The sequence below is a fragment of the Petromyzon marinus genome, chromosome 80 (genome assembly GCF_048934315.1).
Source record: "Petromyzon marinus isolate PM22_M1 ecotype Great Lakes invasive population chromosome 80, UKy_Petmar_22M1.pri1.0, whole genome shotgun sequence".
NCBI lineage: Eukaryota > Metazoa > Chordata > Hyperoartia > Petromyzontiformes > Petromyzontidae > Petromyzon > Petromyzon marinus.
Window position 1 is genome coordinate 7,165,270 of NC_133746.1, and position 288,358 is coordinate 7,453,627.

At 46.1% G+C, this 288,358-nt stretch overlaps 2 protein-coding genes across 2 annotated transcripts; one reads left to right on the plus strand and one right to left on the minus strand.

Annotated features, from left to right (window-relative positions):
- The first annotated feature begins 15,209 nt into the window (after nucleotides 1-15,209).
- LOC116958620 (uncharacterized) lies at nucleotides 15,210-198,787 on the plus strand. The gene is made up of 56 exons (XM_076057213.1): nucleotides 15,210-15,486; nucleotides 25,961-26,200; nucleotides 30,659-30,774; nucleotides 33,745-33,898; nucleotides 34,225-34,320; nucleotides 35,033-35,272; nucleotides 37,015-37,136; nucleotides 38,988-39,113; nucleotides 42,038-42,169; nucleotides 43,500-43,561; nucleotides 45,793-45,866; nucleotides 49,857-49,955; nucleotides 53,199-53,981; nucleotides 66,148-66,550; nucleotides 67,350-67,459; nucleotides 68,398-68,493; nucleotides 73,889-74,190; nucleotides 76,141-76,921; nucleotides 77,956-78,063; nucleotides 80,643-81,939; nucleotides 84,186-84,259; nucleotides 88,941-89,060; nucleotides 90,743-90,838; nucleotides 92,120-92,350; nucleotides 93,181-93,322; nucleotides 104,200-104,572; nucleotides 107,014-107,285; nucleotides 108,749-108,946; nucleotides 119,535-119,653; nucleotides 120,116-120,270; nucleotides 121,342-121,524; nucleotides 127,041-127,256; nucleotides 128,537-128,688; nucleotides 131,380-131,532; nucleotides 133,058-133,172; nucleotides 137,432-137,617; nucleotides 140,275-140,420; nucleotides 140,692-140,824; nucleotides 145,676-145,950; nucleotides 146,972-147,114; nucleotides 149,934-150,043; nucleotides 156,346-156,453; nucleotides 158,328-158,492; nucleotides 159,963-160,108; nucleotides 163,552-163,688; nucleotides 164,724-164,915; nucleotides 166,768-166,945; nucleotides 170,437-170,592; nucleotides 172,381-172,505; nucleotides 173,871-174,040; nucleotides 176,779-176,850; nucleotides 177,816-177,996; nucleotides 178,239-178,400; nucleotides 181,029-181,290; nucleotides 183,026-183,429; nucleotides 195,606-198,787. The coding sequence occupies exons 1-54, from the start codon at nucleotides 15,420-15,422 to the stop codon at nucleotides 181,199-181,201; spliced, it is 10,965 nt and encodes a 3,654-aa protein (XP_075913328.1). The 5' UTR covers nucleotides 15,210-15,419; the 3' UTR covers nucleotides 181,202-181,290; nucleotides 183,026-183,429; nucleotides 195,606-198,787.
- A 7,610-nt stretch (nucleotides 198,788-206,397) lies between these two features.
- Nucleotides 206,398-264,822, minus strand: LOC142907643 (IgGFc-binding protein-like). The gene is made up of 34 exons (XM_076057214.1): nucleotides 264,339-264,822; nucleotides 255,839-256,074; nucleotides 255,218-255,379; nucleotides 253,077-253,224; nucleotides 251,834-251,996; nucleotides 248,870-249,005; nucleotides 244,817-244,984; nucleotides 243,327-243,367; nucleotides 242,485-242,570; nucleotides 241,549-241,822; nucleotides 240,498-240,739; nucleotides 239,675-239,792; nucleotides 239,070-239,253; nucleotides 237,825-238,111; nucleotides 236,991-237,196; nucleotides 236,244-236,394; nucleotides 235,554-235,645; nucleotides 234,157-234,294; nucleotides 232,567-232,868; nucleotides 230,052-230,329; nucleotides 229,179-229,381; nucleotides 226,640-226,784; nucleotides 225,812-226,068; nucleotides 225,181-225,473; nucleotides 222,322-222,593; nucleotides 221,984-222,183; nucleotides 220,524-220,662; nucleotides 219,714-219,898; nucleotides 218,690-218,793; nucleotides 217,379-217,519; nucleotides 216,046-216,204; nucleotides 212,335-212,431; nucleotides 210,881-211,079; nucleotides 206,398-207,880 (listed from the first exon to the last, which is right to left on the minus strand). Exons 1-34 carry the CDS (start codon nucleotides 264,516-264,518, stop codon nucleotides 207,744-207,746), a joined length of 6,123 nt encoding a protein of 2,040 aa, XP_075913329.1. The 5' UTR covers nucleotides 264,519-264,822; the 3' UTR covers nucleotides 206,398-207,743.
- Nucleotides 264,823-288,358: the final 23,536 nt, after the last annotated feature.

Sequence of the window (288,358 nt, forward strand, 5' to 3'; positions counted from 1 at the left end):
TACCTATCTTCTCGGTTGAAGTTGTGTCTGCGTCTATGTGGCTGATTCATAAACGAATCGTTGTTGATCGCCACGGCCGAGGAACTGGTCCTACCATGTTTCAGATCTGCCTTACATTCACGAACACAGTCCGAGATATGTCGCTTAGTTTCCCCAATGTAACTACTGCCACAGACAGCTTCGTTTGTAGACGCCGGGGTATTGCATGTCAGGGATCACATCCTTCACAGGTTGGATCAGATCACGAATTTTACATACCGTGTTAAATTTCCAACACTAACACAGCCACCTCGCTCGCCGAGCTCGACGTTGCTGCTCTGCCATCTGCCATTGAAATGATAATTTCTCACAATAACATAGCCACCTCCGCGCCCTCGTGGAGGCCGCTCTCCGATGTTACATTAACATGCTAATTTGTCACATTACCATCACTAGCCCCGCCCACTTCGTTTATGACCCTTGGGCTACACCCATTTTAAACCTTGAAAACACAGTCTGCTTCAGCAGCTTCCCACCTCTTTTTTCCTCCTGATGACGATCACTTGTGTTGTGATCGAAGCATCGTAGTTTTGTTATATTTTTGTTATTTCCTTTGAACCCATCTATGCTACTACCAAGAGACCCAAAGAATAGGTTGCATCCTCCACATGGACCCCCCTCATTAATAATCGAGCAGGTGACGTCACTCCACATCAGACAGCCCCCCTCATTAATAATCATTATAAGGTGGCGTCCTTCAAATGGACACCCCCCCTCCATTCCTAATAATTAGCAGCTGACGTCGCTCCACATGGGGGGCCGAGGCACCTCCTCCCCCTTCCTCGGCGTCAACTTACAACCCTCACTACAATGGTAGAACCCTCACGATCTCCGTAACGCTATTCAAACATCAAAGTAAAAAGGACACCATCATGAACAAGGGATTATAACCTTAAAATTAAATAGGCCTGTGTCACTGCACCCTTACGAATTTCACGTGCATTAATACAATTGTAATGACATGGTGAAACCTGCTGGCTGGGAAAGGGAAGCACGTGTACGGGCACGGTTAAAGTAACATCCAATCCGGGAAGGAGGCGTATCTGGGGCAAAGGAAACAGGTGGGGTTAGCCGAGATACTCCGGGAACTTGCTCGAAGGTTCCACAAGAGGGCGTGGCCAGAGGTGGGGCCCTAGCCACGCCTGGGGGGATATGAGGGGGAGCAGACCCAGGGCTTAGGGTTTGTGTGTGGATTCTTGGGACCTTGCTGCGTCGCTGCTCGCCGACATCTCGCTCCGTCGTCCGGCCACGTGAAAGATCTCCTGCGGGGGTTTCCATCGCCATTATCTTCACGCCACCGGCCGGCGGCGTAGCCGGGTGAGGGAGGTGGGGCCACGCCGAGTGATCAGCTGTGTGTAGCCAGTAGACACGTTAATATCTAAGTTTTGCACTCGGAGTGAGAAGAATACGGTTGGCCTGTATTGTGCCCAGTGAGAAATAAGTACATTATACACGACGCGTCGCAGAAGTCGCTCATTATACAAGGAATATCACGTAACGGTCTGCTTTTCGCTTGCAAGTTTCAGATTTACTGCAATACACCCGCCTTGGACGGGCAAACGCTAGTGTATGGATGTTTGTTGAACTTATTTGGTATTGTACGCAGCCAACTGTGTTAATCGGAGGTGCAGGTGAAGGGAAAACTAAAGAACCACCAGAAGTTCGAAAGAAATGAATTCTCATTTTAGTGTAGTGGTGTAATGTATAGTAGTGGTGCATAGTGTAGTGTGTAGTAGTGAGTGTATATTGTAGTGTACAATGTACGTTGAACCTATTTTACATCATACGTAGCTAATCGTGCTAATCAGAGGTGGGGGGTATGGACAAAACTAGCACATGCAAACCAGTTCTGAGGTCGGCTCAGCCACAAATGAGTACCTGGTGCGATGTGTTAACATCGCCACTGGGGAGACAAAGGCGGCCGGGTGTGGTGCTGGCCATCTACTCCCTGTTGTGCCAATCCGGCCTTAATAGGTGTAACTCGCCAACAGCACTTGCCCCTACAGTCTTTTTAGGCTATACAGGGTATATTTGTCGTGTGTATGTTGTGTGGTGAGCGGCTGTGGAGCGCTTAGCATCCTGTGCTATGATCCTGGCGACCAAAGTTCGATTCCGGCTCACGGCCACCACCAGTAAAGATCATCTTAACTGGTCCTGGGGCTCCCCTAGGTCAACTCAGCCTCAAATGAATACCTGGTGTGGCGTGTAAAATCACCATCGGGGAGACAAAGGCGGTCGGCGTGGTGCTGGCTACCCACACTCTTTTGTACCTTTGCAACCATCATAGGTGCTCGCTGACAGCACTTGCCCCAGCAATTTGTTAAAGGCTACATGAGGGAATGTCTGTGTATGGTGGGGAGCGGTGGTGCAGAGGTTAGCGATTTGCATAGTACATAGCCAATCATGTTAACCGCAGCTACGAGAGGGGGGGGGACAACAAACCGAACCAAAAGCAGTTATAAATAAATTGTTTGATTCTCATAGCTCATTGCTCTCGCGAAGGCTTTACGTTTCACAGACGAGTGTAGTCTTCGGTTAAGGCGCCGTTGCTACAGCGAATGGATTTACCCACTGCCCATCATTCCCTTCCTCTACCCTCCCCTCGCCACTCCACTCCACTCCTTCCCACCACTGTCGCCCTTTCGTGACCCCGTGTGCCCTCCTGTTACGGTCACCCATTGATCGGCCCTTGCACACTGCCGCTTGCCATCATCATCACTCGACTTTGGTGCAGTGACTTAAACAAATGGTTCAAGCTGAGGCTTAAGCCTCTTGTTGCCGCAGCCCTTTTGCCCACTTCAGAAATTGTTTCTTCCTGTGGTTGTCCCACCTGATGACGGACGCTTGGTGTTGCGCCCGAAACGTCGTGATTTATTTTATACCTACGTGACTTTACCGAAAGAACCAAAGAGTATGGATCCCTGCAGTCACGAAAACTTCAAATCTAGATTGTACCCTCCAGAGTTTAAATGCAGTACAATGTATCTTGAACTCCTTCCGCACTGTACATGGCCAACTGTGCTCACTTATAAAAAAAAAAAATTAAGATTAGTAATAGCGAGCCATTTTTTGGGAAAAATTTACTTTGACAAATTTGTAACTTTAAACCGAGCACTCCTTTTTTTCTGATAAACGTCACAGGAACTTGAACGGGAACCGTGAGGCAGCAAGCGCCACCATTCAACCATTTGTATCCGATACAAACATGGACCTTTTCGAGCCAATGCCTGCAACTATAACATTCATGTAGAGGCAGAACTACATTGAGATGTTGACATTTTTTGGTAATATATTTTATTAATCTCGAGTCCATGCTCCTTTCATAGTTTTCTAGTTTAAACTCGAGTAAACTCACACTGCCGGAATAACAGAGCTAAATCAGACCAGGTCCGATAATATCTCAGAAGGAATTAAAAAAACATCTCACCAAGGCGGATTGACCTTCGTGGCCAAGTCGCAACAAAAACATTGTCACATTTTAGATAGCAGGTATTTATAATATTTTGTCCCCCAAAACCGACAGGATGTGGTATGCATAGTGTGCATGAACATTGTATGTGCATCTCACATGCGCGTTATGCATGTATAGTGCTTTTGGTTCTTGTCTACTTCTCCAGTCTCACCTTTATCTCAGCCACTTATATTTTTGGTCAGCCAAGTCGCGCCCGTGTCTAGTGTGCTTCGTGTCGAGTGAGAGAGCAATCGATGCGAAAACTTGAGGCGATTCAAGCGGGTTGGTTTGTCTTGAATTTGTAGATAAGCTCCCCCTGTCAGCTTTCACACTGGATCATATATCTGGGACAACACTGTGCTCACAATAGGCCACAGGATTACCCCTTCATCCCGACACTCAGACCCGAGCCTACGCATTCCCGAACACTCACACCCCTTTATGGCACATTCAGCATTAGATGGCGTTTACCACCAACTTTTGAACTTTATTTCAAAAGAAACCAGACTTCAAGGTGAAGCTCAACCCCGCACATCGTGGGCCACCACCGCCCTGCCACCGTCGTTCAAGAGAAAGTGCCTGCTGGCCCATTTCCACCATAGGGTGGTATTAGAAGGGGCCGTCCATAAATGACGTCACGCGATTTTGGACGATTTTTGACCCCACCCCCTTCGTCACACGGCGTCACAAAAAGTCAGACCCCCCCCCCCTCAAATATGACGTCCAAAGCTCTGCCCCCCCCCCACAAAAAATAAAACATGCTTCACATCGCTTTAAACTATTGTCATTGTAGTGCGTATTTAATGTGGCGCTGCACTCTGATGTTGTAGGAGAGAGCATTTATAAAAAAAATAAGTATATTTAATCAAGTAGAACGTGTTGTCTATATTTATTTAAAGTTGCACATTTTGATGTGACGTCACATTTCTAACCGCCCCCCCCCCTCGTCACACATCATCACAGTTATCTGACCCCCCCCCCCCAAGTGCTTGACGGAATTTATGGACGGACCCTAAGCAGCTTCCTTGCACTCCTCTGCCCGTCCGTGCTCCCCACCGGGTGTCCACTTAAAAAAAATAATCACGCAGGAACTGTTAATTAGACCCTGGTGCATTACAAAAATATATTTCGTTGAACACATCCCTGCGGAGGGGGCTGGTAGGAACGTTGGTTGCTCGGTCAGTGGCCAGGGTCAGTGGCGGCGTGGTGTACTCCGCAAATATGCCTGACTGAGGGCGGGCACAAACCGGCGTGAGTAGGTTAAACGTTTAGTTTTATAAGGGCACCACGGGGTGACCAGCCCCACCGCACCCAACCCCACCGCACCCAGCCCCACCGCACCCAGCCCCACCCCTCCCCACCCCTCCCCACCCAGCCTCACCCCTCCCCACCCAGCCCCAACCAGCCCCACCCCTCCCCACCCAGCCCCAACCAGCCCCACCCCTCCCCACCCAGCCCCACCCCTCCCCACCCAGCCCCACCCCTCCCCACCCAGCCCCACACCTCCCCACCCAGCCCCACCCCTCCCCACCCAGCCCCACACCTCCCCACCCAGCCCCACCCCACCCTCCCCTCACCACCCAGCCCCTACCCACCCAGCCCCTACCCACCCAGCCCCTCCCCACCCAGCCCCTCCCTACCCTCCCCTCTCCACCCAGCCCCACCCCTCCCCACCCAGCCCCACACCTCCCCACCCAGCCCCACACCTCCCCACCCAGCCCCACCCCACCCTCCCCTCACCACCCAGCCCCTACCCACCCAGCCCCTACCCACCCAGCCCCTCCCCACCCAGCCCCTCCCTACCCTCCCCTCTCCACCCAGCCCCACCCCTCCCATTTTTTTTATATCCGAATGTCCGGATACACGTGGACAGACATCCACAGACATACAGAATTAATCCCCCGCCTCCTGTGAGAATTAATCCCGGTTGGGCTTCCAGTCCACTATGTTTCCTACCAGTACCAGTATAAATGGGAGCTAGGTGGCGATGTTTTTATATATCCGGGTTTCCGGATACACGTGGACAGACATCCACAGACATACACAATTAATCCCCTGCCTCCTGTGAGAATTAATCCCGGTTGGACTTCCAATCCACTAAGTTTCCTACCAGTAATGCCCACTAGGAGCGCATTTGTTATATATCCGGGTGTCCAGATACACGTGGGCAGACATCCACAGACATACACAATTAATCCCCTGCCTCCTGTGAATTAATCCCGGTTGGGCTTCCAGTCCATATAAGGGCACCACGGGGTGACCAGCCTCACCCAGCCTCACCCCACCCTCCCCTCCCCACCCAGCGCCTCCCTACCCTCCCCTCTCCACTCAGCCCCACCCCTCCCACGTGGACAGACATCCACAGACATACACAATTAATCCCCTGCCTTCTGTGAATTAATCCCGGTTGGGCTTCCAGTCCACTACGTTGCCTACCAGTAATATCCCCAATCTAACCCCAGTCCTGCCGAGCTGCTACTTACAGCTGGGAGCTTGGCTATTTTCTGGGACCGCTCCGATTCCCTGCTGGCTGCAGCTTGAGAGCAAAAATGGCTGGGGTCTTCCTCCATTCACCCTCCGCTCTACTCTGGCGGAGGGGGGAGGGGCGGCCGTGGAGTCCCTATTCATAGGAAGCCAGCCACACTACTGGTGATTGACACCTTGTTTGCTGCAGGTGTTACTAATTTTAAATTACCCGCTTTCTCTATTACAGGTGGATCCCACCCTCCATTGTAGTTACCCTTGCCACGTATTTGTGCCATGTGACAGCATGTACATTATATGTTTAATACACTATGAATAACCCAACCATTAATGGATACCGGCGAAACCTCACGGTACTCGACTTGTAAACGTTGTAGTGGGTTTACTCACCAACACACAACCGGTTAGTGCTGAAGGAGAAACGAATTGGCACGTTATTTAAGTGACAAACTTTACTAATTGGCTGTAAGGAGTGCACAATTATACCTGTGTCGTGACATCGCGGATGTCACTGGAGGGGGTGTGAGGGTGCCGGCCATGAATGGGGTTAATGTAGGCCATAGAACTCTGGTTGACCCTGGAAGGCACGTGACGGGTAAGATCTACACAGGGGCCCCCAGGTGTGGGCTAGGGGTGGTCACGTGTCGGGGCCGAGAGCCTGCTAGAGGATTTGAGAAGGTGGTCATGACCAAGGGCGGGGCCAGCCACGACCAGTGAGGATATAAAGTTGGTCCCCAGAGGGACCGGGGTTCAGCGTTGTTGTTGTTGTTATCCTGAAGATCTACGTTCTACATTCTACGTTCGAGAAGAGTCACCAACACGTGGACCTGGACCCAAGCCGGGGTCCTGTCCGTCGTAACTAATTCCCTTGTAATTAATGTAGATAGTCTGGTGGTCCAACACCATAGGTTGTTAACGTGTTAAGGGGTAGAATCCCGTGTGTTGGTTTTAATAAATGTGTTGCCTCCAAGAAGTGAGTCTACAACTCAGTTGAACTCACTACACATACACATACAAATATAACTTTAAAAATATATATATAAAATCTGAGCAATGATGAGGGTGGTGAGTTATTTTAATTCCTTCTGAGATATCGGACCTGGTCTGGTTTAGCTCCGTTGTTCCGGCAGTGTGAGTCTACTCGAGTTTAAACTAGAAAATCATAAAAGGTGCATGGACTCGAGACTAATAAAAAACAATACCAAAAAATGTCAACATTTGAAAATGTAGTTTCTGCCTCTGCATGAATGTAATAGGTTCATGACATTGGCTGAATAAGGTCCATCATGTCTTTGTCGGATACAAAATGGTTGAATGGTGTCGCTTGCTGCCTCGTGGTTCACGTTGAAGTTCTTGTGATGTTTATCAAAAAAATAGGAGTGCTCGGTTTCAAGTTCCAAATTTGCCAAAAGTTCAGAATTTGCCGAAAAAAAGTGCTCACAATTACTAGTAATAATTAATAAAAATTTACGTGAGCACATTTGGTCACGTTTCAACATACATTTTACCGCATTTAAACTCTGCAGGGTGCCTTCAGCCTAAGCTTTAAGCCTTCGTTTAAAGCACTCTGCACACAAATTGAGTGATATGGATGGCAAGGGGCAGTGTGCAAGGTCCGATCAATGAGTGACCATAACAGAGGGCGCGCGGGACGGGAAGGAGTGGAGCGGCGAGAAGGGTAGAGGAAAGGAATGATGGGCAGTGGGTAAACCCTCTCACTGTAGCAACGGCACCCTAACTGAAGACTACACTCGTCTGTGAAATGTAACGCCTTCGCGAGAGCCATGAGGTATAAGAATTAAACAATAATTTATTTAGAACTGATTTTGTTTGTTCGGGTTCTTGTCCTTCCCCCGCTCGCACCTCCAATTAGCATGGCCGGCTACGTGCGATGCGAAGCGCAAAGCGCTAAACGCTGCGACACCACTCCACTCCATACACAAAGATCCCCCGTGTAGCCTTTATCAAATTGCTGGGGCAAGTGCTGTCAGCGAGCACCTATGATGATCGCAACCGCCTTTGTCTCACCAGTGACGGTGATTTTACATACCACACCAGGCACTCATTTATGGCTGAGTCGACCAAGAGGAGGCTCAGAACCGGTTAAGATAATCGTCGCTGGTGTTGGCCGTGAGTGGGAATCGAACTCTTGTTGCTGGGTTTGTAGGACAGCGCGCTAACTGCGACACTACCGCTCCCCACACACCATACACAAAACAAAGATCCACTGTATAGCCTTATCATATACTATAGGGGCAAGTGTTGTTAGCGAATAGCACCTATGAAGGTCGGCACGGTACACGAGGGGGTGGGTGGCTAGCGCAATGCTCGGACGCCTTTGTCTCTCCAGTAACGACGTTTACACAACACACCAGGTCCCCATTTGAGGCTAAATCGACCGAGGTGAGGGCCAGGACCGGTTCAGATATACGTCACCGCACACACACACATAGGTACATACACAATATAGGCAAATGAGTCCACGTGACAAAGCGGCGGAAGGATTTGTATAAGTTTGAGTCTAACTCGTCTAGTGACATTTTTGGGGTTTTTAGGACGACCGGTTCATGCCAAGGGGCTGTCCATAAATGACGTCACGCACCTACTTAATTAAACAGACTTTTTAATAAATGTCTTCTCCTTCAACATCAGAGTGCAGCGCCACATTAAATGTGCACTACAATGACAATCGTTTAAAGCGATTTGAAGCATGTTTTATTTTTTTGTGTGTGGGGGGGGGCAGAGCTTTGTGACGTCATATTTGAGCGGGGGGGTTTGACTTTTTGTGACGCCGTGTGACGAAGGGGGGTGGGGTCAAAAATCGTCCAAAATCGCGTGACGTCATTTATGGACGGCCCCTAAACCAATACACGAACACCCTAAGTTAGGAAGGCCGTTGCAATGCACTATCAGGACATTGGTAGCTCGGGTGTTGTTGTGCTGTTCGCCTTTTGGCATTTTATAAAAAGAGCTTCATAGTTCATCGGATTCCTCCTCCTGTCTGAATAAAGATTCTGATTCTGAATTTTACTTGCTACTTCCCATCGTGATCGATTCGCTCTCACAGGTGACTTTAACAGTCCAGGCCCGACTTCAACCACCATCACCATCACCAACAGCCATCTCGAGGCAACAATGTTGGCTTACCACAACCTTCATAGTTGCGAATTCTGGCCGAATCTGAGCACGATATCGCCCACAGGCGCTTAAGGGGAGTGTGAGCATGTTCGTCAATGACGTAGACACGTGTAAGTGGGCGCAACACGCGCGTGTTTATAACGGCTGCATGTACGGCGCTCAGCTGCCAGCGGAAGGCAGTTGGCTAGCGTTGCCATTTGGAACGGGAGCGCGACGCGGCTGGGGAACGTTGGGAGCGGCCGGTTGCGTGAAGACCGTTGGTGTAATTAAAGTAGGACACGGACCGGAATTGAAGAGACCGGTACCTGTCAATCACATAGAGGAATCTTCCGGACAAAGGGTTCTGGAAGAGTCGCGAGGGCTATATAAGACGAGCAAAACGAGCCCGGAGGGGCAGTGGGCTGAAGACAAGACAAGTTGAAGCCGGACCCGCACGGGCTAGCTCGAGTATCTCTGGGTGGGAGTAGTCCTTGTGCGGGCTCGTGTAGGCTAGGGATAGGGACGCTAGGGGCGTGCCTATCCACCCCCCCCCCCCCCCATCGTCACACGGCGTCACAAAGAGTTAGACCCCCCTCAAATGTGACGTCACAAAGCTCTGCCCCCCCCCAAAAAACATGCTTCAAATCGCTTTAAACTAGTGTCATTGTAGTGCGTATTTAATGTGCCGCTGCACTATGACGTTGTAGGAGAAAACATTTATTGAAAAGTCTATTTTATTAAGTAGAACGTGTTGTCTCTATTTATTTAAAGTTGCGCATTTTGATGTGACGTCACATTTCTCACCCCCCCCCCCCCACGTCACACATCGTCACAAATGTCTAACCCCCCCCCCCCCTCCTGGTGCGTGACGTAATTTATGTATAGCCCCTAAGCCGTCTGCCTCAAATCTACAACACTACACATGTATAGTAATCCCTTGTCCATACAGGGCTCAACAGTAGCGAGATGTTAACTCCCTCGCTTGAATATAAATGTGTCGTTAACCCACCACCACCCAACACAGCCAATTAGTAAGGTTTGTAACGTAAACAACAAAGTGGCAATTAGTTACCACTTCAACACACCGGTTGCGTGTTGGCGAGTAAATCCACGATATTTACGATTTGAGTTGAAGAAGTTGTGCTGGTGATTACAACCAAATTCATCAGGCGATTTGCCAGAATTGTGTCTTCCTATTTTGGTCTTACTCTTAAGACCGAAACAGGAAGACTTCTTCACAATTCTGGCAAATCGCCTGATAAAGCTGGTTGTAATCAACAGCGAAACGTCGTACTCAAAATTATAAATGTTGTAGTTTTACTCTAAAACACACCGGTGTACTGAACTAGTAACTAATTGGTACATTTAGTTTAAGTGACAAACCTTACTAATTGGCTGTGCCGGGTAGTGGTGAGTTCATGACACATTTACATTTGACACAATCTAACCCAAAAAAAAACTTTCTCATGGATAATATTGGTCGCGAAAGCCTCATCTGATATGTGGAGAGAAAACCCATTCCTCTGGGTTTTCTCTCCACATTTAGAATCATGTGATCAGAGTATTGGCTGGTATACATTTCCACATGATAAGCCACTTCGTTGAGCTATCATTTGTGATAGCCAGGTCGCTTCTGAAAAAGAGCTGCATAGCCCAGTGAGCCTTAACTAGTAAAATAAAAATAGTGTATAGTCCGTATACATATTTGCTGCTGTTCGAGCACATTCAATACCAGTTGTGCGAGTGAGCGGTTATAGGAAAAAACACCTAAGATAAAATCACATTCACGTCGTTGCGGTAAATATAAAAAATCTCCAGAAGGCTGTGTGGCAAAAATATTGTTTTATATTCATGTGGGGACACAGATATAAGGAAGAATATTTTCTGCTGATGTATTGTTACATTCTTCACAATGACACGAGTGACTATCGTGCTGTGTAAAAACAAATACAAGATAACAAGTGTTTCTTAAAACATCCATGTAACAATAAAGTTACAGATTCATTAAAACATATTCTAGGTGATTATTGCATTGCAATGCAAACAGACAAATTATATCCTTGTTGGTTTAATAACGTTTTAATAACGAAGTAATAGGAATCGCTGCCTTCTAAACGAAAGGGCTGCCAGAGAATGCTCTACATTTCTTATTAAGAAAAATGCCAAAACACCAGGCAATCGGTGGCATTCGAAGTTGCAGACAAATAAAGGGGACCCATGACCCTGATCTGTTTTGTACGCCTCTTCAGTCTTCAGTCGTTACGAAACCCACAAAGTAAATGCAGCATGACAGCCAACTTGCTGGGGGAGAGAAATGGCCTCGTCTGATATTTTGCCCCAGGCATCAAAACACCTTTCGGGGGGGGGGGGGGGGTCCTTGCTATAATTTCTGAATCTCGTCATGTTGAAACTGGTCTACTTTATTTAATAAAATGATGCGAGGATGCTATCGATCAAATATAGCTTAAATTCAAAACAAATTACACTGCAGGTTGTAGAACCACTCCAAATGTGTTGATATGTCACTGCTCGGAAGACCATGCTGGTGAAAAATCAATGAACCTCCCTGCTGGAAGCGGTGGCATAATAACCTTCCCTAGCCCTCGAGAGAACCGTGAGCATTTAAGACAAAAGCTCAAGGGCAGGGAACGGGAAGTTCGAGGCCAAATGGTCGCCCACTCCTACTGAGGGGGGGGGGGGGACGTTCCATTTAATCTGACAGCGAGTGATGTAGCCGACAGCAGTGCACCTGCACTGAAGCCCAAGGGCCAAAGTGGCTGAGATGCCAGGTTACGAACACGGGGGGAGTCCCTTTTAAAATACTTGTGCCATCGCCCCTGACAATCGTCTTAGAACACTTGAGCGCGGCGTTCCAGATGTTACACCGGTCGTGGTAAACCGACGTTTTTGATGCGAACACGAAAATCTTCCACGGACATCCCAATAAGTGGAGAAAGGTGTGAAGTAGCCGTAGTGTAGATTCCGTTGGGCCTGCGAGCCGTATGATCGCAGATTTAATGTGTGCACGTTGAACCTCTTTTGCGCTGTACGTAGCCAACCGCGCTAATCGGAGGTGGTTAGAGGATTCATTAATCACGAATTAATAATTAATTATCTGAACAAATCGCATTTAAAGTGTGTCAGATTGCGGAAGCTAAGGTTTGAGCCTGGCTAGTGCTCGTACATGGGTGACCATAAGCGGCATAGAACGCGTTATGAACTGTGGGACTATGCGATGACCAGCCGAGTACATTAAAGTGCAGCAACATCCACTGTTGTGTTGTACTTTTATGTGTCTCGCCTTCAACAACCAACAGTGACCAGAGTGGTACTATATGGTTAAAAATCCCCCCCCTTCCGCCTTCGACGCGGGGGAAAGCCGTCCCTTAGTGCGGACCAATCAGTTTCAAGGACAATGCATATATTATCATAGTATGTTTTTTGTTTGCATTTTGACTGCAGGTATTGTGGTTAATGCAGACATGCATCCTTGTAAAAAGGTTTCAGTTTTGTTGCTAGAAAAAAGGGGAAAACCCCTATTATTATATTTTGGTACTGGCAAAGGAGGTCTAATGATGTATTTGCATATTGCTTTTGAGATCTGACAAGATCAAGAGCATTCTGTATTTATGTATGTTTAACCTTTCTCGCACCGTACGTGGCCGACTGTGCAAATCGGAAGTGCGGGGGAAGGACAACAAACTTAATAGAAACAGCATTTCCAAATAAATGAGTTTGTAAATCTATATGATTTAAGAGTGCATAGCTCCAGTTGCTATCTAATATTGGAAGGAAGAGCGTTCTTAAAGTGCGCGATGTGGTGACCGTCTTTGTTCGAAGGCTATCCAAAAGTTGAATCATAGTGGTGTGTCGTGTTTTGCATAGTGTATCGTGTAGTGTATAGGGTAGTGTATATAGCATCTGAAAGCGCGCGATGCAGTGGCCGTCTTTATTCGATCGATATCCAAAAGCCGCTGCTGCTGCTGCGAATATGACCGGAGTTTTGCGTGATGATGGTTTATAATCCTTTACGAGATCAGTGAGGTACTGTGGTTCGTTTATGGCAAGCACTTTGTGTGTGTACCATGACTCACCAACATTCATTTAAGGTTGGGTCGGTATGCAGTCAATATTGCCTCAGGGAGATGCTGTTTAAAGTACTTGTCCCACCCTATCTGACATTTATATAAATTTTTGACAGCGTCATGCATGTAAGCTACATATCAAAATGCTGGACATTGCACACCAGATGTTTTCATCGATAAAGGGACGGTAACGATCTTGGGTATGGAAGTAAACACAACACAAACGGGCGCACACACCACAGAGAAAAACAGCACAAATTTGATTTTTTTTAAAGTACAGAGGGTAAATACAAACCAGCGAGACCACCAAAGTTAAACAACACGAACGAACATACAGAGTACCGTAGTAAACATTGCACGAACTAAGTGGGGGCTACGTGCAAATCCAGATGGCTCATCGGACAGCTCCAAACTCAATTTTAGAATCAGAAAATCTATTTATACTGGAGGAATCCGATGAGCTATAAAGCTCTTTTTCACAGATGTCCAGTATTGGCACGGGGTAAGAACCTTACAACAACAAACAATACAAAAACACGATAGGAGTGCAATGTACAAGCAAGATAAACAAATCACCCAAACACATACAAATAAAACTAAACCATCCCCAGCCTAACAGACAAAGCCCACTGAGATATTAACTTGTTTTTTGGAATCCGACCTGGTCACAAATGAAAGCTCAACAGAATGGCTTATAATTTGGACATTTACAGCAGAAAAATCATATAAATAGTCTAAACGTGCGTTTATAAATGTGGAGGAAAAAACCGGAGAACCCGTAGAAAAAAATCCATACGGGGAGAACATGCAAACTCCAAATATACAGCAGGTGTCAGGGTCGGGATCGAACCCCCGCACTCCTGCATACCAGGCGAGGTAGATAACATCTCCTAGCCCACTGTAGTGATGATGAGAGAGACGCAAACTCAAAATATACAGCAAGTGTCAGGGTCGGGATCGGGATCGAACCCCCGCGTTACTGCATTGGGGCCGTCCATAAATGACGTCACGTACCTGGGAGAGGGGGGGGGTCAGACATTTGTGACGATGTGTGACGAGGGGGGGGGGGGGGGTTGAGAAATGTGCCGTCACATAAAAATGCGCAACTTTAAATAAATATAGACACCACGTTCAACTTAATTAAATATACTTTTTAATAAATGTTTTCTCCTACAACATCAGAGCGCAGCGCTACATTAAATACGCACTACAATGACAATAGTTTAAATCGATTTGAAGCATGTTTTTTTTTGGGGGGGGGGGAGGGCAGAGCTTTGTGACGTCATATTTGAGGGGGGGTCTGACTTTTTGTGACGCCGTGTGACGAAGGGGGGGGGGTCAAAAATCGTCCAAAATCGCGTGACGTCATTTATGGACGGCGCCATACCAGGCGAGGAAGATACCATCACACCACCGTGGCGCCCCTTAACTAAATTTGAGCTATATTCTTGGTTCTTTCGGTAAAGTCACGTGACTTTACCGAAAGAACCAAAAATAGGAATCCCTGCAGTCACGAAAGCTTTAAAACGAAATTTTTATTTGAGATGAGTAGCCCAGCACCGGGGCTGTGTAGGCGAGTGGGTGGCCTCTTGTATAACTTCATCTCAGCTGTATCCGACATCACGCGGGACCCTAAGGGGGAAATTCAGTGTGAAACACGAAGTAACCACTTTACCAGTCGATAAAAGGGGTGTATAAGCAGATAATAAAACCCCCAAACGTTTTATTCAGGCCTCATTCGGAAAGGGTTGCACATTTTAAACACCGCAGAAGATTGTGCCGGATTTCGTGTGCGCCACGAATATGGCACCAGGGTGACCCTTTGACCCAACAAGGCCCAACGAGTTGGATTTGGACAAAGGGAGTGCAAAAATATTTAGCAAATTCCCCGATGCGGTAAAGAACATTCGTGCCAACAATGCCCGGCCGTGGCAGCTGTCTCATGCGGCGGGGGAAATGGAATTCACCGTGAGAGTCTGCAGTCGTGAGGCAGAGTAGCTTTATTCGTTTGTGTTGGTCAACAGATTTGACGGCGAAGGAGGTGACAGTTTTCATGATCCAACCCATAAAAAAACTAACTAGGAATCACGATGATGATTTCATTTATGAAGCAGCAAGTAAGAATAGCTAGTCAAGTTGTGCAAGTTATGACTGCTGGCGAGATTTACGTCATTGGTGTACACAACCACTCCCTTAGCTGGTCCCCATACATATAGCTCAGCTGACGTTCTTGTCGACACAGAATGTGTAGTATGGCCCATTTTAGAGCAGCATTGAACCTATTCTTATTTTTTTCTGTCTATTGTCAAGGTAAGAATGTGTGTTCCTTACTACGAGTGACGCGGAGTGAGAATATAATATTTCAAAATATACCGTTTAATATGTCCGCGATTAAGTAGGACAAAAGCATGTCACCTTGTACGTACGGGTGTTTAACTTCTTTCGCACCGTACGCAGCCAAACCGTGCTAATCGGCGGTGAAATAATAAACCCACTTTATTTGATCTATATTTCAATGTGTATTTTGGTACTTACATGTTATCTTACTGTTACTGTTTCATATTTTGTAAATGTTTTCTTTTTATTTTCGAAGCATTTGATGATTAAATCTATGCTTGTTTTGCTTTTGGCACCACATGTCTATTCATGTTATAAGATTGTTAAAGGTCACCCTTAGTATAACGAAATAAAACTGTGTTTTTATATTTTAGTTGGTTCTTTGCTTCTAATAAAATAAATTAGTCAGAAATGTACGTATTGTCCATTCACAGTTTAAATATGCATCTACAATCTTTGCAATTGTATGATTAACAGACGTGTACAGTCATGTGCATGTCCAGTCCTTTGTGAATCCATTGTTGGACGAGGACTATTCCCACGCTGTGCGTGTTGGGGATTATTTTGACCATACTTCATGCTGGTCAGTGTGCGCTGGCAGAGATGGGGAGCAGAGATGTGGGGAGCATAGAAATACAATACTGGCGTACCTGGATTTTCGTTTGTGTTTGCATTATTTAAAACCTGAATATAAAATTAAAATTGTACCGTACAGGCATACCTCGCCAAACGCGGGGGTTTTGTTCCTGGACAATTCTACGTTCGACAAATAATAGCCCTTGTGGAAAATATAGTGTTGTGTAACCTGGGTCCAAAATGATCGCCCTCTCCTTTCTAGATTTAAAGCTTTCGTGACTGCTAGGATCCATACTCTTTGGTTCTATTGGGTAAAGTCACGTAGGTGAAAATAAAATAACAAAAAAAATCACGACGTTTCGGCCACAACACAAGCGCACTCCAGCGCTGTCCTCCAGACAGTCTCGTCCCTTCACCTGATGAAGGCCGCTTGTGTTGTGGCCGAAACGTCGTGATTAGATTTTTTTTGTTATTTTATTTTCACCTACGTGACTTCGCCCTCTCCTTGTTTGTTTAATTAATTATATAAGATGTCTACCCTTGTTACCGTACTAAAGGATGCCAAGTCGCTCTCCATGTCTCGTGTCTGTGTGTACAACCTTTATCTCTCAATTTCACATCAACACAAGGGACCCCGCGTCTCCATTGCTCATCCTGCACCACGGTACTCATGCCAAGCGCTGGGAGAATAATAACTAGACGGAAAATTAGAAACAATTACTATAAACCAGAAACTATGGTGCGCTGTAACAGGATATCATGAATGTGCGACGTAATATAAGGAATACTGGAAATGGAATCGACCAATTTTGTATTATCCAAAAGCTGGATTAAACGGGAATTAACTAATTTTTAACGATCCAAAGATACATTTCGATTTAAAGCTTTCGTGACTGCAGGGATTCATCCTTTTGGTTCTTTCGGTAAAGTCACGTAGAATGGAAATAAAATAATAAAAATAAAACATAAGATATTTTATTGTATTATGTTTTATTTTTAGTATTTTAAAATATTTTCTTATGTATTATTTTTATTATTTTATTTCCATTCCACGTGACTTTACCGAAAGAACCAAGAAGAACCAAAGATAGGTCACTGTTCGGTTACTGCTGGAACACAGAAACATGTATTTGAAATGTCATGGCTTGAACCATGCTCGATTACTGCTCGAACACATCAACACAAGTATTCAAAGTGTCATAGATCGATTACTGCTCAATTACTGCTCGAACAAATTGACACGTATTCAAAATATTATAACCTTGATTTGAAGCTTTCGTGACTGCAGGAATCCATACTCTTTGGTTCTTTCGGTAAAGTCACGTGGGTAGAAAAAATATTAAATCACGACGTTTCGATCGCAACACAAGCAACCGTCATCAGGTGAGAAAAAACTGCTGCAACAAGAGGTGATATAAAAAGTAGGAGGAAAGCTGCTGATGCAGGCTGCTTCTAAAGGGTAGAAATGGGCATAGCCCAAGAGTCATAAACGGCTGCTGCGCGTGAGACAAGGGGGAGATCGGCGGCTAGCAAACAGAAGGCTATCAAATGTCAGCTAATCCGAGGGGGAGGGAGGGGAGGGGCTGCCATAACGGGCGAGCAGGTGGGGATGCAAATTCACATAGGGATCGGCAGCAGGAGGAGAGAGAGAGGGGGTGGGGCAGAGCTAAGAAGTGTCTGCGTGTGAATGTGACTCAGGGAGTCGAGAAAAGTTGCAAATATAGGTGGGCAGGAAGGGGACATCACAGCCAGTTATGACCTAAACTGGTTAATAACGTCCTTCCAATGATTGCTCAGTCTGTACCCCTCTTCTCGGTTGAAATTGTGTCTGTGTTTATATATCTGGATGGGTTCATGGAAAAATGGTATATCACCTCTTGTTGCAACAGTTCTTTTCTCACCTGATGACGGTTGTTTGTGTTGCGATCGAAACGTCGTGATTTATTATTTTTCTACCTACGTGACTTTACCGAAAGAACCAAAGAGTACAAAATATTCCAGTTTAACACGTACACTTTCGCGACCAATATCATCCATAATAGAGGTTTTTTTGGGTTAGATCGCGTAAATATATTAACGTGTCGTTAAATCCCACCACCACCCGACACAGCCAACTAGTAAGGGTTGTCACGTAAACAGAACATGCCAATTCGTCACTAGTACAGCATTCCGGTGTGTTTGAGAGCCAAACCACAACATTTAAAATCTGAGTACGACATCTTGCCAGTAATTACAACTAGCTTCATCAGGTGACAGCCAGATTTGTGGAGAAGTCCACCTGTTTCGTTCTTTATATAGAGGCGTAGAGGTAGTGACCACACTTTTGCGCTCGTGCACAAAGTTGGGGGGGGGGGGAGGATTAATGAGTCAACGTACATTATGCATGCTCATTATGTGATCCATTTTATCTTGTGCTTTCAGTCCATTGTGTGTATTAAAATAGCTGTACCAACGGTAATCCCTATTGAAGTATGGTGGCCTGTATATGCATGCATTTAAACAATGTATTATCTGATGATTCTGCTCTCACACGGAGAAACATGTATTTAAAGTATAGTCGCTTGATCCATGCTTCTTCTTCTTTCGTATGGCATTGTGAAAAGCAACAGTTTTCATTTATCTTAATGATCGTCATAAATGAATGCAAAGGTTCCTCATCCAGTCCACTGATGTGGTTGATGCAGTGTGGATTTCAGTGATACCACCAGAATTTTCATGGATGGAGCATTCATCAGTGATGTGCATGATGGTTTGGACTTCTCCACAGTTGCAGTTGCTCAAACACATACAGTGAGGGAAAAAAGTATATGATCCCCTGCTGATTTTGTACGTTTGTCTACTGACAAAGAAATGATCAATCTATAATTTTAATGGTAGGTAAATTTGAACAGTGAGAGACAGAATAACAACAACAAAATCCAGAAAAACGCATGTCAAAAATGTTATGAATTGATTTGCATTTTAATGAGGGAAATAAGTATTTGACCCCTCTGCAAAACATGACTTAGTACTTGGTGCAAAACCCTTGGCAATCACAGAGGTCAGACGTTTCTTGTAGTTGGCCACCAGGTTTGCACACATCTCAGGAGGGATTTTGTCCCACTCCTCTTTGCAGATCTTCTCCAAGTCATTAAGGTTTCGAGGCTGACGTTTGGCAACTCGAACCTTCAGCTCCCTCTACAAATTTTCTATGGGATTAAGGTCTGGAGACTGGCTAGGCCACTCCAGGACCTTAATGTGCTTCTTCTTGAGCCACTCCTTTGTTGCCTTGGCCGTGTGTTTTGGGTCATTGTCATGCCATTTGCGAATAATCGCATCAACTGTTGTCACCTTCTCACCAAGCTGCTTGACAATGGTCTTGTAGAGCAGCATTGAACTTATTATTATTTTTTTCTGTCTATTGTCAAGGTAAGAATGTGTGTTTCTTACTACGATTGACGCGGAGTGAGAATATAATATTTCAAAATATACCTTTTAATATGTCCGCGAATAAGTAGGAAAAAAGCATGTCACCTTGTACGTACGGGTGTTTAACTTCTTTCGCACCGTACGCAGCCAAACCGTGCTAATCAGCGGTGAAATAATAAACCCACTTTATTTGATCTATATTTCAATGTGTATTTTGGTACTTACATGTTATCTTACTGTTACTGTTTCATATTTTGTAAATGTTTTCTTTTTATTTTCGAAGCATTTGATGATTAAATCTATGCTTGTTTTGCTTTTGGCACCACATGTCTATTCATGTTATAAGATTGTTAAAGGTCACCCGTAGTATAACGAAATAAAACTGTGTTTTTATATTTTAGTTGGTTCTTTGCTTCTAATAAAATAAATTAGTCAGAAATGTACGTATTGTCCATTCACAGTTTAAATATGCATCTACAATCTTTGCAATTGTATGATTAACAGACGTGTACAGTCATGTGCATGTCCCGCCCTTTGTGAATCCATTGTTGCTGCTTGGCATTGTAGCTGCTTGGCAATGGTCTTGTAGCCCATTCCAGCCTTGTGTAGGTCTACAATCGTGTCTCTGACATCCTTGGAGAGCTCTTTGGTCTTGGCCATGGTGGAGAGCTTGGAATCTGATTGATTGATTGCTTCTGTGGACAGGTGTCTTTTATACAGATAACAAGCTGAGATTAGGAGCACTCCCTTTAGGAGTGTGCTCCTAATCTCAGCTCTTTACCTGTATAAAAGACACATAGGAGCCAGAAATCTTTCTGATTGAGAGGGGGTCAAATACTTATTTCCCTCATTAAAATGTAAATCAATTTATAACATTTTGACATGCGTTTTTTCTGGATTTTTTGTTGTTATTCTGTATCTCACTGTTCAAATAAACCTACCACTAAAATCATAGACTGATCATTTCTTCGTCAGTGGGCAAACGTACAAAATCAGCAGGGGATCAAATGCTTTTTTCCCTCACTGTAGACGCACACATGTAATCAAAATGGCATAACTCGATTACTTCTCGATCACTGCTCGAACACATAGACACAAGTAATGAAAATGTCATAGCTCGATTACTGCTGAAACACACAGACGCAAATATTAAAAATGCCATAGGTCAATTTTTGCATTTGGTGCTGACAAATTGGCAGGAATTTTCTACATACAGGAAATATATCTTAACATTCGCACTCATGCCATTGAAGCAAAACACTCGTAATTTTACGTATATATAACTTACATATAAAAAAGATGAATGTTTTCATGACCAAACTTGATTTTGAACCTTGGGTAGCTTGCTATTCTTAAACACAAATTACAGAGTGTGGCAGAGGCAATTGGAATGGCACAGCTATTTAGGGGTGTGCCCACGCCTAAGCAATTCGTTGCACAGCACACATATAAAATGCTAGTGATTTGTCCTAACAACTAAGAGTCACAGTACATTACGTATGTCGGGTACTATGCAAACGAAATATTTCCAAGGCACGTCGTCTCAGTTGCATTCAATGCAGTATTAGCACGTTATTTGTAGGCTCGTCAAGCCCTCATATAGTACCCACACTTTACCATCAACTTTGAAATGAACTCGGGTCCTGCCAAGTCTCTAAAAATGGTTGATCCCGTCTCGTTATATGTTTATTTAGTGCCCTATCGCCTTGACATCATAACAATGGAAAGTGTTGGAATAGACAGTGTTATAAACTTTATGCTCTACAATTTCCGGGATTCATCAATTTTTAGTGACCATATGCGTAGGTCGCATCATGCACAAACTAAAGGTGACCTGTGAGCTTATTTAACTCATGTTTGAAGTTCGAGCATTGAAAGTCTGTAACAGTCCATGATCATAGCTATTACATTATGAAAGCAATTCATCGTGTCTGGCATCCAGTACAAATTTCCAAGCTATCATCCATTTGGCATATATTCTAATCTGCATTCTTTAATTTCTAGATTTCTAACTGATAGATATATATGGGTAGTCGATGTTAGCAAATCTGATACTGGAACCATGAACTCTGGCATTCTGTAAGGATCGGGTTGTAATTACCGGCAAAATGTCATAATCGAATTGTAAATCTTGTGGGTTTACTCGCCAACATACAACCGGCGTGCTGAACTCGTAACTAATTGGCACGTTTTGTTTACGTGACAAACTTTACAAATTAGCATTGTCGGGTGGAGGCGAGTTTCAGGACATATTTATATTTACATGATTGAACAAAAATATATATTATGGATAATATTGGTCATAAAAGCCTATGTGTTAAAAAGCATCTGTTTTGTCTACATTATTTATTCTCTTAATGAATTATTTACTTCCATAAGAATATAATCCATCCTCTTTTCAAAGTTACGGCAAACTTCAAGCATTTCTACTTAGCGAATGCTTTTACAAGCGTAGTGACATTGAATGAGTCACTGTAGCGTGTGCCGCTGGGGTAGCAGCCCGTTCTACCAGTTGGACCTGTGTGCAAGGCACGGTGCCTTCTGGGGGATCCAGAAGGGTGAGGGGCCAAGGGCAGAACCTGGCCACGCTGGGCTGGATAAAAGGCGAGCTCCGACTCACAGTCGGGGCTGCTGAGATCTGGAATGGAACTCGTCGTACCGTCGTCGTCGTGATCTTCTCCCTCTTCAAGGTGTGGGTCTGGCAACATGTTGGCTATCCCGACCCGGTATATAGTTATCCCCTAAGGCTGTGAAGGCCGGAATAAAAGACAGAGAGTACCTATTACTAGTCTGTGACTGTCATACAGTTAGAGCGCCAGATATGCAAGACAAATAAATACATCACACAGAGACCCAGAGACTCACCACACAGAAACTCATAGACTCATCACACATAGATCCATAGACTCACTACACAGAGACAGTATAGCTTTGATGTTATTTGTTGCTGGCCATTTGACGTTTTGGCCCCGTTCTCAGCAACTTTGTAAGACGATGGCTCTCGTACGCGTTCAACTTAATTGCCTGCAACTGTTTTGTACAAATCTGAGCATGTAGTTCTGCAACAGGTATGTAGTAATTTGAAATGGCAAACATGTTTGAACACGCCTTCTAAAGCACAGCCCTGCAAATTTTCTGGTTAGCTCCACGTTCAGATTTAGCCAGACCGTGGTGGTGCACCTCCGATTGTCACCTTTCGCTGTGTATGGCAAGAAAGAAGTTCAACACACATACATATATGGACGCCTGTGAACCAACACTATGGAGGCACGGGTTAGCGGATCGCACAAATGTTTTGAAACTCTCTTCACGTGCGTCTCGAGGTTGCCACACCTTGGATTGCCAGGAGTGAGCAGTACAAATCATTTGTGGACTCCACGTGGTTCCCTCTATGAGATTGTTTCCCCCTCGCATGTGTGGTGTTTTTCCAGGTGCTCTGGTTTCCTCCCACATTTAAATACTAATTAATTGGCTGATAAAACCTTAACATATATATATAGAGGACCTCAGAGGTCGGGCAATTGTTAGGTGCTAGCTCACCACGTCAGAATGAGAATCTTTATTTACACTGCAGGAGGAATCCGATTAACTATAAAGCTATTTTTATCACAGATGTCCAGTTAGGGGGCACGGGGGTCGGCAAGTTACAACAACAAACACAATACTCACAAACACGATAGGAGTGAGAAATTAAATAGTAAGTCGCGCATCTGAGTCGTCCTTTCTCTTCGAGAGGGAGCGAATAGTGTGCACTGATAGCTAAAATCATGATTTTTACGTTTGCTTCTGTGGACAGGTGTCTTTTATACAGGTAACAAGCTGAGATTAGGAGCACTCCCTTTTAGAGTGTGCTCCTAATCTCAGTCGTTACCTGGGAGCCAGAAATCTTACCTGGGAGCCAGAAATCTTTCTGATTGAGAGGGGGCCAAATACTTATTTCCCTCGTTAAAATGCAAATCAATTTATAACATTTTTGACATGCGTTTTTCTGGATTTAGTTGTTGTTATTCTGTCTGTCACTGTTCAAATAAACCTACCATTAAAAATATAGACTGATCATTTCTTTGTCAGTGGGCAAACGTACTAAATCAGCAGGGGATCGAATACTTTTTTCCCTCACTGTAGGCTTTTGCTGTCAATATTATCCATAATATTACGGCAGTTATTACGGCAGTAATCACGTGTGCAGTCCTCAAATACGTCGCTCCAAATCGGCGTGCAAATCGCTTGAAAGTAGAAATTTGCTTTTAACCGTAAAACGACTGGTCGCACAACTGCTCATAACAGGTTGCGTAAATACATATTTGAAGTCACGTGTAAACAGGTTTGCACAACTGATCGCTCAAGCAGCCTTAATATTCAAGGGGATTTACGCTCCACCCCGGAGAGGAACGGTTCCATATTCTTTGGGTCTTTCGGTAAAAACAAGTAAATAGGTTCAAAGAAAATAACAAATAAAACAAAAAACTACGACGTTTCGACCACAACACAAGCGACAATGACGATCGCTTGTCTTCTTTGGTTCTTTCGGTAAAGTCACGTAAAATGAGAATAAAATAATAAATTAATCAAATAAAATAACACAATAAAATTCTCATGACGTTTCGGCCACAACACAAGTGGCCTTCTTCAGGTGAAAGGAACAGACCTGTCGGGACGACAGAGCTTTAATAATAAAACATGCTACGAATCTTAACAACGTTCATTGAAGCTCTGTCGTCCCGACAGGTCTGTTCCTTTCACCTGAAGAAGGCCACTTGTGTTGTGGCCGAAACGTCGTGAGAATTTTATTGTGTTATTTTATTTTATTAATTTATTATTTTATTCTCATTCTACGTGACTTTACCGAAAGAACCAAAGAAGATGAATCGTTGCAGTCACAAAAGCTTTAAATCGAAATTTTACGATTGCTTGTGTTTGTTTGTTATTTTATTTGAACCTATCTACGTGACTTAAAAAAAAAGACACGGAATATTAATTTCTGCAGTCACGAAAGCTTTAAGTAATGGAATGGTTCTGTTTTGCAATTTTTTTAGGTGACCGATTTAAGTTATATTTTAAAATAGCTTCCTGTTCCAGCCAAAAAAAGAAAACCCCTTTGGATATTCTCATGAGAGCAAGCCTTTTCTTACTCAAACAAACACCTCTTGATAATGTTGGACAGAAAAGCCAAGAGGCGAATAGACTCAAATAAATTGAGTTTTTTCGTGGAGACAGAACAGGAGTTGTGCAAATGTGTGTTGCTTTGACCGATAGATTTCCACAGCAACTCATAACGGGTTTGTGCATACCGATGTTTCAGGTGCATATTTAACGACTGGAGAAAATGTTATTACTATCCCGAGAATGCGGTAGTTATTAAAATTCAGTAAGAATGGTATCAGTTATGTATTTGAACCTCATGGCGGGACCTCGGGGTCCCATAAACCCCCGGCTCTCGCATAAACTGCGTTGCGACGTCATTTTGTCTATATTCTTGTTTCTTTCGGTAAAGTCACGTAGAAGGGAAACAATAAAATAATAAAAATATAAAACAATAAAATTCTCACGACGTTTCGACTGCAACACAAGCAATCATCATCAGGTGTGAAAACCACTACAAGAAATTTTGAAAAAGTGGCAGTTATTTTTAACGTTAGCACCACAGAGAGCAATTTGACAGTTTGTTCAGATGGACGAGTCCATCTATGTTAGGAAAAGAGGAGGGGGGAGACGAAAAATAATGGGTGCGGTCTGAAAGCCACCTTAAGCGTGATCAATCAATTAAGACCCAAAATGGTTTATCAAATCCTTCCAATGATTGCTAAGCCAGAATCCATCTTCTCGGTTGAAATTATCTCTGTGTTTTTATATGTGGATAGCCTCATGAACGAATCTCTCATGGTAGCCAGATGGCTTGCAAAGAACCTCTGTCTTGGAGAAGTCATAGATGGACTCGTCCATCTGAACAAACTGTCAAATCTGTCTATGTGGTGCTAACGTTAAAAATAACCGCCATTTTTTTCAAAATTTCTTGTTGTGGTTTTCACACCTGATGATGATTGCTTGTGTTGCAGTCGAAACGTCGTGAGAATTTTATTGTTTTTATTTCATTTTATTATTTCCCTTCTAGTTGACTTTACCGAAAGAAACAAGAATATGAATCACTGCAGTCACGAAAGCTTTAAGTCATTTTGTCTGTTGAAGGCGAACGATATGGCAATCTATTCCTCTCGACGAGCTATACACGATGCGCTAATAAAAGTTTCAAAGTTTTGTTTCTTCTGCGCATTTGTCCTCGCTGCGCTTCGACGACATGACAACATAATGATCTGCGCCAGGTGGGTCGCGGCGTTTATCTGCGCGGTGGGACTTGGTCACCAAAAATTAATTAATTACGATTTTGACTTCCGTTTATTTGGGACCCCAGGGTCCCGCCATCAGGTTCATTTGTTGCTGTTGTCGTCTACGTCTGTTCTGATAGATGGCGTGCTATCTGCGCCGCTCAGCTACTCTGTGCCACAAGGGCAGGCGCTCGGAGGCACCCCGCTCCGTGACGATGGCTACTCCGGTGGGGAGAGCGACGGAGGAGGGATGCTGTCCGGGGGTCGTGGACAACTACTGGATGGAGTCGTCGGGCACAGCGACTGGCAGGAGAATGCAGGGCTAGAATGGGTTGGCTGGAATGGCTCCCAGGCAGTGTCCATTACGTTCCAGTTTGAAGGTAATAAGGTTGTGTAATGGTTGGCACGTTACGTGGAAATTACCATGTCATGGGATCGTATGATCTGTAATAATACGTTGTCACGCCAACAAACACGATGTGTATCGCTTCGGCACACCAGTATGTTGAGAGACATTTTCAACTCTCAACAATTCTGATCTTGAGCACACTGCTGTGGTGCAGCTATTTCAAAAAAGGCATGTTCTCATGGCAACGATATTCACGACGCTGTAGCACATGGAAGGAGCGTTTGTGCGGTGTAACATTGGCATTGTGCTCATGCGATATGACCCAAAATCAATAATAAAAAAAAACATTGGTCACGAAAGTCAAAATGTTAAATAGACTTTACTTGCGCTGCCAAAATCAGGATCTGAGGTATGTAATAATGGGACTATATTAATGCAAATTCATTCATTCATTTATTATAATTTTAGGCATGATATCATCATAGCATTTGCACTCAATTATTTTAATAAAAGTGCACTTTTTCTATTACATTACACTACTACTTTACTGTCGGGGGAACGATTGCCAACCGTTGGGGAAGGAGGACGAGGGATTTACTAAGGGAAAAAAAAGGATGAGCGAACCTTCCAGAAAGGGGGCTCGAGGGATATTAAAGGGGATAGCACGAGGGGAAGAGACGCTTGGAGAGAAGCCATCAAGAACCGAAGCCCGGGCCTAGGCATAGTGTTGGTGTCCACAATAAATGTTCTTAGTAAAGCAAGAACATGTGTCGGCGTCACCACATATCTATCTCACGTGCGCCACTCAGAGCTCCATCTCACCGGTGCTGTTACACCTCCTATGCAGTAATTCCCTTCTCACGGTCTGACTGTCACTCGCTTCGACTGTCACTTATTGCCACGTGTAACTGAGGCCATAATCTGCCAGAGCAACTTCAGGGCAATCGTCATTGACAATGATTGCCGTAGCATTTTTCATTGTACAATTCTCATTGGCCCGAATCTAAAGAATTCTGATTGCAGCGACGAACACTGGGTTAGGTAAACTTCTATTACTTCATTCCATTACCCAAAGAAGTTGCCATAGTCGCTCGTGGTTAACGCATTGCAGATGATCAATGCTGGTAACACTCCCCACGATTGCCCCGAAATTGCCTTATCGTATCTTAACCTTCATAAAAGGCTCTTCCAAAGCCTATTAAAAACAACACGTCCGGTGACTACACTGCACGAGGCCTTCCCATTGCCATAGAAACCAACGCCTGCCTGTAAACTGCCTCACATGACCCAGAATTTGTATTGCGATAGATTTTAAAACATAAAGGGGATTGGGAGTTTGACTTAATATGTTAAAAAGTACATGGGTAAGTAAAGACCCTTATCTACATTTGTATAGCGCCTTATTCCAAGGCTTTTACAGCTATCGGAGCGGAGTGAAGGCCGAGTAGGAGAGCTTTACAGTCGTCGAGCTGAATAAAACGAGGACGTGAACCAGGAGTTTAGCAGCAGAGAGTGAGATGAGACGGATTTTACGATTATTGATTCTTTGAAAGTGGCAAAAATGTTAAACTAATTTCTTTAGAACTGCTTCTTGTTGTTTTGCTCACTCTGTTGTCCTTCCGCCGCACCTCTAATTGGCGCGGTTGGCTACGTATGGCAAGTAAGGGTCGTGGCAGAGATTTGTTCAGAGGGAGGAGTTGAAAGTGGCCCCGAGGTTTCAACTAGAGGGAGACAGGAGGAATGAGGGGAGAAAGGAGGAAATAAGATGGTAGGCCAGGATAGAGGGGAGCGGGGATAAGAGAAGGAAATAAATTCTAGATTTAAAGCTTTCGTTACTGCTAGGATCCATACTCTTTGGTTCTATTGGGTAAAGTCACGTAGGTGAAAATAAAATAACAAAAAATCACGACGTTTCGGCCACAACATAAGCGGCCTTCATCAGGTGAAGGGACGAGACTGTCTGGAGGACAGCGCTGGAGTGAGAAAAGCCACGCTTAGATCACGACCTTTAAGCTGTGTGAGAAAAAAAAAAGCGCCTTGACAAAGGAATTAGCATATCATTTAGCATTGAAATGGCTCATTGAAATAGCTAAGTTAAAGTATACACATCCGCAGAGGCACCCCTTGACAAAGGAATTAGCATAGAATTTAGCATTGAAATAGCTGAGTTATTAGCTTGTAACTGGTCACAGAAATAGCTATGTTAAAGTCAGAGCATATACATTCACCGAGGCACCTAGTACAAATCAAACAGGAGAATTTAGCGAAACACAACCACTCTCAGACCGCGGACCTTTAAACTGTGTGCGATCAAACACGGTGTCCTGACGAAGAAATTAGCATAAAAATTAGCATTTGATTGGCCGATTTTAGAAAAGAGGTGGTGTACGTGCCAGTGGGCTTGCAGTTTGGCGCGGGGGTGGGGGGGGAGTTTACCTATTGATGGTGTGAAAAGGGAATTTATAAGAGCTGCGAAAGTTTGGGGTACCACTACTTGAAAAAATATACTGTACCATTGAAATTAGTTTAATGTTTAGTTCGATTTAGAACATCTTTCCAATGGTTGCTTAATTTGAAACCATCTTCTCAGTTGAAATTGTGTCTGTGTTTGTAGATCTGAACTGCCTCGTGAACAAATCTCTGATAAAAACCCGTGGGTTTGCAAAGAACCTTGGTATCGGAGAAATTATATCGTGATCACCCACAGCGTTGTAACAGTGATCAGCCACGGCAGAAGAAATCTGATTTGAAACACGGCAAAACGAATTCTTCTGCCGTGGCTGATCACTGTTACAACGCTGTGGGTGATCACGATATAATTTTCTCCGATACCAAGGTTCTTTGCAAACCCACGGGTTTTTATCAGAGATTTGTTCACGAGGCAATTCAGATCTACAAACACAGACACAATTTCAACTGAGAAGATGGTTTCAAATTAAGCAACCATTGGAAAGATGTTCTAAATCGAACTAAACATTAAACTAATTTCAATGGTACAGTATATTTTTTCAAGTAGTGGTACCCCAAACTTTCGCAGCTCTTATAAATTCCCTTTTCACACCATCAATAGGTAAACTCCCCCCCCACCCCCGCGCCAAACTGCAAGTCCACTGGCACGTACACCACCTCTTTTCTAAAATCGGCCAATCAAATGCTATTTTTTATGCTAATTTCTTTGTCAGGACACCGTATTTGATCGCACACAGTTTAAAGGTCTGCGGTCTGAGCGTGGTTGTGTTTCACTAAATTCTCCTGTTTGATTTGTACTAGGTGCCTCGGTGAATGTATATGCTCTGACTTTAACATAGCTATTTCTGTGACCAGTTACAAGCTAATCACTCAGCTATTTCAATGCTAAATTCTATGCTAATTCCTTTGTCAAGGGGTGCCTCTGCGGATGTGTATACTTTAACTTAGCTATTTCAATGAGCCATTTCAATGCTAAATTCTATGCTAATTCCTTTGTCAAGGCGCTTTGTTTTTTTTTCTCACACAGCTTAAAGGGCGTGATCTCAGCGTGGCTTTTCTCACTCCAGCGCTGTCCTCCAGACAGTCTCGTCCCTTCACCTGATGAAGGCCGCTTGTGTTGTGGCCGAAACGTCGTGATTTTTTGTTATTTTATTTTCACCTACGTGACTTTACCCAATAGAACCAAAGAGTATAGAAGGAAATAATTTCCATTTTTTTGGGAAGGTTTGATGGAAACACGGCGGCGTGACATCCAGGATTGGACAGTTACCAAGCAGTCTGAAATGCGGGAGGCAAGGCCTGGGGTGAAGGAGGGATACAAAAATAAAATCGGGGTGTTGTCGGCGAATAAATAATAGGGGAAAATTTTTTATGAAAAAAAACGACAGATTCCCAGAGGTTGAGATACAGAGGGAAAATAGCAAGAGCCCTAAAAATAGACCCTTGCGGGACTCCAAGGGAGGGGGGGGTGGAGCGTCTGAAAGAAACGGAGGAAGCGCGTGAGGAGAGCAAAGAATGGAGCTGAGCCAGGGGGAGCATCCCTACGTGATATTTGAATCGCATAACCAGTGAGCTATGCCGCAAGTTGGCATTCATTTGCTTTCTCAGAAGGATCGCCTCTCAGTGTCCCTACACATGTATTTTAAGAAACATTAATACATAATAAATGATATATTATTGCGTGCACAATTTTACGTCTATATCATAAATGATTAATCCACACATTACTTACATACCAAAATACGAATGTGTTGTCCTTCCCCCGCACCTCCGATTAGCACGGTTGGCTACGTTCGGTGGTGCGAAAGAAGTTCAACGTACATGCATACGTAGGAATGTGTCTATGGAGAGACCATCCATTGAGGAGACAGAGCTAAGAAAGTAGTCAATGTGCCGGTACTCGGTACATTTTGTTTTATCATTGCAGGTGAATTGACAAAAGGCAAAGGATGGTAACAAACGCGTGACCGTGCCCGCGATTAACCCGATGATCATGCCGTTGCGGTTTTTGTTTCAGCAGGAGAGACTTTGCTCGGGAAAGTGATGTTCTACTCCAACAACGATGAAGCGAACGGCGTCAGAGTGTTCGAGCGGGTCGAATGCAGTGTGGGCGGCAACATCAGCGACGCTGTCAAGGTTTGGACAACGCGTGGCTGCAACGCTTTTAAGTAGTCAGTGGGGCCACAAGAAGACCCATTCAATTTTCGAATTGTGTCCAAAACTCAATACAGTTGATGATCGAGTATCCTGGCACGCGGTTATATTATGCTTCCAACATTATCCGGCGGGTCACAGTGTGCAATATTGCATGCAGTACATAATACACTACGTACAACTTAAACAATAAAAAGACTGCACGTGCATACATCACCACATGCAAAGTCTTTGAGATTGGAGTGGTAAATACGGAACAGTAAATACTCTTTGAAAGGATATATTTATGTTTGCCTATTTGTATATTTATTTATGCCAATTTCACATAGTAAACTAATTAAAAACACTAAAAAAACATACACAACACCGAAAAACATAATAGCATGCAAGAATGGCCAAAAATAACCTATTTTAAATAATGATGATGTGGTGATTGTCCGGCGGTTTAAAAAATCCGGCACACCCTCTTCCTCCCCGAAGCTGCCGGATAATCGATGATCTTCTGTACTTCAAGAGCCGCATTGCATTGAACTACATACGGACATTAAATTTACGTCATATTCTTTGGTTCTTTCGGTAAAGTCACGGAGAAATAGTAAATAATAAAAAATAAAGTGAATAAAAATCATATGTAAAAATAAGAAAAAAACAAAAACCACTAATGTAGACTGTAGCCTGGTTTTTAATCTCGGTGAGTGTACTGGCAGTCTATAATATAGACTGTACCCTGCTTTTTAAGCTTGCTACATTATAGACTACCAATACGCTCACCAAGCTTAAAAACCAGGCTACTGTCTATATTATAGACTTCCAGTACACTCACCGAAGTTAAGAACCAAACTTCAGTCCACATTATAGACTGCCAATACGCTCGCCAAGCATAAAGACCAGGATACAGTCTATATTATAGACTGCCAGTGCGCTGACCGAGGTTAAGAACCAGGCTACAGTCTACATTATAGACTGTAAGTACACTCAACAAACTTAATAACCAGGCTTCAGTCTACATTATAGACTGCCAGTACAATCACTCTGATTAATAACCAGGCTACAGTCTACATGAGTTTTTTTTATTCACCATATTTGTATTCTTTTTTTCTATCTACGTGACTTTACCGAAAGAACCAAAGAATACACAGAGTCTATTTTAAGGATCCAAACATTTTGGAACTCAACTGCGAAAACAGGAAGAGGAACAGCGGGGAACTGCAGAAACAGCAACGCTGCAGCCCGACTTACTGATCCAGTTCCACACCACCACCACCACCACTCGCTCTGGACACACGCACGTGTCCGAGCTGTGGCAGAATCTGTCGATCCTAGATCTGGTCTCTTCAGCCATCTTCGGACCCACAGATGATCCGACTTTTCTGTGGAAGACAATCATCCTCGATTGCGAGGGATGGCCTAAGGATGATGATATTACGTCACAAAGGGGGACCGTGAAGAGCCGCGTGTGGCTCCGGAGCTGCAGGTTGCCGACCCCTGCTTAAAGTCAAGTGGTTCTTCACCGATTTTCACAGTAGGGGGTGGGGGGTTGCCACTTTCGCCGATGAGACATCATCAGTGGTGAGGGCTGCCACACCATTTGAAACCATTGGGGGGTTTGACAGAGTTTCCGCGCGATGATGATAATCCACTATTTCGTTGAGCTCTCATTTGTGTTAGCCAGGTCGCTTCTGAAAAAGAAGCTACATAGCTTAGCGGGCTTTACCAGGGTAGACAAAGAATATGCTAGTTTTGTTGTATTGTTTAAAAGTGATTTGTTTACCTTTCCTATATGTTGCGCTCATATCGTGTTTGTGTATTGTGTTTGTTGTTGTGATGGTCTGATCTCGTGCCCCTAATAGGCATCTGTGAAAAAAAAGCGTTATAACTAATCGGATTCCACCTGCAGTATAAATACAGATTCTGATGATGGGAGTGTTCTCACAATTTGTGTATTGTCGGGTGCCGCACGTCAGGGGTCGCACTAAAGGCCACCAGGGGCCGCCAGGCGGCCCACAATGGCCTTGCTAATGAAGAACACTGATTTAAATATTCTCCCAATAAAGTTGGCTCCCTCTGTAACCAGGGGCTATGGCAACACGTGTAAAGATCTTCCCATATAATTTAAATGTTAGCGTAACATTCTGCTCCTGTGAGAGAGTGTAACCAAAACTAAAAACCTAAAACCAATATTATCCGCTTATTATTTACAATAGAAACTTAAAACCGACCCATTATAAAATAGTATTGCTACATAATGAAAAAAAAATCACGGGTTCACTTCTTTTCATCCGTTCAAACAATGTACCAATTGCTTTGTTAGCTGAGGTCAAAAAGTGAAACTGGTCGGGGATTCCCAGATAAATATCACAGTCCTTATTCTGTGGGTCTTTCGGTAAAGTCACGTAGATAGGTTCAAAGAAAATAACAAAAAAATACGATGTTTCGATCGCAACACAAGCGGTCGTCATCAGGAAAAGGGGGTTAGCTTGTGTTGCGATTGAAATATTGTAGTTTTTTTGTTATTTTCTTTGAACCTATCTACCCGACTTTACCGAAAGACCCAAAGAATATGAATTCCTGCAGTCACAAAAGCTTTTAGTCAAGATTCACAGTCGTTATATCTATTACGACGCTAGAGAGCACAGTAGCAGTGGTCCCTCAGTGACTCTGTGGGTCATCTTTGTGCACAGAGCCTTAGCGTGACGCTGTCCATGAAATCCCCCTTTGTGCACCTTGCCAGACTGAAGGACAGGTGCCCGCGAAGAGTGCTTTTCCCAAAACAGCCGTTGCTGGCTATATGGGGGAGGTGAAATATAAAAGACGGAGATGCGAACAGAGAGAATGAGAGACCAACGAATGGAGTGGCGCGCACTAGCCTAAGTTACAGATGCTAAAACCTGCCTAAAGAACGATGTTATTGTGCACTTGAATAAAAGATGGTCATATATTTATTTTTCACAGGTCTTGGACGTGGAGACAACCTGGTGGGAGAGAACGGTAGCCGGTTTGGTGATCTTCACTGCTGATCTGTCAGGATACAGGGGCGCACTGCTGCACTGTGTCATGTACCCAGCAGGGAAATGGTTACTGCTAAGTGAAGTGCAGTTTCAAAGTGGTACGTACTCTTGCTAATGTCTGGTTATACGTGTGTCCAGGGCTTAATTTCTTACTCGATATTATCTGCAATTAGGCAGGTTTGGAGCACGGATTATCAGCGTAAGGCACTACAACTGGAGTACAGGGTCCACCTAATCCATAGTCATTGCATATCGAATATGTTTACAAAAATATGAAGTATAATGAGCGCAAAAAAGGGAGTTGATATGGGATGCTAACACAATTTTCGGAACATTGTCATGAGTTCTTCCGGCTGGAAGTTAACATTATTTGTTGCTGTTGTTGTTTGTGCTATTAAAATTAGTCGTGTCTTCTTGTACACAGGATGCGACATTGCCCTGGGTCTGAGCACTGGAGCTGTTCGTCCAGAGCAAATATCTGCGAACCCAGGAGAGACACGCAGCCTGGGTCTCCGGTCAGGTGTGGTGTTGTACGCCTGACGCCTTGACGTTGGAAAAGGCGTCCAATAAGTGCACATTGTTTTTGTACTCCTAGAGGATCGGTTGCTCCTGTAGTCGGAGCACTGAAAGTAATCTGTTTTTTTTTACAAATAATAAACTACCGGTATAATCTGTCAATTTGACACGTAGGTTGTCGCGAACAATATTATTCAAAATAAAGGTTTTTGGGGAAGTTTTTTTTGCCAGATTTGGCAAAAAAAATCGCATCTGGTCTTCGCACCTGATTAGCATACAAGTGAAGACACCACATTTATCCTTCGCCTATTTAAGACTGAAACAGGCGGAGGATTTCTCTCCAACTCTGGCTGTCGCCTGATGATGCCGGTTGCTGTTGTAACTACCAGCGAAACGTCACCGTACTCGAATTGTAAATGTTGTTGTGGGTTTACTCTCCAACACACAACCGGTTAGTGCTGAGCTAGTAACTAATTGGTCACGTTTTATTTATGTGACAAACCCCTAACTGATTGGCTGTGTCGCGGTAGTGGCGGGTTTCACGACACATTTATATTTACGCGATCTGAACCTAACAAAACCTCCTATGGATGATAATGCAATTTGGCCTGACAGCTAGTCGCCATCTTCCATGCAGTTAATTTACACACTTCTGAGGACAAACGTACGTTGTCGAAGTCTCATATAATCCCATCTAATGTGTGTCCCCTGCGCAGACTGCTACTTCGGACGTGGGCAAGCCTACCGCGGCAACGTCTCAGTCACCCAGTTTCAGGTGCCCTGTCAGCCGTGGAGCTTGCAAAGCCCGCACGCTCACCCCGAGACTCCGCTCAACTACCCGGATGATGGACTGGATGGCAATTACTGCCGCAACCCCGGCGGCATGAGGGAGAGGCCTTGGTGCTACACCAATGACACGAACACTGCCTGGGATTTCTGCAGCATGCGCACTTGTGGTAATTACCATGAATTGCAACGATGGTTGGAAGCTTACTTTTGGTTCCGTGAGCCAACAGTGATTAACTCCGAACCCTATCGGAGCCTTCGTCTGGTTCTGTGAGCCTTTGTGATTAATGCTGAACCCTATGGGAGCCTTAATATGGCTCCCTGAGCCTTAGTGATGAACACTGAATCCTATGGTAGCCTTAGTCTGGTTGTGTGAGCCTCAGTTAGTAACGCTGAACCCTATTGGAGCCTTATATGGCTCTGTGAGTGTCAGTGATGAACACTGAGCCCTATGGGAGTCTTGGTATGGCTCTGTGAGCCTCAATGATTAACACTGAACACTATGGGATTATTAGTCTGGCTCTGTGAGTCTCAGAGATTAACACTGAACCCTACGGGATCCTTAGTCTGTTTCTGCGAGTCTCGGTGATGAACACTCAGGTTCACAGAGCCAGATTGAAAGCTTAATGTACACAAACCCTATAGTAAATTTGGTCTTCCTTTTAAAGCTTCACTGATTAACAATGGACCCTATGGGAGCCTTCGTCTTACTCGACATAAACTATAAACGAAACTATATATTTTCTAACCAGATAAAGCCCAATAAGCTATGTAGCTCTTTTTTAGAAGCGACCTTGCTATCACAAATGACAGCTCAACCAATTGGCTTATCTTGTAGAAATTTAAATCAGCCAAATACTCGAAAGGCATTCTTACTAAATGTGGAGGGAAAAACTGGAAGACCTGGAAAAAGTCCACACGGCCATGGGGAGAGAGACATGCAAACTACAAATATACAGCAGGCATCAGGGTCGGGATCGAAACCCCTGAATTCCTGCATACCAGGTGAGGTTGTTAACTTCTCCTAGCCACTGTGATAATGATGAGAGAGAGACACAAAAACTCAAAATATACAACAGGCATCAGGGTTAGGATCGTAACCCCCCCTACCTCCTGCATACCAGGCGAGGGAGTTAACTCCCTTGCCACTGTGGCACCAAATATCTATATATATATAAAACTGACCAATTTGTTTAAATAGTGTTTCAAAAACCTGGAAACACAAACCAGAACTTAGAACAAACTATTTGCCAGTATGAAAACGTATTTTTCCCTGTCAGGTACCCGTTGGCTTTCAGTTCTGGTAATTAAGTACTTGAGGGGAAAAACACACGTTGGAAAGCATTGAAGAATGTGTGGATATGCATGAGTAGTTACTAGCACATGCAAACAAACATACTCTGATAATATATGGGCATTGTCTTTGAAACTAATTGGGCTACTTTATGACCTAGTTTCACCACCAGTGTCAGAACAGAGAATGCAAAAATGACAAACAGTACAAAGGCAATGCGCGTATAAGAGCATTTATCGCTCAGGGTGAGCAACATCATCATGGGGCCTTTTTGCCAGTATCAAAGTATGAAAATAAGAATAAGTTTTACCCTTTCTGAGGCAAGGCCATAAGAAGTCTGCTGTCTCTGGTGAAGGCCAATCAGTTTCAAAGACAATGCGTTTATTATCGGATCATGTTTGTTTTGCATGTTCACCACAAGTACGTGTGGTTAATACATACTTGATTCCTTGCAAAATTTCTCTATTTGGTGTTTTTTTGCAACTTAACACCTGTTTTATTGCCAGAAAGGGTAAAAAAATTACATTATTATTTTTCGCATAATGTTAATGATGTCAATAATAGCATGCATTCAAGTTGTCTAATAAACGTTCTTTATTTTGTACAACACTTGTTCAGGCTCTTGGGTCTTCGATCTTTACACGGTTGGAGCCCACATCACTGTTGACTTCACAAAGCCCGTTCAGATTTCCAAGATGGCGATGGTTGGAAATGGCTACTATTGGACGTCTGCACTGGAGGTTGGAGTGCTATTTACATGCTTTTATTTAACTCACTCTGTCTGTTGTTGTTGTCGTTGTTGTCATCGTAGTATCTTCAAATCTTATAACTCAATTTTAACCCACTTTCCAATGTGGTATCGACTGCAAACTTGGTATACTTATGTCATACTGATGACACTACTATATTCTATAAAAATATATTTTTAAGCATTCTTTTTATATGTTATGTTTCGGCTTCGGTCTAATTTTCCATGCTCAACTGACGTTGGCTGTAAATCACCACGGTCCCTTACGTTATGGCAAACCTCGGGGCCACTTCCTGGAGTCGTGGAGTTATGCCATCACTCGTATGGTGCATTTCATTAAAGCGTGTTTTAAAAAAGGTATTTTTTTACTATTACTTATTATGTTGCATTTTACCGGGTAAAGACTAATGAGCTGTCTAGTTCTTTTCCCGAAGCAACCTGGCTATCACAAATGATAGCTCAATGCTTTGGTGTATCACATAGACAATTATGGCAGAAATACTCTAAACGCATGCTTCTAAATGTGGAAAGAAAATCCGGAGGATCCGGAGAAAAATACACACAACCACGGGGAGAGACATGCAAACTCTAAATATACAGGCGTCAGGGTCGAGATTGAACCCACAACCTCCTGTATACCAGGCGAGGAAATTAACAACTCGGTCACCATGGTGCCATACCGGCAAAATATCAACCACTATTTCAAATGAGCACTCGGCACTATGCTTGTTGCAACAATGCAAGCAGACTGTGAATAGAATACCCCGTCCCATCCACGTGAATATGCGCAAACCATACCCACAATGTGGGCATGGTTCTTCATGTCAGAGTTCATTCAAAGTGTGACAACGGTTCGTTGATGGACGGAAGTCATGGATGAGAAATCAGGGAAGCGTAGCAGACACCAGTGTAATATCATTCATACCTCGTTTGCCAAAACAATTAGTGATGCTTGGTAAGCCTACATGACGACTACAACCACTCTACAATGGCCGCAGTTGGCGTCTCTGATCTCCGTGCTCACGGATGAATGGCCATCACAGCTCGCAGTGGCTCTCAGTGACACTCCCAATATCACGCACAGACATTTCTCGGTTACGCTCGGCCAAGCACAGTTCACAGTTGCACATCAGGGTCGCCTCCCGACATTGAACTCGCAAGTACCCAACGAAATTGACGCTGCACAAAATGTACGGACGTACCGTGCATATTCGTTTGGCACACACCCTTTGTCGGCAAGCCAATCACAAAAACTGCAATTCACGGTAAAACAAATTATCATTCACACTCTGTGATACCTAAAAGCGGTAACTTAAATGAGAACCCGAGTTTGGTTGTATTGCCAACTGTGCAAACTAAATTGGAACCAAACTTTTTTTTATTTTACCAGATAAGGTCCAGTGAGTTATATAGCCTTTTCAGAAGTGACATGGCAACAAATGATATCTCAACGAAGTGGCTTTTTATCACGTGAAAATGTATAGCAACGAAATGCTCAAAACGTGTGTTTCTGAACGTGGAGGGAAAAAACCGTAGAACCCTTAGAAAAATCCATGCGACCACTAGAGAGACACGCAAACTCCAAATATACAGCAGATATCACCAGGGTTGGGATTGAACGCACGACCTGCATACCAGACGAGATAGTTAACATCTTCTAGCAACCGAAGCAGAGCCCACCATCCCGAGCCCCATCGTCTCTTCACAGCCGAGGGATGATAACGCTTGCCCATTGTGAGCGCTGCTATTATCGCGATTGAAATACTTTCTGAGGGCGATTGTACACTGGAGAGTGTTTGCTTGATCCATGCGTGTACACGATTTGGTCGTGTTGTGTTCCCAGGTGGCGTACAGCATGGACAATACCATTTGGGATAGTTACATTGATAGTGCGGCCGATAACTATTTACTACAGGGGAACACTGATGCTGAAAGTATCAACTTTGTAACATTCCAGCCAAAGATTACGGTGAGTATATATCTAATCCTTCTTCCATAATATATCAATATACTGAGTTGAACTCTTTGGTTCTTTCGGTAAAGTCACGTAGGTATAAAATAAAATGAATTATATCACGATGTTTCCGGCGCAACACAAATATCCGTCATCAGGTGGGACAACCTGATGACGTCACTTTACCGAAAGAACCAAAGAGTATGGATCCCTGCAATCACGAAAACTTCAAATCTATCCTGAGTTGTTTCGTCAAATGTCGGTTAATGAGAAGACTGGATGTTGAAAGATTTGTGGCATGTCGAACGGGCGCCAAATGGTAGCATGCTTTGCCACATATTGCAGAGGTTCCCATTGCAAGCCCCAACATCCACCCAGGTTAATGCCACTGATGGATTAATCATGAACACAAATCGTCTGCCTAAAAGGCAAGACGTGAAAATATCCCCATAATGTCACTCCTACAGAGTCAGTGTTGCCTCATAAATGCATTGGGGAGGAGTGGGGAGATAGGAGCTGGAAGAGGTGGCTAAGCAGAGACCCAAACGTCAGAGGCCAAGGTCGGGTGACTGGACCAGTGATGGGCAACCCAGACGAGTTGGGAGGCCGAGTGGCATAGTAACTACATTATTGTTGGTGGAGTAGCTACATTATCAGTGGCGTAGTAACTGCATTATCAGTGGCGTAGTAGCCACATTATCAGTGGCATATTGACTATATTATTATTGGCGTACGAGATAGATTATCAGTGGCGTAATCGCTTCATTATCAGTGGCATAGCGACTACATGATTAGTGGCGTAGTAGCTGCATTATCAGTGGCGTAGTAACTACTGTGTAACACATTTTTATTTATTCATTTTTTTGATCCTGGGCAGTACGTGTTAATTCCTAATTGCGTATGCCTCAACAGCACAGAAAATGGCTATTATTCCCCACAAACTTTGCTTTTGTGACGAAGACATTGATATTTTGAAATTTACATATTTTAAATGAGAACGGGCAAATTTGTGTTTTTTCGTTCACATAAAGTCAGAAAACATATTAATCAAAATTAACATGTATTTATACTAAAGGAACACAAAAATGACTACAAAAGATTTCAGACACCAAGGCGCACTACCACAGGCAGGACTGGTCACAGCGGACCGAGATCCCTGTGGGGAGGAACAACGTCAAGTGGGAGCCACTGGTGGACCCCCAGAAGGTGCTGATGCCGCAACTGCACATCAAAATTGGCCTTATGAAGCAATTTGTCAGAGCTGTAGATAAGGAGTCGGCAGCCTTCAAATACCTTCAAGACGTCTTGCCTAAGCTGTCTGAGGCAAACGTCAAAGCTGGTGTCTTCATCGGACCACAAATAAAGAATATCCTGGAGTGCAATGAATTCCCCAAGAAGCTCACTAGTAAGGAGAACGTGGCTTGGAACAGCTTTGTCGCAGTGGTTCGTGGCTGCCTGGGCAATCACAAGATTTAAAATTATGGAGCTGGGCGAGACTGGTGAAGAACTACGGCACAATGGGCTGTAGGATGTCCCTCAACGTCCATATCCTTGATGCTCATTTTGATAAATTCAGGGAAAACATGGGAGCGTACTTGGAGGAGCAAGGCGAGCACTTCCACCAGAATATACTGGACTTTGAACGCCGTTACCAAGGACAGTATGACGAGACAATGATGGGAGACTACATTTGGGGGCTGATTCGTGAAAGTGATTTACAGTATAATCGTACATTTCGAAAAACTACTCCTAAATCGTTTGTAGTAATCTTTGTATTACTTTAGTATGAATACATGTTAATTTTGATTCATATGTTGTTGTTTTTTTCACTTTATGCGAACAAAAAGACACAAATTTGTCAATTTTCTCATTGTAAATAGTCAAATTTCAAAATATCACTGTTCTGGTCACAAAAGAAAAGTTTGTGGGGAATAATAGCAATTTTCTATACTATTTAAGCATAAGCAATTACGAAATAACACCTACTACCCAGGAACAAAAATTGTGTTACATAGTGTTATCAGTGGCACAGTAGCTACATTTGCAGTGGCATAGTAGCTACATTAGCAGTGACGTAGTAGATAATTATCAGGGGCGTAGAAGCAACATCAGCAGCTCAGGGGTGGTGCGGCACTGGCTCAGGGTGGGGCCAGCCAATATTGTGATTCTTTTCTTCGCACGGTGACACCTAAAGGCTGTTGTTATATATCGTGGGCCTCCTCTCTCGCCCTAATCCACATCCCGTCGTTACGTTCACGCGGTCTCCAATGTTTAACACCCTAGGTGGTGCTCCGTCTTACAGCAAAATGCAGGTCCCTTACAGCTCCGTAGTAGTAGCACATATTTGCAATATTATGTTACCGCTCTAATTGAAGCTCTAAGGAAATGAAAGTATAACGTGGAAAGTAAATGAAAGCATTTCCGTAACAATCAACATTTTTTACCGCGTTATAAATAAGTTGTTTGTGTTTTTTTTTACACTGTTGTTGAAATACATCTATCATAACATTGTACGTCCTCTGGTCGAACACCGTTTGAGACTAGGCTTAAAAGAAAGCTGTCTCTGGTGTAGACCAATCAGTTTCAAGGACAATGCATATAGTATCAGAGTGTTTTTTGTTTGCATTCTGACCACAAGTATTGTGGTTAATGCTGACATGATTCCTTGTTAAAAGGTTTATGTTTTGTTGCCAGAAAAAAAAGGGGATAAACCTATTTTTATCTTAAATATATCAAGTGGTTGTCAAAGGGGCCCCAAGTCGTCGCTTTGGCCACCAGGGTGCGAGGGGAAACCCGCACACAGCCGTGGATTACTGGACACGAAACATATTTTAGTTGGACAACCTGGACAATTTTATGAACGGCGATAAAGCAGTAGCCATGTGCAGTAGTACTTCATGATGTGTTATCTAATTCCTGCTTTCTCTTAAAATATTCAGGCCCGGTTCATCTCTGTGATCCCCAAGAAATCCGAGCAGTACTATTCAGCGATGAATGTGGAGTTTTTTGGTTGTTCATCCGACAAGCAGTCTTGGAACAGCTACACCAACGTCACTGAAAATATAGTGAATGTAAGTAAAACAAAGACAAAGATCCCCCGTATAGCCTGAACAGACTTTTAGGGCAAGTGGTGTTAGTGAGCACCTATGAAGGCCGGCACTTGTAGTGGTTATGGGTTACCACGATATAAAATTTGACGACGCGGCAATGGTCAGGATATCAGTTTCCCACAACTTTGTAATGTTGTGAACCTTTTAACTGCATTGTTTTTTTTGCAATGTTACGCATTTCTTCGCGTACAAAGACAGATGGCTTAAACGGGGATTCAACTGCACTTCCCTCACTGAAGCCTGCCATATGTCTTATCATGACAACGTTAAAATATTTATGCTATGTTCAACTTTCTACCGTAATTGCTCTTCTGTGGCAAACGGGAAGGCTCCCATTATAAATATATTTTCACATTAATTTCCACAATAGTTAGGGTGTTAACGGTAACATTTTGGTCCAAAATCACCTTGAAATTACTAAACTAGATCTGTTCATGATATCTGCCCTCACACATTTTACTGTTCCAAGCCTTGCTTCACCCTCTCTGGCTAAAAAGTGATAAACATTTATATTTCATACCACCTTCATCTCTAGATCTCTGGCACTGGATTTGATCTTCTCTGGGTCTGCATCTCTCTCTCAAATCTTATAATATTTGCGAGAGATAGCATCTATGTTTGTACGTACGTACAATGTTTACGTACTTACAAACAGCAAAATAAACAAACGTGATTAAGTTATACAGGCTGCTGTGAGGCTACGTGGTAGGTCGCAGGTGGCAGTGAAGCAAAATCAATTGTTAGACTGCGCTTCTATGCCCCCACGTTTATGAGGTTTGTCTTTGCCAAACCCGCTAGGACCAGTGAAAGAGAAGTATGGTCAAATACTCCCTACGTGCCACATGGCATGGGGAGGCAGCAAGATGCTAACTCCCTCGCCTGGTATACAGGAAATTGTGGGTTCGATCCCGACCCTGACGCCTGCTGTATATTTGGAGTTTGCGTGTTGCTCTCCCCGTGGTCGTGTGGATTTTTAACCGGGTCCTCTTCTGGTTGTTCTCTCCAAATTTAGAATCAACATCATGCATTTAGAGTAATTGGCTGCTGCTATAAATGTCCACGTGATGATAAGCCACTTGGTTGAGCTATCATTTGTGATAGCCAGGTCACTTCTGAAAAAGAGCTATACAGCTGAGTAGTGGGGACCTTATCTGGTAATATACAAGATTGTTTAGTTTTAGGTCCTCATCCTGGAACGGATTTACAAAAGAGCTGCACAACCACGCGCATACTGAAAATTTCCATTCTCCTCATCGGTTGGTTTTAAAATCCAAATGCATTTGCTTTGCAGGATAAAGTGTGGTCTTTGGCGAACAACCCTTTTCTCATCCATGGAGACATCACGGTTTCCAAGTAAGATTGCTGAAACGTTATTTATTTTTTTAAACGTTCATCAAATGGGCGAACAAATTGCGTATTTTAACATACGGGAGCAGTTCTTTTACCGGCGCGACGCCCATTACCAGCAGTAGCTGTATGGTCTGTAAAAACTCCCATTACCTGCGGCCCTATTAGTAATTACTGTTTCTCTAATGCTACTTTGAGGAATGGCTTAACCTCATCAAGCGGAGTTGGGTGGCATGTTCTCTCTATTGATGCCAAGGTGGCGAGATGTTGAATACCTCGCCTGTAATGGAGGAGGTCATGGGTTCGATCCCGACCGTGATGCCTGTATTTTTGGAGTTTGTATGTATAGTGTAGTGTATAGTAGTGTATAGTGTAGTATATAGAGTAGTGTAGTGTATAGCAGTGTAATGTATAGTGTAGTGTATAGTAGTGTATAGTGTAGTGTATAACAGTATAGAGTAGTATATAGAGTAGTGTAGTTTACAGTAGTGTAGTGTGTACATATGTTGAACTTCTTTTGCACCGTATGTAGTCAACCGTGCTAATTGGAGGTGCGGGGGGGGGGACAACAAACTAAATGCAGAAAGCAGTTCTCAAGATCATGCGTCCTGTTTGCCCAACATTCTTTTAGTCACCTGCTGATCATTCGTCCTGTTTGCCCAACACGAGACTAAAAGAACATCAGAGAAATATTAAATACTCCAAAATACCACTGTCAGCAGTAGCAGAACACGCGTGCCAACAAGGACACATAATTGATTTTGATCATGTTGAAATTCTGTGCAAAACTACTACTACTGGCCAAGACTAATTAGATAATCTATCGAAATTGAAAGAAATAAAAATAATTTTAACCATTCGGATAGCTACCGACTTAGTGCTGCGTGGAAGTGAATCATCAAATAATAAATTTGTAGTGACATTGCGGGATGTCACTGTGCAGTGCCGTCCCTAGAGAGGCACGGCGTGCGGTGTAACGACATCGCGGACACCACAATAGTGTGGGTGTAGTACCGGCCCTAGAGGGGCCCGGTGAGCGCTGATTGATAGCGCTGGGTGGCACCACACTTTGCGTGCAGTGCCAACCCTAGAGGACAGGGTGTGTGAGTGTCGGCCAAAGAATAAGCTTACTCGAGGCCATGGCACTCTGGATGACCCGGGAGGACACGTGACCAGTTAACTATACAAAGGGGCCCCAAGTGGGGACTGGGGGTGGTCACGTGATTGGGACCCAGATCCTTCCCAAGGATTCTAGAAGGTGGACGTGGCCAAGGGCGGAGCTGGCCACTCCGCGGAGAATATAAGCCGGGTCCCAAGAGGGACTGGGGTTGTTGTTCATCCTGGAAGAAACCTGCGTCTATGTTCTCCGTTCAATGAGTCTCCAACACGTGGACCTGGACCCGAGCTGTTGATGCCGGTCCGTAGTAGCAATTATGTTATAACTAGTGTAGTTAGCCTGATGGTCACCACCATAGGTTGTTATTCTGTTAAGGGGACAGTTACCCCGTGTGTTGGAACTGAATAAGTGTGTTGCCTCCAAGTCTACGTATGTAACTCAGTTGAACCCATTACACATTTTTTGAAATGCATGTCTATACAGGCCAACATACTTAAATAGGGATTACTGTTGGAATGGCTATTTTAATACCCACAATGGACAGGAAGGACAAGATCAAATGGCTCGCATAATGCACATGTATAATGTACGTTGAATCATTAATCACCCCTCCCCACTTGTGTGGTCACCACATTTACGCCTCTATATTAGGAACGAAACAGGTGGATTTCTCCACAAATCTAGCTGTCACCTGGTTAAGCTAGTTATAATTACTGGCGAAACGTCGTACTCAGATTGTAAATGTTGTGGCTTGGCTCTCCAACACACCGGTGTGCTGTTCTAGTGACGAATTGGCATGTTTTGTTTATGTGACAACCCTTACTAGTTGGCTGTGTCGGGTGGTGGCAGGTTTTAATGACACATATATTTACGTGATCTAACCCAAAAAAAAACCTCTTATGGTGATATTGGTCCCCAAAAGCTTACGTGTTAAACTGACTATACACTACATTACTATACACTACACTATTATACATGACACTACTATACACTACACTATATACTACACTACTATACACTACTATACTAAAATGAAAACGAATGTAAAGAAGTTTAAGATATTTTGGATATCTTATAGTTAAACGTAATCAAAACGTCTCATGTCTTTGTCCTGTTTAAGGTTTGCAAAGTTGACAATACAGCCTGGAGTAAAGGTTGTTTTTTCATTTCCAGCAAGTCGGCTAACGATACAGGGTGAGTTTTGAAATATTTTACACGTGTAAACTGCATCTCTAAAACTACAATGGGATGTGTTTACATATTTTTGTAAGTATCTACATCGTCCTCGGCTTACGAACACAATTCGTTCCTGAGACCCGTGCGTAAGTCGCAATACAATAATACACCACTGTGTTTAAATGCCCATACGGTCGGTATTGTGAAATGTGTATCAGTTCACCAAAAAGGGAAGCCATTGTTAAACTCGTTACCATCTCCCACAGTATTGCGACTCTGAATAAAATAGTTCCGCAGTTCAATTTTCGAGTGCGAGTTCGCTTTTTAAGTCAATGTTATTTTATATTTCATGGAAGCTGGTTCGTAAGTACGGGCGTACATGTGTTGGAAAGTACGGGCGTTGGTAAGTACGGGCCTTGGTAAGTACGGGTGTTTGTAAGTATGGGCGTCCATCAGTGCAGGCGTTTGTAAGTGCAGGCAATCCGATCGTAAGTGCGGGCATTCTTAAGTACAGTTGTTCGAAAGGACGAGCCTTTGTAGTTATGGGCATTGGTAAATATGGGCGTTGGTAAGCACGGGCGTTTGTAAGTACAGGCTTTCGTAAGTGCAGGCATTCAGAAGTGCAGGCGTTCGTAAGTGCGGCCGTTCGTGAGTGCGGGCGTTGGTAAGTACAGGTTTTGGTAAGTATAAGCGTTGGTAAGTACGAACGTTCGTACATACGGGCGTTGGTAAGTAAGGGTGTTCATATGTCGATTACTGCATATATATACATCCCAAATAGGTATGAAAGTTCAGATAATATACAAATTGTTCTGTTTTGGATCTCAATTTTGCTCAATTCAAGTAATGCATGAACACTCATCCATTACAACTTTGACAGTGCTGTAAGTTGCTGGCCGCTTGGCATGTTGAGCCTTTAGGCACTCCGCTGAGCCGCTGTGTTTAAAAAAAGAGTTGTTATTATAACAAAGTAAACCTATATTCTTAGCTCTTTCGGTAAAGTCACGTTGACTTTACCGAAAGAGCTAAGAATATGAATTACTGCAGTCACGAAAGCTTTAAATCAAAAGTAAACCTACTAGGATTGATTTGGGTTGGGTCATGAAAAGGTGACATGGAACCATGCTCACAGAAATAATACAAAGAGGGAAGAGGAGTGATGACAAGGAAGGTGAGATAAAGGGTCATATTGGGGGAATGGGGTGGGAAAACCTTCCAGAGAGATAGAGACTGGCGAGGAAGAGATGGTATGAAGGGACTCCTCTACTTACGAACATTCTACTTACGAACTTTCATAGGTCCGAACCTGTCCGTATCTTCAGTTGTCTGTTCGGATCGAGAGTTGTAAGTTCAACTGCCGCGCAATCGATGCCAGTGGTTGTTTGGTGTCAAGCACTGGCTTTTTTGAGTCTCAGGACCCAAACTGAACGGTTTACTCAGGAGTCGGCAGTTGTTCACGATGCTATTGCCTGTTACAAGTTGATTTATGAAAAGAAGAAGAGAGCAACTGTGCAGATATATCGTGGTAAGTTGTTCAAGAGACGAGAGAGGAAACACAAGCACCAAAGGGAATTAGCATCTACACCTGCAGAACATGAAGAACCAGTGGCATCTACATCTACAGGAGAATCTATAACTTTTAAGCCATTCCGTCTTTATCGTAAATTCCGTAAAACTTGTTTGGAATCGACAGGAGTAAAATTAGACTTACAAACAAATCGACTTACGAACAGATCTCTGGAACCTAACTCGTTCGTACGTAGAGGAGTTCCTGTATTAGGGAGGGAGGGGACAAGGGGGGAAACGAAGCAGCATGTTCAGAAAGCGGCTGCTAGAATGTTAACCAGAACACGTTCTTCGCATCGTGTTGGCCTCCCTGCACTGGCTTCCAGTTTTCACTTACCATCCAGTTTAAAATCCTATTGTTAACCTACAAAGCAGATAATCACCTTGCCCCAGCCTACATCATTGACATGCTGCACCCACATGCCCCCTCAAGGTCCATAAGATATGGAGATACATTTCCAGGTCGAGGCTTCGGTCTATGGGTGACCGAGATTTTTTTCTTTATAGCCCCCACGCTATGGAATGCTCTTCCACGAGATCTCTCTAGACTCTGTGGACATTTTTAGAAAATGCATCTCAAAACTTTAATTCATTTAGAAAATGTTTTTGTTTTTATATTCTTAGTAATATATTGTTCAGCCTGAGTGTCTGCTCCTGCTTCTGTGTGCTGTACGGCGCTTTGAGATCTTTGATAAAAAAGCGCTATATAAATGGAATTATTATCATTAAAGCGAATGGGGACCTGGGACACAGTGGCTAGGAGATGTTAACTTCCTCGCCTGGTATGCAGGAAAGGGTCATGGGTTCGATCCCGACCCTCACGATGCCTGTTGTATATTTTAAGTTTGCATGTCTGTCTCTCTCTCTCCCCGTGGTGGCGTGGATTTTTCTCCAGGTCCTCTTCTGGTTGTTCCCTCCACATTTAGAATCAACATCATGCATTTAGAGTATTAAGCTGCTGCTATACACTTCCTAGTGATGATTGATCAGCCATATTCTTGGTTCGTTGAGCTATATAAGCTCCGTGGGCCTTAAATTTGATTTTTAAAAAAACTAAGTTTTTTGTTTCATGTTTGGCTTGCTGAAACAGTAAAGCTCCCAGACCAGAACGACTCGTGCAGACTCCCTTCATGATTGGCCGAGTTAAACTGGAAGAAAAATGTAACGCATTCATTAGTAATGGTTACTATATCTAGTTTGCATCTGATTGGTTGTTCCTGTAATGTCATGACACGTATTGAAGAAGCCGGCTCAGGTGACACTTTAATTTCACTTCCTGGATTTTATTCTGACCCTCCTAAAGCTTCACCTGAACATCAGGAATCTGATGAGCTATAAAGCTCTTTTTTTGCAGATGTCTAGTAGGGGCGGTTCAGAAAGTTACAACAACAAACAATACAAAAACACTACAGTAAGGAAAAGCATAGGAAAGGTAAACAAATCACACACAAATCTAAACTCTTATTTGTAAATGTTGTGGGTTTACTATCCAGCACACAACAGGTTAGTTTTGAACTAGTAACTAATTGTCACGTTTTGTTTAGTGACAACACTTACTTATTGGGCATGTCGGGTGGTGGTGGCGGGTTTAACGACACACATTTATATTTACGTGATCTAACCTAAAAACCCTCTTATGGGTACACTTTTAAATTTTATCAGGTAAAGCCCACTGAGATATTCAGAATCCGATGAGCTATAAAGCTCTTTTTCACAGTTGTCCAGTAGGGGCACGGGGTCAGAAAGTTACAACAACAAACAACAATAGACACACGATAGAAGTGCAAAGTACAAGAGACGTAAACAAATAACTAATAAAAAAAATTACCAGGCAAAGCCCACTGAGCTATTGGCTTCTTATTTGAGAAAAAAGCTGGCCACAAACGATATCTCAACTAAGTGGCTTATCATTACATGGACATTTATAGCAGATTAATAACCTGAGTAAGATGCGTGTGCATGGTTTCATGTGCAGCATCGTATCCAAATTCTCAATGTTGGTGTGGCGAATCTTTCAACTTGTAAACAATCTGGAACAATAATTGGCACGTAAAACATTTTGTGCACATGACAAATATTTGGGCTATTTAGGGTGGTAGAAGGTATTACGACCGATATTTGGCCAGATCATTACATAGCCGAATCAGAAACTGAGCAATGAATAGAGTATCACACTCAACGACAAGGCGGATGGGAAAGTCTTACCCCCCACTTTGTGGACCAGACTTGACTTTAAGAGAACTTAAAGGTAGCTCCATGGTGTCCGCTTCCATTGGACATTCCCCAACACGAAAGGTTGAACCGTTCTGCAAGAGTTTTGAGTGGATTCTTTCTCTCGTGGTGTGAAACCAACAGCACAATTAAGATAAATTGTGCAGAAGGGAAAAACAATTAAGGAATGTAATAATGATCCATGTTTTATGTTATTGTTTATTTTGGCAGGTGAACTATTTGTCAATGGGCAGCCTGGACTTCCGGTGAACTTTGGTCCATCTGGGATTCCAATAACAAGTGGGCAATGGTATGGCATCGTCATCAATGGTAAGATATCATCTCCAATCCAATTGCAATAAAGTAGGAATGTTCGTACATAGGAAGCCATGCATTTGCGATTTTTTTTATTAATTTGAAAAATAAATGTGATGTCACTTCCATTGTCGCAAGACACGTTCGATAATAATTTATAATAAAGGTTTTTGGGTTAGATATTCTAAGTATAAATTTGTCGTAACCCTCCACCACAAGACACAGCCATTAAGGTTTGTCATGTAAACAAAACGTGCCAAAAAGTAGCAACTAATTGGTACTCACTAATTGGCACGTTTTGTTTACGTGACAACCCTTGCTGGCTGTGTCGGGTGGTGGAGGGTTACAACACATATATTCTTACGCGACCTAACCCAAAAAGCTTTATTATGAATATTGTTCGCGAAAGCCTGTGTTAAACACAATTATACCAATAACATGTGAATCGTGCAGAAATCCCCTTTAAAAATCTGATATAGTTGCTAAAAATCCACATTTAAAAATGTTAAATATGTAATGTTCAATCCCTTTTCACGCACTACTAAAAATGTGTGAATTTACTGTGATTCATATATTTTGTGCTTCTGTAAGCGCATGTGCAGCAAATTTAACTTTTAAACCACTACAAGGGCACGCCAGTCGTGTTATTAACGTTTTACAACAAACGTTGAAACACGTCAATGCACTATCTCTGTATGTATGTCTGAAACGGGGCAAACAATAACCCTAAGGATAACGATGAGTCGCTTGTTCATAACTTATTCGTATACAAAAGTAGCCACATATGGGCCCAGACTTACCTGAAACCTGGAGCAAAATATTTGACTCGACGCGTGCCTTCCACGCAGATGATGTAATAAAGTGGCATCTTGATGTGTGGCTTGAAATGTAAAGGTGACTATTCCTATACTCCTTGGTTCTTTCGGTAAAGTCACGTAGGTATAAAATAAAATAAATTACGACGTTTCGATTGCAACATAAGTGGTCGTCCTCAGGCGGAAAAAATATAATCCAGCGGTGGAACTGCTGAACCAGCGAGAGAGCAGTTATTTTATTTTATACCTATTTAACTTTACCGAAAGAACCAAAAAGTATGGATTCCTGCAGTCACGAAAGCTTAAAATCAAGATTGGCTATTCTTGTAAAATCAATACGAGGACAAAGACATATTGGTCATGTTAGTCAATGTATCTACATGCTTGATTTTAATAGCCAACACGTATTTAACGGCTCTCCAATTTTTTTTGTAATCGTGTGTTCTCGCGCAACTTGTCTGACGTTTTATCTCCAACCTGCTGGTAGCTTCTTCAATAAGGAATAACTTAATTTAGTTACTGGCAATGCAAAGCCAAGTCGTATATGCACACGTAATACATTGCAAGATAGTTGAAATAGTACTCGAATTGTAAATATTGTGCAAAGGTTTCTATTTGTTAAGACATCAAATAGAAACCTTTTGCAAGGAATCATGTCTGCATTGTCCACACGTACTTGTAGTAAACATGCAAACAAAACCTGCTCTTATAATATATGCATTGTATTTGAAACTGATTGGTCAACACCAGAGACACCCTTCTTTCAGGCCTTGTCTCACCAGTGTTAGACCAGAGAACGCCAAAAGGCGAACAGTACAAAGACAATACAGTATTCTTATTTTTTCATACTTTGATACTGACCATAAAAGTCAGATTTTGTAGCTGCTATAAAATCGGACTTTCTGACAGAAAAATGCATGATCTTGTACTGTTCACTTTTTGGCGTTCTCTGGTCTGACACTGGTAAGACTAGGCCCTCAAGAAGGCTGTCTCTGGTGTAGATCAATCAGATTAAAAGACAATGCATATGTAGTGGGTACTGATGGAGACTCATTCTTCACTGGAGGCAACACGTTTATTTGCAACAATAATAACGATAACACAAGATCCCTAACACAAGGGGGTAACGGCCTCCTTCACCCGATACTCTGGGGAGGTACAGCCTCCGGGCCAGCGTGCCCTAACCACTGGGACCACTCTCTATAACACAGCCCTCCGCCCAGGGGGGAACTAAGGGAGGCTAGCCTGACCCGACCCCGCCAAGGTTCTCGGGTGCGACCACTGGCCCAAGCAGCCCTGACAAGAACTTCGGGTCTGGGGGTTCCCAGGGTCCTACTCTAGGACTAGCCTGACGAGACCCTGCCAAGGTCATCGGGTCCCGACCACTGGCCCACGCGGTCTCGACCCGGATAAGGACTTTGGGTCCGGGGGTTCCCAGGGTCCTGTTCTAGGCTGGCTCTTCGGGTCTTTGACTTGATGACGACTTGCAATCCTGTTCAGGGGTCCGCCTTATATACGATTCCCAGGGTCACTCCGCCCCTGGCCACGCCCACTCTCTAGGACCTGGACTGTTGCGTAAATCCCCCAGCCCCCACTGGGGGCCTGGGGTGTGTACCTCCGGTTCCCAACCACCCTCTGGGTTCCCTGGCCTAACGGCATTATTTAGTACATGTCGGACTCGCTGTTGCCCCCTGTTGACTCATGGCTGGTGCTACACCCGGTCAGTAGTGGTGACGGCATATGACGCTAACAATACCCACTACACATATATTATCAGACCATGTTTGTTTGCATGTTCACCACAGGTTAATGCAAATATGATTCATTGCAAAAGTTTATATTTGGTGTTTTAACATATTAACACCTGTTTTATTACAAGAAAGGGTAAAATCTATTCTTATTTTTTCATACTTTGGTACTGGCCAAAAAGGTCCCATTTGGTAACGAATTTGCACCTTAATAATTGACTGTGTCAGGTGGTGGCGGGTTTAACGACACATTGAGAAATATGCGATCTAACCAAAACAAACCTCTATTATGGATAGTGAATACTGTTTAAAATAAGCAGTCGCTTAAAGATGTGTAATGATTTATATGTATAGGGCACTGGCTTCATTGTATTGGCAACTCAGAGCCTTACATCACATCTCAACAAATGCATTGCGCTACTTCAATCTAGCCATGGGGGAACCCCCAACCAATAGCAGCTTTCCCTGTGCAGCACGAGGTGGACACAACTCAGACCTGCGAATATTAATTAATTATATTACTAGGGGGTGGGAGGGGGGGGCGATGTTGCTATCTGCCTTTTCATAATTAATCACTTTGTAAGAACATTATCGATTTATATTATTTCAATAACACGTCGACCTGGGTTTTTTTTTTAATACAGCCTTTTAAATTAACCATTTTTATTATTTGTTTGCGTCTTTGAATCCTCCAGCCGACGCTCCCAACAAAAAGTCGACAATCAGGCACGCGGAGTTCGTGAGTTGCTCCGTGTGTGTGACTGCCCAAAGCTCAAACGTGGACATTGACGAAGTAAGGATCCGCAAAGCTGTAACCGGACTACAATTTGAAGACCTGAGTAATGCCGATCACACCGTCATAATTAACAACACCAGAGTGACGAATTCCAATGATGGAATCAGAGTATCTGCCAGAAACGGGAATTTTCACCTGTCTTCTGTTTCGGTGCTAGACAATGCCAATGCCGGTGTTTATTTAACAAACATGGCTTTGATGTCAGTGGCTGAGTGTAATTTCAAACAAAATACATACGGGATCTTCTACTACGTGGAAACACCCTCAATATTGAATGTGATCAATTGCCAAATCAGCCAGCAAAGAAATTATGGAATGTACGTTGATGGATACGGAACCATTTCCCTCCTCGTCAAGAATTCATCGATCTCCGGCAATGCCAATGGCTTGATCTTAAACGTGAGAGGCAGTGGAATTGCTGTGCTGGAGGACAACTTATTCACAAACAATAGCTTCTATGGGCTAAGCATATACAACGGAAACCATCTGTCACTTGTAAACAACGTCATTCAAAACAATGCAATTGCAAGGGACCAAGCTTGTTTAATAACATCTTCAAGCTACATGTCGATAGACGGAAATCTTTTCATCGGCAACAAGGGACAAATACAATTCGCCGGAGGACCATTTCCTGCAAATATAACCAACAACATTTTTCGGGGAAACGATGCGAACCAGAGAAGTAAGTTTTTACTACGCCAGCGATATAGCTCCTTTTGTGCATTGCTTGTCATGCCACGATCGTGCTCGTCGAATTCAAATGAAGCGAGCATCAAATTGTGACTGTTGCACTTGTTAGTATCGTCACAGTGCCTGTGACTGAATCACACTGCGGTCGATATTGGTCAGTTAACGAAGCTAAGCAGGTATTGAGCCCTGGCTAGTGCTTGGATTAGAGACCGCCTACGTGGCTATGGGGTGGGCATCAGAGGGTAATGCTTTAGTTAATTCGTACGTTGGGCACACTGATAAGCTCCGACCGTACAAAGATGAACACCGTTCCTGTACCCAGGACTTGAACAAATACTTAATCATTTAGCTGTTAAAGCAGAAGCGGTGATGGTGGGTGGATAGGGGGGACCTCTCCACCTCATTTTGACCTCGAATCACTACATCCTGAGTGTTTTTTCGCATTTTGCACCGGCGCCAGATGCTCTTGCTCATATCGCGGTGGCGAAAAGTTAACTACCTTGCATGATATGCAGGAGGTCGGGGGGTTCGATCCTGACACTGACGCCTGCTTTATATTTGGAGTTTGCATCTCTCTCCCCGTGGGTTTTCCCTACACATTTACAAACAACATCAAACTTTTAGAGTATTTGGCTGGTGCTATAAATATCCATATGATGAAGGATATTTATTTTCAACTCTTACTCACACCACACTTCCACTCGTCATCAAAAATGAACCCCGAACCCTCCAACTCCGTTCCCTTTAATAGTTCGTCTCCCCCCTTTTATGCTAATCCCCTTCTCAGGTTTTTCCGCCCTTGTATAATCCTTCTTGCACCAATCCGATCAGAGTGTCCTCCACTCAATAATCGTGTAGTGACAGCGTGAATGTCACTGTGTAATGCCGGCCCCGAAGAGGCACGGCGTGCGATGTATTGACATCACAGTACGGACCCTAGAAGGGCTCGGTGAATGCTAACTGACAGTGATGGATGGCACCATGCTCTGCGTGCAGTGCCGGCCCCGACAGGATGGGGTGTGAGAGTGCCGGCCATGGGAATGGGGTTACTATAGGCCGTGACACTCTGATTGACCCCAGAGGACACGTGACTAGTTGAGTCTACACCGGGGCCCCCAAGTAGGGGCTAGGGGTGGTCACGTGTCAAGCCTGAGAGCCTGCTCGATGATTCTCGAAGGTGATAGTAGCCAAGGGTGGGGCCAGACACGCCGGAGAGGATATAAGCCGGGTCCCCGAGAGGGACCGGCTGCTGTTGTTATCCTGAAGAATCTAGATTCTACGTTCTACGGCTGACAGAGTCACCAACACGTGGACCTGGTCCCAAGCTGTGGTCCGGTCCATTGAAGCTAGTTACTGTGTAATTCGTGTGCATAGCCTGGTCCACCACCATAGGTTGTTATCTTGTTAAGGGATAGTTACCCCGTGTGTTGGTATTCATAAATGTGTTGCCTCCAAAGAGTGCGTCTGCGACTCAGTTGAACTCATTACAACCGTATTGTGTGTCGTTTACGGCAGTGCTCCTGTGACCCCTGACCCTTAACCCGTGGTTGTGTAGTGTTTGTGTGGGAGGATGTCCCGAACATCCTCTACACCCCCCCCCCCTTCTGTTAAGGAGGAGCCATCATCGGCTCGGATAATTCCCTGACGAGGCGAACAAAACACAACCCAGTGTAGTTCGCGAACGCACGTGTAACTAACCATCCGCGGTGATAACATGCCACAATCGAGAAGAAAAAAATGTTCACAGCAGTACAACGCACAGAAGGAAAGGACAACAACAACTTTCACGCCCCCCCCCTTTTGCTTTTGTCAGGCTGTGAGTCGCCACTCTCACCAACAATGTCCAGGATCCATGACCACAACCGAACACAAGCGAGTCCCAGGAATGTCTTAGACCGACGCTGCGACAAGACGGCATGATTGAGTGTGGGTGCACGGACCCCCAGCCTTGGATGGATCATTGTTCGGGGCTATAGGTCGCATCCCCGGCTGCTTCTGTGCCAGAACCCGAGCAGGCACGCCGGTCACTCGTATTCCTGTAGGAGCAGGAGCCAGTCCATCACTCAAACGATCTGCCATCCGCGAGTGTACCGACCTCTTATCACCCAGCCGGAGTGACAATGAAGGTGGGGAACATGAGGGTGCATGAGAGGGTGGCTCGTCCACAACATAGCACTTATGTCTAGGGGGATGGACATATCACCGACGTTAACCCAACTGAATGCAGCCACCCTGGGGTCAAAGCACTTGCACTATAGTGACTGGGCCCTGCCATCGCCGATGTAGCTTCGTGGAGGTGCGTATTGGCACCAGTGGGTAGTGCAGCCAGGCCAGTTCACTGACTGCAAACGGGACTACTGTTACTACCTTAGCCCACAGACGTTCGTTCGTCACCAGCACCGCCGCGGAAGCCGCTAAAACCGCCTCTCGATCCTGGCACAGATATTCCAGCGAGTGACGAGACTAGGCCAGCCAATCACCTGCTTGTGACGGAACAGGGTTCAGCTGAGCCTCTATTGGAGGGTTATGCTCCCGACCATACATCAAAAAGAACGGCGAGTACCTCGTGGATGCATGCGGCGCCGAACCATATGCTGTCAGACCCCCGGGAATGTGCAAAACCCAGTCCATCTGCGCAGTGTTCACCAAGTGGCATAACATTCCCGAGATTGTGCGGTTAAAGTGTCAACCATGGCATCCATTTGCGGGTGGTACGGGGAAGTCCGCAACTTCTTGACACAAAACATGTCACACACCTCCTGCAACAGCTTGGAGGAGAAGTTATTACCCTGATCTGTCAACAGCTGTTCAGGAATCCCCTTGTCCACCACATAGCCATTCACAAAAGCATCAGTTATGGACGCCGCGGTCTGATCCTCTAACGGCCACGTGAAGCACCAGTGGGTGAAACATTCCATGCCCACCAGCAGGTATTTATTTCCCTGAGGGATAGCTGGAAAGAGCCCCAAATATCCCCGGTTCGATGGTGCCGGCGTCACCTTGTCCCATGCTGCCATCTCTCCAGCTCCTGTGACCACCGGTCATGCTTCCTCTCCGTTAGGCCTCACATGGGGCGCTGTAGGTGACAAGGGGACACTGGGCACCGAACCCCCTGCAGGTTGGCAAGTAGTGGCCGTTGACCTTGGCCCGGGTGAGGGTGATGATGATGGCGATAATGATGGCGGTGATGATGGCATTGCCTCGGTGGAGAATGATGGCGGCGATGGAGGTGGAGAGATATATGGCTTAAGGTGGGTGGAGTGCACAAACCATCATCGCTTACTCAGTTGGACCTGGACACCCTGATGTCGGAGCCCGTTAATGACCTTGACCGGCCCCCTTTCCAGGGTCTGTGCAGTTTTGGTCAGTGGCCGACCGGCACCTGAGGACAGCGAAGCCATGCCTGTTCCCCGACTTTAAAGGGCTTGGCTGTCACTGTCCTCTCCCGTATCTATACGTTGCTCCCTTGGCTGCCGGCCAAGGGGTCCATCCACGAGTCGTCTCCTCTGTCCTCGGAATGGCTGAAGATTCCCACGAGCCCTGGCCCTGTCCCAGGGACTCCTAGTGACAAGGGACTAACGTGGGCCATAATTTTTACCACATGCACCGTCGCTGCTCTGTAAGAGGTGTTCAGCACTTTAAAGAACAGATGCTGGTTCCTTTGGACAAAAGTCTTGGCCCCCACCAGTGCGTGGCGATCTGTGGCGGCTGTGCCGGAGACACCAGGATGGGCGAGTCCGGCCAGGCTGTCACAAGGAAGGACCGATATCGCAGCAGAGACTCACTGACCAGAGCCTGCACGTAGGATACCCCCTGGCCAACCCACTCCGCCCTCAGGAAATGGAGATGTGTTCCCTGGACTTCCACCCGCCCATTCACTAGATCCTTTTTCATTGGCATTTTCCTCAATGTCCATCCCCAAATGGCAGAGCAAGGGCAGCATTGCGGAGACAAAGGTGGGTCCTGCTACTGAAAGCTGCCCAATCTGTATTGGGGCTTCAACCTGGCCCAAGAAGCCCATACTCCCTCCATTTACCGCGACGAACGTCATCTTGATGGGGACTAAAGGCCGATTTTTATCCGGCAACATCTCGGGCATGGTGCTCGAGATGATCGTGACCAATGCCACAGTGTCAGCTAGGATGCTTGCCGGCACTCCCGCAATTGCACCAACCAGGACCAAGGTACCTGACGCGGCCGCTGCCACCCACCTTGCCAGCTTCTTCCATTGTGTGGCTGAGTCCGGCAACTGACCAGGCAGCGGCTCGCTATCCTGTATGGCGAGGTGACAGAGGATGGATGTGAATGGGCCGAAGATGTGGTTCCCTCCCTTGGACTGTGTCGCAACAGGGTGAATGCGCCCTTGTTACGTGGGGTGGGCTCCCCATGGGGTGTGGGGTGGCCTCCCCATTGTAGTGGGGTGTGGGGGTTGGGGGGGGGGTGGGCCTTCCCGTGAGCCCTCCCCCTTCCCTCTCCCCCTCCTTTATTATGGGGGCATGGGCCCCCTTTGTGATGTGCCCCTTCTGGACCCATCTCACTCCGCTGCATTGCGAGGGCGAGGCGGTGCGCGAGACGTCTCAATGGCGCACCGGCGATTGCGTGTGCTGCCTCAACCTCGGGGCTGTTGCCCCTGCATTGCTGGTAAACAGTGAAATCACCTCGCACGGCGATGTCACTTCCGATCGCGATGTCACTTCTGGTCGTGACGCCACTTCCGCCTGCGACGTCACTTTCGACCCCGGCGTCATGTCCGACCGTGACACCACTTCCGGTCACGACACGATCCCCGGCTCCAAGGTGATCCGCGGCACCGATGCAATCCCTGGTCCCGGACGCGATCCCCAGCCCCGAATGCGAATCCCAGCCCCGATGCAACCTCTGGCCCCGACGAAATCCCCGGCCCCGACGTGACCCCAGGCCCTGACGTGATCCCCGGCCCTGATGCGATCCGTCTCACCTGACTATGATGGCAGCACCCGGGGCCCGACAAAGACAAAACCAACCACGAGGAGGCCACCGGTGAGGTCACGGCCGATCAACCCGATGCGCTCGCACGCTGAGTAATCAGGATGACATCACTCGCCTGGTTCCTGTCGGTGTTCGGCCCCAGCGGGTTCCAGGTGGAGTTGGCTGCCTCTGGCTCCGTGCAGCACCCCCTTGCCATGTGCCCATCTTGAGCACAACGGTGGCAGACCCACGGGGCATGTTGTCGGCGCGGCTCGGCATGGTGTTGTAGAGGCAGCTGCCAGCGGTGTGGCGGCTGGTTGCACCCCTGGTACCTCTGCTCCGTCAGCCTCCGATCGCCGTATAGACCTCCTGCAGCGATGGCTCCAGCTCAGTTGCTGGAGGTCCGTTCAAAGCTGAGACATAAAAAATCATGCGGCGATGGTGCAGGCCCGGCGATTGGCATCGCTGGCCTTGGGAGCGCCGCAGTAACAGGCCAGTTGCTCCCCGCCGCCACGCCAGCCACCTGGCCCACTGGTAGCGCCTGGCCCATGAACTGTTGATTGGCTTGTAGGATACGGGCAGCCCACAGCGAGGTACGTTCGTCCGGCATCACCACCAACATTACAACACTGGCACGGCAAGCATAGACGATGAGGTACTGGACCACGAGGTTCGCGAGCGCCTAGTCAGCCAGGCAAGAGAAAGCCCTTCTCGCCAACAAGAGCAGCGCACCCCTCTAAGCTACAGGGGACTATCTAGTCCCCCACTGGCGGTCCTAGAACCGTCTAAAGGCGCCCTCAGCTGGGGAGTAGATCTCCCCCAAAGCCTCGTAGGCCACCTGTAGCATGGTCTTGCTGCATGAAAAGGGACGTATAAGAAGCTAGCACATCGTCATCCAGAACAGATGGCAGCGCGCATAGTGCCTCTTCATCTGCCCATTCGAGAGCATGGAAGACAGCCTCGAATTGGCGGACAAGCACCTCCCAATCGCCTCCCTCGGCCACGAATTTCTCAACGGGCCCCAGCCGGAGCGCCCGTCCTGCCACCTGTTACCCCCATTTGGTGTTTAGCCTTGGCGGCCTTGGCGGGAGCAGTGGTGGCGGCTGACGTGATGGGCCTGGTTGTGGCTCATGCCCAGCCAGCTGGTCAGCCACCAGGTCTGATGGCGCCTCGTCCGGAAGTACAGTTCATGCTCGTCCCCAGCTTTCTTCGTCCATTTCATGCCAGTTCTCTCTCTCACACCCCTCAGCCCCCATCTTAAATCTCCTCGCCTGCTCCTCCCCTCTCACTGTTCCCACTCCTCTGTTCCACTGACATCCCTTACAACTGTTAAACGTGAACGTCCGCACACAGCTGATTCCGCACGGAAGAGGGAACGACCAACACCCTGCAGCCCACAATCGTGTCCCAGCGCATCAACAGGCCCTTCCACATGATTAAATTTTTTCCCGATTTGGGCAGCTTGGTATCGCTTTCTGCCTCCATTAACTGTGGCGCTAATGCAGCGTCTGCACACTGCCGGTCCTTCCATTCACCAAAGGTTAGCCCTATATCATGATCAACGGATGCTGACCCCTCCCCCTGGTTACAGATTTTACTTGTAACCACCGCAATGACTGCAGGCTTATATTGCGGGGGCCCATCCCTACAGGCGCAGAGAACAGGAGTGGGCAACAGCAACAAAACGTTGGCGTCCGTGTGTGTCATCCCTTTACGGTGAACCACCCAGTATTTCTGTAGTCACTCGAGCCTCCGAGCCATCTGACCTGCTGCCTGTTCAATGCGCAGTGAATACTGGAGCGCCGCATGATCCGTTTGAACAGTAAACTTGCGGCCATCGAGATATGGGCAGCTGGACCAAGTGGATGATCATGAGCAGTCTGCAGTGAGTAATGCAATACTGCTGTTCAACCGGCGACAATACGCGGCTCTCATAGGCTATCACGACCTCTCTACCCCCCCTGAACCTGGGAGAGGACGGCCCCGATGCCGACGTCGCTAGTGCCTGTGTCCAACATGAACGGGAGTGAAAAATCAGTGTAAGCTAGGGGCGGTGCTTCTGAGAGATGCTAGCGCCGTGTCAAGAACGTAGCAGTTTCAGCCTGGCCCCAATGGAACGTCTGTCCTTTCACCATCAGTATGTGCAAGGGCTTAGCAATGGTCACGAAATTTTCCACAAAGCGGCAGTAGTACGATACGAACCCCACGAATCCGCGGACCTCGGTCACAGACGTGGGGATGGCCCAGTTCTGTACGCATGCCATATTATCGGGATCAGTTTTAACCCCCCGACACACTATGTGCCACGAATACTTAACGGAGGAGCAAACCAGGTGTCACTTGGAGGGCTTCAGCTTAAGGTTCGCGGCCGAATGTTTGCATAGACCTGTCGCAACCGGGCCAAGTGTTACTCAAATGTGCAATCAAAAACGATAACGTCGTCTAAATAGATAAGACAGGCCTCCCACTGTAACCTTGCCAGCACCAACTCCATTAACCACTGGGACGTGGCCGGGGCAGTCATCAATCCCATCAGAAACATTTAAAATGGAAAAGACCCTGCAGTATTTCAATGCCGTGTTCGGTTTGGATTCTGCATCCAGCGGAAGCTGCCAGAATCCCACCAACAGGTCCAGCATGGAGAGAAATGTAGTTCCCACGAGCGCATCAAGCAAATCGTCAATGTGCGGGAGCGGGTAAGTATCAGCCAAGCTGACCTTGTTCAGGCATCTGAAGTTGACGCAAAACCACAGGGTGCCATTGGATGTCTTAACCAACACGACTGTTGCCCCACATGGACTCGTTGATAGTGATATAATGTCTGCCTGCAACATCTTCTGCACTGCCCTCTGAACATGCACCTTCTCTGTAGGATTCATCCAATAGGCATTCTGCTGAATGGGCAGCGCGTCTCCAGTATCGATGTGGTGTTCCATTAATGTAGTGCAGCCTACATTGTAGGGACCTTTGTTGAACACATTGGCGAAATTGTACAGCAACGCCATGAGCTCCCCTGCCTCCTTCTTTGACAGATCAGCGTTCTGCTCTAGGATCTCGTCTACCCAGGACACATCTTTGTCTACGGCTGACAGCTCACCCACCAGCGTGCTATTCACACCTCGCGCCTCAAGCCACGAAATCATAGGGCTGATATGCGCGAACAACGTCCCTTCCTGTACTGTTGTGGGGTATCAGCCGTGTTGAGGACTTGTAAAAAAAGTGGCTGATTATTACGGACAATCATGTCAGCCTCCACCAAGCAATGGCACCACACTATCGACAGCACAATGGACACTATGAGTGGCGATTCGGTCCGGATCTGGGCACCCAATGCTTGAACCTGTGGGATTTCCCTTCCCCCTCCGTCCGGACGCAAAAAAATACAATCTCCCACCCGAAAGAGTTTCCATACAGTCTTCCTCCGTCAGGATGTGTAGAGGCATGCGACCTAAGAAATCCGTACCCAGCAAACAGGGCACTGACAATATACCGGAGTCCAGTACCGGTCCCCGCATCTCCAGCTTTCCGATGCAGACCGGCACTACCACTTGCCCAATGATTCCCATGCATCGCCCATTTTCGGCTCTTTATCTAGCCTTAACCAGCTCTTAGATGATGCTGTCCCTCTGGCAATAGGTGGAATATGCACAGAGATAGGATGGTGGCCAATGTACCTGTGTCGACCAGCACGCGCAGGCTAACCCCAGCAACTAACGCCACTTTGTGACTGGGTCCGACCATAGGGCCGGGCCGGCTACAGGAATCAGTGACACGCCCTCCATCCTATGAGATGCGTGAAGGGGTGAGCATGAGGTGAATGATTCCGGCCAGGTGTCTGAGGTGTTCGCACTCGCCTGAGGAGGAGTGGCCAATGGGAAGACCCTATGGTCTTTTTCTGATCATTCCTGCTGCCACCATCCTGCTGTGGCAACCGCGGGCGATGTGCTCCTCGTGACCATAGCGATGGCAGATGTTCTAGTCCCCGCATGAGAGCATCGCCCCCGCCTCCCTAGGTGTCCAATGTCGACGTCGTTGCTCGGCCCCCCGGGGCATCCTCGTAGTTCGTTGCAGGGCCGCCACCACTTCTCATTCATGAACTTGTGCCAGCTGCGCATGCCTCGCAATTAGTTCCAGTGTTTCAGCCGCTCGGTATCCGCGACGTCGTTAAATTGTCGGTCGACCCGTACCACAACTCGTGTGGGTCCCACCATTTCTTCATAAGTATGGAGGTGCCGTGCGACCCAAAGGAGGCTGTCCAAGACAGCCTCATCGAACTGTGGAAACGCCGCTTCCGCCAGCATCAATAGTTCGGTTCTAAATACCAGGAAAGACTCGGACGCGTCCCACTGCTAGTTCATGAACTTCTGACGAGCCCCGGATGGAGGATGAAATACTTCCAACATTTCTTTGAAGACCGCTTGCAGGGATCCTTTCTTTACGAGTAGGATCCAGCTAAAACACTGCCAGCTCTGAGTCGTCCAGGGTGGTGGGTAGTGCCCCCAGCGCCCCCTCCTTCGTGCATCTCTGTGCCTGGCACGCGGCCTCAAATTGGCGCACAAAGACACACCATTCTCCTGTCTTTGACGAGAAATTCGCCACTGGGATCAACTGACGGCTCCACCCCCATCCACTTTCTTCGGGTCACTCTGTTGGGTACGCGGCTCAGTTCCTGGCCCTGTCTCTCTCTGCTGCCCCCTGCTCACTTGGCTGCTCCGCTGTTGGCAGGGTCGCGGAAGATGGGACAGTACTTGCTCCCTGCTCTCACGCTGAATGCACCATCGGCGGCGTCGATGGAGGTTCGCCCGCCGCTGGCTGCTGGGGTGGGCCAGGCTTCTGCTGCCTTGCCGGAGATGTGGCCACCGCGACTTCCCCCAGTCGTTCCACCTCAGGCCCCAGCTTGTGAAGCAGCAATGTCACTGTGTCCAGTAGTAGATCCATCCTCCGATCCCTGGAGGATGGTCTACTGCGGTGGCGATTAAACTGCTCTACCGGGTTGGTGGATGAAGAGGCCCATCTCGGTCAATCGGCTACTTCCGTTCCTGTTGAGGAGCCAGGAGATGAGTCCCGACTCGGTGGGTCCGTCTCGGGGCAGTGCTTGTCCTGGGCGCCTAGAGGGTCTTCGGCTTAAGACATTCCACCACTACCACCAGATGAAAAAGAGACTTGAGCTGATTAAGGATTTTTATTTTCAACACCAACTCACACCACACTTCCACTCGTCATCAAAAACCAACCCCGAACCCTCTAACTCCGTTCCCTTTAATAGCCAGTCTCCCCCCTTTTCCGCCAATCGTCTTCCCAGGCTTTCCTGCCCTTTTATAATCCTTCTCGCACCAATCCAATCAGAGTGTTCTCCACTCAATAATCGGATTGTGTGTCATGCACGGCAGTGCTCCCGTGACACCTGACCATTAACCCGTGGTTACATGGTGTTTGTGTGTGAGGATGTCCCGAACATCCTCTACAATTGTAACATGGATGTTGCCGTGGTGTAATGATTACCAAAACTGCAGGGGTGCCAGTTAGATTCGACCTCCTGGCTTCGCAGTTGAAACAATGGGCAAGCTTTATAAATGGGTACCCCACCGTTGATTGGCAAGTTTGCGTGTGGTGGGGTAAAGTATGGGCACTGCCATATCTTCCGAGTTGTCTGGGCAAAACGCAAAAGCAAGAAAAAATACTCTGTCGAGCAGTGGGTTCTCAACAGGGGTATGAGGCGGACCCATGGGGGTAACGTGGCAATGTCCCAGGGGGTAACGTACAGAGGTGATTTATACATTCGTGAAATCATATCGTACGTGATGGTCGTTACATACTATACACTAGACTATAGACTACTATACACTACACGAATCAATAGACTACTATACAATACAGTACACTGTGTACTCACACTATACACTACACTACTATGCAATACACTACTATATACTACACAATACACTACTATACACGAGACTATACAATTCACTACTATACACTATATTCTTGGTTCTTTTCGGTAAAGTCACGTAGAAGGGAAACAATAAAATAATACAAATATAAAAAATACTATACACTAGACCACTATGAAACAATACTATACACTAGACCACCATAAACTACACTATACAATACAATACACTATACAATACACGAGTGGTTCTCAACCGGCGGTACGAGGTGGACCCCTGGGGGTATGTTGCAATATCCCAGGGAGTAACGTGATCAGGTCATTTAAAAATACGTTAAATTATATCACACATGGAAGTCATTGGTGCATAATCACGTTGTATGAATCTGCCAATATAAAATAACGATAACATTAAAAATCCATATGGTAACCTAGAACGATGTAAAATATGTTTCTAAACTTACTGGTAGCAAAAAATGCGGGTTTATAAAAGTAACCAGCGAGCACGAACAATTAACATCGCACGTGCAGAGCGTCCATTGAGTTTAGTTTGTATGCGCTTGCAGTTACTAGCACCTAATCACAAAATGGACAATTGGTGAAACTATTGACGTTCACTATTCATGAAATGTATTTCTCAATCGCGTTAGGTCATGCGGGGGGGGGGGGGGTTACTCAGTTGAAACTAAATCCAACACGAGGGTAGTACAGCAAGCCATACAACGGGTGAGAACCAATGACCTGACAATACGGAGTGAATTATTCAAAGGGCTCCCAAAACCTCGGAGATTCAAAGCAGTTGGAAAAAGACCCACCATAGCATCCCAGCATTGCCAGCTCAACTATTTTATTTCACCAGGTGTTAAGGCTCAATTAGCTGTGTAGCTGTTTTTCAGAAGCGACCCTGGCTATCACAAATGACAGCTCAACGAATTGGCGGCTCATCATCATCGCGTGGACATTTATAGCAGCAGCCAAATACTCCGAACGAGTGGTGACGATTTCAAAAGGGGTATTATCTTGACTTAAAGCTTTCGTGACTGCAGGAATTCATATTCTTTGGGTCTTTCGGTAAAGTCACGTAGATAGGTTCAAAGAAAATAATTGTAATTTTTCCTTTGAACCTATCTAAGTTACTTTACTGAAAGACCCAAAGAATATGAAAGGGGAATACTCAGCAGTAGCCACAAAACGGTTGAGAACTACTGCTGTAGAGAGAGGTTCTCTGCAGCTGTCCACGTGTGGGTGTTGCAGTTCTGCGAGCCGGCAGGCGGGGGCCATGCACAGTCAACATCACCCTTGACGTCTGTTGTTCCAGGCGAAGCCGCGGTGGCGATAGACCTCCCCGCATTCTTCGCCAACAATACCATCACTGACAATGTGGCTCCGCTCGCCGCAGTTGCTGTCAGCTCCTATGCATCCACAGTCGCCTTCAACGTCTTCAGCAACCCCGGTTGCCCCTACGAAATCAAGTGCTCCGCACTTTACGAAATCGGAGCTGAAGTGAATGCCCAGCACAACTACTGGGGTGTGCCCGAGGAGCTGCGGGTGAGAGCCAGGATTCTGGATTTTTACAATGACCTGGCCCTCGGCGTGGTGGAGATGTTACCGTTTTTCCAAGACCCGGGCCTTTCTGTCCATATTGGAAGCCCCGGCGAGACGGTGTTCACCGGGAACTTCACGGGAGGTGCAATACGAAACGGCTCGCTGAGTCTGCCAAGGTACGCGGCAGTTACTTTGGACCGTTTTGCAAAAGGGTGTTTTTTGGGTTATATCTCGTAAATATAAATGTGTTGTAAAACCCGCCACCACCACCCGACACAGGCAATTAGTAAAAGTTTGTCACTTTAAAAAACATGCCAATTAGTTACTAGTTCAACCCACTGCAACGTTTAAAATTATAGTGTAGTATACTAGTTCAGCACTCACCGGTTGTGTGTTGGAGAGTAAACCCACGACTACATCTACAACTCGAGTACCGTGACGTTTCTCCGGTAATAAATCACAACAACCAGCATCATGAGGCGATAGCTAAAGTTGGTTGATTCTACAAGTTGTGAGTGGTGGGGGTGTGGTGTGGGTAGACCCACCTATTCCAAGACGTCAGGCCAGTGTGGAAGAGTAGGCCAAATACCCTCGACAGGAGCACTGCACCGTACCATCTCATGCAGCCCTTATCACCAACAGTGGTGTGAGCAAGTAATTGTAAGTAATTATCTCCGAGTAGAGTTAATGATATTTCATTGAGCGTGTATAAACATTCCCAGTCTGATAATAGGTTTTTCCCTTTTTTATGGCAACAAAACAGGTGTTAAGATGTTAAAACACCGAAGTTAAAACACTGTTTTGTTGCCAAGAAAAGGGGAAAACCTATTCTCATATTTTGGTACTGGCAAAGGATTTCCAATGTGCTTAGGATAAGGTTATGCAGTGTCATACGTAAAAAAATTTACATGTGCAAGTGAACCTGCAGTTTTGAAGTTGATTTTTACCATAATCAAGTGTGCCTTTTTTTTTCAGGGGAAATTACTTTATTACTGGCAACATATTGGTGGAACCTGCAAGTGTATTGTCGTTATCAAGTGGAGCCTCACTAACCTTCATGGGTAGAACTGGCATGCGCATTGAAGGTGTGTTGTATCTTTTTTCCTTTGGTCTCTATGTATTCTTTATTGTAGAGAAGTGGTTGTCATCCTGCTTTGCCCTGGACTTAAAAGTATGCGTTCCCAACCTTACTGATGCAATTGCTGGAACGTAAAAATCCCCGTAAATTAAACCATCAGAGGGGCAGGTATTAGATGCCACCGTGGCTCAGAGATGTTAACTACCTTGCCTGGTATGCAGGTCGTGGATTCTATCCTAACTCTGACACCTGCTGCTGTCTCTTTCTCCATGGTGGTTGCATGGATTTTTCTCCAAGTCCTCCGTTTTTTCCCCTCATTTACAAGCAACATCACCACGCATTCTAGAGCATTTGGCTGCAATACATTTCTACACGGAAATGATGATTTCAACCACTTCGTTGAGCTGCTATCAATCGTGATAGCCAGGGTCGCTTCTGCAAAAGAGTGACTACACAGCTCAGTGTTGGAGCCTTACACTTAATAAAATAAAATTGTTTATTGATTATTTAGTAGATTGGCACTCTCGCCTGGAGAACCAAGGAGACCTGGCTGGAACAAAAATAATGTAGTTAAATTTGAATTCACATATGGAGATGGCTCTCCTTGTGTGTCCTAGCAATTTATGAAGCTTTCAACTTGTCATATTTAATGAATGAATAAATTGATTAATTACTTAATTAATTTATATGGGCTACTGTATTCTGTAAAATGTATGAGATATCAATGATATGTGAAATGTAATCAAAATGTGGAAGAATCAATGAGAGAAGGTTGTGAGAATAGAAACCTTACTGTAATAGAGATTGTAGAGAAATGGAGAAGTGACTGAGTAAGTAGAGAAGAATAATTGAGTGAGTGAATGGAGTGAATCAGTGAGTGGAGTGAATCAGTGAGTGCTGGATCATCAGTTAATGCTGACAAATCTACATTGACTTCTCTCTTAGGGAAGCTGATCATTGGAAGCCCAGATGAAGAGGAATGTTCAAAGTTGTCTGCTGATTCAGTTCCGTGGCATGGAATCATATGCAATAACTGTGAAGGTGATTCTTTCGTGCTTTACAAACAACACAATCCCCTGAACCGATAACATATATTGATGTCGCATACAATCAAATTTATAGCTAATTAATTGTTAACACACTGATTTAGTTTTACCTGTGATTCTTGAATGTGTGATGATAATATCGAATACTTAAATAGATTTGATTTGGAGCTTTCGTGACTGCAGAAATTACTTTTTGGTTCTTTCGGTAAAGTCACGTAGAAAGAAAATTTAATAATAGAATACGACGTTTCGATTGCAACACAAGTAATCATCATCAGGTACAAATGAAAAAGAAAAAAACTAGTCAACTTAGAAATATAATGCAATACAACACAGAGTCGGCTACATAACAGTCAATACCATACCTGGTTGATTATGTTCTTCCAAAGAGTGCTAAAGTTGAGAGAAACAAAACACACACACAGAGACACAGAGACAGACACATACGCAGAGAGAGAGGCAACACAGAGACACAGAGAGATAGAGATGATGATTGCTTGTGTTGCAATCGAAACGTCGTATTCTATTATTTAATCATCAGTATTAACTACAGTACATCATCCTTTAGAGTGTACGGTGCTAAAGCCCTTCCTATTGAACAAATCACAAACTACCAATTCAAAGCCAAGCTTAAAAACTACGACATTTCTAAAACTATCAAAAGTAAAATTTGGGTCCTTTACCTGTAAAATGCAACAGCATGTATGTCACACAGCAATTTTAAACAGAATCGCCATTAACCATGTGACTGGTGTAAAGGTCAGGTTACTCAATACCCCTGCCAGCCACCTACAGGCCTGACTCAGTATCGCATGCTGGCGTACACTGCATTTATGTACCGTACAGCACATAAGGACCTTCACAAATCCACACTTTACTCCATTGCTGCAGGAGGAAATCATTAAAAGAGTAGTCCATTCCTAATGTGCCACAATTCATTCAAATTATTTTTTGAGTTAAAACGACCCCACTAAAGAGGGCATTACAGTACTTTAAAGCATGAATTAAACGAAGGTAGTCCTACTTATAAAATCAAGACAGATATACAAATATAAAAATGAAGGGGCATACTCAATGAAAATCTAGAAGGAAAAAAATAGTCTTGCAGAATTTCCTGAACTGTCCGGTGCTCAAAGCTAATCTGAGGTCCGGTGGAAGAGACTTCCAGATCTACCACCCTGCGAAGAATTAAAAATCTAGGCTGAGCCATCAGGGCCGGGACTTCAGGGACTGAGGACCAAGGCCATGCTTAGCTTTGTAAATCATTACAGCTAACTTAAATTGCAGGCGATAGCTAAATTGTAGCCAATGCACATCACGGAGGATTGTTTTTATGTGCTCGAAATGACTAACACGTCGAATCATGCAGGCAGACGCATTCTGCACCAGCTGCAGTTTCCAAACTAGTCCACGAGGCAGCTTAGTATACAAAGCATCTCTGTAATCCAATCATGTTGACACAAAAGCGTAAACCCGTGTATCAAGATCATTAGTGGATAAGGGGGGGGGGGTCGCAACCCTCGGCGCACTTTAAGGTGATTAAACACCGCTTTGGCCACAGCTGCAACCTGAGGACGCATAGTTAAGTTACAATTGAATGGTACAACTAGGTTCTGCACCACTATTACAGAGTGCGTACTCCATTAATTAATGGAGGAATAAGCTCCCTTGACCCATCCTCAGCCAACTCTCTGACCCTACAATCATTGGCTCTGTCTTGGTAGGATTCAGCCTTAGCCAGTTCTGCTGCATCCTTGCAGCTACCTCTGCCAGACATTCTGTTAAGCAGGTGAAAGCTACATCTGGGTCACCTGAGAAGGAGACGTATCTGGGTTTCATCGGCATACTAATGGCACTGTAAACCGTGCCTCCAGATGATAGCTCCCAGCGGCCTAACATAGACATTGAATAAACACTGACGCCTGAGGGATACCGTGAAGGGAGGGTTCAGCAGGCCACCTGCTGGGTCTTGCTCTGCAGAAAAGATCCAATCCACTGTATGCCAGTGCCTCTGACTCCTGCCAGGTCCAATAGGCACCGCAACAAAACCCGATGATCAATTGTATCAAAGGCCGCTGACAGGTCCAACATAACAAGGGCTGAAATACAGCCCATGTCCATTGCCATGAGGAGATCGTCTACCATGTAAACCAAGGCGGACTCGGTTCCATGATGGGCCCTGAAGCTTGATTGAGTGACGTCAAAGAAGTACTCGGCCTCAAGATACGACTCCAACTAGGAGGAGGCCACCCTTTCTATAATTCCCTAAAAAGGGAAGATTGGAGATCGGGCAATAGTTGACCAGGATATCGACAGCCAGTCCCGTTTTCTTTAGAAATGGTCAAACTAATACCCTTTACAGGGGTTCCGGGAGCACCCCTTCTGAAAGGGAAGAGTTGACCAATTCGGTCACCATTGCAATCAGTGGCTCAAATGCCTCCTTAACAGCCAAGAGTGACAGGCATCTAAATTGCAAGTGGCCCATTTAATCTCCGTAGTAGTTTGGACAAGGTCTACAGGCAGAACTGGTAAATAAAGCCTCAAAGACGAGAGAAGCCCTGGGGTCCAAGCTAAGATCAGGTCTAATTGCTGGGTAGATACCCTCTTTAATGTGATCGATCTGATTAGCAAAACACTTTGCAGCACTCTTCAGAAGGAGCAACCTTTATGAACGTACAGTCTCGGTGAATCAACCTGTTGACCATCCTAAATAACTCAGCAGGGTGGTTCCTTGGCGAGTTAATCCTCATGGCGACGTACTTTTTTTTCGCCATGAATTTTAACTCGTGTGTAAGCCCATTGACAGAGTTGTTCGATCATCATCGAGCTGAGATCTGCACCAGCATCGATCCATTGTCTTAAGCTGTACTTTCCGGTTCCTGAGGTCTCTGGAATAACAGGGGGTGGTCGTGGTAATTTGAGCATGAAGATTGCGTCAAGGAGCAAGTTCATCAACAGCAGATCAGAGCACTAAATTGTACTTAGCAACCCTTTCATTGATGGCACCACTGCCAATTAGCGTCATGAAATCCAGAATGGGTCATTAGCCTTTTAGGCCGAAACCAACCTCCCTGAAGTCCCCCAGATCGTCAGAGAGGGGTGGGAAGACCTTTTATCTCAGAATGAATCACCCTGTCATCAGTCCATAGTCCGGACTAAATTTTAATGGCCCCAACTGAGACACCCTGGGCGAATACTAGGTCGATCGTGTGGCCGTGATCATGAGTTGAGCCTTGATTAAACTGAGTAAATCCCATGGAACCAATGGTATCCAAAATGTATGTAGCCAAACTGTCAAATGGGTCATCCATTCATGTATTGAAATCTCCCCGCACAATTGTACGAGGGAATTCCAGCACATTGCACGACCAACCTGGTGTTCATAAGCATACACTTAGGTACAAACTCCTTCTTACCACTGATACCTCTGTTTTGCAGCTCAATAGAAAATTGGTCTGATATGAAGGAATATTATGGTCCGATGAGGACATGAGACTACCGAAATCTTACAAGTAAACAATTAATTGGAACCATTAATCCTCACTGGCTCTCACATTCCAACCTCCATACAGGCCTCCTCCATTCACCACTCCCCAAGAAATGCATCAGGGAAAAAGGAACAGAGGGTTCTAAGGTCATGAACTGAGTAGCCCATATCAGGTGATGAGACGAGCTTAGCTTAGTCAAGACAAGCAGATTGTAAAACTCAGCACACTGATCACAGGCCAATAAGGGCATGTGTAGTGGTAGGATAATCAGATCGTGGTTAATACTGAAGCGCAAATCAAAAGCTGAGATTAATTGAGTTTGAATCAAGGTAGATATCACGCAGATCCAGGGAGCAGCAACTCAGGCAGATCCAGGGAGCAGCAGCTCAGGCCGGCCCAGGGAGCAGCAGCTCAAGCAGCCTGCAATGTAAAACGATTTCAGTGAGGGCTGAGCTGCTCTGTGATTAATCTAAAAATAACTACTCCATAGTATGAAACTCGAAAACTAGATGGCAACTTTCCAACAATTATAAATAAATTATTAGGTAGAGAAACATGATCTCGTCAAACTGATACTGTAATTATGAACCATCAATGCGATGTTTTTTTTAGTAATCCCTGTGATTGGGTTCAAACCATCTCAAACTCACTACACACTTGAGAACGTTTCAAATTGCCGGTTGGAATAATTTATAGCTACTCAAAATGCAATGAAGTTTGTTTTTGTTTCAACAAGCATCGTAATAATAAAATAATCATCACGTCTGACTGGAACATGGATTTGAACTCCCAAGTTGTCAGTGGCGTTAGCTTCAGCGCTCTGGCCTCTGTGTGTGTGTTGGTGGTGGTGGTGGTTGTAACGCTTTGACACTTCACATAGCCTGGAAATTCACACAAGCCAATGGAATCAATCAAACTCCAACCACTGTTGCAAATACACGCAACTACTGTACTCTTGGGGCGATCACATGGATTTCGGATTAACCAGAGCAACACATCATGGGACCTTCTTTGCCTGCACCAAAATATAAGAATAGGTTTTCCCCTATTCTTCTATTTTGCTACTGGTAAAGGAGGTCCCATGATGTAGAGCTCTCATAACTCTGATAGTGAATTGTCTTTGAGCTGTACGCCTTTTGGCGTCCTCTGGTAGAACACCGTTAGAGACGAGGCTCAAAAGAAAGCTGTCTCTAACGTGGACCAATCAGTTTCAAAGACAACGCATATATTTTCTTTGGTTCTTTCGGTAAAGTCACGTAGAATGAGAATAAAATAATAAATTGATAAAATAAAATACCTCCAGCGCTGTCCTCCAGACAGACTCGTCCCCTGCACCTGATGAAGGCCGCTTGTGTTGTGGCCGAAACGTCGTGAGAATATTATTGTGTTATTTTATTTTATCAATTTATTATTTTATTCTCATTCTACGTGACTTTACCGAAAGAACCAAAGAAGATGAATCCTTGCAGTCACGAAAGCTTTAAATCGAAACGCATATATTATCAGAGTGTTTTTGTATGCATTCTGACCACAAGTATTGTGGTTCATGCAGACATGATTCCTCGTAAAAAGGTTTCAGTTTTGTTGCCAGAAAAAAAGAGAAAACCTATTCTTAGACAGGGCAACACATTTATTCGGTTTAACCACGTAACTTTCATAAACATTTCCAAGTATAACAAGAAAAAAACTGTTTAAAGAATGAATCAATTTCGGCTTAAATGTAAATCCACGAGTTATTCATTTGTCAAAATCTCAGTTGCGTGTGGTTAATCCGCAAATCAAATAAACCGCATGCGGATAATCGAGAGTCTACCGCATTGCCAAAGACATGCGCGCGTTAGAGAGCACTGCAGGATCCACGCATTTACGTCATTATGTTTCTTCACATCCTCGTCTTTCCAGAAATCACGCTCCAGCAGGTGGAAATGACCAATTTCGAGATGTTCCAAGTTTCGGGCACGAGCATATCTATGACAAACGTGAAGGTGAAGGATTCCCAAAGCGGCTTAACGTTTTTGTCCTCACAAAAGTACCCAGTCATGCATTTGACATTTGAAAACTGCACGTTTTCTGGGATTTTAAGCGATGCCATAAACATGAATATGTGGAATTCTTATTTTATATTGAATATTTCAAAGTCGACGTTCACAAACTTTGGAAGGAGCGCCGTTGTCATAAATAATGCAGAAGACTTCACAATTGAGGTAATTTATTTTGTAATTTACGCTTCACTTTGCAGAACGTTTTGTGAAGTATTCGTGATTTTTTTTATCAATGCTGCTGTAATTGTTACCAGGCTGTAGTGCGGCCAGTGGGTTGCATAAAAATATTTTATTTTATTTTTCACGTGGAAAGATAACTAAAGTCGATCTTGGATTATCCGGCAGCTTCGGGGGGGGGGGGGGGGGCGGGAGGGTGCCAAATTTTCTATACCGCCGGAAAATCACATCATCATTATTTAGAATACCTTATTTTTTACCATTCTTTCATGAAATTGTTTGTAGGTGTTGTGTGTTTTTTTCGTGTTTTATATGTGTTAACTATTTAAAATTGCCATAAATAAACATACAAATAGATATAAATGCTGCAATAAGATACTGTTTATTGTACCATACCACTCCAATCTGAAAGACTGCATCATGGGGTGATGTATGCACGTGCGGTATTTTCATTGTTTAATTTGTATATAGTGTATAATGTACCGTGTTTAATGTTTGAAACTGAATTCAAGTATAGCCACTTGTTTTGTTACACACTCGTGACAATCACTGGCATGGTTACAACCTTTAGAGCGGTTTTGATGGATTGGCCTGGGACCGCCAAATTTTGGAACCAGCCAGATAATCGCGTGCTGGATTATCGATGATGAACTGTATCTATATATAAATTATCTGTGTATCTATTCTGTTAGTTTATTTTTTGCCACAATAACGCTAAACGATTATATTTGCTGTGGATTAAACACTTTTTATCATTGAAAAACTATGACCCCTATCTTGAAGAGAGAAGGTTTCTTGGCCTATAGCATTTGGCAGACAACCAACCATGATTCAAATAAAGCTCACCCTGCTGATGAGACACTGCATGTTGAATCTGATATCGAGTTTTTCTTGCATTAAATCAATGCTGCTGAAATTATGCACTCCCAGAAGGCTGCGGGGAGGGGGGTTTAAAGAGTTGTGTAAACAATAATTTACGGGGTTTTTTTTACTTAGAGAACCAAATACAGTAGAACCCCTCAACGTAGTGTATAGTGAAGTGTATGGTATAGTGTTGTGTATAGTGTAGTGTATAGAAGTGTAGTGTATAGCAGTGTAATGACTAATCGTTTGATCGACCTCCATAGAGCCCAATATGTAGTATATAGTGTAGTGTATAGTGTAGTACATAGTGTAGTGTAGAGTAGTGTATAGTAGTGTAGTGTATAGCAGTCTACAGTAGAAGCCTTCTTAACGACCACCCCTGTTAACGACTAATCGCTTCACGACAGGCCGCAATAGAGCCCAATGTGTTTGCTTACAGACCATTTCCCTTTCAACGACAGGCTTTTATAGGTAGAGTAAACAAATTAATACTCTCGTATTACACATTAACCATGTTTCGTTTTATATTATGTGTTTATAATGGTGTTAGCATCTTTATGCATTAATATCCATTATTTAAATATTATAAAGTATACTCTTTGGTTTTTTAGGTAAAGTCACGTAGGTATATATATATTTTATGACTTTACCGAAAGAACCAAAGAGTATGGATCCCTGAGAAAAAGGCTAAGTTTTTATGCTATCGGAATGAAATAAGCCTTTAACGTGTATTTCCTATACTTGTTTAATGGCCAAATCACTTATAGACCGGTTTCGTGGAACCAATAACTCGTTAAGAGGGGATTCTGTATATGAAGAATGCAAATAGTCCACTTGTCTGTTTTAGTTACATTACCAATGATAACGCTATTTTTTTGTGCACTGTGAATTAAACTTTAGTGTAACGTTGCATTTGTATTAGAGACTTACTAAAATTTGAAACTGGACAAATTTATCGAATGGTTGGCCAAAACTTGGAGGTACAAACTGGAGCAAATATATTTAGGAAATCTGCCGGACACAGCTCTACGTAACCCATGCGTTTGTCCTATTTTGTATCAACCTTTACAGATCTCATCAAGCTATTTCACTGCAGAGTCGAGCAGTTACGCACTTATCTTAAATTCCTTCAACTGGAATGCAATTTCAAATTGTCGCATTGTGGATTCGGTGTTTGTCGGAGGGCTCTACGGCGTGTTCATTTCGATGACTCGAAGTGACCTCGAAATCAGCGGCAACCTCATTCGGGGCTTCCGCCAAAGCGCCTTGAGCATAAGCGATAGTGGCGCACACTCCTACGTTCACATTCACGGCAACACGTTCGAGGATAACCACGGAGATTTCGTGATACAGATGTACGCAGATCTCGAGGAAAACTACACATTTTATCACAATGACCTCACCAACAATTCGGCGACAACATCGCTGGTAGTGCATGGGGCGAGTCCCACTCTGCACTACAACTACTTCGAAAACCCCGAGGCCACGTTTGAGATGTCGGCGCCCAATTCTCAGCGGTCCGTGGACGCAACTCTGAACTGGTGGGGCCAAGTTTTGGATCAAAGCGTCGCTGCGCGGATCAATGACGTTCACAAGGACGAGAACAGGGCGGAGGTGGTGTTCTTTCCCTTCCTAGTATCGAGAAACGCCAGTGACTTGAGTCGAAGGGAGGAGACAGTATTCCTTGAAACCGGCATCCTGGGAGGCGTGGTTAAAAACCGCACGGTCATTCCATACCTCGATGGTGGGTACGAGGTGATCAGAGACATCACCGTGGAAGCGTCGGCGACGCTGACCCTAGAGCCCGGAGTTCAATTGAGGTTTCACGAATCGGTGCTCATGGAAGTTAAAGGTAAATGGGCAGTAAGGATAACGTGACATATTTGTTTGTTGGTATTGCTATGCACTAATGATAATTACCGAATTAATAATGGCCTTTTGGGGGATGCTGCCACGGTGTGAACTGAAAAGGCTGGCAACATCAGACTTTGCGATGCAGAGTTTTCTGGTTAAATTAATTCTCCTACTGGCACACCTGTGTACACCGAGCACTATAAGAGTACACCGCAGTTGGACTGATGGAGCAGGTCACGTGCGCTGGGCTAATGTCTGTGTGGGGGGATACTCCTACCTCTTTAAAGTCGTTTGGTGAGCATGGGAGAAAGAAACCAAAAATGCATCATCTGGAGAGGCTCTTTTTTAACGCTCTCAATAGCGGAGGTCCGTCTGCCAGTGACTGTGCAACCCAGCAAATGTGGGAGTGAATGTATAACCATAGGAGTTAATGTATCAGTTCGATCACAGAATATTGGTTTATTATTATATTGGGTAAATTGTGTGTGTTTTAAGCATCTATATATACTCTGCATTCTGCCAAAATAGGTGCAATAAGCTGAGAAAGACAGTGAATTAAGTATATTTTCCCTCCACATTTAGAATCAATATGCATTACAGAGTATGTTTTGGTTGCTGCTGTAAATTTACACGTGATGACGATGAGCCACTTCGTTGGGCTATCTTTGTGATAGCCAGGTTGCTTCTGAAAAAGAGCTAAATAGCTCAGTGGTAGGTACCTGTTAACAATACAAATAGTTGCATAGCTTTTTGTATAGTTTACATAAGCTATTTTAATAAATATATTCAATTGGGATAATTTAATGCAACGTTCTTGAATAAGTATCATGGACAGAGCTAAATGCAAGGCAAATCATGATCGCTGACGTCTTTGAGCAACATCTCGTCTGTACAGTGAACTCCTTTCGCACTGCACGTAGCCAATCGTGCTTCCGGGAGGCACGTGAGAGATGGCATGGTGATGGAGAGATACTGTATTTTACCATAGGTTTATCTGAAGGTTCTACACAGATTTGTTTTTGTTCCCCACAGGTCAACTCTTAGCGGTCGGAAACAAATCCCATTTCATCACCTTTACAAATGTGGCCTCGACACTGTGGAGAGGTCTCATCATCAACAGCGAAACGTCCACACAGATCGGTAATGATGCGTGTTTTAATTGACTGGTCAACCATATACAATGCATGCTGTAGATATTTGATGCGAAATTTTTATCGAAATTAAAACTAATGTAATGTAACGTTCCCCCAATGTTATTCATTTTGCTCTATCTGCATCACGTGAGGAGATGGAGAACCCATTAGCAACACTCATGGGGCAGTGCCACCATTTATATTCGTGAACTTCCTTCAATCGTATCCACAATAGTTTTTTTATTAGATCGAATAAATATGAATGTGTCGTTAAACCCGGCACCCCACTCGACACAGCCAATTAGTAAGGGTTTGTCACGTAAACAAAATGTGCCAATTCGTTACTGGTACAGCACACCGGTGTGTTGGAGAGTAAACCCACAACATTTACAATTCGAGTACCGTGGCGTAATTTAGAAACGTGAGTTTAGAGTATTTGGCTGCTATACATTTGAATGTGATAAGCCATTTCGTTGAGCTATCATTTGTGATGACCAGGTGGCTTTCTGGAAAACAGCTGCATAGCTCAGTGGGACTTAATATATACTAGCGGGAAGTACCCGGCATTGCCCGGGTCAAAAAGACAGACACACACATCGACTTGCACACACTTAAAGACATCGACCCACACACAAAAACACAGCGACTTACACACACACAGACACACATATAGACTCACACACACAGACATCGACTTTAGCTATACACACATGGAGTTACACATAATGACATACATGCATACAGCGACTCACACACACATACATAGACAACCACACATATGGACTTACACACACATCAACTAAGACACACACATTGACTTGCACACACACATGGAGCCATGCACACACATCGACTTACACACAGACTCACATACACACATACATAGACAACCACACATATGGACTTACACACACACACACATCAACTAAGACACACACACACATTGACTTGCACACACACATGGAGCCATGCACACACATCGACTTACACACACAGACTCACACACACACACATGCACAGACTGACAAACACAACGCCCTGCACACAAAGACACATCGACTTACAAACACATAAGCATCGACTTACACGCACACATGGACTCACACACACATCGACTGACACACACATTGACTCGCACACAGACATGGACTTACGCACACACTTGGACTTAAACATACACATCGACACAACCAAACATCGGCGCACACACAGACGCATTGACTCATGCACACACATACACACACAAAGCGTCCGTCGCTGACATGCACACGGACTCACACGGACACAAGTACATTGGCACACACATATAAAAAATAGTGAAATATGAGTTTTCTGCACAAACATAATTATTTGTATAAATGCAAGGTGATTATAAAAACAAAGGTTTGAATGTACGTAAGTTTAGTGAAATATTTTTTTTAATAATAGTTTAGTGCACGCAAACAATATTATGTTAATATTTACAAGGTTGTGTAAATGCTCGGTTTGTATGTACATGCGTTTAGCGAAAGAATGAAGTAATATTTGTCTGCATGCATAAACGCATAAAAAAGTTATTTATTATTTACAAGGCTATTAATTAAATAATAGGTTCATTTCTGCATGAGGTTAGTGAAAAAAGTAGTAAAATTGTACTTAACATTACCGTGGTGAGGCCTAGTCCCGTGCAGAACCCGCGGCCTCGCCTAGATTGTCCAGCCGGCCGAGGTGGCTCCCTGGCAGGCTGTTGGCTGGGCCGCTCCCCCCGCGATACAATGACTATCGAAGCGCTATATAATAGTAATATGTAGGGACTCTATAAGCAGTAACTGCACGCAATTGGGATTGGGTGGGGGGTACATCACAATTTGAAGAATTAACCTCAGCGTTTCGTGTGAAAATGTCCCCCTCACCCCGACCGACTTTGTAAAAGCCGTCCCCCCCACCACCGTACGCGTGTGACTTGGTACGGTCGATCGCTCGTGCCATTTAATAAATAAATAACGCCGATTGCACAAAATCGCTAATTAAAGTAATTTAAAGTTGAAGAATGGGAAAAAGGAATAGCGCATGCTCACAGCGGGGCTCATGGCGTGGTACCTGTTTTTTTTTACATAAACCCCACCATTGGAGAGCCAAGCGTGCGACCACACACAAATCCCACCACAAACAAACCTGACACAATTTTTTTTACTTTTATATATAGATAGATAAATTTGTCTATGCATTTGTCGCTCGCATGTGGGTCTTCAAAATCAAGTTTACACCACTTTGGCTATGTTGCACGTGGGTCTGCAAACCCTTTGCTATCCAAGTTCTGCAATTGTATTTAAAATCAAAGTTTATTTAATAATATGAAACTCAAATAGATTACCAGCAAACTTACCGTATTCTCCGTATTATAAAATTCACTTTTTTGTATTTTAAAGCAAAGTTTATGGGTTTCATCTCAATCTGGTAGGTGTGGTATGAGATCATATTTGAATAACTTTATTGAAACTAGACACCCGTTTGGGGTACTTATTACTTTTTGGTGCAACGTATGCATATAATGTAATTACTTGTCTTAAAATATAAATAAATAAACATGTGTGCTTTATTTCGCAGGAAAAGAACCGTCTTTGTCAATGCTTCAATACGTTATTATAACAAACAGCAGACACGGTCTGAAAATCAACAACTCCACAATTCTCCTGGAGTCCGTCTCGTCCACAAACAATGAGAAATCGGGCCTGACGCTCATGAAGCCGATGTCAAATTTAAGGATAGTGAATGGCACGTTCTCCTCCAACGGCGAATATGGAATTGTCACAGAAATGCCCGATGTCGGTTCGGACGCCGTCGTTACAGCAGAGGGCGTTACGGCAAGCGAAAATAGATTGGGCGGCATCATGATGCATTTGGACTTCTCATGTGAAACGTGCAACGTGTCCGATAACGCCGGAGTTGGCCTGAACTCCAATAGAAAAGTGAACATCGCATTGAATAATTCCATCTTTAAACACAATGCGCTCTATCAAATCTCGACAAACTCCATATCCAAACTCTTGCTCATTAATTCCATAATTGGCATTACAGACCTCACAACAGCTTACAACACCTATTACTACTACTTCATGTCTTACTATTATGAAATGGTGTACATCACAGGGTCTTATGATGTAGATTCTTCCGTGACCATCAAGAATAACACGTTTACTCGGGTAGCCCAATCCACCCATGCCGCTTTACTAATCACAGGTGTTTCTGCTAACTGTTTGCAGCAAAACCGTTTCATTGACATCAATAGCCCTGCACTGCACTTACAGACAGATTATACGAGAAGCAGTGCCCAAATCAGTGAAAACACGTTCGAGCGCGTCATGTCCAACTCGCACGTAATTACGATTCTTCAGTCCGGCAATATATTATCGTTGAATTTTTCGGCCAACACGCTCGTCAATTGCTCTGGAGAGACCGCCATCGATTTGACTCCTCAAACGTCAATCGGATCGTATCGGATCCAACGGAACGTTCTCACAGGCGGCACGTTCACCCGTACGTTGCTTGTGCGCTACGTCCTCAATATGACGGTGTCGGAAAACATATTCCAAAATCCTGGCTCTGCATATGAAGTTAGCGTAGGCCCACGGACACCCGGGCAGCTTGTGGAGCTGTCGAACAATTACTGGGACTCTTCAGACCCCTACATGGTACAACGGCGGATTCTAGACTTCCATCAGGACTCCTCTCTTGAGGTGACTACCTACAGTCCCTTTTACATGGACTCAAGCCTCTCGGCGCTGTCAAACGTCACGGGCGATTTTTGGACAGACCCTTCCCTGCCTTTTGGTGGCGTCCTTGATGCGGACTATATACTCGAGCCATGTGATGGTGTTCAAGTCAACAGGAGCATCCTTGTCAGGTAACATATATGCTACATCTTTGAGGTTTTTCATTAAAATAATTATTAAAAGAAAAAAATATTTAAATATAGGGCCTAAATAGGACATTTCATATGGAATAAAATATCTTCTTCAGATGTTTGGACCATTTTGCATCGTGCAATAATTTACTGTATTTTCATGTTCACAAAAGCAACGTCACCTGATGTCACATGACACCAGCATCGGCAGGGAGAAACACCCAAATCGTAGTGACACAATACACGTGATACGCTGGCTTCCCGCCACTCTCTCTAGTTTACAAATCTCTCCGTGTTTTGGCCCTTAACGTGTCATCTTGCTTCCCTCATCAGCGCTCTTTGCTCTGTCTCGCCCCTCTACGTTGTCAATCCCATCTTTTTCTTCTCCATCTGTTCCCACTCCTCCTACCTGTTGCCAATTCACCATTCTATTCTGTCCTGATTCTGCCCACCTTTAACACTGGAATAAGCCACTCCCTACGTGTCAAGCAATCGGCTTCACTGTCCATTTTTCAGTTCTTCCTTGAAAAACACTCATTCATACTCATACTCTTTCTCCCTCCCCAATAATTAACACCGTCATCCCCTTTCCCAACTTCCCTACCCCATCCCTTATACTCGCTCATTATCACAAACCGCTCACTTTCATCATCGTTTACTTCACGCATCATCGTCATAATCATCATCGCGCTGCGACCTTCCTCATCAACTCGCGTCATCTCATCACAATTCTGATGTAAAAGAAATTGCAAATTCTTTTGTCCAGCACCTTGGTTTCAACCTGAAAAGATAACAACCTGAAAAGATAACAACCAGTCGGATGATTCGAAATGTCACAGGCCAGATTTTGGAAATGTTTGGATTAATCAGGAACACATCCTTAATACATACATGGTAGAACCCCTCCTAACGACGGAAATTGGTTCCAAGAAACCGGTTAAGTGATTTGGTCGTTAAACGGCTATAGGAAATGTACGTTAAAGGATTCATGCATTCTGATAGCCTCAAAAGTTTCAATTTTGTCACCAAAAAAACGTACTTTATCATATTTGAACAACGGATATTAATATATAAAGTCACTAACATTATAAACAGGGGTGGTGGTTAAGAGGGGTTCTAGTGTACACATATATGACTTTACTACATTTATTGCAAATGCCAAAATTACCCGAAACGTCCCTTACCTTATCAAATTTCTCAAATTAAGCAGGTTTGATTTTGGACAATATTTAAAAAGACTGCAATGCAGTTTGTCTTCAGGCTGTGGGGCAATAAATTTGGGAATTAGAGGGCAGTGCAGCAATATCCATTTCAGCAGTGTGTTTTTATGCTCCCAAATCATTGCTGCCGTCCTTCAACACATGCACACACACACGAGGATTGTGATGTATGGGCACTATGGTGGCTAGGAGATGTTAACTACCTCGCCTGGTATACAGGAGGTCGTGGGTTTCATCCCGACCCTGACGCCTGCTATATATTTGGAGTTTGCGTGTCTCCCCGTGGCCGCATGGATTTTTCTCTGGAGCCTCCGGTTTTTCCCTCCACAATTAGAATCAACATCATGCGTTCAGAGTGTTTCGCTGCTATATATTTCCACGTGATGATAAGCCACTTCGTTGAGCAATAATGTGTGATAGCCGGGTCGCTTCCAAACGGGGCTACATAGCTCAGTGGGCCTTACACCTGTTAAAAAAATAGTTTAAAGTTAAAAATAACCCTCATGATTGTAATCACACTCCGAATCCATATTTTTGAAAACTCTATTATTTAGAACTGCTTTTTGTCGTGTTGAGTTTGTTGTCCTTCCTTTGCACCTCTGATTATTGCACGGTTAGCTATGTACGGTGGTGCGAAAGAAGTTCAATATACACACATGTACATTATCGCTGTCGTTCTCTCAGCTGTGTATAAGAAGACATTAATAATAGGGGTTTTCCCCTTTTTTCTGGCAACAAAACTGAAACCTTTTTACAAGGATTCATGTCTGCATTAACCACAATACCTGCAGTCAAAATGCAAACAAAAAACATACTATGATAATATATGCATTGTCCTTGAAACTGAATGGTCCACACCAAGGGTCGGCTTTCTTTTGAGCCTCGACCCAATTGGTGCTCGACCAGATGACCCTATTATTATATGTTGGTACTGGCAAAAAGAGGTCTAATGATGAGAAGACATTGTGGGGCTGCACATTTAGTCTTACCATGAATCATATTTATTAACATTTTTATTTTATTTAGATCTGGCAACACACTCACAATTCCCCCTGGCTGTGAGCTGCAATTTTCTGCAAACCATGGCCTGGTGATTGAAGGTAACGCTGCATCACATGCATAAAATAAGATTGATGATATAAGGTTGGTTATAATTGATGTAATTTGAAAATTGGAAGAGTAGGCCCACATACACCAAATACCTTTTAACGTGAGTAGTAATATATGTGTACATTATGTAAGAGTTTCTATCTTCCTCAATGCTTATTAATAGCGCTCTATTTGCATGCAATTTTAAAACTGTTCATCAGGATTTTCTAAATGTAATTTTCAACAGGGCCACATGGTGTAAAGTGCAGTCTCCAATTCTTATTGTCCACTAGCAGGAAGTACCCGGCTTTGGCCGGGGGAAACATAGATTTTAAAACTTGTCTTCTCGTAAAAAACATGACATATACATACACATATACTCAGCTCTTGTGAAAGCCCGCCATACTGTTTGTCTGTCCATTTGTCCGTCAACCCCCCCCAGCCAGCTTATATTTTGTAGGCATATATACATCACACACTACATAAAATAGTCAGTATCTAGTGACTGTATAGTAGTACCTACTGACTCTAAAGTAGCATCTAGTGATTCTATAGTAGTATCTAGTGACTCTACAATAGTATCTTCTGTCTCTACAGCAGTATCTACTGACTCCACAGTAGTATCTGGCTCTACAGTACTACCTATTGACTCTACAGTAGTATATACTGAAAGTATAGTAGTATCTACTGACCGTAGTAGTATCTACTGACAGTAGTAGTATCTACTGACTCTATAGCAGTATCTACTAACTCTATAGTCGTATCTACTGACTCTATAGTAGTAATCTTGATTTGAAGCTTTCGTGACTGCATATATCCATTCTCTTTGGTTCTTTCGGTAAAGTCACGTCGGTAGAAAAAATATAACATTTATACCAACGTGATTTTACCAAGAGAACCAAAGAGTATCTATAGTAGTATCTACGGACCACTACAGTAGTATCTACCGACTCGATAATAGTATCTACCAACTCTACAGTAGTATCTACTGACTCTACAGTAGTATCTCCTGACTCTACAGTAGTATATAGTGACTCTACAGTAGTATCCACTGACTCTATAGTAGTATCTACTGACTCTACAGTAGTATCTACTGACTCTACAGTAGTATCTACTGACTCTGTAGTAGTATCTACTGACTCTACAGAAGTAACTACTGACTCTAACGTAGTACCTACTAACTATACAGTAGTAAGTACTGACTCTATAGTAGTATCTACTGACTCTACAGCAGTATCTGACTCTATAGTAGTATTTACTGACTCTACAGTAGTATCTCTACAGTAGTAACTACTGACTCTACAATAGTATCTACTGACTCTACAGTAGTATCTACTGACTCTACAGTAGTAACTACTGACTCTGTAGTAGTATCTACTGACTCTACAGTAGTATCTGACTCTATAGTAGTATTTACTGACTCTACAGTAGTATCTCTACAGTAGTAAGTACTGACTCTATAGTAGTATCTACTGACTCTACAGCAGTATCTGACTCTATAGTAGTATTTACTGACTCTACAGTAGTATCTCTACAGTAGTAACTACTGACTCTACAGTTGTATTTACTGACTCTACAGTAGTATCTACTGACTCTACAGTAGTAACTACTGACTCTGTAGTAGTATCTACTGACTCTACAGTAGTATCTGACTCTATAGTAGTATTTACTAACTCTACAGTAGTATCTCTACAGTAGTAAGTACTGACTCTATAGTAGTATCTACTGACTCTACAGCAATATCTGACTCTATAGTAGTATTTACTGACTCTACAGTAGTATCTCTACAGTAGTAACTACTGACTCTACAGTAGTATCTACTGACTCTACAGTAGTATCTACTGACTCTACAGTAGTAACTACTGACTCTACAGTAGTATCTAGTGACTCTACAGTAGTAACTACTGACTCTACAGTAGTATCTAGTGACTCTACAGTAGTATCTACTGACTCTGTAGTAGTATCTACTGACTCTACAGTAGTATCTACTGACTCTACAGTAGTATCTACTAACTCTACAGTAGTAACTACTGACTCTATAGTAGTATCTACTGACTCTACAGTAGTATCTCTACAGTAGTATCTACTGACTCTATAGTAGTATCTACCGACTCTACAGTAGTATATACTGACTCTACAGTAGTAGCTCCTGACTCTATTGCAGTATCTTCTAACTCTATCGTAGTAACTGCACACATTGGGGTGGGGTGGGGGGAGGAAATCACACTTCAAAATGACCTCAGTGTTGCGTTTCGAAGTTTTTTTTGTCTTTTTAACGCGAAAGGAGAACCTCGCTCCCATCGCTGCTCAGCGAGGTCTCGCGTGCGTTACTATGGGCAACCGCGAGTCAGCGTTTCCGCGCATGCGCAGATGCGTGCTTCGGCGCCGCGATCAGCGTAATAATAAATTGTCATAAAGTGTGTTTTTATTAGTTTTTATTTGAGCGAGGGGAAAAAAACAAATAGTGTATTTTCGTCCAGTGGCTTGGTGTGTTGTATCTGTGTATCTTGCTGAAACGAAAACCCAACAGTGTGTTAGTTAAAAGTGTTGCAAGACATGCGCAGACAGACAGACAGACACAAAATTACTTTTATAGGTAGGACTAGCAGGAAGTACCCGGATTTGCCCGGGGTGAAAATATATATTTCAAAACTTATCTTCTCTTAAAAACATAACATATACGTACAAAAATATGAAGCTATTGTGAAAGCCCGGCGTTCCGTTTGTCTCCATTTGTCCGTCAATAAAATGGCCTAGTCTCACCATTGGAGCCTCCTTTGCCAGTAGCAACATGATAATTGTTTTTTTACCCTTTTATCTGGCAACAAAAGGACAATACATACATTATCAGAGTTATGTTTTTTGTTTGCATTCTGACCGCAGGTATTGTGGTCAATGCAAACATGACTCCTTGTAAAAAAAGGTGTCATTTTTGTTGCCAGATAAAAGGGTAAAAAAAAACAATTATCATGGCCTAGTCTCACCACCAGTGTCGGACCAGAGAACAACACCAAAAAGCGAACGGTACAAAGACCATGCACGCATCAGAGCATGTATAGCTCGGCGTGAGCAGCTATATAATGGGACCTTTTTGCCCTATCAAATACTGAGAAATAAGAATAGGCTTTACCCTTTCTGAGACAAGGCCAATCAGTTTCAAAGACAGTCTATACTATAAAAAAACATGTGATTTGTTATTTTTTGTTATTTTATTTTAACCTATCTACGTGACTTTACCGAAAGACCCAATAACATTATAAAAACATATTCTTGGTTCTTTCGGTAAAGTCACGTACACCAAGCTCTTAAGGCTAATGGTTACTCCGACTAGACAATCCGCAAAGCTATCACTCCAACCATGAAGAAGGACCCTCTTGAGGAGCCATTCAAAACCATCACTTTACCCTACATTGCAGGGATCACAAAAAAAAATTCTCCAAAATCTTGAATAAACACAAGATCCAGGTCCGATTCAACACGTTACATAAAATCCGTGATCTGGTTCCGTCTGTAAAAGATGTGATTCCGGACATACAGTACCCTGGCGTCTACAAACTAAGTTGCCTCTGTGGTAGTAGTTACATTGGAGAAGCCAAACGACATGTCTCGGACCGCATCCGTGAACACAAAGCAGACCTAAAAACGGTAGGACCAACACCTTGGCCGTGGCAGATCACTGTTATAATTCAGTAGGCTCACATGACATTCACTTCTCCAAGACAGAGGTTCTCTGCAAGCCATCTGGTTACCATGAGAGATTCGTTCATGAGGCTATCCACATATACAAACACAATTTCAACCAAGAAGATGTATTCTGGCTTAGAAATCATTGGAAGGATTTGATAAACCATTTCGGGTCTTAATTGATTGTTCACGCTTATGGTGGCTTTCAGACCGTATCCATTATTTTCCTCTCCCCCCTCCTCTTTTCGGAACATAGATGGACTCGTACATCTGAACAAACTGTCAAATCACTCTCCGTGGTGGTAACGTTAAAAAAACCGCCACTTTTTTCAAATTTTCTTGCTGTGGTTTTCACACCTGATGATGATTGCTTGTGTTGCAGTCGAAACGTCGTGAGAATTTTATTTTTTATATTTTTATTATTTTATTGTTTCCCTTCTACGAGAATATGAATCCCTGCAGTCACGAAAGCTTTAAATCATTATAAAAAAACACGTTTGTTTGCATATTCACCAAAAGCACGTGTGGTTAATGCAAACTTAATTCCTTGCAAAAGGTTTATATTTGGCGTATGAACATCTTAACACCTATAATCTTAGTTTTTTTCGGTAAAGTCACGTTGAAGAGAAACAACAAAATAATAAAATATATAAAACAATAAAAAAATTCTCACGACGTTTCGACCATAACTCAAACGGTCGTCTTCAGGTGTGTTGGTTCGCATATTTATATTAAAATATATTATATATATTTTATTATTTTGTTGTTTCTCTTCAACGTGACTTTACCGAAAAAACTAAGAATATGAATTACTGCAGTCACGAAAGCTTTAAATCAAAATCTTAACACCTGTTTTATTGCTAGATATGGTAAAACCGATTATAATTTTTTTACGTGTTGAGTTTGTTTTGCATTCGTTCTTGTTCACTGCTGCTGATTTTGGCATCGTCAAATAATTATCGGTGACAATTGTCGTGATTAAGTTTGGTTACAAATGTACACTTACAGGTTTTTTACAAATCAGAGGTTCCTCGGAGGAACCCGTTGTTCTCTCGTCAGTAACGGGACGATGGAATGGACTGGCCTTGTTGAAAATACCAGAAGATTCTTGCCAAGCCTCCTTTGATGGTATGACGGACAGCTATAAGATAATACAGGGTGTTTTAAAAAAGATGGACCCGATTTGAAATCGCTATATCTTTCAAATTTGAAATCGCTATATCTTTCAAATTGGGTTCCATGTTTTTAAAACACACTGTATATCCATATACACAATTTATGAGACTAGTGCGCCTATTTGAAAATATAAAGGTGGTACTATACTAAAGCAGTGGCAAGATATCTGGGGCTGTACGGTGGTGAGATGTTATCTCCCTCGCCTGGTCTGCAGGCCGTTAGTTCGATCCTGACACTGAACCTGACGTCTGTTGTATATTTGAAGTTCACGTGTTCTCTCTCTCCCCGTGGTCAACGTCATGCGTTTAGATTATTTGGATTTTGCTGTAAATTGCGATGTGACGATGGTGATGGGAATCTACTACGATGAGATATCATCACGTGTGGCCTGGTTGCCTCTGAAAACGAGCTACATAGCTCAGTGGGTTTACCTGGTACAATAAAAAAAATTATATAGTGGATCATCGATTATCCAGCACGCGATGATCCAGCTTCCAACATTATCTGGCGGTCCCTGCTGGCCGATCCTGCGAAACCGGCAAAACCGCTCCAAAGGCTTTAACCAGTCTGGCAATCGGTACCGTATGCGTGATAAAAACAAGTAGCTATGCTGGATTTCAGTGTTAAATATTATATACAGTACATTATATATTGCATACAACTTGAAGAATGAAAATACTGCACGTACAGTATATACATTTTTCATGACAAACATCAACAGTAATAAAAACTAAATATATCCGGCCAAAAGTGCGTGTAGCTCGGCGTTCACTGGAGCACCGGTCTAAAAGCTGCATCAGTCCGGCGATCGTCACACACAAAAGTTGTTGAAACAAGAGGATATTTAATTGCGAGCTTTGCGCCGCTTTCTTCTGAGCCACCCGTGGCCACAACTGTCTCAAGCAGAGTTCCCCGAAAACTATACCCAAAAAAACCCCATTCCGCTTAATTTGTTCTCTGATTAATTTGCCTAAATCGCAGCTACTGTATTTGCATGACAGTTCATTCGCCTGGTGCATGCCCCCAATATTGTTGGTTCAGAATCAGAATATTTATTTAGACTGCAGGAGGAATCCGATGAGCTATGAAGCTCTTTTTCGCAGCTGTTGAGTAAAGCGTCACGTTACCACAACAAAACACAATGCTCAAAAACCGAATAGGAGTGCAAAGTTGAGAAAAGGTGGTAACAAAAAAGTCACAAACAAAATAAGTAAATGCAAATCAAGTGTTTAAGTAAAAAAAATGCTCGGAAGCTAAGCAGATTTGAGCCTGGATAGCGAGATTACATCGGTGACCATCACACACAACACAGCGGGTATTGTAGGTTGTGGGTGGGAGGTTTACATTGGCGGGCAGCAGAGTGCAGTGCATAACAAAATTTGACGTGCCGAGCTGTGCTCCGACGTCTGTGCTCCCCATCCCTTCCAGAACTCCCTCCCCTCACCGACCGGCACAGCGAAGCCATGGGCAAATGAACCCCCCTATGAAGTGCGCAGTGTGCGATTTTGATTCCTCGTTCAGCGAAGGGTTGTCACAAAGGTTGGGCTGCACAAAATGCGCACAAAGTGCAAGGAAGTTCGCTGGCTTGTGATCTACGCGGCCCCGAATCGTGTTGCGCGATGTCCCTTCACCAGGTCAAGTTTCTGTGATCCAGCACCTGCGGGTCCTCAACGCCAACAACGGCATCGCCATCTTCCGCTCTCAAGTGGACCTTCGTTTTGTTCACGTGGGTGAGTTGCATACGTATCAGAATAATATATATTTTTATTTTATATATATTATATTTATTGTTCGTTGGGCTCTCATAACCAATGCGATGAATGATTAATAATAATTATCTTATATCGTGCAAAACAATCATAATGTGCGTCGCTGAACCCTCCTGCATCCGACGCGGCCAATTCATAAATGTGTCGCGTCAAGCAATGGGGGACCGTTCATCCGCAAAAATCGGTTCGAGTGGTAGAGCATCGAGCCCGCTTGTTGCAGAGGTTCACGGTTCAATCTCAGCGGCCGCCCAGGTTAACACTACGATTGTACAAACCAAAATACTATGCGCCATTAGAGTCATGGTGGGGGGAGGGGTGCGTTAAGGCTCCCGTGACATTATTTTAACCTTATAGCGGGACCCCGGGGTCCCATAAGCCCCTGTCTCTCCCATAAACTACGTTGCGATGTTTTTTTTATGTCTGTTGAAGGAGAACGATACGGCAATCTATTCCTTTCGACGAACTCTACACGATGCGCTAATCAAAGTTTAAACGTTTTGTTCATGACTACAGCAATTTTGACAACGACTGGTGCTTGGTGAAGAATGAGAGGATTGGTTTCTGGTGGGTTGCAGTGGGACGGAGTCACCAAAAATTAATTAATTACGATTTTGACTTACGTTTATTCGAGACCTCGGGGTCCCACCATGAGGTTAATTTGATGTTAAGAGGAGAGAAGGCATTGCGCGTCGACGTCACAGTTCAAATGCGGGTCGTCACGGTTACTGCACAAGTGTTGGAGTGCGCTTATTTAAATGTAAAGTGACACCCGATACAGCAGTCTTCATTAATAGGAGTCGTTTTTTCTTCCAGCACGAGACACGACGGTCTTCAAAGATTCCCTTCACTTTCATTTCCACCTTAATATATCCCTCAAGCCCCTTTTCCGAAGGTTCCTTGACCTTTTGCTTTCCCTCCAGCCAATCAACTTCCCACTTTTCCGAACAGATTCTTATCGTCTCTCCCTGTCAATCATCCCTCCGTTTTCCTGATCTTTCCGTGTTGTATTTCTACCTCCAATCCCTGTAATTTCCCCTGCCTCTAACCAATCCCCTTTCAGCCCCAGTTCAGTACCAATCAGAGGCGCTTGTTTTTCACTTCCTGAATATCCATGTCTTGATGTATGCTGTGTTCATAACATCGGGTGAGTACTTTCGGTTTTGAATTAATCACTACACAAATGTATGCAGTGGAAGTGTTATATACTAATGTGTTGCATTCATGTATGTGTGTTTTATATAGACAATTCCCTTTCGACTGGACTGTATCTGACCGTTTCTTGTCCCATGACGCAAACGGTAAGACTGGAACACGTGGTGGTTTCCCGTGCAGCAAAAGGTATGACCTTCACTGGCCCCGAGCTCCGAATTTTCATCACGGAGAGCTCCATATCTCGAACAGAGAGCTACGGTTTGGAGATCCGTTCCTGGGGACAGAATTCTGAGATAAGCATCACCGCATCAACGTTTTCAGGTAATATATTTGACTTTATGAAGCCGGTCCATACCTGTGCAAAATAAAATAGAAGTATACGGTACATTATAAATGTTACTGTATTATATATGTTGCTGTATATGAACCTTATTGCGGGACCCCGGGGTCCCGAATAAACGGAAGTCAAAATCGTAATTTATTTATTTTTGGCGACTCCGTCCCACCGCGCACATAAACGCCGCGACCCACCAGAAATAAATCCTCTAGTTCTTCACCAAGCACCCGTCGTTGCTAAAATTGCTGTAGTTATAAACAAAACTTTGAAACTTTGATTAGCGCATCACGTAGAGCTCGTAGAGAGAAGCAAATTTCTGTATTGTTCGCCTTCAACAGACATAAAATGATGTCGCAACGCAGTTTATGTGAGAGCCGGGGGCTTATTGGACCCCGGAGTTCCACCATAAGGTTCATATACTAAGATACAGATCCTCCGTATAGCCTTTAACAGACTGTTGGGGCAATTGCTGCGATCGAGCAGCACCTGTGAAGGCTACTGGCACTGTGGCCCACGAGGGGGTGGGTGGCCAGCACCATGCCCGGCCACCTTTATCTCCCTAGTGGCGATGTTTATTACACACCGCACCGGGCTACTCATTTGAGACTGAGTCGACCTAGGAGAGGCCCAGGACCGGTTCAGATTATTGTCACTGGTGTTGGTGGCCGTGAGCGCGGAATCAAACTCGGGTTGCCAGGTTCATAGGGCAGCGCACTAACCGCCACACGACCGCTCTCCGTATGTATATATATACACATTTAATCACATGCAGTGGTGCATATTTTTACATTTTAACATCAGCTTTTGTTTTCAGATAATCATGGGAACGTTATCGATGTAAACGGTGCATTGTCACTGAGCAATGTCACAGTATCCGAAAGCAGTGAGGAGTACGGATTGAAGGTCTCAAACTCACTGAATGTGATCGTGTCTGGTTCAACATTCAGAAATAACAGGTACACCTTTGTAAATGGTACTATTTTCCATAAGAGTTTTTTGGGTTTGATCGCTTAAATGTAAAATGTCTTGTTAAACCTGCCACCAACTGACAGGGCCAATTAGTAGACTTTGTCATGTAAACAAAACGTGCCAATTCGTTACTAGTTCAGCACACCGGTTGAGTGTTGGAGAGTAAACCCATAACATTTACAATTCGAGTACCGTGATGTTTCGCTGGTAATTACAACCAGTGTCATCAGGCAACGGCCAGGGTTGTGGAGAAATCCTCCTCCTGTTTTGGTCTTAAATAGAGGGACAATCCAAAATAACCTCTATTATAGATAACATTGGCCGCGAGAGCCTACGTGTTAAACTGGTGATATTTTCCTTCACGGTTCTTATTTTTCGACGATATTTTTTTTACTTTCCGTTATCCCCCCCCCCCCCCCCAAATTATTGTTTACCCTCTGAAAATGCAATGCAACGGTTCCACTACACACAAACTTTGGCGGTCAAGTTCGAATTCCCCCAACCCATCAGTCGACTGCAGAATAGCTCTGGGGTTTCTTTGCCCTAGGTTCTCTAGTGGCACATAAACTAAAACTACAACCCATTTTTTTATTTTACCAGGTAAGGTAAAAGTTATCTAGCTCTTTTTCAGAAGCGACCTGGCTATGACACACGGATAGCTCGACAAAGTGGCTATCATCATCGTCACGTGGAAAATTGTAGTAGTAGCCACATTCTCTAAACCAAGGCCGTAATTATAATATATATTGGGGGGGGGGGACATCCCCCCCCCTCCCCATATTCAAATATGCTCAAAATGCCCCCCCTAATATATTGCTATGAAATAGATTTCTGTTTATATGATTGTGTTATGGTTGTACTTTATTCATCCCTAATCTCTGCCATTACATACAATGAAACAAGAAAAGGTAAAAAAAGAAAAAACAGCAATGTAATACAATACAATCTAAGACATTGTAAAACATAAATAGAAAGTCCATCCTATGTGTTAGTGGATTTTTTTAATATTTTAGGCAGGAAATGGCAGGAAATTAGTTTTTAAGTTTAGATTTTTTTCTGGGGGGGGAACCCCAGACCCCCTGGAAGATTTGGTCCCCCCCAATGTTGACTCCATGGCTACGGTCTTGCTCTAAACCAGTGGTTCTTAACCTGGGTTCGATCGAACCCTAGGGGTTCGGTGAGTCGATCTCAGGGGTTCGGCAGAGCCCCCGCCACGGAGGTCCGGACACACTTGAATTATTGTGTAAATTTGTGATGACACACACGGCCCGCTTGGCCATCACTGGCTGCAGATGATCATGCTACACTGCTTGGCCAATCAGCGCTGCGGGGAATTTAGTACGTACTCAGTAGTCAACGTGTGACTGTTGTTGTCGTACGTCGTGTGATTTCTTTAATATTTTATCCATACTAACTATGTCGGGCAAAAGAAGAAAGTGGTCGGACGAATATGTACAACATGGATTCTCATGTATCACGGAACGTGATGGGAGTGAGCGTCCTATCTGCATGATTTGCAACGCCAAGTTGAGCAACTCTAGTCTTGCACCGGCAAAACTAAAGGAACACTTCTTGAAGCTGCATGGAGACGGGGAATACAAGAACACAACACTTGCTGAATTCAGGGTGAAGAGAGCCAGATTCGATGAAAGGGCCACTCTGCCTGCTGTTGGATTTGTACCTGTTAACAAACCGATCCTGACAGCATCATACGAAGTTGCTTACCTGATCGCAAAGCAGGGCAAGCCACACACCATTGGTGAAACACTTGTGAAACCAGCTGCATTAAAGATGGCGAATCTGATACTCGGAACAGCGGCCGAAGGTAAATTATCCCAAATTCCCCTTTCAAATGACACCGTCAGTGACAGAATAGAAGACATGAGTAAAGACATCTTGGCTCAAGTAGTCGCGGATCTGATTTCAAGCCCGGCAAAATTCAGCCTTCAACTCGACGAAACCACAGACGTTTCTGATCTAAGCCAGCTTACTGTTTTTGTACGCTATGTGAAAGACGACATGATAAAAGAAGAGTTTTTATTTTGTAAGCCTCTTACAACAACAACGAAGGCAGCCGATGTGAAGAAGCTTGTGGATGACTTCTTCAGAGACAACAATCTTTCATGGGATATGGTTTCTGCAGTTTGTACGGACGGAGCTCCAGTCATGCTGGGAAGAAAGTCTGGTTTTGGTGCGCTAGTAAAGGCCGATGCACCACACATCATTGTGACGCATTGTATTCTGCACAGGCATGCGTTGGCAACAAAAACCTTACCTCCAAAAATGGCAGAAGTATTAAAAACTGTGGTGGAATCTGTGAACTATGTGCGAAAAAGTGCTCTGAGGCACCGCATCTTCAGTGAGCTGTGTAAAGAAATGGGCTCTGAATTTGAGGTACTTCTGCTCCATTCTAATATTCGGTGGTTATCCCGGGGACAGGTGCTGAATCGTGTTTTTGCCATGCGTGTGGAATTAGCCCTGTTTTTGCAAGAGCACCAACACTGCCATGCAGATTGCTTCAAAAATCCTGAGTTCATTCTCATTTTAGCGTACATGGCTGATATATTCGCAGCTCTCAATCATCTCAATCAGCAGATGCAGGGTGGTGGAGTCAATATCATGGAAGCGGAAGAACACCTGAAGGCTTTTCAAAAAAAGCTACCGTTATGGAAACGACGAACAGAGAACAATAACTTCGCAAACTTCCCGCTTCTGGACGACTGTGCAAGTAAGATCGAAGATGTGTCTGGAATCGGAGATATTTCTGCATCCACGGAACTGAAGCAAACAATTGCCACGCACTTAGATGAGCTTGCAAAGTCTCTCGACGGATATTTCCCTACAAGAGAGTCATATCCAGCATGGGTGAGACAGCCGTTCACGTTTGCTGTTGAAACAGCAGATGTCAATGATGAATTCCTCGACGAAATCATTGAAATTCAGCAGAGCCAGGTTCAACAGCAACTCTTCAGAACAACAACGCTCTCAACGTTTTGGTGTCGACAAATGAACAAGTATCCAGTTATTGCTAAGAAAGCCCTGGATTTTTTTATACCATTTGTTACAACATATCTTTGTGAGCAATCCTTTTCGAGGATGCTGGACATAAAAACGAAGAAAAGGAACAGACTTTGCTGTGAAAATGACATGAGAGTGGCACTTGCCAAGGTGAAGCCACGCATATCTGAACTGATCTCTCAAAGGCAACAGCAGAAGTCACATTGATTTCCAGGTATGTAATTTGTTGTGAGTTTATGCATTGTGTTGGTTTTATTCTTTGAACAAGGTAATGTTCATGCACGGCTCATTTTGTGTACCAGTAAAAAACATATCTATGTCTTGAATTTGAAAAAAATCACATTTTATTTTTCACTAAAGAGGGGTTCGGTGAATGCGCATATGAAACTGGTGGGGTTCGGTACCTCCAACAAGGTTAAGAACCACTGCTCTAAACGCATGTTGATTCTAAATGTGGAGGGGGAAAACCGGAGGATCCGGAGAAACCCCACACGACCACAGACATGCAAACTCCAAATATACAGCAGGCGTCAGGGTGGGTATCGAACTCATGACCCTCCTGTATACCAGGCGAGGTAGTTAACATCTCCTACTAGCCACTGTGGCGCCGTGATGCCCACGTTGGGTGGGCATCGGTGACATGGCCGGTTAAACCACCCTCGACGTTGATACGCGCATGCCCCCAGTACCAACAATCATAACGTGTTCAACACCAATCGCTGCAGATACAGCTTCCGCAACTAGCAACAGCGGCTACAACACTATAGAAGCAGAGAACAAAGCAAGAGCAGTAGCAAGAGTAGCAGACGCCAACTACAATAGGAGGCAGCATAATCGGAATATTTACTTATACCAGAGACAAATAAGGGTGAGAGAAAGTAGCGACAGCAGATTCAACGGTTTCAGCAGCAGACGGCAGCTACAGCAGACACAGACGTTACAGCAGATGCAGCAGCTACAGCAGACACAGACGTTGCAGCAGACACATCATCTACAGCAGACACAGCAGCTACGGCAGCCAGCAGCTACAGCAGACAACAGCTACAGCAGACAGACGTTAAAGCAAACAAAGTAGCTATGGCAAACGGCAGCTATAGCAGACAGCAGCTATAGAAGACACAGCAGCTACAGCAGACAGAGCAGTTACGGCAAAAACGTTACAGCAGACAACAGCTACAGCAGACACAGCAGCTACGGCAGACACAGCAGCTACAGCACACACTGCAGCTATGGCAGACACGACTGCTACGGCAGGCAGCAGACAAAGATGTTACAGCAGAGACCAGCTACAGCAGATACGGCAGCTAGCAGCTACGGCAGCCACAGACACTACATCAGACACAGACGTTACGGGAGACAAGCAGATATAGCAGCTACAGCATACACAGACACTACAACAGACACAGACGTTACAGCAGACATAGCAGCTACGGCAGACACAGCAACTACAGCAGACAGCAACTACAGCAGACGCAGTCACTACGTCAAACACGGCAGCTACGGCAGACAGCAACACCAACAGACACAGCAGCTAAAGCAGGCACAGCAGTTACAGCAAACAGAAGCTACAGCACCATGCGATCCAGAATCAGAAGAATCAGAATCTGTATTTACACCGGAGGAATCTGATGGGCTATAAAGCTCTTTTTCACAGATTGTCCACTTAAGCCCACTCAGCTCCACATCCTCCCGCAGAACGCCAGGCTCAAATATATTATCTTTTCCACCAGTACTCTATGCGATTGGTGTATCGGTGTAAACCGAAGTTAATTATATTTGGGGACTTTTTTTCCAGTGTAAAAATGAGCTCCCCAAATTACATAAATACGAACAAATATCCTCTGATAATATATGTATTCTTTGAAACTGGTGTAGACCAATCCGTTTCAAAGACAATGCGTATATAGTCTTGGTTCTTTTGGTAAAGTCACATAGATAGAAAATAAATAAAAACAGTAAAACAAACACAAAGCGATCCACTTGTGTTGTGATCGCTTATGTTGCGATCGAAACGTCGTCGGTTTTTTGCTTTTATTACTTTCAATTTATTATTTTATTTTATTATTTTCATTTTCTATCTCCGTCACTTTACTAAAAGAACCAGGAACATGAATTCCTGCAGTCACGAAAGTTTTAAGTCAAAATTTACAATGCGTATATTATCAGAGCGCGTTTGTTTGCACGTTTTGCCACAGGTATGTGTGGTTAATGCAGACTCGATGATGCCTTGCAATGAGATGGTATCTATTTGGTGTTTGAACATCTTAGCACAACTGTTTTATTGACAGAAAGGGTATAATGCTTATATAAAGCCTATTCTTATACTGTTTTCATTATGAAGTTAAAGAGTGTCCCCACTGGCCGTGCTGCCTATTCAATTTAGGAGAAATAAATAAAACTGTAATCTCATATTCCTGCCACGCTTGTGCACTATCTGGCCTACAACCTGCGCACTCTATTCAGCGCGCACGCAATCTTGCAACGGACTTTTTTGTTCAGTCACAAATCATGTAGTCTTCTAGCTCGCGAAACACCGATGGTATACGGTCTCGAGCGAGACTTCCAAACTCTCTCCCTTCTTACTCCGGGAGCTACACAATGCTGGGAGCTGACGCCACCACCAATCCCCCCCCCCCCATCCCTTGCTTGTTATTTAGACAGGGACAGCGAACGTGTTTGCCTCCACATTTAGATTCAATGCCACGCGTTTAGACTCTTCAGATTATTTGGCTGCTGTTTATAAATTTCCACGTGACGATGATGATAAGCCACTTCAAGAGTCCCGAGTACCAGTAGAGACATAAGCAAATCTATTTTTTTCTGTCTCTGCACGTAAATGTGAGTTTTGTGCACGGTACCGATGAAATGCTTCTCTCTTGTCACCTGATAAAATCAGTTTTTGGCGGCTGTCACACCAACGTGAGGGATCACGCGGAGGGCACGGTAAGGGGGTTTAGACGTAGGGGGTCCACGCACGGCACAAAGGACCATGCCCAGGAACATGATTACTAACCAAAGGCGCCCGAGGAAGAAAGGCAAAAGGGGACTGGGTGAAACATGCACTAGATATAGATCTGTGCCAAAGCGTAAGGGGAGAGGGGAAATAAATATTGTATTTTTAATATATATTTAATATGAATTCGATTATTTGGCTGCTGATATAAATTTAATCAGATTGGGTTTTATTCGCCATGAAAGTTCACACCGACACGGAATTTACTTTGGCAGGATGGTGCATACATTCAACATATAGGAAACTAAAATCTTAAATAAGTTTTAAACAAGTCTTACTATAATAAGGGTTAAAAGTCTAACTAACACCAAGGGGCTGAAATATATAAAATTGAATAAATATCGAATATAAAATAGCTTTAAGATATAATTTAAAAATTAAAAATACAAATAGGTTAACATAGTTAATATCGGCAAGGTGTCATTATGTAGATAAAATGTTAAAATCAGTCTAAGCCCTTGGCCTTGTTTAACAGGCCAGCAGCAGATGGGAAGAAACTGTTTTTATGGCGTGAGGTTTTGGTCCTGATGGACCGAAGCCTTCTGCCAGAGAAGAGTAGCTGAAACAGAGAGTGTCCAGGGTGGGAGGAATCGGCCATAATCTTCCTCGCTCGCCTCACGGTCCTTGTCGTGTGCAGGTCCTCGAGGGTTGGTAGATTGCAGGCAATTACCTTCTCAGCAGTGTGGATGATACGCTGCAGTCTGCTCTTGTCCTTGGCAGTGGCAGCAGCGTGCCAGACGGTTATGGAGGAGGTGAGGATGGATTCAATGATCGCTGTATAGAATTGCACCATCATTGTTTTTGGCAGGTTGAATTTCTTCAGCTGCCGTAGTACATCCTCTGTTGAGCTATCTTGGTGAGGGAGCTGATGTTCAGTTCCCACTTGAGGTCCCGGGAGAGAATAGGGCCCAGGAAGCGGAAGGACTCTAAAATTTTTTACTGGGGAGTCTAACTGGGTGATGGGGGTGAGTGGGGCTGTATTCTTCCTGAAGTCCACAACCATCTCAACTGTCTTTAGAGCATTTAGCTCTAAGTTGTTCTGGCTACACCAGGTCACCAGGTTGTCAGCTTCCCACCTATAGTCAGACTCATCCCCACCAGAGATCAGCCCAATGAGGGTGGTGTCGTCCGCAAACTTCAAGAGTTTGACGGACAAATGATTGGAGGTGCAGCTGTTGGTATACAGGGAGAAGAGCAGTGGGGAAAGGACGCAGCCCTGAGGAGTTCCGGTGCTGATGGACCTGGAGTCAGAGACTTGTGTTCCCAGCTTAACGCACTGCTTCCTGTCAGACAGGAAGTCTGTGATCCACCTGCAGGTGGAGTAGGGCACGTTCAGCTGGAAGAGCTTGTCCTGAAGCAGGACAGGGATGATGGTGTTGAAGGCAGAGCTGAAGTCCACAAACAGGATCCTGGCGTAGGATGCTGGGGCGTCCAGATGCTGTAGGGTGAAGTGGAGGGCCATGTTAACTGCGTCGTCCACAGACCTGTTGGCTCTGTAGGCAAACTGAAGGGGGTCCAGGAGAGGGTCTGTGATGGCTTTGAGGTGTGCCAGGACCAGGCACTCAAAAGACTTCATTACCACAGATGTAAGGGCGACCGATCTGTAATCATTTAGTCCTGTTGGCCTTAGCTTTTTGGGCACAAGGATGATGGTGGAGGACTTGAGACAGGCTGGTACATGGCATGTCTCCAGGGAGGTGTTAAAGATGTTGGTGAACACCGGAGACAGCTGGTGAGCACAGTGCCTGTGGGTGGCTGGAGAGACAGAGTCCGGCCCGGCTGCTTTGCGTGGATTCTGCCTCTTGAAAAGTCTATTAACTTCTCCCTCCTGAAAGGAGAGAGTCGTCTCTGTAGTATGGGTGGGGGATGGGGCCTCTTGGGTGGGAAGGGGTGGTTCAGGACAGTCCAATTGTCTTTCAAATCTACAGTAGAACTCGTTCAGGTCGTTGGCTAGGCGGGAGTCGTTAGTGGTGTGGGGGGCTCTGGGTTTGTAGTTGGTGATCTGCCTGAGCCCTCTCCAGACAGAAGCAGCGTCATTAGTAGAGAACTGGTGTGTTTAGTCTCTCTGAGTACAGTCGTTTAGCCTCTCTCACCGCTTTGCTAAACCTGTTCTTCGACTCCTTGAATCTGTCTCTATCCCCACTCCTAAACGCTTCCTCCTTCCTCAACCTTCTGAGTTTTGCTGAGAACCAGGGCTTGTTGTTGTTAAAGTTCACCCTGGTACGTTTTGGGATACAGCAGTCCTCACAGAAGCTAATGTGGGACGTCACAGCCTCTGTGAGTTCATCCAGACTATTGTTAGCAGTCGTGAACATATCCCAGTCAGTACAGTCTAAGCACGCCCGCAAATCTTCCACAGCCTCACTGGTCCACTGTTTAGATGTCCTCACAGCAGGTTTACAGAGTTTTAGTTTCTGCCTGTGTGCAGGAATCAGGTGGACCATGGCATGGTCAGAGTGTCCTAGTGCTGCTCGGGGGACGGCGTGGTAGGCTCTACTGACTGTAGTGTAGCAGTGATCCAGAGTGTTCCCTTCTCTGGCTGGGCATTTAATGAATTGTATGGATTTGGGGAGTTCGAGGCTGAGATTACCTTTGTTAAAGTCGCCAAGTACGATAACCAACGAATCTGGATTTGCTCGCTCCACTCAGAATCTGATCGGCGAGCATGCGTTGGGCCTCTTTAACCTGAGGACAAGGCGGCAAATAAACTCCGACCAAAATGAGCGACGCGAACTCGCGAGGCAAGTAAAACGGTTTACAGGTTATAAAAATTGATTCAAGGAGTGGAGAACAATGTTGCAGAATCACTGTGATATCTACACACCAGCCACTGTTAATGTAAAAACAAATACCACCGCCTTTCGTCTTGCCGGAGAGTGCTATGTCACGATCCGATCTTACAAGATGGAATCCTGCTAGTTGTAGCGAAGTGTCCGGAATCAAATCACACAGCCATGTCTCCGTGAAGCACAAAACAGAAGATGAAAGAAAGTCTTGTTTTTTACCATCAGTAGCTGAAGTTCATACATTTTGTTGTACAGTGAACGTAGGTTGGAGAGGAAAAAGCTCGGAAGCACTGTTCGGATCCCGCGTCTGCGTAGCCGTACTAGAGCCCCCGACCGTTTACCCCTTGTTTCCCTGATATTTAAAAGTTCGTCTCTTGTTAGAGAACTCCGAAAATCTTGGCAAAACACTGAATTGACAGACAAAACAAGACAAAACGGGGCGCACCGACCAGCTGAGGCTACCATCATCGGCGCCATCTTCTCACCAGCACGGGTGTGCTGAACAGCAGGACTCGCTCACCAGCACTGGTGTGATGAACAGTAGGCCCCTCTCACCAGCACGGGTGTGATGAACAGTAGGCCTCTCTCACCAGCACGGGTGTGTTGAACAGCAGGCCCCTCTCACCAGCACGGGTGTGATGAACAGTAGGCCTCTCTCACCAGCACGGGTGTGTTGAACAGCAGGCCCCTCTCACCAGCACGGGTGTGCTGGACAGCAGGCCCCTCTCACCAATACGGGTGTGATGAACAGCAGGCCCCTCTCACCAGCACGGGTGTTATGAACAGTAGGCCTCTCTCACCTGCACGGGTGTGCTGAACAGCAGGCCCCTCTCACTAGCACGGGTGTGTTGAACAGCAGGCCCCTCTCACCAACACGGGTGTGATGAACAGCAGGCCCCTCTCACCAGCACGGGTGTGCTGAACAGCAGGCCCCTCTCACCAGCACGGGTGTGCTGAACAGTAGGCCCCTCAACACGGGTGTGCTGAACAGCAGGCCTCTCTCACCAGCACGGGTGTGCTGAACAGCAGGCCCCTCAACAGCAGGCCTCTCTCACCAGCACAGGTGTGCTGAACAGCAGGCCCCTCAACAGCAGGCCTCTCTCACCAGCACGGCTGTGCTGAACAGCAGGCCCCTCAACAGCAGGCCCCTCTCACCAGCACGGGTGTGCTGAACAGCAGGCCCCTCAACACGGGTGTGCTGAACAGCAGGCCTCTCTCACAAGCACGGGTGTGCTGAACAGCAGGCCCATCAACAGCAGGCCTCTCTCACCAGCACAGGTGTGCTGAACAGCAGGCCCTCTCATTTCCACGTGATGATGATAAGCCACTTCGTTGAGCTGCTATCATGTGTAATAAAGTTCTGATCCCATGCCCCTAACTGGACATCTGTGAGAAAAGAGCTCCTGCAGGATAAATACAGATTCTGATTCTGAAGGTGGTGGTTATCAACACTGTTACCACAGAAAAATGTGTTACCACGAGTCTCGCATGAGAGAGCGTGAGCATGGCGGTTGGGTGAGTGAGTGGGTGGTGGGTGGGTGGTGTGTGGGTGAGTGGATGGGTGGGTACGTGTGTAGGGAAGTTGGTGGGTGGGTGAATGTGTGGGTGGGTGGGTGACTGAGTGAGTGTTCGGTGGGTGATTGAGTGGGTGGTGGGTGGGTGAGTGGATGGGTGAGTGTGTGTGTGGGGAGTTGGTGGGTGGGTGCGTGTGTGGGGAAGCTGGTGAGTCGGTGAGTGGGTGAGTGAGTTAGCGGGTGAGTGGATGGGTGAGTGAGCTGCTGAGTGGATGAGTGAGTGAGTGGGTGGCTGGGTGAGTGAGTGGGTGAAGTGGGTGGATGTTGAGCTGAGTGCAGTTGAATTGTTTATTTGCACTGCAAGTTCATCGATAAAATCTGATTTACAATTACAGAGTCAAGAAACACTGACATTACAATAATCACCAACTGGAGAAATGTTTATGTACCTTTAATTACTTGTGCTGTTTTGCGGGGGGGGGGGGAAACATAATTGTCACGTATTGAAGCTACATGGCTGCATTTTGTTTCAGCGCTGGAGGAATCTACTTTGAATACTGCGCAACAGCCAGAGTCACGAACAGCAACTTTGAGTCGAACACAGGAAGAGAAGCGGTCTACTTTAATTCCTATTACATACAGCGTGACCTCTATTTGGTCGACAATGTATTCACATCCAACGTAATAGATTCTAGTTCTTTAAAATCGCTTGTCACCATAAGCGTCGTTTATATAGCCGAGGACATTGCCTTCAGCCTGTCTGGAAATGAGTTTCAAAACAACACGGGGACATCCATTGTGTCCATTACTTGCATCTATGGATTGTGTACCGTTGGGTCAGGGCAGGGAGTTACCAACAACAATTTTCAACAGAACGTGTGTCCACGCACTGGAGCCGTTGTAAAGGTACGATTCATATGTTAGTTATTATTGGTCGATGATATTTTTATCTTGAAGGTGAAGTGGCCTAATTGAACACTTTAGAAGTGTAGCCGTCACCGTTCTGGTTGTCACAACAACATTCGGTTATATGTTGACGGACACCGCATCATCGCACGACGCTTTCAGATGCTGCTGCTGCTTCTGCGGCCGTCTGGAATGCTCTTCCCTTCCGATATTAGAAAGCCACTGGGAGCTATGATGCACTTTAACATCATCGTCTGTATTTAGAAACTCACTTCTTTAGAACTGCTGATTGTTGTGGTTAAGTGATTTGGTCGTTAATGGAGTATCAGAAATACACGTGAAAGGCTTAATTCGTTCTGATATCATCGAAAGTTACCCTTTTTCACACAAAAAACGTACTCTATAATATTTAAACAATGTATATGAATGCATAAAGATACTAACAACATTATATACACATAATGTTAAAAGAATCATGGTTAATCAATGCATTCATTATTTGTTACTGTACCTAAAACAGCCCGTCGTTAGCAGGAGAATGGATCACCCCTGTTAACGACTAATCGCTTAACGACGGACCTCGGTAGAGCCCAATGTGTAGTGTATAGTGTCGTGTATAGTAGTGTATAGTGTAATGTATATTGTAGTGTATAGTAGTATATAGTAGAACCCCTCTTAACGACCACCCCTGTGAAAGACTAATCGCTTAACAACGGGTCTCCATAGAGCCTAATGTGTTCACTTACTGACCATTCCCCTATTAACGACGGGCTGTTATAGGTACAGTAAACATGATTTAATGCTTTGATATTGCATGTTTCTTTTAATAGAATGTATTTATAATGTTGTGAGTATCTTTATGTATATGTAGTGACATCGCGGGATGTCACTTTGCTGTGCCGGCCCTAGAGAGGCACGGCGTGCGATGTAATGACATCGCAGACACCACTATGATGTGGGCGTAGTACCGGCCCTAGAGGGGCTCGGTGAGCACTGGTTAATAGCGCTAGGTGGCACCACGCTTGGCATGCAGTGCCAGCCCTACAGGATAGGGTGTGGGAGTGCCGGGGTTACTAAAGGCCATGGCACTCTGGTTGACCCGAGAGGACACGTGACTGATTAAGTCTACAAAGGGGTCCCAAGTGGGGGCTAGGGGTGGTCACGTGGTCCGGGTCCAGATCCTGCTCGAGGATTCTGGAAGGTGGCCTTGACCAAGGGTGGAGCCAGCCACGCCACAGAGAATATAAGCCAGGTCCCCCAGAAGGACTGGCGTTGTTGTTCATCTTGAAGAAACCTTCGTCTACATCCTATGTTCTACCGAGTCTCCAACACATGGACCTGGACCCGAGCTGTGGGCCAGTCCGTTGTAGCTAGTTACGTTGTAATTAGTGTAGTTAGCCTGGTGGTCCTCCACCATAGGTTGTTATTCTGTTAAGGGGCAGTTACCCCGTGTGTTGGTGTTAAATAAATGTGTTGCCTCCAAGAGTACGTCTGCGAACGTGTTAGAAAGTACGTTTTTTGGGTGAAAAATGGTAACTTCTATGCTATTGGATTAAATTAAGGCTTTAACATGTAATTAATATACTCGCTTAACGACCAAATTACTTAACGACCGGTTTCGTGGGACCAATTACCGTAACCTTCATTAAGAGGGGTTTTACTGTACCACTACTACTTCTACAGGGAGTCCGTGGAGAATAAAACAAATATATAATAACATCCTCACAAAGGTGAATGTACAATTTCAAACAACTGGCAGCAGCGTGTGGTAGTTCCGTGGAATATTTAGAGGTTGATAATAACGAGAATCTTTATTTAGACTGCCGGAGAAATCCGATGAGCCATTAAGCTCTCTTTTTTATCACTGATTCCTGTCAGGGGTGTCTGCCCCACTCAAAAAGGTTGGGAACCGCTGATCTAGAGAACCTCCGTGATCTAGATGGTAATTTTGGCCTACTCTTCCAGACTGGCTAGATATCTTGGACAAGTTGACAGTATCCCACGACTTTACCCCCACCTCAGGCGACCTGCCAATCGACCGATTGTGGTGTGTACCTATTTATAATATACTGCTGTGGGTGTACAGAGTGGGTGGATAATAATAATAATTAAAGACCGTGCCCATTGTTTCATCTGCTGGGTCTGGAAGATGTAAACGCATGCCCAGTGACCTCTCTGAATTCAAAGTTCCAGTGTGCTGCTAACCATCGCGCCGCGGCAATAGGCAGGTCACAGGTTGGGCCCAAACATCTCAGCAAGTGCCTCGCAGACCCGTCCTATGAACAGCCAATCAGAATATATTTAATCTGCGTATCTTCTCGAATCTACGTCTTCATTGATGTGAATGCCTCTCATCTGTATGTCAAGGGAAAAAAAAGTACGTATGTTATGTATCAATGTGCAAAGATTTGCCTTGTTCAATATTGATCTTTCTTTTACAGGTGCAAAATGCATTGCTTGGAGTCGAACGTAACATATTCAATAACGTAGAGAGTGCGGACTATGACCTATGGGTGTCTTTGAGCGATCCGGGACATCAGTTGAATGCCACAGAGAACTCCTGGTCAGTGATACGCGAGGTGGATGTGGTGGCTCGGATCAAAAACCCCGAGTATGTTCGGTGGAAGCCATTTTTAAAGGACCTCAACTTCAGCTGTGAAGGTGTCAACAACTGCAGCGGTAATGGTGCCTGCACCTGGCAAAACCACTGCAGGTAATGGCGCCGCTGTCTTTGCAAAATGAACGCGCCCCCACTGCTTTTTTTCAGCCACCATGAGATCGGGTGGTAACATTTAAGATGTCGAAATCCACATATTTTAATGGATAGCGGTGGTGGCACGGAGGCTAAAAGATGCTATCTCTCTCGCCTGGTATGTAGGAGGTCGTGGTTTTGATCCCGACCCTGACGCCTGCTGTATACTGTATTTGAAGTTTTGCGTATCTCTCTCCCCATGGTCGCGTGGACTTTTTTCTCCAGGTCCCCCGTTTTTTTCCTCCATATTTATAAACACGTGTTGAGATTATTTAGATTATTTGGCTGCTGCTATACAAATGACAACTCGAGTATCAAATCCTCATAGCCATTACGAGCTCACGTAATCATCATCGCCACGTCTTGGCACTTCTGGCAAGAAGTCTTGTCGAGACCATGGCAGCGGCTCACATCGAGTTGGGTGGCTCAATCAGTCACCCCATGTGATACCGTCCCCTCTATAGACTCCTTTGTTTTTGCCCACGCGCACTCAACTACCCACACTTCATGCACAGAGAGCTCCCTGGAGCGGGGGGGTGAGGAAGGAGTTTAGTAGCGGTGACACCCCCATTTTTGTACATGCACCAAATTAGAAGGATTCTAGCAATAATCGAACAGGGGTTGATATAATTCCAGAGAGATGTATCACCAACACCTCGTGTTGTGAATTGATTGCTATTGTGCGCAATGTCGAAATGCCGTCACTCATCACAAAAAAAATCAATGGCCACTCGCATGGTCTTTAGCGTGTCGCATATCTATTGTGCAGTTATAATATTATGTGCGAACACGCTTTCGCTACAACTGAGGATTAACTCGGATTAAAATTATCGGAGCTCTGCGTGAGTGCAACACATGACACGGAGCCGGATATAGCATGTGCCCGCTTGCTGATTTGCAAAGGGGGGATGTGGTAGCTTTCAGGAGGTAGACCGGTAGAGGGAGTGAAGCAGGTAGCCATGTGTAATTACATCCATTTTTAACCCCTTGTCCCGTGCCCGATGACGTCTGCAAGTCGCAGGGTGGTGGGTGGGTGTCCCATTCACCGCCAAATCTCGGAACACGAAAGTGCTTCTCAGCGTTATTTTTATGTAGAGAGACGTGGTAGTTGTTTTTATAAGGACGATGTACTGTACTAATCGCAAAGAAGCGTAGTGACACGACTACTGCCACATTACGATAGCCGGCGCCAAAACTGTACCACATGCCTCTCCCGCACTGCCTTGAGGGTGGGAGTCTTGCTATCGATTTTAGTTTTTATTTTCGGTTTCGTTTTGATGACGTATGCACATTACGTCATCGGAATGGAATTAGAAGGAAAACCCGATGACGTACACATTCGTCATCAATTTTTGTCCGATTAATGATGTCACCACCCTACCTCCGACCACCAACCACCCCTACCTCCCCTACCCTCTCGGCAGGTGCTATCCTGGCCACGCTGGGGCTGCGTGCGAGAAGTTTGTCTGCGACAATGTGCAGCAGTGCAACCGACGGGGCCACTGCGTGGGGCCCAACTGGTGCTCGTGTGATGAGGGCTGGACGGGAGCAGCGTGCACCGAGGTCTCGTGCGGCACCGTCAACAACTGCAGTGGCCGCGGGGTCTGCTACGCGCCCGAGTCGTAAGTCGTGCGGCTCCGTTGTATTTATATGTACACACGTTTACATGTATATATACAACAACACATGCTTGAACATATACAACAACTGCCATTCGCTACTAGGTGGTGGTGATGTCAATATGGCACTCTTGCCAGGCCAAGTGCACTTTAAGGCCACGTGAAGTGTTGAACGCCCGCTGGCAGGAAGTCACGGGAGAGACCCAGGTGCCATGAATTGACTAACTGAGATGACTGGCCGATGCACCACCTGAGCCCCCTACTGTGCCAACTTGCTGTGTTTTAGCCGCCCGGCCCTCCGCTCATTGGTGTCAGCATCCCTCCTCTCCCTCCATTGTTGCTAGAGGGCGACTGCCTCCAACTGCACAGTAGCATCCTTCGTGAGCCTCCTCCAGAGAGGACGATCTTGACACCTCTGGTACCAGTCATCGGCAAGTCCACTCAGCTCCACATCCACTCCTACCACATCACTCCACCTCTTTTCTAGCCTGTGCTGCACCCGTTTGGCCCCCTCTATCCGGCTGAACAAAATATGTTTAGGAATGTGATGGCTGGGCATGCAGGCTACTGTACATGACCCAGGAAATGCAGCCTTACTTGCCAGATGAGCTTAACAATGAGATTTTGTTCAGATATTTTAAGGATGTGTGAGCTCCTTTTACAATCCAACCTGGTAAAAACCAAGGAGGGTTCATATGCAGGCCAGCCTAAATGTTTCTAACTGGTGAAGATGTTCCATTAGAGGGTCCACATTTTGTAAGCATAGAGAAGACAGGGCATGACCGTGGCCGAGAAGACCCGAAGCTTCGTGTGGAGCGACATACCAGGTAACTTCCACACAGCGTTATGCAGCCAATGAAATATAATGCTGCTTAACTTATTCAGAGTGAGTCCTCTGTTGTCAAACCGGAGCTGGTCATAAGCAAACTTCCCAGGTATGGAAAACTCTCCACTTTCTCCAAACTTGCACCACATCAATGGAGAGTTGAGGGGGTGGAGTATTTGATCGCACAAAATACCCAGGCAGGTGCTTAGTTTTGGTAGGGCTGATCATGAGGCCACACCACTTAGTGGCACGTTCTAGGTTTAGCAGCAGCGCCTCCAACTCATTGTCTGAGTGAGCAGAAATTACCAGATCATCAGCATACATAACATGGTTGACCAGTAGAGAACTACACTCAGGCATCGATCAGCCCCCCTTGTATCCTTTCCAGATGGAGATTCCTCCGTTGCAGCCATAGAAGGCTTCATGAACTACGTGGTTGAAAAAAAGATGTTAAATAATGTGGGAACCAGAGGACATCCTTGTGGCACCGCAAGGTGAACAGCAAATAGCTCTGACTCGCGGCTACTAAGTTTAACCCAATTGCGAGCAGAAAGTCAGGGACTCCAAAAGCACGAAGAACAACCCAGAGCCCAGGCCTATTCATGGCATATTAGGCCTTGACCAGTTCAATAAAGCAGAGATGTAGGGCCTGTTGAAATTCCCTACACCTCTGCTGCAGCACATGGACAGAAAATATGCCATCTGTGCAGGGCCGCCCTTGCCTAATACCACATTGGGGCTCCGCAAATCTCTCCTCAGCGTGCCTGGCAAGGCAATGTTGAATAATCCTTGCCAGGACCTTTCCCGGCACACTGAGGAGGGATATGCTCCTGTAGTTATTACAGTCTGTGCGGTCCACCTTAAAGAGGGGGACCACAAGGGCATCCTTCCAATCCTGTGGAACCACTCCAGTGATCCAGACTTATTATGATGTCATATGACAGCAGTCTGCACACAAATGCCACCTTCCCTCAGTATTTTGCTTGGGGGATAATCTCTGCCCGGCTATTTCCTTATCTAAGACTTCCGCACCTCAACAGATGGAAATTCAGCCAGCTACTCACATGGGGGTAACTAGTTCTTACAATATTTGAGGCACCGCAGCCTCAACAGGGCCATCCCCACTTTGCTGAATGTTTTCCAGACTGAGGGATTTCCCCTCCCCCAAATCTGCAAACCTGTTCTTGGGGGTCGGAGATTGGATCACCTTTCTTTCCCCTGATGCTGGTGATAGGTGTGGTGCTGCAAGTTACTTTTTGATGGAGTTAGATTGATTTATGATCACGGGCTACTGAGGCAGACTACATCTCTTTAGCAACTAGTGACCACCACCTATCCTTGCAGCGCCACACAGCTCTCCGAACCTCTGAGTGATGGCCGAGAGTGGGTCTGTCCCTTTTTCTCAACCAGCCGGAACACCTCCTCGATCAGCCAGTGTCTCTGGGGAGGTTTGTACCATGTACCCAAAGCAGCCGTTGCAGCTGCATGAGCCACAGTCACAAACCTTGCCCATCAAGAGGAGGGGGGGACGATGCCAACCCCAGCTGCAAGCGATGATGAAATTCTCGCTTGCAACTTTCATCAGCTAGCTCAGACCAAGCTACTGCAGATTTGAATGGGGTCCTAGATGTACACCCACCACAGCAGTGGAAGAACGGCAGGTGCATCTTACAGATGACAAGCCGATGGTCAGTGGGCAGATCAGCTCCATGGTAGGTCCTGGTGTCAAGGACACTATATAGTCCCACAGATGTTCTTGTAGAACCCGCCATGCATCCATGATATTGTTTGGATGATTCAATGCCAGAACTGCGTTGGTAATTAAAAGCCCATGGGCTGCACAGAAGTCTAGCAGCCTCCTACCATTGTTATTGAACTGATCTGGCCGATGCCTTCCAATCACTCAAGCCCAAGTGCCAGCATCATTACCCACTTGGGCATTAACGTTACCCAACAGGATGACTCTATCCCGAGTGGCCACTTTAGCTAACACCTGTGACAGGTCATAGAAGGCATCTGACTCATCGGCCTTGCCTGCATCCCTTCACTGATATTCATCTTCAGTGGGGGCATAAGTAACCACAACCACCACCCCTCGCCTCCGGTTAATAGGAAGGCTAGCCCACAGTAGCCTGGGGCTTACAGCTTCCCACACCTCACTGCCACACTCCCACACCCCCTTCATTTTTTTGTTCAGAAGTAGATTCACTCCCAGTTATTTGGCATTCTCCTCCCCTGAGTAGAGGACTGTCCACCCCTCATGGTGACTGGAACCACAATCAGTCCACCAGGCCTCCTGAATACCGCAGAGATCCAATCGGTACCAGTCCAGCTCCCGACAGAAGAGTGGCAGCTTCTCCTCTGCAGTGAGCGTTCAAATATTCCACGTGACTACTCGCAGTGATTCTTTGCTGTTTCTGGAGAAACCCCGAAGGTGGGGGTACAGTCTCCTGCCTTCACCAAATGGGGTTTGGCCAAAAGAGGTCATAGATGCCTGTCCCCCCTAGGCCTCCAGCAGCAAGCTTGGTTAGATTTTTTTCACGTAGTTTAGTGCCACTTAGGTTGAAGGTAGAGGGGTTACCAGCGCCTTGCACCTGTCCAGAGTCCCCTTTTGCCGCTGTGGTGGCTACAAACGCCATAAGGGGAATGTCCAATTTAAATTGGTCCTCCCCCAATATTACTGCTCACCACACCATCAAGGAGGTAGGGGGTAGGTTTTGCTGGACATATATGTATACTGTGTCGAAGTGAAAGTTTAGGATCACACCCTTGGCTTCCCTCTTGTGTCAGTTATAGCTGGTGAGACCGGTTTTAGGGGAATGGGTGTGGGGAAGCCCAATTAAACTAATTTACCGGCTTTAAAAGGGGGGAAGGAAGCCAAGTGAGGGGAGCCACCAGCCACCGGCCACACCAAGTGGAGCAAGGGAGCCTGATCCACTGCTGGAGTGGAGAAACCACAATCAGGGCTGCAATAGCCTCAAGCTGTGCAGCCCCAGAAGCTGTGAGGGTGCTGAGAGGTGTGCAGTCTCTACTGCTGGAGTGGGTTGGGGGTGACACGCCACACCCAGGGCCACACCAAGGGCCACAAGGAGGGCTCTATCAACAGTTGGAGTGAGGAGAGACCACTTCAAGAGCTGGGTGAGAGGTGTCGACTGTCGGAGTGCGGGGACTCGCCATGCCGAGAACAACTCGACATCAATAGCTGCAAGGGCCTCCGCTTCAGCTTCCACGGATAGGGCAACTATTTCGAATAATTACGGTACATTTACACACGCGTGTGTACGTGCGTAACTTTCTTTTGTCGGAAACAGTTTTTTTCTCCGATTTAGGATTGTGACGCGTGCATGTGACATCAACATGGGGGTGGAGCTTAGGCGTGTGCTTTTGATGTTGAGCAGGTGTTCTTCATTGGCTTTGTCATTGTGTTCTTCTTGTGTTCTTCACTGCGGTATTCTTCTGTTCATTGTATTCTTCTTGTGTTGTTAATTATGTCCTTGTGTTTTTCTCGTGTTATTTTTCATTGCATTATTCATCACAAGGCTACTGGGTGGCCTTTAGTGCGGGTCCCTGACGTGCCCCCCCCCCCCACCCCAATCATCATAAAACCCAACCCACTAGTTTCAAATATGTGGCAATGCTCTTCACACTTCTAATGATATCTTATTTTTGGCGAAAGTTGCAACCCCCCCCCCCACCCCTCTGAAAATGAGTAAAGAACACTTATGTACAACAAGCATGCCTCTCGCATGTTTAGCGACCACGGCTCCTGCACTTTCACGCCAAATGTATCGAGGTGCAGAGTTCACTAGTCGCCCCCTCCCTCCACCCTGTGGTGGCTCGATCATTCACGGTTGACTGCGAGATCGCTGCTGTACAGCGTCGTCTCTGCACTGCTCGCGATGACGCTGCTGCTGCCGCCACCGAGGAAGAACACGTGGCGCCATCTCGTCTCCGTCTTGTGTCTGTCCTGTCTCCGTCTCGTCTCCACATTGCCTCCAACTTGTCTCTGTCTCGTCTCTGCCCTGTCTCCACCTTGTCTCCAACTCGTCTCCCAAGCGGCTCATCGTGAGTCCCAGGTCACCACGTGGCAGTGTTCCCCTCCTCCAGTGAGAAGGAGGAGGCAGCAAGTTTCAGGAAAACGCGGTTTCTGCTCCTGTAGTAGTGTACAAATACTGCACATGGACACTACGTGTACAGTACTGTACAACTACTGCGCACATTCATCTCGCCTTGTATTGTTGTCTTTCTGTATGTATGTGTGTATGTATGTTGAACTTTTTTTGGCACCGTATATAGCCAACCTGCATGATGTGTATAATTTGTGTTAAAAAATCTAAAGCTGCACGAATAATGCAAAGGGCTAACCAAATGGCCTTTACATTTCAATCTCCTGTCCCGAAAATAAACTGCCTTTAATTAGGACAAATTTTGATTTAAAGCTTTCGTGACTGCAGTAATTCATATTCTTAGCTCTTTCAGTAAAGTCACGTTGAAGGGGAACAATAAAATAATAATATATATAAAACAATAACAATTCTCACGACGTTTCGACCATAACACAAACGGTAGTCATCAGGTGTGTCGGTTTGCATTAATTTATTTATTTTTAAACGGTGTATTTATTTATTAAAAAAACGTCAGCGCCACGCGCAGCGATTTGGCAGGTTATTTAGAAGGACTAGTCCATCTATGTTCTGAAAAGAGGAGGGGGGAGACGAAAAATTAGTGTATGCTGTCTGAAAGCCACTGTAAGCGTGAACAATCAATTAAGACCTGAAATGGTTAATCAAATCTTTCCAATGATTGCTAAGCCAGAATCCATCTTCTCGGTTGAAATTGCCTCTGTGCTTGTATATGTGGATAGCCTCATGAACGAATCTCTCATGGTAGCCAGATGGCTTACAAAGAACCTCTGTCTTGGAAAAGTCAATGTCATGTGAGCCTACTGAATTATAACAATGATCTGCCACGGCCGAGGTGTTGGTCCTACCGTGTTTAAGGTCTGCTTTGTGTTCACGAATGCGGTCCGAGACATGGCGTTTGGTTTCTCCAATGTAACTACTACCACAGAGGCAACTTAGTTTGTAGACACCAGGCTACTGTATGTTCGGAATCACATCTTTTACAGATGGAACCAGATCACGGATTTTATGTAATGTGTTGAAACGGACCTGGGTCTTGTGTTTATTCAAGATTTTGGAGATCTTTTTTGTGATCCTCGCAATGTAGGGTAAAGTGATGGTTTTGAAAGGCTCCTCAAGAGGGTCCTTCTTCATGGTTTGAGTGATAGCTTTGCGGATTGTATAGTCGGAGTAACCATTAGCCTTAAGAGCTTGGTGTACGTGCTTGAGTTTACTGCCTATGTGTTCTTGGTCGGATATGCATTGGGCTCTATGGTACAGAGTCTTGATGAGAGAATTCTTCTGTGATGGATGGTGGTGGGAATCCGGTTTCAGATAAGCATCCGTATGGGTAGCTTTCTTGTAGACAGAGTGGCTCATTGAACCATCAGGTCTCTTTTTTATTAGGACATCCAAAACAGGTAGCTTGCCATCTTTTTCGACTTCCATGGTAAATCTGATGGCTGGGTGTATGGAATTGATGTGGTCGAAGAATTGGTCTAGAGCAGGCCGGCCATGTGGCCAGATGACAAAAGTGTAATCCACGTACCTCTTCCATAAGGTTGGGCGCAGAGTGGCAGTCTGGATGGCGTCAGTCTCAAATTTCTCCATGAAAATGTTAGCTATAACCGGAGATAGGGGGGAGCCCATTGGGGTGCCCTCAGTTTGTTTGTAGAAAGTTCCATTCCAAGTGAAGTATGTATTGGTTAAACAGTGTCTCACCAGGGGGGGTACCTCAGTGTTTAGTCCTTGATGAACCAAGTCTTCAATGATTGCGATGGTGTCAGGTACAGGAACCTTGGTGAATAAGGAAACTACATCAAAACTGACAAGCAGGTCGTCTGCGGACAGGGAAATACCCTTGATTGTCGATACCAGGTGAGTAGAATTTTGTACCGCAGAGGTGGTTTTTCCAGTGAAAGGACGCAGGATTTCAGAGAAAAAACGAGCCAGTTTGTAGGTGGGGGAGTTGATAGTAGAGACGATGGGACAAAGGGGTGTATCTACTTTATGTATTTTGGTAAGCCGTATAATCTTGGTGGCCTGGCAGCAGAAGGTTTCAACGAAAACTGTTTAGATTGATCAATTAATGCGGTTGAATCAGAAATAATTTTGTTGGTTTGTGTGACAAGGCTGTTTTATATATTTTTTTTATTTTATTGTTTCCCTTCAACGTGACTTTACCGAAAGAGCTAAGAATATGAATTACTGCAGTCACGAAAGCTTTTTATCAAAATTTAACCGCCTCTACGGGGAGGGTTTCCACATAACTTTAAGATCCTTCAACAAACTCCGGGATAAGAAGGCTCAGCTGATCGAGTCTCTCACCTTTCTGAAGAGATGCCGCGACTCTGGGGTAATACCAATCGCATTTACACTGACCTCTGCTGCTGTAACTTCTTCTAATGTGAAATGAATTATTTTCAAAAGTAGCTTAGCTCTTATCTCAGAAAAATCAGACTTATAAGCACCGAACTACATCAGTTAGACAAGACACTCTACAAATCACACTTATCATTGACGGCAACAATGTCCACATCGGATTGGGAACATGTAGACAATATGACTGCCTCTTCAGCTGCTACTATGTTGACCAAATGTAAGGACAACCTGATTTCCAATTTTAACCTCCTCTTCAACAAAAGACCGGACCCACAAACCAAAAAGTTAGACGTTAACAAAGTCGTAATTAATCGCAGTAAGTTCTATTTCCGATGGTCTGAAATCCGTTTTAGCTAAAGGTCTGAACTTTGCAGTCACACCTAAACACATACCAGTTAATGATATAATTGCCCAAGTAGACGTTGCTCTCAGGGGCCTGGGTCACATCGCTGCAGACGTAGCAATCAGAAATCGCTGCAACCCTCAAAAACGCTTAGATGCCAGCTAGCAACCTCAGCAAAGATGAGCGTTTTGAATTATATAAATTAAAAAAGAGGGATGACATTGTAGTCCTCTCAGCTGACAAGGGCAATGCTACTGTCATCGTGGATAAAATAGAATACAACAACAAAATTAAAGAATTACTCGACGATGGTAGTTATACAAAAATAAAAAGAGATCCCACCAACAGCCTCGTCACACAAACCAACAAAATAATTTCTGATTCAACCGCATTAATTGATCAATCTAAACAGTTTTCGTTGAAACCTTCTTCTGCCAGGCCACCAAGATTATACGGCTTACCAAAAATACATGAAGTAGATACACCCCTTCGTCCCATCGTCTCTACTATCAACTTCCCCACCTACAAACTGGCTCGTTTTTTGTCTGAAATCCTGCGTCCTTTCACTGGAAAAACCACCTCTGCGGTACAAAATTCTACTCACCTGGTATCGACAATCAAGGGTATTTCCCTGTCCCCAGACGACCTGCTTGTCAGTTTTGATGTCGTTTCCTTATTCACCAAGTTTCCTGTACCTGACACCATCGCAATCATTGAAGACTTGGTTCATCAAGGACTAAACACTGAGGTACCCCCCCTGGTGAGACACTGTTTAACCAATACATACTTCACTTGGAATGGAACTTTCTACAAACAAACTGAGGGCACCCCAATGGGCTCCCCCCTATCTCCGGTTATAGCTAACATTTTCATGGAGAAATTTGAGACTGTCGCCATCCAGACTGCCACTCTGCGCCCAACCTTATGGAAGAGGTACGTGGATGACACTTTTGTCATCTGGCCACATGGCCGGCCTGCTCTAGACCAATTCTTTGACCACATCAATTCCATACACTCAGCCATCAGATTTACCATGGAAGTCCAAAAAGATGGCAAGCTACCTTTTTTTGGATGTCCTAATAAAAAAGAGACCTGATGGTTCAATGAGCCACTCTGTCTACAGGAAAGCTACCCATACGGATGCCTATCTGAAACCGGATTCCCACCACCATCCATCCATCACAGAAGAATTCTCTCATCAAGACTGTACCATAGAGCCCAATGCATATCCGACCAGGAACACATAGGCAGTGAACTCAAGCACGTACACCAAGCTCTTAAGGCTAATGGTTACTCCGACTATACATTCTGCAAAGCTATCACTCAAACCATGAAGAAGCACCCTCTTGAGGAGCCTTTCAAAACCATCACTTTACCCTACATTGCGGGTATCACAAAAAAGATCTCCAAAATCTTGAATAAACACAAGATCCAGGTCCGTTTCAACACATTACATAAAATCTGTGATCTGGTTCCATCTGTAAAAGATGTGATTCCGGACATACAGTACCCTGGTGTCTACAAACTAAGTTGCCTCTGTGGTAGTAGTTGCATTGGAGAAACCAAACCCCATGTCTTGGACCGCATTCGTGAACACAAAGCAGACCTTAAACACGGTAGGACCAACACCTCGGCCGTGGCAGATCATTGTTATAATTCAGTAGGCTCACATGACATTGACTTTTCCAAGACAGAGGTTCTTTATAAGCCATCTGGCTACCATGAGAGATTCGTGCATGAGGCTATCCACATATACAAGCACGGAGACAATTTCAACCGAGAAGATGGATTCTGCCTTAGCAATCATTGGAAAGATTTGATTAACCATTCAGGTCTTAATTGATTGTTCACGCTTACAGTGGCTTTCAGACAGCATGCATTCATTTTTCGTCTCCTCCCTCCTCTTTTCAGAACATAGATGGACTAGTCCTTCTAAATAAAATGCTAAATCGCTGCGCGCGGCGCTGACGTTTTTTTATAAATAAATAAATACACCTTTTGAAAATAAATTAATGCAAACGGACACACCTGATGACGACCGTTTGTGTTATGGTCGAAATGTCGTGAGAATTTTTATTGTTTTATATATTTATTATTTTATTGTTTCCCTTCAACGTGACTTTACCGAAAGAGCTAAGAATAGGACAAAATTGTCATTGACATCAAATAATGCGCACCTGGTATTCGTGAGATCGCCTTGGCAGTATTTCTGCAAACAAAAACAGAGTGGGGAAAATTTAACCTTGTGTAGTGACATCGTTGGATGTCACTGCATGTCACTGTGTGAAGCCAGTTGGGGGAGGCATGGGTTCAAAAGGTGCCATGGCACTCTAGTTGAACCCAGAGGGCACGTGACCAGAGTTACCCACGCGGGACCTTTCAAAGGGGGGGCCTGGGGTGATCACTTACCCAGGTAAGATCCTTCTCGGGGTTTTGAGAAGGTGGGCGTGGCTAGGGGCGGAGCGAGCCCTGCCACACAGGTTATAAGCGGGAGCCCTGGGCGGCACAGGCTGCTATTTTCGGAATGAAGAAACCCACGTCCTCGCCTGGAAGAGGAGCTCCGACTACAGGACATGGACCCAAGCTGGGGTCCAGTCCGCGATAGCCTACTTCGTGTATTGAGGGTAGCTAGCCCGTGGGGTCTACCCCCTTAGGTTACCTGGTGAAGGGGCAGTACCTCTTTGTGTTGTAGGGTTATCTGTAATAAACGTGTTGCCTCCAAGAGAAGCCTTAGTCTCCATCTGTACCCACTACACTTGCTTATAATTAAGTTTTTGTGTGATTGTGGATTGCAATATGGTGGACGTTATTTGCGTATGTCAAAATCAGGACGGTGGCCATTGATTTAGAGAGAGAGAGAGAGCTCTATTATCAAGCGAGTCCACAATTTGGAGGTTGGTTTTTTTGTTGTTGTTGCAGGTGTTTGTGTTACAGATATTTTGCCGGACTGGACTGCTCCGTTTGCCAGGATGGATTCTGGGGGCCCTCGTGCCTGCAGTGCCCTCTCTGCGTTCACGGACATTGTGACCTTAACACAGGTGAGTGAGACATTCGACGTGGTATTGAATTTAAAAGATGTTATCTTTCATGTGGATTAATAGCAGATTCAATATGTAATTTTAGATGTCATCCACTCAATTGTCTGTTCAGAAGCAAGAGTGGATCATCGTCCATTCCTCCTTTAACGGAGTGCAGACAGCAGCAGCAGTGGAGTGGTTATGATGCAGTCGATGTTTTGGAATTCATGGCCGCACACTCGATGCTCTCAAAATGCTCATAAAAGGGGTGGTCGCTGATTGGCTGAGGTCTGCCAAGTCCCACTTAGGGAGTGCTTCGATTGGCCGAAATTGGCGGCCCCAACCTGTAAACATCAACTTATTATTAATAGAAACAATGGGACCCAGGGACCACAGTATATATAAAAAGACTGGCGTTCGTTGGACAGATTGAAATTACGCCAAGATGTGCCAATTAGAAAAGGCTGCTTTCATCTGTGTTAGGACGATGCGTGTGCAGTGAGCTGAAGTGGGCAGGCAAGCTCTGCGACCGCTGCGCCGAGGGTCTGTATGGAAGCGATTGCCTGCCTGTGCCCACGGTGCTGGACGTGATCCCGAGCACTGGGCCCGACGTTGGCGGCACGTTGGTGCTCATCATGGTCTGTACCTGCTGCGGGGGTTTTTCACATGCACCCTTCGATTCGCACGGTTGGCTACATGTGGTGCATAACATGTTCATAGCTGTCAACCGATATGGTTTACCCCATATTCTTATACAGGGAAATTGAGTTCCCGGCTCCATACGGCGTACAGCAGTTTCAATGCAGTACTATGTAGGATTTAAAGTTGAGATTTATAAGGGCACGTGGTGACCAATAAGGTTTGAATTGGTCTGTAAGAAGGTAGGCACTGATAAGGGGATGAATGTATGCAAGTTATACATGCATACGACACAGTACACTACACTATACACTACTATACACTACACCACTATACTCAATATAAAACTAATTTCTTTAGAACTGCTTTTGTGTTCTAGTTTATTGTCCTTCCCCCGCACCTCTGAGTAGGGTTGGCTACGTGCGGTGCGAAACAAGTTCAACGTATGTACACACATATGTACGTCTAGGCAAACAACACCCATGACCTGCACTGTGTGTGGAGGCTTTCTCCCAGTAGTGGATTGACCACGGCTGATAATGATGATGACAATAAATAATGCACCCCCATTCCTTCTGGGCGCCACAGTGGCTAGGAGATGTTAACTACCTCGCGTGATATACAGGAGGTTGTGGGTTTGATCCCCATCCTGACGCCTATTCTATATTTGGAATTCGCCTCTTTCTCTCTCCCCATGGTTGTGTGGATTTTTCTCCGGGTCCTCCAGTTTTCCCTCCATATTTAAAATCATGCGTTTAGAGTGTTTGGCTGCTATAAATTTCCACACGATGAAAGGCAACTTCGTTGAGCTATCATTGGTAATATCCAGGTCACTTCTGAAAAAGAGTTACATAGCTCGGTGAGCCTTACCTAGTAAAATAAAAAATATAGTTTCTAGTTTATATTGAGTAAGACTAAGGCTCCAATAGGGTTCAGTGTTCATCAATGAGACTCACAGAGCCGGACTAAGGATCCCATAGGGTTCAGTTTTAATCACTGAGGCTCACAGAGCCAGACTAGGGCTCCCATAGGGTTTGTTGTTTTATAACTTCCGTGTTTTTTCGTTGCAGGGCCACAACTTGAATGCATCCACAGACGGGGGCTACCGCTGCGCTTTCGGGGACCAGGTGGTGGAGGGAACGTGGCTCTCCGGTGAGCAGGTGCGCTGCGTGACGCCCATGCACGCGGCCGGGGCGGCGTCCGTCAATGTGGCGCCAGGCCGCGGTGGCCAGAGCTCCTTCACTGCCTCCACGGTGAGTGGCTATCTGTGTGTGTGTGTGTCTGTGTATGTGTTTGTGTGTGTGCATGTATGCAGCTGTTGGGTGGAGTGGTGGTGTAGCGGTTAGCGCACTGTGCTATGAACCCAGCGACCCGAGTTTCATTCCTGTTCATGGCCACCAACACCAGTGACGATTATCTGAACCTGTTCTGAGCCTCCCCTAAGTCGACTCAGTCTCCATTGAGTAAGCTGGTGCAGTAGTGTGTAAACCTCATCACTAGGGTGAAAAAGGCGGTCGCATGTGGTGTTGGCCACCAACCCCCTTGTGTACCACAGTGCCGGCCTTCATGATGCTTGCTAAGAGCACTTGCCCCAACAGTCTGTTCAGGCTATATTGGGGATATTTGTCTTTGTTGTGTGCAACTGTGAGTACGCGGTGGCTAGGAGATGTTAACTACCTCACCTGGCATGCAGAAGTTGTGGGTTCGATCCCGACCGACCCTGACACTGGCTGTATATTTGGACTTTGCGTGTCTTGTCTCCCCGTGGTCCTCTGGTTTCTACTCTATATTTAGAATCAACATCGCGCGTTTAGAGCATTTGACTACTGAAATAAATTTCCAAGAAATGTTGACGTTAAGCTGTTATTTGTGATAGTGATTGTCCAGGTCACTTCTAAAAAGGAGCTACATAACTCAGTATTGGGTCCTTATTTGGTACCAATAAAAATGGTAAGTAGTAGTTAACAAAAATAATCCGCTTCACCACAGCCGACGGGTTAACCACATCCCGTGAGCTGAAGCCGATGTTACATTCAGGTAAACATTTGCAAACGCGCGTCATTTAGATAATTTTGCTGCTGTGGATTTCCACGTAATATTGACATCAGCCACTTTGTTGAGCTATCATTTGTGATTGCCAGGTCGCTTCTGAAAAAGAAGCTACTTAGCTCAATGGGACCTTACCTGGTAAAGTAAACAAGAACTGAATGCTAATGTATTGGCCCTGATGAGACACTGCCTCACCAACACTTACTTCACCTGGAATTGTACATTCTACAAACAAGTTGTAGGTAATCTTCTTTGGTTCTTTAGGTAAAGTCACTTAGAATGAGAATAAAATAATAAAATAAAACAATGAAATTCTCACGACGTTTCGGCCACAACACAAGTAGCCGTCCTCAGGTGAAGAAACAGGACTGTCCAGAAGACAGCGTTTGAGTGAACCCTGTCAAGCTTGACAGCGTCTTTTAAGCTGTGTGGGAGGAACAGAGAGCCTTGACAAAGGAGCATTAACTGGGAGATTAGCATTACGGAGAGTGAACGAGCTGGGACTGGAGGAGGGAGGGGGAGTTTACATGTAAATTAGCATGTAACTGGGGGATCAGCATGATGTTGGTGTGAGGGCAATGCCACTGTCATCATGGACAAAACTGAATATAACAACAAAATTCAAGAACTACTCAACGATGGCAGCTATACAAAAATAAAAAGAGATCCCACAAACAGCCTGGTTACCAAAACGAACAAAATAATCTCTGATTCAACAGCATTAATTGATCAGACCAAACAGTTCTCGTTGAAACCCTCTGCTGCCAGACCTCCAAGATTATATGGCCTTCCAAAGATACACAAAGAAGATACACCCCTTCGTCCCATCGTCTCTACTATCAACTCCCCCACCTATAAACTGGCACGTTTTCTTGCTGATATACTGCGACCTTTCACTGAAAAACCACCTCTGCGGTACTAAATTCCACTCACCTAGTATCGACAATCAAAGGCATTTCCCTGTCCCTAGACGACCTGCTTGTCAGTTTTGATGTGGTGTCCTTGTTCACCAAAGTTCCGGTACCTGACACCATCGCTATCATTGAAGACCTGGTCCATCAAGGACTACATACTGATGTACCCCCCCTGGTGAGACATTGCTTAACCAACACATACTTCGCCTTGAACGGTACTTTCTACAAACAAACTGAGGGCACCCCAATGGGCTCCCCCGTCTCCGGTTGTAGCCAACGTATTCATGGAAAAATTTGAAACTGACGCCATCCAGTATGCCACTCTACGCCCGACCTTATGGAAGAGGTACGTGGATGACACTTTTGTCATCTGGCCACATGGCCAGCCTGCTCTAGACCAATTCCGCGACCACATCAATTCCATACACCCAGCCATTAGATTTACCATGGAGGTCGAAAAATATGGCAAGCTACCCTTTTTGGATGTCTTAATTAAAAGGAGACCTGATGGCACAATGAGCCACTCTGTCTACAGAAAAGCTACCCATACAGATGCTTACTTGAAACCGGATTCCCACCACCATCCATCCCAGAAGAACTCCCTCATCAAGACTCTATACCATAGAGCTCAATGCATTACCGACCAGGAACACATTGCCAGTGAACTCAAACACGTACACCAGGCTCTCAGGGCTAATGGTTACTCCAACTACACAATCCGCAAAGCCATCACTCCGGTCATGAAGAAGGATCTTCTTGAGGAGCCACTCAAAACCATCACCTTACCCTACATTGCAGGGGTTACTAAAATAAACACAAGATCCAGGTCCGATTCAACATAGTACATAAAATCCGTGATCTGGTTCCATCTGTAAAAGATGCTGTTCCAGACACACAGTACCTGGGCGTTTACAAACTAAAGTGCATCTGTGGTAGCAACTACATTAGGGAAACCAAACGACATATCTCGGACCGCATCCGTGAACATGAAGCAGACTTTAAACACGGCAGGACGAACTGTTCTGCCGTGGCAGATCATTGTTATAATTCAATGGGTTCACATGACATTGACTTCTCCAAGACGGAAGTTCTTTGCAAGCCAACCGGCTACCATGAGAGATTCGTTCATGAAGCCATCCACATATACAAACACAGAGACAATTTCAACCGAGAGGATGGATTCTGGCTTAGTAACCATTGGAAAGATGTTTTAAACCATTTCGGTTCTTAATTAATTGTATTTTGCGGTGACCGTCAGACCGCAGCTCTTTCGCTGGCATTTTGACTGTTTCTCCCTCCCCCCTCCTTCCTTCCGAGTATGGATTGACCCGTCCACCTGAATGTCACTGTCCTTGGTGCTGGTTGTTGAGGAGATCGGAAAAACCGCCATTTTTTCTCTCCTTGGTGCTCTTCTCTCCCTCACACCAACGCTAATCCCCCAGTTACATGCTAATTTATATGTAAACTCCCCCTCCCTCCTCCAGTTCCAGCTCGTTCGCTCTCCGTAATGCTAATCTCCCGGTTAATGCATGCTAATTTATATGTAAACTCCTCTCCCCCCCGTCCCCCGGTCCGAGCTCGTCGTTCACTGTGGTGCTAATCCCTCACACCAACATCATGCTGATCCCCCAGTTACATGCTTATTTATATGTAAACTCCCCCTCCCTCCTCCAGTCCCAGCTCGTTCGCTCTCCGTAATGCTAATCTCCCGGTTAATGCTCCTTTGTCAAGGCTCTCTGTTCCTCCCACACAGCTTAAAAGACGCTGTCAAGCTTGACAGGGTTCACTCAAACGCTGTCTTGTGGACAGTCCTGTTTCTTCACCTGAGGATGGCTACTTGTGTTGTGGCCGAAACGTCGTGAGAATTTCATTGTTTTATTTTATTATTTTATTTTATTCTCATTCTACGCGACTTTACCGAAAGAACCAAAGAAGATGAATCCTTGCAGTCACGAAAGCTTTAAATCGAAAAGTTGTAGGTAACCTAAATGGTTCTCCCTTATCTACAGTGGTAGCCAATGTTTTCATGGAAAAATGTGAGACGGATGCCATCCAGGCATTCATCCTACTTCCTTCCTTGTGGAAGAGATACGTAGATGACACGTTTCTCATCTGGCCACATGGCCTGCCAGCATGGAACCAATTCTTCAACCACATCAATTCCATACACCCACTAATCAAATTCACCATGGAGGTAGAAAAGGATGGCAAGTTACCATTCTTGGATTTTTTATCAAAAAGAGACCAGATGGCTCATTGAGACACTGCCTACAGGAAAGCCACCCACACGAATGCCTATCTAAAACCTGACTCCCACCACCATCAATCCCAGAAGAAATCCCTCATCAAAACTCTACACCATAGGGCTTGTTGCATTTCCGACCATCACCACCTAGCCAGTTAACTGGAGCACGTACGCCAAGCCCTCAAGATGAATGGATATTTGGACTGCACAATCCTTAAAGCTATCACCCCAACCGTTGGGAGAGAACCATCTGAGGACCCAATCAAACCATCACCTTGCCATACATAGCAGGAGTCACCAAAAATATTTCCAAAATCATGAGCAAATACCAGATCCAGGTTCGATTCAACACAGTACATAAAATTCGTGATCTGATCCCATCTGTGAAGGATGTGATCCCTGACATTCAATACCCCGGTGTCTACAAACTAAGTTGTGCCTGTGGCAATAGTTACATTGGGGAAACTAAGCAACATGTCTCAGACCATGTTCGTGATCACAAGGCGGATCTGAAACACGGTAGGACCAATACCTCGGCCATGACTGATCATTGTTTTAATGCTGTGGGCACAAATTAAATTGGTTTCTCCAAGACGAAGGTACTCTTCAAGCCCACCGGCTATCAACAAAGATTTGTTCATGAAGCCATCCAGATAAAAAACACAGACAAAATTTCAACCGAGAAGACGGGTACAAACTGAGCAATCATTGGAAGGATGTTATTAACCAGGCAAAGCATTAACTGGCTTTGAAGCTTCCATCCTACCTGCTGATGTTAGCAGTTATTTCCGACTCTCTGAGTTACATTCCCTTGTTAAATGTCTTTACATTAACAGGCTAAATGTCTCACTAACATAGTCACTGTTCCCTTTTCCTCGATGTGGCGGTGGCTCTCGTTGTTTAATAGGCTGAATGTCTCACTGGCACGGCCACTGTTACGGTGGTTCTCTTGCGTTGACATGCTGGTCTTTCACAGTGCAGCGGCCAATGCCGCAGCTATTGTTGCCCACGAGTTGGCATTGTGCATGGCTCTCTGACACTGACATGCCAATCTTCTCATTAACACAGCCGCTGCTGCGGGAGCCATCTCACATTGACATGCTAATCTCTAATCTCTAGCAATACAATGGCCGCCTCTTTAGCACCATAGTCGTCAGGCACACGTATTTTACATTTACATGCAAATTACAGATTAACATGCTATAACCAAAGAGTATGGATTCCTGCAGTCACCGAAGCTTAAAATCAAGATAGATTCCTCCTGCTCCAGTGTTAATTCAGATTGAGGTTCCGATTCTGAAAATTGGTGGGGGACGATGGACAAATGACAGAAATCTTTGTCGAATTGTAAATTTTGTGGGTTTACTCTCCAACATACCGGTGTGATGTACTAGTAACTAATTGGCACGTTTTGTTTACGTCACAAATCCTTGATTGGCTGTGTGAGGTGTTGATGGCGGGTTTAACGATACATATTATGTACACGATCTAACCCAACAAAAAAAAACCTCTTATGAACAGAAATCTCTCTCTCTCTCATGTTTCCTTTCTCGTTGCACAGGTGCTGTTCACCTTTTACCAGCAGTGCCCCACGAACGCGTGCGGTAGAGACCTTGATGTTCCACATGGCATCTGCTCATTCGGGCGGTGCATCTGCAGCCTCCCATGGTACGGCGATGACTGTGAGTTCGAGTACCTGCCGCCGGCGCTGAAGATCGTTGCCGACGCCGTCGTGGTGGAAGGGCAGAGCTACGGCGAATCTCTTCAACTCCTGAAGGTTTCCATCTTTGTGACGAGGGAGCAGAGAACGGGGGGGGGGGGGGGGAGGGGGGTCGACAGGACAGCCGCAGGACCTTTGGGTTTGTGGAGTGCGTTGGGGCACGTTTCTTGTTGTGAAAAGTTCGCCAGGCCGCCCTGGTTGATAACCACCGGTATCTTCGCAGTAAAAAAATTACCATCTGCAATAGGCATCGCTTGATGAGAAAACGCAGTGGTCGTTGTCACAACCTGCTCCAAGAACTTGGCAGGTCCCCTCATGAAAATAAACATTCATGAGACTCAGTGAGGCTTATTCATGGGTAAACAAATGTAATGGTAATAATAATTTACACCAATGATTTTTACAAGCATTAAAGCCCACCAACACCCACCTTCATCCTGGGTGGAAAAGAAATAATAATAAAATAGTTTTACGTCTTGATTTAAAGCTTTCGTGACTGCAGGGATTCATATTCTTGGTTCTTTTGGTAAAGTCACGTAAAAGGGAAACAATAAAATAATAAAAATATAAAACAATAAAATTCTCACGACATTTCGACTGCAACACAAGCAATCATCATCATGTGTGAAAACCACAGCAATTTGAAAAAAGTGGCGTTGTTTTTAACGTTAGCACCACGGAGAGCGATTTGGCAGTTATTCAGATGAACATAGATGGACTCGTCCATTTAAATAACTGTCAAATCGCTCTCCGTGGTGCTAACGTTAAAAAAACCGCCACTTTTTTCAAATTTTATTGCTGTGGTTTTCACACCTGATGATGATTGCTTGTGTTGCAGTCGAAACGTCGTGATAATTGTATTGTTTTATATTTTTATTATTTTATTGTTTCCCTTCTACGTGACTTTACCGAAAAGAACCAAGAATATAGTTTTACGTCCTTCTACGTTTCCTTTTAATATTGTCTTCATTTACATATTCGACACGTGGTAGATTCCACCAGCAAACGTGTGGTCCGACGTAATGGGGCATGCGCATTCTTTATTTACAATTTCTTGCTGAACCACAGTGCCTCGCAGACCTCGTTCAGGAGCTATCAACCACCGTCATGCGAACTCCGGTCATCCTCGCAGCAGCAATATCTATTTGGTGTTTGAACATCTTAACGCCTGTTTTATTTTCAGAAAGGGTAAAACCTATTCGTATTTTTCATAGTATTTAAATGTGTTATTTAGGAATGGATTCCCCATGTTCTTTTAAAACCTGACTCTGTCCTCATACGCGGCGTATCCCAGATGCCTCCAGAGAGGCTAACTGAAATCCTTTCTGCATTCCAAGGGCACCACCCCAGTCATGTGGCAACTGAGCGTCGCTCCGAGCGGCATGATCCTCGACGGCGCCGCTGTGCTGTGGAACTCGGCGATCGCACGCGCAGAGCCGTATGCAGTGGAAGTGAAAGTCTTCAACGCGGTCGGCATGTCTACGGCAAGGTACGGAAAGCGGCGGTGGGAGTAGCAGAGGCGGAGACGGTGGCGGGTGGAAGGAGGGAGGCAGAGGTTTGATTTATCTTTTTTTACATACAGCAGAAACCCTCTTAACGACGGTTATTGGTTCCACGAAACCGGTCATTAAGTGATTATGGTCGTTAAGCGAGTATACGAAATACACGTGAAAGGCTTAATTAATTTCAATAGCATCGAAAGTTACCCTTTTGTACCCAAAAAATGTACTTAATAATATTTAAATTGTGGATATTAATACATAAAGATGCTCTTTGGTTCTTTAGGTAAAGTCACGTAGATAGACAATTAATAGAATACGACGTTTCGATCGCAACACAAGCAACCGTCTTCAGGTGACATAGAAAGCTACTGAAACAAGGTCTTATATAGGCCTGAGATGGGTGCAGCCTCAGGGTAAGAGGGCAGGTCTAGAGATGGTCTGCATGATGCTGTGGAAATGGCTATTCTATTGTGAAAGATTAGTATGTCAATGCACGAGCTTAGTATGCCGCAGCATCGGTGACACTTGCCTAGTATGTCGCAGCATCCATGACTGAGCGAGAAGGACATCCAGCCTGTCAATATAAAGACACCTTAATAATGCATCTCAGAGAGTCAACTAAAATCCCAGGAAGGATGGAAACATCACTGCAGGTTAAGCCTTTACCTGGTTAATCACGTCCTTCCAGTGATTGCTCAATTTGTACCCATCTTCTCGGTTGAAGTTGTGGCTGTGTTTATATATCTGTATGGCTTCATGAACAGATCTTTGATGATAGCCAGTGGGTTTGCAGAGTACATTGGTCTTGGGAAAATCAATTTCGCGTGTGCCCAAAGCGTTTTCAGTTTCAGTTTATTTATTTTGGTATAGCCCTGTGAGCCATTCGGCTCTTGAATCGGGTGCAACCACAACAAACAAAAAACACGAACAAGAAAAACATCTTAAAGTGACTATGTGACTGTGCAAACAGAAAATCCAAGAAGAAAAAAACAATGTTCTGCAACGGCAGAGGTATTGGTGTGCTTCAGATCTGCAACGGCAGAGGTATTGGTCCTAGCGTGCTTCAGATCTGCCTTGTGTTCGCGAACACGGTCCGAGACGTCGTTTAGTTTCCCCAATCTAACTGCTGCCGCAGCCACAACTTAATTTGTAGACACCAGGATATTGCATGTCAGGAATCATATCCTTTAGAGATGGGATCAAATCACTGATTTTGTGTATTGTGTTGAAACGAACCTGGATCTTGTGTTTAAGATTTTGGAAATATTTTTGATAACCCCTGCTATGTATGGCAAGGTGATCGTTTTGATTGAGTCCTCAGATGGTTGTCTCCCCATGGCTGGGGAGACAGCTTTGCGGATTGTACGGTCAGATTATCCATTTATCTTGAGGGCTTGGTGTACGTGCTCCAGCTCACTGGCTAGGTGGTGCTGGTCGGATATGCAATGGGCCCTATGGTGTAGTGTTTTGATGAGGGAATTATTCTGGGCTGGATGGTGGTGGGAGTCAGACTTTAGATTGGCATCCGTGTGGGTGGCTTTCCTGTAGACAAAATATCCCAATGAGCCATCAAGTCTCTTCTCAATGAAAACATCAGGGAATGGTAACTTAATAATAACATTAAAAACAAATAATATTAAAAGAAACATGGTTTATCAAGGCATTAATTAATATTTACTCTACCTACAACAGCGCGTCGTTAACAGGGGTAGTTGTTAAGGGGGCTTCCACTGTAAAACACTATACACTACACTTTTATACAATACACCTCTATACACTACACATTGGACTCTATAGAAGCCTGCTGTTAAGCGATTAGTCGTTAACAGGGGTGGTCGATAAGAGGGGTTCTAACTGTACTTAAAGAATGGACAACCGACAAATGCAAACTCACATTTGCATGCACAGCAAGTCACGGTGCATGGGTTTGCGTTCCCCCTTTCGCGCACACGCGCTTTAACGCTTTCCAACGTGCGTTCGTCCTCGGAAGCATTCAACTGACGGTGTGAAAACCATCGCATAGTTGTCCGGACAAAATGCATTTGTACTCTTTTGCGTTTTGACTCTGGTGTGTATGTCAGTTGAAGTTTTGGGGGTATCACCCTTTCACCATTGTGGCTGGATTCCGATGAGGGTAAATTGCCCAGGAACCACGCACATTTGTTTTTCCAAATTCGCTCATTGCTATTCCACTGTGATCTTGAAATACAAGATCATAGTCAAAGTTAACGCAACCACACTTTGCCGCTGCTTTCTTAACTTATAATTATTTATATAGTGCCTTTCTCCAAGGCACTTTGCACAGAATTAATAATGGGACAGGATGTGCTGGTGGAGACGAGGTGAATGAATAGATGAGAGGAAGCAATGGGTGGCAAATCTGTAATGCGTGAATTTGAAAGTGAAATTGATAACAGTAAATGATTAATGGTTTGAATGAATGAGGTTAATGAGTGATAGCAATATAATGAGAATGTGAAGAGGGAAAAGTAACAGTGGCGGTTATGAGGGGGAGATTGAGGGGGTCGTGGAGTGAGCTAGGGAGCAATAAGTGTGAGTTTTTAGTGCGGAGTGGAAACTATGTGAGTGAAGGTGACTGCCTAATGTGGAGGTGAAGTTTGTTCCAGTGAAGAGAGCGAAAGCGTTAAGACTGACACATTTCTATGTCCGTTATGCAGTTGGCACGTGACCGTGGAGCCGTCGTACACTGCCCAGCTGTACCCGGTGTCCCCCGCGGTTTTCTCCGCCCCCACACGGGTCGTGCTGTCGGGGTTTGTGGCATACCGGGAGGGCGTCACAGGAGGAGGCGCGCAGGTTCCCATCGCTGTGGAGTGAGTGACGAACGTCCGTCATCTTGCGGTTCGCCGCAGCCTCCGTTGAGTTGTTATTTATACAAAGATCCCCCCCACCCTGTGTAGCCTTAACAGACTGTAGGAGCAAGTGCTGTTTGCGAGTAGCACTTATAAAGGCCGGCACTGTGGCCCACGAGGGGGTGGGTGGTCAGCCACCTCAGCCGACCACCTTTGTCTCCCCAGTGCCGATGTTTAACTACACATCGCTCTAGGTACTCACTTGATGCTGAGACGATCTGAGTCGACCTAGGGGAGGCACAGAACTGGATCAGATAATCACTGTCACTGGTTTTGGTGGCCATGAGCGGGAATCAAACTTGGGTCGCCTGGTTCATAGCGCAGCATGCTAACCGCTGTACCACCACTCCCCACTGTTGTATATTTGGAGTTTGCATGTTCTCCCCGTGGTCACGTGGATTTTTCTCCAGGTCCTCCAGTTTTCCCCTCTACATTTCGAAACATGCGTTAAGAGTATTTGACTGCTATAAATTTCCACGTGATAAGCCACTTCGTTAAGCTATAATTTGTGATCAGATCGCTTCTGAAAAAAAGCTCAGTTTGCTTTAACTGGTAAAATAAAATGTTTTTATACATACTCTTTGGTTCTGTTGGTAAAGTCACGTAGATCGAAAATTAATAGATCACAATGTTTTGATCGCAACATAAGCAACCGTCATCAGGTGAAACAAACACAGCAGGAGAACTCCTACGTCAGCAGTTCTCCTGCTGTTTGTTTCACCTGATTACGGTTGCTTATGTGTTTCCTTGAACGCAATATTGTCGTCTTGGCAAAATGGACATCATTAATTCGAATCCAGGCACACCGGGTTGGTGGGTGAGAAAGTTGTGCTTGGGTGGTGAGATACCGCGAGAAGGCGTTCACAAAGGGAGCGACGACGTCCACTGAGTGAAGGGAGCGACGATATCGGCTTGCGCATAGTTTGCTAGGCAGATGGTTGCATTGCAGGATTGCGAGAGAAAGGCCAGAAGCTTTTAGGCGGCCTTCATCCAGCAGTGGATTGCCCACGGCTGGCATGGTTTCCACTCCGCACTCAAAAACTCGCACTTATTGTTCCCTAGCTCACCCCATGACCCCCTCAATGTCCCCCTCACAACCGCCACCACCATTACTTTTCACTCTTCATATTCTCATTATACGGCTTTCAGGCTCTGACTCATTAACCCCCATTCATTCAATCCACTAGTCATTTACTGCCATCAATTTCCCTTTCACCGAATCCACGCAGCCTCAAAGATTTTCCCCCATTGCTTCCTCTAATCTATTTCATTCACCTTATCTCCAACATCACATCCGTATGTACTATTGTTAATTCTGTGTAAAGTGCTTTAGATAAGGCACTATATAGATTCATTTGAGATATGATAAGATTCCCTTTCGTCAATCAAGAGACACGTGTACACACGGTGCCCCCCCCCCCTCCCCTATGGTGCATTGCATTTTGCCGATTTATCACAACTAAGATTCTATGATGTTCTGCCGCAGCATTGTCCATCAAGATTTCACGAGGACCATTGAGAGTGTGACGCTCAGCAAAAATCGCACCCATTTTGTGGTGATTTTTTATCCGACCTCGTACGAAAAAGGACATTTTCAAGCGGTAAGTTTCTTTCTTTTGGTTTAAGACGTAGGCTTTCGCGACCAATATTATTCAAAATAAAAGTTTTTAGGTGAGATTGCGTTATTGATAAATGTGTCGCAACCCTCCACCACCCGACATGGCCAATCAGTAAAAAATGTGTCACGTTGCCAAAAGACAAATAGTTCACTACTTTAACCCACCGGTATGTTGAAGAATGAATCCACAACATTTACAATTTTGTGCCAGTTAAAAGGGTATAACCTATTACTATATTTTGTTACTGGCAAAGGAGGTCTCATAATGTAAATGCTCACCCCAAGCCCTCAAAACTCTGATAGTGCGCTGTTTTTGAGTTGTACGCCTTTTGGCGTCTTCTGGTCCAACACCAGTGGAGACTAGGCTCTAAGAAAAGCCGTCTCGGGTGTGGACCAATCAATTTCAAGGACAGTGCGTATTATTATCAGAGTTGTCTCTTTTATTTGCATTTTGACTGCTTGTGTTGTGATTATTGAAAACATGATGCCTTCAATAAAGGGGTCAGTTTTTGTGCCAGTTAAAAGGGTAAAACCTATTACTATATTTTGTTACTGTCAAGGGAGGTCTCATAATGTAAATAAACAGTTGATGGCCATATACGCGCGCTAATCCCCTGCGCAAAACGCTAGACAAATACACTCGCGATCGCACGCACGCGAACGCCAACGATCGTTTATGATTGAATGCACGCAAGCTTCACACGTATGCACGGACCCACACCACCCCCACGCTCTCTCCACACACACATAAATCACGCGGCATCGTCGCTCTGCGGTAAAGTTTATTAATGTGGTACCTGAAAAAAAAGCCCTGCGTGGCCCGGAGCAAAACCATCTATCGAGCAGCGTCCCACCTATTTATTTCCAAAACCCCAAAACCCTCTGGGAACCCTCGCGCTATTCCTCACCCCACTTATGTACTCACGGTTTCTCACGGACGTGCTGGGAGTTGGAAGGACGAGGGTCCAGGAGGTCTCTGCCTGGGTCGTGTCCTAGCTCCGCTCGCCAGCGTCACTCGTACGCTCGAGCGGCTGGAAGTCTGACTGCGTCGCTTGCTGACTTGAGGAGAAGTCAGCTACGGTTGTCCTCTTCCCCACTTTTATGCCTTCCCACATCAAAGAGATCTCTGGCTAAGCTGGGTTGCCCTCTCAGCCAATCGGGGCGCTACCCTGTGTGCCTCAGCATTGAAACTTGAATTTGGAGCTTTCGTGACTGCAGGAATTATTCTTTGTTTTTTTTCGGTAAAGTCACGTAGAAATAATAAAATAACATAATAGTGTACGACGTTTCGATTGCAACACAAGCAATCATCATCAGGTACGGAAGAGCTAAATTTACAAGAGAGAGGAGACACATAACCGCAGACATATATATACAGACACAGATACAACAGGGGATACAGAGAGAGAGAAACGTGGGAGCACACTAAATCAAACAGGTTTTAGCAAGATTTGGAAATCTTATAACGCAACACAGAGGGTCGGTCAAAACACAATTAACGCAAGGTCAGGTTGATTACGTTATTTCAAACATTGCTAAATTGTAAGTTAAGTGTGAAATTTAAAATCTAAAAAATATACAGACCGCATACACATATATACACATCCAAGCAGAACGAGTTAGCACAGAGACACATGGAGAGAGACAGGCACACAGTGCCTCAGCATTCTTCGTAATCCGCCAGGTCGGGCGCTTACCCATGCCCCCCCCCCCCCCCCCCCCCGTGGAGAGCCACTAATGCTGTTGTTGCTCAGCTCCTTTTGCTTCCTCACCCATTGTCTAAGTGCCCATCCTACTCCTCGTGCTCCGGGTCAGGTTTGGCTTTAGTCAGCCCAGGAACTTTCCCTTTGATGCCACGCCCCTACCTGGCGTGTGGCTCTCCTTCGCTCCCTTACCCGTTGTCTACGTGACGGTCCTCTGCTACTCAGCTGCCAATGCCCCGCAGTCCCCAGCATATGCGGAGGACCACTTTGACGGCAGCGGCAGGTGGTCCTTTGTGACGATCCACTCCTGGCTCAGAGGCGAAGGTTGCTGGGATGAGACACTGGCAAACCCGAGTCGATCACGCTCACAGGCCAGCAAGTTGTTGTCACCAACACTCCTGGCTCCAAGACGATGGTCGCTGGAATGACACACCGACACGGCCGACTCTCTTTCCGTGAACAGGGAGTTTAACCGTAGTCAGCATGGTCTCAAGTCATGCCCTTTGTTCTCTAAATAGGTTAGCGCGGCGTGCTCAAATAAGTCCAATTCATCATGCTCGTGTTAATCCGAACTCCTCCCCAATCAAAAGACACCCTGTCCCCAAGGCTATCCTTCTCTGACTGCCACAGGTACATAGGTAGCTTTTAGGGTGCAAACAACAGCAAAAAAATCGGAAAATCCTAGATGTTTCATTTTACAGACCACAACTTTCGATTTTAAGTGCCCCATAATTATGTTTGTGCATGTCATTCAGAAACCATTGAAAATATAACATTGCATTTTTTTCGTTTGATAGAGCGTTTAACGGCAGATAAAATTAAAGTGGGAACCATTGTTCCATCTAATATTGTTTTTTTAATATTTCGGATTCAAGCAGTTTTTAACGAAAAAGCCGCATTTTATGATGTTGAAATCTGAATAATTCTAAAACGGTAAAATATCGAAGAGCTTCCCCTCATAGAGTATTAAGTTGATTCATTTTTTATCTTTCTAATAAAAAAAGAACGGAATCAAGTTGTCAACAATTTTTTTTTTTGTGGAAAAATACCAATGTTTGGAGGACCATAGTTGTTAGTGTCTGGTCGTAGATACAAATCGTCAAAAAATAATATCAGGTTCCTTATTATGTTTATTGAAAACTTTTGCCTGGCGAAAATAGGCTTCATGAACTGGTTATAATAACAACAATTTTCATTTTATCTGTAAGGCGCCCTTTACGAATGTCTCAAGGCACCTTGTAAGAATAAGGAAAGGGCCAAGAGAGGAGAAGTTAAATAGATTAAACTGATATTCTTTTGGTTTTTCGGTAAAGTCTCGTAGATAGGTTCAAAGAAAATGATAAAAATAACAAAAAACTACGACTACGTTTTTGAGAAGCTAACCCCCTCTTCCTGATGACGAACGCTTGTGTTGTGATTGAAACGTCGTAGTTTTTTTGTTATTTTTTGTCATTTTCTTTGAACCTATCTACGTGACTTTACCGAAAGACCCAAATAATATTATTTCCTGCAGTCACGAAAGCTTTAAGTCAAGATTTAACTGTCTCTATAGGGAGGGTTTCCACAAAACTATTCCTGATGACGACCGCTTGTGTTGCGATCGAAACGTCATAGTTTTTTTTTAACCTATGTACGTGACTTTACCGAAAGACCCAAAGAATATGAATTCCTGCAGTCATGAAAGCTTTAAGTCAATAATATACTGACTTAATAAGTTGTGTTATTAAGACGAGACTTAAAAGTGCCCACATTATCAGATGAACGAATTTCCCATGGAAGAGAATTCCACAACCATGGCGCAGCGACAGCAAATGCCCGCTCACCCCAGTAGTCGGAAGAAAGCAGTGTTACAAAATCAATTGTTGTACTGTGCTTCTATGCCTCTTTATCCCCCCCCCTCACCACACCTGCCTCTCCCACATCTCCCGCATTCATCAACATCGACCCTCACCAGCATGGTGAAGTATAGTCAAATAACTCCACACAGGGTCTGGGGAGGCCTTCACATAGCAGTGTATTTCCATTTTAAATGAGCTATAAGATCCGCATGTATTTGTTGCTTATTTGTGATGATCCACGGCTGAATTGTCAAACAAATGATCCATAATAGAGGGGGCGGTTTGGGTTAGATTGCGTAAATATAAATGTGTCTCGTTTAACTCACCACCACCATTTGACACGGCCAATCGGTAAGGATTGTCTCATGTAAACAAAAGTGCTAGTGCAGCACAAACTAACCGGTTGTGTGCTGGAGAGTAAACCCACTGCAACATTTACAGCTTGAGTATCGTGACGTTTTGCCAGTAATTACCAACAAAAAACCTCTTGTGGATTATATTGGTCGCGAAGGCGTACGTGTTAAAGAAGTAATGATTACCTAAAAAAAAATTGGTGTAAACAACACCTCCATTCACTCTTGTGACCACCTGGAACCCGGTCGACCTGAATTAAAGACGCCATTTTATTTTAGGCTCGCATTCTTAGCCAGTGATATTGCCCTCTTGCAACGTGGAACACCACGTTTGTCCCCCCTCTCTAGGTTGCGAGACACCCCACTGCACGAACCGGCACCGTGCCACAGTCCTGGGACGTTCTGGGCATGATGTTCCAGCCGAGCGGCATCTACATGAGTGGCGATACCCAGGGAGAGATCCGGGAACTGCGGCCTGATGCCACCAGTCTGGTCAATTTGGCATCCGTACCCCTGTCCAACATCACCTTGGAGGTAAGCAGTGGCTTCGCTCACTCCACTCCTGGTGCAAATGGGCATCCATCGCAGGGGGCTCTAGGGAGAGCCCTGTAGGGAGCGGTATTTGGCCGCTCTGTTCATTCTGGCCAGGTGGGGACCCGTCTGAAAAAGATTTTCATGTACGTACATTGAACTTCTTTGGCACCACCGTATGTAAGCCAACCATGCTAATCGGAGGTGCGAGGGAATTGACACCAGACTAACACACAACAAGCCACGCTGGCCAGATGGGGACATCTGTGAAAAAGAGTTTCAGAGCTCACCGATTCGTCCATTGTAGATAACAATTCTGATTCTTGTGTCTTGGAGAGGTGGAAGTACCCACACTTCACCCTGCCACCCACCACCTGACAATCGACTAACCGGTGTACCAATCCGCACTGCGGCGTGGACATAGGTGGGCACCATTGAGCCAGCTTCCTTTCCATTGCACGTTCAGTGTGCTGCTCATTACACCATGGTAGGAGATATTAACTGGTTCACTGGGTATGGAGGAGGTCGTGGGTTCGACCCCGATCCTGACACCTGCCATATATTCGGAGTTTGTGTGTCTCTCTCCCCATGGTCACATGGATTTTTCTCCGGGTCCTCCGCTTTTTTCCCTCCACATTTAGAAATGTGCATTTAGTATGTTTAACTGCTTATAAGATTACACAGGATGTTGATAGGCCACTCCGTTGAGCTATCATTTGTGATGGCCAGGTCGCTTCTGAAAGATGAGCCACATAGCAGCTCAGTCGCGGGCCTTACCTGGTAACAATGAAAACAATAGTTTTAGATGTTAGAGGCACCTATCTTCACATCCCCACTGTCGGGCACTTGCAGTTACGATTCCTTACTAGCATAGTAGGTGGTAGGCCACCAAATGGTCCCCCGGCAGGGCCAAGTTATGGCCACTAACTTTACTTGGTACAGCTCAACTGTTTACATGAGGCCTCCCACTCACAATTAGATCACAGTGACACCCCACCCCATCTCACGAAAATCTCAGTTGCTCTAATAGGGCACTGGTTGCGAGCAACGTTTCATTTTCGCCCTGGGAAAAAGAAAAAAAACGCCAATCGTGATTCTAGTGTGCGCTCAGTGATTTCCATCACTGCAAAGGGGGCCGCTCTCGCACTTGATGTATGGTAGAACTCCTCCTCTTAACGACGGTAATTGGTTCCACGAAACTGGTCGTTGGTCATTAAGCGAGTATAGGAAATGCACATTAAAGGCTTAATTCGTTTTGCTAACATCAAAAGTTACCCTTTTTCACCCAAAAAAGGCACTTTATAATATTTAAACAACATTATAAACACATCATATTAAAAAAAACACGGTTAGTCAATACATTACTTAATATTTACTATACCTACAACAGCCTGTCATAAACAGGGGAATGATCGGTAAGTGGGCTCTATGGAGGCCCATCGTGAAGCAATTAGTCGTTAACAGGGGTGGTCGTTAAGAAGGGTTCTACTGTATACTCGGGCTGAACGATTAATCGATTTCAAATCGAAATCCCAATTTGAAACAATGCAATTAGCAAATTGCAAAGGCTGCGATTTTTTGTGATTTGAAAAGTCCTATTACTTTCTTATTGGAATTTGTTTATTATTTTGATTATTATAACTTTTTTTTATTTAACTTAACAATTGTTCTATGTTGATTGTTCTGTTTCAATTAAAACATTTTCGTAAATACATGTTGGAAGAAATTCGTATATTTTAAGTTCTCATCCTTGCATTATAATATATAGAGCAGTTCATATTTTGATGGTATCAAGTGGTAATGCTCCATCATGTGTTTTAAATCTATTACACAGTGAATATTGAACTGAAGCTTGCAAATCAAATCGCAATCGCAATATATGTCAGAAAAATCGCAATTAGATATTTTCCCAATATCGTTCAGCCCTACTTTACACCCCCTGCTCTATCCGATCTAAAATAAAAATAAAAGTCCGTGGCGCAGCGTAAGTTTGCATTGCAATTTGGGACTTGCCAATGGAATTCTGGCCAAATTGATTGATCGCAGGTTTTCCCATAACGTGGCAATAATATTAATAGTACAGTAGTTTGCCAGTTATCGTTTTAATCCGCTCCACAATAATTACTGTGAACCAAAATAACTTTGAATAGAATTCACTTATAAGTTGAAAAATAAGTAAAACATCACCGAGTTTGCACGAGAGAGCTTTTTCCACTGCCAAGACAGAAAACGCAAGAATGTTAACAAAGAAATTCGGCATCTAAACGCTCACAGATAGGCGTCGCTGATTGACCGAGGGCATGCCTCAGCCACACTTACGAGCGCTCGATTGGCCGAAATTGGCACCTGTGTGCATAAACATAAACATGTTACTGTTACATCACAATTTATAATGTGAAGTTGAAACCATGGGGGTCCCTATGGGAGGCGAAACGTTAACCCGAAAAACCGTGAACCCGATGATGTCACTTTTCACCGAGGGACTGCTTTAATGAAAAAAAAACAGTGCACAAGCCTCTTCGTCATCTCATCATGCAACTTGAAAGATAGATCGCTAATTAAATCCTTTCAAGGGCAAATGTTGGAAAGTGGTACAGAATGCACGTGTGTGCACGCGATTTTCTTATTCCTTGTTTCAACAATAATTTTCCCTTTCGCAGACACCAGATCACCTTTCCTTTCTGAAGTCGAACGTCTCGTTCCAAAATGGCTCAAACTTTCTGGCGACCCTGGGCCCAGGAAGCGCAGTGCCCATCTCTCTTTGGATAGACGCTCCCCGTGCTTTCAAAGCATATTTTGTTATAAGGTAAGTTATTAAAACCAAAACAGGGGGAGGATTTCTCCATAACTCTGGCTGTTGCCTGATGATGTTGGTTGTTGTATTTACTGGTGAAACGTCACATTACTCCAATTTTAAATGTCACCACTGGGGAAACAAAGGCGGCCGGGCATGGTGTTGGCCAACCACGCCCCTCATGTGCTATACCGGCCTTTGTAGGTGCTGCTCTCTTACAGCACTTGCCCCAACAGTCTGTTCAGGGAATAAACGGGGGATCTTTGTTTCGTGTGTGTGACAGAGCGCATACAGAGCTGGGAACTGAGACTACGGCGACAGTTTTCCTCGACTACAAATACTCACTGCCCAACATTGAAGTTCAACCGGGGTCACTGAGCATGCGGGTGCTCAGAGGAAAGCCTTCCTTAGCAGAGGTAAGGTGGTCAACTCACACCGCTGCTGCTGTTGCATGGCGAATTGCATCATCGGCCATGTTGAATCCACCGCTGGGCAAAGGCCTCCCCAAGCCGGTTGCCATCCCTCAAAAACCTGCAAAGTAATTATGCAACTTAGCCCACACAACACTCAGCTAATTGGTATTGCCCCATCTCCCTGTTGGATGCAATCACATGGCAATGCCATGATCTTCTGGAAAACAATCAAATGTATCGAAAAGGCATCTAACACAGATAATCTGCCCATTGCACTTAACCGAAATGGGGACGATTTTTCAGAGCCCCAAAAAATAGTCGACAATTTTAACCTTCATTTTTCTGAAGCTGGTGACCTTTTTGATAATGTATTGGGAGTCACCCCTGCTCATGCAATTTCCTACACCTCTGTCTAAACATTAAACGAATTTAGTTTCCAGCCTATCCAAGAAAGTAATGTACTGAAACAACTGTCCTACCTCAAAGGGTCCTCTCTACCGAAGCGGATAGTATTCCCGTCTTCACGCTGCTAACTGTTGGTCACCTATTGTACAAACCTATAGCCCATATTTTCAACCTGTCCATCAAAGAAGCATCAGTACCTCTAGAATGGAAACATTCCTATGTTCGTCTACTTCACAAAGGGGGTCCTAAAGATGATCCAAATAACTACCGACCTATCTCAATTTTGTCCCTATTGATGAAAATGTTTGAAAAATTATTGAGCTACCAAATTAGCAGTTTCCTGTCTGACAACAATCGATCACATCGAAAACAATCTGGGTTCCGAAAAAAATACAGCACCACATCTGCTGCATTAGACTCTCTGAATCACATTTGCAGTAGCCTTGATAATAAGCAGTACTCCGCCAGTCTTTTTCTTGACTTATCCAATAACTTTGGATCGCACATACCAGCATAGATAGAATGAAAAATAAGAGGTACACGGTCAGTAGAAATACATATGCAAGTCCTTTTTGAGCTGCCGTTTTGTATTTACAAGAGGTGGTCATTTTTTGAGCTGCCGTTTTGTATTTACAAGAGGTGGTCCTTTTTTGAGCTGCCGTTTTGTATATGTAAGATGTGCGTGTTTGAGCTGCCGCTCTCTCTAGCCCTTCCCCCCCTCCAACCGTATTTCCTATTTAAGCTTCTGTTCATCCCTCCGCCCCCCCCCCCCCTCTCTCTCTGCCTCCCTGTTCGTCTTTCCTCCCTTCTTACCTCTTGGTGGACTTGTATATGTATTTCTACTGACCGTGTACCTCGTATTTTTCATTCTATCTATGCTGGTATGTGCAATCCAAAGGTTGAACACGAAATTTAACACTCTTCTGAAATTCGTGGTCCGCCAGGAAGTGTCTAACTGTGTTGTTGGCCTGACTGGATGTGCTTCACATAATGTTTTTTTCAGGTTTGTTGAATTCTCGTCTCTCATCTTTTTGTTGTATTTACCTCCGTGATTTGTTCTTGACACCTGATGAAGATCGCTTGCGTTGTGACCGAAACGTCGTGATTGTTTTTGTTTTAATTTAATTTTATTGTATTTCTACATACGTGACTTTACCGAAAAAACCAATGAGTAATTTTATGCAGTCACGAAAGCTTTAATACTTTATTATCACACTTCTGCGGGGAAGTTACCGTTGTAATTATGTGTAAGATGTGCCCTTTTTGAGCTGCCGTTTTGTATTTACAAGAGGTGGTCATTTTTTTAGCTGCCGTTTTGTATTTACAAGAGGTGGTCCTTTTTTGAGCTGCCGTTTTGTATATGTAAAATGTGAGTGTTTGAGCTGCCGCTCTTTCTAGCCCCTCTCCCCCTCCAACCGTATTTCCTATTTAAGCTTCTGTTCATCCCTACCCCCTCCTCTCTCTGCCTCCCTGTCCGTCTTTCCTCCCTCCTTACCTCTTGGTGGACTTGTATATGTATTTCTACTGACCGTGTACCTCGTATTTTTCATTCTATCTATGCTGGTATGTGCAATCCAAAGGTTGAACACGAAATTTAACACTCTTCTGAAATTCGTGGTCCGCCAGGAAGTGTCTAACTGTGTTGTTGGCCTGACTGGATGTGCTTCACATAATGTTTTTTTCAGGTTTGTTGAATTCTCGTCTCTCATCTTTTTGTTGTATTTACCTCCTTGATTTGTTCTTGACCGTTGTAATTATGTGTAAGATGTGCCCTTTTTGAGCTGCCGTTTTGTATTTACAAGAGGTCGTCATTTTTTGAGCTGCCGTTTTGTATTTACAAGAGGTGGTCCTTTTTTGAGCTGCCGTTTTGTATGTGTAAGATGTGCGTGTTTGAGCTGCCGCTCTCTCTGGCCCCTCCCCCCCTCCAACCGTATTTCCTATTTAAGCTTCTGTTCATCCCTCCGCCCCCCTCCCCCCTCTCTCTGCCTCCCTGTCCGTCTTTCCTCCCTCCTTACCTCTTGATGGACTTGTATATGTATTTCTACTGACCGTGTACCTCGTATTTTTCATTCTATCTATGCTGGTATGTGCAATCCAAAGGTTGAACACGAAATTTAACACTCTTCTGAAATTCGTGGTCCGCCAGGAAGTATCTAACTGTGTTGTTGGCCTGACTGGATGTGCTTCACATAATGTTTTTTCAGGTTTGTTGAATTCTTGACTCTCATCTTTTTGTTGTATTTACCTCCGTGATTTGTTCTTGACACCTGATGAAGATCGCTTGCGTTGTGATCGAAATGTCGTGATTGTTTTTTGTTTTAATATAATTTTATTGTATTTCTACATACGTGACTTTACCGAAAAAAACAATGAGAAACTACAACATCAGCTGGTTGCTCTTAAACTAGTCCTGAATACCGCCTTAACCAAGGTGCTATGCTTCTCACCAGGACTAAAGCAGGAAGTTTTTTTTTTCCCCCCAATTATATTCCTTTAATAACAATCAAATAGAGCAAGTCAAGATTTATAAGTATCTTGGGGTAATCTGTTATTCAAAACTGAATTTTCAAGATCACATTGATTTATATTGCTAAAAAGACAAAATAAAAAAATAGTTTTCTGCATCGACACAAGCACTGCTTCCCCCCTATGTTCTGCTTGGAATTGATAAAAGCTACCATACTGCCTCTACTTGATTACTGTGACATTGTAGATAAATCAGCCCCCAGTACTATACTGAAGAAGCTTGACTCAATTTATCACTCGGCCTTAAGAATTGCATTGAACTGCCGATATAGGACCCCCCACTGCGATCTCTACATTGGGTCAAACTTAACTTCTCTTAATGATCGACAGCTTGTGCATCAGATCTTATTTTTTCACGATGTACATACAAACAAATCAGCAGACTACCTGCTGGATCTCCTCACTGTTTTGAATAACAAATGTGACCGAAGGTCTTCGCTCATTTACCAGCTTCACATTCCTTATTGCCGTACAAATATTGGAGGAAGGGCCTTTTCTATTGATGCCCCCAGGGTCTGGAATGCTATCGCCAATAAACTGCAACTTGAATCACTACCTCAGTTTTTTTTAAGCTTATTTATTTTGGTATAGCCCTGTGAGCCATTTGGATCTTGAATCTGGTGCACCCACAACAAACCAAAAAAACACGAACAAGAAAACATCTTAAAGTGACTGAGATCTTCACTCACAACTGCTCTAGAGGAGTTGTACACCCCTAGCTGCCACTGATATTCAGTGGCCTAAAATCAAATGTATTGTTCCGGATGACTGCTGCAAAGTATGATCTTGAGTTTTGATCTTTTAAGGTGTATTGAAATGCTTTTATTCTGCTACTGATACTCCTGCTGTTTTGGAGTGACTCATGCAGCCAGCGATGGCTGCAAAGTTTGGTCGTACATATTATGTATATCGTTTATTGTTAAATTTGAATCACAGTTCCTATGATCACTGTTACATTGTTTTTATAGCTTTATTTTGGTGATTTTGAAAAGTTTTGGTTCAGGGATGTTTGTTTGTTGTAGTAGAGAGTTAGCCTGATAACTGTAATTGTCTTCTGGTTGTCATTGTTTGACTTGCATCCTACTGGGATTTTTGCACACAGCGTTGAAATACGGTGTTTTTTTCTGGAAGACTTTGTTGTTTTTTCCTGGATTTTTCTGTTGCGTGTAGTCACTTAAGATGTTTCTCGTTCATGTTTTTGTTTGTTGCGGTTGCACCCGAGCCAAGTTCCACATGGCTCACAGGGTTATACTTAATAAATGAAACTGAAACTAAACTCCAGATATATTTCATCGAGGTCCTGAAGATATTCTGATCTCCAACGGCTCTGCACTCCCAGGTCTAGGTTGCACTCTTTTGGTGATTGGGCTTTTGTTAGCATGGCACCCAAGCTATGGAACGCCTTGCCACTTGAAACCAGGCAATCAGAGCCGGTAGATGTATTTAAGTCTGATTTGAAAACCCATCTCTTTAAGGTGGCATTCACTCTTTCTTTGGTCAGTAGCTCTGGTTCTCCTGGTTTTCACGTATTGGGATTCTAGGATGAAATGCGCATTATACATTGTATTTATTATTTTAACTCTCGTCATTATTCTTGACGGCTGCTTTAAGATGTTTCCACTAAAGCTGGTAATGTGTTCACGATTTTTTTTTTGCATTGTGAGCCAAGACAGTCCGTCATAAAAAAAAAATGCATTGTGTAAAATCTGCTGTGGTCGTTTGACCTTCGATACGGCCAAAGGGCCCAATTGAAAAATCTATGAATCATCGAAGCCATTTACCCACAGGGGAATCACTGTATCGAGATTGCGATAAAAAGGGTAGTGACAAAGTCATCGTAAGCAAAGTCAGACTTGTGACATTGAGATGTATTTTTATTTCATTCCATTTTTATACAATTTTATTATTGGTGTCGTTGTGCAGCTGTCAGTGACAAACACGGGCAAGGTCACAGCCGAGCAAGTAAGCATCACCTTACCCGGTGGAGACCTGCTCTACCTGGTGAGCTTCGCCAAGAACGGCTCCCGTCAGAGCGACGGCGCCCCGCCGCTCAGCCTGGCCCACGGCGAGCGGGCTGCCCTCGTGCTCTCCATCGCCGTGCCGGAGAGCCAGCCGCTGGGGGAGATCGCCGGGAGTTTTTACGTCGCTTCCACTGAGACGTCGACGACTGTGCCATTCACCATCGTCGTCTCCTCCGAGTACGTTATCTAGATACGGTAGAACCCCTCTTAACGAGCACCACTTTTAACAACTAATCGCTTAACTATGGGCCTACGTAGAGCCCAATGTGTTCCCTTACCGACCATTCCCCTGTTAAAAATGGGCTGTTGTAGGGACAGGAAATATTAACTAATGCATTGAATAACCATCATTATTTTAATAGTATGTGTTTGTAATGCATCTTTATGTATTAGTATAAATTTTAAAAATAAAAAGTACGTTTTTAGAGTAAAAAGGTAACTTTCGATGCTATCGGAACGAAGTCAGCCTTTAATATGTTTTTCCTATACTCGCTTAATGACCAAATATCTTAACGACCGGTTTCTTGGAACCAATTACCGTCGTTAATCGGAGGGGTTCTACTGTGTACATATATACACACGAATGTGTGCGTGTATCAGGGGACACAGGTGGTGCATCGGCTCAGTCATCTCAGTCAACCCGTGGCACCTCGGTTTGTCCCCGTAACCTCCTGCTAGTGGGCGTTCAACACTTCACTTGTCCTTAAAGTGCACATAGCCTGGCACAGGTGCCGTGGTGATGTCACGGTCACCTAGTGGCGAATGGTGGTTGTTGTATTCAGGAACAGGAGTGCAGTGGTTAGTGGACTGCGCTACAAACCCAGCGACCCGAGTTTGATTCCTGCTAACGACCACCACCAGTGATGATGATCTGAACCGGTCCTGGTGCAGTGTGTAAAATCATCGCCACTGAGGAGACAAAGGTAGCCGGGGGTAGTGCTGTGGCCACCCACCCCCTCGTGTGCCATGCTGGCCTTCATGGGTGCTACTTGCTAACAGCACTTGCCCCAATAGCCAGCTAAGCCTATATGGGGGATCTTTGCAGCAAGGAGCAACAGCGGCTTTTGGCCGGCCGTCTAACAAGGATGGGCAAGGCTTATCACACGGCGGGCCCCTTTCAGGTTTGTGCTGACTTCTGCATGACCGTGAAACCACCTCTTGATGCCCTTTTTCAACTCGGCTGTGGCGGTGTTTGCAGCCAGCTGCTATCTGTGGAGGTGACGGTGGAGGACGAGTACACCTACTTCGTCGCGGGCCACCCCCTCGTTTCCAACGCCGTAGTGCTGCTCAACAACCCTTCCCGTGGTGTGCGCCTCGCAAAGAGCACAGCGGAAGACAACGGTGGGTGCAGGTTTAATGCTCTTCTTGTTCTTCTTGTTGTATGGCGGCTGATGCAGTAGATGTAGAGCAACAACTACGATGTCACGTTCAGTGTGGTCAAGCCGCAGATTGCGGCATCAGGAGCATTAGCGGAGTGGTGTATCAACATTGCTGTGATGTCTCCTTCATATTTATGGATCGGGGCATATCATCGCTACACATTGTACTATGGTTTCTGCTCTGGGGTTGTGATTGGGGTGGTGATTAGGGTGGTGATTAGGGTGGTGATAGGGGTGGTAATAGGGGTTGTGAAAGGGTTAGTGATTGGGCTAGGGGTATTATCTTCTTATGTTTGGGCTCATGTAGATTTGAAAGGCAACAACTACAATTTCACATTCGGGTGGTCAAGCCACAGATGACCGTGTTAGGTACAGGTGCAGAGTAGTTGTATAAACATCGTTGTGATGTCTCCTTCGTATTTGTGGATCAGGACATTGGGTCATCACACGTTGTACGGTTTCTGTTCTGGATGACCACGGTTGCATGACTACTACCGGAGGGTTTTAAAATTTTCCATTTGTGCATCATCAGGTATCATCCGCATCTACTGCTGTTGCCATGGTTTTTACAGTTTAACGTTTAAATATATGGCACGGCGCGTGGTATGTACTATAACATAAATATCGCATAACCGGCTTTAATTGTATATGCCGAGACGAGGCTGAGCAGGTAGTGCATTTGCTACCCAATAAAATGAAAGTCCAGTGGCTGGCCTGGTTAACACCTCTGTATCATATTTTTTACTTGTAACACACAAAAAGTATAGTGGTATAGTGTCGTGTATAGTAATGTATCGTGTAGTGTAGTATGTAGTGTGTAGTGTAGTACGTCTGTATGTATGCATGTTGAACTTATTTCACGCCGTACATAACCAACCGCGCCCATCGGAGGTGCAGGGGAAGGACAACAAACTAAACACAAAAACGTAGTTCTAAAGAAATTAGTTTTGAATCTTGATTATTTAAAAGTGCACAGCTCCTTGGCCTGACCGCAGCAGGGGCTTGGAGTTGCTGAGGCTTTTACAGTGAGGGAAAAAAGTATTTGATTCCCTGCTGATTTTGTACGTTTGCCCACTGACAAAGAAATGATCAGTCTATAATTTTAATGGTAGGTTTATTTGAACAGTGAGAGACAGAATAACAACAAAAAAAATCCAGAAAAACGCATGTCAAAAATGTTATACATTGATTTGCATTTTAATGAGGGAAATAAGTATTTGACCCCCTCTCAATCAGATTTATGGCTCCCATGTGCCTTTTTTACAGGTAACGAGCTGAGATTAGGAGCACACTCTTAAAGGGAGTGCTCCTAATCTCAGCTTGATACCTGTATAAAAGACACCTGTCCACAAAAGCAATCAATCAATCAGATTCCAAACTCTCCACCATGGCCAAGACCAAAGAGCTCTCCAAGGATGTCAGGGACAAGATTGTAGACCTACACAAGGCTGGAATGGGCTACAAGACCATTGCCAAGCAGCTTGGTGAGAATGTGACAACAGTTGGTGCGATTATTCGCAAATGGAAGAAACACAAAAGAACTGTCAATCTCCCTCGGCCTGGGGCTCCATGCAAGATCTCACCTCATGGAGTTGCAATGATCATGAGAACGGTGAGGAATCAGCCCAGAACTACACAGGAGGATTTTGTCAATGATCTCAAGGCAGCTGGGACCATAGTCACCAAGAAAACAATTGGTAACACACTACGCCATGAAGGACTGAAATCCTGCAGCACCCCCAAGGTCCCCCTGCTCCAGAAAGCACATATACATGCCCGTCGGAAGTTTGTCAATGAACATCTGAATGATTCAAAGGCCAACTGGGTGAAAGTTTTGTAGTCAGATGAGACCAAAATGGAGCTCTTTGGCATCAACTCAACTCGCCGTGTTTGGAGGAAGAGGAATGCTGCCTATGACCCCAAGAACACTATCCCCACCGTCAAACATGGAGGTGGAAACATTATGCTTTGGGGGTGTTATTCTGCTAAGGGGACAGGACAACTTCACCACATCAAAGGGACGATGGACGGGGCCATGTACCGTCAAATCTTGAGTGAGAACCTCCTTCCCTCAGCCAGGGCATTAAACATGGGTCGTGGATGAGTATTCCAGCATGACAATGACCCAAAACACACGGTCAAGGCAACAAAGGAGTGGCTCAAGAAGAAGCACATTAAGGTCCTGGAGTGGCCTAGCCAGTCTCCAGACCTTAATCCCATAGACAATCTGTGGAGGGAGCTGAAGGTTCGAGTTGACAAACGTCAGCCTCGAAACCCTAATGACTTGGAGAAGATCTGCAAAGAGGAGTGGGACAAAATCCCTCCTGAGATGTGTGCAAACCTGGTGGCCATCTACAAGAAACGTCTGACCTCTGTGATTGCCAACAAGGGTTTTGCCACCAAGTACTAAGTCATGTTTTGCAGAGGGGTCAAATACTTATTTCCCTCATTAAAATGCAAATCAATTTATAACATTTTTGACATGCGTTTTTCTGGATTTGTTGTTGTTATTCTGTCTCTCACTGTTCAAATAAACCTACCATTAAAATTATAGACTGATCATTTCTTTGTCAGTGGGCAAACCTACAAAATCAGCAGGGGATCAAATACTTTTTTTCCCTCACTGTAAGTGTCCTGTAATTTATACTGATCCCATGATTGGTTGGTTGGGGCATGTGACACACGGTTGTCATGGCGCAGTAGTCCACATTGGAAAGTTGCATGCCCGATTTAATGAAGCACATTTGGCGGTTTATGACGGACGTTTTTTTTTGTCCCCAGGGACGGTGACCTTCTCTAACGTGACGGAGGACCGGTACGACGTGTACGTGGAGGCTCCACGTCACATCCCCTACTCCGGGGTCGCAGTGTTCTCCAACCACAACTCGCAAGTACTGTCATAGACTCGCATCGTCGCTCGCCCGCTCGCATAGTCGCTCACCCGCTGACATATTGTAGTCACCCTGCACACTCAACCATCCTCTAATTAGCACAGTTGGCTACGTATGGCGCGAAAGTAGTTCAACATGACCGAGGCAACAGACCACTTACCTGACATAGCGTATGTGCAAACGAACAGTCAGGATGTCAATCAAGGCCTCTGATTGGTGCAGGGAGGCCTCAAAGACGATTGGGTTAGGATACGAGAACCAGAGGAATTGGATGAGAAATGCCATCGTAAAAGCCTGGGAAACGAGGGTTGACTGTAGGGGAGACAGTTCACAGCCATTGGAGAAGGGGGACAGGGATTGGCTGAGGGAAATGGGATGAGCGAAGCTTCCAGAAAGGGGGGCTCAGAGGATGTAAAAGGGGATAGCATGAGGGGAGGGGACGGTTGAATTAAAGATAAAATTCGAACATCAAGAACTAAAGCCCTAGCCTAGGAATAGCATTGTGTCCAAAATAAAGGCTCTTAGTGAAGCAAGAACGTGTGTCGCCATCACTACACGTACACAATATTGGGTGACTCCCACCTGACCGATGGCCGCACCCACTGAGCTAATAAGGTAGTCACTACGCCACTAATAAGTTGCAAATATTCTTATTTACAGTGGTAAATCGGTTTACGATTCCATAAATTAACAATATTTTGATTCACGATTTGCCTCTCGTCGTGGTCCCCATTGTTTCTATTAACTATAAATTTACGATATCATGCGGGGGCCGCCAATTTCGGCCAATCGGAGCACTCCTTAATTGGGAATCAGCAGACATCAGCCAATCAACGACCACCCCTTTAATGAGCGTTTTGAGAGCAACTGGCTGCTAGCTTCTCCATGCTTGCTGGTGCATTGGTTATCGAAACAGCTCTCTTGAATACTTAAGCCATGCATCTTCTTAGCCTAAGGTAAGACTTTTTGTTTTATGTTCCATTGATCCACCTTTTTACACTCTATTTAGTCATTATCCATGTTTCTATTAACGCTTGAATGTGTTCTTATAACGCTTATTACATTTCCGTATTTAAATATTACAATACTGTGTTTTTTAGGGTGATAAAGGTCAACTTTCGATTGTCTTAGAACAGATGAAGCCCTTGAACGTACATTTCCTCTATTCGATTAACGATTATTTCAATTAACACATTTTTTTGTGGAACCAATTATTGCTGTTAGCCAAGTGGACCAGTGTATTTTTAGAGCATGTTTTGTTTGCAAGCTCACCACAAGCACGGTGTGGTTAATGCTGACTTGATTCCATGTGTAGTGACTGACTCAGAGACACTAAGAGTAGGAGGCACTCTGTTTATTAACACGACCTTAACAGTTAACACTTGGTAACTACGGTTCCCAGTCAGGACAGCTGGTAGACTGCCTGACTGGCGACGCCGAGATGGTGAAGACGGAGATGATGGTGAAGGCTCAAGCAGCACGACGGGGACCCCACTCCAAACGACAGCCCCGAGGTCCCCTCCCGGGGCCCCTCTTATACTGTCATAGTGGCCTGGCTCCGCCCCCGGTCATGCCCCCTTCTTGAATCTTCTAGCGGGTTCTCGATGTGCGCCTTCCGTAACCTTTCCCCTACATCCCTCTCTGGTCTATCACGTGACCTACTGTCAGTCAGGGCTGCTGTAATCTGCAGATCCCCTTCCCTACCAGCAGCCAGCGCTATGCTGCTACGTGACCGATTCTATGTCACTACACATGCAAAAGGTATCTATTTGGTGTTTGAACATCTTAACACCTCCTGTTTTATTGCCAGAAAGGGTAAAAACTTAATTCTTATTTTTCATACTTTGATACTGGCAACAAGGTGCCATCATGATATAGCTGTTCACCCTGAGCTATACATGTGCATTGGCATTGTAATGTTCACCTTTTGGCATTCTCTGGTCTGATGCTGCTGAGACTAGGCCATAAAGAAGGCTGCTGTCTCTCGTGAATGTCAATCAGTTCCAAAGACAATGCATATATTATTGGACCATGTGTAGTGACATCACGGATGTCACTGTGTGGTGCCGGCCCTAGAGGGGCATGGCATGCGATGTACTCATATCGTGGACATCAAGTATGTGGCAACATCGTGAATGTCACTGAGTCATGCCGGCTCTAGCGAGGCACGGCGTGCGATGCACTGGCATTACAGACACCCCGTAGGTGGGTGTCGTACCAGCCCTAGAGGCGGCTTGGGTATTGCTAGAATAGCGCATAGGCACCACGCGTGGCGTGCTGTGCTGACTGCTACTGGAGGGAGTGGAAGAATGTCAGCCAGGGGAAAGGTTACCCTAGGCCATGACACTCTGGTTGACCCTGGAAGTCTCGTGACAGTAAGGTCTACACAGGGCCCCAGGTGGGGGCCAGGGGGTGGTCACGTGTCAGGGGTAAAGACTCGACGGGAAGGGTCGAGAGAGCTAGAACTCTCTCGTAGGTGGGCGTGGCCCAGGGCGGGGCCGGCCACAGGCCCGGGAGTATATAAGCCGGGTCCGCACAGGGACCGGGGTTTAGCGTCGCTCCGGTCATATGAAGATCTACGTTCTACATCCGGGAAGAAGTCACCAACAGGTGGACGAGGACTCCAGCTAGGGTCCCATCCATTGTATATACTCATAGTAACAAGCGTAGATAGCCTGGTGGTCCACCACCATGGGTTATCTAGTAAAGGTGCAGTAACCCCTTTGTGTTATGTGTTGATTTCGAATAAATGTGTTGCCTCCAAGAAGTACATATGTGACTCAGCTGAATCCACTACACATGTTTTGTTTGCATGTTCACCACAAGTAAGTGTGATTAATGCAGACTTGATTCCTTGCAAAAGGTATCTCTTTAGTGTTTGAACATCTTAACACCTTTTTTATTGCCAGAAATGGTATAAACCTTTCTTATTTTTTATACTTTGATACTGGCAAAAAAGGTATCCTATGATAGAGAGGGGGGTGGAGCTTTTGGTCATAGGTCCCGGAGAAGAGAAAAAGATTTTCAATCCTGGACTTGGACAGGTGCAGGGAGTTGGCAGCACATATAGTCTGGAGGAAGGGAGTTCTAAAACATTGGGGGCAGTAGAAGGAGGATGAAGCTGATGTCCCACAATAAATGATCCTAATGTGTGTTAAAAGGGCTTGCCGCACATTACTTACTGGAACCAATACATATATTCGTAATAAAGGTTTTTGGGTCAGATCGCGTAAGTATCAATGTGTCATAACCCGCCACCCCTCGACACAGCCAACCGGTAAGGTTTGTCACCTAAACAAAACGTGCCAGTTAGTTACATAAGTCTGCCTCAGCAGCAGACTATGCTTTCCCACCTGATGATTGACGCTTGTGTTGCGCCCGAAACGTCGTGATTTATTTTATTTTATACCTACGTGACTTTCCTGAAAGAACCAAAGAATTATAAAAATATATATATATTTAAAGCTTTACTGACTGCAGGGATTCATATTCTTGGTCCTTTTGGTAAAGTCACGTAGAAGGGAAACAATAAAATAATAAAAAAACAATAAAATTGTTTTATATTTTTATTATTTTATTGTTATAAAATGTGTTTTTAAAAATTAAATTGTAAAAGATTTTCATTTTTAAATGTTTTGCAATTTTCAATGTTATTGAAAAAAATATATATCATATATGAATAATGTTGCGAGAATCTCTTACACATCAGTCATGGGTGCAATACATGTATTTTTAGAGGATGGTACAGAGGAGAAAAGCGAGCCATGAAGTTCGCTATATCAAGAATTTGGCTGGAACCCACTGACTACTCGAGCAACTGTTACTTCTGCATGGTGGACCGTTCCAAACGTGGGACTGGCAAGAATGCGCCTGATATCACGTATCCGGAACTTCCTTCATCCATCACGCCGGTGCCACACTGCCATGAGCTCCCCGTTCCCACTCATCCGGAGAGAGCACAGCCTTCTTTAGAAGAGAGCAGCAAGTCGGAGAGCGAGGAAGATGACAATTTCAGAGGTGGAGCTAAGGAGAGAAACCCATACTACCCCAACCAAAAAGACCTCAACGACTTGATCAGAGATCTTGGTCTCACCAAGTCCAATGCCGAGCTTTTGACGTCTAGGCTCAAGCAGTGGAACTTGTTGGATGAAAGTGTGCAAGTCGCAGATCAGAGGAAGCGTCACCAACATTTTTGCAGCTTCTTCACCAGTCAAGATGGGCTCTGCTTCTGTCACAATATGACCAGTCTATTCGAGGCAATCGGAATCGCCTGTAACTATAATGAGTGGCGCCTCTTCATTGACAGCTCATCCAGAGCCTGAAAGCCATCCTGATCCATAATGGTAACAAGTGCAGTGGATTCAACTAAGTCGCAGACGTACTTCTTGGAGGCAACACATTTATTAACACCAACATAAAACACAAAGGGGTTAATGCCCCTTTACCAGATAACCTATGGTGGTGGACCACCAGGCTAACTACGCTAGTTACTGGGAGTATCTACAATGGACATGACCCTAGCTTGGGTCCTCGTCCACGTGTTGGTGATTTCTTCTCGGACGTAGAACGTAGATCGTAGATCTTCAGATGTCGACAGCAATGCTGAACACCGGTCCCTGCACGGACCCGGTTTATATCCTGCTGGGTCGTGGCTGGCCCCGCCCTTGGCCACGACTACCTTTGATAAACCTCTTGTCGTTTCTCGACCCTTCCCGTAGGATCTCACCCTGACACGTGACCATCCCCAAGCCCCCACCTGGGGCCCCTGTGTAGATCTTACTGGTCACGTGCCTTGCAGGGTCAACCAGAGTGCCATGGCCTAGGGTAACCTCATCCCATGGCTGACACTCTCACACCATGCGTGGCGTGCAGGAGTCAGCACTGCACGCCACGCATGGTGCCACTGCGCTATCCCAGCGCTCACCGAGCCCCCTCTAGGGCCGGTACGACACCCACCTACGGGGTGTCCACGATGACAATGCATCGCACGCCGTGCTCGCTAGAGCCAACATTACACAGCGACTTATGCCGCTACATATGTGATGTCCGCGATGTGAGTACATTGCACGCTGTGCCACTCTAGGGCCAGCACCACACATTGACATTCGCGATGTCACTACAGAAGTACCCGTCTCTTCCCCTGGCTCACTCAATGCACCTCAAAGAGGAGTACAACAGCATCAAGACCTTGCTGGACCGTCCAGCCTGGACGCCTTGAAGTATGATGAGTGTGGCTGGGAGGTCATCGGAAACTTCTAAATGGTGGCATTTCTGATGGGTTTCTAAGGCGGTTTCACCAAGTTTCCCTGCTATATTTGCCTTTGGGATAGAAGGGACACCAAGGCACACTACCACAGGCTGGACGGGCCACAGCTAACCGAGTTCTCTGTGGGAGGAACGACGTCAAGTGGGAGCCACTGGTGGACCCCCGGAAGGTGCTGATAACACGACTGCACGTCAAATTGGGCTTTTTGAAACAATTTGTCAGAGCTGTAGATAAGGATTCGGCAGCCTTAAAGTACCTTCAAGACTTTTTCCCTAAGCTGTCTGAGGCAAAGGTTAAAGCCAGTGTTTCCGTCGGACCACAGACGAAGATCCTGGAGTGCAATGAATTCCCCAAGAAGCTCACTAGTAAGGAAAAAGCAGCTTAGGACAGCTTTGTCGCAGTGGTTCGTGGTTTCCTGGGCAATCGCAAGGCCAAAACTATGTGGAGCTGATTGAGACTCTGGTGAAGAACTACGGCACAATGGGCTGTAGGATGTCCCTCAAAGTTCAAATCATCGATGCTTATCTTGATAAATTCATGGAGAACATGGGAGCGTAATCGGAGAAGCAAGGCGAGCACTTCCACCAGGATATACTGGACTTTGAACGCCACTACCAAGGACAGTATAACGGGAGATTTGTGAAAGTGATTTTCAGTATAATCGTAAATCTCGAAAAACTACTCACTTCTAAATCTTTTGTAGTCATTTTTGTATTATTTTGGTACAAATACATGCTAATGTTGAGTCATATGTTGTTGTTTTCTGACTTTATGTGAACGAAAAGACACAAATTCGCCCGTTTTCTTATTGAAAATAGGTACATTTCAAAATATCACTGTCCTGGTCACAAAGCAAAGTTTGTGAGGAATAATAGCCATTTTCCATACTTTTTGGGCATAAGCAATTATGAAAAAACACTAAATACCCAGGAACAAAAATTGTGTTACATAGTGTTATTATTATCAACATCGCCAGATATCCTGCCGTTAATGTTCTACTGCATCGTTTTTTGTGTTCGGTTTGTTTTCATTTCAGCTCACCATTTTCCTTCAGCGGATAGCGGTTGTGTACACTTGGAGTGTGCAAATGACGACGTTCAAAGACGAGTACGTCATCACGCTGGAAGCAGACTTCGAAACACACGTAAGCGAAGATGCTCAGAGATTGACCGCCGGATCATAAGTTAATTGTCGCTTGCCATTTTACACAATGGCAGTATGCCTTTGTATTGTATGGTTTTTTTTGGTGTGCGTGTGTGTGGAGAGTGGTAGTGTGATGTCTTACCGAATGTTAGCCGCACATTCGTATATGTCAGTGTGCATGCACACTTACAGGTCCTTCTGTCAGTCCACAGCTGCATGAGCGTCCACTAATCAAACTAAAACTAAACTTTTATTTCTCCAGGTAAAACCCCGCCACTGAGTTGCTACGTGGCTCTTTTTCAGAAGCAACCTGGCTATCACAAATGATAGCAGCTCAACGAAGTGGCTTATAATCGTGTGGAAATGTATAGCAGCTTCCAGATAATCTAAATGTATGTGTATTCTAAATGTGGAGGGAAAAACCTGTAGGACCCACGGAAAAATCCACGTGACCACGGGGAGAGAGACAAGCAAACTCCAAATATACAGCAGACATTAGGGTCGGGATCGAACCCACAACCTCCTCCATACCAGGCGAGGGAGTTAACATCTCCTAGTCACCGCGAGTCCCGAGCATTGATTTAGTTGGTCATGGTGCACATTCGTGAAGGTGGGCAGCATAGATGTTGGAGGCATATGAACATAGTACAATAATGCTAATAATAGGGTTTTTCCACTTTTTTCTGGTAACAAAACTGAAACCTTTTTTACAAGGATTCATGTCTGCATTAACCACAATACTTGCAGTCAAAATGCAAACAAAAATCACACTCTGATAATATATGCATTGTCCTTGAAACTGATTACTTTGATAGTGCATTGTCTTTGAGCTGTACGCCTTTTGGCGTCATCTGGTCTAGCACCAATTGAGACGAGGCTCATAAGAAAGCTGTCTGGTGTGGACCAATCAGTTTCAAGGACAATGCATATATTATCAGAGTGTTTTTTGTTTGCATTTTGACCGCAAGTATTGTGGTTAATGCACACATGATTTCTCGTAAAAAAGGTTTAAGTTTTGTTGCCAGAAAAAACGGGAAAACCCTATTATTATATTTTGGTACTGGCAAAGGAGGTCCAATGATACAATAATGCTATTATACTGATTCGCCTTCTGCTGCCCACATTTTAACGTAGTCAGTCTGGGGTGTAAATTCAGTCCGTTTGTTGTCCCTCCCTGACAACAGATTCAACCAAATGTTAAACCGTGCTTCGTTCCAATAAGGTATTTTTTCATAGGATAACAGTAGGGAGGGCAACTGTGGATAATTAAAAATCGCGAATAGTCCTAAAAATATTAATTTTCTGCGGATCTCTACCAAAGCCACGAATGTAGGTATAAATTATGTTTAAGTTCGGAAAGGATTTTGATGGTTACTCTTTCGATTTATAACGAATACTAACAATTGACCCATCGATGCGCGTGCTCTGTGATAATAACACTTTCCTGCTCCTGCCCAGCAGAAGATTCAGCACACTAAGTGGACAGCAGCAAAGCCACGCCAATCAATATCAATCGAACTCCTGTCCTGTAGAGGCGATCACATGGATTACGGATGAACCGGAGCAACATATTTGTTCGATTTAAGCACCGCGTGACTTGGAATAAGCATTTCCAAGAATAACAATGTGTAACTGTTTTAGAATAATTCATTTGGGCTCAAGGGAAAATCCATGAGTTATACATTTATGTCAAAATCTCAGTGTGCGCACAATTAATCGGTAAATCGGATAAACTGCACTCGGATAATCAAGAGACTACTGCACTTTATTACAATGAGCTACGGCTGAACAGAATTCTTGCATTGGCGTGATTTTTCCCTCCATGTTTGTGTTGCATTCGCTGCCACCGTTGCTGCTGCTGCCACCTTTCAACAGGTCCCGGAGCCCGTCGTGACGATAGAACCCCGCGAGGTGAAGCTGGACGACCTGCTGCTGGGCGTGATCGAACAGATTGTGTTCAACATCACAAATCATGGTCTCATCAGGGCGGACAACGTGCAGCTGATCCTTCCCAACCACCCCAGTCTTGTCTTTACCAAGGTCAGCGGAGTTTTTGCGACTAACTCAACCCAGCGATAGGTTACTGCGTATTGTCATATTAACATAATCTATAAATATAAGGGAAATTTGTGAATGTGTGTCTGTTCGAAATGTTTAACATACTTCCCAACATGCAACAAACTTGAAATTTGGCATGTGGGTAGCTTCCAGACTGTACACAATGCAAAACGTATAAAAATAGACTTTTGTATTTTGGGGTTGGGGGACGGGGACGCAATAATTGATATATTTTGCACGGCAGGTTAGTGATGACGTCACATCTGTGATGTCACCCGCATGCGGAAGCATTACGCAGTATGCCTGCTGACGTTACCCCCCCCCCACCCTCCGCGTAGGCCATGTATTAATCTAAGACAAGAATCCAAGTCTCGGGTGAAGCCGGGTAGTAAAGCTAGTCATACGTTAATGACTACTACTGCTTATTACTGCTTATTCTCAGATGAACGTTATCCATTAAACAGTAGAATCCCTCTTAATGACGGTAATTAGTTCCACTAAACCGGTCATTAAGTGATTTAGTCGTTAAGCGAATATAGGTAATCCCTGGGTTACGGAAGACCCAACTTACGGAAATCCGAATTTACGGAAATTCTCCAATAAATAATGTAAATAAAATCAATACTGTATGCGTAAATCTTTGCATTAGTTATGTAAGCGCACATAGTGCAGTGCGGTGAGGTTGCTGATGAATACAGCGGAGCGAGGCGTAAGGCGGGGCCGCATATTCCCCAAGGCGGTGGTGTCCTGGATAGAACTTTAAGTAACGCTGTTGCATTGTTACCATGAGTTTACTGTACCCGCCACATCGTCTCGTAACTTTCAGTGAAATATTACCCTTAATTGCATTGCAATAATGACTGGAAAGTGACCAAGTGCTTGCAAGGGTGCAAGCGTAAAGTGATTGATTTAGAGCATAAACGCCGCCTTCACCGAGCCCGATCTTCAATAGGATTTAAGGTTAATGGAATTTTTTGTATCGTTGCATAATTATTTTACTTTTTAACACGCAGGCTTTCGCGACCAATATTATTCATAATAAAGGTTTTTGGGTTAGATCGCGTTATTTATAAATGTGTCGTAACCCTCCGCCACCCGACACGGCCAATCAGCAAAAAAAGTGTCACGTTGACAAAAGACAAATAGTTCACTACTTTAGCCCACCGGTGTGTTGAAGAATGATTGGGTTAAATTATGACGTCACCTGCTGCTCTATTTAAGACCGGGAGCAGGTGGAGGGCTTCATTATTCTAGCGAATTGCCCGATAATGCTGAATGTATTTACCAGCGAAACGTCGTACTCAAACTGTAAATGTTGTGGATTCACTCTTCAACACACTGGTGGGCTAAAGTAGTGAATTATTTGTCTTTTGTCAACGTGACACTTTTTTTGCTGATTTGCCATTTATGTAACATACGACGTTATATGCGTGTTGCATTTTTATGTTGCAGATCATAGACACTATTGGGAATGTAGAAGCCATGACGTCGGTACTCATTCCAGTGAATGTTTCAACCACAACCAGAAGTAAAAGGGCAACGATGATCACGTGTTACTCTGCTCAAATGATCTACTACTACGAATGTGGTCAACTTCGGTAATGTATACCAATACACGGAGACCCCCCCCACACAAACACACACACAAGGAAAAAGATCGCCGGTATAGCCTTAACAGACTGTTGGGGCAAGTGTTGTTAGCGAGTGGCACGTATGGAGGACGGCACTGTGGCACACGAAGGGGGGGGGGGGTGGCCAATAACACGCCATTGTCTGCCCATTCGTAATGTTTACACACCACACCAGGTACTCATTTAAGGCTGCGTCGACCTACGCACACGTTCACACACATACACGCAGATGAGCACACACGCACAAGTAGTCACACACGTTGACCCAAGAACAACAAGCGCCATTTGCCACTAAGTGGCGGTGACGTCACCACGATGCTTGTGCTAGGCTATGTGCACGTTAAGGCCACGTGAAGTGTCGAACGCCCGCTGGCAGGAGGTCACGGGACAGACCCAGGTGCCATGGGTCGACTGACTAAGATGACTGGTTGTTGCACCACCTGTGCCCCCTACTGTGCCAACTTGCTATGTTTTAGCCACCCGGCACTCCGCTCGTCGTTGTCAGTGTCGCTCCTCTGCCCTCTTGTTGCTGGAGGGTGTCTGCCTCCAACTGCCCACTAGTGTCCTTCACGAGCCTCCTCCACAGAGTCCGATCTTGACACTGCTGGTACCAGTCATTCGCAAATCTACTCAGCACCACATCCTCTTGAACATCATCACTCCATCCCTTCTCGAGCCCTTGCTGCGTCGATTCAGCCCTCTCTATCCAACAGAACAAAAGCTGCTTAGGCATGCGGTGGCTGGGCATGCAGGCTACATAATCCAGGCAACGCAGCCTTGCCTGCCGGAAGAGCTCATCAATGGGACTTTGCCCAGATTTTGCAAGGATGTGTGAGCTCCTCACACAATCCAGCCTAGTTAACCCCAAGATTGAATGTAGGCAGGCCAGCCTAAATGTTTTAACCAGCAAAGATGTTCCATTAAGTGGGTCGACGTTTCGTCAGCATAGAGAAGGGAGGGCATGACCGTGGCTGAGAAGACCCGAAGCTTCGTGTGGAGCAACAGACCAGGTAGCCTCCACACAGCGTTACGCAGCTGACGAAAAAAAATATTCTGCTCGACTGATTTGGAGTGAGACCTCTGCTGTCAAACCAGTCATGACCACACTGCCCAGGTATTGAAAACTCTCCACTCTCTCCACAACTACCGCATCATCAATTGGGAGTTGTGGGGGTGGAGTGCCTGACGGCACAAAATACCCAGGCAGGTGCTTAGTTTTGGTGGGGCTGATGGTAAGGCCCAACCTCTTCGTGGCATGCTCCAGGTTCAGCAGCAGTGCCTCCCAGAGCCCCGAGACTCCGATAGCGTGAAAAACAACCCAGAGCCCAAGTCTACTAATGGTCTCATCGGCCTTGACCAGGTCAATAAAGCAGAGATGTAGGTCCTGTTACAATTCCCTACACCCCTGCTATAGCAGACGGACAGAAAATATGGCATCTATGCAGGACCACCCTTTCCTGAAACTACATTCGGGCTCCGCAAGCCTCTCCTCAGCATGCCTGGCAAGGCGATGTTGAATAATCCATGCCGGGATCTTTCCTGGCGCACTGAGGAGGGAGATGTCCCTGTAGTTGTTACAGTCTGTGTGGTCCCCTTTCTTATAGAGGCGGACCACCAGCGCATCTTTGCAATCCTGCAGAACCCGTCCAGTGGTCCAGACTGTTATTATGATGCCATGTAGGGCAGTCTCTGCACAAACGCTACTCTCCCTCAGACTTTAGCTAGGGAGATCATCTCTGGATCACCTTCTATACTTCCTCAACAGATGGCACTCAGCCAACCACTCACAGGGGGTGTCTATTTATTATTATATTTTAGGCACCGCATCCTCAGCAGGGTCATCCCCACTTTGCCCCATGATGTTTTCCAAGCTGAGGGATTTCCTCTCCCCAAATACCTCACACATAGACATACACACATAGACACACACAGGTAGACACACGTCGACATGAATTTGCAGTCCCCCAACTTACGAACAGGTTCCGTTCCTAGAACCCGTTCAATAGTTGAAAGGTTCGTAAGTCTAAACACAATAATACACTGCATTTAAATGCACATACAGTGTGTGTTATAAAATGTGTTTATGGCTCATCAAAAAAGGAAGGCGTTGTTAAACTCACGAATGAGAATAAATATTGTACATTTGCCGAACTAAATAGTTCCGCAGTTCGCAAGTCGGATGGTTAAAAAGTAACAAAAATATCTCATGGAAGCTCGTTCGTAAGTGCGGAAGTTTGTAAGTTGGGCGTTCGTAAGTCGGGGACCGCATGTATACTCGCACATTTGGACAAATTAGTGTGCGGATTTCGGCAACACCTCTTGATTTCCGTGTTCCCGATTTTAAAATAAGTAATAATCGTGGAGATCGTAAATTTTCTCCCAGCTACAATACATAGCAACTCATCCACCCGACCCACGCACCCACCCACTCGGGCCCACAGTGAGCTTTTGGTTCAGTGAGCTGCGAAGATCAAGCATGTGGGACGAGCCATGGAGTGAAACAGGTTGAGAAGGACTGCAGTGTGCACACACCACCACCACCACCAGAACGACTACACACGGGTGAGGTGACAGTCAGTTGGAGCCCGTGGCAGCTGTCTGGCACCAGAGCATTTTAAACACGGGAATTGTGATGTATTTCTAATGAATGGTAAGTATAGTAGCAGGTCTCATCTCTTGTTTGTTTATGTTCTTTCACATCAAAGAAACGTCGGGTCATTATTTCCCGGTGAAATGGGGATATAACAACATCGTTGACGTTTCGCCGTGATGTGTTCTTGTTGTAACCCCCCCCCCCACCCAAACATCCAGTACCTCTCGCAAGCCAACCCAGTGGCATACCTGTCAACCCATAAGGTTTACCCCGTATTCTTGTCCAGGGAAATATATATTTTAGGTTAATAAACGTTGAGATTTATAAGGGGCACGGGGTGACCAATAAGGTCTGAATTGGTCCGTGATGATGTATGTTGCACACACGAAATGAAGGACGTGGTCAGGTGCTCCAAATCGATTGCAAACACATTTATTGTGGTTAATCTGTAAGATGCAACAGCACGTGTGTCACACACAGCAATCTTTAACCGAGTTGCCATTAACCATGTGACTGGTGTACAAGTGCGGTTAATCAATATCCCTGCCAGCCCCCTTGAGGCCCAACTCCGTTATCGCATGCTGGTGTACACACGTGCATCGATGTACTGCACAGTTCATAAGGACTTTCAAAAAACCACACTTTACTCCCTTGCTGCACAAGGAAATAATTAAAAGAGTGGTCCATTCCTAATGTGCCACATGTATGCACTGATAAGGGGTTGACAGGTATGAATTGGGGTCACGACCCACGAGTTTGATAACCTCTGGTTTATTTGACCTGTGTTCTGTCTCTCTCTGTCTCTGTGTGTTCACAGTGAGCGCGTAGCTTTTGTTGCCTTCATCGCAGAAGCATCAGCATGCACTCTGTGGAGTGACACTGGAGATGTCTCAGTAGGCGTCTCAACAGGGGTGATCTCAGGAGGGGCTTATGCTGATTTTTATGGTCTAGGAGGTACATATGGCTTGTTTCTTTTTTTTACAATTCTAATGGGTGAAACAAGTTGGAAAGAAGAACAAAAACATGCCTCAGCGTGGGATCATGATAACGGCCGTTCAGCTTTCGTTCGTCCCTGGAAGTATTGACGTATTGAGTGAATTGTGATAATGTTGCACTATTTACAAGTCTCTCAGAGTTCCGCGAGGCTTAGGCTTTCGTCATCATGCGGGCACGGTGAATGATAACTGAACGCTTTCACACCCGTAATCGAATCCGGTAAAGCCCTGAAAAACAATGCCACTCGCAAAAACCCATGCTTTTTTGCAAGAACTACACTGAATAACAGCAAAAATAAATGCACAGTACAGCTCTTCAGAAGCTACCGATATTTTTTTTGCATCACACAAATGCCGAGTGCTTTTTGTATGCTTTTTTTGCGTGTTTCAAGTCAGGAAAACAGATCAAACGTTACACATATGCACATTTTTTTTTGGGTCAGTTATTACAGACGGATCAACATTCGGAATGTGTAACAGTTTTAACTGTCAGGATTTAGGATTGATTTGTCGAGCGGCAGAAACCCATTGGACAATATATGCGTAGCCAACCGTACTAATCGGAGGTGCTGTTGTTATAATCGCCGGCGAAACTTCGTGAACCGAAATTGTAAATGTTTGTCGCGGGTTTACTCTCCAACACACGTCCAGTTAGTGCTGAAGTGGGAACGAATTGGAACGTTCGGTTCACGTGACACAACATTACTGATTGCCTGCGTCTGGGTGGTAGTGGGTTTAATGACACAGTCACGTTAAACGCGATATAACCCAACAACAAAGACTTCATTATGGGTAATATTTGCTGTGCGAAAGCGTACTGTTTAAAAAAAAGGCCTCTCTAGTGCCCCCTGCAGTTGGAGATACTTCTTCCAGTCAGTGACGTGAGTTGAATGTGCACGTTCAATCTTTTTTTTATTTTTTTCGAGAATGGTTTGTAACAACAACAACAAAATATGCGTGCTCCTAAAACCTGCTTGTTTGCGTTTTTTCACAGGAGGCTCGACGAGCGTGTCAATGAACGCCTACGTGTCGACCCAAATACCCTGCTGTGCATTCGACTGGGGTTGTGAGAAAGCCCTGTACCAGTGCACAAAGAGCCTGTTCGGTTTAGCGACACATTTGAAAGCGGACAATAAAAACAGGAACAAACGGCAACTTCCTCAGAACTCCACCCAACATAACGCGGGTAAACTGATGGGGTTTTTCAGCGATGCCTTCAGTGCAAATGTTATTCCTTTGGGGTGGCCACCGCCACACTTCGTCGATGAACCTGGAGATTGACGGGCGGTCGGGTAATGGGAGAAACAGGGAATCCACCATCGGTTACCTTCACGTGCCCCTGGCAACCGGAAAGTCAGGACTCCAGTCGATCATCGATTATCCGGGCGGTCGGGTAATGGGAGAAACAGGGAATCCACCATCGGTTACCTTCACGTGCCCCTGGCAACCGGAAAGTCAGGACTCCAGTCGATCATCGATTATCCGGTGGCTTCGGGAGGGAGGGGGTGCCGTATTTTCAAAAACGGCGGATAATCACTAATCGTCATTTAAAATTGCTTATTTTTGCACATTCTTGCATGATGTTATGTTTGTAGGTTGATGGTTTATGGGGTTTTTAGTGTTTTTAAATTTGTTAACGCTATGAAATTGGCATGAACATAGAAATAGACAAAAATAAATATACTTTAAAAAGTGACTATTTACTGTACCGTACTTACTACGCCAATCTCAAAGACTCTGCGTCATGGAGTGATGAATGCACGTGCAGTATTTTCATCGTTCTAGTTGTATGTAGCGCATAATGTACTGCATATAATATTTAACAGTGAAATTAAGCACAGGTACTCTGTTTTTGTCAAGCACACGGTGCCGATTGCCAGAACGATATCAAAGACATTTCTACAACCCCACCGATCGTTAATAATTCTGGTCTACAAGAGTAACCAGTGAACAACAAACAAATGACGTCACGCGTGCAAAGCGTCCATTGAATTTTGTTTTCATTCGGTTGCGGTTCGAGCTACTTAGGATACCCCACAAAACGGACAGTTGGTTAGAATATTGATGTTCGTCATTCATTTGTTTCTCAGAACCGTGTTGGTTCAGGCAAGGTTGTGGTTATTACTCTGTTGAAATTAAATTCAACACGGGGGGGGAGTACTGTAGTAGCCATAAAAATATTGAGAATAACCACTGGGCTAGAGCTCTCCCTCTTCTGCCACAGTTGGCGTGAAGAAAGCCAAATACTAGGAAGTAAAACAATTGTTTATTGTGCACAGGTAAGGCCCACTACTGAGTTACTATGTAGCTCTGTCTCAGAAGCGACCTGACTATCACAAATGATAGCAGCTCAACCAACGTGGAGGGGAATAAGTAATATTTAAAAAATACTTTTTTTTTAAAGACACGATTTCATTAAATGTACCGTACGAGTAATGGCAGAACTCCACGACTCCAGGAAGTGGCCCCGAAGCTTGCCATAACGTAAGGGACTGTGGTGATTCAACGTGAGTTGAGCGTGGACAATTAGACCCAAGCCGAAACATAACATAAAAAAGATTGCTTAAAAATATATATTTTTTATTATAGAATGTAGTATTGTCATCAGTATGACATATGTATAACAAGTTTGCAGTCGATACGACATTGGGAAGTGGGTTAAAATTGAGTTACAAGATTTGAGGATACAACAACAAAAGACAGAGTTGAGGATACAACAAAAGACAGAGTTAAATAAAAGCGTGTAAATATAGACAAATGCATGGCTGCGCCTTTACAAACGTTTTGTTTACCCTGGCGCCTTTTGTTTACCGGACGCCTTTAATTTACCTGGCACCTTTTATTCACCTGGCACCTTTTGTTTACCTGGTGCCTTTTGTTTACCTGGCACTTTAAGGGAAAAGTCCCCAGGTCAGTAGAACCCGCGGTATATTTGTAAGTGGTGGTGCCTTCACGTTTTTAACCGCATTATTTTTCTGTGTTGCAAATGGAGTTAAAAAAATATGTGTTTTTCCTTTCCTCCCTCCTCCCTCCCTCAGTTGCAAAGAGGTCACTGTTGGGCAAAATATTGCCAGGCTTGGGATGTCTGCTCGACGTGGCATCGCTAGCGCAGAAGGACAAAATCACAGTTCAAGACTCAGTGGATGTGATTATCGGATGTTCGTGCGATCTCATCCCCATTCTCAAAGTGGGCTGCACGCTTTATGACATCGTCACGTAAGTGTGTCTGCCGTTTTTTTTTATATCGATTGCAATATTTAAACCAAACTGTTCTCTTTAAATTGCAGTTGATCGTCGATTATCCGGATTGCAACATTATCGGGCGGCTCCCGGGCCGATACGGCAAAACCGCTCCAAAGGCTGTTACCATTCTGGCGATCGGCATCGTTTGCATGAAAAAAAAAAGTTGCTACGCTTGATTTCAATATTAAATATTATAGACGGTGCATTATACACTACATACAACTTAAACAAGGAAAATACAGCACGTATTCATACATTTTCACGACAAATAACTTTGGTAATAAAAAAAACTGAAAATACACATATTGTGATCTGGAAAGAAGTGTGTGTAATTCGACATTCGCATCAGTGTGGCGATCATCAAACAAACACAATCATATTGTATTCTTTGGGTCTTTTGGTAAAGTCACGTAGATGGTTCAAAGAAAATACACAAAAAACTACGACGTTTCGATCACAACACAAGCGATCGTCATCAGGAGGAAAGAGGAGAAAAGCTGCTGAATGGAGACTGTTTTATAGGGTGTAGTCCTAGGGTCCTAAAGGAAGTGGGCAGGGATAGTAATGTTAATGTGATAAATTAGCATATTCTTAGCTCTTTCGGTAAAGTCACGTTGAAGGGAAACAATAAAATAATAAAATATATATAAAACAATAAAATTAGCATGTTAATGTAAGATCGGAGAGCGGCGTTCGCAACGAGTTCGCAGGTGGCTAATATTAATGTGAGAGAGTAGCATGTCAATGTAAGATCGCAGAGCCACTGGAATGCAGAGGTCGGCGTCCGTAGGTGGCCACGTTGGCACGAGAAATTAAACCTGCTAATGTGAAATCGGAGAGTCGAAGCCACGGGGATTTTTTTTTAAAATCAGGTGGCAGGAAGGAAACATCACAGCCAGTTATGACTTGAACTGGTTGATAACGTCCTTCCAATGATTGCTAAGTTTGTACCCATTTTCTCTGTTGAAATTGTGTCTATGTCTATATATATGGATGGCTTCATGAACGAATCTTTGTTGATAGCCAGTGGGTTTGCAAAGTACCTTCGTCTTAGAAAAAAATAAATTTCGTGTGAGCCCACCGCATTAAAACAATGATCAACCACGGCTGAGGAATTGGTCCAACAATGCTTCAGATCTGCCTTACATTCACAAACACGGTCTGAGACATGTCGCTTAGTTTCCCCAATGTAACTACTGCCACAGACACAGCTTAGTTTGTAGACACTGGGGTATTGCATGTCAGGGATCACATCCTTCACAGATGGGATCAGATCACGAATTTTATGGACTGTTAAATCGAACCTGGATCTTGTATTTGCTCATGATTTGGGAAATATTTTTGGTGACCCCTGCTATGTATGGCAAGGTGATGGTTTTCATTGAGTCCTCATATGGTTCTTTCCCAACAGCTGAGGTGATAGCTTTACGAATTGTGTAGTCTGAATATCCATTCATCTTGAGAGCTTGCTGTACATGTTCCAGTTAACTGGCTAGGTGATGATGGTCGGAAATGCATTGAGCTCTATGGTGTAGAGTTTTGATGAGGGAATTCTTCTGGGATGGATGGTGGTGGGAGTCAGGTTTTAGGTAGGCATCCGTATGGGTGGCTTTCCTGTAGACAGTGTCCCATTGAGCCATCTGGTCTCTTTTTTATTTAAACATCCAAGAATGGTAGGTAGCTTGCCATCCTTTTCCACTTCCATGGTGAATTTGATGGCTGGGTGTATGGAATTGATGTGGTTGAGGAATTGGTTCAGAGCTGGTCGGCCATGTGGCCAGATTTTTTCCCCATGGTTTTGGCTCTTCGATTTCACATTAGCAGGTTGAATTTCTCACGCCAGCGTGGCCACCTACGGACGCCGACCTCTGCTTCGTGGTGGCTCTGCGATCTTACATTAACATGCTAATTTCTCACATTAACATCACTGGCCCCGTCCACTTCGTTTATGACCCGAGTACTACACCCTATAAAACAGTCTGCATTCAGCAGCTTTCCTCCTTCATGGGACCTCCTTTGGCAGTACCAAATTATGAGAATAGGTTTTCCCCTTTTTTCTGGCAACAAAACAGGTCTTAAGATGTTAATACACCAAACTGAAACCTTTTACAAGGAATCATATCTGCATTAACCACAATACTTGTGGTCAGAATGCAAACAAAAAACATACTCTGATAATATATGCATTGTGTTTGTAACTGATTGGTCCACACCAGAGACAGCTTTCTTTTGAGCCTAGTCTCAAACGGTTTTTGAGACTAGACGGTGTTTGAGACTAGACAAGGCTCGAAAGAAAGCTGTCTCTGGTGTGAACCAATCAGTTAACACCGGTGTTAACACCGTTTGAACAAACATGCACGCAACACCTAAAAACATAACGTCATTCAATAATGTGAAAACACTTGCTGGTTTAAAAAATGATAATTGGTGATTATCTGGAGTGGTAAGTACGGTGCAGTAAATACAGTAACTTTTTACAGGATTTGGCTATTTATTTGTTTAATTCTGCAAATTTCACATAGTTAACAATTTGCAACACACAAAAAACATACATACAACACCTAAAAACATAATGGAATGCAAGAATGTGCAAAAATAAGCTATTTTAAATAATGATGATGTGGAGATCAAGGGGTGTTTTTGAAAATCCGGTGCCCCCCTTCCCCCTCTGAAACCACCAAATAATCGACAATCGACTGTAGTTTAAATTCGCCCCCCCCCCAACCCCCGACCAATACACAAAAAGTTAAAACACCCCCAATCATCATCATTATTGTGCTCCTCTCAAACCCAACCAAATAGTTTCAAATGTGTGGCGGCCCCTTCTCACACACGGATGATGTCTTCTTATTGGCAAGAGTGCCCCCCCCCCACCCAATCCAACTCTGAAAAATAGTGTAGAACCACTACTGTAGATGGTAAATGTGATCGTCATCGGAAAACGCTTGGCAAAATAATACGGGTGGTTAAAGTTCGCAGAATTCACTACATCCTGGGAGGGCTGACGAAGGTGCCGGCGATCGCGATGCGTCGTTGGTTTAGTCTGGTCAAACAAGGCCCAGGTGATCGATGTAATATGTTGCGGTCAGGCCTTCATCCGGCAGTGGATGGACAAACGGCTGAAAACAAATTACAAGCGCCCATGATCACCTGCCTGCCTACGTAATCGCAAATAAATAAATAATAGCCTTTAACTTTTCAGGTCATAATACAGGAGTAGTGTGTTAAGATGCTCAAACAACACATATACGTACCTATTTCAAGGCATCCAGTCTGCATTAGCCACACGTCATGCCTTTGGCAAAACACGAAAAATGTGTCCCAGGGATGTCAAACTGAAAACACTGAATTTTAATCCTATGTGAAAGCACCGAGAAAGTGCTTTCACATCGCGTCATCAATTTTTTTTAAACGTCACATCACGTTACTTTGTTTTGTTTGTTGTGTTTGTGGTTTTTTTGCAGGTCGTGTCTTCGAGACGCGCCAAATAAATGCCTCGGCTCCGCCAGGATGACATGTGGGTCTGCTGTAGAGGATAGCTTGGCCCAGCTGGCGGATTCACTGAGGGCGATGGAACGACAGTGGGATTTAGCCGTCGAAGTGTTTGGCGATAAAGAATGGTGAATGCCTTTTCGGTTTATTTAATCATCTGCATTCCACATCAGTGGATGGGTTTGTATTTTAAGTATATTCTTCCAATCCAGCCTCTTTTGGTGTGCCACGGTGACTAGGATATGTGAACTACCTCGTCTTGTATACAGGAGGTGGTGAGTTAGATCTCGACCCTGACGCCTTCTGTATATTTGGAGTTGCGTCTCTCTCTCTCTCTCTCCCCGTGGTCGCGTAGATTTTTCACAGGGTCCTCGGGTTTTTCCCCTCCGCATTTATAATCTACATCATACATTTATAGTGTACATTTCCACGTGATGATGATGATAATATCAGCCACTTTGTTGCGCTATTATTTATGATAGCCAGGTCGCTTATGAAAGAGAAATACGGTGGATCATCAATTATCCAGCACGCGATTATCCGGCTTCCAACATTATTTGGCAGTCCCAGTCCGATCCGGCAAAACCGGCAAAACCGCTCCAAAGGGCTGTAACTCGTCTGGCAGTCAGCACGAAGTGCGTGACAAAGCAAGCAGCTACGCTTGATTTCAGTGCTAAATATGACATGGTACATTATACACTGCATACTACTTAAACAATGAAGATACCGCACGTCGATACATCACTCTATGATGCAGAATCTGCAAGATTCGAGTGATAAGTACGGTACAGTAAATACAGTAACTTTTTAAAGTCGTGTTTATTTTTGTCTGTTTAATATGTAGGAGGCTTTCACGACCAATATCGCCCATAATTATACGTTTTTTGGGTTAGATGGCGTATAAATATATAAATGTGTCATAAACCCACCACCACCCGACACAGCCAAATAGTAAGGTTTGTCACGTAAACAGAACATGCCAATTCGTTACAAGTACAGCGGTGTCAGGCGGTGGTGGGTTTGACACATTTATATATTTATGCCATCTAACCCAAAACACTTGTATTATGGATACTATTTTATTTGTCTAGTTATGCGAATTTCATAGAGTAAACACATTTTAAACACTAAAAAAAACATACAACAACACATCAAAACATATAATGCAAGAATGTGCAAAAATAAACTATTTTAAATAATGATGATTTGTGATTATCCAGCATTTTTTTTTAATCCGGCGCCCCCGAACCTACCGGATAATCGCGTGACGTCATTTATGGACAGCCCCTAAGTCCACGCGTGAATTGAATCTTAATTTAATTCGAGTCCGCATTTGAATTGGTGAAATTCCACAGCTCTCAGCATTAAAATATATAAGTTTGATATGTAAAAAAAGATATCACTTTATATTTTAAAATATATCAGTTTTATTTCAAACTGATATATATATGATGCAAACGTCAGTTACATTGCATTGGAAAGTATCCCATATAGGATGTTTCGCAAATGAACCACGATACCTCGCTGGTTTCATCAAGGAGACTCAGCCAACATGCGAACTCCGGTCATGCTCGCAGCAGCAGAAGCGGATTTGGCGAGCCACCAAACAAAATAGGTCACCGCATCATCGCGCGGCGCTTTCAGATGCGCTGTTTCTGCGGTGGTTTGGAACGCTTTTCCTTCCAGTATTAGGAATCCACTGGAGCTGTGCACTTTTACATCATCTATATTGAAAACTAATTTATTTATAATTGCTCGTTGTTGTGTTTAGTTTATTGTCCTTCCACAGCACCTCCGATTAACACGGTGTGAAAGAAGTTAAACTTTCACACACACACGAACGCAATTTAATTTGCGTGTGTTACAAATTCTTATTATTTCGTGAAACCGAGGGTCCATCGTCCTCTTACGTACAGGCTGAATGTGCACGACGCCAAGTGGCTTAACTACGTCTTCAAGCCCAAGATTGATGACGGCAGCTCTGGAGGAATTCTCATCATGGACATTGAACATTCAGACATTCTAGCTATGCCTACCCCAGGTAAGGTCGCGTGCTTTAATGTGCAATTCTGATATGGGTAAATAGGACATGAGTAAATTCACAGGAACGTTACCATGGATTACTCATTTCATTAGAACTGCTTGTTGTTGTGTTTAGTTTGTCCTTCCCCCCGCAACTCCGATTAGCATGGTTAGCTACGTACGGTGCGAAATAAGTTCAACGCACACACAAACTAATATACACTAAACTAGACACTACTACACTATAAATACATTTAATAGGAATTATGGTACCAAGCACAAAATACGGCACAAACAAACATCGCCTTACAAAGTAAGCACACCACTAGCCACTCATCCAAAAATGGGTACAGCACAATAAAAGCATACATGAGCATGTGGCATGCTGCTTGTCCAGTTGCTGCATCCTATGAACCTAGCAAATTTCCACATGATGAGCCACTTTGTTGCTAGGCCACAATACCAAACTATTATTTTTTTATTTGACTAGGTGTAAGGCCCACTGCATATATGCAGCTTTTTTTCAGAAGCGACCTGGCCATCACAGATGATATCTCAACGAAGTGGCTTATCATCATGTGGAAATGTATAGCAGCTAAATACCATAACGCGTGATGTTGATTCTAAATGTGGAGGGAAAAATCAGAGGGCCCGGAGAAAAATCCACGTGACCACAGGGAGAGAGACACGCAAACTCCAAATATAAAGCAGGTATCAGGGTCAGGAGTGAACCGACGACCTCCTGCATACCATGCGAGGTATTTAACATCTCCTAGGCACCGTGGTGCCCAAGACTGAGTTATTTTGATCTTCGTCTTCATTCGGGACTCCTTCATTTCGGCATAGTCCCGCTCTGGTAGTTTGTGGCTCCTCGTCGCACGTCGCCATCAAGCTTGGAAGATTCCGGACTTACCCATTAATCGTTGGCTAAAATAAAATAAAAAATACCTTGACATTTTCAATCATGATTTAATTCACGAAATGAACGACATTTTCATAATGCATATGTGTTTGAGGAGCGTTGGAGTAACGGTTAGCGCTACGCAGTGCTACGATGCGCTACGAACCCGGCGACCTGTTCGATTCCTGCTCACGGCCACCAACACCAGTGATGATTATCTGAACCGGTCCTGGGCCTCCCCAAGGTCGACTCAGCCTCAAATGAGTACCTGGTATGGTGTGTAATAATCGCCACTGGGGAGACAAAGGCGGTCGGGCATGGTGCTGGCCACCCACCCTCTCGTATGCCATTCCGGCCTTCATAGGTGCTCGCTAACAACACTTGCCCCAACAGTATGTTAACGCTATACGTGGGCTAATTGTCTTTGTTTTGTATGTGTATGTATGCATGTGATATTTTGTGTCCTTGTTTAAATCCCGTAAGGAAATGTGAGCCAGGCCATGGTGGAGCAGTTCCTGCAGCGATGGAATGACACCCACTCGCTGTGGGCTGCTGGCATCACAGACTCGGCAAACCACTCCAACCTCATCGACTACCAACGATACAGCGAGCTCACTCGGGCTGTTGTCACGGACCTCAAGCTGGCAGAAGAGGTGGTTATAAAAATTACTTGGATGCATTATTAAGAACTAGGTTGTGTATTCAATAATTATCACACTTTACAACATTGCTGGTATTTATGTTAAGTATCATTTAACATAACGCTTATCCTGCCAAAGATTAGTATAATGAGTGAGTAGTAATGCATAATGCGTATAATGCTAATTGGCCCAGATAAATTACAATATAATTTAAATAAATTAATTTGACATTGTTAATATTTAATGTACATCCGATCTGTTGTTCCCATGATGTCACGTTAAGAAGTTGGGCCAGGGAGACATGGTTATTCTAACTTCTTGGATATGATTCTGACTTCTTGATCTTGTCCTGAAGATGCACCAAGTTTATTTTGTCTAACCAGGTGAGAACCCAAAAGATACCAGGATAGTCCCATTTACAAGAGTGACATGGGGCTTTAGCCTGCCAGGAAAGAAACAATTATTGATGCGTAGAACCACAATTTAATAATGTGGTTACGTTTTTCTTTATTTACTTGACAAATGTTTACCCTGACCCTGGCACACAAATGGCCTACTCTTGCATGTGACGTCAGGGGATCGTTAACATCCACTGTGTGGAGCGTTGTTGGGACCATTTACACCCACGGCAATCATCATTGGATCCGAACTGTGAACCTCTGCATGTAATATGTTGTATATACTATACTTTGAACTTGTTTCGCACCCACCGTACGTAGCCAACCGTGCGCTAATCAGAGGTGTGGGAGGAAGGACAGCAACATAAATACAACAAAGAATACTGCTTAAATCTTGACTTAAAGCTTTCGTAACTGCAGGAATTAATATTCTTTGGGTCTTTCGGTAAAGTCACGTAGATAGGTTCTAAAAAAAACTATGACCATTCGATCACAACACAAGCGGTCGAAAAGTCGTAGTTTTTTGTTATTTTGTTATTTTCTTTGAATCTATCTACGTGACTTTACCAAAAGACCCAAAAAATAGAATACTCCTTATTCTGCAGTAAGCAACGTACGTGTTACTGCTAGGCTATGATACCAAACTATTAAAACTATTTTGTATTTTACCAGATAAGGCCAAATTTCGATTTAAAGCTTTGTGACTGCAAGGATTCATCTTCTTTGGTTCTTTCGGTAAAGTCGCGTAGAATGAGAATAAAATAATAAATTGATAAAATAAAATAACACAATAATATTCTCACGACGTTTCGGCCACAACACAAGCGGCCTTCATCAGGTGAAGGGACGAGACTGGCTGGAGGACAGCGCTGACTTTACCAAAAGAACCAAAGAAGACAGATAAGGCCAACTAAGCTCTTATGTAGCTCTTTTTTGACAAGCAACCCGGCTATCACAGATGATCTTCCAACGAAGTAGCTTATCATCACGTGGACATTCATAGTCGCGGCCTTGCTAGTCTTCTAATCCCTCTAGCAGCGCTCCACTCCCCCTACCCCACACCACACCCCCCTCTCTATGTCTCCTCCCTTGCTCTTCCCCCCTCTCTTGCCTATATAGCCTCTTGTCACGGCAGCCCTTTTGCCCATTTGAGAAATTGTTTCTTGCTGTGGTTGTCCCACCTGATTTAATTTGTTTTATTTTATAACTACGTGACTTTACTGAAAGAACCAAAGAGTACTCTAAATGCTTGTTTCTAAATGTGGAGGGGGAAAACCGGGGAACCCGGAGAAAAAACCACGTGACCGCGGGGAGAACATGCAAACTTCAAATATACAGCAGGCATAGTCAGGGTCGTGATCGAACCCACGACCTGCATACCGGGTAACGGAGTTAATATCTCCTCGGCACCGTGGTGCACCCTTGACCTTTGTCTCAAATGCAACGTCATTCTCTCATTTGTTAATTTGTTAAAATAGTTTTTTTCGACTTTTAAGCTGAACGCATAATCGTAGTTGGCACATGAAAGGCTCGTAAAAAAAATTGACAATTTATTTTTCATGCAGAATAAGAATAGGTTTTACCCTTTCTAGCATTAAAACAGGAGGTGTGAAGATGTTCAAACACCAAATAGATGCCTTTTGCCAGGCATCGAGTCTTCAATCACCACACACAGTACTTGTGATGAACATGCAAACAAACATCATAGCACCTGTTACCTTGCCAGAAAGGTTAAAACCTATACATTATTCATACTACTGGCAAAAGGTCCAATTTTTTTATAGCTACTCACCGAGCTATAAATGTGCTGATCGTGCATTGCCTTTGTGCTGTTCGCCTTTTGGCATTCTATGGTCTGACATTGATGAGACTAGGCCCTAAAGAAGGCTGTCTCTGGTGTAGGCAATTAATTTAAGAGTGCAAGTATATTATCAGTGTGATTGTTTGCATCTTCACCACAAGTACGTGTGGTTAATGCAGACTTGATTACTTATCTATGAGATACTTTTTTTTGCCATTATCAAAAATTATTTAAAACAATAAGTTTTAATACCCTTTGTGGAAATGAAATATAGGTGTTATACGATTTTCAAATACCAAATAGATACCTTTTTGCAAGGCATCAAGTCTGCATGAACCCCACGTCATACGTGTGGCAATTTTATTTTGTTTGGCTGCATCAGGTGGTGCAGGGGGTCACAAGGACGGAAATTTGTCCAGATTGCGATGTGGCCAAACAAAAATATGTATGACTTACGATCAATCCTTAACGTGGACAGTTAATGTGAGAGGTGTTGCATGGATTGTTGGGGGGTAATGATGATTGTGCTTACATTTTCCTTTGCCGTACAGGCAGGGTACTCTTCCTTAGCGGAGATGTTCCAAGTCGCCTACAATGCCTTGGAGGAGAAGCCCGAGGAGAAGGTAACGTTGTTGGGTGAATGAGGTTAATGAGTTACGGGTTAATGAATTACCGGTTAACACGCTCGGCTAACCCCGAGATGCAATCACAAGGTTTAAGGTGTACCCCTTCCACTCCGTACCAGGGGGGGTAAGAACCGGAGCCCGGACGGCTCGCGGTTGGAAGGTTCCAAGTAAAATTTCTGATGGGGGTGGGTTGACTCAGCCCCATCAAGCATTGCGGGGTTGATAAAAAAAGTACCACTTTTTTTGGGAAATCATCAGGTGGCTCTCCTATGGAAAGACTTTCACCTGCCATAGGAACGTGGAATTTCCACCCCCGGCCTCAGGGCTCTATACCAGTGGTTCTCAACCTTTTATTACCTCACCCTTGCCTGACCCAACGTGGTTCTAAGACATAAATGTCACGAATAACGAACATCGATATTTTAACCAATTGTCCCATTTTGGGAGGTTATATCCTAACTAGCTAGTAGTAACTGCAAGCGGATAAAAATCTAAATTCAATGGTTGCTTGGCACGCGCGACGTCATTTGTTCATGCTCGAAGGTTACTCTTGGAAACCCGCATTGTTTACGATTGGTGAGTTTATAAAGGTGTTTTTTATCGTTCTAGGTTACCATACTAATTATAAAGTTATTGTAGTTATTTTATTTTGGCAGATTCATGCGTGATTATTCACCAGTGACTCTCATGTATGATATAATTTAACATATTTATAAAAAAAACCTCATCAGGTTACCTCCTGGGACATTGCCACATTACCCTCAGGGATCCGCCATGTACCCCCAGTTAAGAATTGCTGCTCTAGATGGTTGAGACTTATCTAGCCCCATTCTACACACTGGCAGAGCTGATGGTGTGAACGCACTCTGCGTCCTCGGTTGGAAAGCGTTCATAATTGCTATCTGACGTGACGCTGGGGGCGACCGATGCCCCATTCTGTGTCTTTGGTCGTCGTTCTGCAGAAGGGAGTGTGCGCCGTGGTGCGCATCAGAATCGATCAGAAGCTGACCCTGACCAGAGAGGCCGTGAAGGCGACGCTGGAAATCACCAACCAGGAGGCTTCCCCTCTCGAAAGCATCGAGGTGAAGATCACCATCAAGCGGCACGACAACAAGTCCGAGTCCAACCACCTCTTCTCCATCGGTACGCGACGGCGATTGCCCCTCGAATCTGAACTCTGTACGTTCGAACATGAAGGCCGCTCTCCCGATCCTGTCGATAATTCGTCGACGTGCCAACGCACGCACTGCTTTCCCTGTACCGTGCACGAGCATTTGGGGTAGATGCACGTGGGAATGAACGCGCGGCCCACCAGACTGGAAGCTATCTCTTCAGAGCCTTGGAAGCGCAACGCAACGTAACTGCTGTCTGTCTCTCACTTGCAGGCAACCCTGCGGTGTCAGGAGGTCTGAGCGGCGTGAGTGGAGACGGCCGGCTAGAGCCGGCGGCTTCAGGGAGTGCCGAGTGGCTCATGGTCGCCTACAGCGAGGCCGCGCCCACGCGCGACACCCAGTACGACGTGTCTGGCCTCTTCTCCTACATGCTGGGTAACGTACCTGCGATAGGGTAGAGCGGTGCTCTTCTTCATTGTGTGCTTCATTGTGTGCTCCATTGTGTTCTTCTTTATTGTATCAGTGTTCATCTTCATTGCGTTCTTCTTGTGTTCATCTTCATTGTGCTCTCCATTGTGCTCCTCATTGCTTTCTTATTCATTATAGCGGTGTTCTTCAGTGTTATTTGTTGCAAGGCCACCCGGAGGCCACTGGTGCGGGTCCCTGACATGCGCCCCCCTCCCCACCACACAGTTCACAAAGAGTGACAACACTCCCAATCATTATCGTTCTGCTGTCAAACCCAACCCAATGGTTTCAAATGTGTGGCAGCCCTGCTCACACACTCATTATGTCTTCTTATCGGTGAAAGTGGCAACACCCCCCTACTCTGAAAATTAGTGAAGAACGACTGGGGTAGAGAAACCTTGCTTAAAATGTTACCCAGTAGCAGCCACTGGGGAAAATTAGAGTAGAACCCATCTTAACGACCACCCCTGTTAACGACTAATCACTTAAGGACGGACCTCCATAGAGCCCAATATATAGTGTATAGTGTAGTGGAATGCCTACATAGAGCCCAATATGTTCACTTCCAGACCATTTCCCTCTTAACGACGGGCCATTGTGGGTACAGTAAATATGACTAAATGCATGGATTAACCATGTTTATTTTAATATTGTGTTTATAATGTTGTTAGTATCTTTATGTGTTAATATCCATTGTTTAAATATTATAAAGTACATGTAACTTTCGATGCTATCGGAACAAATTAAGCCTTTAGCGTGTCTTTTCTTTACTCGCTTAATGACCAAATCACTTAATGACTGGTTTCGTGGAACCAATTACCGTTGTTAAAAGGGGGTTTCTACTGTCCCAGATTTCCCAGATTTAAAACATCTATAAGCACTTTTTCCCACAATTATTCAAAGCTTTACAAAAAAATTATTGGTGAAAATAAAAGGTTATATAGTTGATTATCGATTATCTGGCACTGCGCAATTATCCAGCTGCTTCCAACATTATTCAGCGGTCCCGGACCGATCTGGCAAAATGGACAAAAAAATGCTCCAAAGGCTTGTGACCCAGTCAGGCGATCGTCAAACGCATCATGTTGTTGAAACAAGAGCGTAGTGGTACTGCGTACATCACCACGTGATGCAGAGTCTTCGAGATTAGAGTGGTAAGTACAGTCCAGTAAATAGTAACTTTTTACAGTAGGATATTTTTTTGGTCTTTGTATATTTATTTATGCCAATTTTACATAGGAAGCATATTTAAAACACTCAAAAAAACATACACAACACCTAAAAACATAATGCCATGCAAGAATGTGCAAAAATAAGCTATTTTAAATAATGATGATTTAGTGATTATCCAGCGTTTTTTTTTTAATCCGGCGCCCCCCTTCCCTGCCCCCACAAAGCCGCCGGATATAATCAATGATCGACCGTATGCAGACAAAATAGAGCAAGTATCAGCCACCGCAGATGTTGCAATTAGTTATGAAGAGCACCCGATGGTAATTTAACTGCAGGGAATGGTTGAAGAAGTTTGTGCAGAAGGGCTGCAAAGTGGGGCTCTGGGTGGAGGGCATTGGAACATCAGCTCAGCATAAGCTGCATGCGATGGTGATGCAGCAAGCATTTTCTGAGTCAAGATTGCCCACTAATTGGGCCACATTGTTTTTATCTGGAGATGAAACGCTTCCTTTGCAAGGCCAAATTGCAGTTTAACATGCAGTAAGGGCGCTTTGCGAAACAGGAGGCTTTCTTCACAATTCCTGCTAATCACCTGAAGAGGCTGGTTGTTATTGTAATCACCGGCGAAACGTCACCAGCTACTCCGAATTGTACACGTTGTAGTTGTGGGTTTTACTCCCTACACACAACCGGTGAGTGCTGAACTAGTATACTACACTATACACTACTTTATACACTACACTATAATTGTAAACGTTTTAGCGGGTTTTACTCTCCAATACACAACCGGTGAGTGAACTAGTATACTACATTATTCACTACACTATATACTACACTATAATTGTAAATATTGTAGTTATTGGTTTTACTCTGCCAACACACAACTGGTTAGTGCTGAACTAGTAACTAATTGGCACGTTCTGTTTACGGGACAAACCCTTTCTAATTGGCTGTGTCGAGTGGTGGCTGGTTAGAACGGTACATTATTATTTACGCGCTCTAACCCCAAAAAAACCTTTATTTAAGCCTAATTGCAATAACGTTGGCTGCACTGATTGTGTGCCTGTGTGTGTCTATGCGCGTGTGTGTATGGAGCGGGAGTGTAGCTGTTAGTGCGTTGCGTGAGTTCGATTCCTGCTAATGTCCACCAACACCAGTGACGATTGTTTAAACCGGTCCTGGACTTCCCCTAGTTGAACTCGGCCTGAAATGAGTACCTGATGAAGTGGTGTGTAGTGGTAAACATCGCTACTTGGGAGACAAATGTGGCCGGGCGTGGAACTGGCCACCCACCCCTTCATCTGCCACGGTGCCGACATTCATAGACGCTGCTACTCGATACGAACAGCACTTGCCCCAACAGTCTGTTAAGGCTACACGGGGGATTTTTGTCTTTATTTGTGCGTGTATGATCTGTTACAGGTGGATCCTTGGTAGAGATCCCCCTGTACCCTGAGACGATCACCATTGCTCCTGATCCAAGACTCACCATACATTACTTCTTGGAGAGGTGCCCATCTTGCTTACATGTTTTTCTTACCACAATTCCATCCAAATTGTTACTATCCGGACAATTGCAACCCTTCATGTGTTAGAGAACGGCCCTTTAAGAGATCCCCCTGTACCCTGAGACGATCACCATTGCTCCTGATCCAAGACTCACCATACATTACTTCTTGGAGAGGTGCCCATCTTGCTTACATGTTTTTCTTACCACAATTCCATCCAAATTGTTACTATCCGGACAATTGCAACCCTTCATGTGTTAGAGAACGGCCCTTTAAGAAGTCGGATATCACAGAGCTACCTCTGAAATCCCTTTAAGTTTCCTCTGGTTTCGGTAGCAGAGGCCACCACTTTCCAGCTCAATCTGCCATACGCTGTCGATATTTCTGTCTTTGACGGTCAAATTGATATTTACATGCCAGTTGGATGTTTTATAAAAAAAAATGCCGTTAGCTTCCCTTAAACCAACATGACCTTTTAATTGTGTGTGTTGCAATCATTGGTCACCGTCCACTCACCACACTTGAGAGTTGCCAGGGTGGGTGAGGTGGGTGTCCCATTCACCGCTGAATCTCAAAACGCGCCAACGGTTCTCAGCGTTAATGTTATTTATCGAGAGGCGTAGTAGTAGTAGCGCCACTGTGTTTTTTTTTAAATACGTCGTTTAACACGAACAAAAAAAAACTACTTTGAATAAGCCAACCAATAATGGATAAAATTACGACGTACATGTTCGCCATCATAACGGAATCGTAAGGAAAAAAACTGATAACATACACGTTCGTGATGGAAATGGGATCAGAAGGAAAAACTGATGACGCACACATGTTACATCATCGGAACGAAATCGGAAGGAAAAACTGATGACGCACATGCATTACATCATCAGAATGGAATCGGCAGGAAAAACTGATGACGTACACGAGCTACGTTATCGGAATAGATTTGGAAGGAAAAACTGATCACATCCAAGCGTTACGTCATCAAAACGGAATTGGAAGGAAAAACTGTTGACATACACGCATTACATAATCGGAACGAAAGCGGAAGGATAAACTGATGATGTACACGCGTTACCTCATCGGAACGGAATTGGAAAGAAAAGCTGACGTACATGCGGAACGGAATTGGAAGGAAAAACTGATTATGTAAATGCATTACGTCATCAGAACGGAATTGGAAGGTAAAACTGACGTATGCATACACGTACATTGTCGGAACGAGAAAAGGTTACTCAGGTGACTGAAACCTGAATTTGAAACCGGGATCTCTGCAGTGCCGGCTCAACGCTACCAGACGACCTCTTCATCTGCATGACTTTATAAAGATTTCACAATTCTTGACATTCGGAAAAATATTTCAGCCACAAGGGTTAGTCCACGATTCAACCAATTGTCCATTTTGTAAGGTATCCTAACCAGCTAGTAACTGCGAGCGAATACAAAAAAAATATTCAACGGACGCTTGGCACGTGCGACATCAATTGCTCGTGCTCATCGGTTACTCTTGGAAACCCGCATTGATTACGATCGTTGCGTTTAGAAAGATCTTTTAAATCGTTCTAGGTTACTGTATGGATTTAAATGTTATCGTAGTTAAATTATATTGGCAGATTCATACAACGTGATTATTTACCAAAGACGATGTAATTTCACGCATTTATAAATCACCTCATCACGTTAAAACCTGGGATATTGCCACGTACCCCGAGGGGTCCACCACATACCCCCAGTTGAGAACCACTGGGCTAGGGGATGGAGCGCTGGTGGATTGTTACATCGCAGGATCGAGTCGGTGGTGGCTTGGAGACTCTTTCATCCAGCCCAGCGGCAGACAGATCACGACTGACGATATTTTCCTCTTTTCCTATTTTGCCATTTCATTTTTTTTTATTGCACGTTGTCTCTTTGCAGATTTGTGAATTCAGATGACCCATTTACTGATGCGGTGGAACCATCGGTGCCATTCACATTGGGCGTGGCGATCCGTAACAAGGGCTACGGTGTGGCCAGGAATATGGAGATCACCTCGGGACAGCCGGAGATTGTTTCCAACAAGAAGGGCCTCCTGGTCAAGTTCCAAATCATCGGCGCAACCCTGGGCTCGGAGCCCATGTCCAACTCCATGCAGGTGCTATTCGGGGACCTACAGCCGTTCGAGACCAAGGTGGCGCGCTGGTGGATGACCAGCAGCCTCTTGGGAGAGTTCAAAAATTACAGCGCCACCTTCCAGAACAAGAACCCGCTGGGAGACCTGCGGCTCTCGGTTCTGGACGAGCTGAAGATCCACAGCCTGATCCGGAACGTGCGCATCCCAGGTATGTGGGATGTGCGCCTCCAATTGGCGCACGGTTGGCTATGTCGGCACAAATGAAGTTCAAGGCCCGTCCATACATAGACTCACATAGTCACTCACCAACTCACATAGTCAATCACCCACTCACATACATAGTCACTCACCCACATACTCATCCATCCTATGATTAGTGCGGTTGGCTACGTACGGTGCGAACGAAGTTCAACATATGTACATACATAGACTCACATGGTCACTCACCCACTTACATAGTCACTCACCCGCACACTCACCCATCATCCGATTAGCACGGTTGGCTATATACTGCGTGAGCAAAGTTCAACGTGCGTACATACATACGTGGTCTTACAATCTGTGTGCCGCTCAGTCACTACCTAGCCACCTCCATCCACCAAACGGATTCCGGAAGGTGACTTGAGGAGGCATTTTATGCTCGCTCTGTTGCTCTGTCTCCTTGCACTCAATCCATGCTTTCGCTCACTCTCTTTTCGCCCCCCTTCACTGGAACAAACTTCCTCCTCCACATTAAAGTCACCTTCGCTCCACTTCGTTTCCGCTCCGCACTCAAAACTCACTTATTTACCTTGGCTCATCCAATGACCCCCTCAATCTCCCCCTCATAAACGCCACAATTACTTTTCCTTCTGCATATTCTCATTATACTGCTTTCACTCATTAACCCTCATTCATTAAAACCATTCATCATCATTTACTGCCATCAATTTCGCTTTCACCGAATCCACGCATCACAGATTTGCCCCCATTGCTTCCTCGCATCCATATCATTCACCTCATCTCCACCATCGCATCCGTGTGTACAGTGAGGGAAAAAAGTATTGATCCCCTGCTGATTTTTTACGTTTGCCCACTGACAAAGAAATTATCAGTCTATAATTTTAATGGTAGGTTTATTTGAACAGTGAGAGACAGAATAACAACAAAATCCAGAAAAACGCATGTCAAAAATGTTATAAATCGATTTGCATTTTAATGAAGGAAATAAGTATTTGACCCCTCTGCAAAACATGACTTAGTACTTGGTGGCAAAACCCTTGTTGGCAATCACAGAGGTCAGACGTTTCTTGTAGTTGGCCACCAGGTTTGCACACATCTCAGGAGGGATTTTGTCCCACTCCTCTTTGCAGATCTTCTCCAAGTCATTAAGGTTTCGAGGCTGACGTTTGGCAACTCGAACCTTCAGCCCCCTCCACAAATATTCTATGGGATTAAGGTCTGGAGACTGGCTAGGCCACTCCAGGACCTTAATGTGCTTCTTCTTGAGCCACTCCTTTGTTGCCTTGGCCGTGTGTTTTGGGTCATTGTCATGCTGGAAAACCCATCCACGACCCATTTTCAATGCCTTAGCTGAGGGAAGGAGGTTCTCACCCAAGATTTGACGGTACATGGCCCCGTCCATCGTCCCTTTGATGCGGTGAAGTTGTCCTGTCCCCTTAGCAGAAAAACACCCCCAAAGCATAATGCTTCCACCTCCATGTTTGACGGTGGGGATGGTGTTCTTGGGGTCATAGGCAGTATTCATCCTCCTCCTCCAAACACGGCGAGTTGAGTTGATGCCAAAGAGCTCCATTTTGGTCTGATCTGACAAAAACACTTTCACCCAGTTGTCCTCTGAATCATTCAGATGTTCATTGGAAAACTTCAGACGGGCATGTATATGTGCTTTCTTGAGCAGGGGGACCTTGAGGGTGCTGCAGGATTTCAGTCCTTCACGGTGTAGTGTTACCAATTGTTTTCTTGGTGGCTATGGTCCCAGCTGCCTTGAGATCATTGACAAGATCCTCCCGTGTAGTTCTGGGCTGATTCCTCACCGTTCTCATGATCATTGCAACTCCACGAGGTGAGATCTTGCATGGAGCCCCAGGCCGAGGGAGATTGACAGTTCTTTTGTGTTTCTTCCATTTGCGAATAATCGCACCAACTGTTGTCACCTTCTCACCAAGCTGCTTGGCAATGGTCTTGTAGCCCATTCCAACCTTGTGTAGGTCTACAATCTTGTCCCTGACATCCTTGGAGAGATCTTTGGTCTTGGCCATGGTGGATAGTTTGGAATCTGATTGATTGATTGCTTCTGTGGACAGGTGTCTTTTATACAGGTAACAACCTGAGATTAGGAGCACTTCCTTTAAGAGTGTGGACCTAATCTCAGCTCGTTACCTGTATAAAAGACACCTGGGAGCCAGAAATATTTCTGATTGAGAGGGGGTCAAATACTTATTTCCCTCATTAAAATGCAAATCAATGTATAACATTTTTGACATGCGTTTTTCTGGATTTTTTTGCTGTTATTCTGTCTCTCACTGTTCAAATAAACCTACCATTAAAATTATAGACTGATAATTTCTTTGTCAGTCGGCAAACGTACAAAATCAGCAGGGGATCAAATACTTTTTTCCCTCACTGTACCGTTGTTAATTCTGTTTAAAGCGCCTTGCATAAGGTGCTATATAAATTCCTTTAAGATAAGATAACATGACGAGCATGCTAGGGTGGACAGATTTCGGACGGTTAAAACATTTATTTCACCTGAGCGGAGTGTCTCATTGTGTGGAGTCGTGACAGTTTGCGCACAGCTGTGAGAACACAACCCAATGAGAATTCAAACAATTCAATGGTTCGAGCAGTGTATGTATCAACTCTCAAATATGTTCTGCTGAAAATCTGACCTCGAGAAGCTACAGTTGTGCCCTGCCTCGTAACCAGAAAGCTCGCCATTTTACACCCAATCTGCCACATTAATTGGCGAGGAGATGTTAACTACTTTCGCCTGGTATACAGGAGGTCGTGGGTTCGATCTCGAACCTGATGATGCCTGCTCCATATGTCGAGTTTGTGTGTTCTCTCTCCCCGTGGCCACGTGGATTTTTTCAGAAGCGACCTGGCCACAAATGTTAGCTGAACTAAGTGGCTTATCGTCATGTGGAAATGCATAGCAGCTAAATACTCTAATATAGTAGTGCCTCGGTTCAGAAATCAGAATCAGAATCAGAAAGGGTTTTATTCGCCATGTAAGTTCACACCGACACGGAATTTACTTTGGCAGGATGGTGCATACATTCAACATATAGGAATCTAAAATCTTAAATAAGTTTTAAACAAGTCTTACTATAATAAGGGTTAAAAGTCTAACACTAAGGGGCTGAAGTATATAAAATTAAATAAATATCGAATATAAAATAGCTTTAAGATATAATTTAAAAATACAAATAGGGAAACATAGTTAATATCAGCAACGTGTCGTTATGTAGATCAAATGTTGAAAACAGTGTTAGCCCTTGGCCTTGTTTAACAGGCCAGCAGCAGATGGGAAGAAACTGTTTTTATGGCGTGAGGTTTTGGTCCTGATGGACCGAAGCCTTCTGCCGGAGGGGAGTAGCTGAAACAGAGAGTGTCCAGGGTGGGAGAAATCGGCCATAATCTTCCTCGCTCGCCTCATAGACCTTGTCGTGTGCAGGTCCTCGAGGGTCGGTAGATTGCAGGCAATTACCTTCTCAGCAGTGTGGATGATACGCTGCAGTCTGCTCTTGTCCTTGGCAGTGGCAGCAGCGTACCAGACGGTTATGGAGGAGGTGAGGATGGATTCAATGATCGCTGTATAGAATTGCACCATCATTGTCTTTGGCAGGTTGAATTTCTTCAGCTGCCGTAGAAAGTACATCCTCTGTTGAGCTTTCTTGGTGAGGGAGCTGATGTTCAATTCCCACTTGAGGTCCCGGGAGAGAATAGTGCCCAGGAAGCGGAAGGACTCTACAATTTTTACTGGGGAGTCTAACAGGGTGATGGGGGTGAGTGGTGCTGTATTCTTCCTGAAGTCCACAACCATCTCAACTGTCTTTAGAGCATTTAGCTCTAAGTTGTTCTGGCTACACCAGGTCACCAGATTGTCAGCTTCCCACCTATAGTCAGACTCATCCCCACCAGAGATCAGCCCAATGAGGGTGGTGTCATCCGCAAACTTCAATAGTTTGACGGACAGATGATTGGAGGTGCAGCTGTTGGTATACAGGGAGAAGAGCAGAGGGGAAAGGACGCAGCCCTGAGGAGTTCCGGTGCTGATGGACCTGGAGCCAGAGACTTGTGTTCCCAGCTTAACGCACTGCTTCCTGTCAGACAGGAAGTCTGTGATCCATTTACAGGTGGTGTATGGCACGTTCAGCTGGAAGAGCTTGTCCTGAAGCAGGGCAGGGATGATGGTGTTGAAGGCAGAGCTGAAGTCCACAAACAGGATCCTGGCGTAGGATGCTGGGGCGTCCAGATGCTGTAGGGTGAAGTGGAGGGCCATGTTAACTGCATCGTCCACAGACCTGTTGGCTCTGTAGGCAAACTGAAGGGGGTCCAGGAGAGGGTCTGTGATGGCTTTGAGGTGTGCCAGGACCAGGCGCTCAAAAGACTTCATTACCACAGATGTAAGGGCGACCGGTCTGTAATCATTTAGTCCTGTTGGCCTTAGCTTTTTGGGCACAGGGATGATGGTGGAGGACTTGAGACAGGCTGGTACATGGCATGTCTCCAGGGAGGTGTTAAAGATGTTGGTGAACACCGGAGACAGCTGGTCAGCGCAGTGCCTGAGGGTGGCTGGAGAGACAGAGTCCGGCCCGGCTGCTTTGCGTGGATTCTGCCTCTTGAAAAGTCTATTAACTTCTCCCTCCTGAAAGGAGATAGTCGTCTCTGTAGTATTGGTGGGGGATGGGGCCTCTTGGGTTGGAAGGGGTGGTTCAGGACAGTCCAATTGTCTTTCAAATCTACAGTAGAACTCGTTCAGGTCGTTGGCTAGGCGCGAGTCGTTAGTAGTGTGGGGGGCTCTGGGTTTGTAGTTGGTGATCTGCCTGAGCCCTCTCCAGACAGAAGCAGCGTCGTTTGTAGAGAACTGGTGTTTTAGTCTCTCTGAGTACAGTCGTTTAGCCTCTCTCACCGCTTTGCTAAACCTGTTCTTCGACTCCTTGAATCTGTCTCTATCTCCACTCCTAAACGCTTCCTCCTTCTCCAACCTCAACCTTCTGAGCTTTGCTGAGAACCAGGGCTTATTGTTGTTAAAGTTCACCCTGGTACGTGTTGGGATACAGCAGTCCTCACAGAAGCTGATGTAGGACGTCACAGCCTCTGTGAGTTCATCCAGACTATTGGTAGCAGTCGTGAACATATCCCAGTCAGTACAGTCTAAGCATGCCCGCAAATCTTCCACAGCCTCACTGGTCCACTGTTTAGATGTCCTCACAGCAGGTTTACAGAGTTTTAGTTTCTGCCTGTATGCAGGAATCAGGTGGACCATGGCATGGTCAGAGTGTCCTAGTGCTGCTCGGGGGACGGCGTGGTAGGCTCTACTGACTGTAGTGTAACAGTGATCCAGAGTGTTCCCTTCTCTGGTTGGGCATTTAATGAATTGTATGTATTTGGGGAGTTCGTGGCTGAGATTACCTTTGTTAAAGTCGCCAAGTACGATAACCAACGAATCTGGATTTGCTCGCTCCACACTCAGAATCTGATCGGCGAGCATGCGTTGGGCCTCTTTAACCTGAGGACAAGGCGGCAAATAAACTCCGACCAAAATGAGCGACGCGAACTCGCGAGGCGAGTAAAACGGTTTACAGGTTATAAAAATTGATTCAAGGAGTGGAGAACAATGTTGCAGAATCACTGTGACATCTACACACCAGCCACTGTTAATGTAAAAACAAATACCACCGCCTTTCGTCTTGCCGGAGAGTGCTATGTCACGATCCAATCTTACAAGATGGAATCCTGCTAGTTGTAGCGAAGTGTCCGGAATCGAATCACACAGCCATGTTTCCGTGAAGCACAATGCAGAAGCTGAAAGAAAGTCTTTGTTTTTTACCATCAGTAGCTGAAGTTCATCCATTTTGTTGTACAGTGAACGTACGTTGGAGAGGAAAAAGCTCGGAAGCACTGTTCGGATCCCGCGTCTGCGTAGCCGTACTAGAGCCCCCGACCGTTTACCCCTTGGGCGGCGTTTCGTTGCTTGAGCAAAGCCTAGCGCGGCATTGACTAGAATGCCTACTAATTCTGCCGCTGGAAGCAGAAAAGTAGGAATTAAATCCACAGGAGTTGTTTCCCTGATATTTAAAAGTTCGTCTCTTGTTAGAGAACTCCGAAAATCTTGGCAAAACACTGAATTGACAGACAAAACAAGACAAAACAGGGCGCACCGACCGGCTGAGGCTACCATCATCAGCGCCATCTTCGCACCAGCACGGGTGTGCTGAACAGCAGGCCTCTCTCACCAGCACTGGTGTGATGAACAGCAGGACTCTCTCACCAGCACTGGTGTGTTGAACAGTAGGCCCCTCTCACCAGCATGGGAGTGGTGAACAGCAGGCCCCTCTCACCAACACGGGTGTGATGAACAGTAGGCCTCTCTCACCAGCATGGAAGTGAACAGCAGGCCCCTCTCACCAACACGGGGGTGATGAACAGCAGGCCCCTCACACCAGCACGGGTGTGATGAATAGTAGGCCTCTCTCACCAGCACGGGTGTGATGAACAGCAGGCCCCTCTCACCAGCACGGGTGTGTTGAACAGCAGGCCCCTCTCACCAGCACGGGTGTGTTGAACAGCAGGCCCCTCTCACCAGCACGGGTGTGTTGAACAGCAGGCCCCTCTCACCAGCACGGGTGTGTTGAACAGCAGGCCCCTCTCACCAGCACGGGTGTGTTGAACAGCAGGCCCCTCTCACCAGCACGGGTGTGCTGAACAGTAGGCCCCTCTCACCAGCACGGGTCTGTTGAACAGCAGGCCCCTCTCACCAGCACGGGTGTGCTGAACAGTAGGCCCCTCAACACGGGTGTGCTGAACAGCAGGCCTCTCTCACCAACACGGGTGTGCTGAACAGTAGGCCCCTCAACAGCAGGCCCCTCTCACCAGCACGGGTGTGCTGAACAGCAGGCCCCTCAACACGGGTGTGCTGAACAGCAGGCCTCTCTCACCAGCACCGGTGTGCTGAACAGCAGGCCCCTCTCACCAACACGGATGTGATGAACAGCAGGCCCCTCTCACCAGCACGGGTGTGTTGAACAGCAGGCCTCTCTCACCAGCACGGGTGTGCTGAAAAGCAGGCCCCTCTCACCAGCACGGGTGTGTTGAACAGCAGGCCCCTCTCACCAGCACGGGTGTGTTGAACAGCAGGCCCCTCTCACCAGCACGGGTGTGTTGAACAGCAGGCCTCTCTCACCAGCAAGGGTGTGCTGAACAGCAGGCCCCTCAACACGGGTGTACTGAACAGCAGGCCTCTCTCACCAGCACGGGTGTGATGAACAGCAGGCCCCAAAACAGCAGGCCTCTCTCACCAGCACGGGTGTGCTGAACAGCAGGCCTCTCTCACCAGCACTGGTGTGATGAACAGCAGGACTCTCTCACCAGCACTGGTGTGTTGAACAGTAGGCCCCTCTCACCAGCATGGGAGTGGTGAACAGCAGGCCCCTCTCACCAACACGGGTGTGATGAACAGTAGGCCTCTCTCACCAGCATGGAAGTGAACAGCAGGCCCCTCTCACCAACACGGGGGTGATGAACAGCAGGCCCCTCACACCAGCACGGGTGTGATGAATAGTAGGCCTCTCTCACCAGCACGGGTGTGATGAACAGCAGGCCCCTCTCACCAGCACGGGTGTGTTGAACAGCAGGCCCCTCTCACCAGCACGGGTGTGTTGAACAGCAGGCCCCTCTCACCAGCACGGGTGTGTTGAACAGCAGGCCCCTCTCACCAGCACGGGTGTGTTGAACAGCAGGCCCCTCTCACCAGCACGGGTGTGTTGAACAGCAGGCCCCTCTCACCAGCACGGGTGTGCTGAACAGTAGGCCCCTCTCACCAGCACGGGTCTGTTGAACAGCAGGCCCCTCTCACCAGCACGGGTGTGCTGAACAGTAGGCCCCTCAACACGGGTGTGCTGAACAGCAGGCCTCTCTCACCAACACGGGTGTGCTGAACAGTAGGCCCCTCAACAGCAGGCCCCTCTCACCAGCACGGGTGTGCTGAACAGCAGGCCCCTCAACACGGGTGTGCTGAACAGCAGGCCTCTCTCACCAGCACCGGTGTGCTGAACAGCAGGCCCCTCTCACCAACACGGATGTGATGAACAGCAGGCCCCTCTCACCAGCACGGGTGTGTTGAACAGCAGGCCTCTCTCACCAGCACGGGTGTGCTGAAAAGCAGGCCCCTCTCACCAGCACGGGTGTGTTGAACAGCAGGCCCCTCTCACCAGCACGGGTGTGTTGAACAGCAGGCCCCTCTCACCAGCACGGGTGTGTTGAACAGCAGGCCTCTCTCACCAGCAAGGGTGTGCTGAACAGCAGGCCCCTCAACACGGGTGTACTGAACAGCAGGCCTCTCTCACCAGCACGGGTGTGATGAACAGCAGGCCCCAAAACAGCAGGCCTCTCTCACCAGCACGGGTGTGATGAACAGCAGGCCTCTCTCACCAGCACGAGTGTGTTGAACAGCAAGCCCCTCTCAAGACAAAACAAGACAAAACTGGACAAAACAGGGCGCACCAACCGGCCGAGGCTGCCATCATCGGCGCCATCTTGTTGTTGGAGACAATAATACGGTTAACAGTAACATTGGGTTCACGGTTTTTCAGGTTAACGTTTCGCCACCTAGAGGACCCCATGGTTTCGACTTAACATTACAAATTTTGAAGTAACGGTAACGTGTTTACATTGTGCAAGCAGGTGCACATTTCGGCCAATCCGAGCGCTCATAGGTGGGGTTGAGCCACGCCCTCAGCCAATCATCGACGCCCACTTATGAGCGTTTCCACCTCGACTGGTTTTGTTTACGTTATTACGTCTTCTGTTTTGGCAGTGGAAAACGGCTCTCTCGTGCAAACTCAGTGATTTTTACTTGTGTGTCTCTATGTATTCATTATTGAATAATGTTTCTATGAAAATGTATCCTTTAATATGTTCTTGTAATCTATATTTATTCATATTTTCTGGTCAAAAACGTTAACTTCAGATCGTCTTGGAATGGATTAATGCTTTTAATATGTAATTCACGTGCCGTTAACTACCTCGCCTGGCATACAGGATATCGTGGATTCGATCCCTCCACATTTATAAAACGCGTTTTAGGGCATTTGGCTGCTCTAAATTTCCACATGATAAGCTACTTCGTTGACCTATCATTTGTGATAGCCTAGTCACTTCTGAAAAAGAGCTATACAGCTCAGTGGGCCTTACCTGGTAAAATACAAAATACTTTAATAGTTTTTTTTAGCTCCTATATTGGATTAACAGTTATTTCGGTTAACAGTAGTTTCTGTGGAATGGATTAAAAACGTTTACCGAGGGACCACTGTAAAAACATTTTTTTATATATCCCCTCTCCTCTCGCCTTACTCTTTCCCACCAGTCTGTATCTCATGCATGTTTCACCCAGTCACCTTTTGCATTCTTCCCTCGGGCGCCTTTCGTTCCTAATAATTTTCCTGGGCATGGTTCCTTTGTCCCTGTGTGTGACCCCCTATGTTTAAACCCCTTACCGTGCCCTCCGCATGACCATTCATGCTCACATAGGCTCCTGACAGCCACCATAAAGATATGTTATCAGGGGACCAGAGAGAAGCGTTTTATCGGTACCGTGCACAAAGCCCATGATTGATTTAATTTACGTGCAGAGACAGAAAAAATGGTATTTGCTTATGCCTCTACTGGTACTCGAGACTCTCTCTTCCAATTGTCGTAATTTACAAAAAAATATAACCCTGAAAGTCAGGTCTATGTAAGGGATCCTGAACCAATGACATTAAACTAACATGATGCCACATCCACGCTTTTCTTGCCAGGAGTGGTGGTCACATCGCATCGGGTGGTCGCATTACCGCAGTGGTTCTCAGAGCGTGGTTGTGAACCACTACTCTAGCGCAGTGGTTCCTAGAGTGTGGTTGTGGACCACTACTCTAGATCAGTTGATCTCTGAGTGTGGTGTTGAACCACTACTCTAGCGCATTGGTTCCTAGAGTGTGGTTGTTAACTGCTACTCTCCATTATTGGATCTCAGAGTGTGTTTGTGAACCACTACTCGAGATCAGTGGATCTCTGAGTGTGGTTGTAAACCACAACTCTAGATCAGTGGTTCCTAGAGTGTATTTGTGAACCGCTACTCGAGATCAGTGGATCTCTGAGTGTGGTTGTGAACCGCTACTCCAGATCAGTGGATCTCTGAGTGTGGTTGTGAGCAGCTACTATAGCGCATTGGTTCCAAGAGTGTGGTTGTTAACTGCTACTCTCCATCATTGGATCTCAGAGTGTGGTTGTAAACCACAACTCTAGATCAGTGGTTCCTAGAGTGTGGTTGTGAACAGCTACTATACCGAATTGGTTCCAAGAGTGTGGTTGTGAACCACTACTCCAGCGAATTGGTTCCTAGAATGTGGTTGTTAATGGCTACTCTCCATCATTGGATCTCAGAGTGTGGTGTTGAACCACTACTCTAGCACAGTGGTTCCTAGAGTGTGGTTGTTAACTGCTACTCTCCATCATTGGATCTCAGAGTGTGGTTGTAAACCACAACTCGAGATCAGTGGTTCCTAGTGTGTGGTTGTGAACCGCTACTCGAGATCAGTGGTTTCTAGAGTGTGGTTGTGAACCGCTACTCGAGATCAGTGGTTCCTAGAGTGTGGTTGTGAACCGCTACTCGAGATCAGTAGATCTCAGAGTGTGGTTGTAAACCACAACTCTAGATCAGTGGTTTCTAGAGTGTGGTTGTGAACTACTACTCGAGATCAGTGGATCTCTGAGTGTGGTTGTGAACCACTATTCAAGCGCAGTGTTTTCTAGAGTGTGGTTGTGAACCACGACTCGAGATCAGTGGTTCCTAGAGTGTGGTTGTAAACAACAACTCTAGATCAGTGGTTCCTAGAGTGTGGTTGTGAACCGCTACTCCAGATCAGTGGGTCTCTGAGTGTGGTGTTGAACCACTACTCTAGCACAGTGGTTCCTAGAGTGTGGTTGTTAACTGCTACTCTCCATCATTTGATCTCAGAGTGTGGTTGTAAACCACAACTCTAGATCAGTGGTTTCTAGAGTGTGGTTGTGAACCGCTACTCAAGCGCAGTGGTTCTAAGAATGCAGACCCCGGTCTAAGATATAAATGCCCCCCCCACCCACCAAAAAACCCCATTATAACTGCGTTTAAAACAGAAAATTATGTTCCGGTAATATTAATAATTTTCCACAATAGAGGTTTTTTTTGGGTTAGATCTTTAATTATGAATGTGTCGTTAAACCAGCCACCACTCGACACAGCCAATCAGTAAAGGGTTTGTGACGTAAACAAAACGTGGCCAATTCGTTACTGGATGAGCACTAGCCATTTGTCTGTTGGAGAGTAAACCCATGGCAACATTTACAATGAGTACCCCTGTGACGTTTTGCGGGTAATTACAACAACCAGCATCATCAGGCGACAGCCAGAGTTGTGGAGTAATCCTCGTCTTGTTTCAGTCGGAAATAGACGGGGTGTAAATGTAATGTCGTCACTTGTAATCCAATCAGGTGCGAAGACCATATTAATGAGTTAAAATCATTTTGTATTTGGGGTATTTATAGAGAGAAGTTGAATGCGTTTTGGCCACCAGGGGTGGAGGTTCTGAGCTGGCTTGCCCGCGGGAAGTGTTCAGCATCGGTTTAGTGATCCGCGGGCCAAACAAGTTTGAGAAACGGCGGTGCCTTAGCGTGACGGCAAGTTGCATCGGTACATCATGGAGATGATATGACATTCCCAAAAGGGTTTGAAAATATCAAAATTCTATTATTTTTTTATTCCTCAACTCATCCCTAACCAGCACGAGTAAGAGTTTGAGACGAGAGCAGCGTTATTCACCCTCTCACAAGACAATACAATTTTTAGCTCTTTATTTTGTGCTGGATACGCAGTTATCGTAATCCATATTATAGTCGTCGTACATTTACCCACGTCATATTTACCGGTAAGAATATTGTTGTCGTTGTTGTTTACAACTTTACTGAAAAGTTGGGGGTGCATACCTTTTTAATCTATAGGATACAGCACATTACCTTTAGGGCAATGTTATTGACGAATGTTGAACAATACGCCAACATGAGATTTATGTAAATCATTACTATTGTTTTCCCCAAGATCGTGGTGCTGATGATGATGTTTTCCTCTCTCGTTTCTGTTAGACGTGGAGGACGATGGCCTGCTGGACTTTCTTGTCGATGCCCAGTTTGATTCCAGAGGCCTTCCGGACAGATTGTACAACAGCAAGGACCTGAGTTACACAGACACGTCTATTGGGAGCGTCATAGACGTGAGACGGACACGCTCGGTGGGCAGTATCGCGGATATTTTTCTGACCACCTATTCTAACGAATCTGGCTGGGTTTACATGCGATACGACACCCAGTTAGAGAAAAATGTCCAGGCAACAGTGATCAGTTTCACACACGGAGCCCGTGTCCTTCCAAAGGAAAATGCCTGGGTAACATCCTATGTAGGCTCATCCGATACACAGCTTGGGCATTTGGTGTTTAATTTCTCCCAGCCGGGGAGCACAGACTTCCACGTACAAATTTGTCTCGTCCAAAGCTGTGATCCCCCAGGCTCAACCACAGCCAGAACAAACCAGGTGATTAGCAGCTCGACGGTCAACACAACAATATCCACATACAGCAGCACCACAGCTCCACTTAAGGGGATTTTCACAAACGTGAACATTAATCCCCCAAAGCCAGATAGTACCTATAATACGACATCGCCCACACAGGCCAATACAATCCCATCAAATGTGACATCTGCCACACCTATGAATTCACCAATGCCAAATAGTACCAGTGATATGACATCAGCCACACAGACCAATGCAGTCCCATCAAATGTAACAACTGCCACGCCTATGAATTCGCCAATGTTAAATAGTACCAGTAATACGACATCATCCACACTGACAAATGCAATCCCATCAAATGTAACAACTGCCACACCTGTGAATTCACCAATGCCAAATAGTACCAGTAATACGACATCATCCACACAGACCAATGCAATCCCATCAAATGTGACATCTGCCACACCAATGAATTCACCAATGCCAAATAATACCAGTAATACGACATCAGCCACACAGACCAATGCAATCCCATCAAATGTGACATCTGCCACACCAATGAATTCACCAATGCCAAATAGTACCAATAATATTACTTCATCCACACAGACCAATGCAATCCCATCAAACGTAACAACTGCCACACCTATGAATTCACCAATGCCAAATAGTACCAGTGATATGACATCAGCCACACAGACCAATGCAGTCCCATCAAATGTAACAACTTCCACGCCTATGAATTCGCCAATGTTAAATAGTACCAGTGATACGACATCATCCACACAGACCAATGCAATCCCATCAAATGTAACAACTGCCACACCTGTGAATTCACCAATGCCAAATAGTACCAGTGATACGACATCATCCACACAGACCAATGCAATCCCATCAAATGTGACAACCGCCACACCTATGAATTCACCAATGCCAAATAATACCAGTAATACGACATCAGCCACACAGACCAATGCAATCCCATCAAATGTGACATCTGCCACACCAATGAATTCACCAATGCCAAATAGTACCAATAATATTACTTCATCCACACAGACCAATGCAATCCCATCAAATGTAACAACTGCCACACCTATGAATTCACCAATGCCAAATAGTACCAGTAATACGACATCATCCACACAGACCAATGCAATCCCATCAAATGTAACAACTGCCACACCTATGAATTCACCAATGCCAAATAGTACCAGTAATACGACATCATCCACACAGACCAATGCAATCCCATCAAATGTGACATCTGCCACACCCATGAATTCACCAATGCCAAATAGTACCAGTAATACGACATCGTCCACACAGAGCAATGCGACATCCACAATGACTCCTACTATGAAGACGGTGAAACCCGATGGTGCTAGCAATACCGCAGCATCCACATCCACCAATCTTTCAACGCTGACATCTACAACAACAACAACAACCGCCACCACTACTAACAACAGGAGCGCGGTAACGTCGTCCCCATTGCACGGCGTTATTCCATCAAAGCAAGCGTCGACAACGGCTCAGACACAGAAACCTTCTAACACGAGCAACGCAGTGGGCAGCACTGCAACGCACTCAACGCCTGCCACCACCAACGAAACCCAAGGAGCGAGCGCACCCACAGGAAATGGCCGGAAGCGCTTGCCACACGTCGCTGCTGTTATTGTCGCGCTACTTTTCTCGGCGGCAGTGGCCCATTATTTCAACTGAGGTGACCGTGTTTCCCCCCCAGATCCCGTTGAATTAAAACACCGAACAACAAGATGTCGGTACGTGTATAGGTGTTTGAGATGACGCCTTGGCTTTTCACGACTTCCATACCGAGAAGCCATCAGCATTCAGTGTTTATTCTTTAAGCAGGAAATAACCCACCAAAAGGCAATGCGTTTAGCATGAAGGGTTAAATGTTTTGGAGAAATTAAACGTAGATCGCAACTATAAACAGTTATATAAAATATTTTCCCCCAATTTTATAGAAGCGGGATAACACGGAACTACTTCTGAGAGCCTTTTAAAGTGACCTGAGGTCCCATACGGTCGGGGAACAGCACCGCCCCATCCACTGTGCCATCGACAGGAATGTTCGTCGCACGACTGCCACTTTCTATTGCAAAAACCGATACTTGCCTTGTTTTTGTACGGTTTGCCTTGTGGCATTCTCTGGTTTAACACTGGCGGTGAGGCCAATCAGTTTCAAAGACATTGTGTATATTATTATTAGAGCATGTTTTTTTTTTCCATGTTTAGCCACAAGTATGTGTGGTTAATGCAGACTTGATGCCTTGCAAAAGCTGTAGCTCTTTGGTGTTTGAACATCTTAACACAACTCTTGTTTTTTTGATAGGGTAGAGACCTATTCTTACTTTTCATTAATCTTGCACCTCTTTATATCTCTGTGGGCCACACTTGCCTTGGAAGGGACACTCCAAGAGCCTTCAGAGGCCAACAATGAAAGGGACCCTGAACCAATGAGATGCTGAAGTGTGCAGAGAACGAATGTAATAGTTAAACGTGAGTGTGATCACTAATTATTATCAATGTAGTACCATTTTATTTAGTTGGCATGGGGCTGAACATTTAAGGGAACGTAATCACGCCTTGTAACTTTTTATTTCACATCTGCGGGAGTTTGGATGTCGAAATCTGTAAATTGATAGAGGAACGCTTAATCATACGTGCGTACTTGGGGTGTGTTCGCATTTTTTTGTTTGTTCTGAAAACAAAACCATCCGAAAAGTGGAATCGTGAATTTCATGTAATTTTTTAAAAATATGTTTTTGGAATGATCCACAGAGAGAGTGACGTCATTAGTGATTATGGTGACGTCACTTTTCCCAACCTCGCCCCCCCCCAGAAAATGTCACGGGATATTGGGTGACGTAATTTGTGTTTAACACGCAGACATAATGTACACAATCAGAACTTTCATTTTAAAAAGTCCAACATTTTTCTTAAGAATACCAAAAACTGCACTTTTTATCCAAAACTCATCACTCGTGCGTACACAATGAATAAAGCTACATCTGAATTATGTCCATCTAAGTGGGTTATACTTTAAACTAAGTCTAACCATAGTGACTGCATTATGAATATTAAAATATTACTAATTGGAATTGCTTTTTCTTCACGTGATTTAATAGTGCGGATAACTACATTTTGCCAATTCAACTTAGCAAAAGTGCATAGAGATAATCTGCATGAAGTAGACATGAATAAACGGAAAATAAAACGTGGAGAGTCCTGGATTCAAACCCTCAACCTTCAGCTTCACGGCGCAGGAGATTATCTCCATTAGAGCCACTCGGTGGGGGTTGGTCTTATACTCGACCTGGCTGCACTTAGATATCTACATAGTCAAGGAAAGACACTAAAAAAATTAATACTAATTGAAACCTGGGTTTGAACCCAGGCTGCTGTGTTTGAAGCCTCTAGGTAGTTATATCTGTTGGGCTATGTCACTCGAGGAGCTGAGTACTGCCTAGGAACTCGCTTATAAACCCTCCCTGGCATCACTGGCATTACAAGAGAGATCCACCCAGTCTCCACCAATGAACACTTTGGAACGTCAACAGTTGGGAGACGCTTGGACACGAATCCGCGGCTTTGTGGTTGGTCTCACGCTTTGCCTAGCATCATTCACATTCCAAGAACGCTTTGCAAAACAATATAACGCATTGGGTGGGACGTGAACCCGCATCCTCTATCATCATCATGTGCATGCCCCTCGGGGCGTAGCAGTTCCAACGAGCCGCCACCAGGCGGTCCTGTCCCGTGCTCGCCGCCACGCTGAATGCAAGCCATAGCCATGTTGTCGAAGATCGGCCCTCGATCGCACGTGTCCAAATCAGGCAGTGGTCTGCCCTGGGGGTGCGCCTCCAGTCTTGCGGTGGGCCGTGGACGATCTCGCACAGAGCTCTGGCGTGATCTGTCGATGCATCGACCCGGGCAACGTGTCCGAAAAGCCTCATTTGCCAGTAACAAAATATGATAATTGTTTTTTTTACCCTTTTATCTGGCAACAAAACTGTTGTTTTTTTGTTTGCGTTCCGACCGCAGGTATTGTGGTCAATGTAAACATGACTCCTTGTAAAAAAAGGTGTCAGTTTTGTTGCCAGATAAAAGAGTAAAAAAAACAATTATCGTGTCCAAAAAGGCCCAAGTCCACGCGTGGATTGAATCTTAATTTAATTCGAGTCCGCATTTGATTTGGTGAAATTCCACCGCTCTAAGCATTAAAATATATAAGTTTGATATGTGAAAAAATATATCATTTTATATTTAAAAATATATCAGTTTTATATTAAACTGATATATATCTGATAAAACGTCAGTTACATTGCATTGGAAAGCATCCCATAGAGGATGTTTCGCAAATGAACCACGATACCTCGCTGGTTTCATCAAGGAGACTCAGCCAACATGCGAACTCCGGTCATGCTCGCAGCAGCAGAAGCGGATTTTGGCGAGCCACCAAACAAAATCGGTCACCGCATCATCGCGCGGCGCTTTCAGATGCGCTGTTTCTGTGGCAGTCTGGAACGCTTTTCCTTCCGGTATTAGGAATCCACTGGAGCTGTGCACTTTTACATCATCTAGATTTAAAACTAATTTATTTATAACTGCTCGTTGTTGTGGTTAGTTTATTGTCCTTCCACAGCACCTCCGATTAACACGGTGTGAAAGAAGTTCAACTTTCACACACACACGAACGCAATTTAATTTGCGTGTGTTACAAATTCTTACGCCAAGTGGCTTAACTACGTCTTCAAGTCCAAGATTGATGACGGCAGCTCTGGAGGAATTCTCATCACGGACATTGAACATTCAGACATTCTAGCTATGCCTACCCCAGGTAAGGTCACGTGCTTTAATGTGCAACTCTGATATGGGTAAATAGGACATGAGTAAATTCACAGGAACGTTACCATAGATTACTCATTTCATTAGAACTGCTTGTTGTGTTTAGTTTGTCCTTCCCCCCGCAACTCCGATTGGCATGGTTAGCTACGTACGGTGCGAAAGAAGTTCAACGCACACACAAACTAATAATACACTAAATCTTGACCTAAAGCTTTCGTGACTGCAGGAATTAATATTCTTTGTGTCTTTCGGTAAAGTCACGTAGATTCTAGATTTGAAGTTTTCGTGACTGAAAGGATCCATATTCTTTGGTTCTTTCGGTAAAGTCACGTAGGTGGAAAAAATAAAAAATAAAATAAATCACGACTTTTCGATTGCAACACAAGCAATCATCATCAGGTGTGACAACCACAGCAAGAAATATTTTTTTTTTACTGAAGTGGGAGAGAAGCCAGAGTTAGGGCAGTTAAATAACTCAGAGGGGGTGGGGAAAAAGGAGGGGGCGAATGGGGAGAGGAGGAACGAGCGCTGCAGACACTTTGAGGCCGAAGAAGCGACATGATTGTTGCCAAGACAGAGTATTGTGTTCCCAGCAAAATAGCCGTACTGCAAAACGCTGAGGATGCAATTAACTCGGTAAAATAGACTAGTACCCGGTAAATAAGATGGAAACAACTATGACCATATTCTTAGTTTTTTCGGTAAAGTCACGTTGAAGAGAAACAACAAAATAACAAAATATATATAAAACAATAAAAAAATTCTCACGACGTTTCGACCATAACTCACGAAACGTCGTGAGAATTTTTTATTGTTTTATATATATTTTGTTATTTTGTTGTTTCTCTTCAACGTGACTTTACCGAAAAAACTAAGAATATGAATTACTGCAGTCACGAAAGCTTTAAATCAAAACTATGACCAGTTACATTTTACTTGGTTAATAACATCTTTCCAATGATTGCTCAATTTGTATCCATCATCTCGGTTGAAGTGATGTCTATGTTTGTATATCTGGATCGATTCATGAACAAATCTTTGATGGTAGCCAAACGGCTCGCGGACCACCTTAGTCTCGGATTAAACAATATGAGAGCCCACAGCGTTATAGCAATGGTCAGCAACGGCGGAGGAATTAGTTCTGCCGTGTCTCAGATCTGACTTAATGTCAATGTTGAGGTCTGCTGGCAACGAAAGGGCTTCAGGATAGAGCTCATGTTATTCCTCCATTGCAGAGACGGAGACTACACTGGTTTATTATGTGGTCCATCATTTGGGTTCACAGTTCCAATGCTTATTTAGAATTAGCGTTTATATTGTATTCTTCGAAACACGCAAAATGCATACACAAATACGTTTTACATACATAAAACGTATTTGTGTATGTATATGTTATGTTTTTAAGAGAAGTTTTGAAATATTTTTTTCCCCCCGGGCAACGCCGGGTACTTCCCGCTAGTTGTTTATAAATGCCTACCGTTGGTAGCTAAAACAGTTATGTCACTTTTACGGGAAGGTAAATAACATGATGAGGTTTTTCTTAATTAGAACACCATCTTTTCAGAGGTCACTCACAACAGCCCCATCTAGTGTAAATGTCACGAGCCGCCACTGCAAACAGACGAGCCTCAAAAAAATATATTCAAGCAAGAAAACGTGTTCATACAATTCTTACCAAACGGTTAGAAAAAAACATCAACGATCGAATTGCAAGATTATGCAATTCAATTAACCGACAAGCTAATGTCTCAAATAAATTAGTTTAAAAAAAGTTTTTCAAAGCACACACCTTTTTGCACCAAATAGGAGAAAATACATTCTTTTCACACCAGAAATGAATAAAATTTGATGTACTGAATAAAAGTGGGTGGCTTGCATGAATAAAATGGAAAATATCGAAAGGAAGCCACCCACTTTAATCAGCACATCGAATTCGATGCATTTCTGGCATGAAAATAGCGTATTTTCTAATTTTGGGTGCAAATAATAGTTTGAATTGAAAAACGTGTTTTTCACCGAGTTTATTTTTCCCGTGAAAACTATTTTAACTCTCTCCGAGCTTGCATTCATTCACACCTAATAATGGTTGCTTGTTTTGCAATCGAAACGTCGTATTCTATTATTTATTTTAATGTCTTTCAACGTGACTCTACCGAAAGAACCAAAGAGTAATTCCTGCAGTCACAAAAGCTTCAAATCATATTTAACTGCTATTTTATTTTACCAGGTAAGGCCCACTATACCTATATCGCTGTTTTTCAGAAGCGACCTGGTCACAAATGAGAGGCCAATGTAGCGGCTTATCACGTGGAAACTTACAGCATACAAATCCGCGAAGCAGATGTTTCTAAATGTGGAGGGAAAAACCGGAGGACCTGGAGAAAAATCCACGTGACCACGGGGAAAACATGCAAACTCCAAATATACAGGTGTGAGGGTCAGCTTAGAACCCTCAGTAGTTAACATCTCGAAGCATCACTATCTGTATCTCCATGTTACGTGAGTGTGTATATGGGCTACAGGTACTGTGAGGCCCCAAGTAATACTTTAAAAAGGAAAACAAAGTTAAAGAAAAATATACATCTTTACAAGGCTAACAACAAATAAAATTCAGCATTCACAAATGAAATAACTTTTCACTTAATCTCTGGAGGCCCTCCAGCTGGCGGTGGCCCCTGGGCTAAAGCCCCTATAGCCCGTGCCTTAATCCGGCCCTGTCCGCATGTACGTGTGCGAGTGAATGTATACAGTTAGAGGCCGACCAAAATTCGGTTTGAGTTTCGGCGCCGAAAGTTGGCAAATGGCCTCTTTCGGTATAGTTTCTGGTTCGGCCGAAGTCAATTTAAACTTTCGGGTTACTTTCGGTTTCGGCCGAAAGTATTTTTTTTTTACTTTCGGTCTGGTTTCGTTTTCGGCCGAAACCAGAAATTCAGTTTTGGTGATCAATTTTACCGGTTATAGGGTAACTGAAATAGCTTCACATCTTGTAATAAAGTTTGGTTCATGTTGGGAAAATGTGCAGGCGGGGAGGAATACTGGCTGTCTATGCAAGTGAAAATAAAACATGAAGCAATTAGAGAACAACTAAGACAGGAGGTGACACTTATAGAGAAGATCCAAGAGAGATTACTCTGGTTGTTTGGAGGTGTCGTCTAGAATGAATCTGGAAAGAATACCACAAGTGGTGTTACGCACACAATCACATGGAACATGAAATAGAGGAAGACCAAAAAATGCACTGGATTGACGTGGTGAAAATGTATCTCTAACAAAAATGGCAACAAGGACGTTGTGAAGCTGGTACGAAACTGGAACAGGTGAACGGATCCCCTTCAGCTCCATAATCTGACTAGCACGGTTTGCTCCGTACGGTGCAAAATAAGTTCAACATACATCCATAAAAATGGTAGGGGAATAAAGGAGTGTATGCAGAATGCAGAATTCAGTCCTGGAGATTGCCTCTGAAAAACTCGACACTTGGCTGGTTATGGGTGCCAGTCCCGGAGTTTTCTGCAACACTCCACTCGACATTTGGCTGGTCACGGGTGCCAGTCCCGGAGTTTGCCTCTGCAAACTCAATACTTGGCTGGTTATGGGTTGCCAGTCCCGGAGTTTTCCTCTGCAAAACTCGACACTTGGCTGGTTATGGGTGCCAGTCCCGGAGTTTGCCGTTGCAAGACTGACTTGTATGATTTTCGTATCGTGTTATGTAGGGATTTCTTCCCTAAGACACATCAAAAGCTCAAAGCTTCTCCCACTATCACACCCCTCGCATTCGTCCGGTCAGTTTTTAGTGGACCTTTTGATCTGGCTGCCTGGACATCCTGACGCCAGTGGTTGTCATCTCGCCCATGCTTTCCCCCTTTCTCCGAAGGTCATCTCAAGGCTTGTGTGGACGCAGATGTTCTTAATTGCCCAGAGGTGTGATGTGTGTCTGTAGCCTTGTTTATTGTGAAACCGCTATCCTCCTTCTTTAGGTGGACTCATCCTTAAAATGAATTCCTGCTGGAGCATAGAATTACATAGCTTCACATCTATTTAAATTTAGAGAAATACAAATAATATTAACCGCTCTGACAGCTCCAGGCTAAATGCGGTCTGGAAGCGTATTATTAATTAATACATCTTACAATTACAATTCGTTATAGAGGAGACACATACTTATTAACTTACTACTCATCACGCACGAGTGTTTTGTTGGATTGCTCCCACGCGTATAATAAACACGCGACGTTCATTGGCTGAAAACACCTTAATACATAGAGGACCGCAGAGCTTGGGCAATCATTGGTAGCGCCACATCCTCAACACCGCTACGTGGCTGCTGCTGCCTTCCCGCTCCTCGTCTGTGGTTCCTCCTGGCACCTCCTCTGAGTCCTCTCTCTGAGTCGTCCCCTCTCTTTTTCTCTCTCTCTCTCTCTCTGAAGTCACCTCTCTGTCTGAGTCGTCCCCTTTCGCTCTCTCTGAGTCATCCCCTCCCTCTGAGTCGTCCACTCTCTCTCTGAGTCACCTCCTCTCTGAGTCGTCGCCTATGTCAGTCGTCCACTCTCTCCGAGTCACCCCCTCTCTCTGAGTTGTCCTCTCTGAGTCGTCCCCTATGTCAGTCGTCCACTCTCTCTGAGTCACCCCCTCTCTCTAAGTTGTCCTCTCTGAGTCGTCCCCTATGTCAGTCGTCCACTCTCTCTGAGTCACCCCCTATCTCTCCATGAGTCGTCCTTTCTCTGAGTCATCCCCTCTGTCACCCCATCTCTGAGTTGCCCCCTTTCTCTGAGTCGTCCACTCTTTCTCTCTGAGCAGTCCCCTCTCTGAGTCGTCCCCTGTCAGTCGTCCACTCTCTCCGAGTCACCCCCTCTCTCCCCGAGTCGTGCCCTCTCTCTCCCTGAGTCGTCCTCTCTCTGAGTCGTCCCCTGTCACCCCATCTCTATGAGTCGCCCCCTCTCTCTGAGTCGTCCCATCTCTCTGAGTCGCCATCTCTCTCTGAGTCGCCCCTTCTCTCTCCGAGTCGTCCTCTCTCTACGAGAGTGAGCGACTGCTGTGCATGTTGCAGGTTGTTGACATTATTATTTTTAAACAATGGCTTCAGTCATTACCGATGTCACTTCTGGTCGTCTCTTCTATAAAAGTTGGTTTGTCACTGATCTTCCACAGATCTCTCTCTCTCTCTCCACTCGTTTTGACAATAACTCAGTTGGGCCCTTACCTGGGAAAAAAAAATGGTTTCATCTTCTTAATGTTTTTTCTTAAAAGGAGAGAACCGGCAAACAGCTGCAGGCCGACGTGTGCTCCCACCCCCACCTCCCGACCGCCGCTGAGCCACGTATCGATTGGTCAGTCTCTGCTCGCCAAGCAAACATTTTGCTCGTTTTGCGAACAAATGGGTCCCATAATTCAATTTGCGTGATTGGCTGCCTACCGCGCGATGGAAGTTCAGCGTACTTACGAAGAGTGGGTGTATTGTTGGGTTTAGGGGAGTACATAGACTGCCACGAAACTTTGAACGACACACGATACATTTTATTGATTAGTCAACAAAAAACACAATCCAAGTACCAACGCAACCCCAAATTTAAAATAAGGTACATTAATTGAATTATAAAACTTACATTGCCATATATTTTTCCAAATAAACACCTGTGCCCCTTGGTGTCTAGAGTAACACTAAACTGGTCACGCACGAACAAAGACAAAGATCCCCCGTATAGCCTGCAACAGACTGATGGGGCAAGTGCTGTTAGCGTGCACCTATGTAGGCCAGAATGGCACACGAGGGGGTGGGTGGCCAGCACCACACCCGGCTGCCTTTATCTCTGCCCGGTTTGGCGATGATTTTTACACACCACACCCTGGTACTCGTTTGAGGCTGAGTCGACCTAGGGAAGGGCCCAGGACCGGTTCAGATAATCGTCACTGTTGTTGGCCGTGAGCGGGAAGCACGGAGTTCATAGAGCAGCGCTAACCTGTGTCGGGTGGTGGTGGCGGCGGGTTTAACGACACATTTATATTTACACGATCTAACCCAACAAATAAACCTCTGTTATGGATAATATTGGTCGCGAAAGCCACCTCAGTGTTTAAACATTATGTCACTTATTTGATAACTCATTGACTTAAACTACAGTGGGCTCTCGATTTATCCACGTACGGTTTTTGCCGATTTTTAGATTAACTGCGCGCACACTGAAATTTTGACAGAAATTATAACTGCTCAATTTTCCCTGGACCCAAATTAATCATCTGAAAACGGTTATACGACGTTCTTCTCGGAAATGTTTATTCTAAATAACGCGGTGTTGATACCAAACAAATAAGTTTGCTCCCATTTCATCCGAAATCAAATGTGATTGCCTCGACAGTACAGTAGTTGCCATATCGTTACAACAGTCGGTGGTGGAGTCTGATTGACGTTGATTGGCTGTGGCTCCGCTATCATTAACTCAGTGGGCAGTCTTCTGCTGGGTGGGAACAAGGGAATTGTCGTTATCACTGAGCATGCGCATCATCGATGGGGCGATTCTTTACCACACGTTTTTGATTTGTTCATTAACAAACTTAATTGTCTTAGTGGGTGTTGACAGAGAGGTCGGCAGAAAATGTTCATATTTTTTTATAAGCAAATTTTTTATTATCCGTGGCCGTCCTCCCAGTCATCAGCGCGGAAAATCGAGAGTTCTACTGCATGGGTATTGTGTAGCCACGTAAAGAAAGTTGAACCAATCATGTTACGCGACTTTGGAAGGAATATTATACGATCTCGGCTCATGGACTAACATTAAACACCTCCTTCCCATCCATTCTTCCTCGCTTGCCTCGACTCCACCACTCCCCTTGCCCCCCGGGGTCACTCGGAGACTTCGAGCGGCAGGCGGCTGTACCCGCCGCCGTGCCCTCGCCGCCTGCGGTGGTGGATCAGGGAGCCGCCCACGAAGAGAGCCGCAAACACCACGGCCAGCGGGGTGAGCAGCTGGCTCAGGTTCACTGTGGGGTTGGGAGGAGAGAAACCGGAAGAGTGGGGCAGAGGTGGGAGGAGAAAGGAATGAGGCACGGCATCACGATGTCGCCCCGTCGCGGTTTTGCCCACGCGAATCCGAAGCGGTGCGAGCGCCGCCCTGACAACAGACATTCCCTGTCAACGCTCCTCCCACTGATGTTGAAAGAGCGAATGCATTCACTCTCCCCATCCTTCTTCCGGGTCCATCCGTCTGTGACGAATGGGGGGGGGGGGGGCGTGAGATAACCTAATTGTCAAGTTGATCTGATATGCCTGAAACGTAGCCGGGTCCAGTGTGACGGCGCATCTCAGAATCGTTACGTTATACCGCGGGAGGAATCCGATGAGCTGTAAAGCGCTTTCTCGTGCACACGTCCAGCTCGGTCTCTATGAAGCCCCACGTGACCGAAACGCCCCCCTGCCGACCGCTGAGATCGGCCGATGAGGGGAATCGGTAAACATCCGCAGGGTGCGACTGCGAAGATCTGGGGCCCGTGACTTTGCTCAGGCGGCTCCCTCCGTACTGTGGAATTCCCTTTCCTTGTCAGATGAGGCCTGACACTCCGTCGTTTTAAAACGGAACTTAAAACGTGAACCTGTTCATTTTGAGATAGAAATTAGTGTTTCAAAATGTACAGTTCATATTCTTTGGGTCTTTCGGTAAAGTCACGTAGAACGAAACAAGTGTATATTGTAGTTTTTTGTAAAAAAAAAAATGTTTACGTGACTTTACCGAAAAACCCAAGAATATGAACTCCTGCAGTCACGAAAGCTTTAAGTCAATGTACGGTTGTAGACTAATTTAAATGTGTGATTTTCACATTTTAATAGATGCATTAATTTATTTGAGTAAGAAGGGCCCAAATTAGCTGTTGTTAATGCTCTATGTAGAGGATAATCATTAATGTACAGGGGGGTGGGGGGGCCTTGGTTTAAGAAAGTCACCTTTTTAAGGAATACAATTCTGCATCGATTTGTGGTTGCTGTGAGGGATGTAACTCTTCAAAACTGGGCACAAGTTTTGGGGCAACCCCTTTGCGATAAAATGGCTTGCCCAAGACTTGAAGGTACAATTCAGTGCTAGGAGTGCGGTAGACTCTCGATGCATCCGCGGCGCGGTTTATCAGATTCACAGATGAACCGCGCGCGCACTAAGATTTTGAGGTGAATAAATAACCCAATGATTTTCCCTTCAGCTCAAATTAATAATAAATTACTGTTACACGTTGCAATTTTTTGAAATGTTTGCTCCAAGTCACACGGTGCTTAAAGCGTAGAGATATGTTTCTCCAGTTAATCCGAAATCCACGTGATTGCCTCTACAGTACAATCGTTGCCACATCTTTACAACAGTGGGTAGCAGAGTTTGATTGATGTTGATTGGCTGTGGCTCTACTGTCAGTCACTCAGTGAACAGAGTTTTATTGATGTTGATTGGCTGTGGCTCTGCTATCATCCACTCAGTAGGCAGAGTTTGATTGATGTTGCTTTGACTATGGCTCTGCTATCATCCACTCAGTGGGCAGAGTTTGATTGATGTTCATTGGTTGCGGCTCTGCTATCATCCACTCAGTGAGTCTTCTGCTGGGCGGGAGCCAGGAAAGTGTCGTCATTATCGATCGGTCGATCATGAGCGTTTGCTCTCAATTGAAAGAGTAATCGTTGGTTATGCCTCGTTTTTTGGCGACTCATCAGATCGTTTGTTCGTGAGATTATTTTTTCTACGAAAACTGCTGCACGCTGGAGAGCTTTGGGGAGACCCCGTACCCACGCGGGAGGTCGTGGGTTTGAGCCCAACCCCAATGCCTGCTGTATATTTGGAGTTTGCGTGCCTCTCTCTTTCTCTCCCCGTGGTCGCGTGGATTTGTCTCCGGGTCCTCCGGTTGTCCCCTCCACATTTAGAATCAACGTCACGCGTTCAGACTATTTGGCTGTTACTATACATTTTCGCGTGATGATGATGATGATGATAATCCACTTGGTTGAGCTGCTGTCATTTGTGATAGCCAGTTCGCTTCTGGAAAAAGAGCTACATCGTAGCTCAGTGGTGGGGGCCTCACACCTGGTAACAAAATAGTTTGTAGTTTTGTTTAACCGATAGGCTTTCGCGACCAATACTCGAATTGTAGATGTAGTAGTGGGTTTACTCTCCAACACACGACCGGTGAGTGCTGTACTAGTAACGAATTGGCCACGTTTTGTTTACGTGACAAACCCAGATTAAATTGGCTTTGTCGGGTGGTGGTGGCAGGTTTAACGACACATTCATATTGACGCGATCTAACCCACACAACCCTCTGTTATGGAGTTTATAGTTGTATTCTCTCTTGCCCCACCCATCATTCTCCCCTTGTTGTCCTCCCTGACTCGCACGAACGCCGCCTTTCCTGTCCCCCCGACTCCCCGTGGTCGTCCACTGTCAAATCCACCATCTCATTCCCATCTACGTTTATTCCACGCTTCATCACCACCAAAGACAAAGATCCATCCCCCGTGTAGCCTTAACAGACTGTTTGGGCGAGTGCTGTTAGCGAGTAGAAGCACCTACGAAGGCGGGCACTGTGGCACACGAGGGGGTGGGTGGCCAACAGCGCGTCTGGCCGCCTTTGTCTCCCCAGTGACAATGTTTACACACCGCACCATGTGCTCATTTGAGGCTGAGTCCACCTAGGGGAGGCCCAGGACCGGTTCAGATGATCGTCACCGGTGTTGGCCACGAGTGGGAATCGAACTCGGGTCGCCAGGTTCGTAGTGCAGCGTAGCACTAACCACTACACCACCACTCCCCACCACCACCACCTCATTTTACACACACACACATCCGATCCACTCATCTCGTTTCATCTCGCGAACCGATCTTGTAGAGTTAGTTGTAGAGTTAGTTCACCGTACAGCGCCTCGCTTGAGGCGCTTCGTAAACGTATGCTAAGATGTTGAGATAGTTTAGTTTGTTGCGTGTCTGTGCGGGGAAGGTGGTGGTGGGTTACCTCCTCCGGTCGATCGCTCCGCCGATTCCCCGTAGACCAGTGGCCCTCGTGAGACGGTGTGAACCTCCGACTGCACCACGCCCTCCTCCGCGCTCCTCCTGCGCCTCGCCGAGCCCCCCCCGGCGGGCAGGCAGCCCTGCTGGCACCGCGTGTTGGGCTCTCCCACCTTGCACACGATCACGTCGCAGTGGACAAACACCTGCCGGCCGAGGAGAGACAAACACAGAAATGTAACTAAGCATTCGTAAATCTCCTCGATAACATCTCCTAGCCACTGTCAGCGCCTATGATATAATTAACATCTCCTAGCCAGTGGGCGCCCATGAGAGAATTAACACCTCCTAACCACCGTGGGTGCACACGAGAGAGATAACATCTCCGAGCCACTTTGAGGGCCAACGAGGGATATAACATCTTTCAGCCACCGTGCACGCCCATAGTGGCTCGGAGATGTTAATTCCCTCGACTGGTATGCAGGAGGTCATGGGATTTATTCTGACCCCGACGATGCCTGTTGTGTATGTAGAGTCTGCGTCTTTCACTCTCCCCATGGCGAGATGTTAACTACTTTGCCTGGTATACAAGAGGTTCGTGGGTTCGACCCCTTGAAAATGCTTGCTGCTGTATATTTGGAGTCTTCGTCTTTCTCTCTCTCTCTCTCCCCGTCGTACTCAGATTGTAAATGTTGTGGATTTGCTCTCAAACACACCGGTGTGCTGGACTAGTAACTAATTGGCGTTTTGTTTACATGACAAAACCTTACCAATTGGCTGTTTCGGGTGGTGGTGGATTTAACGGCACGGTTATATTTACGCCATCTAACCCCGCAAAAAAATTCCTATATCATGTCAACATCATCAGGCGGACAGCCAGAGTTTGTGGAGAAATCCTCCCGAAACAACTAACAGAGACTCCAATGCCCCCCCCGCCCCCCCGAAAGAACAGATTTTAAAAGTCAACTCTCCATCCCATGCCCTCCCCCCCTCCCCGCCGCTCTTCATATTCCCACTTCGTGAAGTCTCTCCAGCCATCTCAACCCAGCCGCGCGATACGGAGTGGGGGGAACCGGCAACACAACGCAACCCAACGCGATCGGCTGTCCACCCCCCCCCCCCCCACAATGCTCTCCTATCAGCCAGCCTGTTATCTCATCACGATTAGGGCAGGAGAGAGAGCGAGAGACAGGCCAGATGGGCAGGCTACACCATTGTCACTTTTCAAGTAGCCTCATTCTCTCTCGGGTGGCTCAATATGAACCCGTCAAGGGAAACTTCTGAGCAGCTAAGTTCGAGCCCTGGGTGTGAGCGGCTGACCTCCTATCTCGGATGGATCGCAATGGCCCTGCCTGGGGCAATGAGCCAGCAACCTCTGAGCAGCTAAGTTCGAGCCCTGGGTCTGTGTGTCTGACCTCCTGTCTCGGATGGATCGTAATGGCCGTGTCTGGGCGGGCAGACCTGGTGGAAGTTGCCGATAAAGTTGAACGCCGTGAAGCTGAACTGATTCTTCTTCAGGAAGCTGCTGAAGCTCCTCCATGTGGGGTCAGTGGGGCAGCTGCCAGCGGGACAGAAATCAGTAGCGTCACCTTCATCAACATCTCCATCATCACTGTCATCATCATCATCAGTATAATCAGCATCGCCATCATCAGTATCATCAGCAGCATCACAATTATCAGCATTAACATCACCATCATCAGTAGCATCACCATCATCAGTAGCATCATCAGTATCATCACCATCATCAACATTACCATCATCACCATCATCAGTATCATCACCAACATCGGGTCACATCAGCATCATCAGCAGCAGCGTTAGTATCATCACCATCATCAATATCATCATCAGTCACATCAGCATCATTAGTAGCGTCAGTATCATCACCAGCATCAGCATCACCTTCATCAGTATCATCACCATCATCAGTCACATCAGCATCATCAGCAACGTTAGTATCATCAATATCATCAATCAAATCAGCATCATCAGCAGTGTCAGTATCATTACCAGCATCAGCATCATCAGCATTTTGTGCGGCGAGTTGCTAAGACGAAGCCAGGTGCTGAGCATAGGCCTGAGTGGCACGTGAGCGCTCCACCCCCCCCCCCCCCCCCCCCATAGATGTGGCCTTCAGATGACGACAGTGCGGACCGCTCGTTGCGTCTACATCAGAATCGGAATATTTATTTAGACTGCAGCAGGACGAATCCGATGAGCTGTGAAGCTCCTTTTTTCACAGATGTCCAGTAGAGGGGGGCCACGGGGTCAGAACGTGGCCACAATAACAGCAAACAACAACAATACTCACAAACATGACGGAAGCACAAGGTATAGAAAAGGTAAAAACGTCACTTTAACAAATATATATGCGAATAAAACTAAACTAACTTTTTTTTCTTCTTGCCAGGTAAAGCCCCACGAAGATATGTAGCTTATTTTTCAGAAGCGACTTGGCCCTCGCAAATCATAGCAGCTCAACCATGTGGGCTTTCTTGTATCCACAGGATCTTAAGTCGATTTGTTCGTAAGTCCAACTTTACTCCTGTCGATTCCAAAAGCGTTGTACGGCATGTACACTGAACATGGGGGAATGGTTTTAAAAGTTGTAAAAACTCCTCTAGATGTAGATGCCACTGGTTCTTCACGTACTGTAGATGTAGATGCCACTGGTACTTCACGTTCTGCAGATGTAGATGTCACTGGTTCTTCATGTTCTGCAGATGTAGATACAACTGATTGTTCACGTTCTGTAGATGTAGATGCCACTGGTTCTTCACGTTCTGCAGATGTAGATGTCACTGGTTCTTCACGTTCTGCAGATGTAGATGCCACTGGTTCTTCACGTTTTGTAGATGTAGATGCCACTGGTTATTCGCGTTCTGTAGATGTAGATGCCACTGGTTCTTCATGTTCTACAGATGTAGATGTCACTGGTTCTTCACGTTCTGCAGATGTAGATGCCACTGGTTCTTCACGTTCTGCAGATGTAGATGCAACTGGTTCTTCACGTTCTGTAGATGTAGATGCCACTGGTTCTTCACGTTCTGCAGATGTAGATGCCACTGGTGCTTCACGTTCTGCAGATGTAGATGCCACTGGTTTTTCACGTTCTGCAGATGTAGATGCCACTGGTTCTTCACGTTTTGTAGATGTAGATGCCACTGGTTATTCGCGTTCTGTAGATGTAGATGCCACTGGTTCTTCATGTTCTGCAGATGTATATGTCACTGGTTCTTCACGTTCTGCAGATGTAGATGCCACTGTTCATCATGTCCTGCTGATGTAGATGTCACTGGTTCTTCATGTTCTGCAGATGTAGATGCCACTGGTTCTTCACGTTCTGCAGGTGTAGATGCCACTGGTTCTCACGTTCTATATATGCGATTGGTTCTTCACGTTCTGCAGATGTAGATGCCACTAGTTCTTCACGTTCTGTAGATGTAGATGCCACTGGTTCTTCGCGTTCTGCAGATGTTGATGCCACTGGTTCTTCACGTTATGCAGATGTAGATGCCACTAGTTCTTCACGTTCTGCAGATGTAGATGCCACTGGTTCTTCACGTTATATAGATGGGACTGGTTCTTAACGTTCTGCAGATGTAGATGCCACTGGTTCTTCACATTCTGCAGATGTAGATGCCACTAGTTCTTCACGTTCTGTAGATGTAGATGCTACTGGTTCTTCACGTTCTGGAGATGTAGATGCCACTTGTTCTTCATGTTCCGCAGATGTAGATGCCACTGGTTCTTCACATTCTGTAGATGTGTATACCACTGGTTCTTCACGTTCTGCAGATGTAGATGCCACTGGTTCTGCACGTTTTGTAGATGTAGATGCCACTGGTTTTCACATTCTATAGATGTGACTGGTTCTTCACGTTCTGCAGATGTAGATGCCACTAGTTCTTCACGTTCTGTAGATGTAGATGCCACTGGTTCTTCACGTTCTACAGATGTAGATGCCACTGGTTCTTCACGTTCTGCAGATGTAGATACCACTAGTTCTTCACGTTCTGTAGATGTAGATGCCACTGGTTCTTCACGTTCTGCAGATGTAGATGCAACTAGTTCTTCACGTTCTGTAGATGTAGATGCCACTGGTTCTTCACGTTCTGCAGATGTAGATGCCACTGGTTCTTCACGTTCTGTAGATGTAGATGCCACTGGTTCTTCACGTTCCGTAGATGTAGATACCACTGGTTCTTCATGTCCTGCTGATGTAGATGCCACTGGTTATTCGCGTTTTGTAGATGTATATGCCACTGGTTATTCACGTTTTGTAGATGCAAATGCCACTGGTTCTTCACTTTTGTAGATGTAAATGCCACTGGTTATTCACGTTCTGTAGATGTAGATGCCACTGGTTCTTCACGTCTCTAGATGTAGATGGCACTGGTTTTTTATGTTCTGCATATATAGATGGCACTGGTTTTTCATGTCCTGCTGATGTAGATGCCACTGGTTGTTCACGTTCTGCAGATGTAGATGCCACTCATTCTTCATGTTCTGCAGATGTAAATGTCACTGGTTCTTCACGTTCTGCAGATGTAGATGCCATTGGTTCTTCATGTCCTGCAGATGTAGATGCCACTGGTTCTTCACGTTCTGCAGATGTAGATGCCACTGTTTTTTTCATTTTCTGCATATGTAGATGACACTGGTTCTTCATGTTCTACCAATGTATATGACACTGGTTCTTCATGTTCTGCAGATGTAGATGCCACTGTTTTTTTCATTTTCTGCATATGTATATGACACTGGTTCTTCATGTTCTACCAATGTATATGACAGTGGTTTCTTCTCGTTCTGCAGATGTTGACGACACTGGTTTCTTCACGTTCTGCAGATGTAGATGACACTGGTTCTTCATGTTCTACCAATGTATATGACACTGGTTCTTCATGTTCTGCAGATGTAGATGACACCGCTGCCAGGTATTGTGCGGCGGTTGAACTTACGACTCTCGGTCCTAACTGGCAACTAGACATACAGGACAGGTTTGTTCCTATCTCTGAAATTTTGCAAGTCGAATGTTCGTAAGTAGAGGAGCCCCTGCATATAGCAACGTCGGCATTTCCATCACCACCAGAAGCTCACCACCATGTGTCCCGGCGGAGCCTCGCACACTCCCCCGCTAAGATCAACGCCCCCCCCCCTCCTGCTCACCCGTCCTTGAGGAGGTCATATCGGATGGAGTCGCGGGGGTCACCGCTCGGTGTCGCGTAGCAGTTCTCTGCGAAGAGGGTGATACTCAGTGTGGACTTGACGGCGAGCTGCAGGTAAACCTCCTGGTTCTTCTTGTAGTGCACAGGGAAGTCGTTCCTCCTGTAGACATGGCGGGGGAGGGGGGGAGGGGGCGTGGGGAGGAGACTCACTTCAGACAGGGTTTGCCCGTGGCACCATAGGACCTCTGGTTGGCCGCGTATAGTCGTGGAAGGAGTCCAACGTGGGGGTTAAAGCACTGTCCACGGTAACGTGCGGCGTGTTGCACAACGCAGGCCCCTAGCAAAGACCGAGGCGCATGGTCCAGTCACGTCTAGAAGCATCCAGCAGCATCCCGATGCCTCGTGCGACGACGAGCCTACACGGAGGCAGCCATACATACGGTCGCTTCTTCCTACTCGTGCTGCGACGTAGCTCTGACGCTCAATCGCGCGATACATCCAATTCGCATCGGTTTTATGAAAAACGTGGTCCCCCTACCATACATACATCATGTTCTGTCATCCAATTCGCGTTTTTAAAACCACACGCGGCGTTATAGGAGAACGGACTGCACATACATGCAAGTGTGTGTGATGGTAGTCGGGAACAGTCAAGAATTTACAGTACGTTCAGGGAATTGTTTTTAAAACACGCGACATCCATATCACCTGCATCAAGAGGCTCATCCCATGCCACCTCTACTCGAGTCTACCAGTGGGGAAGGCATTATCATCTATAAAACTATTAAACAGTTTTTTACTTTAACAGGTAAGGCCCACCACTGAGTTACACACTTTTACAGAAGCGACCCTGGCCATCACAAATGACAGCGGCTCAACGAAGTGGCGGCTCATCATCATCATCATCGCGTGGAAAGTTATAGCAGCAGGCAAATACTCTAAACGTGTGGTGATGTTGATTCTATATGTGGAGGGAAAAACCCGGATGACCAGGAGAAAAATTAACATGACCACCAAATATACATGACCAGCAAATGTACAGCAGCAGTCCTCGTCAGGGTCGGGATCGAACCCACGGCCTCCTGTATACCGGGCGAGGGAGTTAACATCTCCTAGCCACAGTGGGAATCGGGAGAGAGAGTTAGGGGAAGAGAGAGAGAGAGAGAAGCAGACTCCACATAGATAACAGCAGCAGGCATCGTCAGGGTCGGGATCGAACCAAAGGCCTCCTGTACACCGGGCGAGGTAGTTAACATCTCCTAGCCACCGTGGCTGCCCACCCCACCCACCCCACCCCGCTCCCCCCGATTATGGTGAGCGGTGAAGATCCCTGCCTGTAGGCGAGCGCGAAGGCGTCCGTGGTGAAGAGGTCGATGGTGAAGACGAAGTCCCCGAGCCCCTTCTCCGTGATGAAGATGCTGCTCGTGTCCGGAGTGAAGCTGACGGCCAGCTTCTTGCGCTTGTCGTACACACAGCTGAGGGCAAATGGAGAGAGATGCGACGTCTGTGCTTGCTGCGCAACGCGACGTATGTGTTTGGTTTGTGCGCCTTTAACTTCGTCCGCACTGTGCGTGGCCCGACCGCGGCTAATTGGAGGTGGGGGGGGGTGGGGAAGACAGCAAACTAACGCAACAACAACGGCAAGCAGCAGTTATAAAGAAATGAGTTTGTCAAATCTATATAATTATGATGATTTAAAAGTGCATCACAGTTTCTAGTAGCTTCTTAATATAGGAAGGAAGAGCGTTCCGGACGGCCAGAGAAACAGCAGCACATCTTAAAGCGCCACGCGACGATGCGGTGAGCACCGTCTTTGTTCGATGGCCAGACAAAAGCCACCGCTGCTGTTGCAAGGATAACCGGAGTGCGCGTGATGATGGTTTATGCTCCTTGACGAGATCAGCGAGGTGTATGATACATCGTAGCATCGCAGCAACCCTTTCTATGCACACGGCCAGCCGCGTACACCAATGCACAAAGACAAAGATCCACCCGTGTAGCCTCTAACAGACTGTCGGGGCAAGTGCTGTTAGTAGCGAGTAGAAGCACCGATGAAAGCTGGCACCGCACACAAGGGGGTGGTGTGGCAAGGACCACACCCGGTCGCCTTTGTATCCCCGCTACTGATGTTTGCACACTGCACCGGGTACTAAGTTATGGCTAAGTCGACCTAGGGGTGGCCCAGGATATTTACCACTGATGTAAGTCTCGAGCAGGAATCAAACCTGGACCGCCGGGTTCGTTGCTCAGTGCACTAACCACTATACTACCGCTCCTCAACCCATACACGCACAAAAGACAAACAACCCCAACAAGAGACTGTTAGGGCAAGTGCTATTAGCTTGTAGCGCCTATGAAGGCTGGGATGGCACACGAGGGGGTGGGTGGTCAGCACCACGCCCAGCCGCCTTTGTCTCCCCTGTGGTAATGTTTACACACTGCACCAAGTACTTATTTGAGGCTGAGTCGACCTAGGGGAGGGCCCAGGACCGTTTCAGATAATCGTCACCAGTGTTGGCCGATAGCGGGAATCGAACTCGGGTCGCTGGTTTTGTAGCGCAATACAGCCGACACGGGCCGTACGTGGCAAGTGCACTTAGTGGGCACCTATTCATATATTTCGCACAGCACAGGCCTGCACGTACGTGATGAGGAGCTCGATGTCGTTGAAGTTGCGCGTGATCACTTGGCCTTCTTCGTTTTCCTTGAGCGTCAGCGTCTGGGAGAAAATCATCGACGAGTTCGATTCCTGTACAGGGAGGGGAGGGAAGCCAACGGGGAGAGAGACAGACACACATCAACGCTGCCATCGTCGGCCATGATCCGTGCACCACTGGTTTAACATAACTGTTAACTATTTTTTTATTCTACCAGGTAAAGCCCGCCAAGATTTTAGCTTCTTTTTCAGAAGCGACCCTGGCTATCACAAATGGTAGCAGCTCAACCAAGTGGCTTGTCACGTGGCAGTCAAGTACTCTAAACCTATAGAGATGCATAGATACACATAGACACCCATAGACTAAACTAAAACTAAACTATTTTGTATTGTTACCAAGTAAGGCCCCACCACTGAGTTACTATGTAGCTCTTTTTTCAGAAGCGACCCTGGCTATCACAAACGGTAGCAACTCAACAAAGTGGCTCGTCATCATCATCATCACGTACAGCAGCAGCTAAATACTCTGAACGTGTGGTGACGTTGATTCTAAATGCAGAGGGGAAAAGAAGGGAGGAATACCCGGAGAAAAATCCTCGCGACCACAGGGAGAGAAGAGAAACGCAAACTCCAAATATGCAACAGGCATCAGGGTCGGGATCGAACCCACGATCTGCTGCATACCAGGTGAGGGAGATAAATTCTCGACAAATCACATAAGGCATCCCCAGGAAGTGTCCATCTCTCGTGGTTACTCCAATCCAACAATTTGTCGGTGGATTTATTTTTTGGATTATTGAGTCGGCCAATTGGTCAGTTGATGGACTTGTTGGTTGTTTGATCAGTAAATTGATCAGTCAGTCAATCGGTTAATCATTCAGTCGAAAGATTCATTCCTTGATGGATTACACGGCCGATGACTTAATTAATTTATTCATCGGTCACTCTCTCAGTTGATCCGTCGACATTCGATCGGTCAGGGGGGGACGCCATTGATGCCTAGCATGCATCACCTGAATGACGGCGCCGCAGTCGGCGATGCCGATGTCGAAGGTGATGAAGTCTCCGTCGTCGACGAGGGAGCAGCCGGGCGGCGTGGGGTCATTAAGCCGCGTGTCACTCGCCGTGTAGTTCAGCACCAGCACACGCGGGACTCGCGCGGACATGCGCTCTCCCTCACACGAAAACTCCACCTCCGCTACGGGGGGAGAAGGAGGAGGGAGGAGGAACCGGGAAGTGTTTGCACTGCAGAAACTGAGCCGTGCTTTTGAACTCACACGCGGTGAACGAGCGCGGGCGCATGTAGCTGATGAAGTGATACCGCATCCTCACTGCGTACTGACTAACGTCACACACGCGGTGAATGAGCGCGGACGCAGATATGTGACATGGTGATGCTGTATCCTCATGGTGTACTGTCCATATGTCGGTACGTTGAACGTATTTCGCACTGATCGGAGGTGTGGAGGCAGGACAAACCAACGCACAAAAAGAAGTTCTTAATAAGTAAGTTCTCAATATAAATTTAAATGTGCATAGCTCTGGTGGCTTCCTAAAATCTGACGTAACACATAACGAATGCATAATTAACCCCACTCCTGGCCCTGCTTGGCCCCGAGCCGCATTCAGATCTTTTGTTGAAACCAGCCAATCCCACTTTGGTTCCGACTCCGCACGGTAAATACAACAATCCACACCGTGAGATACCCTTCCGTTGGCTCGGCTCAGTTGTGCCAGCGGAAAAGGGGTTATGAGTGAAGATTCCCCTGCGTGGGTAGCCCTGGCAGAAGAGGGGGGTGGTGGAGGTGGAGGTGGGTGGGTACCTGGGTGGCAGCCAAAGCGGCCCTCCTTGAGGAAGCACGCCTGTCCCCCGTGGCACCCGCCCGCCTCCTCCACGACCACCCCTTGGGAGCGGCACGTGAAGCGGCGCGAGCAGTCGTGGGTGTACCACGACTCGGCCACCTGAAATCGCATGACACATGCACAAACGCACACACACAGGGCTCGCATCATGCTGGGGGTGGTGTTAAGTTTCATGGGGTTGCTTGTAGTGCTGTATATACATATAGAGACATAGTGTGAGTATTGAGCTTACATTGTGATGGCGGTGGTGTCAGTGCTGGTTTAAAGTTAGTAGTGTGAGTGTTGTTGCACTCACATCTCTGTAGACGCCACCCTGCTTAGACCTGAAGACTCCCACCACCATATGGTGTTGGTGTTAGGACCCCGCTTGTCGTGATGTAGGGTAAGTGAGAGGCTCGGTGTTTATATCAGTGTGCCCGTGTTGGTGTACGGCAAAAACAACCCCCTACCTCCTCGGTGGTGCCAGACGGGAATGCTGTGGCGGATGTGAGCAATGTTATGGAGCGAATGGCTGAAATACCATCTATTCAGGAAGTATGGAAGGCGATTCAGAGTCTAAGACAAGGAAAAGCGCCGGGTAGAGATGCTCTCCCAAGTGAAATGCTGAAGGAGGTTGGCATTTCTGTGCAGACTGCCCAATATGACATCATAATAATAGTCTGGACCACTGGATGGGTTAACCAGGCTGGATTTGTGAGGAGCTCACAGATGTTGAAAGATCTGGACAATATCCCATCGTTGAGCTCCTCCCGCAGGCAAGGCTGCATTGGCTGTGTCATGGAGCCCACATGCCCAGCCACTGCATGCCGAAACATATTTTGTTCCACCGGATAGAGGGGTCTAAACGAACGCAGCATGGGCTAGAAAAGAGATGGAGTGATATGGTACAATTGGATGTGGAGCCGAGTGGACTTGCCGATGACTGGTACTCGCTGTGTCAAGATCGGCCTCTGTGGAGGAGGCTCGTGAAGAATGCTACTGGGCAGTTGGAGGAAGTCACCCTCCAGCAACGACAGAGGGCACAACAATGAGCAGAGCGCCAGGTGGCTAAAACACAGCAAGTAGTCACAATAGGAGACACAGGTGGTGCATCGGCCAGTAATCTGTCAGTTAACTCATGGCACCTGGGTCTGTCCTGTGACCTCCTGCCAGTGGGCATTCGACACTTCACGTGGCCTCAAAGTGCACTTAGCCTGGCAAAGGTGCCGTGGTGACGTCACCCCGGCAAATAGTGGTTGTTTCTGTTGTTTTGGTGTTGAGCTCACGTCTCTGAAAACTCCGTCATACATGCAGTGTCGGTTTTAAGACCGTACTTGCGATGATGTAGGGTGTAGTGGTAAGGTGAGTGTTATGGTGAGTTTTAGGGGGAGTGATAGTGTGAGTGTTTATCTTAGTGTGACAGTGTTCGCCTTGAGCTCACGTCTCTGTAAACGCCGTCGTATGTGCACCCGCAATCCGCTGCCGCCACGCATGTGCCGCCCTGCAGGAAGAAGCCGGCGTCACACACGCAGCCCTCAGCGCAACTGTGGCTCCGCGGGCACGCGGCTGCGGGTAGGCCACACGACGATGGGCAGAGTGGGGCGCACATGCTGTACGCGCTGTGAGCTGGGCACGCCAGCGCTGTGCACGCACACAAACACGGAGAGACACACACGCAGTTTTGATAAAACTACTGGGACTATACTAGGCCAAACCAAAAATGGGGGTTTGGTAGCTTTGATTTTTCGTCGAGAGCGTGGAGAAATTCCCCTCGCTTACAGCAGTTGGCGGCCGCCCTCCACTCCGCAAGCACCACTCCGTGCGTCAGGCACGTGTCGAAGTATCCCTGGAGGTGCGAGCAGCGCAGCGCCGTGTTCACGCCCACCACGGCCAGGTCGAACACGCATTTGGTGAAGTACGGCCCGGGCGGCACCGACATGAAGCACGGGGCGAAGGGCGACTGGGCGCCACGCAGGAAGTCGCACGGCACCTCCGCCAGCGCCTTGTCCGCGTCGCTGGGCGTCACCACGCGGCCGTAGTCCGGCCCGCAGCTATGATCGCCATGGGGATGGGAGGACAGAAAGAGTTTACGGACCTCTGATTAAAGTCGGTGGCCTGGGGTTTTGGCTTGAATAGAAGCTCAGGGACAAGAGGACTGAAAATGCTCTTACAATTAGTTCCCTCAGACAGATTCGGACGTCTTCTTCTGAGGTCTGCAGTGCATCATGGTTAAGTTTCTGTCTCGGCATGGCAGGTAGCGTGTGTGTGTGTACATGCATGTCTGTGTGTGCGTGTGCGCGTGTGTCTATCCGGCAAATGGGGGGTTTATTCAGGAGGTCCGGTGGACTGGCTCTGGCTCCAGTCACCATGAGACGTGGACAGTGATCTACTCGGGGCAGGAGACTGCCAAACAACAGGGAGTGGCTCTTCTTCTGACGAAAAGAATGAAAGGGGCGTTGGAGTGTGGCGGTGATGTGTGGGGAGCTGTAAGCCCCAGGCTACTTTGTGATCGCCTTCCCATCAACTAGAGGCCAGGAGTGGTGCTCATGGTTACTTATGCCCCCACCGAAGACGAACATCCGTGGAGGGTTGCAGGCAAGGCCGATGAGTCAGATGCCTTCTCTGACCTCCTGTCACAGGTGCTAGCTAAAGAGGCCCCTCGGTATGGAGTGATCCTGTTGGGTGACTTTAATGCCTGAGTGGGTCATGATGCTGGCACCTGGGTCGGAGTGATTGGAAGGCATGGGCCAGATCAGCTCAATAATGATGGTAGAAGGCTGCTGGACTTCCGTGTAGCCCATGGCCTTGTAATTACCAACACGCTGTTCAGACATCGGCTCATCCACACAAGATAATGGATGCATGCCGGGTCCAAGTGAGAACATCTGCTGGACTATATAGTGATGGAACAGTGGATACGGGCCCATGTCCTTGACAACAGGAACTACCGTGGAGCTAATCTGCCCACTGACTTGGCTTGTCAACTGTAAGATGCGCCTGAGATTCTTCCACTCAGGTGGTTGATGTCTATCTAGGACCCCATTCAAACCCACAGTGGCCTGGTCTAAGCTAGCTAATGAGAGTTACAAGCAATAATTTCATCATCGCTTGCAGCTGGGTTTGGCATCGCCTCCCCTCCCTAATGCCAAGGGGAAACGGGTGAGGTTTAGGACTGTGGCTCATGCAGCTGCAATGGCTGCTTTGGGTACGAGGTGTTCTGGCTGGTTGAGAAAAAGTGACAAGCCCACTCCCACTGTCTACAGCATCCCATATCGGAGAATGAGGAGGATTACCATAGCCTTCGCTCGGAGGTTCGAAGAGCCGAGCAGCACTGCAAGTATGAGTGGTGGTCGCGGGTTTTCTGAGGATATGGAGTCTGCCTCAGTAGCCCGCGATCACAAATCTACCTTTAACTCCATCATTGCCACACCTATTGCCATCATTAGGAGAAATAACTGTGATCCAATCTCTGAACCCCAGAAACAGGTTTGCAGATTTGTGTTAGGTCTTGGGGGAGGGGAAATCCCTCAGCCTGGAAAGCATCATGGGGGAAAGTGGGGATGACCCTGCTGAAGATGCAGTTCCTCAAATATTGGAAAAAGTAGTCACCCCCTGTGAGTGGCTGGCTGAGGTGCCATCTGTTCAGGAAGTACTGAAGGCGATCCAGAGTTTGAGACCAGAAAAGGCACTGGGTAGAGATGATCTCCGAAGCAAAATGCTGAGGGAGGGTGGCGTTTGTGTGTAGACTGCCCTGTATGACATCATACTAACAGTCTGGCCCACTGGATGGGTTCCTCAGACTGTAACAACTACAGGGGCATCTCCCTCCTCGGTGTGCCAGGTAAGGTCCTGGCAATAAGTATTCAGCATCACCTTGCCAGGCACACTGAGGAGAGGCTTGCGAAGACCCAATGTAGTTTCAGGACAGGGCAGTTCTGCACAATTGCCATTATTTCTGTCCGTTTGCTACAGCAGTTAGAAACATTCAAAATGGCCTGCCTACGATCCATCCAGGGTTTAACCAGGCTGGTGCGTGAGGAGCTTACACATCTGAACAAAATCTTATCGGTGAGCTCCTCCATCAGGCAAGGCTGTATTGGCTGGGTCATGTAACCTACATACCCAATTACCTCATCCCTTGTTCGACTGGATAGAGGGGCTAATTGGGCGCAGCAGAGGTTATAGAAAAGATGGAGTCATGTCGTACAATAGGACGTGGAGTTGAGTGGACTTGCCAGTGACTGGTACCAGCTGTGTCAATATCAGCCCCTGTGAAGGAGGCTTGTGAAGGACGCTGCTGGGCAATTGGAGGCAGTCGCCCTCCAGCAACAACAAAGGGCAGAGGAGCGACTCTCGCAACAATGAGCGGAGTGCCAGGTGGTTAATAGGCACAATAGGGGCACAGGTGGTGCATCGACCAGTCATCTCAAGTCAGTCAACCCGCGGCATTTTGGTCTGCCCTGTGACCTCATTTCAGTGGGCGTTCACCACTTCACTTGGCCTTAAAGTGCACATAGCTTGGCACAAACGCCCTGGTGATGTTACTGCCACTTAGTGGCGATTGCTGTTGTTTATGTAGTGTGTATAAGTGTGTGTGTGCATGAGTGTGCGTGTGTTTGAATGCCCACGAGCGCTCACGTTGGTCTCCAGGCGGACTCCTCGCTTTTCCAGGCGTTGCCAAATGTGTACGGCGTGTTGTGGTGCTCGCCGGCAGGCCCCGTGAAGTCGTTGCTGGCGTCCCCATCATAGTTCCCACACAGCCCCTCAACAGCGCCCGCAAAGTCAGCCTTGAGCCCCACGTCCACATAGGAGAAGCCGTCATACTTGACGGTGAGGCCGGCTGTCGGTGCCGACAGTACCGCCAGGTTCCCCAACTGCACCACCGTGGCGCCGGGCAGCAGCGCTGGCAAACTCACCGTCTCGCCGTTCAGCTGCAAGTTGCCAACAGCAATTCATCATCGTCATCGTCGCTTTACATTTAACACATCACCCACAATACAGCTTTTTTGGGCTAGATCACGTAAATGTAAATGTTGTGTCGTTAAACCACCCGACAGAGCCAATTAGGAAGGTTTTGTCACGTAAACAGAACGTGCCAATTCGTTACTGGTACGGCCACACTGGTGTGTTGGAGAGCAAAGGCACGACATTTAAAATCTGAGTGAAACGTATCACTTGTAATTACTACCGGCATCATCGGGTGACAGGCAGACACGTTCACGCCGCGCACCGTGTGGGTTCTATCTCGAGGCGCCCTGTGGTGACTCACCTGCACGGCGCCCCCAGGCAGGAGCCTGACCCTGGTGTGGTTGCCGAGTTGCACCTCGACGGCGCGCGTGTACGACACAGCGGCGTACGGCCCCAGCGCCTCGTTCTCCACCAGCACGCGCCACGCGCTGTCGAGGCGCGACGAGCCGGCGTAGTGCGCGGACGGAGTGGCCAGCGTGTACGCGCACGTGCCCATGAAGTCGAAGTAGGCGCCGTCGAACGTCACGTAGTGGGGGTCGCCAAATGCCTGGCAGTGACCTGGGGTCGGTGGGGGTGGGGAGGGGGAAATCGGGGGGTTGGTAGAGGGGGGGAGGGGGCGAATTTCACAATGGCCGTGGTGCAAAATGATGGAAAGTATGGGACCAAGGACAGATCATCGTGGCGATCTAGCCAGGGAGGTCGATGGAATCTCTTGTCAGTTGTGACGCGACTCTGTAAACGTTGCCTGAGAGGTTACCGAATGTACCGCGATGGCGCAGTTCCCCAACGGACACCGAAATCTTCACTCAAGATGCTGCAGCAGTTGCGGCGCGGTCCAACCGCCCTGTTGATGGCTGCAGTGAGTGCAAGAAGACGCCATGGGGATGCATTGCAGCTGTCCGTGGCCATCGGGAGAACGTTGTGGATTTTCAGCACGGGGCCATCTCGGTACTGAATGCATCGATTGAAATAATGGTGGTGACGACGGTATTGACGATGGTGGTGACAATGATGGTGATGATGGTGATGATAATGATGACAATGATGGTGATGACGATGATGGTAACGACAATGGTGACGACGACGACGATGCTGACGACGACGATGATGATGACGACGATGACCTCACCCTCCTGGGCGTTGCACCCGATCTTGCCGTCGTTCGTGAGTCCACACGTGTGCAGTGCAGGGCAGAAGTAGGCGTCGCAGTCCAATCCGCCAGCCTCACACACGCACTGACTCCTGCAGTCGTCTGAGATGAACTCATCTCCCAGCTGGGACACGCACACACACGCACCCACACAAAGACAAAGATTCCCCATTTATCCTGAACAGACTGTTGGGGCAAGTGTTTTTCGCGAGCACCTATCAAGGTCATCATTGCACACATGGGGGTGAGTGGCCAGAACCATGCCCGACCGGCTTTGTCTCCCCCAGTGACGATGTTTATACACCACACCAGGTACTCATTTGAGGCTGAGTCGACCTAGGGGAGGTCCAGAACCGGTTCAGATAATCGTCACTGGTATTGCACGTGAGCGGGAATCGAACTCGGGTTGCTGGGTTCGTAGTACAGTGCGCTAACCGCTACACTACCGCTCCCCAGACACACACAGCATAAATCGTGTCATCAGCATCTGCACCATCATTATAATTGGCATCGTCCAGCTGTTTTGTGCACAATGGAAGTCCATTGATCGTGTCGCCAACAATAAATTGGAAGTGACAACGCCTCACATCCGCTGCTCGTCGCACTCTTGTCGATACACAAGCTGGCTCAGGCTCTAAATTCTGCGAAACTTGGGGTGCAGTTACCGTGCAAAGGCATGTGAACCATGCGATCTAGTCCGTCTTACTTTATATGTATAGAGTGCCTTTTATCTCTAGGATATAATAATAACAATGCATTTTATTTTTCTAGCATTTTTTTCCCATATGCTCATAAGCACTGAACAGTGCGGATGCGCTTCCCGTCATTGGAGAGGGACCGAAGCGACTGGTTGTGGGAGATGATTCAGACATGTGGAAAAATGACACTTTCATTGATGTGGTTAAGAAGTGTATGATTAACAGTGTCAAACGTAGCACCGAGATCGATCAGCAGCAGACTGCTCAAAGCCACAATCGGTAGCCACGAAAAGTTCATTGGTGACGCGGACGAGGGGCTGGCTCCACAGCTGTGGTGTGCTCTGAACCTAGATTGAAAAGGTGACTGGATAGCTTTGGAGCTGGGTGGAGACCACACGCTCGAGTACCTTGGCTAGAAAGGGCAAATTGAAGATGGGTCTCGAATTATTGAGATTTCCACGGCCAAGAGCGGCTTTCTCGAGGGTAGGATTAACTTGAAATGGGAATGGCAGCTGCCTCAAGGGAATGTTGTTAACAATGGTGGCAAGGTCACGTATGAAAATAGGAGGGCCGTGATTTGAGTAGAGCAGTAGGAATGGGGTCCAGTAGATAGGTGGTGGGATTCATTCTTGATATCAGATCAGAAATAACCCGAATCGAATGATTTAGATGCCAGGGGGCAGTGGCCAAGAGGCCTAGGGATGAGTGACCACAACAGAGGGTACGTGGGGTGGGGGAGAGTAACGAAAGGTCAACAGGGGAGGGACGGAAAGGAAGGGAGGGGCGAGGGCAGGGAAAGAGGAAGGGAATGATGGGCAGTGGGAGACGAGGCAGTAATTAAATTAAAGATATCTGCCAATGACGTATGCATTCGTAACCAATTTTATTAATAATAAAGGTGTTTGGGTTAAATCACTTAAGTATAAATGTGTCGCACATAGATCGCGTAAGTATAGATGGCACAATATGTCGACACATTTATACTGACGCGATCTATCTGTCAAAACTTTTTTACTTACGCGATCTCACCAAAAAACCTTTATTATGAATAAACTATTTTTGTTTAAAATATACTATTTTCATTTTTACCAGGTAAGGCCCCGCTACTGAGCTATGTATCTCTTCTTCTTGGTTCTTTCGGTAAAATCACGTAGAATGGAAATACAATAATAAAAATAAAACATAATAAAATTAAATTATATTATGTCGGGACGACAGCGCTTCAATGTCATTCAATGTCATTAAAGCACTTTCGTCCCGACAGCTCTGTTCCTTCACCTGAAGAAGGCTACTTGTGTTGTGGCCAAAACGTCTTGAGAATTTTATTTGATTCTGTTTTATTTTTATTATTTTATTTCCATTCTACGTGACTTTACGGAAAGAACCAAGAAGATGAATCCTTGCAGTCACGAAAGCTTTAAATCGATATGTATCTCTTTTTCAGAAGCGACCTGTCTATCACAAATGATAGCTCAACGAAGGGGGTTTATTATCATCATCATCATCACCACATGGAAATTTAAAGTCGCCAAATACTCTAAACGGGTGGTGATGTTGATTATAAATGTGGAGGGTAAAACCGGAGGAGGACCCGGAGAAAAATCCACGCAGTGACCACCACAGGGAGAGAGAGACAGAGACTCCAAATTTACAGCAGCAGCAGATATATCGTGAGGGTTTGGTTGGAACCCATGACCTCCTGTATAGCAGGCAAGGAGGTTAATATCTCTGACCCACCGTGGTGCCCCATGTCACCTGTGCACCTCCCATCCCAGCCAAGCCGTTCTGCCAGTGACCGCCATTCACCACTTGCCACTCACCTTGTAGTACTTGCCATTGCTGATGCAGCCGCACTTGTCAGCGCGCACGCACCGGTCGTGCTCCTGCAGGTAGCCGGCGTCACAAACGCAGCCCTCCACGCAGCCTCCCACGCACTGACCCTCGCCCGGCCCCCGAGCGCACGTCACAGGGCACGGGGAGGCGCAGTGCGAGTACGAGCCGTTGGCGGGGCACGCCGGGGCGGCTGTGGAAAGGTCGCGGATGAGGGTGGGGGGGAGGGGAGGGAGGGGGTAAAGGTCACGGTACGCCTAGGTGGCGAGAGAGATGTTGACTAATTCGCCTGTTGTACAGGACGTCGTGGGTTCGATTCTGACCTCTGACGATGCCTGCTGCTGTAGTTTTGGAGTCTGCATCTCTCTCGCATCAACATCACGGTGGCTAGGGGATGTTAACTGCCTCGCCTGGTGTACAGGACGTTGTGGGTTTGATCCCGATCCTGACGCATGCTGTATATTTGCAGTTTGCTTGTCTCTCTCCCCATGGTCCCATGGATTTTTATCCGGGTCCTCCGGTTTTACCCTCCACATTTAGAATCAACATCACCACGCGTTTAGGGTAGTTGGCTGCTGCTATAAATTTCCACGTGATGATGATGATAAACCCACTTCGTTGAGCGATCATTTGTGATAGCCAGGGTTGCCTCTGAAAAGGAGCTTAATAAGAGCTCAGTGGTTGGGGCCTTACTTGGTAACAATACTAAATAGTTTTGTTTTAGTTTAGTCTATGGGTGTCTATGTATTTCTATGCATCTCTATGGGTTTAGAATATTTGGCTGCCACATGGTGATACCACTTGGTTGAGCTTCTAGCAATTGTGATAGTCAGGGTGTCGCTTCTGAATAAGAAGCTACTCACGGCAGAACGTCTCGTTCCTCCAGCTGTTCAGGGCGATGCCAGCCTTGATGCAGGCGGCGTAGTACACGGAGAGGGCGCGGCACAGCACGACGTCGTCGAAGCCCTGCAGCACCAGGTCGAGCACGCAGCCGTCCACGTAGGGCTGAGGGTCGACGGCACCGGCGCAGGCGGCGAAGGGGCCCACGGGGTCGGTAATCGCGCCGCACTTGTCATTCTGCGAGGCCGCGGCCATGTCTTTGGCGTTGGGGGTCGGGTGGTTGCCCGTGTCGTCTGAGCCACTGTCGTTTTCATGCAAAGAAAAAAGCAAGCATGTCGGGGTGGGCAGGTGGTTTAGTGGGCGGGTTGGTGGGCGAATTGGTGGGTGGTTTGGTGGGTGGGTGCGTGGGCAATTTGGTGGGTGGGTGAGTGAGTGTGGTGGGTGGGTGGGGTGGGTGGTTTAGTGGGTGGGCAGGTGGGTGGGCGAATTGCTGGGCGGTTTTGTGGGCAGGTGCGTGGGTGAGTGAGTGTAGTGGGTGGGTGGGGTGGGTGGTTAGTGGGTGGCCAGGTGGGTGGGCGAGTTGGTGGGCAGGTTAGTGGGTGGGTTAGTGGGTTGGCGTGGTGGGTAGGTGTGGTGTGTGGGTGGGTGGGCGGACATTGAAGATCATTTAGCCCCTTCTATCTGGCCAAACAAAAGCTGTTTAGGCTTGCGGTGGCTGGGCATGCAGGCTAGATGACTAGGCCAATGCAGCCTTGCATGATGGAGGAGCTCACCGATGGGACTATGTTCAAGGATTTGTAAGCCCCTCACGCAATCCAGCCTGGTTAAATGCAGGATGGATCATCGGCAGGCCAGCCTCAATGTTTCAAACCAGAAAAGATGTTCCATTAGGAGAGAAGGGAGGGTATGACCATGGCCGAGAAGACCCAAAGCTTCATGTGGAGCGACAGACCAGAAGTTTCCACATGCAGCCGACTGATTCGGAGTGAGACCTCTGGTGTCAAATTGGAACTGGCCAAAACACACTGCACAGGTATGGAAACCTCTCCACTCTCTCCACAACTACCCCACCTATTGGGAGTTGAGGGGGTGGAGTGTTTGATGACACAAAATACCCAGGCAAGTGTTCAGTTTTGGAGGGGCTGATAGTAAGGCCCCACCTATATGACTCAGCCAATGTAGCCTTGCTTGCCGGAGTAGCTCACCGATGGGACATTGTCCAGATCTTTAAAGCATGTGTGAGCGCCTCACAAATCCAGCCTGAATCTTGACTTACAATAAAAATGAAAATAAAGTGAATAAAAAATGATAAAAATATCACGACGTTTCGATCGCAACACAAGCAATCGTGATCCCCTGATGATGATTGCTTGTGCTGCGATCGAAACGTCGTGATATTTGTATTATGTTTTATTCACTTTATTATTCTTTTTTTTGTTCTATCTACGTGACTTTACCGAAAGACCCAAAGAATATGAAATCCAGCCTGGTTAAACGAACGATGGATCGTAGGCAGGCCAGCCTAAATGTTTCTAACCGGCAAAGGTGCTCCATTAGGGGGGTCTACATTCAGCAAGTATAGGGAAAGGAGTGAATGACTGTGGCCGAGAAGAACTTAAGCTTTGTGTGGAGCGACAGACCAGGTAGCTGCCACACAGCGTTACATAGGCAATACAAAAATAATACTGCTCGCCTGATTCAGAGTCAGGCCTCTGCTGTTAAACTGGAGCTAGTCATAAGCACACGGCCCAGGAATGGAAAACTCTCCATACTCTCCACAACTGCCCCATCACCAATGGGGAGTTGAGGGGGTGGAGTATTTGATGGCACAAAATACCCATGGTAGGTGCTTAGTTTTGGTGGGGCTGATGGTAAGGCCCCATCTCTTAGTGGCAAGCTACAGGTTCAGCAGCAGCACCTCCAACTCCTCAGAGTGAGCAGCAATTACCAGATGATCAGCATACGTAACATGGTTGACCAATAGGGAGCCATCCCTCGACCGCACCCGAGCATTGATCAGCCTCACATTGTATCTGTACCAGATGGAGATTCCTCCCGTACAGCCATGGAATGTTTCTCGAACTACGCGGTCGAAATAGATGTTAAATAATATAGGTGCCAGAGGACATTCCTGTCGCACTTCAAGGTGAACAGGGAATGGCTCTAACTCCCGACCACGTAGCTTTACCTGGGCCCGCCCACCATCATGAAGATCCTTAATGATTGTGAGTAGGGAGTCAGGGATTCCGAGGGGGACCACCACGAAAAGAAAAAAACAACCCAGAGCCCAGGCCTACTGACGGTATCATAGGCCTTGATGAGGTCAATAAAGCAAAGATGTATGTCCTGTTGGAATTCCCTACACCTCTGCTGTAGCAGATGGACAGAAAGTATGGCATCTGTGCAGGACCGCCCTAGCCTGAAACCAAACTGGGGTTCTGAAAGCCTCTCCTCAGCATGCCTGGCAAGACGATATGGAATAATCCTTTCCAGGCCCTTTCCGAGCACACACACATCCACACACATACACACACTCACGTCTCAGAAGCGCCGGGCTCCGTAATCTTCCAGCTGTTGCCGAAGTCGGTGGCCAACACAGCACGGGTGCCGTCCCTCATCACGAAATCGTCGCTGGGGTCTCCATTCATGTTGGAGCAGAGGCCGCACAGGGCCCCGGCGAAGGAGGCGGGGAGGCGCACCACGGCGTGGTGGTAGCCGTCATACAGAACCTCGAGCTCGAAGTCACTCCACAGGCGCATGAAGTTCCCTGAGCGAATTACGGAGAACTCCGCGCTCCCATTGGAGTAGTAGAACGGAACGTTGATCTCTACTCCGTCCAGCTGTGGTAAAGTTGGGGGAGGGGGTGGTTTATCGGTGCTGCTACATATAGCAGATGCTGCTGACAGAATTGTCCTACCCTGTCTACAGCCGTTCTCTATGCAGAGCTGGGACCAGAGTAAAAAACGTTATCCTTACGATTCATCAAACGTTTTGCAGCCTACCATGGCGGTAGGTATGGCCCTAAATGTCACGTGGAAAATGGATGGTAAGATCATTAACTCTCGCTGATCACTCCCACTACTGCAGCCAAGCGGCTGCTAGGACGACAACCCCGATGCAATTTGGCCAACGTGATGTTATCACTCCGTGCACTGCAGTGGCAGTATGTTTATGTTATTAATGCTGATTGGTTTTATTTTTCATGGTCTTTTTTTATTGAACCCGCAACACAAACACAACAGACATGCTCTTTGGTTCTTTCGGTAAAGTCATGTAGGTATAAAATAAAATAAATCACGACATTTCAATCGCAACACAAGTGGTCGTCCTCAGGCGGGAAAAAATATAATCCAGCAGTGGAACTACTGAATCTTCAGAAGTTCACTGCTGGATTATATATTTTTTCCACCTGAGGACGACCACTTGTGTTGCGATCGTAACGTCGTGATTTATTTTATTTTATACCTACATGACTTTACCGAAAGAACCAAAGAGTATGGATTCCTGCAGTCACGAAAGCTTCAGATCAACATTAAACACAACAGAGGTTATACAAATTCGCGCGTGGGAAAACGTACGAATGAAAGCTAAGGATTAAAACATTGATTGTTGATGTTGCGTATCTGTCAACCTGTACAGTTTAACTCGTATTCTTGTACAGGGAAATAGAGTTTCAGGTCCATACGGTGTATGGACCCAATACAGGCACATTTTTTCTATATTTCTTTGTGTTTTTCCCTTGTGATGGGACGTTGTAGCATCAACGTTTAGATTTATAAGGGGCACCGGGTGACCAATAAGGTCTGAATTTGTCTGTAATAAGAGAGGGCACTGATAAGGGGTTGACATTTGTGATGTTATCATTGTTCACTTTGTCGTGAACTATCTAAGTCTTAACTGCTCGAGAGATATCTCATCACATTACGAACTCCCGATGGCGTAAATCCTTTGCTTACTCGGAGTGACAACAAGCCTTTTTTCCCCGCTTAGGCTACCGTTGTCCATTCCTGTAACTCTAGCTGCAGATTCCCCCCCCCACCCCCGAAAGTGCCCAAAACTCGTCGAAGCTCGTAAGTTAAGCAGGGGCTGGGCCCTGACCAGCACTGGGAGGTGGGGCTCTGCACTCACGTAGACTCTCCAGCCGAGGCCGAAGTGCACACTGTGGTCGTAAACGTTGACGAAGACGTCGCGGGTGTAGGACATGGACCAGCTGCCAGAGATGAACTCGTTATTCACCAGCACGTTCCAGCCGGCTCCAGAGCATGGCTGTGTGTGTGCGTGCGTGCATGCACACACACACATGAACACATAGGGCAGTGTTAATTTGGTAAACATTCGTCTTTAATTGCAGTTGGGAGTCTTAGTCTAGTCGAAGGCGACTTGTGGAGTTTTGGTTAAGCATTTATTTGTATTTTACTAGGTCATTCTCGGAGTTGAGTCTACTAGACGCAGTCAAATATTACCCATTGGCCTTGTGGCTGCATTTTCTGGCATTAACGCCACGCTGCTGCCCGCTGCATGTACTTAATTCCGTGCTCTTACCGTATAACCTGAAATGAATGGCAAAGTTCAACCAATTTATGACCTGGGCCCTCACTCTTTAGGCCCCACCTCTTTACGCCTTAGGCCCGACTTCTTACTCTTTAGGCTCCACCCATTGCTGATTAGTCCCAGATTGTCTAATACTCTTTTGGCCCCAGGCCTTTACTTTTTATGCCCCCGCCTCTTTCGTGGGTGATAGGGAGGGGGAGCTCTCTGTAGAATGGGGCAAACGCTGTCGGCAAGAGGGGATGATGTAACCAAGCATGAAATCATACCCGGCCACCACGGTCGGTGCTGATGTTTTTTTTTTTCCACGTGCGCACACACAGCAGACACTCATTTAAGGCTGAGTTGAGCTCAGGATGGCCCAGCATCGCTTCGGATATCACTTTGCCACCTATGCTGTGCAGGCTCGCAATTAAAGAGAGAAAGTTAAGGGGTGAGAAATGAAGAAGTGAGAGGAAGACTCAAGGTGGTACAAATCACAGAGATGAGAGAGAAAAGGCAAGCGTGATTTGGGCATGTGGAGAGACAACAGGGACATTATGTGGGTCAGAAGGTGCAGGCGATGCAAGTGGAAGGAAAGAGATCAAGAGGAAGGCAGGTGGGGGGGGGGCGATGTCGTGCGATTGGTCCATGGCGACCCGAGGAGCGGAAAGAGAGATGGCGCAGGAGAGGGCAGCATGGAGAAGGTTGGCAAGGACGACGGAACACCCCACATGAGTGGGAAGAAGAAGTTAAGGGGAATCTTGTTGACCGTGGTCGACAACGGGATTCGGCTGGGCACTATTACGGGCCATGAGTTGTTGATGGGCACGATGGGGAGAATGCACCCGGGAGAGAGAGAGAGGTCACATCCACCACGGAGACAGAGCTGTGTAAAAATCGGGGCGCTATCTGCAGAACCAACGGGAGATGGCGGCGCCGGCTTGGAGAGGCTACTTCATCCAACGGCGGATAGATCATGGGTGAGGCTCGCACACCTGTGCAAGGGCATAGGTGTAGGTGCCCATGAAGTCGAAGGTGCGGCCGTCGAACGTGACGTAGTGTGGGTCGCCCCAGGCGGTGCACTCCACTAGAGCCACAACAATAGCAGCAGCAGAAGCAGCAGCAGCAACAACAACAGCAAAAAACAACAGCAGCAGCAAGAGTAATACGAATGAAGAAACCACATTAACATCATCGTCATCACCAACATCAAGCATTGCAAACCTTTTCCTGTTGTTCAATATATTTGCACAAAACTGGGGGTGGCGGTGGCGGCTATGCTGCTACACATGGCCGCTTGTGATCCAGCACTGTAGAGGCAGCAGCAGCAGCGAGGGTTGGTGGATCACCACACAAATGTTGTGAAACTCCCTTCCCATGGGCATCGAGGTGGTGCCACGCCCAAAGCCTCCCAGGAGAGGGCAGTATACTCCCCGTGCGTGGGTGCAGAGGAGGACACATACCCCTGCTCTGCCAGATAGAATGTAGATATAGCAGAGTGTGGGTTAATCTCCACCTGCTCCATACCCCCTTCTCATGTACTAATTGCCATCTGTTTGCCATATGTGCAGGGATATAGTGTTGCCCCCTTGCGCAAGGCATCAGCGAGGGGACGATGACTCGGTGTGTGTCTCTGTTGGATAGGCACATCGACGATTGTCTTCGGCGACAATGTAGGAACTCACGGCTCTTGTGGTGGCACCCGTGCACCCCCTTGCTGTCCGTGCCACAGAAGTTGAAGGTGAGGTCGCAGGAGTTCGACTGGCACTGAATGTTGTTAGGAGATACGCACGTGCACTGCCTGGTGCACCCAGGCTGCCAGAACACCTCGTTCAGCTGTACAGGGATGAGTGGGGAGAGGGGAGCGGAGAGGGTAGATGGTCTCGTCACTTGGGGCAAAAAGAGCGGTCCTACATACCACCATCCTGAAGGCTAACCCTACACTCAATGCTAACTGCTGAACCATAATCCCGAGCACTAATGTCAAACCTTAATCCCTAATTATAAGTCGACATCCAAAACCCCAAAAATCTAACTTTAAACACTAACCCTAATGCTCACCTCAAAACCCTCACCATAAACCCCGATCACCTAGGGGGCCCGTGACCTCATTCACGTGTCCCATGCCACATGAGGCCGACCGCTTCAAAAACAGACCCACAAGCGGAATCCATCGCCGGGGCGGAAAAGTGCGGTCGGGAGTGTGAGCGAAGCAGCTGGAGCCACTCCCCTGGTAGTTGAGCTTCCCAGGCATGTGGTCTCTCTTTGTGGTGAGTGCGAGTGAAGCGGCGGTGGTGGCAACCACTCACCTTGTAGTAGCAGCCGTCCATGACCCAGTTGAGCATCCCAGAGATGTCTCTAATGGCAGTGAGTGTGGGAGGAGTGTGGCAGTCTGGGGTGCGAGCGAAGCTGTGGCGGTGGCGGCCACTCACCCTGTAGTAACGGCCGTTCGTGTCCCGGCACCCGCACTGGCCCGGGTGCACGCAGCGGTCGCCGTCCCACAGCTGGGCGCTGTCGGTGCACTCGCAGCCCTCCACGCAGGGGTCCGCGCACTGCGCCGGGGCCGCGGGGTCGTAGCACGTGGCTGGACACGCGGCGGCGCACGAGCTGAACTGCGTGCCCGCACCACAGCTCGTCGCTGTGAAAGAGACAAAGATCCCCCGCGTACCCTTAACATTCTGTTGGGGCAAGTGCTGTGAGTGGTGCCTATGAAGGCCGGCCACGGTGGCGCATGAGGGGGTGGGTGGCCAGCCCCACAGCTCGCCGCTACGAAAGAGACAAAAAGACCCACGCCCATGGCATAGGCCTTTTAACAAAGGTCTCCCACGTTCCCGAAGTGGTTCATGAACGAAAGGATGCATCGGTCACGCGAGAAGCAGCGCGTAATTAACATGACCAGTTACGCGTGCTCATTTCACTTTCATAACAACTGCGGCTGTGATTTCAAGAATTTCGTCAACATCCAGAGTAGTGGTGCTGGCTATCTTAGAGTGGCGGTGATCGTGGCACTATGGTTCTCTGCGGTGAGTCACGAAGTCTTTAAGAACAAGCGGCGCTGATATCGCTACTACTACAATTACTCCGCCCCTCCAAAATAAAATTAATGTCAAACCGCTCGCGTGTCCCGAGATTTAGCGGTGAACAGTGACAGCCCACCCACTGCGCCACAGCATGGAGACGTTTCAGAATGGGAGAAGGGGGTTAGATGAGTGTCGCGATTTAGATAGCAGTCGGAAAGTCTCTCCACCACCACTCGCCAAAGTTACCGCAGCCGGTGCCGTTCCTCCACGGGTCGGCGAAGGTGAACCCGGCTGCGTTGCAGGCCGCAACGTACGCCTCCAGCGACCGGCACAGCACCGACACGTCCAGATTCGACTTCACCATGTCGAAGACGCAGTTGGTGAAATACGGCGCGGGGTCGACGGTCTCGAAGCACGCGGCCAGCGTGCCGTTCGCGTCTTGCAGCCGCCCACAGTTCTGGGGGCTGAATGCGATCGCTTCCTTGCCGGGGTCCAGGATAATGCCGGAAGAGGATCCCGTGTCACTGCTCCCACTGTGGGGGCACATGGTTCACGAAAGGAAGGAATTGCATTGTGGGCACATGGTGCTTGTTGAAATTCCACCGCAGCTCACAGTACGTACTATGTGTGTGCGTTGAACTTCTTTGGCACCGTATGCAGCCAACTCCATGAATCGGAAGTGTGTGTGTGTGGAGGGGGGGGGGAGGGGGGAGGACAACAAACTAAACACAACAATAGGAAGCAGTTATAAATAAATGAGTTTTTCAATCTAGATTACGAGTTAAATGTGCATCATAGCTCCCAGTGGTTTCCTAATATTGGAAGGGAAGTGCGTTCCAGACGGCCGCAGAAGCGCATCTGAAAGCACCGTGTGATGCGGTGACCATCTTTGTTCGACAGCCAGCCAAAAGCCACCAATGATCCCAACTTTCGAGTTGCTATCCACCAGCTCCACCACAGTGTGTATATGTGCGTGCAATATGTGCACGTGTGCGTCGTAGTGTATGTTAAGCGGTTGCGGATTGATAAGCACAATCCGCTACAAACCCGGCACAGAGACCCGAGTTCCAATTCTTTTCCACTCGCGGCGACCACCAACACCGGTGACGATGACCTTTCCCAGTCCTGGCCCTCTGCTAGGTCGACTCAGTCTCAAGTGAGTACCTGGCGCAGTGTTTAAACATCGCCACTCGGGATACAGCCACTTAAGGCTATCCAGCCCGTTTAGGCTACACAGCCTCGTTTAGGCTATGCAGCCCCTTTAGGCTATGCAGCCCATTAAGGCTATACAGCATCGTTTAGGCTATACAGCTTGTTAAGGCTATCCAGCCCGTTGGGGCTACATAGCCTCGTTTAGGCTATACAGCCCATTAAGGCTATATAGCTGTACACAGCTCCTTTAGGCTATGCAGTCTGTTAAAGCTTTCCAGCCCGTTTAGGCTATGTATCCAGTTAAGGGGAACATTGTCTTTGTGAGCCTCCACACGGCACCTCTCTGCGTTCTTCCTCTCGGAAACCTCCCAGCTGTTGCCAAACGTGGCCGCGTCGGGAGCCTGGGAGTGATCGGGCATCGCGAAGTCGTCGCTCTGGTCACCGTTCCAAAATCCGCACACGCCACACGTGCCGTTCCTGTACACGTCGTGGTTCAGCAGAGACACCACCACCCTGCTCCAACCTGTGGGTGGTGGTGGGGGGGAGACAGAGAGACAGACCGCGTCATGCCGTATTTTGCAGGGGTTTTAATAATCCATAGAAATCGTTCCGAATAACAAAAGCTCACGCACCAAGTCACAGCCGGAAACCGGACCGGAGTTGTGTCAGAAGTTGCAGCGTAAAAATAAAGTTTCTGCATCGTAAATCGATCCATGGTGGCATCATACAAACGTCTAAAACGCGGATCATCGTAAGTCGGACCATGGTAAACCTGGCGACCGCCTGTCCATTCCCTCTTGTGTTTGACGGACAGTCTCGCGAAACGATGTTGATCATAATCGATGTCGGGGCGAGGACTCTCCCTGCAGTAGACACGACCGCGGCCCATACCTCCTCCTCCTCCCCCCCTCCTTCCTCCCTCCTCCCCCTCAGCTCCCCCTTACCATCGTATTCGACGCTGAAGAAGACGTCGGTGGTGAGACGCACGTAGCCCCCGGAGCCAGTGATGCGGAACCTCTCCCCGGGCTCGTAGTATGGCAGGTTGATGGCTTGCCCATCCAGCTGCAATGCGAACATGGCGGCACAGTAGTGCAGGTCAGTGAGAATGCTGTGGCACTGTTTTTGCAAGCATGGTCGGTGCTCGCTTTAAGCAGCCTCAGCATCTCAAGGTTGACCGGAATGGTGGCAGTCTTCGCGCGGACCCACCCTGTCATCAAGCAAGGAATAACGGCGAAAAATGCCATCGACGTAGCAACCAAACGCCGACCATTGACCTCCCTCTCGGGTCTTCAGAGCAACAACAACAACAGTAGCAACACGAGGCCATACCAGTAGCCCCCATTCAAGGCCAAACAACGACAGCGCGGCCAGATGGCCCCTGGCTAGCACGACAGTGGAATAGCAGCCTCTAATTTGTGGTGAGCATTCGAACAGTCCACGTGGCCACACGCAGTGATTTCCTGCTATTGCTGGAAGAACCTCGAAGAGGGGGTGAGGGGGTTTATTCTCTTGGCTCTGCCAAATGGGGTTGGCTGTGAGACGTCATTGGCACCTGTTCCCCCGGGGCCTCCGATACAAACTCGTATTGATCTTCACGAAGTGTTTTTGTTTCTAAATTAGTTGGAAGTGCAGCAGTCACAAGTCCATGATACCTACCCAGAGCCCTCCCAGTCGCCAATGTGGCGGCTGAAAGTGCCATGAGGGTATCAGCCTCGGGGCACCGCCGATTAGCACGGTTGAAATGACCTTTCACTCCCTCGCACTCACCCAGACAGCGCCGCTCTTCAGGAAGGAGACAGTGTAGCCGTGGATCTCGGTGTGCACCTCCCGCGTCCATGCCATGTCCGCGCGGCTCCTGTGTTCGTTCTTGGCGAGCACTCGCCACGCCGTTGGCAGCTGCTGCCCGCCCAGGCAGTTAGACGCCAACACGAATGTGTGGGTGCCCATGTAGTTGAAGAGCCGCCCGTCAAACGAGCTGTAGTGGGGGTCGCCGACAGCGTAGCACTCGGCTGTGGAGGGGGGGGGGAGTGCCAGAGACTTTATCGCAAAACATCGTCGCAACCCTGCAACACGATTCATCCACTGCTCAAAGTACGATCATACAAAATACAGGTTAGGTACAATCTTTTAAAATGCTGTTTAAGATTCTGGGGTTTTTTTTACACTCAAAATGGTTTTGTGTTTGAGTCATTGCTTTAAATTGTCACAAAACGTTTTCTATTAAAAAAGGAAGATGTTTTAAAGTGTACAGGGCTGTTTCGAAATGCTCATAAAATGGTTTTCAATTAAGTATTTGACAAGTGTAAATGCTGCTTAAAGGTTATTGAACTCATAATTTATTATAAATGTGTACGTTGTGTTGTACAGTATAGTACAGGTACTGTAAATGTACCTAGTTTTATGTACATGTAAAATACGTATTTTTGTGACTAGGTATGGAATACAACATTCCCTTAAGTTACAGTCCCTATCCCTACCTTGTTCCATTGTTTATTGCGTTACACAGGCAATGTTTACACTCGTAGGTCCCTATCCCCCCCGCGCCCGCCCCCCCCCCCCCCCCCCATTAACATGGAGTAGTATTCCAATGGGGGGAAAGGTCCCCATTATACGTTGTTTCGTTATAAGTCACAACTTTCCGGTCCTTAATAACATTCAATGTATATCGGGGACCCCCTGTATGTACATTATGCATGTAAATTCTGCCGTTTGACACCACTGCCACTCAAGCAGTTGGGCCAATTGACACGATGCCACTCGGGCGATTGGGCCAATTGACACCACTGCAACTCGAGCGATTGGGCGTGGCGACGCTCACCGTAGACCTTCTTGCGCAGCGTGAACACCCAGTCCTTGCGGCCGTACGCGTTGCTTTTTGTGACGATGGAGCCATTGACGACCATCATGGCGGCGCCCTCATCCACGGTGATGTAGAGCGGGACACCACCGGCGAACACGTAGGGCGGCGTGGTGAAGCGGACCGCCGTGCCATTGGGCAGCAGCGTGACCGTGGTGCCATCCACGCGGTACACCTCCTGCCCACTGCGCAGCTCCCAGAAGCGGTAGTACCTTGAGACAGTGGGCAGGACGATCTGGTGGGGTGGGGGCAAGGGAAAGGGTGGAGCGGAGTCAGCAGGGCGTCGTCGTCTTCTTGTCATATGGCTGCTAATGTAGACGCAGAGCGTCGATTCAATTTCACATTCGGGTGGTCAAGCGATGGATAACAACCACGTCAGGAGCATTGGAGTGGCATTGCTGTGATGTCTACCTTCGTATTTGTGGATCAGGGCATTGCGTCGTTATATGTTGTATGGTCTGTTCTGGGGTAGTGATAGGAGTGATGGGATAGTGATAGGGGTAGTGATAGTCTTCTTCTTCCAGACGAGCTGCTGATTTAGATGTAGAGTTACAACTACAATGTCACATCTAGGTGGTCAAGCGACAGATAACCACATCAGGAGCAGTAGCGGAGTAGTTGTATCATCATCACCCCTGTGATGTCTCCTTCTTTGAATTCGTGGATCGGGGCATTGGGTCATTACACGTTGTATGGTCTCTGTTCTGGATGACCATGGTCGCACCACTACTACCGGAGAGTTTTTTTAATTTTCCATTTGTGCATATTCAGGTATACCATGGTTTATGCATTTAATGCGATTTAGAGTGGACGTTGAACTGAGTGGGACAAACGCGTGTGAAGAAGAAGAAATTGCATAAGCTCATCAATTGAGAGAAAATAAGTTCCCTTGCCCACCTCGTCGCTGAAGGTGATCGTCCACTCGATGGGGAAGTCGCTGGTGGTGATGTTGTTGTAGGAGAATGCGATGGGTCCGCCGGTGCCTAGAGTGGACACGAGACACGCGACACACCACGGCATTAGTGCTGCCCATAGACTCGTCACACAGAGACCCAGAGACTCATCACACAGAGACCCACACAGAGACCCACAGAATAATCACACAAAAGACCCACAGACTAATCACACAAAGACCCACAGACTTGTCACACAGAGACCCACAGACTTGTCACACAAAGACCCATAGACTCATCAGACAGAGACCCATAGATACATCACACAGAGACCGACAGACTCGTGTGCCACCGTGCTGGAGTCGCGATGTTTACACACCCCACTATGTACCATGACAAATCATAGCTCAGTAAAGAAGCAGCCAAATACTCAAAATGCATGTTTCTAAATATGGAAGGAAAAACTGGAGGACCTGGAGAAAAATCCACACGACCACATGAACAACATGCAATCTCCAAAAATACAACAGGCATCAGGGTTTGGATTGAACCCATGATCTTGTATACCAGCCGAGGTAGTTAATGTATCATTCCACAGTGCTTGTAATGATACAGTAACACTGTTGCATACCCTCAGTTATTTGTCCCGCCATCTTACTACGTGGCATTGTGTATTAGTAGTGCATCGTATCTCGTCAAATTTTCTAGGCACTTTTAAAGGGAGCATCTCTCGCGTTAAACGAGGCCTCCCCATTTACGCATATGCATTATGTAACGTTAATGTGAATGATGTAATATGAATGTGAATAAACGTGCGTGCAGGGCTGAGCAATGTGATTGGCTCACCTTCAACGACGACATTGATGCAGCGCAGCTCGGTCTCCTGGCTGCTCGCGCACGGCACACACACGGGTGAGTAACACGCGCGGGTGAGTAACACGCGCGGGTGAGTGATGCCCGAGTGAGTAGCGCGTGCGGGCGAGTGATGCAGCCCACACTACCATCTCAACCTTCCCTTTTCCTCGTCCCAGGACTTGCATTCCCATAAACAAAAAACACCGACCTAAAGCAACACACCGCTTGACCTGCTTTATGTACCTATGTTCAACTTCTTTGGCACTGTACATAGCCAATCGCGCTAATCGGAGGTGTGGGGGAAGTACAACAAACTAAACATAACAACAAGCAGTTCTGAAGAAATACGTTTGTCAAGATAGATGATTTAAAAGTGCATAGCTTCAGTCGCTTTCTAATATTGAAAGAGAATTGAGAGCAAATAAAGATATCCAAACTCTTGATACCGATAAGGGCCGATGTCTCGTGAGGATTATGATAATAAAATCAGATATTTCTTCAATGAAGGTAACTACCTTAAAATTAAATGAGACCCAACCAATGCCTTTGATTGTAATACTACTGCAATCATTGCCAAGTCGTCAATTCGAAATGAAGGAGCAGCAATGGACTCTCCTTTGTCTCCTGCCATTGCGAATCTGTACATGGAAGACTTTGAAGCAAAAGTAATAGCTTCAAGCACACAAAAACATCTACTTGGTTTATATATGTGGATAAGAGATTGGTGGTCTGGTCACATGGTAAAGATACACTTAATGCATTTTTTTATTATCTCAACTCGCAAAACCCATCCAGTTCACCATGGAAGTGGACGTGCATAACAATCTCCCATTTATGGATTTTCTGCTCAGGCGTGGCTGAAACAGTAAACAAACAGCGTTTGTCGAATGAAAATGCACACTAATGCCTATCTGAATGTGGAGTCACACCATCACTCCACACAGAAATCCTCTCTCATCAAGTCGCTCATGCATCGGGCTAGGAATGTGTCAGATGGTGAAAGTCTGAGGAGTGAGATTAAACATGATAAAGAAGCGCTGCAATTGAACGGTTACAATGATGCGCAAATCAACAGGGCACGGAATGCCAACACCAAATCAAATAGCACAAGTGTTGAAATTGACTCAGCAATTAAAACTATTAAAATACCGTAAATTTCTGGAGTCACAGGAAAACTAGCCAGACTTTTGGAAAAACAAAACGTCCGAGTGAGATTTGGCATGGTACATTAAATAAAAAATATAAATATCTGGCACTAAAGATGTATTACCAAAGCTATCAACAGAAGGTGTGTACCGGATTAATTGCTCCTGCGGCAAATGCTACGTTGGTCAGACGGCACGAATGTTCAGCATGAGACTAAAAGAACACCATAGGCACATGAAATAGTCCGAAATACAACTTGGCAGTTGCAGAACACGTGTGCCAACGAGGTCATTCAAATGCCCCTCCCCCACTCCTTGTCTCCCGGCTCTACTGACGCGTTGCTGTCGGAGGCGTAGAAGCAAATCTGGTGGCTCTGCATGTCCTTCCGTCCCGGTGTCCAGCTCAGTATCGTGTGGAAGAGCTTCGAGTTTCCGGCGTCAGCCTCGAGGGGACCCTTCTGCACCCCGACGGGCGCGATAGTTCCCAGCCGCATGATCGTCACACTGTGCGGGCAGACGTGCACAGACATAGATGGACACACAAACACAGGGTTCACACGCGGAACACACACACACGGATACGCGCGCCACAACAACAACCCCAATTCGCCACTAAGTGGCGGTAACGTCACCACGACGCTTGTGCCAGGCCATATGCACGTTGAGGCCACGTCAAGTGTCAAACGCCCGCTGTCAGGAGGTCACGGGGCAGACCCAGGTGCCACGGGTCGACTGACTGAGATGAGTGGCTGATGCACCACCTGTGCTCCCTACTGTGCCAACTTGCTGTGCTTTAGCCACCCGGCGCTCCGCTCGTTGTTGTGAGCGTCGCTCCTCCACCCTCTGTTATTGTTGGAGGGCGATTGCCTCCAAATTCCCAGTAGCGTCCTTCACGAGCCTCCTCCACAGAGGCCGATCCTGCCACTGCTGGTACCAGTCATCGGCAAGTCCACTCAGCTCCACATCCTTCTGTAAAACATCACTCCATCTCTTCTCTAGCCCATGCCGCGCCCGTTTAGCCCCCTCTATTCGGCTGAACAAAAGCTGTTTAGGCATGTGGTGACTGGGCATGCGGGCTACATGACCCAGCCAACTCAGCCTTGCCTGCTGGAGGAGCTCACCAATGGGACTTTGTCCAGATATTTCAAGAATATGTGAGCTCCTCACACAATACACCCTGGTTATACCCAGGATGAACCGTAGGCAGGCCAGTCTAAATGTTTATAACTGGAGTAGATGTTCAATTAAGGGGGGTCCACCTTTCGCAAGCATAGAGAAAGGAGGGAATGACCATGGCTGAGAAGACCTAAAGCTTTGTGTGGAGCGACAGACCAGGTACCTTCCACACAGCATTATCCAACCGATGAAAAGATAATGCCACTGGACTGATTTGGAGTGAGACCTCTGCTGTCAATTTGGAGCTGGTCATGAGCACACTGTCCAGGTATGGGAAACTCTCCACTCTCTCCACAACTGCTCCATCACCAATTGGGAGTTGTGGGGGTGGAGTGTCTGATGGTACAAAATACCCAGGCAGGTGCTTAGTTTTGGTGGGGCTGATGGTAAGGCCCCACCTCTTAGTGGCATGCTCCAGGTTCAGCAGCAGCACCTCCAACTCCTCCTCTGAGTGAGCGGCAATTACCAGATCATCTGCATACATAACGTGGTTGACCAATAGGGAGCCATCCCTTGACCGCACCCGGGCATCAATCAGCCTCCCATTGTATCTGTACTAGATGGAAATTCCTCTGGTAGAGCCATCGAAAGCTTCATGAATTACGTGGTCAAAAAATATGTTAAACAATGTGGGAGCCAAAATACATCCCTGTCACACCCCAAGGTGAACAGGGAATGGCTCCGACTCCCAGCCACGTAGTTTTACGCGGGCCCGCTCACCATCATGAAGGACCTTAATGATCATGAGCAGAGGGTTAGGGACTCCGAAAGCACGAAGAATAGCCCAGAGCCCAGGCCTACTGATTGTATCATAGGCCTTGACCAGGTCAATAAAGCAGAGATGTAGGTTTTCTTGGAATTCCCTACACGTCTGCTTTAGCAGACGGACAGAAAATATGGCATATGTGCAAGACCGCCCTTTCCTGAAACTTCTCCTCAGCGTGCCTGGCAAGGCGATGCTGAATAATCCTTGCCAGCTCCTTTCCCAGCACACTGAGGAGTGAGATGCCCCTGTAGTTGTTACAGTCTGTGTTTTCCATACCGAGGGATTTCCCCTCCCCCAGGACTTCAAAGAAATGCTCAGCAAATCTGCAAACCTGTTCCTGGGGGTCGGAGATTGTGTCACCGTTTTTTCTCCTAGTGATGGTAATAGGTGTGTTGCTGCAGGTTACGCGGGCCATTGAGGCAGACTCCATCTCCTCAGCAACCCGCGACCACCACCCATCCTTGCAGTGTCTCATGGCTCTCCGAACCTCCGAGCGAAGGCTGCAGTAAGCCTCCTCATTCTCTGACGTGGGATGCTGTAGACGATGAGAGTGGGCCTGTCGCTTTTTCTCAGCTAGCCTGAACACCTCCTCTGTCAGCCAGTGTCTCTGGGGAGGTCTTGACCGTGTACCCAAATCAGCCATTGCAGCTGCATAAGCCAAAGCCCTAAACCTCGCCCACTTCCCCTCGACATCAGGAGGAGTGGTGGACGATGCCAACCCCAGCCCCAAGCGATGATAAAATTCTCGCTTGCAACTTTCATCAGCTAGCTGATACCAGGCCACCTTGGGTTTTAATGGGGTCCTGGGTGTACACCCACTACCGGAGTGGAAGAATGGCAGGCGCATCTCACAGATGGCAAGTCGATGGTCAGTGGGCAGATCAGCTCCACGGTAAGTCCTGGTGTCAAGGACATGGGCCCGCATCCACTGTTTCGTCAATACGTAGTCCAGCAGATGTTCTTGCTTGGACCCGGCATGCATCCATGATGTTGTGTGGATGCGCCGATGCCGGAACAGCGTGTTGGTAATTACAAGCCCATGGGCTACACAAAAATCTAGCAACCACCTACCATTGTTATTGAGCTGATCTGGCCCATGCCTTCCAATCACTCCAGACCAGGTGCCAGCATCATGACCAACTCGGGCATTGAAGTCGCCCAACAAGACGACTCTATCCCGAGGGGCCACTTTAGCCAGCACCTGTGACAGTAGGTCGTAAAAGCCATCTGACTCATTGGCTTTGCCTGCATCTCTCCACGGATGTTCATCTTCAGTGGGGGCATAAATAACCACGACCACCTTTCCTCGCCTCCGGTTGATGGTAAGGCGAGCCCAAAGTAGTCGTGGGCTTACTGCTTCCCACACCTCACCTCCAAGCTCCCACGCCCCCTTCATTTTTTTGTTCAGAAGAATAGCCACTCCCTGTTGTTTGGTGGTCTCCTGCCCTGAGTAGAGGACTGTCCACCCATTCATGGTGGCAGGAGCCAGAGCTGGTCCACCGGACCTCCTGAATGCCACTGAGATCCAGGCTGTACCGGTCCAGCTCCCCCACAGAGGAGTCGCAGCCTCTCCTCCACAGTGAGCGTTCGAACATTCCACGTGGCCACCCTCAGTGTTTTTTTGTTGTTTCTGGAGGAGCTCCCAAGCTAAAAATTCAATCTACTGGCTCTGCCAAATGGGGTTTGGCCAGGAGACGTCATAGATGCCTGTCCCCCTGTGGCCTCCAGCACAAGCTTATTAATTAGATATTTTAAACGTGGTTTATTGGTAATTTATTTAAAGTGGAGGGGTTACCAGCCCCTTGCACCCTTCCAGAGCCCCTATTTGGCCACTGTGGTGGTTACAAACGCCATTGGGGGAATGGCCAATCTAAATTGCCCCTCCCCCCATGGTACTGCCCATCACAGCATTGCCGTCCGGCACCACGAGGAGGTAGGGGGTTGTTTTTGCCGGATACATACGGACACATGTATCTGTATGTATCAAGCGGTCACCAAGGCGGGTGCCACTGAGGTCACCACACTTACTGATCATCATCTCTAGGGGTTAGTAAGACATATCTAGGGGGTGGTGAGAAAAATCTAGGGGGTAGTGAGACATCTCTAGGGGATAGTGAGACATCTCTATGGGGTAGTGAGACTTCTCTATGGGGTAGTAAGAAATCTCTATGGGGTAGCGAGTCATCTCGAGGGGATAGTGAGAAATCTCTAGTGGATAGTGAGACATCTCTTGAGGGCAGTGAGACATCTCTAGGGGGTAGCGAGACATCTCTAGGGGGTAGTGAGAAAGCTATAGGGGGTAGTAAGACATCTCTATAGGGTAGTGAGACATATCTAGGGGGTGATCAAACATTTATAGGGGGCAGTAAGACATCTTCAGTGAGCAGCGAGTTCAATGAGCATCTCTCCTGGTTGACGATGTCACCGCCGCTCGTTCGCTCACTCACCCTGGTGCCGCGTCGCTGGGCAGGGTGATGTCCACCTGCAGCTGGAAGGGGAGCCCCTGCGTGGCCTGGAACGTTTGTCCGGCATGGGGGGTTGCCCCCGTGAACAGGGGACCCGAGCACGAGCTTCCCGTCTCGACTGCCAAAGCAAAAAGATGGCGGGGGGAGAGGGCACCACGTTTTACTCGCGCGTTCAGATCAGAATGTCAGAATCTTTATTTCGGCTGCAGGAGGAATCCGATGAGCTGTGAAGCTCTTTTCTAACGGATGTCCAGTTAGGGGCACGGGGGTCAGTAAGTTACGACAATAAACAATGCAAAACAACGATAGGAGTACAAAGTATAAAAGGTGAGCAAATTAATAAAGAAATACAAGTTAAACTGAGCTATTTTTATCTTACCAGGTAAAGCCCACTGAGCTACAGTATGTAGATAATTTTTAGAAGTGACCTGGCCACAAATGATAGCTCAACGAAGTGGCATAACACGTGGAAATTCATAGCAGCAAAATAATCTAAACAATATAGATGCATGATTCTAAATGCGGAGGGAAACCCCAGAGGACCCGGAGAAAAAAATCCACGCGACCACCACGGGGAGAGAGAGAGACACGCAGACTCCAAATATACAGCAGACGTCAGGTTCGGGATCGAACCCCCGACCTCCTGCATACCAGGCGAGGTAGTTAACATTTACTAGCCACCGGGGTTTAGCGTTGGCTTGGAGGGGGCGCCGTGGCGTCGTGCATCGTCACATGCTTTGCCCAAACCACTGCGTTGTTTAATTTGTTTCACCCAAATCAACGTTGCCGTGAATTGGTGTATTTTAAATCGAGTTGCACTATGCTCGGGGGGCGGTGGACAAACGAAACGATCCGATGTCAATGCACCCCTCTCCCCCCACCCCGAACGTGACGACTGTCGGAAGTTATTATTCTCCGTCTATTTGTCTTTGCATGAAAGGATCTTTAGTGGCGTTGAATAGCGTAAATTATCTATTTGGAGTTTGAACATCTCAACACCTCTTTTATTGTCATAAAGGGTAAAACCTAATCGTATTTTCATACTTTGATGTTGGCAAAAAGGTATCCCATGACATAGCTGCTCACCCCAAGCTTTAAATGCTCTGATACATGCATTGTCTTGGGACTGTTCGCCTTTTTTGCATTCTCTGGTCTGACACTGGTAGTGAGAATCGGCCGTAAAAAAAAGGCTGTCTCTGGTGTAGGCCAATAAATTTAAAAGACAATGCATAAATTATCAGAGCATGTTTAGTTTGCATGTTCACCACAAAGTACCGTGTGTGGTTAATGCAGTACTGTATTCCTTGCAAAGGACATCTATTTGGTGTTTAAACATCTTAACACCTCCAGTTTTATCGCCAGATAGGGTAAAACCGATTCTTATTTATCATACTTTGCTGGACTGCCTTTTCCTGGCGAGCCAGGCTTATGGCTACCTCCTCGACTCCCCACGGGGGGAGGGAGTTTCGCTGCATCTGTGTGCACGATCCACCAACCCTCGCTGCCGCCTCCACAGTTTTGGATTACAGTAGATCCCCTCCTATTAACGACGGTAATGGGATCCGCTAAACCAGTCGTTAAGGGATTTCGGCGTTAAGCGAGTATAGGAAATATATGTTAAAGGCTTAATTTGTTCCGATAGCATCCATAGTTTTTAACCCCCAAAAAGTACTTTATAATATTTAAGCAATGGATATTTATGCATAAAGATACGAACAACATTATAAACACAATATTAAAATGCATTCGTTCATATTTACTGTACCTACAACAGCCCGTCGTTAACAGGGGAATGGTCGGTGAGCGAAAACATTGGGCTCTATGGAGGCCCGTCGATTAGTCATTAACAGGGGTGGTTGTTACGAGGGATTCTACTGTACACTACTATACAGTACACTATTAAACAATAATATACACTAGACACTACTGTGCACTACTATACACGACACTATACACTACTATACACTCCACTATACACTCCACTATACACTACACTATACACTACACATTGGGTTCTATGGAGGTCTGTCGTTAAGTAATTAGTCGTTAACAGGGGTGGTTGATACAAGGGGTTCTACTGTACACTACGATACACTACACTACTATACACTATAATATACACGACACTATACACTGCACTATACACGCCGCATTGGGCTCTATGGAGGCCCGTCGTTGAGTGATGAGTTGCTAACAGGGTTGGTCGTTAAGAGGGGTTGTACTGCATGTGCAGAACCAGCATAACCACCACCACTGCCGCCGCCACCATCACCAACGACCACCCAGCTCGATAAACCAACGTGGAGAGCAACTCGTGTCGAGTGAGGGCTACATTTTGCCCATAACAGGCTTGAAACGCGCGCGTTTTTTTTGCTCCTCAGCTTAAAAGTCATGCAATTAGACGACGCCACTTTCGGTGGCGATAAATAATGTAAGTGACGCGGTGTGTGACGTCACGTCCTGTGACGACGTCACAGTGTCACGTTGATTCCAAAACAGAACAGGATATCCAGTAATTTCCTGCGACGTCATGCTTTTGCATAGCTGTCAAACCCGTATGGTTTACCCCATATTCTTCTATATTGAAATTTAGTTTTCAAGTTATTACGGCGTACAGCCATTTCAATACAGACACATTTTTTTTTACTATTTGTTTGTATTTCTCCCTTGTGATGGGACTTTTGAGAATGAACGTTGAGATTTATAAGTGGCACGGGTTGACCAATAAGGTCTGAATTGGTCTGTAATAAGGTAGGCATTGCTAAGGGGTTGACAGGTATGCTTTCGCGTTGATCCGAAACCGAACGAAATGTCGAGTTATCCTGAATGTGACATCTATGCACGATTTCAGATGATGATTATTATTATTTATTCATCTGGAAATAAGGTAACACGTCGCCAAGTGACTTCGCGACACGCGCGCCTAACAGGCGTGCTGCGACTCACTCTCGAAGAGGACCTGCAGTGGGATGCTGGAGAGCGGGCTGCTGGGGGAGTATGAGTCGGAGCCCATGGTGATGCTATTGCGCGGGAAGTCCTCGATCATCAGCGCCAGGGCCCAGAGGCCGGAGGCGGTCACGGGCACCGTGAACGTGATGGTGCACGTGTCCTGCCACACACACAGCGGCAACAGCAATGCAAAAGGGGCACGTTCATTCATCCGTCCACGTAGTTATCCGTTTGCCACGTAGACTTTCGAGGTCGGGCTCTGTTAGCTATAATACAATGGTACGTCGAAGCCGAGCCAAATGTGGGGCCATCACTGTGCGGGTGGTTTATTTTTTTCCCACTGGCTACACATAGTGCCGAGCCTGAACCAACCTGTGATGTGCTGCTGGCCTCGCAAGAAGACGTCTAAATCTAGCTCGAGGACAGGCAGGGCCTGGGGGCAGGGCTAATGACGCATACATTGAGTTGTGATGTTATCACGCCTGAAGAAGAAGCTAAACAAAATGGCGCCCGAGCAACGTCGGCCCCTTGGGGCGTTGAATAAGTGTGTGCGTGAGCGAGTGTTTGTGTGTCTCTATGTATGTACGTGGGAAGTGGTAGTGAAGCAGTAAGCATGCTGCGCTCGAACCTGAGTTTGATTTATGCTCACGGCCAATACCAGTAACGATTATCTGAATCGGTCCTGGACCTACCCTAGGTCGACTCAGCCTCAAATTAATACCTGGTGCGGTGTGTAAACATTGCCACATGGTTAGACAAAGCAGGCCAAGCATGGTGCTGGCAACCCACCCCCTCGTGTGCCGTGCCGAACCTCATAAGTGCTCGCTAACAGGATTTGCTTCTACAGTCTGTGAAGGCTATACGGGGGATCTTTATCGTGTTCCATGTATGTATGTTGAACTTCTTTCACACTGTATGTAGCCAACCATGCTAATTGGAGGTGTGGGGGAAGGACAACAAGCTAAATACAAAAAGCAGTTCTAAAGAAATTAGTTTGTCAAACTAGATGATTTAAAAGTACACAGCTCCCAGTGGCTTCTTAATACCAGAAGGAAGAGCCTTCCAGACGGCCGCACGATGCCAAGAGGGAGTCATTGGTGAGCAGTGGCGCCACGGTTAGTGCGCTGTAACGTGCAGCCTCAGTGTCTCAAATCTCCCAAGCCAGCCAAGTCACCATCACCTCCTCCTCCACCTCCTCCTCCCTCCTCTTCCTCTCGTGATGGAAGCGACAGGGACGCACCTGATTCAGCGTCCCAAAAGGAGCGACTCCGCAGATGTCCCCACACTCATTGTGCACGTTGTTGTTGTTGGCATATCGACACTTCACCACATCGCCCTCAGCGTCCAACACGGGGATGGCCCACACCTTGGTGCAGCCCACTTTGAGCCTGAGGGCACACGTGATGACACCGGTGATGCGAGTTGAACGAAAACTAAACTAAAAACCACTTTGTATTTTACCAGGTAAGGCCCCACTGAGCTGTGTAGCTCTTTTTCAGAAGCGAACTAGCCATCACAAATGATAGCCCAACGATGTGGCTGATCACGTGGAATGTATAGCAGCCATGGTGACAGTTGTATAGACTCGTCAAAGGACAAAGAGCCCCCGTATAGCCTTAACAGACTTTTGGGGCAAGTGCTATTAGTGAGACCCTATGACGGCCAGCACGGCACACGAGGGGGTGGGTAGCCAGCACCATGCCCGGCCGCCTTTGTCCCCCGAGGGTCAATGTTTACACATCGCACCAGGGACCATCATAAATGATAGCTCAACAAAGTGGCTTATCATCACGTGGAAATTTATAGCAGCCAAATACTCTAAACACGTGATGTTTGTTGTAAATGTGGAGAGAAAAACCAGAAGACCTGGAGAAAAATCCACGCAACCAGAGAGACACGCGCACATCAAATATACAGCAGGCGTCAGGGTCGGAATCGAACCCATGACCTCCTATATACCAAGCGAGGTAGTTAACATCTCACCACTGCCAGTTACACTTTGGGCCAGTGCGGTGCGGCAACCCTGTACGTATGTATGTTGAACTTTTTCACACCGCACGTAGCCAACCACGCTAATCGGAGGTGCAGGGGAAGGACTACAAACTAAATGTGTCATATGAAACGAAGTTACGGGTCGTGTGAAGTGAAGTCACGGGTGGTGTAAAGGGAAGTCACGGGTCGTGTGACGTGAAGTCATGAGTTATTTTAAGTGAAGTCACGGGTCATGTGAAGTGAAGTCATGGATCATTTGAAGTGAAGTCGCGTGTCATGTGAAGTGAAGTCATGGGTCATGTGAAGTGAAGTTGCGTGTCATGTGAAGTTAAGTAACAGGTCGTGTGATGTGAAGTCATGGGTCATGTGAAGTGAAGTCGCGTGTCATGTAAAGTTAAGTAACGGGTCATGTGAAGTGAAGTCACGGGTCACGTGAAGTTAAGTAACAGGTCGTGTGCAGTGAAGTCACGGGCCATGTGAAGTGAAGTCACCGGTCATGTGAAGTGAAGTCATGGGTCATGTGAAGTGAAGTCATGGGTCATGTGAAGTGAAGTCGCGTGTCATGTGAAGTTAAGTAACGGGTCGTGTGAAGTGAAGTCACGGGTCACGTGAAGTTAAGTAACAGGTCGTGTGCAATGAAGTCACGGGCCATGTGAAGTGAAGTCACGGGTCATGTGAAGTAAAGTCATGGGTCATGTGAAGTGAAGTCGCATGTCATGTGAAGTTAAGTAACAGGTCGTGTGAAGTGAAGTCACTGGTCATGTGAAGTGAAGTAGTGGGTCGTGTGAAGTGAAGTCAAGGGTCGTGTGAAGTGAAGTCACGGGTCACGTGAAGTTAAGTAACGGGCCATGTGAAGTGAAGTAGTGGGTCGTGTGAAGTGAAGTAACAGTTCGTGTGAAGTGAAGTTACGGGTCGTGTGAAGTGAAGTCACGGGTCACGTGAAGTTAAGGAGCGAGTCGTGTGAAGTGAAGTCACAGGCCATGTGAAGTGAAGTAGTGGGTCATGTGAAGTGAAGTCGCAGGTCGTGTGTAGTGAAGTCACGGGTCATGTTTAGTGAAGTCACGGGTCATGTGAAGTGAAGTCGCAGGTCGTGTGAAGTGAAGTAACGGGTCATGTGAAGTGAAGTCATGGGTCACATGAAGTAAAGTCACAGGTCGTGTGAAGTTAAGTCATGGGTCATGTGAAGTGAAGTCATGGGTCACATGAAGTAAAGTCACAGGTCGTGTGAAGTTAAGTCACGGGTCATGTGAAGTGAAGTCATGGGTCACATGAAGTAAAGTCACAGGTCGTGTGAAGTTAAGTCATGGGTCGTGTGAAATGAAGTCACGGGTCGTACTTGGCCCCGTGGGCCACAGGCTCCCCCCCCCCAGGCTTGGTGCAGGCACGTACTTGATAAGCGGCTTGGAGGTGGTCATGGGGGAGATGTTGGGGCTGCCGGTGTCGCTCCGGGTCCCCGGGTTGAGTATGCCGATCACGGACCACGAGCTTGCCACGGTATTGGTCCCGGAAACGGTGGCCACTTGCGCGTTCACCCAGCAGCAGCTCGCGAAGCTATAGTCGGTCCAACATGCGCGGCGTGCCACCACCGCAATCATCGTCGTCATCATTGGCAAAAGCACCACCTTCGGCGCCATCCATGTCACGGTGGTCATCTATTTACATTTTTATTTTATTTTAACTGGGTAAGGGCCCACCGAGCTATATTGCTCTTTTTAAAAGCGACCTGGCCATCACCAATGATAGCTCAAAGAAGTGGCTTATCATATGGAAATGTATAGCATCCAAATACTCTAAACACGTGTTTATAAATGTGGGGGGAAAACCCGGAGGGTCCAGAGAAAAATCCACGCAACCAGGGGGAGAGAAGGCATACCCTCCAAGCAGGTCGGGATCAAACCCACGACCTCTTGTATACCAGGCGAGGTAGTTAACATCTCCTAGCCACCATAGCGCCTTTCGTACATACGTTGACGTCGTCATTAACATCATCGTCGGCCACGTGTCTTTCACCTGATGATGCTTTGCTGCGTGGCGGGAACCGTGAAGTTGAAGTTCCCCGTGCCCACCATCCAGTCCGAGTTGCTGTTCTGCTCGATACACGCGATGCTCATCGCGCGCCTTTCACTGCAGCCCTGGGTGCATTGCCACGAGTCGCCCGTGGAGAAGTACACTCCGACCGCGATGTCGTTGTCCGTGCAGGGGGTCATGGAGGAGCGGCGCCAGGCCAGCATGTAGCTGAACTTCACCTGGCGGAAGAGAGTCAACGCGGGCGACACGAGCGTGGTTGTCATCTGGTGACGGGCAACGAGAGCCCAATCCCTGACGATGCCTGCTGCTGTACTTTTGGAGTTTGCGGTGTCCCCCCCCCACCCGTGGTGGTTGCGTGGATTATTTTTCTCCGGGTCCTTCGGTTTTTCCCTCCACATTTAGAATCGACATCACGCGGTTTAGAGTATTTGGCTGCTGCTGCTGCTGCAAATTACCACGTGATGAGGATGATCAGCCGCCACTTGGTTGAGCTACCATTCGTGATGGCCATGTGGCTTCTGACAAAGAGCTACGTAGCTCGGTGAGGCTTTACCTGGTAAAATAAAAACTAGTTTACAGCAATTAGCACCATTATTATTATGGAGAGAATTTTGCGGATTTTCTCTACGTTTTAATGCAGAAGTGCACCTCTAATCATACGGCTGTTAAAGATAATTCATAATAAAGATAATGACGAGAATTTCCTGGCTTGCTGCTGGTTGGCCTCCTCTCCTCCCCAAACACAAACTCTGTTGCTGTTGGTAGTGGTTGCTGCAGGGCTATTGCCACCGAAAATAGCTGGGTAACTGGCTACACGGGATTTTCCAGTTAACACACGTCTAATCATACGGCTGTTAAAGATAATTCATAATAAAGATAATGACGAGAGTTTCCTGGCTTGCTGCTGGTTGGCCTCCTCTCTTCCCCAAACACAAACTCTGTTGCTGTTGGTAATGGTTGCTGCGGGGCTATTGCCACCGAAAATACCTGGGTAACTGGCTGCATGGGATTTCCCAGGTAACAATTAAACATTGCATTGATTTGAACAGGCGTGGGGAGGTTTGGGGAAGACGTTTAATAATGATAGCAATTGATAGCAACACCAAAGAGGTGGGAGTAGACATGCAGAAGAATCACACGCGATGTTTTTGTTGGGTTAGATCACGTAAATATAAATGTGCCGTTAAATGTTGTAGTCGTGGTTTTACTCTCCAGCACACAACCGGTTAGTGCTGAGCTAGTAACGAATTGGCCACGTTTTGTTTACGTGGTAAACCCCTTTACTGATTGGCCGTGTCAGGTGGTGGTGGCGGATTTAACGACACAACATTTATATTCACCCAATCTAACCCAACCAAAAAACTTTATTACGAATAATATTGGTTGCGAAAACCTAACTACTTGGTGTAAAAAAGACTGACGCAGCTCGCTTAAAATAACTCTTAACTTTTCGACCGTGTGTGCTGTCAGTTTAAATGTACTTCTTTCAAGTCTATACAATCGGACGCACAATGCGCTTCTCCGGGAACTGCTAATTTTATTATTTTTGTTGCATAGTGCACAAAGAATGCGTTGATTTTGACAAAAAAAATATTTTGTCATATCAGAAGTTCGTGCTTTTTCTGGCACGGTACATTTTTCTGTTGTGATGGGGAAGAGGGGGCTTCCCCTGCTACCTTTCAATTCATATCACAGTCGACGCATCAGATCACAATGCCTCCTTAAATACATCCGCCTCTCCATGTAACGAATGCGAGTATTAATTTACACGACCCGCCTGTGAGTGAGGAAGTTTGCAGCAGCGTTGGTTCAGTACAAGTGCAGTGATTGTCCCACACGATCCCAGGGAACTAGAGTCGCCAATCAGGCTGGAGAGCAAACACCCCACCCTCCGATTGGTTAAGGGTACGGGGGAGCCAAGAGGGTTGTCCCCGGGGACGTTCAAAAGGGGGAAAAAGCTGGGGGGGTTGGGTGAGCGTCAGGCGAGTTTGAGAGACAGCCGGTGATTGGTGGAGACGGAGTTGCGACGAGGTACGTGGCCAGGAAGAGGTTAAAAGAGGGAGCGAGAACGGAGGTGGTGGACCGTTGCCGTGAAATAAAGACCTTAAACCTTGTAGACAAAGAAAAGGCCAGAGTCTTCTTTCACAAGCGAAGATGCTGCACTCGTTTCAACTCTCAGTGTCTCATCATCAGCGGCAAGAGTCCCGCTCTGCTTGAACGAATGCTGGTGAAACTACCCAGATGTTTACATGTAGGCAAGGACCGGTTTCGACTCTCAGTGTCTCATTATCAGCGGCAAGAGTCACGCTCTGCTTGAACGAATGCTGGTGAAACTACCCCGACGTGCACAGGTGTCGTGGCGTGACGCGCGCAGGGTTTGCAAACGGCAGTTGCATTATGTACGGGGTTGCAGACGGTGAGGTCAGCTGAGGCTAGGCAGGTGCAGGCGGGTTGCCTGGGTGACAGCAGACAGAGAGACGCCAGCAATTAGGGAAAGAGGCAGTGATTGCCTGGCTGCAAATGCAGACGGAGAGTAGGCGATAAGGGGGGAGACCACGTGCGTGAGGCGTCGAGGTGGCGCCGGTTTAACGAGGGCCATCTGAGGGCAATTAATGAGTGAGAGGATGTAAGCGGCCTGGAAGCGTATTATTAAATAATACGTATTACAATTCCTTATAGGGTAAACACATACTAATTAACTGATTACTAACGTAGTATATAATTACAATAACACATTACAACTAACTGCTAATCTACAACTCATTATTAATTATAACAATTGACTGATTACTAACCTATTATATAATTACAATACCTCCCCCCTCTGCCTCAAATCACTGCACCTGAATGAGTAAAATGATGACGTCACCCTGCTGCTGTATTTAAGACCGGGAGCAAGTGGAGGGCCTCACCATTCTGGCAAATTGCCCAATGATGCTGGTGAAACGGCGTACTCAAAAAAATTTAAATGTTGTGGATTCACTCTTCAACACACCGGTGGGCTAAAGTAGTGAACTATTTGTTTTTTGTCAACGTGACATTATTTTTTTTTTACCGATTGGAGGGTTGCGACACATTTAGAAAATAATGCGATCTAACCCAAAAACGTGTATTGCGAGGATATAAGCAGATGTGCGGGCAAACGCGAGTTGAGTTGGTTGTGAGTGAAGACAAGCAAGACGCGAGCGGAATCTTACGTGCGAGTGTGATACGGCTAGCAGTCGGGAAGCTAGCAGAGTGTATGGTGGGAAGCTACCAGAGTTTGCAGTGATATAGGCTAGCAACGGAGAGGCTAGCAGAGAGAGAAGGCAAGTGGAGTAAGCGGAGCGTAGCAGGGGAGCAGCGCAAGTGGAAGAGTTGCTACGGAGGTACGTGGTGGTGGTGAAATCGAGGAGTTATATGTTTTATTAATGCTCACCCCGAGCCCTCAATGCTCTGATAGTGCGCTGTTTTTGAGTTGTACGCCTTTTGGCGTTTTCTGGTTCAACACCAGTGGGGACTAGGCTCTAAGAAAAGCCGTCTCTGGTGTGGACCAATCAAATTCAAGGACAGTGCCAATATTATTATTATCAGAGTTGTCTCTTTTTGTTTGCATTTTGACTGCTTGTGTTGTGGTTATTGCAAACATGATGCCTTGAATAAAGGTGTCAGTTTTTGTGCCAGTTAAAAGGGTAAACCCTATTTCTATGAGTTATATATTCTTGGTTCTTTCGTTAAAGTCACGTAGAAGGGAAACAATAAAATAATACAAATATAAAACAATAAAAAAAATCCTCACGACGCTTCGACTGCAACACAAGCAATCATCAGGTGTGATGAAAACCACTGCAAAAAATGATTGCTTGTGTTACAGTTGAATTGTATTGTTATATATTTTTATTATTTTATTGTTTCCCTTCTACGTGACTTTACCGAAAGAACCAAGAATATGAATCCCTGCAGTCAAGAAAGCTTTAAATCGAGGAGTTGTGTTCGAATAAAGTGACACGGGAGAAAAGTACGTTTTCCATGTGAAATAACACCACTACACAGTCAAGGGCCCTCTCTTTTAAATATTGTACCTAGTTCGATGAAAAAAAAATCACGCAATGCACAACTCAGACTACGGGTATCCATCACGTAATCTGTCCTTGCACGTAACAAATAAGAGTAGAGCGATACCACCCCGGTTTACGTCGAAGGGAGGGGTTGCGTTCCTGCAAGGTGTGACGACGACGACGTATATCGAAACGACGACGAGGGGTAGTCAGTAGTGGTGGTGGTGGAGGAGGCTGAGAGTAGGCGACGGATAACGAGACAGGATGGACGGACGACGCTGCTGTGGACGATGTGAGTGAGCGTGGGGTTGAGGCGACCGCTATTCAGGTGGCGGTGTTAATAATGGTGGTGTTAATAATGTGACGGCGGATATCGAAACGACGTCAATCAAAGTGACGTGCAGGGGTAGTCGTGGTAGTAGTAGGAGGTGGAGTCGGAAGCTGAGAGTTGGCGACGGATAACGAGACAGGATGGACAACGCTGTCGGCGATTCGAGTGGGCGTGGGTTTCAGGTCGCCGCTAATCACGCGGCGGTGTTAATAACGACGTGACGACGGATTTGCGAAACTACATAAGGGGGGGGGGGGGGGGGGAAGACGTACATCGTGGTGGCGCTGTAGTTCTTTACACAAACCTATCGGCCCCATGGTCTTCTACGAGTGAATATTTTTTTTTATTTAGCAGTATTGCCTGCAAACGGGGGCAAGAACTCATTTGTGATACCCAGGTCGCTTCTGCAAAATAAGCTCGTAGGGGCCGTTCATAAATGACGTCACGGGGATTTTGGAAGATTTTTGACCCCCCCCCCCCGTTCGTCACACGGCGTCACGAAACGTCAGACCACCCCTCAAATATGACGTCACAAAGCTCTGCCCCCCCCCCAAAAATATATATAAAACATGCTTCAAATCGCTTTAAACTATCGTCATTGTAGTGCGTATTTAATGTGGCGCTGCACTGATGTTGTAGGAGAAAACATTTATTTAAAAAAATATTTAATTAAGTAGAACGTGTTGTCTATATTTATTTAAAGTTGCGCATTTTGATGAGACGTCACATTTCTCAAACCCCCCCTCCCCCTCGTCACACATCGTCACAAATGTCTGACCCCGCCCCCCCAGGTGCGTGACGTCATTTATGGACGGCCCCATCCCCCCCGGCAGTGCCAGATCATCCTAAGTAGCAATAGTAGCTCCACATGCTAGGGGCTCCGCACTTTCAAGGGCCCCGCGCTGAATGCTTTCAAGCTATCAATTACCGTCTAGATTTGATTTGAAGTTTTCGTGACTGCAGGGATCCATACTCTTTGGCTCTTTCGGTAAAGTCACGTAGGTCTAAAATAAAATAAATTAAATCACGACGTTTCGGGCGCAACACAAGCGTCCGTCATCAGGTGGAACAACCACAGCAAGGAACAATTGGCTGAAGTGGGCAAAAGGTGGCTGCAGTGACAAGAGGCCATACAGGTAAGAGAGGGGGGAGGAGTAAGGGGGGGAGAGATAGAGAAGGGGGATGTGGGGTAGGGGGAGGGGAGCGCTGCGAGAGCGTTTATCAATTCCGTCTACCAATTCCGGTTCAGTGATTCTGCATTTGCTCTATTACTATAGCACTATACTGCCTTCAACTTTTACGAACGACTGGGTGTTTAAGGTTAGCGATTTGTCATATTATCTGGCTGTATATCAAATGAAAAAATACAATTACTTTACTATGCAAGTAAAAAAAAATGTGCTTTTATATTCGTTTTATTTAGGGCCGTTTTATAACATGTGCTGCAGGCCCCGCAACTAGCTTCATCCGGCACTGCTCAGCGGGGCTTTGCCTGGTGGGATGGAGATGGTTTAGTGCTGTATCTGTTTGGGTGATGTATTCACATTTCTTGTACTCTGCACTCCCATCGTATTTCGTGTGTTTGTTGTTGCAACGTTCTGACCCCGTGCCACCTAACAGGACATCTGTGACAAAAGAGCCTAATAGCTCATCGGACTTCTCCCGCAGGACAAATAAATATTTTGATTCTGTCTTCTTTGGTTCTTTCGGTAAAGTCACGTAGAATGAGAATAAAATAATAAATTGATAAAATAAAATAACACAATAATATTCTCACGACGTTTCGGCCACAACACAAGCGGCCTTCATCAGGTGAAGGGAGCGAGACTGTCTGGTAGGACAGCGCTGGAGTGAGAGAGCCACGTTCAGATCACGGCTTTTAAGCTGTGTGAGAGGAACAAAGAGCCTTGACGAAGGAATTAGCATAAAATTTAGCATTGAAAAGGCTGAATGATTAGCTTGTGACTGGTCACAGAAATAGCTATGTTAAAAGTTAAAGCATACACCTCCGCAGAGGCACCCATTGATTCTGATTGATCGCCGTCAATAGCACCACAGCCTTCGTGAATTATGCAAGATATGCGTGCGTATGATCAGTCAGTTCCTGGGGAAGCGCATTGTGGTCGCATTTGCTTATCTGTGCTCGCCATCAAAATGAATTAACCGACTTGTCAGCAGCAGCAGCAGCAGCCCTGACGGAGATTGTAACGACCAGAGGTTAACAGTAGAACCGATCCCCTTGCTCAGACGTTCATAATCTGTCAGGCGATGACAGTCGGTGAATTTGTTTTGATGGCGCGCATAGATAGAGCAACAGGACCGCAATGCACAGGAAGCATTTATTAAATAGGCGTGTGTGTGCGTGTGTGTTTGCATAGTTCGCAAAAAGCATTTGGTGATTTTTGATATTTACGCCACTTTTTTGAAACTTAAGGCAAAAAATGGGAAAAATATTACATCTGATGGGTGAGGGAGGCACAGCACGGCACACACAAAGAAAAAGATCCCCCGTGTAGCCTGTAACATACTGTAGGGGCAAGTGCTGTGAGCTAGCACCTCACACACAGACACAGACAAAGATCCCCCGTGTAGCCTCTAACAGGCTGTAGGGGCAAGTGCTGTTAGCTAGCACCTCACACACAGACACAGACAAAGATCCCCCGTGTAGCCTCTAACAGGCTGCAGGGGCAAGTGCTGTTAGCTAGCACCTCACACACAGACACAGACAAAGATCCCCCGTGTAGCCTCTAACAGACTGTAGGGGCAAGTGCTGTTAGCTAGCACCTCACACACAGACACAGACAAAGGTCCCCCGTGTATCCTCTAACAGGCTGTAGGGGCAAGTGTTGTTAGCTAGCACCTCACACACAGACACAGACAAAGATCCCCCGTGTAGCCTCTAACAGGCTGTAGGGGCAAGTGCTGTGAGCTAGCATCTCACACACAGACACAGACAAAGATCCCCCGGATAGCCTCTAACAGACTGTAGGGGCAAGTGCTGTGAGCTAGCACCTCACACACAGACAAGTGCTAACAGACTGTAGGGGCAAGTGCTGTGAGCTAGCACCTCACACACAGACACAGACAAAGATCCCCCATGTAGCCTCTAACAAACTATAGGGGCAAGTGCTGTTAGCAAGCGCCTATGAATGCCGGAAGCATACAGGAGGGAGTGGGTGGCCAGCATCACGCCTGACCGCCTTTGTCTCCTTAGTGGCGATGTTTACACACCGCACAGTTCAAATCTTATTGAGGCTGCGTCCACCTCAGGTGACGCCCAGGACCGTTTCAAATAATCGTCACTGGTGTTGGCCGTGAGTGGGAATCGAACCTGCTAACCGCTATGCCACCGCTCCCCATATACAAAGACAAAGATCCCCCATATAGCCTTAACAGACTGGAGGGGCAAGTGCTGTTAGCGAGCACCTATGAAGGCCGGCACCACGCCCGACCGCCTTTTTGTCTCCCTAGTGGCAATGTTTACACACCGCACCAGGTACTCATTTGAGGCTGAGTCGATCTAGGGGAGGCCCGGGACCGGTTCAGATAATCGTCACTGGTGTTGGCCGTGAGCGGGAATCGAACCCGGGTAGCCAGGTTCATAGTGCAGCGCGCTAACCGCTACACTATCGCTCCCCATATACAAAGACAAAGATCCCCCATATAGCCTTAACAGACTGTAGGGGCAAGTGTTGTTAGCGAGCACCTATGAAGGCCGGAACGGTACAAGAGGGGGTGGGTGGCCAGCACCACGCCCAACCGCCTTTGTCTCCCTAGTGGCAATGTTTACACACCGCACGAGGTACTCATTTGAGGCGCACACACACGCACACAGACACAAACACGCACCCACACACGCACACACGCACGCATACACGCACGCACGCAGACACACGCGCACACACACGCACGTACACACACGCGCACACACACGTACACACACGCACGTACACACACGCACGCACACACACGCGCACACACACGCACACACACCCACACAACAACCGCCATTCGCCACTAAGTGGCGGTGACGTCACCACGACGCTTGTGCCAGGCTATGTGCACCCTGAGGCCACACGCACACACATCCACACGCACACACACCCACACGCACCTGGTTGTCGTCTTGAGGAATCCAGGAGATGGTTCCCCCGCGGAAATGGGAGCCACTCGTCGTGCCCAGGGCCAGGACAAGTACAGGCAGAGCCAGACACAGCCTCATGGTGGACTCCTGCAGGGGGGCGGGGTGGACAATCAACACGGGGTGGACAATCAATACAGGGTGGACAATCATCACGGAGGGGACAATCAACAAGGGGTGGACAACGTCTGACTAATCCCGATTCATAAATCCACAATGCCTCGTGGGTCACTTCTTGCGGACATCAAATTTCCAATGAGACATCACGTGTCCATCCCCACAACTGTCCCTCAGCACACAACACCAACAACAACAACATAAACCAACATCGTATTTTTGTTTAACACATCCCGTCAGCAACACTCACGGTCGACGCTCTCGGCGTCTCATCGACAGCACCGCTCCACGGGTGCTCGCTTGAACGTTCCAAATTCTGTGGCAGTTACGGAGCCCTCCAACACAATCATCCCCCGTGTGGCATTTAACAGACTCACTCACTGAGCCACTCACTCACCTACTCACTCACCCACCAACTCACTCACTCACCCACTCACTCACCTACTCACCCTCACTCACTCACCTACTCACTCACTGACCCACTCACTCACCTACTCACTCACTGACCCACTCACTCACTCACTGACCCACTCACTCACCTACTCACTCACCCACTCACTCACTCATCCACTCACCCACCCACTCACTCACCTACTCACTCACTCACCTTCTCACCCACCCACTCACTCACCTACTCACTCACTCACCTTCTCACTCACCCACTCACTCACCCTCACTCACTCACTCACCCTCAGTCACTCACTCACCCACTCACTCACCTATTCACTCACCCACCCACCCACCCACTCACTCACCCTCACTCACTCACCCACTTACCCACTCACCCTCACTCACCCACTCACTCACCCTCACTCACTCACCCACCCACTCACTCACCCACTCATTCACCCTCACCCACTCACTCACCCACCCACCCACTCACCTTCACTCACCAACCCACTCACCTTCACCCACCCACTCGCCAACCCACTCACCTTTACCCACCCACTCACCTTTACCCACCCACTCACTCACCCTCAGTCACTCACCCACTCAACCACTCACCCACTCACCTACCCACTCACTCACCCTCACCCACTCACCTTCACCCACCCACTCACTCACCCTCTCACCCACCCACTCACCCTCACCCACTCACCCACCCACTCACCTACTCACCCACCCACTCACCCTCAGTCACTCACCCACTCACCCACCCACTCACCCACCCACTCACCCACCCTTAAAGACAAAGACGTCCGTATCGCCTTAACGGACTGTTGGGGCAATTGCTATGAGTGAGGGGGTGGGGTGCTCAGAACCATGCCCGATCGCCTTTGTCTCCCCAGTGGCGATATTTTACGACACACCGCAACAGGCGCTCATTTTGAGGCTGAGTCGACCTAGGGGAGGGCCAGAAACCGGTTCAGATAATCGCTGCTGTCACTGGCGTTGGCGGTGGCCGTGAGCAGGAATCGAACTCGGGTCTCTTGCCCGGGTTCGTAGCGCAGCGAGGCGCTAACCGCTGCGCCACCGCTCCTCCTCCTCCCCCACCACCACCACCACCTTACAACGCCCCGCCCCATTGAATTGTGACGCGCGCACGCAGCCATCCAATGGACGGTCACCGGATCGCGTGATATCAGATGGTCGTGTGTGTCTGCGTGCGTGTGTGTATGTTGAACTTCTTTCCCACCGTACGTAGCCGACCGCGCTAATCGCAGGTCATAGCTGTCAACCCCTTATCAGTGCCCGACCTTACTACAGACCAATTCAGACCTTATTGGTCACCCCGTGCCCCTTATCAATCTCAACGTTCATCCTACAAAATCCCATCACAAGGGAGAAACACAACACAATATAAACAACAATATATTTGTTTGCCCTTATCTAAACGGCTGTACGCTGTATGGAACAGAAAAGTCATTTCCCTGTAACAGGTCCCTGCAGGGTGGGCTGGTAGGAACATTGGAATTTTTCAAGTCTTTGCGCTGTCTATTGCTGATTTTACACCCAACGGCACGAGATTTCACTTCGTTAAAGTTTGAAAGGGGGCGGACGGACGGACGGACACATTAATCTATTGCAGGCTGGTACACTCAGTTTACAACTTCGTTCCTACCAGTATAAGAATGCGGGGTAAACCGTATGGGTCGATGGGTATGGGCGGTGCGGAGGGAAGGACAGCAAACTAAAGAACAACAACAAGCAGCACTTCTATAGAATGACTTTTAAATTTGGTTTAGTGTATAGTAGTGTAGTGGGTAGTAGTGTATAGTGTAGTGTATTGTAGTGCATAATGTGCAGTGTATAGTGTCGTATATAGCAGTGTAGTGTGTAGAGCGTATAGTGTAGTGCATAGTATATTGTAGTGGAGTGTATAGCAGTTTAGTGTTTAATAGTGTAGCGTACAGCTTGTATGTTGAACTTCTTATGCACCGTACGTAGCCTATCGTGCTAATCGGAGGTGCGGGGGGAAGGATAACCAACCTAAACACAAGAACAACAGGCAGTTCTAAAGAAATTAGTTTTCAATTTAGTATAGTGGTGCAGCCGGTGAGTGCTGAAATAGTTAAATAATTTACCATATCTTGTTTGCGTGACAAACCCTTTTCTGATTGTCTGTGTCGGGTGGTAGTGGGTTTAACGACACACATTTATATTTACGTGATCTAACCCAAAATGTATTATTATGAAGAAGGATACATATATGAGCATGTATATGAATGTACATATATGCGTACAAAATAATGTTTGTATATAGATATTTCTAACTGTGTGTATATATAACTTTCTATATGGGCCTGTGCATATTACTTTGACTCCGTATGTATAGGATAGTACATATATGTGTGAGAATGAATGTGTGTATATAGCTACGTATAACTGTGTGTGTATATAACTATATATATGGAGACATGTGCATATGACTATACATGAGTTTAACACGTAGGCTTTCGCGACCAATACTCAGATTGTAAATGTTGTGGATTTGCTTTCCAACACACCGGTGCGCTGTATTAGTAACGAAATGGCATGTACTGTTTACGTGAAAAAAACCTTACTAATTGGGTGTGTCGGGTGGGTTTAACAACTAATTTATATCTACACGATCAAACCCCAAAACACCTTCATTATGGATACTATACAGGAGGCTTCAAACATGTTTTAACACTTATATGGGACTATGTTTTTTTATAGAAACAGAACGGAGAATACACTAACACGATAACAAATGTAATGTTAAATTTCGATTTAAAGCTTTCGTGACTGCAAGGATTCATCTTCTTTGGTTCTTTCGGTAAAGTCACGTAGAATGAGAATAAAATAATAAATTGATAAAATAAAATAACACAATAATATTCTCACGACGTTTCGGCCACAACACAAGCGGCCTTCATCAGGTGAAGGGACGAGACAGCGCTGTCCTACCAGACAGTCTCGTCCCTTCACCTGATGAAGGCCGCGTGTGTTGTGGCCGAAACGTCGTGAGAATTTTATTGTGTTATTTTATTTTAAAAAATTATTATTTTATTCTCATTCTACGTGACTTTACCGAAAGAACCAAAGAAGATAAATGTAATGTTAATAGCTTCAAAAAGTCAAAGAGTCTCCACTTGTCCGCTATGATTGTCAACGCGTGCCTGGAATCTTCTCGAGGTGGTCTCCAGAGCCCGGAGGCAACACATTTCTCGTGGCGTTGTTTCAAAGTCTCAGAAGTGTTAAACATTTTTTTGAAGCACCTTGTATAAGACTCTGTATGCATAGAATAATACATGTATGTGCGTGAGAATAAACGTGTGTATATAGATATGTAGAACTGTGTATGTATATATATAGAACAATATATAGGCACGTGTGCGTATTGTGATGCGTGCAATACCGAGCCTTGTGATGATCGCACGCTGGTAGCTGAGCCGGGAGCTCTCTCGCCTTCACACAGACGCAGAACAGAGGGCACAGCGAACCCTCTCGCCTACCTCGCTGCTCCTCCACTCAATCCTCTGCCCCATATTTATACCAACAGACCCACCACCATCCTCATCAACATCATCCGTCAACATCATCCGTCAACATCATCACCATTGTGGGCGGGGAGAGGGGGGGGGGGTGAGTAGTTGAGTCACCCTTCTCGTAAAATCGATGATCCGTGACGGTATTGAATTATGTAATAACTTGGTGAACTTCCTCGCGAAGATTGCCCGCGGCGGTCCTAATAAATTGGGAACCAAGATTTGCATAGGTATGCAGGGGAGGAGGATGATGATGGTATCGGTCTGTAGAGGTGGTAAGGGTTGCCGTGGTGGCTAGGAAGATGTTAATTTTACCGAATAATACATGGTGTTTTTTCGTATGTATCGTTAAACCTATTAACATTTTTGTTGAGTTACATCGCGTAAATGTGAATGTGTGTCGTCGTTAAACCCGACGCCGCCACCACCCGACACACAGCCAATCGGTCAAGGTTTGTCACGTAAAGAAAACGTGGCCAATTCGTTGCAAGTTCAGCACTCACCGGTCGTTTGTTGGAGAGGAAACCCACTACAACATTCAAAATTCGAGTACGTTTTGTGCTGAGCTATTAACGAAGTGGCAAGTTTTGTTTACGTCACACACCCATTTACTGATTGGCTGTGTCGGGTGGTGGCTGGTTTAACGACGCAAATTTATATTTACGCGATCTAACCCCAAAAAAACTCTATTATGGATAACATTGGTCGCGAAAGCCTGCTGCGTGTTAAGTTAACCACCTCGCCTGGTATACAGGAGGTCGTCAGTTCGTTCCTGACCATGACGATGTCTGCTGCTGTCTATTGGAGTTTGCATCTCTCTCTCTCATCACCATCATGGTGGCTGGGAGATGACAACTACCTCGCCTGGTCTACAGGAGGTCGTGAGTTCGATCCTCACCCTGACACCTGTTGCTGTCTATTTGGAGTTTGCGTCTCTCTCTCTCTCCGCGTGGTGGTCACTGCGTGGATTTTTCTCCGTGTCCTCCGTTCCCCCCCCCCCACCCTCGACATTTAGAATCAACATCACCACGCTTTTAGATTATGTGGCTGCTGCTGTAAACTTCCACGTGATGATGATGGAGCTGCTATCATGTGATCGCCAGGATTGCCTCTGAAAGAAAAGAGCTACGCAGTAGCTCAGTTGGTGGGAGCCTTACACCTGGAAATAATAACATTAGTTTAGACTAGTCTATGTGTCTCGATGGGTCTCTATGGGTTTATATGGGTGTCTATGTATCTCTATGTGTCTTTATATATTTCTATGTGTTTCATTGTGTATCTATAAGTCTCTATGGGTTTCTATGGGTGTCTATGTATCTCTATGTCTCTATATGTGTATCTATGCATCTCTATGCATCTCTATGGGTCTTTATGCATATTTGTGCTTTACACCTGGTAAAAAAAACAGGTTTTTAAAATTATTTTACTTGTCGGGGGTAAGGGGAGAGGGGAGTGGTGGCAAATGAGCGAAGGGTGTAACAAATATGTTTGGTATGGAGTGCATAATTTGCCAATTAATTTTAATACTGATTATGCATAAATGCACGATCAGGTCACAAAGGGGAATAGCATTCCTACAAAAAAACAAGAATACGTAAACACGCGATGATATAAGAAGCTGCTTTTAAATCATGTAGACTGACAAACTAATTTATTTAGAACTGTTGCGTGTTGTTGTTTTCAGTCTCTTGTCCCCCCCCCCCCGCACCTCCGATTATCGTGGTTGACTACATGCGGTGCGAAATAAGTTCAACATTAAACTAATCTAAACTATTTTGTTTATTTTTATGTTGACCAGGTAAGGTCCCATCTACTGGGCTATGTAGCTTGTTTTTCAGAAGCGACCTGGCAATCACAAATGATAGCTCAACGAAGTGGCTCATCATCATCATCATCACGTGGGAATTTAATAGCAGCAGCCAAAAACTCTAAACGAGTGGTAATATTGATTCTAAATGTAGAGGGGAAAACCAGACGACCTGGAGAAAAATCCATGCGACCACGAGGAGAACATGCAAATTCCAAATATATAGGTGTCATATTCTTGGTTCTTTCGGTAAAGTCACGTAGAAGGGAAACAATAAAATAATTAAAATATAAAACAATAAAATTCTCACGACGTTTCGACTGCAACACAAGCAATCATCATCAGGTGTGAAAACCACCTGGCGGTTATTTTTAACGTTAGCACCACGGAGAGAGATTTGACAGTTTGTTCAGATGGACGAGTCCATCTATGTTTGGAAAATAGGAGGGGGGAGACGAAAAATAATGGATGCGGTCTGAAAGCCACCTTAAGCGTGATCAATCAATTAAGATCTGAAATGGTTTATCAAATCCTTCCAATGATTGCTAAGCCAAAATCCATCTTCTCGGTTGAAATTGTCTCTGTGTTTGTACATGTAGATAGCCTCATGAACGAATCTCTCATGGTAGCCAGATAACTTGCAAAGAACCTCTGTCTTGGAGAAGTCAATGTCATGTGAACCTACTGAATTATAAGAGTGATCTGCCATGGCCGAGCTGTTGGTCCTACCGTGTTTCAGGTCTGCTTTGTGTTCACGAATGCGGTCTGAGACATGTCGATTGGTTTCTCCAATGTAACTACTACCACAGAGGTAACTTAGTTTGTAGACGCCAGGGTACTGTATGTCCGGAATCACATCTTTCACAGACGGAACCAGATTACGGATTTTATGTAATGTGTTGAATCGGACCTGGATCTTGTGTTTATTAAAGATTTTGGAGATCTTTTTTTTTGTGATCCCCTCAATGTAGGGTAAATTGATGGTTTTGAAAGCCTCCTCAAGAGGGTCCTTCTTCATGGTTGGAGTGATAGCTTTGCGGATTGTGTAGTCGGAATAACCATTAGCCTTAAGAGCTTGGTGTACGTGCTTGAGTTCACTGGCTATATGTTCCTGGTCGGATATGCATTGGGCTCTATGGTGCAGAGTCTTGATGAGAGAATTCTTCTGGGATGGATGGATGCAGTCACGAAAGCTTTAAATCAAAATATAGGTGTCAGTTTTGGGATCGAACGGACGATCTCCTGTATACCTTGCGAGGTAGTTAACATATCCTAGCCACCGTGGCGCGACACTCATATAGAGACCCCCTCACATAGAGACCCATAGACTCACACATCGACACAAATTCACACAGAGTCACATAGACTCCTACAGAGATCTTTAGATTCACACTGAGACCCCTACCCTTACATAGAGACCTATAGATTCACACAAAGATCTACATGAAGGAGGCATCATCACAGCAACGATTCACCACTCGGCTACTCCTGACTCAATCATCTGCCTTGTTATCCACCTTCATGTAAATTACAGCTTCACCTGTTCCAAATAGGAATTCCACCGGTACATCTGTGGGAAGTTTATCGAACTATATGGACAAATATGATGTGAAAGTCTAGGGACCAAAAGACATCCCTGTCGAAACCCCAAGGTGAACAGGGAATGGCTCTGACTCCCTGTACATAATACAATTTTTTTGGGTTAGATAGCATGAATATAAGTGTGTCGTTAAACCCGCCACCACCCGCCACAACCAATTAGTAAGGCTAGTCATGCAAGCAGAACATGCCAATTCGTACTAGCAACGAATTGGCATGTTCTTACTAGTAACGAATTGGCATGTTCTGCTCACGTGACAAACCTTACTAATTGGCTGTGTTGGGTGGTGGTGGGTTTACAGATACGTTTATATTTACGTGATCTAACCCAAAAAACCTTTATTATGGATCATATTGGTTGTGAAAGCCTACATGTTAAACGGAGGTTATGCAGCCGGGTTACCATATCATTCCACGTACCATATCACTGCACCGCTCAGCCACACGGCTCAAAGAAAGTTCACAGTGATGACGTCATCATGCCCTATTTAAGACCGGAAGCAGGTGGATTGCTTCACTATTATGGTAAATCGCTCGATGATTCTGGATGTAATTATCAGCGAAGCGTCGTACTCAAATTGTAAATGTTGTGGATTTACTCTCCAACAGACCGATGGGATGAAGTAGTAACTAATTTGGCGCATTGTTTACATGACAAACCTTACTGGCTGTATTGGGTGGTGGAAGGTTAATTTATAGTTACGTGACCTAACCCAAAAACCTTTATTATCAAACAAAGTAGTTCGTTGTCGACTGCTCATATGTAAACTACGCTCTTCAGAGCAGGACCTACTACTCTCTCAACCTCGCCTCTTGCGCTCAACGCTGGAGCGAGTCGGGCCTTCTCAAGTGTTGCCCCAAGGATCCGGAATGCTTTGCTGGTGGTGATCTGTGGCACGCTCACGAGCCTCGGCGTGTTTAGGAGGGTGAGTGCCAAGACTCGCTATTTTCACGTGGCCTTTACTTTAACATTATTCCATTGTCTTCGCGTTTTATTTTAGTGCACAATGTTTTGATACCCCCTTTGAGTGGAGGTGATATTACATTTAAAGTAAGTGCGATTTATATGGGTTATATAACGGCACGCGCGCGATCCGCGTTTTAGCGACGACGCGTCACGGTGTGAACACCGTGACGCGTTGAGCGAGGGCTTGCCGTATATCTCAGTGTCGCCACATCGCGGCGACCCCTCAGTATCGCAGTGTGAGACGTGTACGCTGCCCTCTCGTGGCCAAGGCGACGTTAACACTGAATCGCGACTAATACTGTGGCCTTCAATGATTACACGGTGCGATGTGTGAAAAAATACATCAGCACTGGGAAGGCAAATGCGGCCGGGCGTGTTATTGGCCATCCAACCCCCTCGTGTGCCACAGTGCCGGCCTTCATAGGTGCTACTCGCTAACAGCACTTGTCCCTTATAGCCTGTCCGAGGCTATACAGGGAATATTTGTCTTTGTGTCTATTCGTGTGTCTTTGAATGGGTGAGGCTGAGTGGGTGAACCGGTCCTGGGCCTCCCCTAGGTCGACTCAGCCTCAAAATGAGTACCTGGTGCAGTGTAAAAAAAATCGCAACTAGAAAGACAAAGGCGGTCGGGCGTGGTACTTGCCACCCACCCCCTCGCTAATAGCAATTGCCCCAAGAGTTTGTTAAGGCTATACAGACGTCTTTGCCTTTGAGGGTGAGTAAGTGGGTGGATGAGTGGGTGGGTGAGGGTGGGTGGGTGAATTGGTGGGTCAGTGAGTGAGGATGAGTGTGTGGGTGGGTTGTAGTGTAACGTTTAGCGTGCTACACTACGAACCCGGCGACCCAAGTTTGATTGCCACTCACGGCCACCAACACCAGTGACGATTATCTGAACCAGTCCTGTGCCTCCTCCCGTAGGTCGACTCAGCCTCAAATGAGTACCGGGTGCAGTGTGTAAACATTGCCACTGGGGAGAAAAAGGTGGCCGGGCGGGCTTAATAATGGCTACCCAACACCTCGTGTGCCGCGCCAGCCTTCGTTGGTGCTACTCACTAACAGCAAGTGAGTGAATAGCTAGATGAGTGAGTGGGTGTATGAGTGAGTGAATAGATTAGTGAGTCGGTGGATGAGTCAGTGGGTGGGACTGCCCCTGAAGGTGCTGGCTGTACCTCAAAATATTAGAAGTAGCCACTCCTCGTGAGTGGTTGGCTGATGTTGCCATCGTTTGATAAAGTGCAAAGGGCGAGCGGGAACCTGAGACCAGGTAAAGTGCCGGGGAAAGATAACCAGAGATAACCTCCCAAGCAAACTGCTGAGAGAGGGTGGCGTCTGTGTGCAGACTGCCCTACGTGACATCAAAGGGAGACTGCACTGATTGCAATAACTACACAGGCATCTCCTTCCTCTCCAGCCATAATGAGAAAATGCTTGCGGATCCCCAATGTGGTTTCAGACCAGGGCGGTCCTGCATGGATGCCATATTCTCTGTCCGTCTGCTACAGCAGAGGTGTAAATCATTTCAGCAGGACCTACATCTCTGCTTTATTTTACCTGTTAAAGGCTTATCATACTCTTGAGGCGTAAATGATGACTCAGAGGCAGATCTTCGTGTAAGGGCTTGCGCCAGTTTTACTAAGGGCTTACGCCAGTTGCTTTATTAAAGACCTCTCTTTACATACGACTCCGTGTACTGCACACTCACTGCCTACATCCCACACCCCAGGGGAAAGGTACTGGGGATTCCCTAGCACCCGCAGGCTACCCTAGCCTGGTGCCAATTTCCCCCTACCCCGGGGTCCCATCACTCCCCCAGGGGAAGGGTACTGGGGAGGTCTCTAGCACCCGCAGGCTACCCTAGCCTGGTGCCAATTTCCCCCTACCCCGGGGTCCCATCGCTCCCCCAGGGGAAGGATACTGGTGAGGTCCCTAGCACCCGCAGGCTACCCTAGCCTGGTGCCAATTTCCCCCTACCCTGGGTCCTGACTGTGCAGTACACGTTCCCGGATTCCCCAGACGACCCTGAACCCGTGACGGGTTCCGGCTTAAATCCCCCATGGGGACATGACATCACCGTCCCGCCCCCTGTGCATGACGTCACCATCTGTGACGTCATCGTACCAGAGGGCGAGCGTGGCATGACGTCACTACATCAACCCCCCCCCGGGAAAAAAATCAGCCGACCCGGCTGCAACCATTACGAGAGCAGAGCCCGGCAACCCGAATGGGAAGACAACTCCCCACACGGGACACTGGAACGTGTCCGACAAAGGCAGGGGACGCAGAAACGGCCCCACTGGCCGTCACCGTATCCGCACGCCCCGCGAGCGTATGCGTGACGCCGGCCGGCTCTTCCATGCCGCGTCGGCGTCAAAATCGGCGATGTGCTGGCAGGTGTCCAGTCCGCCGGCCAACCCGCCAGGTGAGGCACCGCTGGTGGAATTACCGGCGGGGCTTCTGCAGGCGCACACAAAGACACGGCATCGCTTGCGCCATCACAACATGTGCGGCCCAGCTCGGCGGACACAACAGACACCCGGGCCCCTGAGTAGTGGAGTTGAGGGGATTCCGGCCGGCGTGAGAGAGGAGAAGAACAAAATAACACATTCAGATGCATTGGATGCACAACCAACGCCGCGATGAACCCAAATACTGCAGAACCTCGGAGATGGAATGCACCAGAACCCGAACAAATTGGTGTTGGAACAAATCGGTGTTGGAATGGCCGTCTGGAACGAATCAAGTTTGATCTCCGGGTTACCACTGTACGTTCACCTTCACCCACACAACACGGGTGGCAGGGTTCCCCAACCCCCAGCCACCGTTCCATCCACTAGACGGTGATAGAGCGAAGACGGAAGAACCACCTAGCGCTCACTTACTGCACGACATGCACCCTAATAACGGAGGGATACAGTCTCAATGCAACCGGACAACAACGCCCGAACACCACGAATCACCAGCCCTCTGTTGCAACGCGCCTCTGAGTGTCTCGATTTCCAGGCTGGCAGGGCGAGCCTACAGCTCCAGACGCACCACGGAGGGTCTCAACCTCCGGGCCGCCAGATCAAGGCGTCAGCCGTAGCATGACAGGACCACACTCTCCAAGCCATGTGAGCGCGCAGCCCACTAGGCTATCCACACCACAGAGCTATCCACACCATGGAGTGTTTCAATCTCCGGGCGGCCAGGTCAAGCCGTCAGCCATAGCATGACGGGACCACAACTGACATGTTAGGCACGCAACACCCCCTGGACCCTCCTGGTCAGGATCTGCGCCCCAAGAAATTTGACAGCCAGCACCACAATTCCAAACACTGGCAGCATGTCACCATCTCAATTTAAATGCTCTGTACCAATGATGGCAGAGCCACAAACCAAGGCAATCATCCCCCGCACAATTGCAATCTCACACCCCTACAACACATACAATTTGAACCTTGCATTTCAAAATCCACCTCAACATTTACCATGGGACTCAGGCATTCCAATTTGAGGAGCAAAAATGTTTTTACACAAAAATCCTAATAATCACTGAATGGAGTAATACAGTAAACGCAGTCTATGCAGTCTGCATACAGCCAACCATCTCGAGCAATGCTTCATACAGACTATACACTGTTAAAAATCACAGCACAGCAATACATTAACAATGATGAACAGAGTTTTCCACAGTCACACATTGACAACACTCACAAGCGAAGCTCCATACTGTATACCCAAAACAATCGCGACTCCGCAACGGCAACCAACAAGTGTCAACAAATCATTAACCCGGCAATCCACTGGATCTTAATGGAGCCCGAGACCCCCCACCTAGCCGAATTAATCATTAACTGGCTCCTTAAGATAATAATCCCGAGCCGTAATGAACCAAAATGGTACACGCGGACACACGACACGAACACCACGGACAGACGCAAGTTATTAAAAGCGATTGGACACCCCGCATCCTGGTGGGAAAACAATAAAAATACTACATTAACTCACAACCCGGCGCACGCAAGATAGATGAAGTGTCAACAGGGGTCGGTGTCTGTCGCGTCACGCCTCACCTGACAAGCTATGACGAGCGGAGGATGGCAGATTTGAGTGCTGGGATGCCCCGAAGAATCTTGCATGCCGACCACGGACTCCTCTTGCGACTGCAGCCGCCGCCCGCGCTCGAGCAGAAGTCGGGCCACCACCCGAACATGTGGAGCTCCACCTCCACAGGTGTTGATGTCGGCGGGAACGGCGTTTTGGCGGGAACAGCGTCCCGGCCAGCCGCCGAATTGGCGGCCCCACCGTGGCCCCCGCATGCCCTCCAGGCCTCCTCCACCAGCCCCCCCGCAGCGACGACAGCGTCCTCTCCTCGCGGCTCCTTCCCGCGCAACAGCTGCTTCAGCACCACGTGGCACCTCCAAAATGGCCGCTTCTGACCGCCTCTCCGCTGCAATGGTCAAGATGGCGGCGGCCTGCCACGTGGTCGCTGGAGGACCTGTAATGGTGGCCGTCTCCCCAGCGCGTCCGATGTCCTCCACTGGTGCTGTAGACACACCAGCCGTGGCTGCAATAACCGGGGCCACGGAGCCCGGGGTCGTCCGGTCCCGGGTCGCCGCCTCTGCGTCGTTGGAAGATGCAACAGGTGAGTTCCGCTTTTTCAAGAGCATCACCTTGAAAAAGTCCACTTCTGACACCAGTTGTTGAGGCGTAAATGATGACTCGGAGGCAGATCTTCGTGTAAGGGCTTGCGCCAGTTTTATTAAGGGCTTACGCCAGTTGCTTTATTAAAGACCTCTCTTTGCACACGACTCCGTGTACTGCACACTCACTGCCTACACCCCACACCCCAGGGGAAAGGTACTGGGGATTCCCTAACACCCGCAGGCTACCCTAGCCTGGTGCCAATTTCCCCCTACCCCGGGGTCCCATCGCTCCCCCAGGGGAAGGGTACTGTGGAGGTCCCTAGCACCCGCAGGCTACCCTAGCCTGGTGCCAATTTCTCCCTACCCCGGGGTCCCATCGCTCCCCCAGGGGAAAGGTACTGGGGAGGTCCCTAGCACCCGCAGGCTACCCTAGCCTGGTGCCAATTTCCCCCTACCCTGGGTCCCGACTGTGCAGTACACGTTCCCGGATTCTCCAGACGAACCTGAACCCGTGACGGGTTCTGGCTTAAATCCCCCAGGGGGACATGACGTCACCGTCCCGCCCCCTGTGCATGACGTCACCATCAGTGACGTCATCGTACCAGAGGGCGAGCGTGACATGACGTCACTAACTCCTACTCTACAATACCATAACAGGACAGGGCTCTGGGCTGTTCTTCAGGGCCTTCATGATGGTGGGCAGGCCAGGGTAAACCTACGTGGCTAGGAGTCAGAGCCATTCTCTATTCACCTTGGGGGGCGACGGGGATGTCCTCTGGCCCATACACTATTTCACATCGTTTGACCATCTAGTTTGATAAGCTTCCCATGGGTGTTATGGAGGAATTTACATCTGCTACAGATACAATGGCCAGCTGATCGATGCCCGGTGCTTCAAGGGATGGATTCCTATTAGTCAACCATGTTACGTATGCTAATGATCTGGTGATTGCTGCTCACTTTGAGGAGGAGTTGGAGGCGCTGCTGCTGAACCTAGTGTGTGCCACTCAGAGGTGGAGTCTTACCATCGGCTCTACAAAAAAACAAAGCACCGGCCTGGGTATTTTATGTCATCAAATGCTCCGCTCCCTGATCTCCACATGAGTGATCGGGTAGCTGTGGAGATAGTGGAGAATTTTCCATACTTGGGCAATATTATTATGACCAGCACCGGTTTGGCAGCCGAGATCTGACTCTAAATCAGGAGGGCGGAATTGTCTTTTTCGTTGGCTGCTTAACACTGCTGTGTGGAACCTACCTGGTCTGTCGCTCCATACAAACCTCTGGGTCTTCTCGGCCACAGTCATGCCATAACTTCAAATCTAGATTGATGCCATATATTCTATATGTTTGAGAAAAGTGGACTCCTCTGAAGAAACATCTGCGCTGGTTTGAAATGTTCAGGCTGGCCTGCTTACTATTCACCCTGGGGTTAACCAGGCTGGATTGTGTGAGAAGTTCACAAATCTTTGAAAGATCTGGAAACAGTCCCATCAGTGAGCTCCTCCGGCAGGCAAGGCTGCGTTGGACGAGTGATTTAGCTCACATGCCCAGCCACCAGCCACCGCCTGCCTAAACAGCTTTTGTTCGGCCGGATAGAGGTGGCTAAACGGGCGAGGCACGGGCTAGAGAAGAGATGGAGTGATGTGGTACAAGATGTTATGGAGCTGAGTGGACTTGCCGATGACTGGTACCAGCGGTGTCAAGATCGGCCTCTTTGGAGGAGGCTCGTGAAGGACGCTGCTACTGGACAGTTGGAGACAGTCACCCTCCAACAACAGTGGAGGGCAGAGGAGCGAAGCTCACAACAATGAGCAGTGAGCACAGCTGGTGCATCTGCCAGTCATCTCAGTCTGGTAACCCATGCCACCTGGGTCTGTCCGGTGAACACTTGACACTTCACGTGGCCTCAGCGTGCACCTGACCTGACACAGGCGCCATCGCGACGTCATTGCCACTTAGTGGCGAATGGCGGTTGCTGTGTTTTTATGTCAGTAGCGGTAGTGATGGTTAGCGCCACGAAGTGCTACCAACTTGGCGACCCGATTTCGATTCCTGCTCACGGCCTCCACCAGTCACGATTATCTGAACTGGTCCTGGGCGTCTTCTAGGTCATCTCAGCCTCAAATGAGCACCTGGTGTAGTGCGTAAACATCGCCTCCTGGGAGACAAAGGCGGCCGGGCGTGGTGCTGGCCACCCACGCCCTCGTGTGCCACAGTGCCGGCCTTCATAGGTTCTACTCGCTAACAGCACTTGCCCCAACAGTCTGTTCAGGTATACGGGTGATTTTTATCTTTGTGTGCCAGATGTTTGAATGTAGAGGAAGTATTGACTCAATTCCTTTTTGCTATAAGCCGGACGAACTGGATTTATTTGCGTAAAAAACGCTCTCTTTATCTGAATCTTTTTTTTCTTTAATTTGTTGTGAAATCTTAAATATCATCTCATTAGAACTCATTCTTTCCGTCGCTGAGCGAGTGCCTCTGTAGGGAGCTCACCTTTACCCAATGGGATCCGGACGCTTGGCTAATGCCAAGGTCACTCGCCGTCATGGGACCTTTCTTGGCAGTGTAGTGGTCGACACCACCTTTATTACAACTCTTCACATTACATCTGCATTAACCACATGCACTTGTGGTGAAAATGCAAACAAACAAAAAACATGCTCTGATAGTATATGAGGATGCATTGTCTTTGAAACGGATTGGTCCACGCCAGAGACAGCTTTCTTTAGAGACTAGTCTCAAACAGTATTAGACCAGAGACACCAAAAGTCGAAAAGCACACGGACAATGCACTGAGGATATTGAGAACTCGGGGTGAGCAGTTACATAATGAGACCTCCCTTGCCGGTATCAAATGATAAGAACTGGTTTACCCTTTCTGGCAATAAAACAGGTGTTCAGATGTTAAAACACCAAACAGAAACCTGTAGCAGTGCATCTGTAAGAGCCGCGCGATCCGGTGACCGTCTTTGTCCAGTGCCCTGCCAAAAATGTATTTTATAGTGGTATGTAGAGAATAGTGTAGTGTATAGTAGTATAATGAATAGTAGTGTTTTGTGTCGTGTATAGTTTAATGCATAGTGGCGTGCATAGTCTATTGTATAGTAGTTTAGTGCATAGTGTAGTGTATAGGGGAGTGTAATGTATAGTTTAATGTATAGTAAGAATCTAAACGCGTGATGTTGATTTTAAATGTGGAGGACCTGGAGAAAAATCTATGTGACCACGGGGAGAGAGACACCACAAGCTCCAAATATACAGCAGGCGTCAGAGTCGGGATCGCACCAACGACCTTTTGTAGAGCAGGCAAGGTAGTTAACATCTCGCCAACCCACGACCTCCTGCATACCAGAGGAGGTAGTCAACATCTCCTAACCGCTGTGCCATCCATGGCCAGTTAATGCTGGCCAGCGAGGTTCCATAACTTTAAGCACATCTTGTTGTGTGTGCATATGTTGAACTTCGTTTGCACCGTACGTCGCCTCCCGTGCTTATCGGATGTGTGGGGGAAAGGGCAACAAACTTAAACAAGCAGCAGTTCTAAAGAAATTAGTGTGTCAATGTAGATGATTTGAAAGTGCACAGCTCCACTGCTGCCTGTGATCGGGAGTGGTGGTCTGTACTGATGAGTCCTATTAACGATAAAACCATGATTTACTGCTGCTTGTGATTGGAATGGTGATCTGGACTAATGAGTCCTATTAAAGGTGAAACCAGTCTACAGCTGTGTCCATGTCGCACTGCTTCCTGTGATTGGGGATAGTGGTTTGTGCTGATGACTCCTATTAAAAAGATTAAACCAGTCGACAGCTGTGTCCATGTCTAACTGCTGCTTGTGATTGGGATGGCCACATTTGAGATGCTGGGTTTCAAATGACAAAAAATAGCCACCACGCCCAATTTCTGCCGAGCTTGTGGTTTGGACAATGACTGCGATCACTTCTGTACTCGAGCCTGGGTACAGACAGGTAAATGTAGAACCGATAACGACGGCGAGAATGCGCATCACGACGGAAACAATGTGAGCAGGATGCGTTTGTATCCGCGTTCGTGAGCTCTCAGTGCCGTCGCTTGAAGGGGATAATTTGAGCCCAACAATAGCCTTTTAAAAGCAAACATTTTATCAGTCAACAATTGGCAAACCGCATCATGGCCGAAAGAATGTACAGCATGCATCAACGCGGGCAAAGCAACCAAATACAAAGATCCTCCCGCACCTCCCCCTATAGCCTTTAAAGGCTGTTGGGGCAAGTGCTATTTTCAGCAAAAATGCAAAGATCCCCCGTGTAGCCTTAACAGGCCATTTGGGGGCCAAGTGCTGATATCAGCACAAACGCAAAGATCCCCCGTGTAGCCTTTAAGAGGCTGTTTAGTAGTGAATAGCTTCGTTTCTTTAGAACTGCTTGTTGTTGTGTTTAGCTTGTTGTCCTTCCCCCGCACCTCCGATTAGCGCGGTCAGCTACGTGCGGTGCAAAATAAGTTCAACACGCACGCACGCGTCTTTCAGGAATGCACCACCAACGTAAACCGGGGGGGGGGGTGGTCGCTCTGGCTGCACTCTGAATGTCGTTGGTTGCCTCTTTCAACGGTGACTGGACGAAGAGTAACCAAACGCGCACTATCACAACCCAGTAACACGGTGGGCTAACCCATGACCACAACATATCAGAGTGGTTCACACCGAGTTCTGTGACACAGCCACGATGAACCACTCCCGTGAAAGATCGGGTTTATTTACTTAAAAACTCGTTATTCTCCAAAGCCCCACGCGACGTGGGATTATTATTATTCGTCAAGTGCAATAATAAGTGATTTGATTACCATGCCTCCAGCACGTAGTTCAAAGCGTAGTGATGACCGTCTCCGGTAAGTAATTAAAAGCGAGGCGATTACTCCGATTAAAATTGACAAAACAAAATAAAACGTAAATAATTACATTTTCAATTGCAAAAAGAACGTTAAAATGCGTAATGTTAACGTGATTAAGCGTGGATTGTAATTAAATATGATATAACCTCTGTATGTTGTAAATGAATAATGGTTATTGCGATTCATGATTATTGATTTGATGATTCATTAGTATGGGGAGGGGTGTGGGGTGGGCAGTGATGCGTCTCGCTATAGCCTCTCGCTCACAAACTTGTGTACAGGCACCTCCTTGTTGTCCCGCCCCCCTGTTGATCTCCGAGTCTGTGCATGTGACCGAACGTCCGGCGGTATAAATGGTCAGGGAGCAGATGCTGGCCCCGTAGCTGCGGTGTGCTGGGTCCACCATCATGCCAGTACATGCGATAACTTGACTTTAGTCGCGTCGCTCTTTCGGCCGTTTTCAATTATAACCACATTTCAAATTTCGTCCACGCGCTTTCCTCTTCCGTCCGATTTAAATCCCAAACCTTCCACGACGCTCGCGCCACGTGCCATATTTTTCGTTCAGTCTTTGAATAGGAGTCGTTCAGTGAGCACACTCTTATATAAGTGCACAACGTAATCCATCTGTGACGAACGCTATCACTTTCCATCGTTTTCATGCAGGGGGCGGTGTAAACCCACGCACCCCCTGCATGAACGACGGATGCGCAGGGACAGACGTTCGATCACGTTGGAATTGATCTGTAGACGGCGGTCTGCAACTCTATGTGGCCTTATCTCGATCCCGCAATCCAAAACAGGTGAAAAAGTCCGCATCGATCCGAACCCCCCAGGCAAGGCCATCTACTTAATGACGAGAGAAAATTCGCACGAAATGTCGTTTTCAATGAAGTCTTCCAGATCAGTTTAACACGTAGGCTTTCGCGACCAATATTATTCATAATAAAGGTTTTTGGGTTAGATCGCGTTTATTTATAAATGTGTCGTAACCCTCCACCACCCGACACGGCCAATCAGCAAAAAAAAGTGTCACGTTGACAAAAGACAAATAGTGAATTATTTGTCTTTTGTCAACGTGACACTTTTTTTTTGCTGATTGGCCGTGTCGGGTGGTGGAGGGTTACGACACATTTATAAATAAACGCGATCTAACCCAAAAACCTTTATTATGAAGTCTTCCAGATGTTAAATTATATAAGCTTTTAATGAAGAAATGAAAGTATCTAATACAAAACATAATACAAGTAAAAGATGTTTCATTTTAAAACTTCAAAACGGAGCATCGGGTGCTCGCGTGAATGTGTCGTTTGTGTGCAAGTTTTTTCGTGTCTTTCCTGGCCAAAGGCCATGAATGGTTGCGAGGGGTGCCGCAGGTGCCCCCGACCAACCCCTAGTCTTGATTTAAAGCTTTCGTGACTGCAGTAATTCATATTCTTAGTTTTTTCGGTAAAGTCACGTTGAAGGGAAACAACAAAATAATAAAATATATATAAAACAATAAAAAAAATTCTCACGACGTTTCGACCATAACTCAAACGGTCGTCTTCAGGTGTGTTGGTTTGTATAAATTTTTTATTGTTTTATATATATTTTATTATTTTGTTGTTTCCCTTCAACTTGACTTTACCGAAAAAACTAAGAATATTATCACAAGTTCTTATTATTATTATTGTCTCTCTCTCGTTGCCTAGGGGTACGTGTTATCAATCGTGATAATATCAACATTTGTGGATTCACTCTTCAACACACCGGTGGGCTAAAGTATAGTGAACTAATATGACTTTTGTCAACGTGACACTTTATTTTGCTGATTGACCATGTCGGGTGGTGGAGGGTTACGACACATTTATAAATAACGCGATCTAACCCAAAAACCTTCATTATGAATAATATTGGTCGCGAAAGCCTTCGTGTTAAATCGACTTACATTGACATCCAAAAATACTTAGAGTAGAATTACAGTACCATGCGAATATATGTACTATCACTTCGTACTAATTGGTTACAAGCATCAACGATCATATCACACGATTCTGCGATTCAAAGAAAAATAAACAAACTTGCCTCAAAATAACAGTATTCATGCAAGCATACGTGTTCATAAAATGCTTACCAAAGGGTTAGAAAAAAACATCGATTGTAAGATTATGCTATTCAAAGAATGACAAACAGGTGCGGTCCGTCCACTTGGGGGTTTTGGGGCGCCGCCCCACCCAGCAGCTGGAGATGAGAAATTGTTTTTCTAATAAAAAAAAATACTTTTCTATAAGTTGTTTTGTTGTGTTTAAAAATACATCAATACAATGATTATTTCAATTGCCTAATGAAGATAACATTTAAAGTTGTTCATATTCGAAACAGCTGCAACAACCGCAGTCTGATTTGTGTCTCCGGGAAGTCTTGGGGTGCCTGTGAAGACGTCCAAGTGAGAGATTCCCCTTCATTCATTGCGATTAGCTTCGCGTTTACAGCCACGCCGTTTGAGACCCATTCCGTGTGGTGAAAAAGACGCCCATGGCTGTAATAACGGTGTCACAACGCGAGGTTGCACTGTGCAAATATAGCAGGTCACGGCCTTCACGCTCGAGGCTTTTGGCAGTGTCAAAAGGGGTTGTGTAGTGTGGACTTGAGGGTAATGGGGACAGCATGAGTGCTTTGTTGTTTTGTTTCGTATTGTTTATAAATCCCTACCGTTGGTAGATAAAACAGTTGCATCACATCCACGGGAAGGCCAATAACATGACGAGGTTTTTCTTAATTAGAACATATTTTCAGAGGTTACTCACAACATCCCCATCTAGTGGAAATGTCAGGAGCCGCCACTACAAACAGGCTAGTGCCTCAAAACAATAGTATTCCTTCAAGAAAACGTGTTCATAAAATTATTACCGAAGGGTTAGAAAAAACATCAACGATCGAATTGCAAGATAATACAATTCAATTAACAAACAAGCTAATATCTCAAATAAATTATGTTAAACAATTTTTTTTCAATGCATGCACTTTTTTGCACCACAAAGCAGAAAATACATTATTTTCACACCAGAAATTAATAAAATTTGATGTGGTGAATAAAAACGGGTGGCTTGCATGCAGAAAATAAAAAAAATATCGAAAGGAAGCCACCCAATTTTATTCAGCACATCGAATTTGATACATTTCTGGGGTGAAAATAATGTATTTTCTACTTTTTGGTGCAAATAAAAGTGTGCGAATTTAAAAACGTGTTTTTCACTGAATGATTTTTGTACCGTGAAAACGATTTTAACTATTTAACTGCTATTTATTTTACCAGGTAAGGCCCACTAGACCTATATAGCTGTTTTTCAAAAGCGACCTGGTCACAAATGAGAGGCCAATGTAGCGGCGTATCACGTGGAAACTTATAGCAGCCAAGTACTCGAAGCCCATGTTTCTAAATGGTGGAGGGAAAACCGGAGGAACTGGAGAAAAATCCACGTGACCACGGGGAAAACATGCAAACTCCAAATATACAGGCGTGAGGGTCAGCATCAAACACTCGACCTTCTGTATACAAGGCGAGGTAGTTAACATCTCACAGCATCACTATCTGTATCTCCATGTTATGCGAGTGTGTATATGTCCGCGTGTAAGTGAGTGAATGTATACACGGCACCTCTCATTGTGCCTCCATTTGGGCACCTCCCAGCTGTTCCCCAAGGTGGCACCGTCGGGAGCCTGGGAGTGATCGGGCATCATGAAGTCATCCCTCTGGTCGCCGTTCCACACGCCACACAAGTCGTGTTTCAGCAGAGACAACTCCACCCTTTCCCAGCCTATGGGGGAGGAGACACGGGAACATACAGCTTTCAAATTAAACCCTGAGGTCTCTGTATGGTAAAGTATGGATACATTTCAGATTTAAAGATTCTCAAGGGCAAATTTGAATTTTTATACTAGTTCAAAAAAATATATTCACGCTCAAAAGTGTCATCGTCCAATGCCAAGTGACGTTATATTATAACCCCAAATGTTTTTATTACGACATGATATTTCATGGGAAAAATGTGGAAATTATGTTGTGTTTTCTGGTCAATCTGATCCAAACTATTTCCAGATCATCCAAAATGTCAAAGCTCGACTCGGGTTTTGCATTTAACAAGATACACTTGAATATCAGGCACTCCACCCTAATCTTAAAGTATTTTTTAAAGCTACCGAATTTACGGGAGTCTAACTTAATACAAGGAAATATTCGCATATGTATATGTGGCACAGGGTGGAGATAAGCCCCACCCTCAAACTCCGTTAAAAAAGCCACATCAGGGTGAAATACACCTAAGTGTACGTGAGTAACCGATTTGGTACACCAAGTGCAGAAAACGATAGCTACGATGTAGAAATCAGTGGTACCAGGTTGCAATCTGTTAAAGGAATTATTTGCGACAGAAGTTAACGGGTGTCTGAACATACTGAAAGGAAAATGGTGTCCGTACAGTTTTTAATAGGGAAAAACCCTATTATTATATTTTGGTACTGGCAAAGGTCTAATTATGTAGATGCTCACCCCGAGCCCTCATTACTTTGATAGTGCATTGTCTTTGAGCTGTACGCCTTTTGGCATCATCTGGTCGAGCACCAATTGGGTCGAGGCTCAAAAGAAAGCCGTCCCTTGGTGTGGACCAATCAGTTTCAAGGACAATGCATATATTATCATAGTGTGTTTTTTGTTTGCATTTTGACTGCAGGTATTGTGGTTAATGCAGACATGAATCCTTGTAATAAGGTTTCAGTTTTGTTGCCAGAATAAAGGGGAAAAAGCCTAATATGTTAATATTTGTTCATACTGTTAATTGTTTTGTATCTTTAGAGTACATCCTGGCTCTAAATATAAGGGCACTGTCAAATGGAAAGTAGTATTTTGGCGGGAAGTAACTTGTGTTTATGTTAACTATGACCACCAGGGGCGAAAATAAAGTCAGTGGCAGAGGGAAGAGTGGCATTCCGCAATGTACATGTCTCAATGCTTTCCAACACACGTTTGGCCAAGGAAGTGTCCAGTTAGCGATGGCAGGTTTTAAGCCACATGGCGAGATGACGTCACACGGCACAAAGCACGTGATGTCTTCCACAAGGATATATAAATTTAAGCGCTGATTTTAATCGCCAAGGTTTGGGAAAACGTTTGATCAATTTTACCGGTTATGGGGTAACTCTGAAATAGCTTCACATCTTGTAATAAAATTTTGTTCATGTTGGGAAAATGTGCAGGCGGGGAGGAATGCTGTGTGTCTATGCAAAATAAAATAAAAACATGAAGCTATAAGAGAACAACTTGGGCAGGAGATGGCACTGATAGAGAAGATCAAAGAGAGACGACTCCAGTGGTTTGAAGGTGTCGTCTAGAATGAATCTGGAAAGAATACCACAAGTGGTGTTACGCACACAATCACATGGAACATTGAAATAGAGGAAGACCAAAAAATGCACTGGATTGACGTGGTGAAAATGTATCTCTAACAAAAATGGCAACAAGGACGTTGTGAAGCTGGTACGAAACTGGAACAGGTGAACAGATCCCTTCCAGCTCCATAATCTGATTAGCACGGTTTGCTAACGTATGGTGCGAAAGAAGTTCAACATACATCCATAAAGATGGTAGGGGAATACAGGAGTGTATGTGGAATGCAGAATTCAGTTCCTGAAGAAGCTTCCAGCACGTGGAGTGAAACGTTAGACACCAAGCCAAACAACAAGTGGAACAACCCAAACACATATCGGAGAGCTGCTCAACACAATTACGGAAACCTGCAGAGTGGGACTTAATATATATCCCCAGGTTATGTGCAGAACATACTGTAGATATGACCTCTGTTGTATTCGATACTGAAGAAAGCGTCCGTCATGAGACGCATGTAGCCCCTGGGGCTTGTGATTCGGAATCTCTCACTGGGATCATAAAAAGGCAGGTCGATTGCATTTCCATAGAGCTATAAACACAACTGTGATGCACAATAATGTATTAATATTAAATGTAAACTATTTAATACCAGCCATTCTCAGTCACCAATGAAGAGTGAAGGTTT

Excerpts from the sequence above, each read along its gene's own strand:
- LOC142907643 (XM_076057214.1), bottom strand. The coding sequence starts at position 264,518 with ATGATTGTCCACCCTGTATTGATTGTCCACCCCGTGTTGATTGTCCAC. Across the intron at positions 244,985-248,869 it reads CCCAGCGACGCGGCACCAGG|TGTGACGATCATGCGGCTGG; the intron begins GTGAGTGAGCGA and ends CTGCCCGCACAG. Across the intron at positions 222,184-222,321 it reads GAGGGCGGCCGCCAACTGCT|CGCTGGCGTGCCCAGCTCAC; the intron begins GTAAGCGAGGGG and ends GTGCGTGCACAG.
- LOC116958620 (XM_076057213.1), top strand. The coding sequence starts at position 15,420 with ATGTGTAGTATGGCCCATTTTAGAGCAGCATTGAACCTATTCTTATTT. Across the intron at positions 39,114-42,037 it reads CATTCCAGCCAAAGATTACG|GCCCGGTTCATCTCTGTGAT; the intron begins GTGAGTATATAT and ends TAAAATATTCAG. Across the intron at positions 66,551-67,349 it reads GGCTCGCTGAGTCTGCCAAG|GGGAAATTACTTTATTACTG; the intron begins GTACGCGGCAGT and ends TTTTTTTTTCAG.